Genomic DNA, 214,519 nt, shown 5'->3' with positions numbered 1-214,519 from the left:
TATAAGACCACGAGGTTCATGATTTACTCTACATTGGGAGGGGGCCATAAGGTTTAGGATGGGTCTGTAACAAACGTAAGACCATACCCATGCCACCATGATGATTGATTGCACTGTTAGCAAGCAGTGTTCTAGTTACTGATTACAACACGCCGCCGTTGTCATATTACGTGTGTATCGATATCAATATTGTCGCAATACGAATAACCATCTGGCGTTTTCCTAAGGTTGCTTTGGTGATCTGGAGTCCTGGGAAAAATGTGAGGGCCAGTTGTCGAATTCACCTAGCACTCTTGGTAAGAAGGTTTGTGAGCTTATGAAACACCTATAATAATATGCACCCCGTAGAGGTTTTTTTTCAGCAATATGAAAAACCTTGAGGCTTTTTTCTTCAGAATCCGAAAAACCTTAGTCGCCGAAAACCTCTAAAGGTGTGTGTATTAGTGTTAGCCTTAAGTTACTTTGAACCAGCGAGACAAAGGGTTGAACACAATCAATTACAGTATGAGGTTGCCATGCCTCATTAAAGCTGGCCAACTCTGATGAAATGACGGGTTAGTAACGCATGCTCGATCAACGCACATCTGAAAGCCAGTTCAGTTGACCAGCCCTGTTGAAATAACGATTATTGGTCACGCGAAGCCCAAAGGGTTCTCAAAGTCATGTTAATGTACAAGGTGGCCCGCTCTGTTGAAAATGACGCTGGGTTATACATGATTAATGGCTCAATGGTTTATCAAAAGCCGTTCTATCCAGCCTGTCCTGCTGAAATTACGGTACAGTATTGTGTAAACGCGCGGCTAAAAGGAATCTCGTGGACATTTAAGCTGGTCTGTCCTTTCTAAAATGATGATACTCGGTTGGGAGTAGTTTGGCTGAAATGAATCGAAGGCCTGATATAAATCTGAAACTCTATCAACAAAGATAGACCAAGTGGCTGTTTCTATGGCAGCCACTTTGGGATTAACATAGCTTCCCGTCAGGTAATTGGCAGGTCATAGGCGGTATTCTCAACGCTCGTTATGGGGCAGTAACCCTTCAAGTACCCTTAAGAGTAACCTTATAGTAATAGTGTAGTCTAGGAGATGTGGCCATAGGCTAATCGCCCGAGATTGTCGAGGGAAGCTACAGCAATTGGGGTAATTGTCAATTCTTTTTGCACGTGACATACTAAACATGTCTCTTAAAACACTGTATAGTGTTGCCTTTTTCAGGAACCAACGCGTCACGTGACAGCAAAGACGTCGCCACTGAGCCCATCAGTCATTTCACTTCCAAGAAAATGATGCATCAGATCTCGGCAACCAATTACACACCACGAGATTTATGATTGGTAAACAACTGTTTTGTGTTTCCTAGACTCCCATGAGCGTGATGGCAAGCGGAAAATTGTACGCTGGTTTGACTTCCGAGTTTGATAAAAGACTCGGGTCTTTTGATCCAGGTTAAAATAGCCCTGCAATTGGCGGGCTTAACTAACCCGGATCAAATTTTCAGAGGTATAAACGCAAATAAGCCGGGCCGGCATTTTCGAATGATGTAAACGCCCCTACTATTCACTGACTCACTACTACTCAAGTACTTACTTCCCCCCCCCCCGGTATACGGCATATGAAATGTATGATATGGGTTGAAGTGACGTAAATGAAGTCTGCGGACGCCTCTCTGGGATGTGATTTATGACGCGTATATGACCTCCTCTCAACCATCGCAATATACAACAAGACAGTTTATCCAGTAACAACAGTAACAAGGGACACTCATTATTATCTGACAGATGTCATCCGCCATCAACTATTAATAAGTGCCACTTTGACGAATATTGGAGTGGGTTCATCCAGGTCGACCAAAAACTCCTTTAAGGCTTTAACCATTCTCGCATGGCAATCTCGTTCCCTTCGTCGGTAGAGTGTACGTTTGCTAGGGCCTGCGGTAATTGACTAACAATATGGAGAGGGGGGGGGGGGTATTTCCTTCCGTTTCGTTACGTTTGGATAATTGCTCTACTAGACTCTGCAACCCAGACGGACGGTTTGCATCCATAACGTCTCTGCCGTTTTCATAAGCTTGGTCCTGGTCAACACGGAAACCGTTGTCAAAAGAAGATAATAAATCAAAGTCATGGGCGGAGGGGGTAGATTTATGAGCGGAAGTGCGTGTCAGAGACTGACGTGTTCTGCTCATGCGTCTGGTTGGGTCAAGCACCCGACGGAGGGAAAACCTTATTCGCCGGTTTCACACTCGACAGACACACCGACCATTTTGCTTTCGAAACTGGCAACACAACGCAAAGAAAACTATTATTCTCGGTTAACCCAAGAACCTTTCGAATCTGCCCACTTAAGTTTGGGCATGCAGTTTCGAACAAATAACATCTTCCTGTGCTCGATCCGTCATTGTTTTGTATAAGTACATTCCTTCAATACAAATACCGCTGCTGCAAAGTTGCATGATTTAGTACAGAAGATTCTACGTAAATCGTTCTCCTTTCTCTTGATCATTCGCTCGGCTAAAGGGCTCAAGCTACCAATTAGGAAATTACCCGATCTTACTCAATCAGTGTTGGAAGCATATTATTACCGCTACCGATCTCATTTAGAACAAGCTTGGCATACAGAGCTACTGCACCAATGTACACAACGTTTTGATATTGTACACGGCGCTTCTTTATTTCTTAGAAACGCGATTGAAATTAATTTAAACAAATTCAGAGTTGTGTGATAATTATTTTTGCGGATTTCGAAATTTCTTTCAGTTCTACCAATCGGAAAAATATATTTGCGATCCAAAGAAAATACCCTCGATCATAAGGCAACGTGTGTGTAGTATATGCAACGTATGCGGCCTCATGATGAAGAGGGTTCGACTCCCGACCGAGTCACTGCTTGGTTACCCAACTGGTCGCGTTCAAGTGAGCGCCTTCTGGTTGCACCTCGAAACCCCCGATTGATTTCTGTGGAGACCGGGGTAATAATATGGTCTCCAAAGAAGCGCTTATTAGCAGGGAAACCTGGAAAAGCGCTATATAAGAATTCAATATCATATGTAAAGTATAGGCTTATTAAGTTATCTTAACGTATCATCTCCTTCTTGTGCACAATATACATGTAATTGCAATTTAAAACCAGCAACAACAACCCACTTGTCGTCCCCAAACAGTCTCCCTGTATACAAGTCGCACTCTCTAACATCTGAGTGCTGCTCAATATGGATATTTTGTTAGACATATAGACTATTTTGGGCAACAAATTGACGGGCGTCGAGCGGTCGTTCCCATCTGACATTTAAACCCCTGTCTCTCTAGCGGGCCAAATGTAATCAAGGAATGAACTGTCGATCGCTTGAAATGGAGAATGTGTTTATTCAACTAATAGGACTGATCCACCGTAGTGGTATTTCTGGTCGGGGTATTCAGCACAAAGGATGATGGAGGTTCAGAGTCGAGGACGGGCAGCTAAGCGTTCGTCCAACTAACAGGCCTTATACCCAGGTAGAAAACTTAATTTAAAGGGTAACTCGTGTCAAATTTCACCATATAATGTTTTAGCTGTTTTTGACAAATGACTACGTCACTGTCTCATAAATCGGTATGGTTTTCGAATCGAAATGCACATTTTCTAGAAATTGATGGTTTAATCCCGCCCGGACGGCTCGCTTCGATGCCGTTTTCGTTGATGACGTCACAACATGAACATTTTCGTGGTCGCGGTGGTTTACATTCAGCGATTTTATTAGAAATCTAATCAGGAAATGGCCAGGGCCATTGTGCTCACCTCCTGTGAAGGGAAGATGGATGAAGCATTGTACCAAGTTAGGGATCTGTAGCCAAAGCAGTGACAAAACGTGCCGTCATTGTAAAATGGCGGTGCAATAGGAAAACTTTGACCTCTGTGACCTTGAGAAGTAGGTCAAATCAAAAACCCACATTTATGAAATGTATCCTTGCTAGGAGTACCTACCATAAAAATGTTATGAAAATCAGACCACTATTAAACGAGCAATCAAACATTTTAACTTTGGACATTAAATTTGGCCCCCGGGTGGCCAAACTAAGAATTTTTCAAGATGCCCGCCTGGCACCCATATTGGCTATCACATTTGATAAAAAATCAAGGATTTAGTAGAGAGTACATAGATATACATCCAGATCAAATTTGGTTGCAATCCGATCATTAGTTTCGGAGTAATAGTACTGTGTTTATTTTTCAAGATGGCTGCCTGGCGGCCATACGGCCGAAATTTTAGGGGTGGAATAGAGAATCCCCAGATACATGTCCACACTGGTTTAAAACCTTCTAGCTAAAATAGATAGGAAACATGCTACTGTTCAGTGAATCAGCAAACTTTGACCTCTGTGACCTTGAAAAGGAGGTCAAATCAAAAACCCGGAGGATATATGATGCACCTTTGCTAGAAGTACTTACCATATTTTTTTCAAAATTTCCCGACTACTATTAAGGGAGATATTGCATATTTTCACTTTTAACGTTTGGCCCCCTGGTGGCCAAACCATGAAACGAATCGGACCGAAACTTGGTCTCCAAGGTGTCATTACATAAGGGTACATGTGTACCAAGTTTCAACTCAATAGCTCTAACAGTTACGAAACGTGCCCTGCTAACGGACGACGGACGACGACGACGACGACGACGACGACGACGACGACGGACGACGGACGCCACGGTATGGGATAAGCTCACCTCTGCTAAGAGGTGAGCTAAAAAATGGAAAATTTGAGCTTTACATTGTGATCAACAATTAAAAATGGACGTATTTCCGCAAAGTTGTAAATCACATCATTGTATCACTTTAAGATCATCATAACATTCTTACAAGAGTCCTACACATATGCATGTATATATCTATCTCCACACATGCCGTTTATTTGCCCTTTTTGGTCAAGGCCATCGACCCCCATTGAAGGTGTTTGTTTCATGGGGACCATGTTATCGAGATTTTTCCCTGATAACCACTTAAAAGACGGCCTTTGTTTAAAGACAATAGACAGTGTATTGGGTAGACCTCAAATCATTTAACTGCGAGGTAAGAGGCAAAGAATTGCAACGCACGATTTTTGTTAAGATTGTACATCCTACATGTACATGTATTTATCTTGCTTCTTCACCTCTGTAATAACTAAATGGTATTAATACAGTTTAAAATGAAATTGAAATTGAAATTGTATGCGAAACAGACTATAGGATCTTGTGACTACAAGTCTTATAAGCATCTTATTAAGATATGACCAGGTCGTTTTCCTGCTCGTTCCAGAAAGCAATACACGACCCAATAGTGCGATGAACAAATTTCAAAATGTTCCGTTTCGGCAACACGATCCTGAATGCCCAAAAAGTGAGGGCTGAACGTCATCACACATACCAATTTGATGATGTAGTCTGGGCTGAAAGCGTTAAGGGCAGCCTACGTATTGTGCATTCGGATGAACACCCTCATCAATATCGCCTTCCTTTCAATTACCAACACCTAAAATCTCATCACAGAATCCAGACACCCCACAATCGCGGACCCAAATTTAGAAACAATTCGTGTTGTTTATGACCGACCCAATGGCGCGATAGTCTAATATTAGACAGGTCTGTTAAAGGACGACCTCGCTAAGTGTGCGACAGTGGCAATGCTCTGCGCAGTACAACCATATTTTCAGAATGTACCAACAACTTTCATCAGTGATTAACCAATAAAGTGGGAAAGATCCATTATTTTTAACAGAGACGACGTCAATATAACACTGTCATTAATATTATTTTCAACTGTGACGACGTTATTATAACAGGGTTATTAGTGTTACTTTCAATTGTGTCGACGTCATTATAACACGGTCAGTGGCATCATTTTCAACGGTGACGACGTCACAATAACACGGTCAGTAGCATTATTTTGCAACTGTGACGACTTCAATTTAACACAGTCATTAGAGAGTGAGAGAGTTATGACCCGCCAGCATTCTTCAAGCTGCTGCGACACTGCTGTCTGTCATGGTTAGCAAGGAATCAAACTTCGACGATAGGTATAGCCTTTTTTACATTTGAATTTGAGAAAAATTGTGTTTGTTTTCTGAAGTTAGTCGGGAAGAAAAACATTTAAAGTGCAAATGTGAACAGTTAGGAAATATTGTTCACCGCGGCGCCCGATAAAATAGTGGTTTAGACACTAGAGCTAAAATCCATTCTCCTCCTTTAAGGCAATGATTGGGAAGCCCTTATGGAGAGCTCGCATGTGATAGGAATGACTTGTGTGCGTGTGTACGCCGGAGTAACGAGGCAGCTATTGATTTTACCGATAATCGCCACGATTCTGCTATAGGCAGGATGCAGCGTCTGGTCGCCTGTCGTATAATGTAAGCAGTCAAGTAACTGTGTGTATTTCGGTGACGTTACCCATTGTTACCTGTTTACTTGAACTAGGATCCAATTTAGGAGGTTGCATATTGAGACGGTCAGGTTGACACAAGAAACTAATTTGTATGGGGGTCCCGGAAGTGTTGCTCTTCTAAGAAAGTCCCTAAAGCCAGGATGAAACTAATGTAGTGCGTTGCGTTGGTGCGGTCGTGAAAAGTTCAGGGGGAAAAAGGAGGTTGATGCACTCATGGTGAACTCTGATTCATGAACACGACCTCCCATGTGGGAGTTGGAAGCAACCGAACTTGTGAAATAATAACGACGGTTTGGGAATGAAAGGGGGGAGAGGGGTCAAATTCATCTTAACCTCTCTATTATAGATCTTCATAAAAATTGATGGTTTTGAGGGGGCGTTATCCATGTATATGATGATTATATGGAGGAGTGTTGCTTTGCTATGAAAACCCCTTGGTACTCGGCAACACTTAACTAATGCATTTCGTTAACCTGGTCGTGTAAGGTTCAAAAAAGGTCAAGTTGACTTTATTCACACCTTCTGTGTGGAAATTAGGGGTCATCTTAAGGACATAAGAACTTCTAAAAGACATTTTGACGGGTTTGAGGGTAAGGATGACGATGGGACATATCTCACAGCAGAAGAGGAACAAACAAGGATTAAGCAGACACGACGTGTGCAGCATGATTGTCATCCTCTTGCAAACGGGGCCGACAACACGACTTCTCCGTACGCATACATCCTCTTGCAAACAGGGCCGACAACACAACTTCTCCGTACGCATGTTTCCGAGGGAGTAAGTATGTATCAAGTAAAATGCCCTGATATTGTCAGGATGCATGATTGTAGCTTGAACAACAAAAAACAACTGAATGAAAAAGATGTTTTAATTCTGTTTATTCCGGTTTTTGTGCTCCCTGTGCATTTTCCTGTGCATCAGTGTAACAGTTACATGACGTGCGAGGCGCTTTTTTCCCCGGTTCTTGGAACTAACACAATTCTGAATGCATCTTTCGTAGGGTTTCCTTGAAGCCTGAGACCAAAACAGTACAATGTCGTTCCATGAGATCAACTTGAAAATCAAAATGTTCTTTTTGTTTCTTCAAGTTCGACTAAAATCGAAAATACGGCAGTGTATGCCAAACTCCACGGCATCAAAAGACCCTCGTGTCCTCTATTATCATTATTATGTCGTAATTTTTGAAAGTATGTTTTTATCTCCACCAGGTATTGCATGTGTGGTTAATCCTACTTCCTTCGTAATATTTACACATCATCAGTCACTTTCATCTTTAAGAATCAAACTTATTTTCCAGCTTACCATATTCAAGTATCTTCTTGTAATTCATCTCATTATGACTATCGACCTACTGTTTTTTTCTCATATCGACATCATATCCGGTCTAACATGTTTTTAATGTTCGGATTATTCTTATACTTTTAGATGGGTGCGAGATTTCGAACGTCACGATGATCAAGCGGTCGGTATCGCAAAACTCGGCGTCCCTGTTCATCGGGGAGTACTCTTCTAGTCCGTCCCAGAGGCCCGAGGATACAACGAGTCCGAGGGAGTGCACACCACTCTTGAGTCCAACGAAAGTGGACTTCCTACTCGTACCGGAAGTGACATCATTTCCAACTTCACAGTCCAGCCTCTCTGTACCAGGATACGGGTACAATCTTCCGCTAAATTACAACTCTGTAGGTTTCTATCGCAGGACTTCTAGCATCGCGTCTTCCCTTTTTGATTTGACAAACGAAGGTGATCAACTCGAACGAGGAGTCCGGGAGAATGATGTCATTGTTGTCAAGAAATTCCTTGAGGTACACCACGGGAAATTTTCAGTAAATCTGCATAGTACTGTTCTCGATAAACGCAGTAGTTGTGATTCTCGTAGCTGCCGCGCGAGTCATGCAAGCCAGGATGTCGAGATTCTGTTACGAAAGAGTCAGACTTTAATCGATAGGTTTGATCGACGAGAGAGCTTCCTCACAGAGCCTGATGTACCCATTATCTTCCGTAACGCGCTCCACGTCGCTGTGCAACATGTAGCCATCGATGTCATAAAGCTTCTCCTACGCTATGGAATAGACCCAAACGAGCCTGGGATATTCAGCGGCGATCCCAAACACGCTCTTCTGCATCGGACTCCGAGCAAGGAGCGCCGGGATGTAAAATTTAACATCGATGAACCGACGCCGACGAGTCCGTTTGGAGTGCGTTTCCCCTCTACATACAGTTTCAGCCCGAGGAAATCTTTCGAGGATAACTCTAGTTGTCGTAGTGTGTCCGATTTCGACCTCTCGCGAGGATTACAGAACCACGTGTTCAGTTTCACCCACAACTACTCTCTGGATGAGCTGATATTGTTACCGCCATTGTTTTTAGCAGTAGCCAATGGGAATCTCGTGATACTGCGCCTGCTGCTCAAGTATGGCGCAGACCCGAATCTTCAGGATCAACACGGTTGCACACCTCTGCACCTAGCTGCCTGTAAGGCATTTGAGAGTTGGGAATGTGCCCGTATTCTGATCGAATATGGCGGTAAGGTTAAGATCCGCAACAGATATGGTGTAGCCCCGTGTGATCTTTTTCCAGGATTATTACATGAGCAAAGACGTGTTTTAAGGAGTACTCAGAATCGTCTGTGCCGCCAAGGTAAAGATCAATGTTTCCGAGGTAGTTCCAATCGTTCAAGATTCCTTAAGAGATTTTATTCGGAAGGACGTAGCAGGTTAGGGGAGCATAACCGCGGTAGGATGCGTGAAAGGAAGCGGGCCGATACGGTGGAAGGACCTAGTCCCCAACTTCACGGTGCGGAGTTCAGGGAGAGGTCTCCCTCTATTACGTCAGGCAGGAGCCATTCTCGGATGAATTCGACGAAACAACATGCAGAGTTGGAGCACACAGAAAGCAACAACAGCCAAAAGGTAGGGAGATATTTTGACTGATTTATCAAATCCTTTAAAGGCCAACTCAATTCGTTCAAAAATATGAAAAGAGAATTTGAATTCGAAAATATCCAATGTTGTAAATATAACTATGCCGTTGTATAGTCCGATATATTCAAATACTATAAATTAACTGTAGTTCGGGTAATTTGCGTGTAGGGAGTTTTCGAAAAACCCTCGACACGCCAACGTGAACCCCTATCTCATTGTTGGACCTCCTGATAACGATGTCGAGCACTGTACATGTGATAGACGGCGTTCAGGTTTACTTTTCGGGGCCATTGCGAAAACTCCCTAATAACTTCACCACGGCAATGTTCATGTCTATTAACCTGTGGCACATGATAATTAACGGCGTAGTAGACCTTTTTTCAAATGCTTGGAGTGATCCGAACACTAGATCAAAAAAGGTAGACGGCAGCGTTTGACGCCAACAAAAACATGCAAAACCTATTGATCCACATATATACATGTACCGTCACTGACAGGACAAAGGTAGTATGCCGGGTTACTACCAGCCACATCCGGCTTTCTTCTGGCCATTTACCGCAGCCATTAGTATTGTTTTCCGAATCGTACTACTTTCATGAGGTCGTCATGCAATCAATTGTTCTGCTGACACTTGTCTTAGGATTTGAGTAGCACTGAAGTCACGTCTGTACACACGTTTACATTAGATCTGATGTACACGGCAATATACATTTAGAGCACTGGAATCTGCGTTTCCACGCGTTTCAGATTTCACATGTGTTACCTAACAAATGGCAGATAAAGTTCCTTTCTAGTTAATCACAAATGGCCCATATCATGTGAACTGTTACTGAAAATATCTAGGACAATGTCCATTCAGTAAGCTGTGTGTGCACTGTCAACATTGTCGATAACAATCTCGGTAACGTGTTCGCCAGGTGCCATGTTACTTAAAGTGTTAACAGTTTACCGAGATATTTGCGAAATAAATGCCAAGTCAATTTCTCTAAGATGTTGCAGAGTTTTCAGGTATTAGATTAATCATTGCAAAATCTTACTGCATGTATAATATCCCCCAACCGAACAATCAACCATACAAAATTGATACAATTCAGATTTAGGCGTGTTCGCTCTCGAGCCAGGTGTTCGCAATTGAAAAACAAGTAGGCCTACAATCGTATATTGCAAAGTGATGAGATGATTCAGCTGCCATGTTAAGTGACTTGAATCCATGAAGTATGTGTGTTGCATGGGTCTAGGACATTTACCCCAAATAATTACTCCCCGGACATTTACCCCTTGGAAATTACCCCCAGCCTCTTACCCCCTGGACATTTACCCCCGGACTTCTACCCCCCTGGACATTTACCCCCAGGGCATAGAGCAAAATATCAAATATGTATCCAGAGGAAACTGTGTCGACATTGAAAATATTGTATTCTGTTAAATTCGTTGTTTCTAACTGTTGCGTCCAAATATTTTGAATTGAATCGGACATTATGGAATGGAGGTAAATTTAAAGGAATAAAACGGCTTAAAATGGGTTTCGGCTGTTTGATGCTTTGATGCAAGATGTTCACAAGGGGTTTGAGAAAGATATACACACATCAAGCCTAGAAGCGTAGATAAGGTAATCCTATATGGTACAATACGTAATATGTACAACATGTAGGAGTAGATGGTGTTGTGCTTTCCGCTGCATCATGTACCACCTTTGAAATTGCACCGACATCCATCATGTTGCCCTAATAACTAAAAAAAAATCCTAATTGTGATGAAATATAGTCATTAAAGCCACAGAATGCGATAAAACCCTCATTAAATTATTTAAAGAATGATTGAAGAATTCTATTGATGATCCATTCATTAGTTCCCCTGTATACCTCTCATCGCCACATTTTATTAAATTTCTAGTAACTTTTTCCACGAACGCCAGACAGAAAGCTATGCAAGTATTGATTAAACATTTCGTTCTATAATACAGCCAGTACGCGGATTGTGAACAAAGTAAAGACACATTGTATGAGCAGATGGTTTCCCTGATATCCTTAGGCATGCCAGCAGATGATGCCATCCGATGGATTTCATCAGGTTGTCATACACAGTATATTACACCAGCTATTTTCATATAAATTAAAATTCGTTCATCCTAGTGTCACCACTAATAAAAGGACCAGCCATGCCAGCTTTGGATACTTCCAAACTCTTATATCTAACATGTCCAACGTTTGGGAAGATTGCACCCTTTGATTATCATGTATCTGACGGCTGACTAACCACACAGTATATTACACCAGGAACGGTTTTTACATATAAAAGTAAACATTGAATGATTAAGGTATTCGTATCTTTAAATGTACGTAGTATGATGTTGTACAATCTCATGAAATGAACAACCATTTCTAATATCATATCTTAACAAAAACAAAACTTCTCTGTGCTATGTTTAGTATCGGTAGCCGTTATTTTCTTTTGAGTAAGCTGCCACCAAAGCGACAATAGGAAGGTTTAGCAACCCCCACGAACGACGAAAGACGAACATCTGTCATGGTGAGTCATGCGCTACTACACGACACTCGTAAATCATCTTCTATACGAAAGTGGTGTAGAAGAAATCTGAAGTCGTCGAGAAAGGACACTAACATACATCGTATTTCGTCGTTCGTAGCTCTTCTTAGGTGTTGCGAGAAACCTGTGACCTGCGATTTTAAATCGCATGCGACGACAATCGTCCGTGTGCCTGGTCATTCGCATATCAAACCCAGCGATTACCGGTTTTACCGCAGACGAGGGATCCTCATGCTGCAACAGCGATTATAATCGCCTGTACCTTCGAATTCGATTTAAATCGCGGCGCTTTAAAGGTCACATTCGGATAAACAAAAAAAAATGCTTTTACCAATAACCAAGATTGATCAATTGAATAAAAATTTACAGTGCTCATTCGATACCGTACGTATCATCCTTGTTTTGTGAGACATATTATTGGCTTTGTTGACCATGAACTATAAGCTGCAATGTATGATTATATTTAATGATTTGTCCCCGAGCACCTTTAGTTTTGAATGCCAGATCAATTCCGAATCACGTATAGGAAAATCTAAAATGTTACAAAAATATATGTCGGGTAATTGCTGTATTTATTTACTACGATTTATTTGTCATTGGTGGCATATATCTATGCGTTGTTGTGTCGACTTTGAAATGTCATGAATTTCGCCTGAGTTTACCCTTGGGATTCCAGCTCTTTTGAGAAAAAAAACGAATGTGTTTCTACATGTACACGTAAATACATAGATAATAACATATACAAAAGGTTTGTACTCTCAGAAAGTGCATCGGGAAGAACTTTCCAAAGAATAGCCAATTTTGAAAACAGTTGGCAATTCTGTCTACAATCAAGTTTTTTTTTGTTAGAGCCTTTGTAGTAACGCAGCGTCCGTCGGCATTAGACATGGGTGGCACGTTTGTTACCGCTGAAACTACTGATCTCAAACTTAGTACGCATGCATCCCGTGGGTGACCGCTACTCAGAGACCGAATAGCGACATAACATTTTGACACAAAATTTCGGGCATAACATTTATGTTTTCTCGGTTTCCTAATGGTAGCCCCAAAGTCCACGGAAATAAAACACCCTAGAAAATGTAGCAGTTTACAGTACGATCATTCATTTGGAGGATATGCGTGGCACGATTCCTTCAAGATGCTAAGAACCTTTAGGGATATTTCTAGCTGTATGAATTAGCTGGTGAAAATCCGGCGCGTTCTGTTGGCGGATTACGAGCTTTCTGATAAATTCCCATGTTGTCCTAAATGAGTGATCTGTTTAACAAATCAATAAAGTGGCTTAAGGAATGTCTAAATCATTTCTCGTCAGAAGCGATATAATCCTATGTGACATGAGGTCAAGGAAAGCAACATTTGGTGGTCTGAAATGAAGACAAGTAAAACTTTACTGTTTTTTCTTTCTTCACAGAAGGCTCTTCTGTCCAAAACTGAAGTGGAAACATTTAATTCTAGTCTTGATAATATTCAAGAAGGACAAAAGTATCGGTATACCTTTTAAAATACGTGTTTACCATTTGGAGGAAATGACGACATGCATATAGTTAGGCCACGCATAGTATTAGTAATTCCTACATCATTATAGCCTCTAGAACTAGAACACTAGAAAATAGAAAAGGAGAGCAAGGTTTCTATTGTTTTGTATCAAGGTGAGCCAATACATTTATCCACCGAGACATCCATTTTCATCTGATGTTTTCATCCTCTTTGCGCAGGACCGGAACGCTATTTACTGATGACGTCGTTCAGTACCTGCTTGAATTGGCCGCCATAGCCTCTGATCACAAATGGCCTCGAATCGACCACTTTAATACAAATAAGACATTTAGGGCTTCTGGTCACCCGGTCAAATTGATACACTGAAACATTTTGGTTGACACTGTTGTATTTCAAACGACATAGGATTTTGTGATATTATCCTCATTTGTGAATATGAATATGTGGTCGCGGTCATTTTTAGTGCGAGTACGCGATCGAAATAAGTGTACATGGAAACTGATACCGACTGAGAGAATATGCTCGAATATACCGTCTACTTTGGAGAACGCTATTGGAGGGTTTATTTCGTCATGTTCGAATTCTCACCGCGTCTCCGCGTACAATTTTCACGACTTACATGAGTAGATGCTGACTTGGCCTTTGTGTTGTTAAGTGATTGAGCCCAATCATTAGTAACACATTTTGCCAAAAAGTGGAGCGAAAAAAAGTTGGGGGTTATTTAAATCCTATCAACATGTCTCCAACTATCTCACGACCAAATCAATTATAGCTTTTTGAGGAGTGGGTAGTAACTGCCCGGACGTCATTTGCCTGGGGTTGAATAATTGAGGCGCTCTCAGACTATTTATTGTACGCCAAGTGCACCTTCGCATAAGAAGATGCGTCAGATACGTCAGGACTTTTTCGAGTTCGCTATAATTAAAACGACATGCTGAAGCAGTGTTTATTCTTGTGTGGGCGTACTATCTCACTCCATCAACTTGTTTTTCCACATTCGTATGGCATCACGCAATTCGATTTTTGTATTTTCGAAGACTGCAGCGAACGAAAACAACTGGTTCTCAATAGTATCTTTTTCTCCTCAATCAGCGCGCCGTCGACACTTATATATTAACCAGTGATGTCTCGAAACATGTTTTGATTGGGCCTCAGGGAAATTAAACTGAAAAGAAGAAATGTAATAAACAAAGTATTTTCGTCTGTCTGGCTAGAATTGCTAAAAGATAGTGACAAAATCTACTTTAATATCTTAATGGAAACGTGGGAGGAAAAATAACAAGGGTCGATGAAGGTTCTACAGCAAATGTAATGTAACCAGGAAAAGGGAACTGTATCATTTAATGAAACAAAGACACAGATAAATTATACATCCTTGATAAGGTCGAGGGTCAGGGAACGAGCCCTCCAATCTCATATCTGCACTACCCTCGTAAGTTCCCCCGAGATTATATCCTAGACGTGAATGGAGACACCTCCTGATGAGGCGACAGATCACTAACTTCGCCTCAGTGGCTTGTGATACAAGACTCGCTATCTCATCTCCCCTCCCAAATCGGGGCTCCACATCGTATCCGTACCTCGCCCAACCAAGCATGACTAGCACGATAGCGTCCCCACTGAGTCTCAGAAGAAGCTTTGCCTCAATAGTCTTTTCAAGTACTCAAGGAGCTTTTGTAGAATACTCGAATCCTTCCATCCCATTTCATCTTACTAGCTTACCCATCTTGCCCATGCATATGCTCAGGGGGTTTGACGCTGCTTCCTGCGCCGTTTCACTCTCGTTTTAAGCCTCTGAGCCTGAACAAAGACGGCGGTTGATGCATTCAAGTTTGTCACGAATGTTTAGTTCGCAGACGTGAATATGAGAATAGGATTTGATGAAGGTGTGATTATACTTTCTTCAGGGCAACTCTCAGTAAATTTCTGAAAATAGGATAGACGAGATGGAAATGAAATTAGCTTACCAATGCAATCGATCTGTCAAGGCGGTCATTATAGGCAGGTTTTGGAACTCGAATGTCCACGATCGGTGAACTTTGTAAATGTACTATACATCACTGACTCTCCTATAACATGTATAATGTGTAGAAGGCGTCTCCCGACTTTTTTAAGAGCATTTCAGTTTCTTCTTTAAGACTCGATGAATGGACCTGCATGCTTAATTGAAATTCAGATTTAACAGGGTTCATGGGGACTTTCTCACCATTATTAATTAGTTTTCTCGATAACCATAACGTTTTTTTCTCAGAGCGTGAAATGCCTTTTTTCGGCAAGGAAAAAACAATCCGAATTGTCATTGAGAAAACTTTAAAGGCTTTTTTTCAGACACATGAAAAGCCCTTTAAAGTGTTCTGGAAAACTGTGACGAGTGATATAAATGTGCCTATGAAGAACCCCGGAAAAACTAGGGCATTTATATTCCAATATTGTATGTGGCTATTGGGAACCCGATTGGGGTCGAGAAGACCAATATTTCTAAGAGCGAATGCGACTCTATCCTTGAAACAAGAAAGAATCCACGTCCATTGTCCCCGAAGATTGATAGATCGAGTTGTTTCTTATCTAACACAAACCCTGCCGTCTTATTTTCCTTCAATATCGATCAATAATATCACGTGACATTAGTGTTAAAACTCATATGCGCTCTATTCAAAGAACGGAAATGAACGGCATCTGTTGAGGAACTGATGGCTCCCTTGGTGGCAATGACGACCTATCGCACGAAGGAAAATAAGATTCTTTGCTCTTTGAGGTAAGCTCGGATAGTTCCCAGCTTCTTCGTTATTTAAGGCAAGTACTGATGGTTCAAAGTCCCCTCGCTATTTAAAGCAGGCACTGGTGGTTCCCAGTTTCTTTGCTATTTAAGACAGGGACTGGTGGTTCCAAGTCCCATCGCTACTTTAGGCAGGCACAGATGGTTCTTAACCTCCTTGGTGGTTCCCAGTCTCCTTGACCTTGCTATTAAGGGCAGACGCTGGTGGCTCACAGTTTCCTTGCTTGCTATTTACAGCAGGTGCTGGTGGCTCACATTTTCCTAGCCTTTTAAAACAGCTACTGGTGGCTTTAATGCTGGCACTTGCTATATACGGCAGCGACTGGCGGTTCCAAGTCTCTTTGCTATTTGAGGTAGCCACCGATATTTCTTAACCTCCTTGCTCTTAATTTAAGGTAGACACTGGTGGTCCCCGGCCCCCTTGCTATTTAAGGCAGGCACTTGTGGTTGCCACTCTCTTTGCTATTCATCGAGGCAGTCACTGATGTTACTTTAAATCCTTGCTATTTAATGCAGGCGCTGGTGGCTCACAGTCTCCTTGATATTTAAGGCAGTCATTGATGTATCTTAATTCTTATTGCTCTCAAGCTTTCCAGTCCCCTTGCTTAAAGGCAGGCACTGATGGTTCTCAACCTGATCTTTGCTCTTTAAAGCAGACACTAATGGCGGTAGCTTGTGTCGTTAAGACTGCCTGGGACGCCATGTGCAGCCGAACATCGGCAGGTCAACCTCTAATTACGGCACAAGCGTCAAAAGAATAACAACACTGCATTAGGGTATAATTTATCTGTAGACGGCATCTGTAAAATCACTAATGATACCCATGGTGGCTCTGGGTGATCTGCCGCTAGCCGTACGAAAGCGAAGACTCCTTGCCGATATGAGGGGTCGATAATGATGGTAGTGTGTCGTACATGCAGGCGTATTACTTTCATGGTCATTATAAGGCCATTATTTCGCTTTTAGTGTAGTTCCAATGAGACGCAGTGAATGAAACAAACGACCTTGGTTTCTATGTGAACTTACTGTCGACGGACAACAGTTGTTTGGTGCATCAACCTGTACTTCGACTTCAGATCAATAGCAGGTGATGCGGTGATTCATCAGCAATAACATACTGTGATAACCACCAGATATTCGCACCAGAATACCAAAATACCAATAAAATACAATGAACTTGAACATCAAATGCCTTTAAATTTAACGCAGTGAGACTTCCATTGCTGTCAGACGCCCAATTCTGTCACATCAGTTGGATAGCCATCATTAATTATCACAGTACCACAAGATAGCATTATCGAGTTCGAATGGGCGCATTAATACTAGCTATGCGCCTGATGAATGCATGTTGTTCAGCATACAGCTCGGTCCAATCTCTCAATAAATCAGTGGAATTATTGACCCGTCATTTTCAGTGAATGTACTTTTTGTATGACGAGTTGTTACGGAAATTAGAGCCATTTGCTAATAAACGCTGAAGCTGTGTCAAAGTGAAGGGCGTTGCGTGCATCAGTGCACAATCGTCAGGCCATGTGGCTCTTAAGGAATCTAGAAAACTAGGAATCCGCAAGGAATGCCGTCCGCGCCAACGATCGAAGACGGCCGCGGTGCCGCGGTTCAAGTGGAAATTCGTTCAAAGCAACAACGACGTCATCGCGAAGCCAATTAGCGTTTATAACTGTCATGGGACGGAAAACCCCGGGAACATATCACTTTATATCGTATTTGTTCAAATAAGAAGCTGTCAAGAGTATTCGGAATTAAGCCATGTTTTAGATCTGTGAGTCCCAGATGATACATACGCGGAAAGTCCACAATACAAGGTTTTGGTCTACAGTCCACAGGGCATTCTGCACGATAATTGTACTCTTTCGTTTCAAACCCTCTTGATTTTTATGCGGAACCACCCCTGTACCGCTGTAGCATGTGCCCATTGATGCTGCAAGGTCATGGTTTTGTAATGGAAATGCATTGCTTGGAAATGCATTGCTTTCAATGCATTTCCATTCACTACAAAATCATGATCATCGTAGCATGAAATTGATATGTGTATATCGCGATGTAAGTCTATATCTCGATTATAGTTTTCCGTGCAGTGAGTGGATATCATGTTTTGCTATCTGATAAATACTACCGCTCGATGCTCAAGAGAAATCAAATGAATCATCCATAGAGTTATTGAGTTTATTTAAACTACTCCATGATACATCAAACTCACCGAGAAAAAAAATCACTAAAACTCGATACACCTCGTTAAATGTCAACTGCGAATGATTTACACCCGATCATATCATTTTTGCTGTTTCCCTGTTATCAAAATGTGCAGTATGAAAAAAATTGCAATTTCTGTTTTGCAGCAGGGCTTTCTTTGTCATATGAAACCTTACGATTACGGAACGATAATTACAGGGTGGGGTGGATTGGTGATTGTCGAGAAGAAACGTGTGCATATCGGGAATCGAACAAGACTCAGTTACACCACGAGTTGGTCCGATGAAAAAATTCGACGATCTGGTGAGCAGCGTATTACAAGTTGTTTTCTTACTGGCATGAAATACGCCTGTTGGACAAATAATTAAGTGACGTAAGCGGCATTATGTACTTCCTCATGATCTGACGTTGAATAGCGCTACTTAATTAGGAAGTCATTTAAAGGAATGGTCGGCTGTTATAACTTCTTCTGGTTCATCAGTAAACTATTTTCTGAAGTGTTTGATGCTTTTCCAGTTTTGCTTCAGCTCTTTGACAGTAGAAAAACGCGTAATCCCTTATTTTCAGTACGCGCACGTCCTTGTGCGAAATACCTTTTCCCCACGTGAGTGCACGCCAAGATCCGAGTTCACGTCACCCCGCTATAATGACGCATCGTCATTTCCATTATCGTCGCAGTCATGGGGGGGGGGGGGGGGAGTTATCAAGCGCCATCAAAAAATCGATATCAGCACCAAGACGTCACAGGGTAGATCCATGGCTCGAGGAAGCGCCTTACTAGTGCATCGTTCCACAAGGAAAGGATCGACGCTTGGAGAGCTAACTCGATCGGGTCAAATCGGATTCAACATCGGAAAAGCGTGATCCTTCAGTCAGATTTTGAATTTTTCCTTTTTTTCTGCAGTTTGTTGATGGAAACTACTTAGAATAGGAGGTGACTGGGCAGCCGACAGCTGGGTAATATTACCCTTGATAATGCCAATGGTCCTTTAAGGGCTGGTTTTATAGCAATGATATACAACATCTTCACTTCACTGGATGATGAGGCACGATCTGACGTTGATATGTGAACAGCATAGCATGTTCATGTCGCAGTTGACAGTAAAGTGCACCTGTCCTCTATCCTGATAGACGGAAGTCATCACAATTTCCGTCTGTTTATGATGATTACCTGTTCCAAGGTCGCCAAGAAAGATAGAAGATGCTTCGAAGATGTGAGCAGTGGGCACACTTGACTTGGCCGGCACTTTTTCCGAGCCACTGTGGTTTTCCACGCAAGGGTGAGGTGTGCACGATTTGTTCAAGTTCTGTGTGATATCAAAGGTAGATCTTGAAAAAATAAACAGCAGAAAATGTTTTATGTTGCAATGTAAGCAACGTTTTAAGTAAACCTTGATATTCGTGACAACGTTCCGGGGGCAAAGTACATGTACAAAATGTTCCTATTATGATAAAAAGGGTGCTACATGTTGGCATCACATACATGTAATTATAAAAGTACACAATCGGGTCTCGATCCCTTTATTACCTTCCGCATTACATGTATCTTGGTTGGTCTTGACCGATTGATACTATTCCACATAACGTGCTTGATGGTTCATATATAGAGATTTATAACCTGACATGTAGGCCTATATTCCGGACCCAACAAGGCAGGAATGCGAATATACTCTCTCACGGGCATTCGAGACAATGTGTTTATCACAAACCAGAGTCCCCGTAATAAAGAGCCCATTTTGGATTTCGGTGGCCATGCTGGATCTGAGGCAAAGTTTTAATATCATCAGAGTTTATTTTGCAGAATGCGTAGATTTATTCGGATGAAAACTGTGAAAACTTTGGACATGTTGAATGGAAAAGATGAAAATTTTTACTCGGACTTGACGCCAAATATAATGTGAAATGCTAAATGTGGTTTCCTTAAAACGGCAGACACTTGATGGTAACGGTACTTGGGTGTGATGCTGAGTACGGTCTATTATTATAGCTGATACCACGACTTGCTGAGAAGAGTGCAATTGTATGTGATTTAATTATGTTAATTTAACAAGCAAGGTTCATTTTTTGCAACTATTTGATTTTTGGGGAAATGGGAATATGCTGTTTTCCAATATACAGGTTTTTGTCATTACGAAATTTATCTGTTTCAGTCGTAGTTACTGTTCAGGTAGATTCCTACTTTTTCAGTCTCTTTTTTGAAATCGCACAAACTGTGTCAAGGGAATTTATACAGAACTGGACGTGTTGGTAGTCTCACCGAAACCGCGAGGGTAGGGCTAAAATGTAGACCAAAACGAAGCGTAGCCGACACTACGGTTTCTCTAACTTTTTCCTGGTTTATCCGACATTTCTCCGACATTGTCCGACTTTTTCCAAGAGGTCGGATTCCATAAGACCTGTAAAATGAAGAGCATGGTATTGTGTCATGTAGTGTTAGGTTTGATGTAGGTCCAAGCAATTAGAATTTCCCAAAATGGCCAATTTACAGTACATTTGACCTCTGTGACCTTGAAAAGTAGGTCAAATCAAAAAAGACCCAAGTGACACATTGAATGGTTGTTAGAATTAGATGTACCTATGATATAAAATTGGTGCCAATCGGGCAAGTAATTAAGGAATAATAGCATTTTGAAGAATTTTTGATTTGGCCCCCTCCCTGGAGGCCAAACGGCAAATCAGATCGCACCAAACTTCGGTACCTAAGATCACCTGACCAAGGGGTACATGTGTACTTAATTTGTGATCAATAGTCATTGCGGTTAAGAAACGTGCCATAGTTACGACCTGACGGCCAATTTACGCCATTTGACCTCTGTGACCTTGAAAAGTAGGCCAAATTAAAAACCTGTGTGCCATATACTGTATGGTGGTTAGATGTACCCATGATATCAAATTGGTGGCAATCGGGCAAGAAATTAAGGTATAATCACATTTTTAAAGTTTGGATTTTTTGGATTTTGCCCCTGGTGGTCAAGTGGTGAATCATATTGGACCGAACTTCGGTCCCTGAGATCACCTGACTAAGGGGTACATGTGTACCAAATTTGGGATCAATAGTAATTGCAGTTTCGAAACGTGCCATAGTTACATCCTAACGGTCAATTTACGCCATTTGACCTTTGTGACCTTGAAAAGTAGGTCAAATCAAAAACCCGTATGATATGTGTTGTATCCTAAATTTGGTCACCCAGGTGGCATAACATGGGGAAACATGTGTACCAAGTTTTAAGTCAATAGCTCCAGTAGTAATACGAAACGTGTCCTGCTAATTGACGACGACGGACGACGACGATGGACGACGGACGCCACGCCAAAGCAAAAGCTCACCTCTCAGAGAGGTGAGCTAAAAACTAGGACTTCCCAAAGTTGCTTGCAAAGAAAGAATTCGCACACAAACCTGCCGTGCACAGAATGCAAAATCACAATGGGCCTCCTCATCGAACACGATGTCGAACCATTATTATTGGCTGAAAAGCTGCCAGCAGTTGAACCGGGCACAATCGGGGAATTACATCTATAAGTGCCTCATTTGATTTCGCAAAGTAACTTTGCCACTTACTCTTAATTGAATAGTCAAGATGTACAGTGAGCACTTACCATTTGTGTTTCGTCATCACGCAATGCAACCATTTCCTGTTTTGAAATCTCACTACCATGTTAACACGCTAATTCCAGGCCAATTTACAAGTTTAACCGTCTCCAAGGAGCACAACAAATCTGAATCTAAAAACGACTAGTCTTTATCAATTCTCGCTAAAAAAGAAACGTCTCATATTGTTCATTGTTTCATTGTTCGTTGATACCAATTTCGCCTTTAGGGACATGAACGCCGTTGGGGTGATGCGTTACGTTTTCCAGCAGAACTTCCACTTGTGTACATGCAAGTCTATCCTTAAGATAAACGATGCTAAACCGAAAGCTGGAACAAAATGTTGGTCTTCATTATATAACTCTCTCATATGCAGCCCCCCCCCCCCCCCCCCCCCACCCGACCACCATCAAAATCTTCCTACAGCTGCGAACATGGCAGAACCAAATTCACATGGGACTGCAGGTAGTACCTTCTTAATTGATGAAGGGATTATCTTGCGCGCCGCATAATCCATGCCCTGGTTGTCGACAATATATTGGTTTCGCAGGCGCACGGATAGAGTAACGTGAACAATTAGCAGCGGTGACGTCATCACTACTTGCGATGTCGTGACGTCGTACGCAACGTCCCTACGCGTAAACGGAGGGAAAAGACGGATAGCGGGCTCGATACACGTAAACGCAAACGGACAGCAAATTTGACGAGTTTTCACTGACACAGAAGTCGTACATCCCGAGCAGCACCTGTAATAGTTATTAAGAATATTGTGCTGTAAATACATGTAACTGGCTTTTGTAGTCGATATCGCCTATCCATGCAGGCAAACCAAGACACGTTGTTATTACGTCTGTGAAATTTTAACGTCTGTCTTCAAATGTGCCAATGTTAACGTGTTCTTGTCCATGTTACCTAGCAACGAATTCACCCATATGATATCAATATATGAATATTATATCACCATTTTCGGTAAATAGATATTCTAGAAGTTGACCTCTTGTATCTGCAAGTGCACATGAATACAAAATGGTGGCATAAATTTCACATTTTCTCTGAGGAGCCCAGACCTTCACTAATTTGCGCTGCCAGTTAGAAATATCAAATTACCTTCGAATTTTTTATCAAGTCTGTCATTATCTGGGACCGGGGTAATCAATTATCCGAGTGGCCTGACGAAGTTCGTTTCCACGCCCGAGTTGGCGCAACGATTCTGAGTCAACCACACTGCGGAGTACGGTGTAGTCCCGTGGCTCGTGGCATTGCGGTTCGCTAAGCATTGGTCTGTGGGAACTGGCGGTCCGTTGAGCCAATATCCTTCAGAAGAATCGGAGAATGGCGTCCCTTGACAGCCTTGCTGAGCCATCGATATAGTGTTGAGGACTGACTGCAATCTCTCTGTCTGAGCTTTTTTATTGCTCTTCGGAGAGTCGAATGAACGACGGTGGTATTTTGTATTTTCGCCAGTAATTCATCATTCATTTTTTATCTACGCTTTGCCACCTAGTTTAAAAGGCCATTATAGCAGCGAAAAGAACAGTGATCTATACGTAATCGTCAATTTCTCAATAAAAAAAACAGTTCAGGATTCGTAATTCGTGAAATTTGCAAAACCTCCCGACATCTCTCTCCTTAAACCTCACCATGACAACGCTAATTGGCCCCAATTCTGACCAGCATCTAAATTTTGCAGGAGATAACACGTTCGGTTCGTTAGGTCTATGCAATTCTTTACTGATGAACGCGCCACGCCTCTGATTGGACGCAATAATGGTCATGTTTTATGGTTCAGCCGTCAACCACGGACCATACTGCTATGGGTTCTTTGAGATGGCTGTCCGTGCCCAGTGACAAGATCTGCTAATAAATGATTTCCGAGTCTAAGTGAATCTCTTGGTCATTTTTTTCCAGGGGGACAGTGGGGCAGCTACACCGGTTTACAGGTATCGATATGGTCATTAGCCATTGATGGCGAATTTGTACGAAAAGTGTTTAAAAAACTACATAGAGAGGAAACTTCATACCTGTGGTACAAAAAGGATCGTCACTTGGAACGTATGAATTTTTTTTGCTTTTATCTGTTTGCATGATTTAAGAAGGCGTATGGAAAAGCAAACGCGAAAGAGTAGAACCTCCCTGTCGAGGACACCCTTGGGACTGATAATTGCTGTCCTTCAGAGAGCAAGCGATTATTTTTTTGGAGGGTATCAAGCGACCTCACCTTGGTCGATCTTGCGCAGGGCGTTTCGTTGTAAGATCAATTGCATTGATTTCCATTTGGCATATGGATTACTGATGATCGTATCAGTAATCACTGCCTTGTGACCTTGTCGTCTATTTAGCTGACGATGTGAGTCTGTGACAAGGCTAACTCTACAATTCGAGACGAGAGAATAGGAGAGAGAGGGGAGGGGGGGGGGGGGGTTAGCTGAGGACTCTTCGTGTATTCGTACAATGTAAAAACGAGAATATCATATGAGTCTTATTTGCCTATATTGACATTGAAACGCTAATCTGATGTCATAAGGTCGCGTCCTCAGTTGATTGCCGTCTGCCTTTGGTTTCGTTATCAAAGAGTCGGGTATCAATGGCCAGGACACCTGCCGGTCAACTTTATCACAATTGTAGAGGAGTTCGAGAACCTTGAAAGGTATTCTGAGAAATGTGCTTTCACAATGCACTGCAAAGCACCAGCGTCAACTTCTTATGTACGTACGGACGTAATTAGCGCATCATTTAATCACTAATGAGCCGCAGGTTCGAAACCTATTGATAACCGATAATTGTTCATTAATTTCGTTTCACATTAGCTTAGTGAACGTTGTAATAAGTCATGCACCCATTTTCATTTGTGGTTTCACTCGACGGCGGGAGATTGAACAGAAGCTCGCGAGGTGTAAGGAAAACCCCATTATTACGTTCGTTGAGTTGATTTGTGGTTAATTAAACTGCGTTCATGCAAATGACTGGTCGATATCCTTTTCAAAAGAGATCTCGTAAATAAATTTGCGTCGATATCATTCTACGGCGAGTTGCTCCGTCATGTATGGTCGTTAAAAATAAACCTGGAATTGGAAAACGCATGACTGTACTTAAAGAAGCATGATTAATAGAGTACAGACTGTAGCTGTTTTAGTATGATATTATAAAATTGGACTTACTTGCAGTCAATTCTAGGTAATAATGGACCATCGGGACTTGAGTTTCATTTCGCCGTTCAACCCATGGTCGAAGAATGTCGTGCCCCGAAATACAGGTTATCCTTGCCTATAACGTCGTCTACACCTTCTTGTACAACTGAAGATGTAGCATACATAATAATAAGGCACACAAAGGGGTATCACCAGGAGTGAGTGTGAATACTCAAGAAATCTTTGTAGTAAACTCCGGCCTCTAGGCCTAGTCTTGCCCGGTTTCATATGATTATTCAAGAACCACCATTATATTACCCATCGGGCCTCATTGCAATGTCATCCGAAGACGTTATAGGCATGGACAACCTGTATATAATGCGTCCCTATATAAATAGACGGGCAGAGAGTCTGAGCAATGCGGCCACTGACCCCAACCATAGCTTTCACTTTTTTCATCAAGTGTTTCGTCAAAAGGTTGAGAGGCACTTCTTTCTACTATTTATACCCTGCCACTTGACCTTCGGTGCACTTCGTAGAAGAGACGCCGGTATCTCTACCAGGGTTTCCATTTCCTCATCTCCAACCCTCCGGCCGCGTCTTCCGCCGACTTTGCACGCAATTCCTGAACCATTTGTAACAGACAATGACCCTTCTATTATCAGCAAGTCTGCACAAGACGCAATAATCATTTTGCTCCGCTAGAGTGAACGTGTCTTGAGAATATTTGCCTGCGGACTGTTGACCATTTCACAGTCGAATCAACCATATACAGCTGTGCGCTGATATGCCTTGCGAATAATTGATAGTGAGTGCACTCAGTGTCCTTGGATTAACGAATGCACAGTACTGTTACTGTATGTCATTTAAGACATAACAGTACTGTTCATTCATCACTCCCAGGACACAGGTTTCATCTATCATGGAAGCCGATTTACCCCAGATCTCGATACTTTGACTTGAAAATCCTAAGAGTTACCTAGTAGAGTGTGAGAAGGGTAATTTTTAATTCTAAAAACAGCTTAAATCTGATGTTCAAATCCGTGTAAAGTTATTAGTACAGTTTTAATTAATTGAAAGTTGAAGAAATCACAATTTGCTGAGTTCTTCACCTCTTTTTCTTCTACACTTCCTGCTGCCAGCATTGCAATTTTCGTATTGATTGTCGGCGAAGAAAAAATACTCGTGAAAAATATTTCAAGCGAAATATCATTCTTGGTTTTTTTTCAATCCATGATCTACAGGTAATAAAGGTATTAAAATCTGAAAAATTTGAAAAATTCGTGCATTACTTTAAAATCGTAGTTGTAACAGCGATTACCTTTAGCACGGATGTATTGCGCTATAATTCTCATCATAAAGAACTAAAACTTAGTAACGTGCTTTCAGCCGTGACATCCAGCAGATGCTTTTCGAGTGCAAAAAGAAAAATTAACTGTAGTTCGCTTGTAACCGAGAGTGTACACGCTCGCTACCGAGAGTGCACACGCTCGCTATTTGTATTCCAAAAGTCAGACGTCCCGAAAATTTACTTGCATTATATATTAAGGAGAAACGATTCATTCCTGTTAGCGTTATATCAGAATTGTTACTTTCACTAGTTCCGTGATAGGCAATATGTCACGCGAGAGAAAAGCTTGAGTTTTCGTTATTTCTGAGACATGGTATGCATATTTCATTCAAATTGTTGCAGAGTTTGACGCTCTTTCTGCCTTTCACTTCGATGTCTTAAAGTGCGGTGATCTTGTACACAGCTCGTATGACTTTTATTTTAATCATGATTTTGGCGTTGCAGATGAAAAGGTTATAGTCTCAACGTGACAGATGAATGTTCACGGTTGCAAACGTAAAAGAGAGCTAATCAACCGTTCAAGTTGCTGAGTGCTACGTCAATGATGTTAAGTTAAATTTGCATACAACACCCTCTGAACATTCTGAACAATCAATTCAATTCATTTCATTTATTCTCCATTTATTCAAAAGTACAGAGAAAAATATCATCAAAACTTACAATAGTGGCAGACGTTTCAACATAGTCCATCAAGGTTTGACAGGTAAAGGGGTTGAGATATAGAAGTTAAACTAAGTTAAACAGTCTGCGGCACGTCAAAAAGGAATTTGGCCCGTTTTGCAAAAACTTTACTTTGGAAAAAAGAGGTGGGCTACTCCGTCCGTAACGTCAAAAGGCTCAAACTAATCAGCAAACAACTTGATATTTGAAAATTTCCAAATGCGTAAATTTGGACCGAGTGTACTAATTTCAACATTGTGTAGACAGATTTACGAATACTATGTCTACCAAGTGTCAGCAGAGTTGCATGCATGATGACTGCACTACGACATTGTGTATAACTGCATTTCTATTTTCTTACCCATGATTGAGTAAGAGCGGCGAACCATCGATGAACTCTAGGTCGCATCATATGCAATAAAAAACGTTAACAAGTAGCCTACTCAAGTTGCCGAGCGTGTACGGCTGAGATCACTATTCACTGTTCAGTGGTACCATGGGACAAGTGTGATGTAATTTTAAAAAAGCCCTGTCATGCCTAAATACTGTCTGGCATGTTAGTAATTTGGTTTGCAAACATTATTCTAGGCTTTTTTTATTTTGATTGATATATACTAACACGATTCAGCTCGCTTTTGAAATAGGAACTCCTTTTCTAGATTTTACAGGGTCGGAAAGATATTCTCTCACAGGCGGTAAACACGGCCCCCGCATCGTGTGATATTCTGGCATGTCTCACGAAAACGCTAATAAAACAATTGAGAATCGTTGGAACTTTCTAAAGTTCACTTATAACATTGACAAGATATAGGACTACACTTCTGCAAAGTTAGATGAAAATCGCAGCATTGATTTTGTTATAAATCACGAAAATGTATGCACACAAAATGTACACGGACCCTATATAGCAGATTTGATTGTGTACTGAGACCTATACCCAAACAGCTAACACCGCGGAAAATGTCAACCATGTGCCCTTACCGTCCATGCGAATCCTTCAGGGGATGATGAGGTTGATCTGGATGAATAGACCGGCTGTTACAGCAGATGACAGTTGGCATGGTAACGCCGTAATAACTTTGGGTAGTGTTTGTTTTGCGAGCCTATTGTCTGGCACGGGACGGCTTTTGTTTGTCAACTGTCATTGTTGGCTTTATGATACTTCTGTCATTAAATAGTGGCTTGAGACCAAAGTGATCAAGCTTCATACATGTATTCGAGTATCAATCCGGTCTGACTGTGACAGTTGTCGTGGTTTTCAAGATGGCGGCACTTTTCTTGAACAGGTCATTGCAAAACTATTGCTTCAAAAATACGCTCTCTGAATATCAATATTTCAACAACAGTGCCGTTGTGTAGATGGATACCATAATAATATCAAGTTTTGTTGGGCTTGCGAAATCTGCCTATCGAAGCGTGCAGTATAATAGGTGGCTCGAAAAAATGCGTCCTTGGTCCAGTAAATTTTTTAATTTCAACCTTAGTTTTGATACAATGGTAGCCAGGAGGCATACCTGAAACCATATAGTACAATATGTGTATCTAATACACTCTGTCTGTTTTATAATGTCCTATGATCTTATCCATACCAGGGTAGATCTGATCCATACCGGGGTAGCAACTTCTTTCAAGGCCGCCGTACCTCCTATCCGAATTAATATGTAATGATGAACTTCAAATGAACTCGTACCACTGAGATTAATCTCGCTCAGATGGTTTATTTATTTTTAGTAGCATGGGTGAGGGATGGCGAGTTCTGATGAGAATCGTCCCATTGGTAGTAGCGACGTTAGCTGGATCAGTTGGTTGGCGACGCTTCCGACAAGGGTCGGGAAAGTAGAGACCCCCCCCCCTCTCCCGTTTCCAGCCCCTGCAGAGCGCTGACGATGCAGCATAGAACGTCCAGGATGTTTTCTCGCATGCTTCAATTTTTGTCAACCTGGAAAGCGCTATAACTAGAATGTTATACACATTATAAAAAGCGCTATATAAGAATTTACATTTATTTATTCTTAAACGTGGCGGCCGATGACAACTTTGGCTCATTGCTGATTATTGAACTTCTGCCTCGCTTTCTGTCCCTGAGGAGGAAAGCGAAAGAGCGGTTTATTCGGAGTCACGAATACTCTAAACCCCTCGCCTCTTGTGTATGTCAGACAAAATGGTGTCAATTTTCGCATGCTCCAGCGGGGACGAAGTTGCAAGAGAAATTCTCAAGAACTGTGCATGAAGCTATAATTGGACAGTTAGCGGTCAATATCAAACACTCCCATCTCCCACCAAGGAAGTTTTTTATTCACTAAACCGGGTGATGGATGGCGTCTGACGCCACACTACTGCGTTATGGTCTCTTGAAAAGCCTAGACAGGCATTTCTCGGGGATGCCCACGGAAAGGGTGGATAAAAAATATATCTTTCATTCATTCACTTTAAGGCATTAGACTCTCTTTTTTTAACCAACCACTGACACGTCTCTACCCAAAGCCTACATCATAATCGCCATCATCCCCGTCATTAACACAGTATGTCGGAGTAAGCCATCGGTACATACATTATTTCTATCTCTTGAAATAACACACCCAGCAAATAAGCTCGTTAACGCCATAAACCGAACCTGGGGCAGTACAAGACGTCTATGATCTCCCCGAGGATGGAGCAAAGCAGTTTCTTTGGATGGATCGCATCTTTGAATTCAAATTGCGATGAAATGGTTACCATGGAAACAACGTCCCGCCGACGGCTGCAGCATATTTATTTAATGTTTGATACAGGTCGGTGATATCAAGCTCAAGTGTTTGTGGTCTAGGCAGGGACAGGGGTGTTAAATTCGCCTTCTTCGGGTGACTAATATGCCAGTAAAAGGGCACTTGATCCTGTATGTTTCACGACTAAATATATATTTTGCGTACAGGCGTGAATAGTTTTGACGTATACTTTGAGATGGGAGTGACCCCCTATTGGCGACGTTGTGTAACTTTATCTTGCTTACCTAGCTGCTGCCAACAGAGTCCCTTTAAGAAGGCCGTGGCCCGGTAAGCCCTTTGTCTTGAACGGTGTGCATATTGGAAGCAGAGACTTTCTAATAATTCATTTGAAAGACTCTGTTGGAAGGGACGACAGTGATGGTGACAGAATGACAGATACTGTTTGCGTCGAAGTATAAGTCCTTACACAATGGGCACCGTGATCCCGACGCTTTGCGTCAGTCGTTGGTTTCGTCGCCCGTATGCGCATTTCAAATATCAAAGGCGTGTTGGCGTTGTGAGGGGCACCATGGGTACAGGGGCTTCTTATTTCAAAGCTGCTTAATTGCCTATACGAACTATCAGTCTCTTTCTTTCCGATGACAATGCTGATTCAAGCACTCACAACCGACCCAGCCCCCACCCCACCACACCCCATCCCCTACAAACACAAAAAACAAACCAAACCTAGACTGCTTTCCTGGTAATAGATGTTACTTTTATTAGCGACTCATCGCGTGTAACGAACACTTCCAGTAAGATGAAGAGAAAAGTAAGAAATGACTTGCATTAGATGATCTCAACAAGGTGTTTTGTCACGTAAAACTGTCTTTAGAATTCAAATTGGTAATGAATAGCTTGTTGCATGGCGTCGCAGAGGAACTGAAATTTGAATAAGATACCGATTATTCATTGTAATTGTTGAAAATCTTGGAAGGCATCATCTGTAAGAATGATCACCAAGGCGGATAATGTCTGATTAAACAGGGAAGGCGCTCGAATTAGGGTTTGAGTGAAGAAGAAGCAATGAGCAAGTTTGTATTTTTAGCACCTTTGTTCAAATTTTGATTTCAGTTGAGAGAATGAGGAGAGACCCGGTGTGATTGTCAATCGAGTCCTCCGGAGAATTCATCAAATCCTATTATTAAGAGGCATACCCACAGAAACCAATGCCCTTAAATAAAGATCTCACAACAACCGCTTTCAACTGCTGGTATTGGTAGCCCAATCCATAACTCTTTCGGGAGCCGCCTGAGGTAATGTGCAGGGCTGGGTTGTTCAAAAACACGTTGCACGTAGCTTTAACGGAGACGTTAAGTCTTAACGTGAAAATTTCAAAGGGATTAACTGGAAGAGATTATGTCCCTAAGGATATTTAACATAACCGTTAGGGATAACGTGACTTTTGTGGTTTTGAACAACCTGGCCCAGGAGTGGGGCAGCTGAGGTTTTGAGCGAAACTACAGCTCCGCCCGAGTGGTATTTGGTGAGGCAACCAATATCGACAGTGAGGTTTCAATTTCTGTTCCAAAACACGGTGTTTTTGACTGCTTTTCACTTCTTCCATATTTCGCATCAACCCAAGTGGTTATGGTTGTCTAACTAACACGAGGCACAGTTGGGGCATGCAGGTAGTACATGACTGTGAGGGGTAGTTCATTGTTATCGAGAATCTGATGTTTCAAAATGCTCGGTTGGACGCACCTACTTCATAAAGACATTTCGCTCTCAACGCCAGTTCCAGGCTCATTACCTAGCAGCCAGAGTAGTTTATTTTGCCCCGGGGAAACATCTATGTCTGTTGCCTGTTGATGGCCTTGCATACACAATGAGGGTAATTCCTTTATTTGAATCGCTAAACTTTGTCTATGAAATCTATGGACGAGCGATGTGAGGGAGGCTCGAGGCGTGGTGGTATTACAGCATATATTGGATCAAATAGACCGACTTGTTACCTTGCAAGGTATAGGGTCTTAAACTTAAGTAGCTGATAACAGCTGTACAGAAGGGAAGCTGATTATGATGTCTGCAACACTGTAATCCTATCACAATAAGAAGCAACACTGTTGTCTGAAACTAGTTCCGATTCCAACATGAGCCCCATCATGATACTAGAATTGCTGGTGGAGCGAACAACGTAAAAGGCGTAGTGATGTCAAAGCCTTGGGTTCGGTGTCAAGATGGCGAAAACGGGGAACGATGCCCAGTAATGACGTCTGCATCCATCAGACCACCGACTTAAACCTGAGGAGACGTCCAATGTTGACGTCGAATCCATATTCGTCAGTCCATCACTTTCATACTTCCCTAATGCCCTCTACAGCAAATGGATAATTTTTATAAGTTTTTTTATACCTCTAACTTTTCGACGATGGATAATTGCCTTACATCATTTTCATTCCTTTTTGGTCACCCCGTATGTGGATAACTTTTCACCGCGCGACCTTCTTACCGCCCTAAGTACATCGTCCATCGTGTTATGGGGTTTCTAAAAACAGCGGTTTGTTATTAGTTTCTTGTGCACTTTTTCTAACTCCGATTGCGAAAAGGCCACTAATAGGCAGTAATATCCCAAGAGGGCAAGAGAAAATGTTCAAAGTGTAACCCAAGGAGTCCTAATGGAATATGACCCGAAGCGACAAATTCAATTAGGAGGACGGTTTCCTTACGGTCAGTCGCTATTATCAACCGAAGTATACGACGTATCCTTAAGATCACGCTGGAGGGGAGTATCTCGAAAATGGTTCCTGTGCCAAAGTCGTCATTTTGTTTTTCCTTACTTCCCCGTCCTGAATCCTAAAATCTGTTGTCAATGTCTACCAAATCTAAAATGAAAACATGCAAAGGCCGATCTGCGACTGCAAACTTTAATAATTACTAAGAAATATACGGAAAGGCCACGCAGGAACATGACGTCAACGGAAAACCGACAACCTACATATTGTATTTTGTATCCAAATTTAACCTTTTAAAGGGATCAAACGACCATTATATGTGCATTACAGGTATTTCAATCGGTTCTTTAATTTTCAAGACAGTTCTTTGATCGTTGAAACTGGAGAATCTCAAAAGAAAATATTTTTGTATTTTTATATATTTGATGACGTCGTTCCGTCCCTGCCTGATTTGGCCGCTATTGGCCGCTATTGGCCCCGAATGGCCAAGGCTACGTGTAGGCCATTTCATTTTTATGCAACTTTTAGGCCCTCCAGTCACCCGAAAGTTATGTAGGCTATAGGCCATTGCTCTTTCGATATAAATTCCTCACAAATCGGGATATAAATTCATCACAAATCGGCATCATAGCATGGTACTAATACACACCTTAGCATCGACGATAATCACCCCGTTGGCCATTTGCCCTTTCGATCTTTATCTGTCTTAGCAGCCCCAATTGTCGATCGGAAAGCTATTTGAGCCATTCAGTAACGAATCCAAAGTGATTGTATTAGCTAGTAGCTGAGCTAGTCTCCTCTCTTTGTAATTAACCGTTCTATTTTTGAAAGGTCACTCGTATTGTGCTTACTGACGTGACATACTAGAAATATCTTAATACACGTGTTTTCTTAAAGACACTTTGTTACCTGCTTATATCATCTTCACTGTTATGATAATAGTAAGACGTCATGACCCCAATTATAGTATTGTCATGTTCTTTTGGGATTAGTTGGAGTTATTTCTCTTATGCCTCAGATCTACATATCATGATATAGACAATACATATTATCACACTGGAGTATCAAAATCCTTAACTCATTATTTTACGGCAAAAACATACGCGGTTCCGAGGATCTCCTGTTCCTTACTACCAAGTCCCTCCATCGTTCCTCCGAAAAAAACGGCTCTCTCCCGGCATACTGCATGGCATGGATGCTTACGTACCGAGCTGATGTTTGCATTCGAATCTAGAAATACTGGGCCTGCTCAACAGCGTTCGAGCACCATATTCCTGAATAGCAAATATAAGCGCGAGACCATACAACAAGCAACCCATTTGTACATTTGTACATAATTCAGCCTACCGGACGGAGATTTTAATGTGAGACTTTGACCATGTGGTCCTAAAGAGCCCCATATCCGAATGCATAAGTATGAAATAAGAACTGAATTCGGATATCTGAATATAACAAGGGAGTCTACCGGACGGAGATTTTAATGTGAGACTTCGACCATGTGGTTCCAAAGAGCCCCATATCCGAATGCATAAGTATGAAATAAGAACTGAATTCGAATATCTGAATATAAAAACAAGGGAGTCTGAGCAGGTTGTCACCAAATCACGGTACTATATACGAGGACGGAGAACTCAGGAACGGCGTAGTTTCCTGTCTGGTGGAGTTTAGGATTCTCCGGGTTGGTTGCAGTTTCTTGAAGCATTGTCTGTCTGCTCGTCAGCTCTTATTTTGGTGCGACGGTACTTGTACATGTATTTTGCTATTGGTGTGTGATTTTCTCAATTCTCAAATGGATGAATTTCGCCCCTAATACATGCACATGCATTGAAATATAATTCTTTCTCTTTTGTTCATTACCACGATGGGCTTTCCCTGTCTCACGGAGAGACGAGGGTGCTCAGTTGTCGCTTTAAGGCAAGGAGCTACCTTCACGTGGGAATGGTGCGTGCTTCTCTCGTGATAGCGACTAAGGTGTCATTGTACTCGATATTAAGACTAGAAGGCTCACTCTTTCATTATCTCCCTCGGAAGTCAGGAGATATTTTCCGGGATAACTCCCGTCAATTGAGTGTTTTCCTAGAAGAGCGACGCCGGTGTTCGTTAGGAGAAAGAGTAAATCCTGAGTCGACTGTGGCCGCTTTCGCGCCACCCGTGGTGCCTAATGGTAATAGGCTACGAAAATGTTTCAGTCGGTAACGGAAGGGCCGTTTACACGGGATCAAACTGATATAGATCGATCCGGATCAGTCCACATTGGTCTGCCGTGTAAACGTGCTCGAGTGTGACCTGGTCTGGTCTTTTTGCGATGTACATGTATATACTTTCGGCATTACAAGACTCACGTATTTCATGACGTCGCCAGCGATGTGATATGATCTGGTCTGGCCCGGTTTGGTTTGGTAACGGCCCTATTGTTTGATCTGTTTACACCGCTCTTCGCTAATCTCGGGGCGCATCCTCCCACAACGTTGCGTTGGCGACAAGCACCAGCGAAATCACCATTACCAGAAATAACTGTCCCCAATGGTAAGGTTGGCATTCGATTTCATTGTACGTTATATACACCTTGAAGAGGAAAGATGCTTTGTATCGACTTGAGTTGGCCATTTGGGCTGCTACAACCAATTAAGCAGTCGCTTTACTGCGTGGTCCGTAAGTAATGTCCCCGGAGAATTTACTAAATGTACCTATTATCATCCCATGCACGATTTTGGCGCTTATCGGATGGGGCTCATGGGACCTGGCCGACACATACTTGTGTGTCGATATCGAAAATCATTCTTTCTTGTCCTACTTAAGAATATTTCCTTTACATAAGAGTGAATAAACTATTAGAGTTTTAGAAGTGTTTCGGCACTAGCAATAAAACAGGAGCCACCGCTCATTTTAGCTAACGCTTGTGTTATATGTACATGCATTGCGAATTTCTTACGAGCCCTTCCCGGGCATCAGTCGCTATCAAAGCAAGTGTTGCATCAACAAGTCATACGTGAATTTCTGGATGGAACCCGATTGCGGCCCCTAGAGCTATTCCACATGTTCATCAGGCTGCATCTAGCCAACTGATCTCTTAAAAAGGAAAGGTGAAGGTTCATTTTCAGCGCCAAAGAATATGTAAAAAGTAAGCTGAATCGCTGATCATGCGAAATCCTTGATATCGCCGCAAATGTTTCTCAATTAATATTCGGTAAGCCCACAAAATGACATACCCATGTTTGCCTTATTTCGCCATCCTGTCAGTAAAACTAGGCTTCGAACTGCTTAAGCCCAGCAATATGGCTGGGTTGACAAAACTTTACATGAGGGGATTTCGCTCTTAGCCTACTTTTCATACTTTCACTGCCCAAGAAACTCTACCTTCTCATTTCCTGTTTAAAGGATCAGCGCGGGTCGCAGTTTGGACGGCCTGATGAATATTTATGAACGAATAGGTTCCATTTAGAAACTGGTGTGTGACTTGATGATGCATCAGTTGCTTTTATACCGACTGGGGCATTGTTCGTTCGAAGGAAATCTGCTTTAAGATTGTTTGAACCGAACTTCTCAGTCATGTGTGGGATGCAAATATCACCATGTCTATGTTGACGGTACCCTACTATCAGTGTGTTATAACTCTACATGATACGTTACTTTCTAAATTCGGCAATACATCCATCAAAATGACTTATCGATCAATGGGTGGATTTGGCGACTTTGGCGAGCACCCAATTTCAAGTTGGATCAAATGGAAAATGAGGTTTCGCCTCGGGCAGCTGGTCCAAAAGTAATGCAATCATACTTTTTTATTTCCTTTAGAACACAAGTACACAGTCTAGTATCCCGGGAACCCAGGACCGTAAACGATTAAAAGATTACTACAAACGTCTGAAGATAAAGATGAAGAGATCCGAGTTAATTTTGAAGCACTGTGTATACACAAACGATTCCCCAAGACGAATCTCTCCGCTTCTATTTCAATTTGTCGAGGGTTTTCATTATCAAAGTATTGGTAATCCGGTCCGAGTCAGCTCATTCCTGTAAAATCCTATTCTGTGATGGTGCTATCGCGTAATTGGCCACCTGAGCGAAGAGGGTTTTCAAGTTGTTGGCGAACCAATCATATTTTCAGAAGAGATGTTGAAAAGTGTTATCACACGTGCGATAGTTAAAAGTACACATTAACCTTATCAACCTTAGTGAGCTAGTGTCTACACCTAGCCCTAGTGTAAAACCTTTTGCGAGATTTGACGACAAAAATGACGCAGTCGGACAGGTGTACTAAGTGATGTCATGCGTTCGACTCCTAGCCGAGTTAATACGCAAATCAGGGCTCGCAAATGTTATCGACGAAACATGGTAGCGTCTAAACTAATGAAGATCAATCGGGTACAACATCCGAGTGTCCCTGCCTTCTCTCTCATCATGGAGTCGAACATGCATCTGACAGCAAGGACACTGGAACGCTGCATCCTTAAGTGATGGATGGTGTTCTGTCTGCGTGAGGGATGCAGTTGTATCCTTCACGTCTTGCTACATATAAGAGTTAATCAATAATTAGCTGATCTAAATCTGGGATATGCACATTTAAGGCAATATATTTTAAGCTTGCTGTCGACCTGCGTTCATATAGGTTCTTGACTGAAGAGATAACGGTGAGGGGAAAAAATCAAATATCAGTCAATTCCATGATGCCTGCCTAGAGATTCGTCCAACATCAGACAGATTTATAAATTTGTCCCAAGACTTGCGCCATCAGACAACTTTGTAAAATTTGTCTTTAGATATTCTCAAGATCAAAGGTACAGACGAATGAGATTTGCGTTGGATCATCTCTGTCTCTTCTGCGTTCTTTATTATCAAGGAGGCTATAAGGTTGCGTCTGACAGCAAGGTCATTTGTCTATCCTAAAGATAGGTGGTGTTAAATATGCAGGGGGAACGCGGTATTCTTTGCCATGAGAGAGACTAAGGGGGACTATGCGATAATATCATAGTCTCTTCTGATGAATTGTCTGCTATCGTGGAATTGAAGATTACGTCCGACAGTAAGATCATCGGTGCGCAGAATCCTTAAATGATGGATCGATAGTCTTACATCTACATAAGGGACACGACATATGTGCCGTGCGGGGGGCTTATATGTGAAGCTCTTGGAATTGCTACCATATGTGAATGTCGAGCAAAATAGTCTATGAAACGTATAGACCTATACTTTATATTCTCTATAAGTCTGCTGCAGGCGATGGTTCAGTTAAGATATCGCTTAGAAAAAACCCCACATCGAAAACCCTTCAATCTGCAAGAACGACAGGTACATTCAACTCATAGCTGACCAATGCTGTCGTGAAAGTAAGTTCAATGCCCCTGGCTCTACTTGAACATCAAACTTACATTTTAACAATTTAAAGATTTTTTCTTGGCCCAGTCATACCATCATGTACATGTATTTGAGAAACTTTCTCTGTATCCATGCAGTAAATTCTGACGTTTTGAATAATTCTATCCGCTATTGCCTTACACAGCTACTTCATGGTCCTTTACTTCCTCTCGACATCGCACAACAAAAAGTTCTACTCATAGCGAGAAACTGATAAGTAGTGCGCCTATTGAAGTGCTGCATCCCATTTGGCCATTTTACCATGGTATAGTGTGTGTATAGATGCAAAGAAATGAACCAATTTCACTCAGTTTGCGGGGGCGTGTGTTTACATCAAACGCGCTGGAGCACCGCTCGAGTCAAACGTATTGCGCGGCGATGTGACGGAAGGAATTCATTTCCGCATCCCCATTTATCATGGTTCTTATTCCGCATGTTCTTGGTCTATTCTGATATTCATCCCACCAGGGAGTGTTGCCTGCGGTATGTCGGTGTTGTTTCGGATTTTCACCTAAAGGGACAGCCTGGCAATATTTGATATCGAATTTGATATTTGTTTGATATAAATTCACATTGAGTATAAATTTCAACACTGCTGTTGTGTCAACCGACTAAAATATCGCAAAAAATATGTTATTGAAAACTTCAGCGGACTTCAGCATCATATTTTGGTTTTCCGCCAAAATAAAAATTGATAAATATTCTATGATTCAGGAATTTTCGTGATGAATCGCGAAATATGAATCGGCACAAAAAATTGGCGATTCACAGTTTCGAGACTTCTCCTTGTTGTCCGACGTGAAAACCCTATCATGCCGAACATTGGCCGAGGTTTGATATATTCTCTGTTCTCAACAGCAATGTTTAACCGATCAAGGTGTAGATCCTTTCTACTGTTTCATTGTTGATCTTTTTATTCTTCCATTAGTCTATCCTTTACACTGATGTATTCTGGATTCGGTGGCATAACCCTCCCATCGAAGAAAAGTTATGGCTAATGGGACAATGGGCTACTGATTAATCTATAAGCTGCTTGTACTAACCATGGTCTTCCTTTATTTTTCAGGTAAGATGTTCCTCCAGTGGTCATGTTCTTCTTCGTAGGCAGGTAAAATAAAATCTTATTACACCGGAGAGGTCAGTGGTGGTATGCCCAACATACCTCGAAGAATGCTTTTCAAATGTTGATTGACACATTTTAGGCATCTGAAAAGAATATTTCAGTCCAGTGTGACCTACTTTTCAAGGTGACTATGGTCAAACATTTGTAATGACAGTCCATCTTAACCAGATAAAAATGAGTTAGATACACTGCCTACGACAGTTAGGAACGTTCGTCCATTCACTCAGTCCTGTTTTGTTGTCCGATGCGAGCACAATGTCCGTGGGACATTTAATTGAATATGCCGTGCGTCATGTTTTGTTCAAGTTGTTATACATAACTGAATACAAACACATTTCCACACGTTTTGAAATTACGTATACAAATCCCTCCATTGTTCGCTCCAAATCCGCAGGTAATAAACCTCTATTACGCTCGGATCATACACGTGAATATTGCCATTAGATCCAATTAATCTTCATTTTGTGCGGATATCCGTGACAATTCGGATGTCGAGGAAGCTGGATGAAATATGAAAGAGAAGCCATACGTGTCCCCTAAGGCTGTGGCCATGGAGCTATAGCTGTTAAAGATGTAGTCCCCGAGTGTAATACTCAACCCGCGGTTTGTTGTTATGTGTCATGTAAATAGATATTGGGATCCGCGGTTTATTGTCTTGTGTCATGTTGAGGGATAAGCGGATTAAGCATAAGAAGGTTGCTTTAAGTGTGCCGAGTTGAATGTCGAGTCCGCACGTTGTTCACTTGATGAAAGAGAAGCTCTGCGTGAGCCCAAAGGATGCGTTGCCTTTAACTCGGCTGCATACAGTCTCAGGGGCGCATGTTGAGCGACTCCGAGATCCAATTATCTCTTTTAATACAAGACACAAAACAACAAACTGGGGGTTGACTTCAATTGGAGACGACACCTAAGCCGAGTTAAAGGTTAAGTCTCTTATTGAAGTCAACCGGTTTGTTGTTTTGTGTCTTGTCAATCAGGTATATGTAATTGGATCTCGGAGTCGCCCTACAGGTGCCCCCGAGTCTGTCTGTAGCCGAGTTAAAGGTCGTGTCAACTCGTTGTTGACTTGATGAAAGAGAAGCTCTCCAAGACCACAGAGGACGAATTTAGCCAATTTAAAGGTGTGGACACCAACTGTAGTCAACCTGCAGTTTGTCACCTTCTATCCTGTAATAAGAGGAATTGGATGTTGTCCCCCCGTGTAGAAGTCAACCAGCAGTTTTTCTGTTTTGTAAAGAGGTACATTTGTTATTGGATCTCGGAGCTGGTTGATCTATGAAAGAGAAGCCATACGTGTCCCCTAAGGCTGTGGCCATGGAGCTATAGCTGTTAAAGATGTAGTCCCCGAGTGTAGTACTCAACCCGCGGTTTGTTGTTATGTGTCATGTAAATATTGGACCTCGGAGTGGCTACTGCGCCCCTCAGGCTGTATATGTAGCCGAGTTGAAGGTCGGGTAAACACATTGTTGACTTGATGAAAAAGAAGCTCCACGTGACCACAGAGGACGAATTTAGCCAAAATTAAAGGTGTAGTCTCCAACTGTAGTCAACCTGCTGTTTGTTATCTTCTGTCCGGTGGTAATAGAAAATTGATTGCAGTCGGAAATTTTCAATTCAATTGCAAATTTAATGAAACGGCCAGGGGCTATTGTGCTCACTGTATACATCTTTTAGTAGGCAGGATCATGCTTAGTTTTCAGGTGAATATGGCGAACACAATCAGGCACGAAGAATTTTTTTTAGATGTGTATTGATGCCTAGTAATAAGACAGGGCAGTGTATATAAGTTTATGATCTGACCAATAATTGTCTATGACATCGACAAGATCAATATTGTGTGATAGGGGAGCGTTGGTGAAGACGAGGTCTAGCTTTGAGTCATAATCTGTGGTGTTTTTAGTCATGTGCTGGGTGAAATCAAATCCTTGCAGCATGTAGGTTTCTAACCTTGAATTATAGTTTTCGGTACTGGCTATTGACTTCATGTTGAAATCACCCATGATGAGGTATCGTTCAGTTGGTTCATATGTTGAAAGACATTCCTGTAGTCTGTAGACCAGGTGCGACATTAACTTCATTTTTTGTCAACATGTAGTGCTGCCTTATCGGGGTCTACATACTAAATTTAAAGACAAAACATGCCACGATCGGTGAAATTTTAGGGCTTGTCCTCTGTGACCTTGAACAGTAGGTCAAATCAAAAACCCGTATGAAATGTGATGTATCCTTGCTAGGGGTTACCACCATAAAAGTTTTATCCAAAATGAAATGGCCAGGGCCATTGTGCTCACCTCATGTGGAGGAAAGATGGATAAAGAGCATGGTATTGTGTCATGTAGTGTTAGGTTTGATGTAGGTCCAAGCAATTACAATTTCCCCAAAATGGCCAATTTACAGTACATTCGACCTCTGTGACCTTGAAAAGTAGGTCAAATCAAAGAAGACCCGGGTGACACATTGAATGGTTGTTAGAATTAGATGTACCTATGATATAAAATTGGTGCCAATCGGGGAAGTCATTATTAGGAATAATGGCATTTTGAAGAATTTAGGATTTGGCCCCCTCCCTGGAGGCCAAACGGCAAATCAGATTGCACCAAACTTCGGTACCTAAGATCACCTGACCAAGGGGTACATGTGTACTTAATTTGTGATCAATAGTCATTGCAGTTAAGAAACGTGCAATAGTTACGGCCTGACGGCGAATTTACGCCATTTGACCTCTGTGACCTTGACAAGAAGGTCAAATTAAAAACCTGTGTGACATATACTGTATGGTGGTTAGATGTACCCATGATATCAAATTGGTGGCAATCGGGCAAGAAGTTAAGGAATAATCACATTTTTAAGGTTTTTGGATTTTGCCCCCTGGTGGTCAAGTGGTGAATCATATTGGACCAAACTTTGGTCCCTGAGATCACCTGACTAAGGGGTAAATGTGTACCAAATTTGGTATCAATAGTCATTGCAGTTTAGAAACGTGCCATCGTTACATCCTAACGGCCAATTTACACCATTTGACCTCTGTGACCTTGAAAAGGAGGTCAAATCAAAAACCCGGAGGATATATGATGCACCTTTGCTAGAAGTACCTACCATATTTTTTTCAAAATTTCCCGACTACTATTAAGGGAGATATTGCATATTTTCACTTTTAACGTTTGGCCCCCTGGTGGCCAAACCATGAAACGAATTGGACCGAAACTTGGTCTCCAAGGTGTCATTACATAAGGGTACATATGTACCAAGTTTCAACTCAATAGCTCTAACAGTTACGAAACGTGCCCTGCTAACGGACGACGGACGACGACGACGACGACGGACGACGGACGCCACGGTATGGGATAAGCTCACCTCTGCTAAGAGGTGAGCTAACAAATCAGTAATAAGCGAGATATCACACTTTTTAAGTTTTGTGTTTTAGCCCCCTGGTGGCCAAGTCAAGAATCAGAACCGAGCGAAATTCAGTGTCAGGGCACATATGACCTTGGGCATGATGTAATCAAAGTTTCAGGTTCATAGCACAAGCGGTTAAGAAACGTGCCACTTCCGGTGAAATTTTAGAGTTTGACCTCTGCGCCCTTGACAAGTTAGTCAAATCAAAAACCCGTAAGATATGTGATGTACCCTTGCTAGGGGTAACCACCATAAAAGTCTTATCAAAAACAAATCAGTAATAAGCGAGATATCACACTTTTTAAGTTTTTGGTTTTAGCCCCCTGGTGGCCAAGTCGAGAATCAGACCGGACCGAAATTCAGTGTCAGGGTACATATGACCTTGGCCATGATGTGTAAGAAGTTTCAGGTTCGAAGCACAAGCGGTTAAGAAACGGATACGACGGACGACGGACGACGACGACGGACACAGAGCTATCGTATAGACTTCCCTTACGGTGAGCAAACAACGAACAGCGTAGGCCTTTAAAGATGTCGTGCTTCGCTGTGAAATCGTACCATCTGATGGCAACATGCAACTTGAGATGGCTGCGCGTGTGTGACCCAGGCATTCGATACTGGGTTGCAGTCATCCAACTGTAGGCTACTCATACAGCACTTTCAATTTCTATTGAGTGCTAATGCGACTGTTTGATAGGTATTAAAAGTATTAATAGTAACTATTGTCAATTTCCCTATGGATATGATATTTATTGTAATACTGTGGCGTTTGTAATATGGCATAGTATCACCTTTCCGCGAAATACCATAATAATGCGGTAAATTATCATGCTTTGTGTTCAATACAATAGTTATATATAAAGTGAGACTACCCTTAATCAATGCGGCAGTATCACTTTTAATTTGTTTACGTGATACAAAATTACTAAATGTATAAATTTGTCGTTATAAAACGCCGGGAAATCTTTCTGAGACGTCCGACATTGGCCGCCAACGCCAAAGTTACACCTGCCAAGAAAGCGTCTTTTCCGCCACTTTAGGCTGCCCTTTTGAAATCAGGTGACATCAAGACGCAAGCTGATTGGCCATAGCCTCGCCGCCGACGCCAAGTCAGGCGGCCATCCGTAGCACACCTGGCCTCTTCTTGCGTTCAAGCGCGGTGACACGCGTCAAAAATCAAACATGTTAGATATTTGGCGTTTAGTTGCGGCAAGTGGCGTCAAGTCGCGTTCGCCGACGCCGTTCGTCGCAGACTAGGGATTTTTCAGGCGTTCAGGACTCTTGCGGCAAAAAACGCCTTTGAACGCCGAAGTTGGCGGCTAGTGTGCTGCAGGCTTAAACTAGAATGAGGAATGTTGGTGGCCCATATTTCGCTCAAATGTTTATTTGGTTACAGGGCATTTGACGAAACTTCCAGCTTTTGTATCATCCGAATTGACAACAGCCTGGTATATTTATTCATGCATACATCCTAGTGCAACAATTTACAACAAAAAATCCATTTTGAGTTGCCACCAGCTTCTTTCTAATAACAGGATCACTGCAAAGGAGGTTACTTAGCTCTCCAAAGAAACCACTATTGTTGAGGCCAGCTAGGTTACCTTATCAGTACACCTAGCAATCTAGATTTTATGTCAAGTAATTTTCTATGATGGGTCCCTGGGAATTAATAAAGTGGGAAGAGTGTTGTTATATAGGGGGCCATCTCCAAGAAGACACAACCCTAGCTCCAAATAAGTCGCCAGTGCCACGCCCATCGGAACATAAATGTACACCAAAACTGGATGGTGCCCGTATCTGTAGTTTGCCTTTTTGTATTATCAAGATGTTTAAAACAATTAACACCTTATCAATACCAATTCACGGCACTTTAAAAGACCAACCCGAGCAGTTATGGTTGCCGAACCATAAAACCCCTGCAGCCAAAACGAGGCGCATTGGGCGCAAAATACACTTTGAACTGTGGTTCATTGTGCGGATCAATGTGTTTTATAGTATGATACCACCCCTGGCGTAGAATATAATACCACCCCTGGCGTAGACATCTCGAGTGGTGATAAAAACATCACATCGGTTAACGATATTAACCTGGGAAAGAACTTAATGTTGAAGCAAAAGAACGCCCACCAGCACAATCAGAAAAGAAAACACTTTGCGGTTGGAAGTTAAACCCGATATGTTGGTTTTGTACGCTAAAGACACAATATTTACCAGGACACAGATAATTGGATTATACATTTGCTCTGTAGAAGAAGAAAATGTGCCCTGGGAAAAAGTGTCCAGCCCTGAACTAAAGGTTTTAAGCTTTTAGTAAGTCATTAAATTGCTTTTGGCGAACACAAAATATGCACCCCGTAGAGGTTTTGGGGTAAAATGACCCCCCCCCCCCCTTTTGATTCTGTTCTGAGCTTCAGAGAAACCTCGAAGGGTTTTTCTCTTAGCTAGAAAACCTCTCTGGGGTGGGTATTAACCGTCATGTATGGTTCTTCCGAGGCCATTACCACCGTCGATTGCTTATAGATTGAAGCGAACCATAAATCTTTTTATTCCCTTCCCCTGATATTCTATCCTGGGACATGTCAGACTTTGACACGCGTTTGAAGGATAGGCCGACTGATGATTTTTAAGAATGTAGTATTGCAAAGTGGTAACTGGAAAAGATTTTGAAAGAAAATCATCGTTTTCCGCAGCTGTTGATAATGACATTCCCATTCGCGCATTCTGGCGTTGACCAGTGTGGTGGTGACGATTTAGGAATTTGTCACTTTCTGTATCAAGAACTAATAATGTCTTTATTAATTCTTGTTAACATCGACTGATTTTTTCTCATGTCATCAGCACTAAACCACCTGGTTACAGGATCCTGGACGCTGGAGTATTCACGAGTAGCGGTAGTTCTAACGCTTTATTTCTATACACCCACGCTAAAATATCAGACTGCGCCCTGACAAGGGGGTTGCATGAATAATTCGACCCTTTTCGGGTTTTTTAGCCCACACAAAGGTTTTTCAGCGAACTGAAAAACTCATTAAGGTCTTCTAAAGAAGAATCCAGTGTGCAAAATCCAGTGTCCAGGATCCGATATTTTCGAGCACCCTGTGGCTTATGACCGACGGAAGGTGCGAAGGCAGTTTGTTTTGGTAAGCCTAAAGCTACTGCTGCATGGTGACAATTCTGATAGGCAGACCCTCACACCCTACAGACAATATGCCGAATTAACTATTCATTTGACGGCAGTAATAACATAGGTAATGCGAATAATCTCCTTGGTCGTACCGTTCCATCCGGAATTTTATATCAAACGGTCAATCTGTCACAGGCTCGGAAGGCCAGAATTCACTATGGTAACGGACTTTGTGACCGTTACCTTGGCAACGTTATTTCAATACGAGGCAGGTAATCAATGATAATCAAGGTAGTCTTAGATGTAATTACCCCATTTATTCACTTATTACCACTACTATCCTATTATGATATGAATTGGACAAAATCAACAGATTCTGAAGAAAGAGCGCTGGGAACCCGCCTTTCATCCGTGATCAAATTAGTAACATTATATTACTTCACAACGTTGAAAGACTTGTCAAAGCTGGCGAATATGATGAAGAAATTTCTAGCAGGCGAAGTCAAGTTTGCACACGTTTTGTTTGTCTTGTTTGTGTATTTCTGAAGAAGACGAGCGGGACGACACCACGTCTTAAGCGGCCCGCAAACGAGCGATTTTAAATCTCATGCAATATAAATTCCGCGTTTGCAGTGGTAATCCCAGGTGCCTGGGGTAGAATCGGCAATAGCAACGACTTACCTGCGATCAATAGACACAGCGATTACCAGTTTCATCCGCATACGAGAAATATTTTTGTAGCACATAGCAGTGATCGTATTCACAGGTCGGAGCGACAAAAATCACTCGTTCGTAGGGCGCTTATCTCTAAAGAGATAATTTTGTACCAATCAGAGTTGGTTTGGAGAGGATGTATTTATCAGACCAAACAAACATTTTTGTTTTTATTCTTACTTTTCGCATTTGCTCTTAGTCACAAAACTGACATCATTTTCTCAAATGAATGCCTTTTTTGTCTCTTCCACACCCACGGATAAGACACAGATCAGAGTATTTATATCTTGAATCCGCAACGCACCCATCGATTTCCGCTTCTTGCGGCAACCCGTGATTACTTTATTCAGTACAGCGTAGAATCTTTCTAAATATCCGGTGTGGAAACTGTGACACTATATCTTTGCAAGTTTTGGTCACTGGAAAGTCATATAGACAAATTTGACTACGAAGTCGAAAGTGGGTTTTTTTCGGCATTTTAGAAGCAAAAGAAACATACTCTGTAATACTAGTACCGGTATACGTTTGTAAATCCCTACGTAGAAGCTCCCGATAGGTGGCAAAATATCTACTTCAATCGATTGTCGCATGATTACATGAAACCCTACTACATGAAACCCTACGAGTAATAACAATTAGCAAATCCCTGATGAATTCTGTTTCTTTGATAAACATAGCATTGGTGAACTAGCTACAGCAGCTGGTGGGAACAGCAATTGCTTTAGACTCACATCACCAGGATCACAGCATTAGCACATGTACCATCTCATTACTTATGCCTATCGAACCCCATGAAAGTTGTTTCGTGGGGGTCGAGTTATCAAAGTTAGACCTGATAATTCTTTGATGGGAAAGTAAAAAATGGGTTTTAGGCAAAGGTGCGAGCGTGCTTTGTTTGAAGACAATAGGCCCTGTAATGGGCAAGGCCTGCATTCTTTTAATCGTTAGGTACGGGTAAGGGCAGAATAATGTAACGTCGAATCATTCTGTTTCCGCCATTATTGCTCCAGCATCACAGCCGTAATTGGTACGAAATACCCAAGTGTTTAGCGCGGTTTACATGCCTGCAAGTCTTCGTCTCCAGAGACAACTTTCTGAGTTGTGCTGAAAAAGAAGCAAAAGTGCCACAAAGCGCACATTTTAAAATGTACGGTAGATTCTGAGATGCCCCCATGGCCAACATTTCTAGTGCTTCTCACGAGCAAAATCGTCAATTTGCTCCTCGCACGTATTCAGCAATAAAAGCGGCATTTACCATGTTTACGACGGCGCATCTACGCAGGGTATTATTAGGAGAACATTAATTACTCGAGTTTACTTCAGAAAAAGATAAATCGCACTCTGAAACAGCCAAAAAATCGTTCGAGACGCACTTTTTTTTCTTGTCAGTTGTAATTTTCTTAATCTACTGAAGTGCTCTCATGGTTTAGAACGAGGAATTTGAGGGGCCGTACTGGGGAGGGATAACGAAGTGCACTGTCATGGTTTAGACCGAGGAACGGGACGTGCCGTACTGGTAGAGGTAACGAAGTGTACTCATGGTGTAGTCCGAGGAATGAGAGGTGCCGTACTGGGAGGGGTAACGAAGTGCACTCATGGTGTAGTCCGAGGAACGGGACGTGCCGTACTGGTAGAGGTAACGAAGTGTACTCATGGTTTTGACCTAGGAATGAGAGGTGCCGTACTGGGAGGGGTAACGAAGTGCACTCATGGTGTAGTCCGAGGAATGGGGGCCCGGGGGGAGGGCATACTGGTAGGGGTGGCGAAGTGCACTCAGACTGAGGAATGAGAGGTGCCGTACTGGGAGGGGTAACGAAGTGCACTCATGGTCTAGACCGAGGAATGGGGGGGGGGGGGAGGGCATACTGGTAGGGGTGACGAAGTGCACTCAGACTGAGGAATGGGATGTGCCTTACTGGTTGGGGGTGACGAAGTGCACTCATGGTGTAGTTCGAGGAATGAGAGGTGCCGTACTGGGAGGGGTAACGAAGTGCACTCATGGTCTAGACCGAGGAATGGGGGGGGGGGGAGGGCATACTGGTAGGGGTGGCGAAGTGCACTCAGACTGAGGAATGAGAGGTGCCGTACTGGGAGGGGTAACGAAGTGCACTCATGGTCTAGACCGAGGAATGGGGGGGGGAGGAGGGCATACTGGTAGGGGTGGCGAAGTGCACTCAGACTGAGGAATGGGATGTGCCGTACTGGTAGGGGTGACGAAGTGCACTCAGACTGAGGAATGAGAGGTGCTGTACTGGTAGGGGTGGCGAAGTGCACTCAGACTGAGGAATGGGATGTGCTGTACTGGTAGGGGTGACGAAGTGCACTTATGGTGTAGACCGAGGAATGGGAGGTGCCGTATTATAGTGGAATTCAGCCATTTCCTTTGTTTGTTCCTGCTGTATCCACGTAGCCGAATTTGAGGACGTAGTCGAAAGAGGTCAATTTCGAATAAATGATGGTTTATGTAATAGGCCTGATTGCTTCCAAAATTCGGAGGACAACTATTAGTTGTAAAGAAATGCATGTTGAAATGTAGATGGTGCCTTTTATTCTGATTGACAATTCTTCTGATTGACAATTTTTATGCCGATTGACAATTCTATTTCACACCAGTATGTAGTCGAATTCATCTACGTCAGCATTGCTGAATTCATCTACGGAGCAGAATAAGGCTGTATTATTGTCAGCCTGAACATACACAAGAAATCGCTAAATACAACTACTCTTAAGAAAAAAAGCTTTTGAAAAACCTTTAATGTGATTTTTTTCGGCCAATAAAATGCGCTCCCCGGAGAACGTTTCGGTAAAATAAAAAATTCGGAAGACCCTCTTAGGCAGGGCTTTTCATTTTGTAAAAAAACCTCTACGGGTTGCATATTTCTGTTGGACCCATTAACGGTTTTTCAAAAGTTCAGAAACCTTTATTCCTAAGAGTGTACTTTAGTCGAATTCTGATGTTTTCCGAACTGTCTGTCTCAGATATGTGCATTTTTCAATCCGTACTTTGTCCAATCCGCCCCAATTTGACGACTGCCAATCAAGAGTCGACACGCTTATAATCTACTCAGACAGGGCTCTGCCGTGATGAATGTCAAACGGCGGTAACCCTCACTGTTACATGTTGAAATAACAAGCAATGCTTACGGCAGTCATTTCATCAATCAGGAGTTGTGATCAACGTGCGGTACGTTCAATGTAGACTACGGCCTGATTCCACTGGAGCGGGAAACCGCAGCGGTTTCTGATTTCACGGGCATTACTCGGTTTAAACGCCACTGATTCGTGCCCACTTTGGGTATGAAATTGCAACAAAAACTACATATAAAACAGTTTCAAAAGGTATTGAATTGACAATTTTAACCATGTCTCAAAGTTGCGCATCATGGTATGCATCGAACGCCTTGTGATAATGAAAGGAGCGTATCCTGCACATTTGGCAATAATAGCGGCAGCCAATTCAAGCAGGGAAGGAACGACTTCAAACATAAATTAGTTCTGGTCATGCGCAAGGAGGATAGAGTAGTTTCGGTACGAGATGGTGCCCTTGTTTATCGGCAGGCGATATCCTAAATGTCACATCTCGAAAGCATTGTGACCTCGGCCAAGACCTGCTTCGGTCAACGATGTTTCCTCGGTGTGACATTTCGGTTTATCTCCATCGCATAACCCTAACATGACCAATCCAACCTTTAGAGAAGGCCTGTTCGAGCTCGAAAACCGCAAGTTTTCTATGGTGCCTGCGTCAGTGTCATTTTAATGGAAACGACCACCAAAAGAAACAATATGGTGTTACTATTTAAAGCGACTATGCGAACTCGCCTTGTGTTCATTGCGGGCACCTCTTTAATGACATCTTTGAATGCAATCCCACAATACAATAGTGATGTACCACCACTTATTTCAACAATTCCACAGAGGTAATAAATCAGGCATCTTCTTGGCATCATGTGATGTCATCAGGTGGTTTACTACAGGTTGCCAAGGCAACGTGGTCATCAAGATAATCCGAGCTTAGTCTGATGCAAATGGGGAGGCATTTTGACCTATTGGCGGCTAACAATGTCACATTCTGTGGTCAGTGACAACAGCTCGTGCATCATGATGATTGGAAGGAAAGAAATCGACGGGAAGCCTATACAGGTTTCTATGATAAATGACAGACGTCGCTACCAGTCTTTGCCAACTGTGGCTGAGGCCAAATGTGCCAGATTAAGTCTAACGAAGTCGTCGATAGGTGTCATTTTTATCTCAGAAGTAACAGGCGCTGACCCGACAGCCTTAAGTCTTCATGTATTCTTGGAGCCATTGATTCAACGGCGACACTGATGAATGTTCTCGGAAACCCTCAACATTGATCGTCAGTCGAAAGGGGGGGGCATTGAGCTCTTATCTTCATGTCCCTGTGGTCCTAAATGTCCTGATAATCAACCACACTTACGGTATAGTAGAACCTCTCCAATAAGGACACCCTAGGACTAACAAATGACGTCCTTGATTGAAATGTGTCGTGGTGACAGAGGTCAAATTGAATGGAAATTACCTCTTAGGGCTGAAATTAGTCTCCTTAATGGAGATGGTGTCCTGATACCAGAGGTATCCGCTAAAGGAGGATCCACTACTTGTGGAGTCATGGAAATAGTGTCTGGACCTCAGATTAAAAACTTACTAAGGACAACACTAAAGATATTATCCAACTCGATTCTGACTACAAAAAAAGATATTCTTGGCAACAAACCTACGTCTTGTCTAACATGATCATAATGCCCCAAAGCTCCTCTTCCATGAAGTGGTTTATGTCCAGGTTCCAAACTGTTAGACCAACATCATGCCCACATAAAAAGCTACCAGAACTAGCCGTGGGGAAGAACCGTCCTTTCAATCAGTCATTGATTGGGTGACAAAAAACTGTAATATCACAACTGGTATTGGCAGGTTTTGCGTGTTAGCTTGGGTAAATGAGGATGCTATCACTTTATTGGTTGTGATATCATCTTTTGGTTGAGTTGCATCGGAATATTTTTTTAGGAGGAACATTGGATGCTTCTGGCTGACGACTTCTCGCGGTAAGAGATTCCAATCCCTCGTTGTTCGCGGGGAGAAGCTGTTTTCCTGAGGTGAGAAATGCTTTGATTCGTTCTATCTTGATGACCTTCTCTTTCGCTTGGTTAAATCCCATGCCCAATCTATTTGGGAATGGGATTAAGGTTACCAGGAGGATGAGCTACATTTTTGTCACCATGCATCCCCCTCATGTAGTAGCAGACTAAATGCTGATCTCAAAAATAAAGATTTTCGCCAAATGTTGTGTATAACCATGAATAAATAAATATGGTTTATTTATTCATGGTATAACCGCATTTCAATTTTCCTTGACCGCCAGTAATTTCGAACCAACGTTGCACCGGAGGACTGTAGGCAGGAGCAGGGGAGTTAAATTGGCCATCTTTGGGTGACAAATTCTGCACAGTAACGGCACTGGATCATTTCCGAATCATCACTATAAATATATTCATTGTACAAGTGTGAATAGTTTGGATATACATGTACATTTGTACATGTGAGAGGCTCCTATTGGCGACTTTGTGTAACTTTATCTTGCCAATCTGGCTGATGCCTATACAGTCCCTTTAAGATGAAAATGCTTGACATGCTATTCGTCTGGGTGCGTACAGATAACAGGACAGCATACACATTGTGATGCGAGTAGCATGCTAACTGATCGATTGTACCCCGCGTGCCGATATTAGCGATCAACGCTTAGCACTCTTGGCAAGACAGTTCAATTTGGGATCTATTTCACGTTGATGACGTTCATTCTAGCCTTCGCCGCTACCAATGTTTTGACATTAGCAATCGGAATGAGCTATAGCAGAGAGCTAGTCAAGCTCATCAACAAGGGATTATTCTATCTGCACCGACGGTATCTTCAGTTGGCAAGGTATTTTTGTTTCCCTTTCTTCCGCTTTCTTATTCATATATGTGGAGTACATGCCTTTCAATAAAGGGTGCTACAATGATTTTGGAAGTTTCTGGAACTTTTGTCTAAATTTGGATTATAACACCTGCCTTTAGTGTTGTATTCTGTTAAAGGTACATGGTACAGTACAAGTTTTTTGGACTATAGGCAGGAGCAATGGGGTTAACTTGGCCACTTTCGGGTGACTAATATGCACAGTAAGGACACTGGGTCATGTAATATTTTACGTGTTACACTGTACAACCGTGAGTAGTTTTGACGTACTGTGAGATGAGAGAGACCCCGGCCCTCTTGGCAACTTTGGATAACTATCTTGCCTACCTATTTGCTGCCTATAGTGTCTCTTTAAGATATTTCCTAGTTCCCATCCATCAATACGCTTTCCTTATGTACCTATACTTGATATAAAGGCCTACTTTGTTGATGTCTATTGTATTTCATTGTGGCGCAGGTAAAACGAAATATACATTGCCATAAAGTGCAAGCACACAAATCCACTGAAACTTGGCATAGTATTTGCTTATCAGCCTATGCAAGGGCATAGCCATAGAAGCGAGAGAGTGACAACCAAAAAGATGGAGAAACTCATTCCCCAGATTGATATATATATACCAATTGTTCAAAATGAAATCATATTTGATCAGAAAGTCTCATGTCATTTTTCTTAATTACTACCAGAATTGTATTTCTTCTCCTCTGAACAGTAATCAGATAGGATGGAGTGGATGGTGCAGTCAGATGTATCGAATTACCTCTATAGTCTTTGGTTACACCTTAGTTGATTATCACCGAGAGTGATAACCAGCTGGAGTGCTTGATCTCTTATGGTATGGGTTGGGTCCAGACTTGGTATGGGTTGGGTCCAGACTTGGCGAACAACTTTGCTAACTGTTGAATTGGAAATTTTCTAATGACTATTTGATTTTGTTACCCACTTCAAATGAAAGCAAAAGCATAACACTAGTTATTGCAATGGGAATCATTAAAGGGCAATTAGGTGGCAAAAATTAAAAATGACAAACGGCGAGTCCTAAGAAATACTGAATGAAATATTGAATTCTCGGCATCGCCTCTAAATTTTCATATATTACCTGGGCCATGGATCCATTGCACCATGAATATGACCCCAGAGTGTAATGTCAGCAGTCTTCATAAAATCAGCCCTGTTTCCAAGGGTTAGGACAGGTCCGATATATTCATATTAGCCATGTTAGTGAAAATTTCATGAATATTTGCCTCCAAGTGGATTTACCAATCAGCGCATGCAGTCGACAAAGCATAAGAAATCGAAGCCATCTTCATTTGCGTGCGGACATTGCAGTGACTCGATAAGTCGGTATGACCTTCCCTGGTCTGGAAATTAATCTAATGACCAGCGATTAATTGTTGTTTGCCGAGATATCCAAAAGCATTTTCTCTGATGTTTGTAACTTGCTCATTTTCGTTGCTGTTGTAGTGCTCGCATCATTCTATTACCGTGATTTCTGATTATTCGCCACGACCTTTTTGACCATGATGTAGCAATGGTCACGATAAAAACTACTGGTCGAGTTCAAGTTAGCGCCTTCTGGATGTTCCTTGAAACTCCTGATTGATTTCTCTGGAGACCGGGGTATCCCAAAATCGCTTTGAGCAGGGAAACCTGGAAAAGCGCTCTGTCAAAGAACTAAATATGATTATTATTATTATCAAAACAAGTTTGATTCTGTCATTATTGGGCTAGTTCGGCAATTGTGCACAGCTAAAGCCTCTGAGAAAAAAACACCATATACATATGTACCTTTCCAGGTTTTGCTTCCATTTATTTCCCTTTGCATTGCAGTAAGGACCGCTCTATTAAGGACAGGCTTGGGACTGACGAATGCTGTTCTTCTGTTCTTAACTAAGAGGTGTCCAGGCTGCGGAGGTTAAATTTCAACGGAAATAACAAATTTGGAACCAAATGTGGTGTTCTTGATAAGAGAGGGTGTCAGTAACAGAGAGGTGTCTGAGAAAAGTGGTCCCACTGTATTTCCATTTCCATTTTCCAGTGATGAAACCATTGAGTTACAATAAGTCAATATGAACAATTGCACGCCACAGAAATTTGCAATTCTACCCCTTCTGACAAAATAAGGAAAATATTAGGCTTGCGAGAATTAAGGGGATTACAGTACATGTACTTGCATTACAGAAACCATAATCTTTTTCTAGGCCTAATGATTTCTTAGCCAAATAAGCTGCAATGTCATGATGTTGATGATAGAAAGGCATTAGAATTGTTTCCAAGGTATCCTGGCATCTTGACAAGACGATGATGATGACAGAACATCAAAGCCATTGTGTTTTCGAAGATTGTCTGTTCTTCTGGTATCTTTGGCCATTTTCCCCCGGATAAAGGCTTGTTTGCTGTTTACCAATAAAGGACTTGTCGCTGAGTGTCAGCATCTTTGAGAGAAAACCTTGAGGTGAATTGGGAGAGTGTCTTGTATCTGGCCTACGGGAAGTCTTTGTCAGGTTCTTGCACCTTTGATAGTCTTTTTCTACAAGCTTCTTGATATTGTCTTTGTTCAAAGTAATTTAAAACTTTTGGTAACAGAATAAATAGTGTAGATAGTCCCGAATTTTTGAATTAGTCTACATTTATTGTCAGCAAGAATTTAATGTCGCTGATCAGAAGTGATGTCAGCACACATATGCGCTCTGACAAGCTTAGTGTTAATCTAAGGCAGTTTGTATCTCCTACTCTCCCCTGCAACAGGGTCAACTTTAAGTTACGGATATAAATGGTCTCCTTTTGAAGCACTTGGTCGCTTTCAAGAAACATGCAGCAATTTTGGCATGCCTTGTGGATATGATGTACCACTTTCGAGTTACCGATTAAACTGAGGTGCCTATTCGCACCGAAACTGGTCTTGAGAGCATGCAGTCTTCCACGCTATCATAGTAAAACATGCTAACTTTGCCCAAAGCGTGTTGACCCTCTAAAAGATACGGTGGAACTCACTTTAAGGGATACCTGTACCTCTGTAAACAGGATACACTATTTATCAAGGCCATAAATTTCGGTCCCAAATGCGCCATTCCTGTACAATTCCCTAAATCCCAAAAGTAATTAGGTACAAAAATTTGATGGGGTTACACTCAGTAATAGGTAGCTCTAGATCAAAATTTCCTGTCTGATAGTCATTTGGTGTTATTTGTCACCTGGGAAATACAGTAGTAATTTTCTATTCAGCACATTACAAATGGTGTTTTTAATAGGGGGGTGTCTTGATTACGCACAGTAATCAAGACATCTCCCGAATGACATTAAAGAATGTCAGTGTTTGGGGAGACACATTTATAGTGCTACATTTCTGCATTATTGACAGCCATAGATGGATTGCCTTGAAATAGTCCTGTTGCATGATTAATTAAAAGACCTGCCAACGTGGTAGCGCAAACTCGCATAGTGCCGAAATTAAAAAAATTCAGACAGGAATTTATCAATTGCCACCATCTTGGAAATCGGCATCCTGAGATTCAGTTGTTTGAAAATCCTACAGCATGTACTGCATCATCAGCTCAGACTGTAAGTCTTATTCACGAATAAGTGCCAATTTCTCTCGTAAAACGTTTTATTTTATCAAGAAATAACAAAATACTTCCTGGTGAGTTTTGGGATGATTTTATGGAGAACTATAAATGCAGCGTAGGGCAGCAGTCATTTTCGCGGGTTTAGTGGTGATGCGATAGCCTCTTCGCAAATCGAAAAATTCTTCTTTCCTTTTCTTTATTTCCAGATGGTGGCAACTGGCTTGTACTCGAGGCGTTGTAAGGAACGAAATCAGCGCCTCTAGTGTCACGATTGCGTGGAAGCTATTGCAATCCAATTTGCTGTCAATGTCAAAGGCCTGAAATGATCTGTAATGATTCATTTGGATGTTGATGATGATGTCTTCGCGGTGGCTGCTTCTAAGATTCCCCTGTGGGCTGAATCGACAGCATGTTCTGCAAAAGCTTGTTACTTTTGACATGTTTGATAGAAATTGAAAGCATATCTTATTTGACATGTTTGATAGATGTTTGTGAAAAAAAAGTGTGAATAATTTCATACATTTCAATGCTTTCGATTCTCCCTTCAGATCTGCAATCTCAAAGACTTGTTTCCTCTACAATTGTAATTGATTGAACCGACTGACGCGTAGTGATAACCTCATTTGCATGCATGAACAGGAATTGCATTTCTCTTGTCGCTTTTTTCATAGATGGTTTGGATCCATATACAACTTCAGGCAGTATACAATCTATTTGACATAAGACTTGCATTCTTAAAGATCTCCTAATATAAAGCTTTCAACAACTGTATCACTGCACATTGTATCAATTTTTGAACAGCTTTTTTCACGCATAGATAGTTTAGATCCATAAAAAACTTCAGGCAGTATATATCCATCTTACATAAACTTTACAATCTCAAAGATCTTCTTATAAAAAGCTTTCACAAACTGTGTCACTGCATCAGCTTTTGAACAGGTGTTGAACCAAAAGTTACTACATGGGCTAAATTTCATGTAGGAAGTAACTATTTGGCAAGCCCGGCTTACCAAACAGCGACTTTTTCTTGTCCTGAATGGAGAGCCGAACTCATTACTAATGTGTTGTAAAGTCTCCAGCTCGCCATACAGGGTAGATTTTTTACCTGTTTGGCAAGCCCGGCTGGCCGAACAGGGTGGCTTTTTAGTGCTGTTTGGTAAGCGGCTCTCCAAACAGGACAAAAAAAGATGCCTGTTCGGCGAGCGGCTTGCCAAATAGACCCGGCCTTTCATGTGAAGCATAAACGGAATGGAAAAATTTCAAAATTCAGAGAAGCTTTTTGAATGTGAACTGTTGATGCATTAGGTGTTTTTAGCTCCCAGCAGCTGCAAATAGATACTGTGGACATGGTTAACTCGAAAACATTTGCGTGCCTTTTATTTTTGCGCTTTTCACCTTAACAGATAATGGTGAAAATCAATGGCCATAAGGAAATTTGATTGAAATTACGATTATGAGTTTGTCAAAGCACTTCATTAGAAATACACAAAATTTCACAAAACCTCGAAATAAAATGGATGCAAATATATCCGAGTTCACAGTAAACAATATCTTGGCTCAGGTTGTTGTCATATGTGATAGTTTTCCAAGTAAAGGTAGTGGAATTCATAGACGAGATTGTTTTGCACTTAGGTTGTATTTTGGAGAGGTTGATTAATCTTTTGCATAAAAGTCTGCTGATGACTTCATTGGGCAGATATGTTTTATTTCACACGTTACTCGACAGCACTTAAAGGGACCTTACAGGCAGCAGTTAGGTAGGAAGATAAAGTTATCCAAAGTCGCCAAGAGAGGTCTCACCCATCTCTCTGCACGTCAAAACTAATCACGCTTGTATGAGGGTTATTTTTAGTTGTGAATGAAAATTATATTGGGTCCTTACTATGCATATAAGTCACCAAAAGATGGCCAAAGATGGTGCCTCTAGTCCCTCTTTAAGCTAGCACCGAGGTCCATCGAATATATCATTCAGCTTTTAGAAGAAAAAAAATTCTGGTACATGGCATGCCATTCAAGTTTGTTTACCAAAGCTCAAGTTGAATTTCTATCAGTCTATGAAAAACTACTTTTAAAGGCCTGCGTCGTTGGTTTACAATTTGAAAATTGTAATTGAATTAAAAAAATTCCAATTGTGTCAATCACTACTGAACATGAATAACAGATGAGTACCGTTGAATAGACAGGATTTACAAATACCATTCATTGCAAGTTTTCAAGATGTTACATGTACCTAATGCAGTTATCATGCATGCAACGGCATTGTTTATCACAGTTACTGCTATTTTCCCGGCCCCATCAAATGTGAAGGGCATACCCCTTTAATAGCCTCTCTCCCCTTTGAAGGCGACAGAAATGTGCTAGAAGTGTGTCTGCCAGTTGCTTTATGTCTTTATCGAAATAATTCATTAACATCGTAACTATGATGGATGATCTATGAGATAATGAAGCAAGAAACATGAGATTGAATCTGACCTCAAGGGACATTATACACGAAGTAATGGGGAAATGATAACAAGTTAGCTGGATGCAGTCTATACACGAAATACTGTAAAACCAGATTTTCATTGGCGTTTCATTTTTCCATAATTTGTGAATAACAGTGATTCGCATAAAGAAAAATAGCCAAAAAATATTTCTTGACTGCAAAAACCAAATAAATTGCAATCTGTCAAGCTTGCTAGTAAAATTTTATTTTTCTGAAATATTTCTGAAATACAAAAATTCAAATGTGCACAAATTTAACAGTTTACCAAGTTTATGGTACCTATTAGTATTCAACTCTATTCTGGTTAAAATCAACAAGCCATGCTGCATGCTCTTCTTCATTGTCAGAAGAAATCGACAAAAGGTGCGAGATATTCAGCGCCTTCTATAATTGCTATTCATTATTTGCCAAGTCTGAAGGCGGCTGAAGTGCAATTTATATATTTTTTTGGCCCAGCAAAACATCTCTCGACTCTGGCAGATCATTACCTCTTTCTTACTATCCTCAAGATCATTTGGCGTTTTTCCAATTGTTTTGTCGGTCATTTCGCCATAAAGCTGGCAAAATATCCCTGTTCCCAGGTGAATTATGTGGAGAACCCAATTATCGCAAGATAAGGTTGTTTCGACGAAAATAGCCTCTGGCTTATGTCAGATGGTTTCATGTAAAGGGTATGTTGTGGAAGAGACCTATTAAGGATGTGTGTCTGCTCCAAGTTCATCCACAGGTTCATCACTGTGACCTACTTATCAGGTAAAAGTAGGCCAAGTACATAAAATCCTCTGTGGGTAATGTCCTGCTAAATCGTCACAAAATGTTATCTTGTCAAAGAAATGTGTTGACCTTGACCTAAACTTTGACCTTGACCTGATGACCACTACTTTTCCATGTCAAAGGTGACCACATCCTGAACCTCATGGCCTTAAACTCCCTTTAAACATAGCTGGGGTTTTTAATCTTGATAAGATGCAAAAACCTTGGTGGTCAAGATGACCACCATATGTTTTAAGGAAGCCTCTATATAGGAATATGTCTTCATATAGAGTTCGCATTCACCTACTATGCCATACCTCGCGTATCACCGGGTACCATATCCATGCGTCTCCTCACATGTAAAGAATATCAGGCTCACCAATATTCAGTCAATAATTCAGTCCATCCACTCTGCTGATGTTTGCACATGCGATACAAGCCCAGGGAGCAAATGATATTGCCATAAAAACTATCTTGATAGCAAATGTCACATATGTGTACACACGTTTCAGTCAATACACATCTATATACTAGTATTCGCCAGTAACTTTTCTTTTTGACAATGTTTGAGTTCACAGGAGCTGACTGTACAGGTTTTGGAGTTCGTGAAAAACTTCAACAAGTTTTCATTTCCCTGGAAAATCTCTTTTGGGTGCTTATTTGTGTTGGCGGAAAAACCGGTAAAGGTTTTTTAAATGCTCAAACACCCTTTTTTTCAACAAGAGTGTAGACAGATAGGAGACCGATACTGTAACCCCTCGAGTCGTTTGTGTTCTATTTACATTAATTTTTTTACAGTAAAACAGCAGAATTAGAGTGAAAAAACATAATTAAAATAACATTCATGTACGATACAGAGTAACCTCAGATGGTGGTTTCATTCACTTCAAAATTTAGGGCACAAAAGGATGTCTTATTGTCCAAGTTTGCAGATGGATACTGGCTATTTGAGTTATTTTCCCAATGAGAGCACATTCTGGTTGTTATTTTGTGATGCACACATTTCCCCAGGCCTTGTCCAGGGCAGATTGCTCAGAAGGTTTGAATGCCCGACTTGAATACACAGTAATAAATTAATGTTCTCAGTCAGCTGGGAACTGATTCCCCAGGGTGTATTTAAGGTCCTGGGAACTTCATTGACCCAACTCCAGCTTGCTCTAGTCGAGTTTTTCCCCAGATCTTACCAGAATTCAGTAACTTGGGATACTTAACTTGTTGTTTACACTACACCAGAGATGAAACCTTACAAATAGGCAGACTGAATGTATATGGCTTTCTATCAGTCAGTTGTGATACCAGGGGCTATCATACTGAACTTTTAGCGCTATCACCTTGTCTGTAAGCAGAGCAATATCAAAACATGGACATCCGGCTAGTCTTGCTCAGTAATAATTGTTTGAACTATGTTGGTTTCTTCAGGTGGTTTCAGCTTTCTTCAGGTTGTTTGCAAATCATATAAAATCGATGTAGGTAAAAGTTATTAGTCTGATGGAGGTAATATGCATCAGTGTCTGTTGCCTACAATCCAGATTACAATATTGGCATACATGTACTTAAATTTGTGTATTTTATGCGTGCAGATGTCTACACGTAACGCGTGCACCATCTGTGCACGGTAAGTATCCTATGGGCCATACGATGAAATGTTTCTTTTGGTGCAGAATGCTATCAGCGCCTTTTTGACTCGGAAGACACTGCCAGAATGGAATGCTGATAGCCTGTCATTTCCATGTGGAGGCAAGGCTCGTGGGCGAGACAGGGGGTCCACTAGGAACTGACAGTTCATGCATAATTAATCGTTCCAATAATACTGGAAAGGATGGTGGAATTCTATGGTCGGTGTCTTGGTTGGGGGATTGGGAAGAAACAAATTGGCCAAATAGAAATTTTATGCCATTTAACCTCGATCGTGCCACTAGCACCCTTGTCGACATTATCTGATATCAGTATCATACCTAACATTTAATCCACCTACTTACTAAGTTCAATTTACCAGCAGAGTTCAATTATTTCTATGGGCGAATGAACCCTGAATGTTTAGCCTTTGACACATAATTAATCGGCTGTTCAGTACCAGCGTATGATGATACATTACAACCCCTCATTTTCTCTCATTCTATGTAACAGCTCTTGGCCTCTCTTCAATTCTTCACCCATACTTGCAGCCCTTTCTCTGGCATCGTGGACAGTGAGGGTATCTGTAAGACTTGCCGGTAAGCCCTCCTCGATTAACTTCAACTTTCGATGAAGTGACTCACACGTTTTCTCTAGGGCAACCCATCTGTTTAAAAAAAAGAAATTCTATACTAATATATACATTTAGTTCGACATCAAGGGTGGTTTTGATGATATATTGACGGTATGCAGTGTTGCAATTAAATTGGAAATGTAGAAAAAAAGCAAGTATTTATATTCGTGCTAATACTGACTTATAAGTAAGTCACAAAGCTCGTTACATTAATTCCCCATTCTAAACCGGAAACCTTTTATTCTGTAGGAACCAAGGAGCGCATAGACCTATACTGCGCTACACTGGGCCATTCCAGGGCAATTGTTTGGGGAAAGTACCAGGTAGCACTGGTGATACGGGAACTCACGACCATGATATTACAAGTCAGTTCTTATGCTTTTCCACTCTGTTCACAGGTTGGCGTGCTTGCAGGCATTAGCCCCCCCCCCCCCCCTTAAAAACCGATCACCAAAAAACATGCTTTTTCGTGCCGATTTTGGTCAAATTTGTACACGAATCTGTTTCAGTATTTATCAAGAGTAAATGGATTTGAGTTGCTAACTTACTTGGCATAAAAGCGCACAACCTGGACTTTGTAAGGCTTTGAGCACACCACCTTCATCCTTTTTTCTGCTTGGAACTTCATGGGCATCGTCCAACGTTCGGAGTTTTCTGCAGCAGATTCAATGGCATCTGGTAGATTTTTCCAAAAGCGGAAAAAACCGAATTGATACTGTTGCAAACGTTGTAGACCGATCACTGCATGTTCCAGAACTGCATCAGGTCGTTTGCCCTTTACTTCAAGTAAAAGACGATGGATGTCTCCAACCTCATTCAAACCTTCTTCCAGAAGGTCGTTTTGTTCACAACATACAGTTTTTATCTGCTGTATTTCTTCATGGAAGCGTTTGAAGGTGTGTACAGCAACATCGTCGGCTCCATCAAGAAGAAAGTTCATCCCGCGCACAAGCAGGTTGACAACACGGTCAAGTTTACTGCAGACTTTCTTCACAGCATCATTAGAGTCCAGAATCACATTTACCAGGCGGGGCAGCTGTTTTGCAACTGGCGTCTCTAACTCCCTGTCTCCAGCAACGGCAAAACGGACAAACTGAATAAGAAAATTGAGATCAGTCCCTTCAAAGGTGGGATTTTCGATATCCATATCCGCTATGTATTCAGCTTGCTCCTTCTCAACGAAACTGCTTTCGGCTGCAGGGGCTTCCTTGATCGAGAAGGTTTCTCCATCTATCTCGACTAAGAATTGGTAGTCACAACTCGATCTCTCACTACCCAAAGGCTGAAATCAAAAAAGGATAATAAGAAATGTGATATGGTGACCCTCCCTTATGAAATCATCATTGCATTAAAAATCTCTGATGTTGAAGTCGTTAGTCCTGCTAGTTTTAATTGTAACCGCCAAAATATACCATCTGTAGTACGTTGATGTATTAAGTGAACCCAGCATATACTCAGTTTTCGCCGATCTAAGACCATTTTGAATATTCAAGTGGGGCCTCAAAATTAACACAATGGTAGTTCGACACAATTCAACATGTGTAAGGACATTGCGATCGTCGGGACTGATCATTTGTGCGATGCCAAAGTCATGGGCCCAGTCCTAAATTCTCTTTCCACCGTTTGCCATCGACCACAGATGTTAATACGGTTTTACATGCGAGTGTGCCATTTCTGTAGTTCAACTCCAGACTTCACTTGCATACATATTTTTACTTCGCAAGAACATGCTGTCAGTCAATATCACTGGTAAAGCGCAAGAAAACAGTTCTACGAAGACCAAAAAAAGCAACTGCAGCGAGACGACAAGCTGATGTGCAATAGCAACTACTTGTCAGAGGGGCTGTTGGCCAAAATCATTGAGTATGTTATAGGCCTATATCGTCGCTTAATCTTTTGTATCAACACGCATTGTTCTGCTGGGTGATTTAGAGCCCACAAAATATCCGAAACGGAGAATTGGCAGTGGCGGGAAGGAAACAAATAATGATAACACAGCTGTAACTTTCTGGTGGTCGGTGTGGGATAGTTTCTCTTTAATGGATGGATGTTTGAAAGATTCTTCCAACTGCCCATTCCGTGTGCTATAAACAATCATCGTTTTCTTATATTTGGGCGGAATTGTGAAATTTAAAAAAAGTGTAAATCGATGAGAACTTTTTTGGCATTTATTTATTCATACTTAAGGAATAGACATGAACTGTACCTACATGTACGTGGATGCAAAATATGAATTCCATTGAAAACATATTTTATGGTTTTTCTGGGGACAATTTAACCCTTTTTAACCCCTATTTTTCAAGTTTTTTCGTCCAAAATCAAAAGTTTTTGAAAGCAAAATATTGGCTTTGCAAGACTCTCTATGAAGTTGGTATGAATAGAAAAGGTATTCCCCAGGATGTCGGGAATCCTCCCGATCAGTTAAAAAATGCGGATTGGCACTAGAAATGACTGGAAACCGATGTAGTGAAAAGATCGTCGATCTCGCATTTCTGCAAGACTCGTCCAGAACGGAGGTATTGCGGTGCTCGCAATTTTGCAAGACTCGTCCTGAAAGGGTTAAGTCTTCTGAGGGTAGGTGTTGGGCGCAAAAATTACTCGACTACTTACCGTACTTGCATTGGCCATTTTGGAGTATCCAGGCAGATCCTAACCCTGAAAAGATTAGTCTAATGTCATCTTAAACGAGTGGCATTTGGCAAACATATGCTAACTCTGCTCTGGTTGGTTATTTGGGATTTCTGCCGTGGAAGGGGAACACACCCCTTTTATCACAATTGTGCTCAAATTCAGTCCATGAAGAGTGTACCTTAAAGGAGTTGTGTGAATTAGGGGTCCAAAACAGGAATTTTGTCTTCATGAGGCCGGATATATACAAAACGAGGTTAAGTTACGGAAAAAATATGTATAATGATTTTTTTTTCGAAAATTACCGCAAGTTTCGAATTTTTCGCCAAATGTCCTTATTACGTCATAGTGTACCGGCTTGCGAGCCAGCGGCAGCGCAAACAATCAACGAAGATTTGCCGTTTTGCCACAGGAAGTACCGTTTAGTAATAAACATGGCTGCTTTCGCATTAGATTCGCAAAGTTCACAAAATTCAAGGCAGAACATTGCTGAGGCATTCTAGTCTTTGTTTTGTTATGGTTAGCCTACGTCAGACATGTCAGAAGCGATCGATCGATGTGCGAATGATCACATATCGACTGAGTCATCGCCGAATGCATTCTGCTCCACAATGATACCGAGCATGCGCGAACTTCAAATTTGCGCGGGAAGTTGTGGACCTTGCTATGCGTATAACTCGGAAACTACTGGGCCGATTTTTAAAAAATGACATTGGCATCTTCAGCTCAGTGTCTAGAAGCAGAATTTCCACTTCATAATGGCGTACCTTTTACTTCACACAACCCCTTTAAGTACAGTTGTTGCCCAGACTAGCATTGGTGAATACCATGGATTGGACTCTGTGAAGAGCAATGGAATGTTATTGTGTCCACTCCCATTATTCAACATCCTACTGCCAGTGGTTTTTGAAAACCCATAATTGGATAACAATGGCCATTGAATTGATTTACGGAGAAAAAATTTGCATAACTTGATATCAAATTATAAAACTGTGTCGTGAGCACCCGTGATCGTACTCAAAACCTACAACTGATTTGGTGGTATACAGAACCAATATTTCATGTGGTAACACATACTTTGTGATACTCATAGCTCTGACACTCTGATCTACGCAGTATGCAAATTTACATTTACGCTTTGGCTAAATGAATAGAAAACGAAACTAAAAATGTGAAAATGAATTTTTACAAAAGCTTGATAGATTTTAACACTTATTACATGCAATACTAGACAGAACTAATTGTAAAGTCTATTATTTGATACTGGAATTAACCCCCAAACTGCCCAAAGCTCACAAAAGTTTGCATCATGTATACATGTACATACATGTACATGCCAACAAATGGGGAAAAGCCAGGTAACATTTAATGGGACATTTGTATGTATATGTACCTAACATTGTACTATCAAAGTACTCGATCACATTGTGTTAGAGTTCTGGTACCAACAATTTGGGGTATTGCGATCTTGTATACTGAAATATCCAAATAGATAGAAAACATTCTTACCAGGCAACTTGTTTTGAAGATCGGCAATGTGGAACTGGTGTCACTGGCAAACAATGGTCCTCAACCACCACTCATGGGGAATTCCGATAGTATAATTCCTTGGCTATAGTCATAACTGATGATAGATTAATTCCATTAGTCACCACCGGGAGGACTAATGAGAAACTTCTTCCAGTAGGCGGCAGTAGTTAGCAGTCCAATACACAATGGACTTTAACCTTTGTCTAGGCATATCCATTTCATCCACCATCATTTTTTTTTTTATTCTACCACGAAACTTTTACTGTCACCTTCTGCCAATAAAATCCCTATGTTTATTTTATTATTGTTATCCACGACATGAATTTGACGATCGAGGTTAAATGGCATAACATTTTCATTTGGCTCACTGGATTGGCTATGGTAGGCCATGGCAATTTAGAGGAAACTGGGCGATCTGCGGAAACCGCCAAAAACCGTATACAGTTTTTCCTCGTTTATTTCATGAAAGTTACATGTATGGTACATGGTACATGTCAATTACAGTTACTTTGGGAAAGCAATCGACATGATTAAAGAGGCAGTCATCATGCAAGAAGAGTATTTCTCATCTTGGCTTTTAAAGGCCAACTCCTTTCGTGAAATTTGTGCTGTATAAAATGACTGTACAAATACTCTTGAGTACCGAGTTTCAGCAAATCTGTATGTGTGTGTATGTATGCAACAGCATTGTGTATAACTGCGTTTCTATTTTCCTGACCCACCAGTTAATACAAACCGTGTACCCCTTTAAAGATTAAACCCAGTGTGATTTCAAATTTCAAATTACTTCCAGTCATCTTAAAAATAATTAGGGTGTTTCCTATTTCACACAAAAGTAATTGAAGACGACAATAACTTTAATTTCCGGTTGTTTTCGTGATGGATGTATCTTATAATCTTAACTGATCGTGACATATCTATCTGTTACCTCTTGTGCCTCTAATATGTTTCAGCTGTAACGAATTTGGCATTTAGCAGGGCCATCCCTTGGGTGTACATTTTGAAATTTTATGCCGCTTTGCACCAAATAAGTGTGGCATGTTTTGTGGTAATAAGCTGACACAAATTCTAAAAGTTATGGTAATCATTTGAAATTCTTGAAACTTTCTGATGACAGGACTGATTAACAAATTAATTGCAACATAATGTGACACATTGATGTTTCTTCTTAAGGGGGTATAATGTTCGTATTGGTATTTAATCATGGATAAGGAAAATAGAAATTTAGTGATACGCATTGAAAACGTGCAATTGTCATGCATGAAACTTGGTATACACAGTATTATTCTCCACAACAACAATGCTGAAATTTTATTACATATTGACGTAATCGAAAATTTTCGAATGAAATTATAAATTTTGAATTTTCAAGGAACGTTGTCAGCCTTAAAGGTTTGATAACACTGAAAACAACAAACAAGCCATTCTGTGTCAGTCTATATGTCGGTTGATTTGCATTCATGAACAGAAATGAATGATTTTCCAGTTCAATTACAACATCATTCTTGAATTGAGGATGACATTGAAGACACTTCCTTCCAGTTTTTGTGCTCAACTTTGATCGCATTCATTGTCATTCCAGTGCTATCATTGTTATCATAATGCTACTATCTTCTCAGGTGATGAGAATCAGACTTTTAGCCTCATTCATTGAAATACCTGATAATTGGAATTCTCAATGTGTTTTGAGCATAATTTTTATGGGCTTACATCCGTCGCAACGAAATTTAACTTTGGCGTGTTCTGACAATGACAATTTAGCAAGATTTGATTTGCGCATTCCTTTCTGCCTTGCTCAATCGAAGCTGTAAAACCACTAAATTTTTTTAATGACCTGCTGAACTTACACTCCAGACGCAGTGGACCAGCCTTGTTCCTCACCATAAGGAGACCCAATTAGGATGGATTAAATGGACTACCCAGGGAGTCTCGCTGAACCGTGCCGTCCCTTTTATAAAGACCATGCCTATGAAATATCAAAGAATTCACCGAAAAGTCTAATTTCCAAAACCTAAATGTAAACAACAAAATGGATGTCCTTATTAAGAGCTAAATCTGCAGACATATCAGAAACCATGTAGGCTACGCAATTTATTGAGAAATCTTGGTATCAGAAATCATAACATATTGAGAATAAAAAACGAAACTTAAACTGCATGAATCATAATATTTATCAAAAAATACTTCTAATGAACAGCAATATCTTAAAGTGCATATACTTATTTAGAAAAATCTTTTAAGTGAGTCTTCTGATGCGATGATTTGATTTCACATCTCTCTGTAGCATGAAACTAAATAATTCCACAATTTGTTTAAGTATGATTTCTCTGCAATCAAAGTCATAGTTTCAAATCAGAAGTCGATATTTATTGGATTTTGTCAATTGAGAATCGATGCGCCGATTTCGAGTCATTACTAGCAATTTAATTTAGGGAATGTGATTACCGTGCCCTACTCTTCAGATAGTCAGCGGTCATCAAATGGGATAACACTCTCTTAGGATCTGCCATTAACGTCATCTTTTCCATCAAATCGGAACCGTTCCAGAATCTGTGTTTTGCACGCATCAGTTTGTGTCTATAACAAGCATAACCACTTGGAATTGGTACAAAATATAGAAGCACTCAAAAAGCAATCAAAATCGCATGTGTTTAGTTTGAGTGTTTGGATAGAAATTGATCCATCACTGTTAGTGTTAGAATGGGTGAATGGGTCAGAATCGCTCTGGTGGAGCTGTTATTTTGCCCAAAACCTCGGTGTGGCGTCATAGCAATGGCCTAAATTTTGTTTCCACCCCTCAGTGTTCATTGAGACGACCAGTACCTCAAGTACGGTCAGAGATCCTAACTCTCTCAGTTCCAATTCATCAGAAGCAACAGTCCTCCTGATTAATCAGAAGCGACAGTCCTTCTGAGTCATCAGAAGGAAGTCCTTCTGATTCATCAGAAGCAACAGTTTGTCTAATTCATCAGAAGCAACAGTCCTTCTGATTCATCAGAAGCAACAGTTCGTCTAATTCATCAGAAGCAACAGTCCTTCTGATTCATCAGAAGTGACAGTTATTCTGAATCATTAAACTGATTCAACAGAAGTAACGGTCCTTTCGATTCATCAGAAGCAAAAGTTCTTCCAATTCATCAGAAGCGCCAGTCCTTCTGATTCATCCGAAGCAACAGTTCCTCTGATTAATCAGAAGCAACAGACCTTCTGAGTCATCAGAAGCAACAGTCCTTCTGATTCATCAGATGCAACAGACCTTCTGTGTCATTAGAAGCAACAGTCCTTCTGAGTCATCGGATGTAACCGTCCTTCTGATTCATTGGAAGCAAATGTCTTTGCCCCTGGGCCCAAAATCTTTTGTCTCCTGCATGCACAGAAGAAATTTAGCCTAAAATGCCTCCATAAAATAGGAAAGGGGAAAATACATAAGCACATAAATAAAAAGAGTTGGACAACATTTACAGGATGAGTCTTGAACAGCACACATAAGAGGTATGACAGTATGGCTTAACCCTTTCGCTGCAGATGACGTGGTGTGCACGTCATGCCACATGTTTCGCCCATGCGGGTGACGGGTATACCACGTCATGCCCTTCTATAATATTTATTCACCAGCTTTTGATCGCAACCTCTCTAAATGCGCCAAATGCACTCGAGAATAATTTAATAGTTTCATCCTAATAGTATAGATGGTGACACTTTCAAATGGGTTTCGACTTTTCAGTTAGAAATCAGCTCCACTATTAGTTATTGGTATCGACTGTTGGCACCGGGTGGCACACTGGCCGAAAATGGCTGCCACAGCAAAAGGGTCAAACCATGTCAAGTGAATAAGGGGAGGAGAGGGGCTGCAAGACGAAAGTTCTGGATGAGTTCGGGAAAAATGTTGGTGAAAATACGATCACCAGTTGGCTAGTTCGGTAGCAAGAGGGTTAATTTCTTTGCACTAGATATATCAACAGAACAAGATACATACACGTGAGTATTCACACCTAATGTCATTTGAAAAGAAAGTTCAAAACATCATCTTATTTGTCAGATGTCTCTTGAGCGCAATTATCAGTGTTTTTTCGATGTCAATATCTTTGTGAGAGTCCTATTCTCCGCGACCCAGGTGGCTCTTCCAACGAGGGCTTATTGTTCTGAACACATCTATTAGGCAAAAATTGGCACCTTGCGGTTGCCGTGGCAACAGCGAATGTAGTTATATACATTTTGTCCTTTGCTATGATATGGTCGGAAAAGGAAATTAATCTCTATATTACATCCAATAGCGTTTGGAAGAAAAAAATTATTCTTAGTCACTTTTGTAAGATTGTTGGGGTCGAATTGGTTCCAAACGTTCAGGGGATGACTTTGGCATTGACCCCCATACTATTAAGCCCATTTATGTCATACAGTCAGTTTAATTGGAGTCCCCCTGCAGCGCCATGCTATTTTCAGACGGAATCCTTCCCAAGCCGAAAGTTTGTTTGAGATTGGAAACTCCTCAACCACGTGGGTGATGTCAATTCAAAATGTTCAAAATAGATCACTTAATTTCCACATGGATTTCTATTAGGCAAGAGGAAGGAGGCTTATTATAAACCGCAAGATGCGGAATGCGAAATTGCGAGATGCCAACCTCGGTGAGAGTACCATCCGCAACAGATCTAGAATTTATTGCCAATATGGAACCTGAAAAGGCAAACATTCATGAGACCAAGGCTATAGTAGGGAGCTACCTTTATTTTCATTTCCACTCCAGTGCGGGATTTTTTTCATTCATGGAAAACTGTCACAAACCAATTCCCTTCTCGCTGATTTTTTTCTGCTGACTTTTGAGATTCCATACTTGCCATGAAGCTACTCTCTTAATTGAGTGTTCAAGATGTGTCATGATTTGCTAGCATATTATTAGTTGTACGAAAGCCCAGAAGGCTCATTTCGAGCTTCGAGCTTCGAAATTCAAAACTCGACTTTAAGATTCGAGTTTTGAAATGAAACTCTTCATTATTTTATAGGAAAAATCTAAAGGAATTTTTGAATCTGCAAAAATAAATCTTCGTTCGTTTTGTTGATATGTTTTGTTTTTTGTTTTCACAAATTGCAAATTGCAAAAATAGAGAGGTACGAAAACTAAGCAGTTTACAGTATATTCTTGCCACTATTCTCATGAAGATGAAACGAGATCATGAGTATGCTTGTTATCTTCAGACCTTCTTGAACATGACCATAATGCAATTTGTTTGGCATTAAATGCCCTGCCATGTCCATTAGCCCTGATGTCCTTGGCATTTGTAATGCTTAATGTACTTCTTCAGATCTGAAGACAACATAAAAAAGTGGATGATAAAGGTGAGAAGACTTGGAAGTGTTCCTCACATGAAAATAGCCATTGCACAATATTATACCTATTGCACAACCAAAAGAAATCAGGGGATTACTCTGTTGGCACACTTCAAGTGAAAGCTTCTACATGTAAAGATGCAGTCTGGAATTTACGTTCAGATGGTAACGTTGACTTGATTAATAGCCTCTTGACTGTATCACCAAGAAGGCTGAGTTTGGGTTTGACCTGATCGCATTGGAATCAAACCTAACTTTTGCTTTGTCCGACTCATATTTGACCTAATTAGCATCACTGGCCAAGGGTTGGACTCAAGGAACCTGAGATGGACCACGTGACTACACATGATGAGCACATGACATGTCAACAAAACACACAGATTCACACTTAAATCCTAGAAATGAAACGGCCAGGGGCCATTATGCTCACCGTATAGATATTTGGTGGTTAGGAATTCATCCTGGTTAAGAAAGTTCTGCAAGTATAGAATATAGGTCAAACCAAAGTCGATACAATTGCTCTGAGTACCTACCATAAAAATATCATCGAAAACAAATCACTAATCGAGATATTTTACTTTTTACCTTTTATAGTTTTGGCCTCCTGGTGGCCAAGTCGAGAATATGATCTGATCGAAATTCGGCGTCTGAAGTTACATGATGTAGGGAGTCAAGTGTACCAAATTTCAAGTTCATAGCTTTAGTGGTAAAAAAACGTGCCATAGTTACACTCAATGGACAATTTACGCCATTTGACCTCTGTGACCTTGAAAATCAGGTCAAATCAAAAACTCGTACAATATGTAATGTATCCTTACTAGGAGAACCTACCATAAAAATTTTATCAAAAATGAGTCACTCATAAGAGAGATATCACACTTTTTAGGTTTCCACTTCTGGCCCCCTTGTGGACAAGTCAAGAATTAGATCGGATCAAAATTTATTGTCAGAGGTTACCTGACCTGGGGGGGGGGGGGGGGGGGGGGGGGGTCCTGTGTACAAAGTTTCAAGGTCATAACTCTAGCAGTTAAGAAACATGCCACGTGCCAAACAGGATACAGACAATGAAAACGGCGACAATGGAGCGGACAGCGGTGTTGTATAAACTCCCCTACGATGAGCCAATAAAAGGATGAAGTGCTAATTTCTAAGTGGTATGGTTGGCAATAAACATGTTAAAACAATGTTGACATTTAAACATTATTTTTATATAAAACGATGCGTCATATTTGTCGCTTTGTATTTTCCAGGAGTCCACGTCCAAACGACCGAGCCTTCGATACCGTCTCAGCTTCAAGGATCGAAAAAAGGAGCAAGTCCCAGATCATCAAAGTGGTAGGTCTAAATCAAAAATCCAAAATCTCTGGCAAATCCTTCTCCCAACCCTTTGCACTATATGCAAATGATATGCATTTCCATATGTCAACTTTATTTGCCATCTCCTTCCAACTTGTTGATAATATTATGTCAATTAGGATTCTGATTCAATTCCTCGTCTAGACAGAGGTTAAGGGTTGACCAGTCCATAGGCACCATCATTTTGGCTCGAAATTGAAATCCTAAAGCAATTAAATCTCCTTCAAAATGATGTTAATGCCAATTTCAAGGGTTGGGGTCTGTCCTCTGGAATAGAGAGAACTGGCTCTCATTCTTGAAATTGACATTCACTTCATTTTGAAACAGTTCTAATTGCTTTAGGATTTCAAGTTCGAGCAAAAAATGGTGGTGCCGATAATTAACTCTTAAAGTTATGGGTAGCTAAAATCCGCTGGACTATTGCATGAGCTACCGGACAGCTAATCAGAGCATAATGTGACGAAGAATCACTCACCCTGGATGAATATGAAAGAAAATGACCTGTTGACAAACAGTAGGAACCATTTTGGATAACCCAGTACACAATAATTAATCATCAACGAACAAATTAAGTCATTTGTAGTGATTGGATGATTGCAGTAGGCCCTCATTTCTTTTTGCTGGTCCATCGCCGGTTAACCTCCAAGGTGGGTCTGGTACCTTTATCTACACCGTGGAGAGAAGCAAGTAGGGTTTAGTGTATTTCTCAAGTACACAAGACAAAATAGCAGTGATCCTTGAACCCACAACCTCCTGACTATGAATTCTAACCACTATGCCAAAGATCTCCCCAGAAAGAGATAGTCATGTGATGCTATATTCCATCCTATAAAATTTAGATTCTGGTGTGAAAGTGTTCAATTTCATATTTTTCATGTTATTGAACGTCTTGAAGGGGGATCATATTCAGGCATCCAGGATGGGATGTTTTGGGTATTGATCATTTAAAAAAATTTAAAGTCAGCTGGGCTATTGCCCGAGCCGCGAACGGCTCCTCCAGCTGAAGCTCATCGCAGTTTCCATAGCATTAAGCGACTAGGAAGATTACTCCCCCCAGATAGGATGCTAGTCTATCACAGGTTAACTTCCCAGGCAAGCCTGGTACTCATTTACTCCTGGGTGGAGAGAAGCAAGTAGGGTTAAGATTCTTGCCCACAGATACAAAAATAAAATGGTATTGATGATAGAGGGGGAAATGGTCTTCTTCGTTCAGGACACCCAGATTGCCCAAAAATGGAATCGGGAAAATCAGGGTCCAGGATAAAGAACAATTTTGTTGGGAAAATTGGGATGGAGGTGCTGTGGGGAAAGATATTTTCGGGATATAACCAACAGGAATCAAGATTTATCGGCAGTGAATATCAGTCCTAAAGTCATCTCCTTTCACCGCCGACACCAAGGGCCAGGAAATCGGTCAGACGCACCATCATAAACGGGTGGCCAATCCAATTGCTCGACACAAAGTAATTGAATGATGGTCTGAATTGACAGTGCCAACCTCGGGATCAGGTTACTCTTCTTCTATACAACATGCACTTGTAGAACATGATGGCTTTCGGTGCATGTCTCATGCGACAACCATGAATGAGTGTAATGTTAGTGTTGTCGTGACATGGACGCGTGTGAAAGAAAGGGAATGCAAAGAGACTACCGATAAAGTAACAGCCCTTCTGACGACTGATCAGGGGGGAGGTATCGGCGATGAAGGATGGATATACACACAACGACAGTGGATCGGCATGATCTGAGATTATTTGCAAAATCTGTGAAAACAAAAACATTAGGGAACATTTTGCTGTTAACAGTTGCTTTACATGATGAGCAAGTATTATCATTAGTTCACACTTCTTATGTCTTGCTTGGAAGTAATTACGGCTCCATGTTAGCGCCATTAGTCGTAAATGGTTGTCTCATTCTCAGGTAATGGACGTCAAACTTATCGTAATATCATTTAGATGAGGCTAGTCAACGATAAGATGAAGCGCAGGATAGAACAAAGAGGATTCATATAATATGGATCTTTGTTGTTCAACTTTACACTCTTGATTGGAGCTTTCACCTGATATATACTTGATGTGATTGCACCTGAACTTAAGGAATTGATACCGACCGGAGGCATTGGTTGTCTCACCAACATTTCATCTCTAGCGGAGCGGTCTTAGCAGATTACACCTACCTTATTGTGTTCTCATATGACAAACACAGTGGAGAAATAGCCTAAATTAACACGCAGCGATTGGAAAACATGACACATGCACAAATAGAATACAAAAAACATGCGACCATGCATGCATGTATCATGCATAAGACTACTTGCGTCGCCTGGCACTACATTTAGTTGGACCAACAGTAAATATATGTGGACGAACGGTATACCCCTTTAAAGGGAAAGCATGGAAGGGGGCCATGCTCATCTTGCACGATTTCCTCAGAGTAGCTCATACAAGACTTATCCGCCTAAATCTGGAAGTATTCTGAAAATACAGTTTAATTGCTTCAGCTGGGTGAGAAGATTCAATTCATAAAAATATGCCGTACTTTGATAAGAAGAGTTTAACATCTCAACCCAATTTTGCCCAAGTTCTGTATTACCAATATCTTAGTCTTACAAAAAGGTCGTTCTTGGAAAATTTCCAACAAAAACCCCAATAATACGTTTTCTCATTTTCGCTCACACTTGTATCATTTCTTTGTATTTTCGGTGCTTATCCACTTCCAAAGGTCGCAACATTCATCTTGCTTCAATGCAGCCACATAATCACCGAGAATAATTCCGCACAAATTACCTCGCAAGCTCTGCCGAGGTGCAACACGTAACTGTTTATCTCATTGCTGTTGCCATGGTAACAGTTGAAGGGTATAGGGCATCTCCGTCCCTGATGACAAAAATCTCAAGAGGAAGGACCATTTGGACGTATTCAACAGTGGACAACTTCTTATCTAGAACGCTGCGTTATACTATAATATGGGATATTGAATTTGCATTATTGAGGCGAGTATTTGGTCAATCAACTCACTTCGGAATAAGTTGTGCGGAAATAACTTGTGCGGAAATAATTTGTCCATTACTTGTTTACAAATACGATGAAATTGGATTGGAGAGGATTCACCGATTAGAGAGTTTCTCTGGAAGTGCAAGGATCATTTTGCAGGAGAAAATGCCACAGGAGATAAGCTTACTCTTTTCACAGCTTGGTAATTGCAAGGTTGACTGTTGATGTAAACGATGCCTAAGTAAAATCATGTAAATGAATATTTCTCACTTTAAAGAGTACACCATTTCATTACTGTTGGTCCAGAAAATCGAAATGCTGTAATACACTATGCCTTTATTATGCATACGGATTTGATGAAACTTAATACAGAGTTTTTTATGTGAGCCTACACAACGGCAACGCTGAAATTCATATTGAGCATTTATTTATGCCATTGGAAAATTTCAAATTCAACTACGAATTCAAATTTTTAACGAATGGTGTAGGCCTTTCAAGTTACTGCTGAAGCATCAGTAACTGTCTATCAGATATTTTAATATCGACCTACTTTCTGGGCTCAAGGTGGCCATCTTCAAAAACCCGTTTTCAATATCTCATGAACGCTGACAGCTAGAACCATCAAATTTTTACTGTCAATACTTCTAATGATACTTCATCACATTATACACGGGTTTTCGATTTGACCTACTTTTGTTCACAGAGGTTCACAAACTCTAAAATTTCAGCGAAGGTGGCACATTTCGTCATTATTTGTCCTAGACTCTTCAAATTTTATATGTAGACACCTATTTGGCATCTTTACATATTGACAAAAACTTGGGTCAATGTGACCGCTTTTTCAGGTGTAAGTATCTCTGGTCATGAAACCCAATGTCGGTCATACATCAAGACGCATTCACTGTGTGATCTTCAATGTGCATCGTTGATTGATATGATCAAGCTTAACATAGAACATGTACTTATAACATTTTGACCTTAACCTAGTTTCCAATGTCAGAAAGGACAAACTATAAAATTTCAATTAAGGTGTTACGTTTAACTTTTATTTGTCATAGATTCTTCAAATTTTATATGTAGACACCTATTGGGCAGCCCTTCATTTTATACAGTAGTGATAGGTTGAAATGGGTCCAATTTCTGAATATGCATTATTTTCTCTTTCCAGAAAAGAACCGCTTTGAAGAAACTGAGCAGTGTCTAAATGTCTTGATTAAGCTGGCCATGAATTCTGAGTGCGTGCCACCTCTACTAGATGGCTTAGCAACATGCATGTTATCTGTGATGTCAATATCGGACCAGTCCAGCGACCCTGTAATCGAAAAGGCGGTAAATGAATTATTTAATAAGATTATTCAGGTAAGAGCTTTGATTAATACTTGATTTATTATTTATAATTCGTGTAATGATTTACTTAATTCAGTAATTAGCTTGCATGTGTCATGTGTCTTTTTTGGATGCAAGGTGTGGGGCAGGTTTTCGATTGACATTACTACATCGGAGAGATCATCGTCATCAGCATTATCCTCACCATCAATTCTGCCATTTCTTGAGACATATCATCATCATGACTCATCACGCCCTGGCCTGAACTTCCAGCCTGGGCATATCTCCCGGTCTCTGCAGTTTGTTAAAGCCAGCTCAGGTTCAAGTGCCTCCTTGCCCTGGCCTGTTCCCCCACTGAAGCCAGATATGCCTGTCACTATTGTTAGTAAAAGCCAGCTGAAGTCCCTCCTTGCCCTGGCCTCGCTGTTCACCCACTGAAGCCAGATATGCCTGTCACTACTGTTAGTAAAAGCCAGCTGAAGTGCCTCCTTGTCCTGGCTTGTTCCCCCTGCCAGCTGAGCTGAAGGGCCCACTGCCAGTCTGTTATTATCCAGAGCCAACACAAGTGCCTCCTTGCCCTATAGCCTGCCGTACAGGCTTCCTGCCTAGCAATGCCACCAGTCTCACTTGTGATCACCATAAAGTCATAATTGGGGAGGGCCTCTTTGCCCCAACCTGTATGTCCTGTCTGCTCTCTCTTCACTTCTGGATCCAAGCCTCGACTCTCTAGTTATTGAAAGCTAACAGAAGTGCCTCCTTGCCCTGCTGAGCTGTTCTGCCTGTCTCTATCGTGATCAAGAGTCATCTAGGATTCTTTCATCAGTGATCGTTAGTGGCATATCGTGCTTGCTTCTGATGGAAAATCGATGCCGACTATCCGCATGGAAGTGTATATTGATCAGGATGCTTGAAATGGGCACATTGAGTCTGACTGGGCTGTCTATTCTCATTTGGTATCAAGTGGTCTGCATAGCATCAATAAAGGATATGGCAAGTCTGGGTAACCTGGCAGGAATGGTCTGCAGCAGAGGAAAGAGGTTACATCAAAAGCTCATCTCAAGGAAAAAAGGTCCTGTAAATAAATAATTTCGATGTTGGGACCATGTAGATCTTGATGCACATGTCTTAGGGCTGTTTTAGTCTAGGTCGAAAGAGAAAACATTCTTTTCACCATTATGAAATTTCTCAGATGAATGGGTTCAAGAATGTGTATGGGTGTATCCAATTTGACGTACCGATATGTTAGTGGGTGGCAGTGACCCAGTTCTTCTTCTTCTTCTGCCACCACACTTCACACTTCACTTGAAGGTGTTATTCTCTAGTTTTTCAAGTGTGACTCGGAGGTGCCAACTTAATTATTGGCCTAGTAACTAGAGCCCTCACAAGCTAGTCACCTTTCTCACTCGTAGTGGTATTTTGATTGACCTGGCATGGACACAAGATACAAGGAGCCTCTATCAGTTTAATGTCTTATCAGGAGAACTGTGAGGAGCGAGGAATTTTAGGTCCGAAAAAGCTATACTGGTTTGGAAATACAATCCTTGGTTCCACGTTGTATCAAAAACTAACCCAGGTCCTACTGGCATGGTAGCCAGCAGTATGGCAAGCCGTTTGCTTCAAAAAGTCGAAATGATTTTTTTTCTAGTCGAAATGATTTTTTTCTAGTCAAGATATTTTTTTTCAAGTCAAGAAAAAAATTTGAAATTAATTTTTTTTTTCAAGTCGAGATATTTATTTTTCTTCTCATTTAACTTATTGAAGTTGAATCAATTAATAAAAATTTCACTGCGAGAAAAAAATGATTATAAAAATAAAAATAGTGTTTGTAAAATATAATAATGATACATAATAAATACCAAAATAGTGTCGAAAGTAAAAATTTCATACTCGAGTAAAAATTTCATACTCGAGAAAATAATCAGTCGAGCGCTACAAAAATAAAGTCGAACATTATGACGTCATCAGTTTTTGTGAACATTGCGCGGGCCGCCTAGCAGGACCGCCGGTATTTAAAAAAATGGCGGAGAACATGGATAAGTCGGACCTGGAAAATTTTGTAAACAGCGGGACACTGACGCAGACACTCGGCAATGTCAACAACATCGCCTCCCGCCATCTTGCATACTGTATAGACTGGTCCCCTGCTATGTATATATGTGGGCATTAGAATGCGAAGTCAGCAAGAGAACGGCTGGGGACGAGTCTACATACTGTACACGAAAAGTGATGACGTCATAATGTTCGACTTATTTTTTCTGTCTCGAATGTGTTTTTTTTTGTTGAATAGGAAATTTGTCATTTACAATATATTTTTATCGACTTGAAAAATTTTTTTAAAGAATTAGAAAAAAAATCAACTGATAAGTTGTATATAAAAAAATTAATGAAAAAAATTTTTTTTACTTAAAAAAAAAATGTATATATATTTAAAAAGTCGATTTAAAAAAAAAACTTGTAGAATTGAAAAAAAATGTGCAAACTTGGAAATACTAATCTCAACTTTTTGAAGAAATTTCTTGACTTGAAATATTTTTTCTTGACTTGAAAAAAAAAATCTTGACTTGAAAAAAATCATCTCGACTTTTTTAAGCAAACGGCTTGCCATACAGCAGTGTTAACCACTATGTCTGAAGTCTCCCCATGATCAGTGGCCCTGTCAATAGTGAGGTTAAGATGAAATAATTTACAATGCTGTCTCCCCTTTAACCATGAAAGGTCCAACTGCGACGATCGTCGAATCTTGGCCAAGACACCAACTTCGACGATCATCGAATTTTCACCATGCCCAGTTTAGTTCAATATTCTAACACCATACGGCAACACAATCACAAACGGACGATCTATGTTGTTTGTGTGTGGGACCGCTATTACACAGTGTATTGGCTATACAATGGTGCAGAACTTTTTGGTGTGTTTTGAGATCGAAATTTCTGATTGTCTTAGAGAAAATTACCATTATTAATTTGGCAGTGGGGGAGACGGCCATATTATTATCTTGGTCTTTTAAGGGTTAAGACTTGATAATGGTCATCTCGTGACATCTTCAAAATGTACACTTTTGCTTTCGTATTCATGAACCACATTCTAAAAGTATGAATACTAAGATTTAAGTTTGAAGTGTGCATAAGGGGAATTAAGAAATTATATTCCAAGTTTGCAGCAGCATAGCATCCAACTTTTAAAACAATTTCATTATTTCCCATACTAGTTTTGGTCCCAGATTGGTTTCTTCCATTCAATTTGACCTCTCTAATCAGTACACTTCTCCATAAAGGACAGTACTTGTCAGTCCCTAAGGTGTCCTTAATAGAGAGGTTCTACTGTACATACAAATAGTTTTTCATTGCCATGATTACTGAAATTGAAAACGTCTGTTTAGTCACAAACCCCTGATCAACAAAAAACCGAATAATCTTGACCATAGTTTGTGCTCTTCAGCTGGAAATGATGCAGACAAAAAATTTACAGAAATAGACTATGATCTATTTTGAAAGTTAACTTTTTTCCTTTAAGATTCAGTGCGAGCTGAGAGGCACAGATTACATTATCAGACACTGTTCAGTATTGAAATTCCACTCTCATTTAAATCTTAATATTCTAATACTTCCATAGGTCAGAAGTCAGAGCTATCAACTATTTAAAATAGAAATTGCAACTTCTTCTTGAACATTCTGTTTTATTCTTTGCAGACCTGCTGTGATGAGCTACAAGAGCTAACGTCCCTTGAAGAAAAACACAACATCTTCATACAACTTTCAAAACTACTCAACACAGCATTCGAACTCTTGAAAGGGAAACAGTCACTTCACTTCACGGCATTGACAGCCATAAACAAAATTATCGACATGTGTATTGTAAATGGAGTTTACAATGTCTGTGGCCTTGGAAATGCTCATATCAGTGAAACGACTCGGTTACACAAAGCTCGTACGCCAAATAATTCATTCCGAGGCGAAGTGCAAAAAACGGCGTTGAAGAAACGGACTAGTTTGGACGGCGTAGCAAACACACATCGTGATAAACAAAAAGAGGATTTACCGGAGACAGTCGACCAAAGCGCTGAAATTCACACCCCAGTTGAAAAATTAATGAGCACAGACCCGAGTCAGATTTTAAATGTGTTACATAATTCTATAACCATGCATAACCGTATTACAGGGACTCGCGCTAAGTGTACGCCGAGCACCAGGGTGCGGCACTGTACACATCATTGTCTTCAGATTCTTAGTGCTAGGATTCTTACTGTCATGTGCCATGGTATTAATGTCCAGCATCGCGTGATAAATGACGGACATATCAAAACGTTAATAGAAGCCTTGGACCCAAATCATGACCCTGTGAGTATCGAGTTACCTATAACCTGCAAATTTTGGTTTTGTGGCGGGATGATTGGTGGCTGCATCTTCTTTGTCGATTTCAGAGGCAACGGTTTTGTGCGGCCATATGTGAGGTCATTTTTATTTCAACGAGCCCCATGTCTAAGTCATTAGTACTAAACAGAGCCACAAAAAGGGTTTAGTATGATGTTGCACATGGAAGCCAAGGATGATGTCAAGAACTAGGCCTATGCGTGGGCTAGCAACAGGCATCCAAACCCAGTCATTCACAGCAATCAGTAAAGTGGAAACTGGCCAGTTAAGAGTAGAGGCTACTTGAGGAGCCGCTTTGGTGTAGTGGCTTGGACTCTCGATCAGCGGTCAAGAGGTCCCGGGTTCGATCCCCACTGTCGGCGTGAGACTGTAGGCTGGTCTCTCTGTCTTACTTGCCTCTCTGCACCCAGGTGTATAAATGGGTACCGGTCAGAAATGCTCAGATTGTAGCGCTGGTTGAGCAGCTCATCTGAGGTCTACTGAAAGGTTTCAGGACAGACTGGGGTTAAAGTGTAAAGTCGGATGATAACCTATATCGTAGTTGATATCAGACTATAAACCCTAAACTTTACCTTTTTTTTTTTTTTTTTGAGGGGAACACTCAGCTGCACTTTTCAATAACATGTTCTTCTTCCTTTCAGCACCTTCTGTGCCTCATCCTCCAAGCCCTTGCCTGCATTGCCATGAATCCCAGCTTCCATCAGGCGTTATCTGATGCCCTCATCGCCGACGCACTTATGCAACTCCTTCTGCCGTCGGACGAATGGTACTACACAAACCACAGCACGAAATACGCAAGATACGTCAAATATCATGCAGCTAGGATTCTTGTGTATATGGGCCTCTTCCATTGTCTTGGAGGGAGAGTTGATCTCTTTGATACCAAAAGTAAGTACAGTAGAACCTCTCTATTAAGGACACCCTCGGGACTGACAAGTGCTGTCCTTAATAGAGAGGTGTCCTGATAAGAGAGGTCAAATTAAATGGAAATAACCAATTTGGGACCAAAACTAGTGTCCTTAATACAGAGGTTGTCCTTATTAGAGAGGTGTCCGCTAAGAGAGGTTCTACTGTATAGTGGAACCTCTCTAAGCAGACACCTCTCTATTATGGACACTAGTTTTGGTTCCAAATTGATTGTTTCCATTCAATTTGCCCCCACTAATCAGGACACCTCCCTTATAAGGACAGTATGAGTCAGTCCCAAAGGTGTCCTTACTAGAGAGGTTCTCCTGTGTACAATGTAGTAGTTTTGTAATAACAATATGGTCTCAATGGGGTGACTATCCACGCGCCCTCAAAATCAATCGACATCGATATATAGACCAAGAATAATACAGTCGGCCCTTATCAGAGGTTTGTTAGATTAACTGTAGGCAATCATCGACAACCACCTGACAGCACCTGTTGTCCCAGCTCATTACCTCTGCATTGGTGTCAGTTAAAGGTCACCTGCAACACTCTTTACCCTAGGGAAAAAATGATAGGGCATAAGATAACAAGCACAGTGGTGAAAACCGCATAAAAAGCAAACTACCCATCTTCAGGTTATGGCAGGTAGAAAATTCAAACATTCCAGCTGGTGCAGGATGGACAAACTGATGATGTAGATTGTGCTGTACTGAAATAAAGTTTTTTAGAGTTTCATGCCTATATTTTAAAATTGCACATTTACCTGTTCCCTAAAAGCTCATACCTGTGACAAGGTAATTAAAATATAAGCATGAAACTATCAAAACTTTATTTCAGTACAGCACAATGTACATCATTAATTTGTTCTTCCTGCACCACCTGGAATGTTTGAATTACAAACTGCTATAACATTAAGATGAGTAGTTTGATTTTTTATGCGGTTTTCACACTTGTGTTTCTTATGTTATGCCCTATAGTTTTATACCCCAAGTTAGAATTTCAATAAAAGCATTTCAGGTCACCTTTAAAGTTCAACCAATACCAAGACGTGAAAAGGGAACATTTGTTGAGGGCACTCCTTGAAAATTAACAGACCAGTTTTTGTTACATAAAGTAGGCCTAATCAATCAAGGGAACCACCCCCTCTGAGTCCAGGAGTGGCGATGTGTGCTGTCAATTCAAGATTTCATTTGCAGGTGGTGCCACCTCGTACGATGTGCCACATGTCCCTTTGTTACATGTCATGTCACACGTCCCCTTAGTTGGCATTGCGGTTGGCGTGCTGCTAATGAAATATCAATTCATGCAGCTCTCTGGACTGTTGTCTCGGGTATGCCGTTTGGATTTACTGGTGGTCCAGGAAAAATAGAAATGCTGTGATACACAATGCTGTGTCATTATGCATACAAATTTGAATCAGATCAAATTTTGGTGAGGTGCACTGTAAAGTGAGGTGCGCGATATACAGAAAAATGACACATATTTCTTGAGTGGTGGGCGGAGGCTACAGAGGCAATACTGCTGGAAGTTCAGTATGCCATTGCCCAGAACTGGGCGGCATCTAGGCCAAAGTGTCTGCATCACAAAATATTTTTTGGCCAATATTTTACAGCACGTGTTCTAGTCCAGTATAGATCCTTAACAGACAGGTTGTTACCAGATGAAGCTGTTATGCCCCCAGGGACCACCCATCAGACTCTGCTAGTCATCTCCTCCACAGCATGGTCGATGGGCAATCCTCGCATGACCTACAGTGGCAATGTTACTTGTGGGCAGTACTGTATATAGCAGATAACTTGTACATGTAGGCTACTTGTCTTTTCAGTCTTCACGGATGACACCCCTAACCCTGTTTTGCAAGTGCATTATCCTGAAGATAACTTCATCGAACTCATGGCACTGGGCAAAGTGTCTATGTGGGATGCTACGGGTCGATTAGAGGCATGCTCACTAGAGGGCCTCGTTGCTCATGTGATAGAGGTAAAATTGTCTTATTGTGTTGTGTTTAGAACCCTAGTTTGTGATATAAAGGGCTGCCGGTGCCATTAAAGGTTGACCATACGTACCGCCATTTGACTAGAACTTCAAATCCAAAAGCAATTAGAACTTCTTCAAAATGACGTGAATGCCCATCGAAAACATGGGAGGCTGTTTTCTGGAAAACAAAGAACTGACTCCTACCCTTGAAAGTGGCAATCACATTGATTTGGAAGAATTCTAATGGACTTTAGATTTTAAGTTTTAGCCAAAATGGTGGGTGCCTAGTAAACCCTTAATATACAGGGAACCTCTGGACTTGTGCCAGGGAAAAATCAACTATACTGATACCTTTTACATAAAAAATGTTATGAATCAAGGAACTAAATAGACTTGTGTAGAACTAGACTTCATTTTATTTTCCTCAACTAAAGTGTCAAAAATCATCGGGTGTGATTTCTGATTTTCACAATCGAACTTCAGTAAACTATCACCAGACAACCACATCAATTCAGGAATTGAAACCCAATATCATCGTATTCTTGTTCTAGGATGCAATGAATGAACAGTCGCAAGAGATGAAAGTCTGGGACTCCCCTCCTCCTCCCCAAAGCCCGCGGGCAGGGCGGGAACCACTACACGAAACACCAATGTCACCAATACATCACGAACATGAGAACGTCTTGGGCTTCATTTCAAGTAAACCGCTCTTGGAATTTTTATTCACGGCAATGCCAGTTCTGGTTCATCCGGTTATCATCCTACGGTTATTGTGTCATAAAATCTTTGGGAATATGATTCGACGGAAAACGCCGACTAGCGGCTGTGTGGTCGGTGGATTACAATTGCCAGAAATTGTGGATACGAAGTGTTATCCGGTGCGAGCGGATTCTGTGGAGAGTACGGGTAAAGGGGAACCAGCTGTGGGTGGGATACAGAATGCAGGGAGTAGCATGAGTGTCAAAAAGAAAAAGCCAAACCTCCGTGTGCATATCGCTGAGATGGAGACAATATATCGTCAGGCATCGGAGGATGACGAAGGTTATGACAACGATTGGTACACCAACCCGTTAATAAGTAAGGATGTAGTGACGCAACATCGCATGAGTATTAAATCCATGAGCGATGAGAACACGTTAGCAAACACACGCTTCTCACCGACGCACGTGACATTCCTCGACAATGACAACTGTCTTGATTCTGAGATTAAAACCAAGCGGATTTTCAAATGGCCGAGCGTGAAGAAGCGACTTTCCAAATCGCACGGGAATTTAGCGTTAGCCAATTTGGATATAACGCGACGACGAAATTCTGCTCATAGTCGATTGGATCATATTGATCCAATCAAAATCATTAGAAAACCTGCACCGGATATTGATATAATCGCATTTCAGCGAGAGCTGATTAACCTCCCGACTTTCGTGATGGACCCTCATCTTGACTCTGCTTCGATATCACCAATGCTGTCACGTTCAAACTCTGTGCCAAATGTTCTCGAGGGGCGTATTGTTCCTGTGGGCATCCCACGCCCCTCTGAACGTTCGTACTCGATAAGTAGTAGCTCGCAGCGTGTTCCCGTCCTTCCCTGTGATAAGTTGCAACGAGATTCAATTGGGTCAGCAAACTTGGTGGATATCCAGGTCACCACGGCCAATCTCGAAACTTCCAATATCGTGGTTCATTTTGCTGCAGCGTCACCATGTGGCAGTCAGTGCGAAACGCCGTCATCTTCAGAAAACAAAAGTATTCTAAGTCCAGCTGAAAAATCGGAAGATGAAAAAACAGACGTGAAAAGTGAAAACGATCCGTCAATGTCTTTACATGTTGTGCCACCACCCCAAAACCTTCTGACAATGCAGGATAAAGTTAGTGAAATGAATGTGTCAACCTCGTCCTTAGGAAGTCAAAATCTCCATCCTCCGACGTCGATATCACAGACGTGTAGTCCGAGCAAACTCAACCTCAGCAAATGTCGGAGTCCGAGCTTTACGACGTCGCCAACTTCGCCAATATTTGAGATTCCTCCACTTCACCGGTCGGCCATGAAAATCATTGAAAGTTGGATGGAGATTTGTAGTATGGATTTAGAAGCGGTAAAACCGGAAATGAAGGAATTTTTAAGCAGGATGGCTAGTCTTGGACCAGAATACCGGATGTGGAGTCAGACGGTGTGGGGATTTCTGAAAATGGAGGTAGGTTGTCCCCTTCATATTTGATACCCGCGTACTCCCCTTTATACTTTGGAAAGTCTTGTAGCTTCAGGGTCTGTGTTGACAGGGTCTATACTGCAACACCACCCTGGAGAATCAGTTGATGAGATTGCCAACTATATTACATTTATATTCCGGGTATCAAACTTACAGAGAAGCCTGCCCTAGATAGTGCTGTTTTAGCTTGAATAACTTTTTTCCTTTCGGAGGACAAGGCTGGCCAGCTCGGCAAGCTGAAAAGCCTGCGTGATTCTAGGCATCCTGGGGAATCGGTTGTCCAGCCATCCACCCCCCCCACCCCCACAGACGTCACTAAAAAACTTGTTTTCCTTGCAAAATTTGGGGTTGATTCTAAACACTGCCATTTCTCAAGCTAAGGTCGGTCCTAAAATTTCGATAAAAAATTAAAATTGTGGGCTGGATGGTCTTTAAAAAACTCAACCTAGAATTTGGTCAAGTTGTGCAGATACCGATAATCATTGTATTTAGGCATAACAGGGCATGTCCTATTCATGAACAATAAAAAGATAGAAAAAAGACAAATTAAGCTTAGTGCGCAGGGGATTTCTCTAATGTGCGATTACCGATAGTTGTGGGATTAGTATCTGTTATGATACTGAGAGATGAAGACAAAAACCTGAGAACAAAAAGAAATAAGCTGTTTCTGGCTCGTAGATTTTGTAATCTGCCACAAGGTGTTCAAAAGAGGGATATTAGGTTGCTTCCATCATGTCCATGGGGTGGGGGGGGGCAAAACATGGGTGATTAGTAAAATATTTAAAAGCAAGGGCAAATAATTGGCTAAGAAAAGGTACTGAGGAGTCCCTCTTTTGTGAGCAGTCAATCATCCATATGAAAATCTAACAAAAATGTCAGGCTCGCAAAAATTACTCGGGGATTTTGCCTTTTTTATGCTGACTAATGGGTGTGTTTGATTTTTTTCAGGAACTTGATGCGCAAAAGAATCAAGACAGTGACAGTGATAGTTTCGATAGTATCCACTCACAGTACAAAAAGGTCAGTCTTTGTCTGGTGTTCTTGGAAGAGACAATTTCACTGCGAGCTAAAAGCAGTCATTGGGGACAACATCTTGGGGTGCAGAGTAAAATGGTCCGATCTAAAATCATGATCCAGAATTAGGTGATAACATGACATAATTATAAATTTCCCACATCGGATATATTGCCTTTAATCACACAAATACCCAATGCCACAGTCCAAATCACAATTGTCATCCCTAAATTTGCATCATTGGCGGGTTAGTGATGTGCTACCCAGCGCGGAGGTCGTGTGTAAAATATGCAAAACATAGAGAGATATATTATAAGGGCGTCACTGGTGTCATTGATGTGCAACACAGGGCGCAACTCGAAGCAGGATGGATGTCATTTGCAATTTGGACTGTAATAGACTTAAGTTCCTCGTTTTACTCATAGATGGCCAAACCTGCTTCATTCAGTCCTGTCACCTGGGAGGCAACTCAAGAACTGAAAAATGTCAATATTATTTGATAAAAGAGCAACTTTTCATGTGTTTGCAGGGAATTTAGTTTTTTGTGAATTGGCCTGATAAGAGCATTTTTTCTCTGCCCCCCCCCCCCAAAAAAAAGTGGGGTCACAAATTCGAAAACCGAACCCCTTTCGGTGTTTTAAGCCTACAGCCTTCAATATAACAGAACCTTTCGTGGATGAAATTGTCTCGGGCTTGACATGGGTTGTGAATCTATTGGGTTTTTTTAATGCTTACTGCTGCTCATATGTGACACGAATCGTATGTTCAGATATCCTTGGCCTTAAATGCAGCTTGATTATCCTTGTGTAACAGATAAATAGGGCAAACCACTTTTATCGTTATTAACTGATGCTTGGTCATCTTCTATTGTGGGTGCTGTCAAAGGCAGATGATGATGTTTTAGCTCGGTCATTTCCTGGTTCCATTCAAGTGTACTGTGCGATTTAAATCAGAGGTCGACTCCAGAATCATATGACAGTGCTGTGTCATTTGTAATGCCAGGTCATAGAAACAGCTTGTATAGTTACACATCTTGCTGGGACCTGGTTTATACTGCGAATTGTTTGTACCTATTTATTTTTGAGCCCGCAAAAAATTCTGTAAAAAGGTGTTAAAAGGGTTAAATTTTAGACATTTTTATTTTGGCAGATCACAAATTTCTTTCTGTTTACCAATTTTAAAAAAAATCGCAAATACAGCTTATTCACAAAATCCGCAAAAAAAACTCGGGCAAAATGTTTGTAGTTTACAGTAAATTTTTGCTGATTGTTTATAAGCCCTCGAGCAAGTCATTTAGCTATTTACACCAACTAGTTACACAAAAATGTGTGGTGAGGAATTGTTTCCTTCCGCTGCAGACTGTATCTATGTGGAATGTGATTCTTGATTTCGGGGAATTATGGCAGCGTATGTCAAAACACAAAATGGTGTGTTTGTATCTTCAAGAATCCAGGACATCCTTTTCAGAAGAATCAAATTTGTTTTGTTTTTTTCCACATACAGTAGAACCTCTCTGACACCCTCGGGACTGACAAATGCGGGCCTTGATAAAGAGGTGTTCTGATTGCAGAGTCATATTGAATAGAAATGGACAGTTGGACCAAGATCGATGTCCTTAATAGAGGGTGTCTGCTAAGGGAGGTTGACAGTATTTTCCTCTTGCTGTCATGCTTTTGTGTGATTTATGTCATTTTGATGACACAAATTCTGTTCAATTCACCTGTTTTCGAAAAAATCTAGGCCAATCTTGATATTTCTTTTACGTCTGTGCAGGAAGTGTTTTTAAAACAGTGTCCTCGAGTATCTGTTTAATAGAAACGGACAACCTGGTATGAACCCTTTTCTTTGTCACCTGGGGTTCACGCCACAGTTGATACGACTATGTGATAAGTTCAAGTTCACAGAAAGTTTGAGGTTGTTTTGGGGGCAATTAATATGATAACTGTATCAGTATGACGATTTGAATTGATTTACGTTGGAGCTGTGGGAAATTACAATAGACTTGCCAGAATTATTTGTGGGCTGGCGAAGTTGAGCTGAAAGGTGGATGTCATCCTGGGTGCCGACAAATTGTACCCAGGTTCGAGATCAACTGGACAATAAGCACCCTGGGTGCCATTACACTAGACAAACAGCACCCAGCTTCTTTTTGCCTGGTTTACGGATCTTAGGGACGAGGACGTTTCTTGCAATCTCGTTTTATCTCACGCTGTGGTACTTGCAGCATTAGCCGTGCGCGAAATAAAAAAGAACAAATAAACAGAAACAAACGCGTTTAGGCCTATAGTCAGAGAATGAAAAATTGTGTGATGACAAAATGAATTGATTTGCTGCGTATTTTTCTGACAATCAGTCGATATTGCTCCATCTTGCAAAATGATGGTTATCATGACACGTGACCTCCGTGAGCGTGGGGCCAACCTCAGTTGTAGGTGTAGAAAAAGTGTAGAAGAAGAAGCTGGGTGCCGTTTGTCTAGTGTAATGGCACCCAAGGTGCTTATTGTCCAGTCGATCTCGAACCTGGGTACCATTTGTCGGCACCCAGGACGACATCCACCCTTTCAGCCGAAGTTGAGGGGCGACAGGAATTGTACAGTAGTGACTTTCATGCCTTTTGCCCCTCAATTCCGTCTGCCCACAAAGGAGTTCGGCGAGTCTAATTGTAAATTTTTGGAGGCTTTTTCAAAATCCTGCTCCATTGACACTGTTGAGGAGGTCGATCACCTCCTACATAGTATGACCCATTTCTTGAAATGGTCTCCCCAACGAACTGGCCTTCATTCCTCTGCATTGCACAGTCCCCAGTAAACTGATAAGGGTTACCTAATGGCCATTCATCTCATTCACCATCACCCTCTATACTGCCATTCTCCAAATGCCATTGTCCAATAAACCAATTGAGTATTTAGTGTGGCCTGATAAGACTTGTCTGAGATAAGCAGTTGTTATTCAACATCTGAAGGCGCTGGGTTGCTGATGACATTTGTGATTCTGATTGGAACACGCCCTTTAAAAGGAAGATTTTTGAGCATTTTGGATACTCTTTCAACGTATGATTCTGATGGTCGGATCATATTTGGTAGAAATAATTGTTTCTTTGTGAATTTTATGATTTCTGACTCATATTTGTTAGAACAGATTGGAGTCATTTTACGATTTCTCGTGGATCATATTTGTTAAAACTGATTGGAGTCATTTTATGATTTCTTGTGGATCCTGTCAGTTAAAAATAATCTGAGTCGTTTTATGATTATTAGTGGATGGTATGAGAGAGAACCGATTCGAGTCACTTGGTGATTTTTTAGTGGAATATGTGGAAATATTATTTTAAATAAGTATTTCAAATGGATCAAAACATAATTAGGGGTGTATGAACGATTTACGAAGTTTGTTTGGCACTAACCAGTCATGCATTTTACTGGAACGAAGGGTCACAGTGGCTTATGGTATCATCCGAATTGAATTCATCATAGCTCAGGCCTTCTGACGTTTTCTGAGTGTGCACATTTGATTTGTTTGGGCTCTGACTTGACTTTGTAAAACTGTCGATTCAGCGGATTCTGGTGTATCAATGAAAACTCTGTAGAGCTGGCGCTAGAGTTTAACTACTGATATTGTGTAAGATGAGACACTTTGTCTGACGAAGGGTGTAGCAAGGATCAGATAGACTATGGTAATTATATAGTTCTTTCATTTAACCCTCCAATCAGATGCGTACACATGTACATTGCGCGTCAATGACGCGAAGCAGGATGGATGTCATTTGTGAAATGGACTATACATGTTACAGGGATGAGACATTTCCAATTTTTGGAGGATTTCTGTTTTTCCCTATGACAAAGGGCTTAATTTGACAGCAAAAATGAAAAGATTTTTGATTCCGCTCCCTGTAGAACATTGAATTTCCAAATCAGACAAAAAATAACCATTTTTTGAGACATATTTTCCAAGTTCGTTTTTTTCTCATAAATTTTCTTTTTAGCTATTTGCTGTGAACCCGAACACATCCATGATAAATGGGTGTCAAGACTTCCTGAAAAAACTGGATTTAGAAAAAAGATGGCTTAAAGGTGTGATTGACCATCCTCTGATGGATATTGCTGTGTGAATATTATCAAAACATTATTTATTTTCTGTCAGTTGTCATGAAAACATGTCCATGGTAATGACATGTTAATTGTGTAAGATGGGACGATCGTCATTTATTCTGTCCAGTTCCATTCCTTGTCATTCGGAGTGTCTCAGTGCCTTTATGAAGATGTCGCAGAGTGAAGATGCTGTTTTTTGTCATTTTCATGTATGTTTACCCTCTTCCTGTCGTTTTCATTGAATCGCCAGTCCAAGTCACCAATGACATCTGTCCAGCCTTCCGTAACGGATGCGCTATTTGTGTGCCAATGTCACACCAGTGCCACAATTATCTCTATGTTTCGCGTATATACGTGCGGCCTATGCAACTTGCGCAAGACCTACCCTGCGAGTAGCGCATCAATAACGCGATTTACAGATGTCAATTGTGATTTGGACTGTAGTTCTTGTGACATGGGGATCAAAATCATCTTTTCTGCCGCGACTCCATAATGCTGCGTTCACACAGAAGCCGATTTGAAACTGTTATCCGTAGAGCGCTTCCCTGAAACAGATTGATTACATCGGTTTCAAAACAGCTCAAAAAAATTAGCACGCCCTTTTAATTTAAGCGATTTTAAAAAATTTCTGAGAAAAATGAAATGGCAGATTATGAAATTTTTGTGAATTTTCAGACAAAAAATTATTTTTTTGGGGGATTTTCGTTTTGTAATTCGATGCTATTGCAAAATCCTCCCCCCAACATGCCCCCGAAATTTGTCAGCTTACAGTACGGTTCTTTCCATTTCCTTTACAGTTGCAGCAGCTCATCGTAAGTGGCGACCTCCCATGCACAAAGGAGGAAGCAGCAACTCTGGCAGCGATACATCTCCACGTGGACGACACGTGGCCAGAGGGTGAGCACCATGACGAGAATTGCAACAATGAAGAAAACCTCAGCGCCACCCCCGAGAAGGATCACCTTCTACAGGCGAACTCCAGATTAGAGAACTTGAACAAGAAGAAGGAATTGGTGCGGACGCAGAAGGCGAAGAAGGTGATCCCGAGCCGTCGACGAGGTCGTTTGGTAAGAGATATTTGTTACATTAGTCCTGTTTCCGTTGAATGTTCCCTGGTCTGATTTGGACACCCTGTACGCACAGTCCAAATCACAATTGACATCCCTTAAATCGCTTCAGTGATCTACCCAATGCCGCGCACAACCTTTGCAAAACATAGGACGATAAGCCTGACACTGGTGCACTAGTGACGCGCACCTCGCATGTACATTGGGTGTAACTTATGCAAAGCAGAAAGGATGTCAATTATGACTTGGACTATATATGTACACTGCAGATGCAATGGACACTGATGTACAACAACAGGTAGATCGGCATTTCCTCTTACTGTGACTTGTAATTGGGCTCTCTGGAAGACTAATGGACTGCCTTAGGAGTTTAGCACAGTGGCTTTACATTAATTTGTTGGGGACAAGATTCGTAGATGCTTTGAAAAAATAGCAGCTTGATCCTCAGGAAGTATCATTTATTTCAAGTGAGATTTTTTAAAAGTACAATTGTAGAAAGTACAGGGCTATTGGAGTGAAGTAATTTTCAATTCATTTATTTTTTTACAAGGTGAGAGTGTTAATGTGCCTGAAGGACAAAGACGAGGAGGAGGAGAGAAAAGATGCTGCGCAGCAGATGGCGTTGCCGAAATATCTCCCAGCGGAGTTCAATCAGTCGAGCAAGATCTGGGAGATGATCAAGGTAAGTTTACAATTGCTCATTCCATGCTAGCAACAGTAGTCATCTGGCCTATCAACCCGTACGTCCTGATGAGCAGCCAGCTTGAAAAGTCTGTCAATTACAGCTGCTCTGCTCTTCATTACTGTAACCACAGTTAGCATCAAATAACCTAGCAACTTCTGAGCAGATATCAGGTTGCATGTGACTACTAATGGGCCCATTTTTGTTTGGCTCGCCATTCTCTAAAAAAAACCCAAGGACTGGTCAGTGGAGGCCTCCATTTACATCGTATGACGTCAAAAGATTACACATGTATACTACATCATAATGATCAGTTGCCACGAGGTACATCATGAACTATATTCTGAACGATTTTAAATGCTCTAAGGATAGTCTCATCTTACTACAGGACAAACAAAAGAAATTGTGGCACACCCCGTACTTTGAATCCGAGGTGAAGTTAAAGCAGCTCTACATCAAGATTTGTAAGAATCTTCCCGCGTACGGCTGCAAACTGTACCAAGTGAAAGAGATTCTGCGCGGCAATGCCCATAGGAAGGTAAGTTGTTTATTTCATTTTATTTGCTTCACTGCCTTTAATATGTCCCTGCAATTTCATGTGGGGTTTGGGTGATGAGGGTTGATACATTTTTTTAGGATGCTGGTGGGACAGACTTCTCTTGATACTTTTTTCTTATATAAAATTTTGTATTCTTATAATCATTTTAAAACATTAAAGATTAACAGGGAAGGACAATAGGTGAGATGCCTGCTCTAAACCCTTACTTCTGCAAGCCCCATATTTTAAAGAAAATTCTAAAGATTCTAGTCCAAATTTGCATGTTAGACCGATGTGATATTAGATTCACGTTGTCACTTGTCATGTGTCACTTGTCACGAGTTAACTGCCTTAGGCTTAAAAACACAACATTAGGGTGAAAAGTGACAACGTATATCGTATGTTGTCCGCTCTTGGGGGGGGGCAACAACTTGAGAGCAAACTGACAATTCCAAGGTTGTCTTATTTGATATCAATTAATAACATTTAAAAACACCAAAGAAATGCTTCATTTGGCTTAGTACTAAGTACCGAGGTTGTCCTTAATAGAGAGGTGTCCACTAAGGGAGGTTCCACTGTATCTGTATACACAACTGCATTGTTGAAATTCATATGCAGTACATATTTACCCTATTCGAAAGTTTCAAATTAGTTATAAATTTCAAATTGGTAAGAAACGGCTCAGGCATTAAAATGCATTGAGTGAAAAAACAGAGTTTGCGCAAGGCAGGGGTTTATAGCATGCAAGTCCTTCCAAATTGTCTCTCCAACATCCTTCATGGGCTTGGACAAACAGATACATGAGAATCCTTTCCAGGGGATGGGAGAAGTAAAAAAAAACCTTTCGTCTCATTCCTGTGTTTATGTCGTAAAAATGTTATTTTAGGTGAGTTGCTTTCTCGGCACAGTGAAAGGACTTCTGCGCCAGGACACGGATTGGAAGGTGAGAGAAATTATGGTTTGGCGCACAGTTGCGTGGATTCCACACCTCTCACCACTGCAAGATTGCTTGTTAGGCCACGGGCCAAATCCGAAAAGGGGCTTGGTTTTTTGGAATTGGTGACAACACTTTGGGGGCAGAGTAAAACTGAAGCTCTTATTGAGATAAGTAAGGTACTAATTTCCCATACAACAAGACTTCTTGCAAAAATATTTGCTCCTGAACTAAATATTTTGACATCAGCAGCCAGAAAATCATTTCAACTTTTTTAACTGAAGAAATATTTCTAGTTCATGATTGCCTCCTTGCTGGCAGGACTGAAGGAAGCAGGTTCGCCACCTGGGAGTGAAATGATGAACTAAATTAACTGCTCTTCGCATGGGATATTCTCTAAATTAGTTTGTATATCCAGTTAACATCCAACTATTTTTGTGGAAACTTTAATTATTATGTCATGTTATCACCTAATTCATCATGATGAGAGCTATTTTACTTTGCCCCCGAAATGTTGTCAGGAATGATAGCGTCTTGGTTTGGCCCAGGGCCTATGTGGCAGGGATTCATGTTCAGAGTGGTTAATGCCAGTCCAAACAATCTACTCTGTTTTGGGTGGTTTCGAATGTGCACTCATTTGCTGTAACAGTCCATTTCATGAGAAAATGAACCAGAAGAAGAACAAACATACTGCAGTAAAAAGCTGCCCATTCCTTTAAGTCACGTCTGCCCTGTTTGCAATGTGAATTGTCAATGACAGGCATCGCCATCTCCTTACATGAAACTTGGCCTATCCTCTCACTCTGTGTCCCCCCCCCAAACTTGGCCTCACTTCATTGAATAATTTGTCTTTCAGTCACCAATTTTGTTCAGTTAATCCCTGCTTGAGGTCTTGGACAATCCACTTACGTTCGCACTACTCTCCTTCTTGATTCACCAATTATTGCTACCGTTATCTGGAGTGTGGGCAAAATTTTCAGACCTGTTGAATGTACCATGTACTGGTCATGTTTCCACATCAGTCAAGAAGGCTCTGAACATTGCCCAGAGAAGATTGGATTCAATTGCAGACACCTTGACAAATTCCAAAAATATTTCATATCGGCTAAAATGATCTCGGACTAACCCTAACTAGAACTCCTTGACGCATTCGTCAGGGATTCTGCAATCAAGCCAAAGACTGCATAATCCAAAAACTTAAATTGCTTATGTCTGCTGCGCCAGCCAGTTGTGCTGTTGAGTAATTTGATTTACCAAATATTCGCTGGCCCCCAAGTATAGCAAACCAAGCTCTAGTGGAATCGGGCCTTGACCCTTGGAACACCAATAGTGTAGCTGAGAGAAAATCGGTGAGGCCAGTCTGAATGACACTTGTTCTGTTTGCATGATTATCTGAGTGACTATGAAATGCCTGCCATGACGAAAATTTCATTTCTTCCTGAAATGAGCTTTCCCCAAGCTAACGTTGTGGGATACAGTATCACCACGTCATGCGAAGATTGTGCATGACATCACCAATTTTCAATGGGAATCAAGACGTAAACGGCAATACAATGCTTCATGTGGCGATACAATATCGCACAATGTTACATGTAAGCTGGAGAAATACTTGTGCCCTAAACTGTAGCACCTGCATTGGGTTTTCAGACAGCCCCAATCAAGCCAGGGGAATACTTTGGTCTGTGCAAGCCAATCACACGCTCTTAATTACACATTCCAATCATATCTCGGCAGACCTCTGGCCACCGCAGTCTGTTTGTTATCAACGATGATTGTATTTGTGATGCTGATAATCACCACCATCGGTGATACCAGAGGGGGTAAATAGTCACTAAGTCAGCATACAAGTCAGAAAGACAGACTTTTACAATACCCGTATTCTGAACTTATTGGCTCTTCAGTCATTTACGTAACAGCCCATACATGCCTAAATACGCTATGATGCGTAGTCAAAGTGCAATGTAGACAATTTGACCAAAAGACGTTAATTGTTGGGGTAAATAAAACTTGTTTATCAATATATCAATTTTTCTTTCCTTAGGTTCAAAAATTTTGGGCCCTCACTGTACTTGAAACTCCAGATGGACAAGGAAAATTTTCGAAAATCCTTTTTTTCTCGATAAGCAATACCCTGACGACTAACCTCTGCTATGGGCAAGTAGTCTACCGTGCACTTTGCCTACACATTACCATTGTATTGACAGTGCATTACGTGGGTCATTGAGCATACAGGGGGCAGTATGTTACACAAGTGACGGAAGAGCCAAAACATTTGGAATAGCTGGTAATGAAACAATTTAGAAGCAGAAGTCAGAGCGTTTTTCCCCGCAATCATTATTAGCATGCATTTTCTTTCCCTTAACAGGTACCCCGCCTTCTCGGTGTCGGCAAAGAGAAAGTGGTCCTTCTCGACATTAAGACAAAAGCACTTCTGAAAAGCCAGCCAATCAGTGAGCTCCAACTCCCGAATACCTACTGCGGCAAGGTCAGCGAAGCGGTGCAGTTAGAATTCCGAGGGACGAAAAATTGGGTGCTGGCGACGCAGTCGTTGGACAGTCTCAAGTCTGTTATGGCATCATTGTGGGAGGTTATGGATTTGGACGGGTGCTTCCTAGAGAGCAGTGCTCTGCGGCAGAGTTTTGATTTTGGTAAGTAGAATACGATAATTACTTTATGTTTCAAATCCTGTTGTAAGCATTCCCTTTTCTAGTTGTGGACCAGGTCAGGGTGATTATTCTCCTCTTTGGTTAACTCAATCTTGTTGTCTTATAAGCATGTTTTAAGTGAATACATAATTGGAAAAATGTCAACACTCCAAAAAAATTACACTGTATGCATAATTCCGTTTAGTTTCGAAGGCTTAAGAAAGTGTTCTGCAAGTTTAAAGCTTGTTAATTTCAGTGAACGATGTGAGTAAGAGACAGATGTCACTCCGGCCCGATCTTGACCACCACAGCATGCGACACACCTCTGAGCTGGAAAGCATCCAGCGCTTACTCCACTTCCCAGAGGAGGCGGCACTGTTGTTGACCAAGACCGAGAGTGAAATGTTCACTAGAGTTGCGCCCGCGTATTATATCCGCCACATTTCCTTTGATCTCACATCGTCGAAGATTGCGGCGCCGTCGCACCGACATCCAACCATTACTGATCTCATTCATCGATTTAAGGAGGTATGTTAAAGTTCTGCCAATATTTGTGTGATTTACTAAAAATACAATGCAGACAAGCAAATTTTGTTGTTGCATCCAAGTTATAGCCATGGCAACATGACAATTGCAGTTGGAATGCAGGTGACGTCACTGATTGGTCAAATTGTAATCACTGAGACAGAAATTGCTCGATTTTGTAGCACTTTTTAGTGACCCCTGTGTGATTGTTATGCATAATGTTAGGGTTGACGATAGTTGAGGGGGCAGGGGGTAAAAGGTTATCTGGAGGAAAAGTGACACTTTGGAAAATTAATGCCTTAAATCTAGGTGAAAAATACATTTTTGGTAACCTCTTGGGACATTTTCCCCTCTTGCCCCAGCGCTGGCTACGCCCCTGAATATAAAGTGACATGAAAAACCCTTTCTGTCCTGCTGTTTAGGTGAGTTGTTGGGTGACCCACATGCTAATTACACAGCCGACCGCCGAGGACCGTAAGGCCACGCTCTCCTGTATCGTACGCCTCGCCAATGCCTGCTGGAACATGGGAAACTTCAATGCTGCTTTGGAAATCGTCTCAGGATTACAGTAAGTTGTTCTGAAATGACATTGACTCTTTCAGCCCGCAAGCCGTACATACACGGTCCCCCATGTTTGATTTCACAGCCGCAGACTGTATACTCACGGTTTTTCAAATTCAAATTCCCCGCACTGTCACATGATGCCTTGTGTTGACTCAAGCAACATATGACAATGTGTTTACGATCTTTTCAATCGATTGTAGTTTGATTAGTAGTTATCAGATGGCGCTGCAATCTGTGCTATAACGTCTGCCAATTTTGAAAGTCTGATTTTCTGAAATTCGCCTCGGTTTTCAAATTTAACTGTGCGAAACGAGTTACGGGCTAAAAGAGTTAAATGTACACACATAAACAAATAAGAGAAAATAACTAACTCATAGTAATTTTTTACTATTGTGGTAGTAACTATTGCATCGACTGTGAAATTAGTTGTTTTAACTATCGAAAATAGTCATTCTTAACCATTCTTTTTTTCCTATTTTTCTACCTTGATTAACTAATTTAAATGGTTTAATAATTTCACTACTATTTCTACCATCAATTATTTTTTAAAGAGTTCCTGACTTTCTAAAGGCAGGAGGATAGATGAACACAGTTAAGTTTACTTCATGAAATGACCTCTTCTAGAAGTATTTCTAGTTGCTTGAAAAAACCCAAAAGTACCCCCAGGAGCTCTTGATGAGCTCTTAATGGTTCTCTCCCCTCCACCAAGGAGCTCAGGGTTCGAAAGATCAGCCTATTTCTCATTAATTTGTTTTTCTTCACACTTTCTCACCCATCCCGCCGATTTACTTCAGTAAATAGGTCGTGCGTACACATCTGAAACAACCTTTGCTAGAAGTGTTTTTAATTGCTTGAAAATATCCAAAAGTACCCCAAGGAGCTCTGGGTAAGAGGCTCCTCTCCTCTGCCAAGGAGTTCAGGGTTCAAAGATCAAAGCCTTTTTCTCAAAAATTTGTTTTTCTTCGCACTTTCTCAACGACCCCGCTGAAAAAAACATTTCAACTTTGAAGTTGACATTTGGTCAATAGGTCGTGTGTAGATATGACAGAGGCTGACTAATACTCACACCCTGCTTTATGCGTTTCAGATCGGAGAAGTTGAAGAAGCTGCTAGAAAAGGAGAACCTATCTTCCCTGAACTGGTTGAAAAATGCTTGCGAACAGACAACCCAGGAGTATCGAGACGCAGTTGCCAGAGCCCTCGATATCCAAGAGTGCAAAGTCGTGCCTTACTTTGGGAGCTTTCTGCGTGACCTGCTGCTGATACTGAAGGGGATGCCTAGCATGATAGTGTTGCCCACGGAGGAGAATCAACCTTTGGAGGTGAGAAGAGGTTTTCAAAATCACGTCAGAAGGTTCACTTCGTTAATCAAATGATATACATCTTTTCACTTTCAGTGCCCTTGATTATCATTATTTCAATGAGAAAATTGCACGAATGGCAATTCCAATGTACCAGAAAAGGACAGCAATAGAAATGACATGAAAGGGGAAAGGTTATTCAGCAGTTAGAGTCTGGATTGCACAAGAAAGGATCACGTGCATTCTCCTGCATTACAGATCATGTTATTGAACTTTTGTATCAATCTCCTGATGGGATATTTTTAATGGATCTTTTACAGATTTTTTTTAACATAAACTCGATGAAATAAGAGCAATGGGGACTGTGTTGTCTTATGAAGACCAACCTGTGAGGCACTGGTGCACTGTCTGTAATTATAGATGAATTTGAATTTTTGGGGGAATTTTGGGGTTTTCTGTGGTCTTGAATTCACTTACGAGTGTGGTAAATGAAAATACTGACTTATCTCTCTACACATCAGTTACAGTTTGTGTCCGACTATAACGGCGAGGACCGTTTCCTGACAAGAATTGGTGTCGGCGGGCTAATCAACCTCGACAAAATGAGACAGGCGCATGTCATCCTAAGTGACATCCAGCTGTTTCAGCATCGGGGGACAAAGGAGGGCTTTCTCGATAAAGATGAAGACGATCTCATTAGGTAGGTCTGGTTTTAGTAGTTCTACTTCTTTATCTTCTTCTTTGTCTTCTCCATTAAATTAGCTCTAAGATCAAAGCCGTTTCAATTTTGGCACCAAGTGACTCCCAACTTAACCTTTTCACAACTAGCGTCTGCATAGCATTTCCTGCTGTCATTTCAATTTATCTGCTATTTTTTAAAAATAGCTTATTTGGCACTTTAGAATAGTATTTACTTGTTCTGATTAAAGTAAGCACTGTTTAGTATGCTATCCACTGGTGTGGGCCTATAATTTTCCTAAAAATATAATGCATTGTGCTTATGTTTCAGCTTAAACGATCTCACAGAGGATATATACAGCCATGACAGCGATGAAGAGAGTGATTATGATCTCAGTATTGACAGTTATCATCCCATCCAGCCTATTAACAAGTAAGTCATCCTTAAAAGGGTATAGATGATTCCCAGGCTGGCCCCCATGTTTTGTCACCTCGGCGATTTGACCTGAGGGAGGCTCATAATGACGCGGGAGTTCTCATCTGTTTGGCATCATGCGTAATAGCCCCCCTACGTGGTACCTCCACCTGTGTTTTACGCAATGCAGTCGAGGTCATGAGGTTATTACGCCATGGGAATCGTCTATGGAGTAAAATATAACTCTAAAGTACTCCAATATGATGAATTATTGTACGGGGATCGTCCAGAGTGCCAGTTAGTCTGAGACTGCATTTGATACCCAAAGCATTTGTTTGTGGGCAGCACAGCATACATCAACAGAGGGCTTTTGTGAAAAATGTAATCTGAAGCACGGTGAAAACGAGCACTTTTTATCGCACGAGCACTTTTTATTGGCAGTAAATTCGATTGATGATTGGAATGTGACTGCCATGGTCAGTTTGCCATCACCCGTCATGATGTCATGGCTTCGTTGCCGGTTACAGTGACCTAAATCACTAAAATTTCGAATGTGAGTGTGGGCCTCAACTGATCAGCACAGCATTTTTTTGTTGGAGAGTTGAAAGTCTGCTGAAAGTTGTATTTGATGATTTGAAGCAAAACACAGACAAAGCGGTTTGATGATAAACTTCTCTCTTCTACTTTCCAGGGACCCAAACGTTGCCCTCATTTCACCCAAACTCTCTCACATCAGCTCGCACACGCTCCAGATCCTACATCACGGTACGACAGTCGTACACTACGTGGAGGACAACTCACGTTCCGCGGTCTGTTTTCTCCGATTAGAGAGCTCTAATGCCGTCTTATCATGGAGTCGACCGCAGTGGACGAACTCACGCTCCTCTAACACTCCGGGGTATACCCTGAAAGGTGATATGGATCAGTCCATCCTCGGCTCGATTGCGAATAAATACTCGCTATCTGAAGCTATTTCGGAAGGGCTGGAGGAGGGACATTTGGAATTATCTGTGATAAAGGATATTTTCCCGGGAAACACATCAATAGACTGCGCCTCGATACAGCGTAGGCATTCAATGGACGGATTAACGCACCACAATAACTGCATCACGATTCTCTACGGTAACCATGTCTCGGATAATCGTCAGCTGCACCTTGTGATCCCAACGAATTCGGCGAAACTTTGGTACTCGGGTCTTCGATGCTTGATCCGTGGGATGCAGCTTCAGAAGAACCATACGGATAAACGTATCTATTGGCTGATGGACCAGTATTTGCAGCTGTTCTATGAGCAAGAGAAGTGTCAGGGCCCTACTCCAGCAGAGGCCATCAAGGTAGACCACTTCATTAGAACCTATCTATCATGTTAGCACACACAGACCGCTTAATAGAAAGTTATACAGTAGAAACTCTCTATTAACGACAACCTCGTGACAGACAATTCCTGTCCTTGATAGAGAGGTGTTCTGATTAGGGGTCAAATTGAATGGAAACAACCAATTTTGGTTCAAAACTAGTGCCCTTAGTAGAGAGCCCAGGGTGTTCAGAGCTTGTAAGTCTCCCCTTTCAGGCGCTTTCACATTCCAAGATTTGGCCACCTCTATGGTTAGAGACAGAGTCACTAGTTCAATAAACTGATTGAGGCCTAACTGTAGTGCATACCACCTTGGAGGAGAAATACTCTCTGGAGAAGACACCTCTAAGTGCAGAGCAAATACCACCTTTCATTGATGGTGTACGACTTGCTTTCAGGTGCTTTCAGATTCCAATATTTGGCCACTTTAACAAATGTATTTCCTTCAGGTGTTCGGAGGAAGGCGGTGGACAGCAGGATCGATGAGTAACCCCGGAGAGGAGAAGGTCCCGACATTTCGTCGTACACCGAGCTTTGTTGGACCAGCGAAGATTCTGAAGAAGCGATACAGTACAAGAGGGGTAAGTGGAAATGAGAGATAATTCAAAAAAACAAAGCTTCCTCTAAACTTGAGATTGGAGCTGAATCCTGTGTTCCATCAACTGCTCAAGGGCTTTTCATGCTGTAGCCAATGCAATGAAGGGGAACAAAGGATAGCCTTCGCCTTCTTATACAGATCTAAAGGAGAACGAATGAGACTTTTGTAAAGTTTTCAGGCCTTACTACCACACATAGGTCTACTGCACGTAAGATAAGCCTATTTTGACAGGCGCCTTTCAACCGGCTAAAGAGCGTCAATTAAACAATGTCATTTAACACTTTAGAAAATCTACCAGGACCATAGCAGCAGTCTTCATCCGATGACCAATCACAACCACACCGAGGACTTCCTAAAACCAAAACTTCCAGACCTCGATGACGGGCCCAAGGACCTAAAGGAGGAAAACCATGTGAAACCCCGATCGAAATCTCGATCGGGTAGTCTGACGTACAGCTACGCTATGCAACACTGCACTCGGGCAAGGCGCTTATCTTTAGGGATACGGAAGTCACCAGGCAACATGAAACCAATCACGCATTCGACGCAGTTGGAGTTCTTGGACTTTGTGGATCTGTTCAAGTCGTTCTATATGCGCCTGAGGAAGGATTTGCGAGAGATATTTGAGCAGTTTGCGGTGACCAAGGCGATACAGAGTGAGAACAGGGAGAGCCCGAATAAGGCTAATAAACTCGTGTATAAACCAAGGAATAAAGACATGGGTAAGAGCAAATTTGTTACAACGTTTTTGATCAATGTAACATCCCTTATTGCTGAGTGCAGAATTTACATGCAGATACAGTCCAAATCACAATTGTCATCCCTAAATTTGCGTCATTGCTGCAATATTACTATATTACTCCGCTACCCAGCGTGTAGGTCACGTGTAGGTGGCCTGTAAGTCGTCCAGGGTAGACTGCTTGGTAAGTTGGAAGGTCTGCCTTGAATACTCAAGATTTAGATAAGATTCTCTGTCACTTGGGGAACTGATTCTCCAAGGTGGACCTGTGGAAAAGAGAAACATTCCTTCATGATTTTATCACTGCAGGTTTGGTGACAAGGAACACAAGTCTCGATCAAGGCATCGAGCCAAAGCGCAAGAAGATCTGTGATGCCATTGCAGTAGCCAGCATCGTGACCAACTGCGCGGGGGTCGAGACTTCCAAGTGTCAGTATATCGGTTTGCCGGAGTTCCGTCAGTTTCTTCATGAATACCAGGAGGAGGTCTACAATGACCATGAGATATGCAAACTGATCCAGGTAGGCAATGTGAATCCTGGGCAAGGCTTTTAACCCCTACTATTCCCTCTCGTATGTAATTTTTTTTATGAATGGTTTGTGACAAATGCGCGAGAAACCCAGATTGATGGCTGTTGGTCATGAGTATGTCTCAAAACAAAGAGTGTAAACAGGTAATTGCCAAAATTCTGATTCCCGTCGCCCTCCACCTTTCAGCGTCATGAGCCTGATCCCCAACTGAGGATGAGTTACTGCCTGTCGTTTGAAGGATTTGCCAACTACCTGATGGATAAAGACAACTATGCATTTATACCAGAGAAGATTAAGCAGGATGAAGAGGTACGAGATGAAATGTTGTCTAGAATGATTTTCAAAAAATGTATTTTCGGTGACCCTTATGTTGGCATAACTGATACAGTCTCGAGGCATCGAAAATTCATCAAGGCTATTAAATTAAGTAGGACATGCATGTAGTGTCAAATTATTCTTTAATGAAATATTCTTCTGTCTGCCTCCTTCACAGAATATGGATTACCCTTTGTCGTACTACTACATTGCGTCGTCTCATAACACATATCTGACAGCTCATCAGCTCAGGGGCGAGTCATCAACGGAGATGTACAGCCAGGTATGTTTATCAATCAATTTTCTCTTGTAAGCACTTGCTGCCTTGTGAGCATTTGTTGTCTTGTGAGCATTTGTTGCCTTGTAAGCATTTGTGGCCTTGTAAGCATCCCTTACCTTGTAAGCATTTGTGGCCTTGTAAGCATCCATTGCCTTGTAAGCATTTGTGGCCTTGTAATGTAAGCATCCATTGTCTTGTAAGCATTCGTTGCCTTGTAGCCTTCATTGCCTTGTAAGCATTCATTGCCTTGTGGGCATGTTCCTTACCTTTAAGAACTCATTGCCTTGTTAGCATTCATTGGGCAACAGTTTGGATTATTGACTCATGAGGTAGTCTAGGTTAATGTATGTTTGAAGCCAGTCATATAATGATGTTTTGAACAATGTGTTTCAGGTGCTTCTGACCGGATGTCGGTGCGTAGAGTTGGACTGCTGGGACGGAGATGATGGGTCACCTGTCATCTACCACGGACACACACTCACGACTAAAATTCCATTCAAGGTGTGTAGAGTTATTGTAGAAATTTTGTTTGGATTTCTCATCTTTGATTAAAAGGTTCAGCTACATTTTCAAAATGTTCTACAATTGGCCCTGATTTAAGAAAATACTTCTACATGAAGAAAGTGTAGCAAAGCAGCTTTCCTGTGCAAACCTTTCTCTAAAACCTCCCCTGCTACATGTAGCTACGGTCTTGTTACTTTCTCAACTTCATGTCGGTACCTTTCCATCTTGTCAATTTCAGGCTACGGTCGAAGCAATAAACAAGAGTGCCTTCCTCAGCTCACCCTACCCAATTATCCTGTCCATTGAGAACCACTGCTCACTCGCCCAACAACAGAAAATGGCGCATATACTCTCGGTAAGTGATGGATTTATGAAAAATTGTTGATCAGCATGACACTGTCTCAAAGTGCTTTGTAAGAAATCGTTGTCACTATTGTAGATTACCACAAAGGGGCGCAACGAAATGCTCATGCAGCACGTTACCACTCTCCATAGCAGAGGTTACAATATTGTCAGATTTCATTTTCACTCTCCTCTATTCATGGAGGATCCGCTATACTTGAAATCCTGATTGCTACGCTACTGGTACTATGTTCTGAAAAGTTCCAACTATGTTTTCAGTTAGCTGCATTCAGCATTGGATATGCATGTGATTAAACTCAGTATAGCTCTGGTTAACGTACAACAATTTTTCTGGGAACTTTGTAAATGTGATGTTATCGCCTCATTCATCATGAGAGAATAATTACTCTGGCCCGGCAATGTTGTCAAGAAATATGGCTTTTTGGATTGTGCCCAAGGCCTAATATGCCAACTCTGCTTAGGGTTATGCAAACCTCTGTTAGCTTTACTGACCTTATTTTTGTTGGCTGTCCCCTGTATTGCTTTATTGCTTCCCTAAAATATCTGAATACTAGCATTGAAACTATTGGAACATTTTGATTAAAATTCTTTCAGAGTGTCTTTGGCGACAAGTTAGTGACAGAGTTTATGTTCGACTGCGACTACAACGCAGAACCAGTGCTGCCCTCTCCCAACCAACTCAAGTACAAGATTCTCATCAAGAACAAGAAGCTACATTCGTTACAGTTCAAGAACCTGTTGAAGCAAAGGGTAAGGAATTACATTACATTTTACAATAAGATCATTCAGTAAACTGCCAAATTTAAACTTGCAAATGATATTTTGCCATCTATAGTATTTGGATTGAACAAATGTTTTCTAAATGTGTTTGGCGTGTTTAGAGCAGCGGTTGGCTATTTCGATAAATATTTGTTATCTGCACGTTATGGGGAGATGTGACATGACATGCTATGTACGTCACCCGCAGTGAACGGTTCCTCCACGTGCCATCATGTCGCCCCAAGTTGAGTCTCATAAGATTGTTTCTTTCAGAACCACCTGCGTACTAACAGCCTGATTGACGATGAGGACGACGAAGATGATGAGGATGAGGATGATGAACGTGATGATGACGTAGAGGCTTCCTCACCTCCTGGTGAGCACATGACTACTTAAACAGATTCATTCAAATTAGAAAATTGAAATGCAAAATTGGCATGCGAGAGTGTCGCCAATAATGAACGTCACAAACTTTGCTCGTTATTGGCTCTTTAGAAAATATTCGGGTGAGGTTTACTGCAGGAGGGAACCGGGCAACCAGGAGGAAACCTTCGCTGTTGAAAAGTTTTACCCTCTCTGTCACATGAGTATATATGCCGGGACAGAAAACTGAACCAGGAACTGCAGAGGTGTGTGCCACCATGTTTCAAATGTGCCTCTCCGGCGTCCCATTATCATTAGATTAGAATTTAACACTCCTTTGAGTGATGAATTGGTGCTGTGGTTGGAGGAAGTTGAAGTAGTTGATTTTTTTGTATCTGCATGGTTACGGTAAGCGTGTGCAACCAGAATCCACTACGTACGGTACTCTGCGCATGGACGCATAACCTACATGTAATACAAAATCTGGAAATGTTGTTCCAACTTAGTCATGGCACAGATTGAAGGTAACTTACCTCGAAAGATAGGTAAGTCTTCTGGATGCCCTCCCTATCTTGCTGCTTGCTTAAAAACGTGTACATCAAATCAAGAATTTAGAACTTTACAAAGTATGTTTTTCATCTACAGGACATGAGGAGAAACACAAGAGCCACTCTCTAACGACTGTAGAATACTCGACTCGTTCCCGGCAGAACTCGGTCCATATAACTGGAGACCGGAGACCCAAGTCGTCCGACTTTGACTGGCAGTTCGATGAGATTCTTCGTGACAAACAAGCCCCGAAGAGTAGGCAAAAGAAAGCGAGTCAGATCGCTAAGGAGTTGTCTGACTTGGTGGTTTATACAGAGGCTGTGAAGTTCAGGGGTAAGTAAGAAAACTTGTGCTCCCGATAAGTTGTAGAGTTCTTTTGGGATTTTATGTTTCTATGGAATGATTCCCTGCAGGCTCAAGGCAGCTTCTTCTCTATATCATCATCAACGATCTTGAAGTGCCCTTCAAAGACAATGAGCTCCAGAGAACCAAAGGCCTTTAGAGTTTAAAGAATCAGACTCATAATCCGAACATCATGGGTTCATTTTAGCTGCTTGTAAGTGATCTCGGGTAAGCCACTTTACCCTGATTTCCAGATCCTTTCTGTGAAACATAAAACTTAGAGTCCTTGTACCTAGAAGTATGGTACCTACGACTCCATCCAAGTAGACAATAGTTTGTGATGAACTCGCCACAAACTGTCTTTGATATGTTGCTTTTTCTCTTATTGATCCTACTTATCATTTTAGGTCTCTCCATCAGCCCTTTCTCAACTGCTAAGATAAAGAAGGGAACCATAAGGAAGAGTATCCTCACGACGAATCTGAACTTGGCGGGGTCCCCAACATCAAACCAACACACAGGTAAGCATAAACGCCATTAAAGGCCTATATCGTTTGTTGAACATTTGAAACTTGTAATTGAATTTGAATATTTCCAATTGTATAAAAATATGTACAGAATATAAATTTCAACATCGGCATTGTGTAGGCAGATACGCAAATACTATAAAGGCAGAGTTTCTGCAAATTTGTATACACAAAAACTGCACAACAGTTTGTATATACCTAGTAATTACAATTCTATTTTCCTGCCCCTCCAGACAATACGCATGGCGTACCCCTTTAACACAAGACTCCCCCGTACCTTATCAAGTTACTTTTAATTAAACATTTGCCACAATCCGAAACAAGATCTTGTACTAGTGGAAAACCACTGTCACTGTGAAGGGCACTCGTATCCTTGGCTTAGAGCTGTGTGGATGTCCTAAACTCGAAATAAATGAATGATTTCAAGCTCTGCCCGTGCTTCATACTGTGCCCGTATAATTTTTCAGCACTAGACAAGCTAGATGTGATAGCGAATCATCCACAGTTCATGCAGAAGGCAAGCAGACCAGATGAGACGCCCATCAGCCACCAGGTGTCCTCGCTGAATGAGAACAAAGCCAAGAACCTCTGCAGAAGACAGCCCATTGGAACGATTATGTATCCTTTTGTGAATTTGACCAATGAAAAAAAATTCAATTCTTGGCATAATGGCGCTTTTCCATGACAGGTTTTTGGCTCAAAGCGCTTCATCACCCCAGAGTCCTCTGGGGCTGTTAAGAAGCAGGTACAAGTGCACAATCAATCTTCAAAATCTAATGGGAAGGAACTAATTCGAAAAATTGAAATTGTGTATATATATATATTATTGTTTACTGTCACCTAAATTTACATAGCCAGGATCTCCTTGAACACACTCACCGCTCCCAGGTATGCCATAATTTTGATTACCTCCTTTTTGCACAATCAATTTCCAATGGATTAAGCTATTTCCTTGACCATGTCTCAGTCACACAGAGAAGCAGCTGATGAGGACTTACCCTGCTGGTATGAGGATAGATTCGTCCAACTTCAACCCAGTCATCTTCTGGGCATTTGGAATACAAATGGTTGCTCTCAACTACCAAACTGAGGGCAAGTATTTTATGTGTTCATGTTGTTAGCAATTACAATGTGAATCTAGCAAACTGATCTGCACCAATCTCATAAACAGGAAATGAGAAAGTACCCACTCACAGGTTACTTGCTGTCTCTTTTATTTTCACTGATATTTCTGCTTAATCAAACTAGACCACTTTCTATAGTGCAATAGTATAGGCAGGAGCCGGAGGGGGTCTATATAATTGGTAACTTACCATTGACCAGTATAATTGTCAGGGGCCAGGTTCAGCGCTGGATTAAACCAGCGTGAATAGTTTTTAGGTACTTGTACATTTGTTGTATTAACTGTGAGATCTAAGGAGACTCCTGTTGGCGACTTTGTGTAACTTAATCAGTCCTACCTGGCTCCAGCCTATAGCCTCCCTTTAAGACTGGTCTAACCTGTTTTTTGCGTTGTCGTGAGGGTTTCCACATATGGTTTAAGTTGAGAGCCTAGATTTATATTTGGCGTTGTCATTGGCATTATATCCTTCAAGAACAGACTTGACCTTCACCCTATATTTGTTGCAGGAAGTGCTATGCAGATCAACTCGGCCATGTTTGAGTCGAACGGTCGCAGTGGTTACACCCTGAAGCCGCGGGTTATGTGGGACAAGAACCACTTGATGTACAACCGCTTCAATCCATGGGATAAGGAGTTTGATGGAGTTCATCACACAACACTTACTGTTCAGGTAAGAAAGCATAACCTGTCCAGCAAATGTTTCCTTTAGAACCCTTTTGACCAAATACATTCGTTTAAAACTCATAGCACCAAATACATTCATTTAGAACCCTTGGCCTTGTTTTGCATTAGCATGAAACAGTCTCAGTATTGATCCCAGTTACTTCTGAGGTTTAAGACAAGTTTACTTAAGAAGGAAATTATAACAGTAATCCATTTAAAAGTTTACTTAAGACGGAAGTTTACTTAAGACGGAAATTATAACAGTAATCCATTTAATATTGAGCATCAAAAACTATATTTAGTCTACCGGGAATTAAAAATGGGGAAATTTGTCAACTTTTAGCATTGCAAAGATTTTGCTGTTTACGGTCAGTGTATCAAAGACGTCATTCTGTATTCTTTTAGGTCATATCGGGCCAGTATGTCTGTCAGAACACCCATAATGGGAGTCCGTACGTAGAAGTTGAAATCACTGGGATTCCAGTTGATTGCGCCAAGCATAAGACTAAGACGGTATCAAGGAATGCCATCAACCCCATTTGGAATGATACATTCACTTTCCAGGTGAGAATACTTTGCTCAATTACCCAGATACACTTGTTTTATTTTTGCGTCAGTCGTGATTACACAAGATGTAGGTCTGCGTTTGACTGATCAGTGTCCAAGAAGCATGTTTCACTGCAGGTTTGGGGACATGCTGCACCAGACCTTGTCACTTTTTCGCAGGTTCCACTTTGTACCCATTCATCATGGGGGTTGATGGATCTCCTATCTAGAGGTTCTCTAATCGAGAGGCTCAGGTTTTACGCGCTGGTTGTGGGTTACTATGTCATGGTGCTGGTCCAATGTTGTGTACCTCGGTGACCCTGAAAGCTGTACTGGAAGTTACTCACATGACCGAGAGGTCTGAGGAGGGGAGAAGATCACTGACCAAAGTGGACCACTGGGCAAAGACCGAGGACATCAGTCATACTATGAGGCACTCAATCAGACATGTCTTATGTCTACGCAATCTTACGATTTACAGTTGATTGCACGAGTTATTTCCGCCTCACAAAAGACTTGCCAAAACATTATCATGATATCATAGAGATGTCCAGAGATAAAAAGTCTGCTTGTTCTTTATTTTGAAAATATATTTTGTTCATTATTGCAGGTGATGTTCCAAGATCTAGCCTTCATACGCTTCACTGTGGTGGACATTGGCAGTAACCATATCATGTCTCAGAGGACGATTCCATTGTCGAGTTTGCGGCAAGGTAAAAAGTGACACTTCTATTTTTTATATTCTGTTCAAACCTAAAGAAAATTTTGTACAAGTAATACAATGTCACTCCATTTTTTCTGTGCCTCAGGCAGTACCAAATCAATTGTCATTACTAAGCTTGTGTTTTGGAATGGAAGTCTGTTGTCTACATGTAAAAGCAGGCTAAAATGCAGGTCATGCAAAATCCCCTAGGAAAAATTTGGCAATAATTTGACCTCAACGTATTCAATTCTCAAATCACAAAAAACAAAGCTCTTGTAAATGATAATCTCCTTGTGTTAGTAAACATTTTTGAACTTGAGATGAAGTACACTTGTTAGTACAGTCAGTGGAAACTCTCTGCGTGGCCACCTCTCTATTAAATAGGGCACCCTCTCTGTTCTATAAAGGACACTAGTTCCGTCCAGCAGCATAATCGTCTCAGAATTATATCATCATTTTCCCTATCTCGTCTCCAGGATACCGGCACGTCAGACTCCGGTCAACCGGCAACCAATCTCAGGAACTATCCACGCTATTTATATACTCCCGGCGAGACGAGGAAGCCTTGGAACCAAATCATGGCGAAACAACACCAGACATCATGGTCGATCCTAAACGGAAGTCAATCCTTGCGAAAATCAAACACGACTTGAGCAAATCGGATCCTGGTCCATACACGAGTGGCGTTAAACCAAAGAGACGAATGTTCTTCATAACGGTATTTGGCGTGACGCAACATGAGGAGTATACCATTTTGAAGGTCACCCAGGACACAACCACTGTCGAGGCAATCACGCAGGTATGTTGATGTTTTAAAGTTAAACTGACAACAAAAATGTCCACTACTCATCTGCTGTCAGAAAATAATTCATACTGTAAGTTAAGTTAACTTAGGTTTGTCCATATGTGACATTGCGTTTCCATGTATGAATAAAAAATTGAAGCCTTGATTCCCTGCCATGCTACCAATTTTGTTTCTACAGTATAGCCGCAATAATTTGCTGGGTAGGAGTGCATGAAAATTGCAGGGGTCTTTCCAGTGGATTGGAAGGGGTGTATGCACGGTTGCAAGGGGGTTTGCAGTCCCGTTCTCTATGGCGAGGTCAGGGTCTATTTTCCAGGCAATTAGCAAAGTCGGTTCGAACACTATGCAACACTATTCTCCTATTTTCCAGGAACTTAGCAAATCCGATTCAACACTATTCTCCTATTTTCCAGACACTTAGCAAAGCTGGTTCAACACTATTCAACAATATTCTCCTATTTTCCAGGCACTTATATGTAGCAAATCGGATTCAACACTAATTCTCCTATTTTCGAGGCACTTGCAAAGCTGGTTCAACACTATTCAACAATATTCTCCTATTTTCCAGGCACTTATATGTAGCAAAGCCGATTCAACACTATTCTCCTATTTTCGAGACACTTAGCAAAGCCGGTTCAACACTATTCAACAATATTCTCCTATTTTCCAAGCACTTACATGTAGCAAAGCTGGCTCAACACTATTCAACAATATTCTCCTATTTTCCAAGAACTTACATGTAGCAAAGCCGGCTCAACACTATTCTCCTATTTTCCAGGCACTTTGCAAAGCTGGTAAAGGAGACGAAAAGGTGGAGGACTACGTCTTAGTCGAGGAGGTCCACAAGGGTTGGGAGAAGAAAGACGAAAAGACCGCCATGCAACGTCTTTTGGCAAACACAGAAAAGGTGCTACAAGCTCAGGACAAGTGGAAGGGCAGTGGTCGGTTCCTACTCAAGAAGAAAACTGATGTAAGTATTCAAACAGTGCGTTATATAGGCATGAAATTTTCATTCCTCTCTTTTCTCTTCTCTTATTCGAACTAGGTTTTGCCGTCTAATTCAAACTCTCGTTGTTGTCACAGAAAGATCAATTTGTGAAAGGTCTACCAAACTTTCCTCCACAAAGTTTGTTCTTAAAATCAATTTCTGTTCAAGGACAGGTTGTTGGAACTTAAAAAATCACCAGATGTTGAGTTGTGAGAAATTGTTCTTTTCTGTCATGCGCAGAATTATGATGCAAAATTGTCCAATTCTCTCTCTCAGTAGGAAAAGCATTTTAGTCATGTCATTTGTAAATATGGCCGTTAGCAGTATTATTATATGTTGGCTGAGTTTTGGAAAAAAAATTTTTTTGGGGGGGTGGGTTTGACTACTTACATTCATCAAAATGCATTTGCCATGTTCAATGTCAACAATTGCTTGCAAAATGAATCTCAATATGCATACTGGTATCTCCACGACCAAGTTAGACTGCGGTCTTGACGTTAGAACCGAACTGTTGTATAAACTCGTCTATGCTTCCTATCCAGTTTACTACATTACATGTAGCTCCTCAGACGCCCTCTACAGGCAGGGTAAGGAAGGACTCTAAAACGCAGGGTCCCAAATCGCCAAAAGGCCATGTAAGTCTCTTCTTGGCTGAGAAAGATATTGTTGTTACTATGGTAACCAAGTTTAGTGCACCCCCAGAGTGGTATGAATGTTATATTGGGCCTGATTGGCTGTTTTAAATGTTTCTTAAGTTCTGCCGCTTTGAGGATTAGTAGTGGTTCTCTGGTGGATATTTTAGTGCCAGTTGTTTTGTGTTTCATTTTTTCGCTTGCCACATTAAATTACACAAACCTGTTTTCGCAGTTATTCCTTTCTTTGTCTCCTGTTGTCCCAAAGAACTTTGTTTTATTTTTGACCCTCCCCTCCCCATCCCCCCAAATATATGCATTATAGTCCCTTGTAATAAGGTCCTTAATTCACCCCTTTAATTTGCAGTTTTATCCTTCTCTCTAGTATTTTACATTACCCAGGTTATGAAGATTTTTTTGTTAAAATGAAAAACTGTACAGTCATGTAATCCCACACCGTATTCTTTTGATTTGCCAATTAGCCAGTGAAGAGGTGTTGCAGATTCAGCTTTATGAGGGCACAGTGTACAGTCCAAATCACAACTGACATCCCTTAAATTGCATCAGTGGTGCCTCATCAGTAGCACATCACTGAGGCTACCCAGCACGCAGGTTGCGTGTACTAGTAGCAAAACGTTAGCAAAACAGAGAGCAAAATGTGCATCACAGTGACGCACAACCCACGCGTAACTGTCCTGAAGCAGAAGAAATGTCAATTGTGCCTTGGATTGAACCCCTGTGTGAGATTTAGTCACGCCACTATAATCCATTTCACGAAAAATTGGCACTGTAAAAATATGCCAAAACGCGTAAAATGGCCAATGAAGGTTGAATGTATTTTGTTTTATTAGCCTGTTCTTATTAATCATGTTAATGCTTTATCTGATCCTGGCAAAGTTGTTTTAGATACTTTGAACTTAGAAGTTTCTGATTAAATACAAAATGTTGTTTAAATGTTGCTCTTTATGTGCGAAATCACGAAATTAGAGTGCCATTTTCTCGTGAAATAGACTGTAGACCATTCATTGTTCGTTTCATCCAGCTGATGTAGCTACGAAGGAAATGAAAATGTTATAAAAATTCTTTTGTCTGAGCAACTGTTCTGAGGTATCTGAATGCTGAAGGCTGTCATCTTATCTTTTGGCCATTTTATGAAGTTCCTTGGACTCCGATACATCTTGGTTGACCAAACATGTACGTTGGCTTGATTTGTTCAATTTAGCAGATACAGTGGAACCTCCCTTAGCGGACACCTCTCTATTAAGGACACTAGTTCTGGTCCCAAATGTAGAGCATATCTTGTTTTCCCTCGAAAATCTTCTCATGTAAAACCTGCAGTCAAGACTTTACTTTACAAACTATTAGGGCTGTTGACAGTGCCGGCTCAATTGCAGAATCCCTGGCAATTTCTATATAAGGGCATCACTGCCAAAAGGTTCTATCGCTAATTGTAATTAAATTGCAAATAATCAAGGATTCTGCAATCAAGCCACAATGCCTTTGGAGAGTGCACAATGCTACCTAGTATCAGCTTCTAAGCCAGTTTCAGTGGAACAGGGGCATGGCATGTTCTGTTCGATGTGATGGAAAGTTTTGACTGACCACAGTCTTAAATTTGGTCCAAATGAGTTTTCCTCGACAATGAATTTTATATGGCCCAGTGATTCTATTACTTGATATCATCATGTCAGCCGTTTGTTATTGTTAAAGCTGGTTCCCTCTCCTACAAGTAACCCATGATGAATGTAACGCTGGCCCTGCCAAAAGTATTTCAGAATGAAATGACCTCCCCTTCATCATTCTTGAATTGTTCTAGTTTATCTTCTGCTCATCTGATGGATGCACTTATTTTTCAATCATTCTTAACTTCATAATGGCACCTCTTTAATGGTTTCTCATAATTTTATGTTTGTTTAGGACCCCACCAGTCGTGCTTGGATGACCTCAATTATTTCTAAGGAAAAAGAAGTGAGTAAAAGCAGGCTTGATGATATCTGAAAAGCTAAAGCTCTGCGCAAAGGAGCAATGAACTGCTATCATTATATGAGCCTTTGGAATTAGGCATATCTGGTCCTGCACACCTCAGAAATGAGGCCTTTGTAAACAATTTCAATGATCCACTCTTCATTCTGAGATTGCCCGAGATGGTAAGATTAATATGCCTGGCTGAGCACAGAAAGGCTAGTCCTAACTGAATCATTGCTCCTTGGGTAATCAGTGGCTATACCGATGAGTGTGCAAATACCCCTTCAAAATTTGATGCATTAAGTTTCATTTCTTCATTCCAATAATGATAACTGATATCATTTCAGCCTCTGGGGAAGTCAGACTCAGTGGATACAACGGCATGGGATGCGGCCGATGACCAGATGTTCCTTGTTTGTGTCTACAACGTATCCAAGGACCAACCCTATACGATATTCAAGGCTCCGGTCACCAGCACTGCTCAAGACATCATCACACAGGTAGAGTTTTGCCTTTATCCACTCCTTTCACTTTGCCAGACTTTGGAAGCATGTTATTTTCTTGAAACAAACCTCCATATCTCATAAGAAATATTTTTAACCGCCCTAGAAATCCCCTTCCATCACCACCACTACAACCACAAGCCCCTTTCTTCACCCCCAAGCATCAACTCCCGGCCGAAATGATGTGGGTTCCCCTACTTGTCAAGATCAAGTGTGTGCCTTCTGGTGGCCACTTTTTTTGCGACTTGGACAGTCAAATGGTATTCCAAAAGTGCTTGAAGCAGGGAAACCTGGAAAAGTCCACTCAAGTGAGAGTTTTATGTCTTTAAATCACCAAGAATTAAAAAAGACTAGTCTTTAATAATTCTTGGTACAACCATATCAAATGTTCTATTTTCTCGGTTGTTTCAGGCAATGCTGAAAGCCCGGAGACCAGAAGACCCTCGAAACTACACACTGGTGGAAGAAGTCACTGCACTACTCTTCGCAGATAGTCCTGGTGGTACGTCGAAAAGAAGGGATTCGGTGGAGAATATCGAGAAACGGCAACTCGGCGATGATGAGAATGTCTACCAGGCACAGTGCGAGTGGAAATCGACAGGGAAGTTTGTTCTGATGGAAAAGGGATCAGTAATAATCGAGGTAAGAACGTGAAGTAGGTTTACACTTCTGGAATTGACACCAAACTCAGGGGCGGATCCCGGAGCCAGAAAATGAAGAAGCATGCACTGTATTTCTCATCAAAATTCCTGTTGTGTTCCACAATTTCATGGTCAGTTTGAAATATTTTAAAGAATTGGGCAAACGTCTGGGCCCCCCCTTGGATCCCTGGCTGAAAGTATTATTGAGGAAATGGTTGCCTCACTACAATACGTCAAAAAGAAGTACAAATTGCACATCAATATTGGGAGCAGCTAGCCTTAAGCTTCCTTTATAATTGACGCATAGCCTAGCCGTTTCATTTTGCACTTTTGTGGAGGAGGCCTACATTTCTTAATGAGCTAATGAATTATACACGGACTGGTCTGACATTGATTCTGAAATCTCACAATGTCTAGTGTTGATGCGAAGGAAAAGGATTATTGAGGTATTGGCTGCCTCACTACAATGCGTCATGAAGAAGTACAAATTGCATATCGATATTGGGAGCAGCTAGCCTTAAGCTTCCTATATAATTGACGCATAGCCTAGCCGTTTCATTTTGCACTTTTGTGGAGGAGGCCTACATGTCTTAATGAGCTAATGAATTATACACGGACTGGTATGACATTGATTCTGAAATCTCACAATGTCTAGTGTTGATGCAAAGTAAAAGTATTATTGAGGTATTGGCTGCCTCACTACAATGCGTCATGAAGAAGTACAAATTGCATATCGATATTGGGAGCAGCTAGCCTTAAGCTTCCTATATAATTGACGCATAGCCTAGCCGTTTCATTTTGCACTTTTGTGGAGGAGGCCTACATGTCTTAATGAGCTAATGAATTATACACGGACTGGTATGACATTGATTCTGAAATCTCACAATGTCTAGTGTTGATGCAAAGTAAAAGTATTATTGAGGTATTGGCTGCCTCACTACAATGCGTCATGAAGAAGTACAAATTGCATATCGATATTGGGAGCAGCTAGCCTTAAGCTTCCTTTATAATTGACGCATAGCCTAGCCGTTTCATTTTGCACTTTTGTGGAGGAGGCCTACATGTCTTAATGAGCTAATGAATTATACACAGACTTGTCTCACCGTCTGACATTGATCCTAAAATCTCACAATGTCTAGTGTTGATGCGAATAACTCAGTTTGAGAGAGAATGAAGTAATTCTATTGGAAATCTCAGAGGCTTTTGACATTTTCCTTTTTATTACAGTGTACATTGTGACCGTGTATGAGCCTTGGTAGTCTACAGTAAACTTAAGGGCAGAAATCTAGAGCATGATTTTTTTTCGTACGGTGATAAGTACTAGCACGCTGTGCATTGCATTGTTGGGGATTCCCCTTCCCTAGTTCCAACCTCGTAATGCGATTTTTCGCCTTTGGTTAGTTTTAGGCCGTGTTTTACCCCTTTTGTCTCTCCTCAGCCATCATCAGCCTCACTAGCCGCGACCCTAGAAGCCAACGGGCTTGTTTAATTTGAGGTTGGCCTATAAGTATTTTTTAGAATAGAAATTGCTACCTCATTGCTAGTAGTTATAGTCTTACCAAACTGCTCGAATCGAGCTTCCTTTTACCCAAAACCTTGGCAAGGTACCTTGGTTTTGCGCCTAGATTTTAGCTCCACCCTTGCAGTATTTGACGAGACAACTGAAGATGATTAGCAAACTGACTTGAATGCGAGGGGTGCAGGGGCGGATCCAGCAACCCCACTCCTTGCACCAAAGGCACATTTTCAAGGGGGGTCTGGTAGCCCTCGCCCAGAAAAATGTTTGAGATTTATCAAAAGTGCCTTAGATGCGTTTTCCTCACACATATATCTGACAACAACTTATGGGTTGCGTTTGCCTGAAACAAATGACTGTTTTCAAACACAGGTTTTTGTTATTTTTGTACCGACAGAAACAAAGTGTGCTATTTCTTGAATCTAAGTTTATATAAGTGTAAACAAAAACTTACCGGTAAGACGTTCTGCAACAAAATCCTTTCATCTGAAAATGAAATGGCCAAGGGCCATTGTGCTCACCGTATAGATATTTGGTGGTTAGGAATTCATCCTGGTTAAGAAAACCAAAGTCGGTACGACATGTGATGTATCGTTGCTTGGAGTAACTACCATACAAATATCATCGAAAACAAGTCACTAATAAGCGAGATATTGCACTTTCCCTTTTTTAGGTTTGGCCTCCTGGTGGCCAAGTCGAGAATCAGATCGGATCGAAATTCGGTGTCTGAGGTAACATGACATAGGGAGACACCAAATTTCAAGTTTATAGCTTTTGCAGTTAGAAAACGAGCCATAGTTATACTGAAATGGCCAATTTACACCATTTGACCTATGTGACCTTGAAAATTTGGAGAAATCAAAAACCTGTATGATATGTGATGTATCTTTGCTAGGAGAACCTACCATCAAAATTTTATCGAAAACGAGTCATTCATAAGAGAGATATCACAGTTTAGGTCAAATCAAAAACCCGTATGATATGTGATGTATCCTTGCTAGGAGTACCTGCAATAAAACGAGTCACTCATAAGAGAGATATCACACTTCTGAGGTTTCAACTTCTGGCCCCCTGGTGGCCAAGTTAAGTATCAGATCGGACTGATATTCATTGTCAGAGGTCACCTGACCTGAGGGGTTCATAGTTCATAGCCCTAGCGGTTAAGAAACGTGCCACTGTTTCTGAAATAGGATACAACGACGGACAACAACGACGACAGACACTGCGGTATTGTATAGACTCACCTAGATGGTGAGCCAAAAATTTTATCGAAAAGGAGTCACTGAAAAGAGAGATAACATACTTTTTAGGTTTCCACTTCTGGCCCCCTGGTGGCCAAGTTAAGAATCAGATCCGACTGAAATTCATTGTCGGAGGTCGCCTGACCTGAGGGGTTCATAGTTCATAGCCCTAGCGGTTGAGAAACGTGCCACTGTTTCTGAACTGGGATACAACGACGGACAACGACGACGACAGACACTGCGGTATTGTATAGACTCACCTAGATGGTGAGCCAAAAATTTTATCGAAAAAGAGTCACGAAAAAGAGAGCTATCACACTTTTGAGGTTCCCACTTCTGGCCCCCTGGTGGCCAATTAAGTATCAGATCGGACTGATATTCATTGTCAGAGGTCGCCTGACCTAAGGGGTTCATAGTTCATAGCCTTAGCTGTTAAGAAATATGCCACTGTTTCTGAAATAGGATACAACGACGGACAACGACGGACAACGATGACGACGGTCAACAGACACTGCGGTATTGTATAGACTCACCTAGACGGTGAGCCAAAAATTTTATCGAAAAGGAGTCACTGAAAAGAGACATATCACACTTTTTAGGTTTCCACTTCTGGCCCCCTGGTGGCCAAGTTAAGAATCAGATCGGACTGATATTCATTGTCAGAGGTCACCTGACCTGAGACGTTCATAGTTCATAGCCCTAGCAGTTAAGAAACGTGCTACTGTTTAAATAGGATACAACGACGGACGACGGACGACGACGGTCGACGGACACTGTGGTATTGTAGAGACTTACCTAGACGGTGAGCCAAAAAGTCGCAATTGAATGTTCTGATGCACATGCAGAGGACACTAAAGATGAACTCTCGAAATGTTTCATAGGAGCACGTAGACGCAAACCTATAACTAGTCGCACAGTGGTGAAGGCCGGGTGTGGTACAAGTAACTAGTCTTTAGACATCGAAGGTATACACGGGGTTACCCTATTGACTATAAATAATTGCGCATTTGAACGATGCGGCGAACATATTTGGAGACAAAAAAAATGTTTGATGACCAAAAATTAGAGGGGGCGTGCGGTCAGTGCTCCCCCCTGGGGTGGAATTAATGCTCGGCAAACCAAATGACTAAAATCCCTACTTTATTCATGTTCTAGGAAAAGAAGGCCCGTTCAATGTCAGTAAAGGCACACGCTGGACGTACCCTGAGCGGGCGCATCAGCAAGATGAAACATGCCCTATCTGTCAAGTCCCGATCCGTGGAGGAGGAAGAGGATGTGTCTGTCAAGTACAAGACGTTGCCAAAGACAGTTGAGATCCAGAAGAAGCCTGACCTGGTGGCTAGCGCGGGTGATAGTGCTGATGAACAGGATCCTATATGTCCGCCGGCGTCACCTGAATATGACAGCAGACGATCTCAAAAGTTACGAAAGAAGCTCAAACTAAAATTAGGGGGCCTATAAGTTGTTTTTTTTAAATTTGAGGACGGGTTTTTAATCATGTTGATGTGTTGAGGTTGTTTTATGTGCTCCAAATGATTGGCGAGTGTGAGTGGCATTATTTCATTTCCTGGAACCAACACTTGATCGAGGTATTTACCTGCGATTTGAATGATGCAGAGATACAGTGATGATGTACACTTTTACCATTAGATTGAGATTGGGGGTCTTGATAACAGGGGCAATTTTTATTTAACTAAATATTAAAGCTACGTAGCATAGAGTGATATTTCCACTTTGATGTCTTGCTGGCCAAGACTAAACTTTTCTTATTGGCTTCTGATCCTCAACTACTTCAAACCTTCCCATAACTTTTCTGATTCATCCTGTACATAATTATACAAGTTTGAAATGTCCTTTAATAGAATGTCCGCAGTACAAACGTTGTATTTTGCACTTTTAATCACTGAGGTATTGACAGTCATGGTCTCTATAGAACCAAATACCAAAATCCGTCAAAATACAATAGGACCAGATAACTTTTCTAGGGGGACAATTTCAACTGCTACACTGGTCCCAGAATGGCTGACATGAAGCACAGAATGTAGTTATGCACACGTTTTGTTGCATTTGCTTAAGTCTTTCTCCCATGTATACTTTGTTACAGTCCAAGTCACAAAATGACATCCGTCTTGCTTCGCGTCAGTTACGTGCGAGTTGCGCGCCAATGACGCACCACTGATGTGCTCATCTTTAGTTTCATGTACATAACATGCGACCTACGCCTGATTTACGGGCTGGGTAGCGACGCGATTTTCAGGATGTCAATTGTAATTTGGACAGTAGCCTGGGTTATTAGTATAGATTACAGTACTGTTCATCTGAAAGTAACATGCACCACAGCAAAGAATGTTTCAACAAACTGATTATGATAGCATGGCAATTTTTCTTCAATGTGTATAATGAAACTATAAAGGTGCTCTTACCTGTACTGTTGCGACACAGATGTAAATATCAAATCTGTCTTGGAAAGAATTTCATGTAAAGTTGGCTGCAACGGATGAAAATGCACTTTTATTCTGGTTGATTTGAAAACTGAATGATATTGCAAAATGTGAGTTACCAATTGCGAGTATATCTTGCCGAGGATGGGCTACATTTATCATGTTGATAGGGTCAAACATGTCAAAGGCTCATGAAATATATTGGCTAGGGTTATCAGTGTTTGCAAAAGCTTAAAATACTTATGACGGCTGCTATCAACTGTTAGCCTTGACCTCAACTCTTGTGTCCTGGTAGCTTTAATGCAGGTACTAACTGTAAAATGTTGAGAACTTGAGTTCTCCCATTACATGCAAAAAAAGAGAAAAACTTTACTTTTAACGTACATTAGAACCTCTCTATTATAAAGGACACCCTCAGGACTGACAAGTACTGTCCTTAATAGAGAGGTATCCTGATAACAGAGGTCAAATCAAATGCAAATAACCACTTTGGAACCAAAATGAGTGTTCTTAGTAGAGAGAATGTCCTAAATAAAGAGAATGTCCTTATTATAGAAAGGTGTCTGGTAAGGGCGGGTCTGCTGTAGTTATTTTGGGTACGGTACTTTGCTGGGGGGGGCCTGTCTTTTTTAACATTTTTGGGACCGGGAAACAATAAATCCCTTTTTTTCCACAAGCCGAATATTTTCGTGAGAGTAGGTACAATCGTTAACATAGGAATGTGAAAATGTTTAACTTAATGGCTTCATTATTGGAAAATGCACCAACTGAATGAATGGAGGTAAAATCTGAAAAGGATGTTTTGGTGAACATATCAGGTTGTGAAAAGGAGGGGTTTACAGTTTGTCTTCTTATTCTGGCTCTTGGCCTTGAATATGCGTGGGGGTATTATCAAGACTTGATAAAGACTAGCCTTTATCAATTCTTGGCATTTTTGATAAAGATCAAGCATGGGCCTCGACTTCTTCTTATATCTGCTGTAAAACTTATAATGCCATGGTAGCAATACATGTAGTTTTCCATATTAATTATCTTGCATTCCAAATTCATGTTATCGTGTTATCCAACTTGACCTAATTATAAGTATTCCATAATTAACATAATTGATTAGTTATTATAATTAATCAGAAGAACTGTATATGTATAAAATTATGATACCAAATATATGAATTTAGACAATGGCACAGACCTGTATAACTATTTGCACGTAGAATCTGTGATTTTTCCTAATATATTATTATTGATACTATAATTGTTTATTCGTCTGATGGAAATTTCTATACAAAACGATATTTGCACTTTTTATTTATTTACTGAAATATTCCATTCATGATATGAATTAATGTTGTTTTGTAACTGTGTGTAAAAATATCTTCATGCTTTACAACATGTATGTTGGATTAGGAAAGTACAACTTCGCACGTAATTCGTGCGTACTTTGCGTGTCACCGACGCAAAACAGGACAGAGGTCAATTGTGATTAGGACTGTATATTGAATGACTGTGAGGAAATGTCTCTTGCCAAGAAAAAATGCTTGGAACTCAATGTGTCTATATATTTTATCATTATCAAAAATGGAACCCTTTCCACCATCTTATCTCACCACATCCCCTGAAAGGGCACCACCCAAAGGTTGGCTCAGGATAACTGATGAAAAATATGGTTTGCCCCCAAAGTTGTTCATTGGAGACTCATGAGTGATGGTATAGGCCATCGTTGTTTGACTGCTATTTGAAATATGGGTCGATAATCACGTGAAAGACGGTACAGTATTGAAAGAGATGTGATCTGTGTATGAGTTAAAGCTTGTAAAACTCAGGGCCGACCGAATCGAAACACCGATAGCGCTAACAGGGCCTAACAGAGAATAGTGTAAAGCATTTAACCATTACACTGTACTCTGTTAGGACCTGTCAGCACTATCTGAGTTTCAATTCGGTCGGCCCTGCTGTTCAAGTTTGTGATAGACAATTGAGTGTTGTCATGTGTGATACAAAAAGGTTGTTAAAGGGGGACTATAGGCAGGTGTAATGGGTCAAATTAGTACTCTTCGGGATGTGAATGCACAGTTTGAGGACAGGGTTGTGTCTGATTCAGCAATAATTATGTTCCTGATACAAATGAAAATAGTTTCATTGTACTGTGAGAAAGTAGTGTCCCCTATTGGCGACTTGTGTAACTTAATCTGACTTATACTTGGCTCCTGCCTGTAGTCTCCCTTTAAGAAGAGTGTTCTTATGATGAATTGTTATAACGGGTAGGTCCAGTTAAAAAGATTGATATTATGATATAAACGGGTAGGTCCAGTCGTGTTGTGGAGGGTTTAGGCAGACCCAAAATCAACATGAAACAATCGCGTGGCCCAAATTGGGACACTTAGGCCAGGTGCAAGTGCTAGGCATCTCCATAAAATGCAGTTGTACAATATTATGCACTTTTTCTCGCATCTATGGGCGTTCTTAAATGTCGAATTATCCTGGCATTTATATTTGCTTTTCCTTGCATTCCAAATATATTACCATTTTACCATATTACCATATATTTTCCATACGCGATGCATTCATGATTCTGGGCAGTGCAGACCCTTGGAATTCTTGCAGTTGCCCCATGGCTTTTGCATGTTGCAAGGAGAGCAGATGATCTTGCATTTCCTGCAATTGCCCTTAGACTCTTACATATACTGCCAGTGTGTCTGCTAACTCTATAAATTGTGTTAGGTTTTAGGAGTGCAAACTTAACTCCTTGATTATGTTCATCCTAAAACTGATGGGCAAACTAGGCCTGTACGTCATCCTTGCTATCCACAAACACAATACCCTGCAACCCTGCTAATTCTTGTGCAGGGCACATAAATACTGTACTGTTCAGAGGTAACCTCCCTTACCATGTAGATAGTTCACAAGACATTATGATCTGCTAATACATAGTGGCTGGTATAGAGGCTAGCACATAAGAAGCATACATTCCCCTTTCGTCAATGAGCAACAATTTGTTTAGGATGCCTCTCCCCAAGAAATGTTGAAAAAGAGAATGACGTCATCATGTTGTCACAAATGTTGCGTGTGTAGTTAGGAAGGTTACTTCTGACCATAGCTTTAGTAAACTAAACTGCAAACAATGGCTGACTAACTGCATTTCTCTTTAAAGAAGTCTCCTTAAACTGTATAGCATTGTCCTTATTCTGAAAGGCTTGTACTGTTGATATCGTGTAATACGGGGACTTTTGGGAGAGCGGACTATAGCTACTGCTACATCAGCATATAAATATTCCAGAATATGCATTTGTTGTGATCTAATATTGATGTTGTTATTGCCATGGTTACTGTACAGTGTGAGTATATTTTTGTCAATATGTAAATTTGAATATTTTCCACTGGCCTTGATTATTCAATCAAAAAGACGAAATAAACATTCTATTGCATTTAAACCGCAGGTATTTGTTTGTTGTTAATTTTTGTCAATCACTTCTTACCTTTCAATGAGAAATCTCGTTGATGGCATCAAGTTAAATAACCTGAGCTTCGAAAAATGCCCTGTCAGGGATCGAACCCTTTCAGTGTGGAATTTACCTGCTGGAAGGAACATACATCATGGCCGACTAGTCCCTTTAAAGGGGGATTATAAGCAGAACCAGGGGGAGGGGTTAAATTGGCCATCTTCAGGTGACTAATATGCACAGTAAGGGCAATGGGTCATGTTTAATACACTATAAACATATTCCTCTTATGAGCATGAATAGTTTTGACATCATTAAAGACTGGAGAGATGCCTATTGGCAACTTTGTCTAACTTTGTCTAACTTTATCTTGCCTACTTAGCTGCTGCATATATTGTCCCTTTAACATTTTGGAGTGGGTACCTGGAGCAATATCATTCCAAACCAAAGGAGGTTTTGTGCAACAGTAACTGTTTTTACCAGCAATTGAACTAAGTAGCAATGGAAGTAGAGAATGATAAGAAACCACGATTTCTCTGGCAAAACTTGGCGGTAGTGGCAAATATAAGATGATGATGTATGCAAAACCTCTCTGTTGTTCTGAGTGCGAACTCGAAACACATTACACAGGCTAACAAATTGGCCGTTTTTTTATTACGTATAGCTCATGGATTGAGACTATTCTTATGTGTTTGAAGAAGATGCTAAATCATCTCACTTACTGGGAGATAATCGAAATTACTACATGTATTACATTGTACATATTGAAAAAAATCGAGACACGGGGTTATTGGCAATTTGGGCAGTCCAGTAGGCCCTATACCTAACTTCCAGCGGTATTGCCTCCGACTATAGTGGAGGCGCGTTGTCTTTAAGCTTAGCACACAAAAAGATGGCACTCGAGCGGAAAGCTACTAACGATTACTCACCGGCAATTTCCCACTTTAATAATAGCCATATTTTCCTAATGATCCTGTACCCCATACGGGATATAAATCTCTACCGCATGACAACTCTCCCGCATTAAGTTCGGGGTGGCTTATTGCGCTTTCTGGCTGAAGCAGAGATGTAGAGAGAGCTTCCACCGGTGAATATAGCGAACTCCTCAGTATAGCCTCATCTGCTAAATAGACCGTTTCAAACGATGCTGGGGGTGCGATGGCGGGAAATTTGAAATTCGAAGCGCTTGAAACCCGGGCTCAAAGTTGTACCATTGGTCTCTACAGCACTATCATCCTAAGATTAGGTTTTTGCTATAATATAATTTGAACTATCGAGAGGAGGTCACTGGCTACTTCAGGATGTAGCACTATATGAATATAGCGTAAATGCGTCGCAATATTATGGGTTAAGAAAAAGTGACCAGTGTTGAACTCAAAGGGAAAATGATGTGACATTCACCACCTCTTTGTGCGGCTTTATCTTGCACGAGTTGGCGAATATCGACCGGGCGAACATGCCGAAACAAAAAGGTTCGAAATGGCATCAAAAACATTTACTTACTAAATATAAGCGTCCGTTCTGAACCAATCAGATGTTGAATACGTTTGCCTCGGACGATTATCGTAAATGAAGCAAGGATTCGTTTGGTAAATCGAGATTTTCGGAAGGAAGAAATGTCGACACGAGGTGACTGCCTGAGGCTCTCACACCGAAAAGGTCGCGCGCATAATAATTATGTAACACCTTAGGCCCGACTTCCTGTGATGTCACCTCTGAGTCAGCATGGACTTCTGTTGTGGGAAATTCAAATCTTTTTGAAATTCACTTTTTATCTCCGGTCGAATTCTAATGGAGTTTCTACCTTTGCCTGCTGCTTTGATACACGTTATAGACGTATTCAGGAATGCTGCAAGTTGCTCGTTAAAGATAAGGGCCTGTGGAGATCATATAGAATTACCAGGACGTGGTAACATTTTTGAGTGTTCTGACATCCCCACATCAACGGCACTGTTGAATTTTATATTTAGTTGCTATTCTAGTTGAATTTTAAATGTTTTTGAACAAGCGGAGTTAGACCTAAGCTGTTCCATAAAAAAATTAATTTGTTATAGAATTTGAAAATCTCCAATTGCGTAAGTACGTACTAAAATGCCGTTGTGTAGACAGATATAACTACAGGACAACATTGTGTAGAGTGCATTTCTATTTTTCTGCACGACCAGTAATAGCATGCCGCGAAGTTACTATTTATAGCTCACAAGATCATTTGCATAAGATATTGATGACGTTTTAGTCACGTGACAGGCGGACATCGACACTTATTTCTACGCATTTGAGCTTATTCCAAAGTAAATTATCTTTGACCCTGCATTGTTTTTAGCATGAATGATACCATAGAGTCAGAGAGAGAAATATTCAGAACAATTATGTAGTACATGTATTTCCAACACTCGGACATGTGCCAGATTGAATCTAACTGCCCAAGTTAGAAAGCCTGAATCCATTACGAAACCGCATTTTTTCCGACATTGCCTGTAATTCAGCGATGGGGAAATAGAGGGCAGCAGCTGCAGTGACGTCATCTTCGCGGAATGCTATTACGAGCGGCATTTCCCTTTGGGTATGGGGCCTGCACAAAAACGAAACACTGTCAGATTGCGAAAATCAATGTTAGAGATCAGCATTGGTGTAATACTGCAAGTGGCGGCGCATGGTGTCAAGCAGGGGAATTATCCTCCTGGCCAGGTAAATCCCACGCCCAAGTTGTCCCTTTAAAATAGCTCGCTACGTATTGCTTCATTCGTCTGGCCGTTGCTATAGCGTAATGCTTTAAAACTATCCTACATGTGTATTCATTTGGCATCCAAAATTGTCATAAAGGACTATAAAAATGATACTGTAGTTTCATGAAAATAACACCACTTCATTAACAGCCGGTGTCGCCGCCCCTGACGCATAGGGTGGCGAACAGAGCTGTTGAGAAGGCTGATCATTGGCTGGTATTCCAGAGAGGGTTGTCCAGGCCTCATATCCAATATACTTCAGTTTCGAGTCCAATCCTTATTGTTTGGGTTGTTGAAACCGATTCGTAGGTCTCCTATGAATGGGATAATGGGATCGGGCCTTCGGCCATTGTACTGAGTGTCCCAGAACATTTTGTGTCATTCAAACTTACCTATGGAACACTTTTGCATGTTACTCCATTTGGGCTCAAACACAAGAGTATCCCTTTAATTTTCTAAAGGGAGAACTGAGTTAACAGCTCGGCCGCCAGGCGGCGCCCTGACCGATCCCGCGAGATCGCGCCGATCTCATGCCGCCATATTCAGTCTTTACTCTTGTGCTTCTACGAAGCACATCGTTTTTTCAAAGCTGCCGTGAATTCGATTTAAAACCAAATTCAACCAGCCAAGTCTAGACGATTTTTGGGTTCATTCACCTACGGAGTAGACCGCCAAACTAATCTTGGCATTAGTATTGTCCAGTCTATTTAATTATAGACATTTTCTTAGCTAGCTTAGTCGACCCGGCTCCATTATTTTGATCTTGGTAGGGTAGAGTTAAGTAGGCTATTCTCCGCTCTATTGTAATAAACAAGACTCAGATCGATTGCAATAGTGTTTAATTCAAGTAGGCATGTTTTCCTTTCCATTAATTATTGCGTCCTTTCTGGCCTACTTGGGGTTCCCAGTGTTTTTATTGTCATTGGTACCATTTTTTATATGGCGTACCCCTCCGACGGCATCCTTTGTCTCACCACAAAGGAATGCGTCTGGTGGCGGGAAACGGGCCGCGAAGACGCCTAAACCCTCTTCCGGTTCCGTTTCCGGGCATATAACCCGGAGGTCTAGCAAACCTCCCGCCACCACCCCTTCCGTCAGCCGAGTTCCGGTTCCGGCCGCGGCTGCGAAGGATGCGGGATCTGACATTATTAATGTATGTGGTCCCAAGGGAGACTTACATCCAATAAGTCTCCAAGGGTTTAATATACCCCGGACCTCAGGGAACCTTCCGGTTCCCCTGTCGTCCGCTCCCCCGAGTACAAGCCCTTTGTACCCGCGGGAGCACCCTGCTTCCGGTCCGCCGATTGCAGTTCCGGTTACTGACGCGGGTTCCCGTTTTTCAGTAACCGAAGACTCTACTGGGGGTTTTTCTCAGTCTTTACTGCGAAATAACCCCAGTCCTCACGGACACAGTAGAGTAGGGCCGGACCTTATAACGCCACCTCCGAAACGCCATGCGTCTTCGGTAACAGCGTTTCCGCCCTCCGTACCTCCTTCTAAAAGGGCTTCCGGTAGCTCCATACCGGCGAAGGAGTTACGGGCATTTCCGGTTTCGGACTTCGTCCTACCGGAAATGCAGGCACCTTCCTACGTTGGCCAACCTCTTGGGTGGAACCAACCGGAAGTGCCACCCCCTCCTCGTAGCAGAGGCGTCGTTCCCATGGAACGAGCTACGCAGAGAGGACATCTGAACTCTGGTTCAGAATATGGGCAACTTCCGCTTCCGGAAGACCCATTCGCCCGCACATACGGCTTCCAGGGTTCGCTTATGCGCTCACCCTCGCCTCAACCGCCCGTCGTTGAGAGAAGCCGCACGTCGGGTCCGGAACCCGAGTCGGGACAGCAACTGTCCCAGCTCATCCAGATGGTAGCAGGTCTTTCTGATAGACTCAGCCATCTGGAGCAGGGTTCCGGTTCCTCTGGTGCGCCTGGTCCCATCGGATACCCACCATCCGACTCCTCTATTTTAGAGGAATTTTCTGAGAACGAGAGTTCTCAGCCAGGCTACCGCTCCCCCAATCAGGAGGAGCTGTCACCAGAGGAGGCCAGTATCCTGTCGGATATGAGGACACTCAGATCCTTGATCAGAGCGTACCTCCCGCAGGATCTGTGCCCTACCCCGCCGGAACTGCCAGCCTTGTCAACACCAACCTTTTCACTCTGGGGACAGGAAGTGGATCCCAATCCACAGGTTTCTCAAGGCTCCACTCGGGCACTTGAATTCCTTCCTCCCTCCCCGTCGGTGTTAGCAGTCTCTGAACTTTTGGAGCGTACAATCAGAGACTCACAAGGCGCCCACCAACGTACTTCCATCCCTGTCCTTCCGGCAGTCGGACCGGAAGCTTGGTGTAAACCGGGGAAGTTGTTCACGGCACAACTTCCTCCCGTTAGGCAGTACCGCGCTGACTATTATCGAGTCAGCTCGGCCGGCTGTCCAGCTGCAGCATCGACTTCCATATTAAAGGACGATGTACAGCTGGACCAACTCGTGCCTAGGGTGACCTCCTCCTCGGCTTACCGAGACCTTAGAGCACAAGAGGGTCTGGCCAAAAACACGTTAGCGGTGCTCTCCTACGCAGAGCACACTAACCTGGCCCTAGCCAGATCCCTAAAAGATAATGAGTCACTATCTGATGACACAAAATCGCTTGTGACATCCTTGTCACATTCGATTAGGCACGCTATTGCGCTGTCCGCCAAGACCGCAGCAAATAGCGTCCTACTCCGTAGAGACGCCGCACTGGGCTCTCTCAATGTCATCAGATCCCTCCAGCTGGAAGGGGCCTTAAGAACCGCTCCTATGGACGGTTCTTTCCTGTTCGCAGATTCTGTACAAGAGGCGGCTCAAGCACAGAAAGATTGGGACAAATTATATGCCCCCACTGCGACACAGAGGGCCAAGACCTCTCTACCTAACGCTAGAAAGATAGAGAGGCCCCAGCAGGCATCGGGTTCAATCCCGTACGCCAGGCAGGTCCTGCCTAGGCCTACCCCGCCTAGTCAGCCTGCTCCTGCTGGATCCTTCCGACGGGAAGCGGAGGGTCGCCGGACTGGAAAGAGGAAAAATACTTCCTCTAACCAGGGTGGATCCGGTCCGACTAAGCACTCCTTTCGCCCAAGGGGTGCTGGCCGGAAGAGGTGACTCCCCCCTCCTTTCTCCTCCCGGACGCAAAAAGGAGCCGACTCCGGTAGTCGGGGGCCGTCTGCAAAAATTTGCAGACATTTGGGACGATTGGTGCCCAAAGGGGTCCCCAGTCCCAAACATGTTGAGGTACGGAGTGAAGCTAGATTTCAACCGTACCCCCCCGACTACCATATATCCAACCCCAGTTCAGCCACCGAAGGACCCAGTCAAGGCCTCTGCCCTCCAAGCAGAGGTCGCGACATTACTGGAGAAGCAAGCTATCCAGGTCCTTCAAGATCCATGCTCCCCCGGCTTTTACAGCCACGTTTTCTTGGTTCCCAAGAAAGCAGGGACATGGAGGCTGATCATAGACCTTTCCAGGTTAAACACCTTCTTGAATGTTCCTCATTTCAAGATGGAAACCACCAGGTCTATAGCAACGGCGATACAGCCCAACGATTGGGCGGTATCGATGGATTTAATGGATGCGTACTTACATGTACCGATCCATCCAGACTATCAACACTTCCTTCGATTCCATTACGAAGGAAAGACGTATCAATTCAGGGCCCTGCCGTTCGGTCTGGCATCGGCACCCCTAATTTTTACGATGATAGTCACAGCCTTCGTCGCTCCCTTTCACGTGATGGGGTTCAAGCTCCATCACTACCTAGACGATTGGCTACTCCGTTGCAAATCGCGGGAACTACTACTGCAACAACTTCAGGTTCTAAAGCAAAAAGTAGTTTCCGCAGGTTGGATTATCAACGAAACAAAGTCAGAATTCATACCATCCCAAGACTTCGTTTACGTTGGAGTTCGGTTCCTTACGGCCATAGGGAAAATGCTGCCCCCCCTAGACAGGATAAAGAAAATTCTTCATCTCGTCGCAGAATTCAGAGGAAGGACTCAAGCTCCCGCAAGGCGATGCTTGAGCCTTTTGGGACTTCTGAATTCGGCAGCAGACCAAATCCCCCTTGGCCGTCTATATATGCGTCCCATCCAGATGTTTCTAATGTCTCTATGGAAACCCCACAGGGACCCATTAGACAAGTTGGTATTGATACCTCAATACCTACTCAAGAACGTCTGGAACTTCTGGGAGTCGGAGACTCGTCTCCAAAGCGGTGTAGATCTTGCTCCACCGCCCCCAGAAGTGTCCCTGTTCACAGATGCTTCCCTACTAGGGTGGGGAGCACATCTGAACAACGGGGACATGTCCATAAGAGGTCTATGGACAAGGGAGGAGACCATTCTTCCAATAAATATATTGGAAATGAAGGCTGTCCTTCTTGCCGTGAGGGCTCTTTCCCTTCGCCTGAAGAATCGGAGAGTAACCCTGTTCTCCGACAATTCTACAGTAGTAGCATATGTCAGGAGACAGGGAGGCACAAAGTCCGGCATTCTTTGCCAGCTAACTTGGGAGCTTTACCATCTTTGTGCCGACCTTGGAGTATCGATATGTGCCAGACACATACCGGGCAATCGCAACATCCTTGCCGACGCCCTGTCCCGTCAGAACAAGCTAGTTCAGACAGAGTGGACACTCCATCAGGAGATTGTAGACGACCTTTGTCGCCTTTGGCAATCTCCGAAGGTAGATCTGTTCGCCACCAGGCTGAACAATCGCCTTCCCATCTATTACTCTCCACTTCCGGACGAAGAGGCCCTGGAAGTCGACAGCCTTACAGCCTCTTGGGTCGGGCTGAACGCATATGCGTTTCCACCCCTCCCTCTCATCCAACCAGTCCTGAACAAGATCTTGACCAGCCATCCGGTGAGAATAACTCTCATCGCACCTTGCTGGCCAAATCAGGCCTGGTTCCCAGCCTTGCTGGAGCTCCTGATAGATCACCCCAGGAGTCTTCCTACTTGGAAGCACCTCCTGTGGCACCCCCTGGGGAGATGCTACCACCAGAACCCTGGATTTTTCAAGTTTCACGCCTGGAACTTATCCAGTTGCATCTCCACCAGAGAGGCTTTTCGGACATCGCTGTCAAGCGCATGTCCGCACCTCAAAGGGGGTCTACCCTTGATGTGTATCAAGGAAAGTGGTCTACCTTCACTTCCTGGTGCAGGGAGAACGGAGTTAATCCGATCTCTCCCTCTATATACAGATTAGTTGATTTCCTTATTGAATTATTCACGGAAAGACAACTATCTGTCACGGCTATAAAAGGGTACAAGTCCGCCATCGCTTCTACCCTCCGTGTTTTAAGCACCTGGGATCTTCGTTGGGAGGACCAAATAACCCCTCTTTTCAGAGGAATGTTATTAGAGCGTCCTAGACCGGTTCACAACACCCCTAAATGGGACCTCTCTGTTGTCCTTAAGGTGCTCATGAGGCATCCTTTTGAACCCATGTCTATTTCATCCATGAAATATCTGACACTCAAAACGGTCTTTCTAGTAGCCTTGGCTACCGCCCAACGGAGATCAGAGCTCCATGCACTTTCTTTTAAGAAGCTGGCTTTTAGAGAGGGAGGGGAGGTTATCCTGGCTTTTATACCAGGATTTCTGGCGAAGAACCAGGGACCGGCCGCCTCTCGGCCCCCGGTTACTATTCCCTCTCTGTCAGGAACGATCTCTTATGATCTTCCTGACAGAACTTTATGTCCCGTCAGGGCCCTAAAGTTCTACATAAATAGGACAAAACCTCCCGGTATCCGCCAGGGGAGAGAGCGTTTGTTTTTGTCCTATAAGGAGGGAAATAAACGAGAGATAGCGGCCGCCACTATTTCAAGGTGGATTGTGGAGACTATTCGTCTTTCCTACAACACCTTGAAGACTTCCTCTGATCTTCGTGCGCTAGCTAACATCTCAGCGCACGAAGTTAGAGCACTAGCCACCTCCTGGGCTAACTACCGAGGAGTTGCTCTTCAAGAAGTCGTTTCCGCTGCATGTTGGAGTAATCACTCCACATTCTCTCGTTTCTACCTACGAGACGTTTCTTCCCTCGTAGATGGCATGCACACAATCGGCCCGATTGTGTCTGCGGGGCATGTTGTTTGATCCTGGCTAGATCAAAAAAGGGGGGGGAAGCCCGATTGAAGAGTCAAACGCGCATCTTGCGCCATTTTTGATATGCCCTATCTTCAACATCCAGGCAACCCCTAGTAGACTAGAAAGGACGCAATTTCTTATTGTTGTTTAGCAATAACTCATTCTACAGCCTTCAACATGCCTTACTTGCTCTAAGCTCTGTTGCCGGAAAGAAGATGGTTTTATTACGCAATTCTAGCGCTTTCCGGAGAATGGGTCTATTACTCTCTATTATATGATTGTAATACCGAGATCAAAATACCGGTCCTCCGGTTCTCCCCATTTCTTTCCCCTGGCGGTCCTCCTTAGCTAATATGCCGGTGGTGCCTCCTGGATGGAACAACAGCTCAGCCTTAGGTAAGTCCTCGTTTCCCACCTCCAATAGGTTGCTGGGATTCGATGCAAAAGTGTTCCATAGGTAAGTTTGAATGACACAAAATGCCCATTTCCTTACAAGAAATGGCCATTTTGTTAGTTCATACTTACCTATGGAACACGGCCCTCCCGCCGTCCCCACAAACGGGACATACTCTTTATTAACGCTCAAGAGTAAAGACTAAATATGGCGGCATGAGATCGGCGCGATCTCGCGGGATCGGTCAGGGCGCCGCCTGGCGGCCGAGCTGTTAACTCAGTTCTCCCTTTAGAAAATTAAAGGGATACTCTTGTGTTTGAGCCCAAATGGAGTAACATGCAAAAGTGTTCCATAGGTAAGTATGAACTAACAAAATGGCCATTTCTTGTAAGGAAATGGGCATTTTCAACTAATCGTCATTGGTAGTGTAAAGGGTGTCCCAGTGCTAATGGCTGATAGTGTACAGGGTGTCCATGAAAAAAGTCCAACTGACATATTGGCTTCTGCTGGTTTTAGGGACTGACCTGCCCTTTCAAAGTGAGGCACTGCTCAGGGAGGTAATGAAGCATGTCTTCGGGTCTCATCATTCCTTACCAGCTTCGGGCTTTCAAATATACTTTGCAGTGCGAAATTGGTAAGAATGAGAAGTTGTCCGTCACATATCTGGAGAACAAAACGAACATCCCTCTGAATGTACAGTCTTGTCCGAAGTGATCAGTGAAGGAATAAAAAAGAACGATGCAAATCCCGATTCAATTTATTTTCAAAGCTAAAGATACACATTATTAGATTGTCCAGCTTTCAGAATCGTACCCACAATCATTCACAACACCCACAGTCAATTCAAGTCCATCACAATGTCCTCCTCGACTACATTCACGAACTCTGGTCCATTCACAGCAGTCTCCTCTTCTTCCTCCAAGATAGCATGTGGTCCAGCTTCGATTGGCATTGGTCGAAACGATGCTTCAAATCAGTTGACGATAACGTCCTCATCAACACCATCCCAGGCATCTCTGATGATGTTGGTCACGTCTCTCAGGCCGATGTGAGGGCAGTCTCCTCTTTCGTCCGTGTGGTCCTTCTTCCACGATTTCCATTGTCGCCGTACGTGACATTTGAAGGACTTCATGACTGCAACGTCTAACGGTTGTACGAGGGATGTGCAACCAGCAGGTACATAATCCAGGCTGCCTCTCATGTCGCGGACTCTCTTCCGGAAGTTCTCTGTCCGGTGGACCTGATAATGATCGACGATTAACAGGAACTGGTCGGTCTCGTTGTCGGTGACGTAGGGTGATAGGACTTCATCTAACCAGTTGTACGCCGTTTCCTCACTCATCCAACCAGTTTCCGATAGGGTAATCTTTACATCTGCTGGTGGGTTGTCTTGGAGGGCTGCAAACACCCGGACGAAACCTCTTCTGGGGAAGGTGATGTGCACCGGCAACTTTGCTCCAGAGGCTGCGATGCAGAGGGTGACGGTGCATCCCAGCTTAGTATTGGACCTGGATGATCAGACGTCTAATGCCTTCTCCCCCGTGATGTTGGCCGTGTACATGGTTCTCATATCAAACAGGACAAAGGTTTGGTCCATGTTAAAGAAGAACCCCACTGTATATCAAGACGATCGATTCTCCCAGTAACCGCATCTCGGAAGGTCTGGATCCTTGCAGCAGCATCAGCGGGGATGGTCGTTGTATCCTTGGTCACCTTCCGTAGGGACACGTGGCGTCTCTTCATCAAGCACTCCACCCAGCCTATGGATGCGTTGAAATCCCATAGCTGAGGGCGACAATGCTGAATCCCTTCTCTGACATCTTGGGCTAACTCATTCCACCAGCTTTGCTTTCCACCAGCTTTTCCACACTACCAACGCCTTATCTTGAATGTCGAGAACGGAGACTGCGAGGCGACGCTCTCTCATCTGCTGAAGCCATTGGTAAAGCTGGCCCTCAACCTGTGGCCATAACGGATCACGGGGCTCCATCATCGTCTTCTTCCGGCCATGCCCTTCTTCTTGCTTCTGCTCGAGGTCCTCGAGATTCCACCTTCTAAACGTCTCCCAGGGGATGTTATAGTGGGCGGAGAACTCTCTCATACTGCGCACCGTACCGTTCACCAGTGCCTCCTTCTGGTCTCTCAGGTAGGCAAGATTTTCTGTAACGGTGTAGCGCCGGCGTCGTTTTCTCAGCAGCTCTACAGCATCCATTGTCGCACAGGTTGTCTGCAATGTGGGTACCCTCAGTGGGGCTTCATTTATAGGCCTAGGAGGCCCTAGAATTCCTCAAGAAAACCACACATCCTAGAAACTTCGATTCTGTTTTCTCCCACGTAGGCCTAGGGAGTCTAAATCAAAAAAGAGGGTTGTAGAAAAACAGAGGATGAGCTCCTCGTTTTTCTTCGGAATTTCGTGACTACTATCATTGCCTGAATATCACTTTGCTTTACTAATGCAAGCATTTGTAGATTTTTCTTCAGAGTTTCAATAAGGACTTTTTTTGTTTTGGGGGGTTTGGATCAATCTAAAAGGTGCTTCAGTTTTATGAGACAACCTGTATAAACGGTCGGCGAGTGGCCTTACCATTTACGTCATTCCACATGCGCACTCATCGACCAGTAGGCCCACAACACTTCGAAGCAATAGGGCTGCGGTAATAAGTGGTTTAGCGCAACCGTGACAGCTCGGCTGAGCCATCACAAGGGCCAGCGAAGTCACTCATTGGTTACCTCTGGTGAATAGACTCGAGAGAAGAGGCCGGGCCTTGAATATCCCGAAGTGGTGTTATTTTCATGAAACTACAGTATGTGAGATGATATATCCTTGACAACCAATCGCTTAAATACAGTGGAACCTCCCTTAACGGACACTTCTCTTTCAGGGACAACCTCTTAAATACTTTTCGTCCGAAATGCGTTGTTACTATTCAACTGGACCTCTCTAATCAGGACACCTCTCTATTAAGGACTTGTCAGTCCCGAGGGTGTCCTTAATGGAGGTTCTGCTGGTACAGCCATAACGTTAAAACATCTGACAAGTGACAGAAAAGTTCTTATCTGTGACTGGATCTGGCCATGATTAAGGGACTTAAAGCCACAGTAAAATCTTGTACTGCACTCTTAGAAATAAGTATAGCTTTTGAAATGCCGTTTAGGGTTTTTCCGCCAACACACTCCTTACAGGTTTCTCAGGGACATTTAAAAACGTTTAAGGTGTTTCACAAGCCAAAAAGCCGTTACAGATTTTCGTTTCTCTGAAAAACCCTCTCAAGCGATACATCTTCATGTACAGTCCAAATCACGAATGACATCCGTCCTGCTTCGCGTCAGTGACGCAAAACGTACGCGTGAGTTGCGCGTCGATGACGCACCAGTCGCGTACGCGCGACCTACACGCTGGGTAGTGCGTCAACGACGCGCCAATGACGCGAATTTAGTGATTTGAGCTGTACATGGATTGTGTTGGCTGAAAAACCCAAAAAGGTTTTCGATAAGCCCAAAACCCCTTATTTCTACGAGTGCGAGGTTGTCCCTTTCCTATAAAGGTAAATGGAGCAAATGCTCAATTTGTTGCGGATTTGACACCAGTCCTGTGTTCATTTGGACTGCTTACACTCTAAGAAATATTTTACTATTAATAGTAAAATAGTTACTATTTAATGGATTAATATTGCACCTACATAGAAGTACATGTAGTAATTTTCACTACTTCAAAGTAGTTAAGAAATTTAACCAAATAAGTGGTAACTTTTTTACAATTAAATAGTAATTGTTTTACTTTTTTGATAGTTATTTTTTCATAGTTAACTATTCCTGGTGTTTATGGTTGAACACTCCTCTTCTGCTGTAGAACCACACAAATGGTAATTTATTTACTATTTCTTAGTATAGTTGTCGCGGTTACTATTCCTTGGTGGTAATAATTCGATATGGGCCGTATTTTGGGGCGCGAAAGCAGTCTGATTATGCTGCATTTTCGTATCCTACAGTGACAAGATCATATACTTTGGACCCCAGTCCAGTGGCTTGAGTCACTTTCATCTTGTCTTAGCCCAGATGGACACGCCACAAGACATCAAGCTGAATCTGCATGTGTAGTCTATCCAGACCAGGAAGGAAACAATATTTCTATCATAACAACAATTAAATATTTATTAAATAACGAACATCAGACTCCAACTCACTACATTGTATTTTCACATATTTTTTAATCATACGGTATACAACAGGAGGTACCAATGCCCCCCCCCCCCCCCCCCCATATCACCATAATATCAAAAGTAATATTGATTATACGTAAGTATAAACAAATTACACTCCCTCTCTGCATATAAATTAATTAGCTACTGTTGCAAATATTTGTTTGGCATAACAATTCAAATAAGAAAAAGGATTTATATCACAAAAAGCCACCTTGCGCTAAACACCAAACATCAGACTCCAACATACTACATTGTATTTTCACACTTTTTTATTCATGCAACAGGAGGTACCAGTGCCCCTTCATTGACCGATAACACAGGGCATGCACTTCATCCCTAAAAATAGCGCGGGAAAGTCTAACCGTCGAAACTAGGCTTTCCACCTTTCCAGAAATGGGGCGCTGAGTGTCCGAAATAGTGATGTCATAAGGGGAAACTAGGCCTTATGGTGGAGGGACAAAGGAGATAGTCATGGTTGACCAACCCACTTGAATGCCTTTAATGACGGACGAGGGGGAAAAAGTTAGTGCCAATGCAAGCCACCAATTTCGGGAAGCATGTACAGCGGAGTCTATTTCAATTGCCGATCAAAACAAGGATAGGTCCCTACTACAGCCTCGGTCTAATGAATGCTCGCCTTTTCAGGTTCCATAATTGCAATGAATCTAGGTAATAAAGGTACAGGAAAAAAAGGTACAGGAAAAAAAGGTACGGAAATAAAGGTACAGGAAATAAAGGTACAGGAAATAAAAGTATTGGATATAAAGGTACCGGGAAAAAAAGGTACTGGAAAAATAGGTACACAAAATGCCATAAATAGGTAATAAAGGTACACAATATTTTTTTTAAATATCATTTGAATTCTCTCTTTTTCTATTCATAACTTTAACTTTATTTGTTGCGTAGGCATTACATAGGCCTTAGAAATAGGTATATCAAATTTCCAGTATACCGTTATGGTTTTCAATAGTGAAAACACGGCTATCAAGATCATGATGATTGTAAAGATTCTAGGACAATTCCCTCTGCAAAAGGGTTAACTGATAAATGACTTGAAACTGTTCAAATCGGACCTAAAATCAACCGCCGAAAGTGTTTCGAAACTGTTAGAAAGAGACGACACTGAGCTTCCAGCTGACAAGAAAGAAGCAGCTGCACTTCGGTCAAGGCTCAGCGCAGTTGAACGCGACATTTCAAAGATGACATTTTCGAGTGAGTCATATGCTGTTGCTGCGACCTCGAAAGCACCCAAACCGCAGGAATCAGTTCATCGCGATAACAAGGTGACTGTGGACACAAGCAGCTCATCCGAATTCGCAAGGGAGTCATCGGAAAAAACGAACCGACAAACCAACCCGCCAACAAGGAAGATCGAGACAATCATCTCTACGAATCAATGCACAACCGAGAGAGATACGAGCTCTTCAAAACCAACAGAAATGCGAGAGGGTCATCATAATGACCCTCACTTAACCGAAAACTGCGGATTTGTCGGTGTAGTACGGCGGCCACGTCGAAGGAGAGCACCTCTTTTCGTTGGATTCATCTCGCCTCGCTCAACCCCCGAATTGATTGTTACGGTCGTCTCAAATCGCAATATTCAATCACCTACGGTTCGTCTGATTAAAAGCAAAATCAGGGGAACCCAATCAGCAAAGATTGTTGTGGCATTGAGGATAAGCATGCGCTACTCGAGGAGTATTTCTGGCCTGATGGTGTGCTGTGTCGTGAGTGGTTCGATTAGTTTCTTTGTACAATAATCATGGCCACTATACGCATTCTAGAAAACGGATTACGTATCGCCTGCTGGAACGCACGCGGCGTGATGGCCGGTGCATCCTACATGGATTACCTCCTGCGTTCACGCGACCTCGACCTCATCGGTATCTGTGAACACTGGTTATACCCAGACTCTCTAAACTTCCTACAGTCGATCAATGGTAATAACGAATCATTTGGCGTAGCCGCCAACGACCTTTTTTATAAGTGACCGACGCAGGCGCGGGAAAGGTGGCACATCTTTCCTGTGGAAAAATGCCTTTCGCCCTTCGACCGAGTGCTTAATTTAGACAGCGACCTTGTGGTGGGGATCAGCCTAGCCCTCGCCTCACAGAGGCCTGTGTTTTTCTTTATGGCATACTTACCGAGTTCAAACTATCCCACAAACTTCTATGCAGAATAAGTAGATTATCTATTCGAACTATGCGAATTCTACAGTCCCACCGGGGAAATAGTGATAATGGGGGACCTAAACGCTCAGACTAGTGGTGAAAGAACCCCCAGTGTGGCATCCTGCCAAAGAACCAGAGCTCTTCAATACCTGTTGGACAGATTGAACCTCCTTTCTATTCCTGTTAGCAATTTGTGTTTAGGACCTGCCTACACGTTTGATCCATTCGAGGCTTCTAACAAAACCCTGATCGACCACATTTGTGTTTCGCCAGTGATGCTCGAAAATGCACTGTGTAGAAAAGTAATTGACGAGGAACTATTGAATACGTCGGATCATTTGCCCGTGTTTACAATCTTAAAACTCTTCAGCAACGCGTCAGACACACTGAGAAAACTCGATGCTTATCTTGATAATGAATTTTACAACAGTTTAAGCTCTGCTGCGGAAATTGACCAAGGCTTATTCTGGAAATTGCTGAAAAGACATCGACGCCAGCCTCCATCAGCTCCTCCACCAATGCGCTTTGGTGGCATAACTTACTACAGTTCTGCTGACATCAGCAGAAAGTGGGCCGAGTATTTCGAAAACGTATTCACGCCAGATACGACCGGTATTATAAAATACGATGAAACATTCAAAGAACATATCGAGCATACTTTAGAAACAATTGAAAAGGACTCTGCCGACAGCGCCGTGCATATCCCCGCTCTTGACCAACCTTTTACGGTTGATGAGATCAAGGCTGAGATAAAAACGCTAGAACATGACAAAGCGTGTGGAATTGACGGCATATCAAATGAACACATAAAATACGGAGGCCATGCATTGCATACACTTCTTGCGTCCTTGTTTAATTCAATTCTTAAAACGTCTCACGTTCCAAAACCCGCCAAATAAGGAGTCATTCATACCCTACATAAAGGCAAAGGAAAAGACAAAAATGCCCCGCAAAGTTACCGCCCAATCACCTTGCTGCCGTCAGTATACAAGCTCTCGAACGCGTGATACTTTCGCGAATAAATGCGTGGGTAGCTTAAACTGACATGAACTGTCCAAATAAACAGCAAAGTGCCTAGCAGGTAGGAAGAAGCTGTGTTTCCACAGCCTTCGTTTTGCAAGAGACTGTTGCCCACATGCTAGAGAGACACTCGAAAGTTTATGCCTGTTTCTTAGATACCGCCAAAGCATTTGACACTGTTTGGCATGGTGGCCTGCTATATAAACTGCATACGTTCGGTATACAAGGTCTTCTATGGAGCCTGATCAAAGCGTGCTACACGGATATACAAAGCTGTGTAGTCGAAAACAATGTGCGATCTGATTGGTTTAACGTTCGACAGGGTGTAAGGCAAGGTGGCGTACTTTCAACATGGCTTTTCCTACTGTACATCAACGAACTGCTAGACAATCCATACAACCTTGGTGTAGGTGCTCGCCTCGGTGAAATCAACTGTGGGTCTCCGTGCCACGCGGATGACCTAGCCGTACTTTCGCTAACAAAATATGGATTGGAACGCATGCTCCTGTGCAGTTTCCGATATTCGCTCAAATTGAGGTGACTTCAACTACGACAAATGTGCAATAATTGTATTTGGCGAATCTGCGCAACATTGGAAAAGATTGAAGGAACTTCGAACATGGTGGCTAGGGCCTATGCCCATTGCTGAAACCACATCTACTGTACACCTCGGGATAACACTGAACAAATATCCAAAATCAACCAACATTGCAATATCGGCTGCTCAAAAGCGGAAAGGCTCACTAATGTCAATCTTAGTACCGGGAATCCAACCCAATTCGTTCAATCCGATCTGCAGCGTAAAGCTCTATGGCCTCATTTGTTTACCCAGAGCCCTATATGGATGTGAACTCTGGTCCCAAATGTCTGAATCGGACTTCCTCATTCTCGAATGCGCCAATCGATTCTGTTTAAAACAAATGCAGGGCTTCAGCAGGAACACGCGAACAGTGATTTCACAAGCGATGATAGGACAATGTAGTTTGAGAGGTTTATTAGATGAAAAGTGCATCCTGTATTTCAAACAACTTTCCATAATGCCCGAGCATTCACTGCCACTACAAGTGTTCGAGTTCCGCCATAAAGCATTCTGTCAAAGGAGAAACAACGAACATAGAGGTTTTATTCCCCAACTCTGCGTTGCATTAGACAAATATGGTCTCCGCCATATTCTTGAAAGCTTTATGAGCAGTGAAACATTTTCTTTACCTCTACTGCCGCAGGGGCATACGCTCAAATCACTCACGAAAATAACCATTATCAATCACGAGAACTTTTTATTTGCCGAAAAATGTAGAGCGAATAACGGTCATAACAGAACTCTCGAAATCGAAAAATCATTGGACTATCCCTCGCTCATCTGGCTAGCCGCTTTAGAATATCCTTTGATTAAGAAAAACTTTGCCTTCATCGCAAGACTCAACACGCTTACAATTCTGTCCGAGCCGACACAGTGTCCCAGATGCCATAAAACGTATACAGATCCACATGTACATTCTTCTGCGTTTGTCCCGATTTCAGCGGAAATCGAGAGGCAACGACTGGAAAATGAATGTTCCGCTTCTGTCAACGCCGCACTCTGGAACATGGACGATTCCGAACTTTCAGGAACCCTTCTTGGGAAACAAGTTGATCATCTTGACTACAGCGATAACATTCATATGCTGAAAATTGATGCAGAATGCTGGATGGTATACTAACTAGCTACATAGTATACGACCCTTACTAGTAAATGTAACACTTTGTACATAATGTCATTTCATTTAACTTTCATTTCTAAGCGTTTATGCTATTCATTGTAAATTTTGTCTTCATATCTAAGGAGGAATAAACAAATATGGCCAGGTCTATTTGGCAAGCCGCTCGCCGAACAGGCATCTTTTTTTGTCCTGTTTGGAGAGCCGCTTGCCAAACAGCACTAAAAAGCCACCCTGTTCCGCAAGCCGGGCTTGCCAAACAGGGCAAAAATACTACCCTCATTGGCGAGCCGAAGAGGTTACAACATGTTGGCCAATCAGAGAGCAGTGACGTCATATTCGAATTTATATGCGCATATTTAACAATGGCCGACTTCCCGCTCTCGATTCAATTTCTGTTACTAAACTCGGATTTTGGTCAATAATCCATGAAGAAGCATGTACATGCACATGACTGTATGGATTTACAAAATAAGTCATAAACGTGATTTAACTGATAAGCATGTTAAATGCATTAGTGTGCATTTCTAAAGGCGTTTCACTGTAACTCCAGTGTTGCTGACCGTGTTGCCACGAATGATAATGAGCTCCTGGATGCATTAATATGCATGAGTTCGGCTCTCCATCTAGGGCAGAAAAAAGGCGCTGTTTGGCGAGCCGGGCTTGCCAAATAGTCACTTCCAACAAATATATATATTTGTATACAATGTATGTAAATTAGGTTAAATTCCACACATCGCACAGCGGAGTCTTATTCAATGGCCAATCAAAACAAGGATGACTTCCTACTACAGCCTCGGTCTCATGAATGCTCGCCTTTTCAGGTTCCATATTTGCGATACATCATGTGGCGCATGGTACTCTCACCGAGGTTGGCATCTCGCGATTTCGCATTCCGCATCTCGCGGTTTATGATCAGCCTATTTGGACGGTAGAAGTGAGCAGTGTCAATGATTAAAGAGCCATGATGATGTTTTAACGATGGCTATGATGATGATGACGACGATAATGACGACGATAATCATGATGACCATAGTGCGGGTTACTTGCTACTTGATAAAAAATATCCTACTGATTCCATAATGTGTATGTGTCTCTTCGGAGAAGCACTGTCATAATTATTGCACTTATCATCAAGTAATAGTTCATGATAGTATTTCTCGCTATATTGACACATGGTCCTCCCCCAGTGGATCCATTGACGAATTGTATCCTTTCCTCTAATCCTATTGCTATTGGCGACATCTTCCTGACGTGTTCCTCTAGCACATCCGTGTCAAGGTCACCTGGAAAGTATTGGAAGCAAATACATATTAAACTAAAGAAGATAGAGTAAAATCATATAAGGTAGTGGGAACCAGAAGCTATTGAGTGACAATTCGGGCGAAAATGAGTTGAGTGCATGTAACACCTCTGACACTAATACTATTTTCTGACAGGGGCTCGTCGATGTTGCTTCATCCGTTCACTTAGAGTCGGCCGCACTCCACTTTCCATGAAGAATCAGAAGTTGAGGACCCACAACCGAGCCATTTCTTCTCAAAACTGGAATGTCACATTACAGACTCTAGTTTTAGTCCCGGACTATCTCTCCCAGGATCTTAGATCCCTTTGACATCGGCGTCATTTTCCTGTATGGAGTCAACATCTATATCCAGAAATTTCCTAATCGATAGCAAGACAAAAATTGTGAATTTTTCCCGCAAAATAAAAATGCCAGGCAATTTAGGGACTAACCGATTTTTCGTTCAGTTTGTCTCAAAAGAAAGTAATTGTATACTAAGAATTTTAGTTTTATTTTTGAATGAACGGAGTAGCTCTTCATAAAGGGGTACGCCGTTCGTGATTACTGGCTGGTCTAGGAAAACAGAAATGCAGTCACACATCATGCCATAGTGCAGTAACTATGCAGGCGAAAACTTGATATTCATAGTATTTGCATATTTGTCTTCACATCGGCAATGCTGAAATTTATATTGAGTACGTATTAAAGCATTTTCAAATTGAATTTTATACACGAGCGGAGTTGTCCTTGCTTGTCTGGTCAAGTATTGTTTAGTCATATTTGTGTCTCATCATGATTACAATATTCTAATGCGGTTCTTACCGTTGATATGTCTTGAAATCAAGTTGGGTTTAATCATGCCGTAGCCATCGCCTCCCTCTATGATAAATGTCGGGGCAACCAGCTGGTAAACCTTCTCGTCCTCCAGGGGGCTGAACGAAGGCATCTCACAATCTCCGCATCGGGCCTTCACACTCACCACCCGGGCGCCAATGGGTCTGGCGAGATCGTAAGTCACAATCAACCCTGAAATATGGAACTCTGCCGATAAGCATACGAACTGCCAAGAATATCGACAGTTTCAAGACCTTACTCAATACATTCCTCTTTAAACGACACTTCAATGTTTGACTATTTTTTACTGGGGGTGTGACTTTTTGAGCAAGCGCTTTGAACATTCGTCAATTTTCGGGCGTTCGGCAAGCAGCTCTCCAAACAGGACAAAAATGATGCTAGTTCGGCGAGCGGCTTACCAAATATCTTCAGCCTTTCTTCTTCTTATCATTATTATCATTATTATCATCATCAAGAAAGGTAGTTCGTGATCATTGCATGAGTAAAAGTTACATAGAATTGTACACATATTCCAAGTTGGCTGCCAGGGATATGTCCGATGTATGGTTTTAATCGCTGCCGAATCACACAGACGAGTATTAAAATCTGTTCCAGGAGTGGCGTTCCGAAGTTCGGCTGGGGCGGATCCAAGCGCATCCTCGAATCGGAAAACGAGGGGGCGTGCACTGCACTTCTCATTAAAATTCCAGGTGTGTTCCAAAATTTCATGTTAAATTTGAAAGATATTCATGAAAAAGGGGGCTAGCGTATGTTGCCCCCCCCCCCCGGATCTACACCTGTTCAGTTATGATAACGACGTTTATTGTGTCATGAAACGAATTATGGAAGAACTTGGGTGACGGTGTGACAGCGGATATAGTCCCCCTGGAGTCATAGTCCTGTAGCATTGTATTTGACCAATTAAGCAGCATGATCTATTGTACCGCTAACCCTAACCAAAACATTTAGCAATGCGGGCTATTGTTACACGGACTATCAGCCCTAGGACTACTATCCCTTGCACAACGGTCTGTAGGTGTGCTACCAACACTCTTTTGTTCACTAAGTAGGCCTAATCCTATAAAGAAATTCTGAAAAAGGGATAGAGGAACCCCTTGGAGAGCCTGTTAAATTTGCTTTGTCAGCACAAAATTTCAGCACTGATGCATTGGGTTTCGGAATTGGGTGGCCAGGAAGATACTAGTCCTTGCCACTATGCGTCACCACATGTAGCATCGCACATAGAAATGATCTCTAAAATGGTTTCATTAGACAGTGTTACAAGGTGGTTTAGGGCATGGCTTGCGAATTCAGGGAGCCTATGGTTACACTGCGTACTGCATGGTGCTCTGTTCATTGTATCAAAAGCATAATGCTTTGAAGTACATGGCCTATACAAATGTTTTTGACTGTATCTGCATGTACGTGATTTGTCCATGATCCTGATCAGAGAAGTCACGGTCGAGCTGGTGGCAATTTTCGTATGAACAACAAACATGTATGCCCAAGTAACCAGATCATTAGTTACCTGAAACCTGTAAAAATCGTCCAGCCTGCTTCACCGCATCCCATTTACTAACAGAATGTTCCAGGACCTCTCTTATGTGTTTTCCCTTCAGCTCGAATACATCGATGGTGTTTCGGAATGGGGAAACCGTCAGCACATCCTCGAGGGTCACACTGCCTTAAATTGGAAATGAGCATATGCATTGATCAGTACGAAGTTATGATAAAATCCTAAAGAATTTGCGGGAGAAGTTGTGTGTATGGTGATTCAGTCAAGAGCAAGCTGAGTGGACACGATCGGCGAATCGTAAACCAACACCAGGCGGAAGTTGTTTCACTGAACACGCATCCTCGAAAACCAGAGTCAGTCGTAACTTTCTCCCCTCGCACACGTTCCTGGCCCTGGAATAAACCGTTGGATCTTTGCGGGACGGGGCGGACAAATTTTTACTCCGCCAACTCAAAACAGCTCTTACATCTTCAGCAACTCAGTCACTATTGAAAACGATCACCGCATCTTAAAAGCGCTGTCATTGGCTGAAATTTCAAATGCAGGAGACGCACCTGCTTGATCCGAATGTATACATCAGTTACATATCCCACCGCATGCGTTGGAAGAGCTATTTTTGCAACGAAAACATCGAAGGACTCGAAATTAAGGAACACAGTATGACTCGGAAGCTGAATATTGGACATAATGCCCAGAGTTCAGGATTTTGATTCACAAGGTTTGTTATTTCAAAATTCCATTTCAACAAAACTGTCACTTGTTCCTACCTTTACTAATAGCTGTCCTAATTCCACCCGAATTCATCAGTCCGATGGATGCTCTCGTCCAATAAACACCATCAGGGTGGTCAAGGTTCTGATGGACCATGCCATCAGCGATGAAATTACCTGGAAGAGAGCAAGAACGCTTTGGAAATCAGAGCAACGACGATTACCAAATACATGTAGATTCCCGAGAGGTTTTTTATAAGCATTCTCTTTCTTGCAGGGCGTACATTAGCTAGCGTGTTGGTCTAGAGGGGGGGGGGGGGGTAAAAACACACTTCTTGAAATATTTCGGCCCAAATCTCGGTCAATGGACCTCCGCTCCTCGTCTTGTTGGCTCAATAGAAGCAGCCCGATTTCTTAATCATTGAGATACAAGGAAAACACCATTACCTCCGGAGTGTAGACTATGGGGATATATCGTTAGATTGCAACTTCTCTAACGACAACACTTTTACATGCGGCACCCCTCAAACTCTGTCACGTTCTTCACGAATACCGAGTCGAACCCAAGTACATTTGGACCGAACTCCCGGCAGGAAGATCCTTTTGTGTATGGATGGTTGGACACAACCCCAAATGGTAACAACAAACCATGGCGAGGTGAGATGGAGGGTGAATAATACGTCATAACTTCGAGAGGATCTTTTTCTGGCACTGGTAGTCGCACTGCATAGCACGAAGGGCTCTTCTTTTCTTCTTCTGCGTTCGGAATGTTTTAGACGCACGCCAGATAGTCACAGTTCTCGGTAACGATGTCGGCTGTCATTGAGGGTTCCGCTGCTGTGCCGCAGAGCTTTGTTGCCAGGGCTAGCCTTGTTCTCTATTTTTCATAAGGGAGCAGTTCTACAGTATATGAGCAGGAATCTATTCTATTGCGCAACATTCACATCGATCAGATTCGTGTATGAAGTCATTTCCGTATTCCAAGTCGGTATATCGTCACCTGATGCTTTCTGTCTGGCTGGGTGTTGTTGTCAGTCTTGAGGTTACACGAAGGGCGAAACAGTCAAGTTTGCAATATTTAGTATGTCCCGGTTTCACACATAATACATGTATTATACATGTTCATGGACATGCACATATACCTACCGAGATTGCACTCTCTTAGACGACAGTGCTCCCGGATTCCATCCAAGAATACGTGAGTTCGTCCAATCACCTTTGTGCGTGCTGCGGTCAGGGCTGGTGTCCAGTTTTTCAATTCTTCCAATATTGTTGCATCTGAAGTAGAAAAAGATCTTCGTCATTAGAAATATAGGCCTTCTTTACCCTTGTTCACGTCATTACATGTATTTGTACGGGCCAATATACATGTAGATGATACTGCAATGTGTTTATGTAGATAAATGTTTAATCGGCAGGCAAACCAATCACGTCGAGTCATGTATAAACCAATCATGGCGAAGCATAGGCACCACAGCTTCAAATATGGCCGCCAAGCCATTCGTTCGCCCTGACCAAGAAAGAGACGCCGACGGCCCAGTGGGTCCGTTGGTCGCGACATATTGCTTTAGATTTCCCATTGCACCATTTAACGGAGTAGAGTTTTGGGATCGATCAGATCCAGTATTCGAACTGCTGATCAGGCCTAATGATAACAACTCCTTACCTTGTGCAGTATCATTATCGAGAAGAATCGGGTTGCCACTCCAGCTTTCCACTATGCCGCTATCATCGAAGACAACTTGTAAGAATCCGAGGTATTTGCCGAAAGCGTAGTCTTGGACTACCAATACCTTGGCACCGTCCTCCTGGTTGACCACAGTGGGGTAGTCTCCTACTGGCTTGTCGTTTGAGGGTGAGGTTCCTTGAAAGAAGACGGGATGGAGTGTTGAGCTTTTATGGGGATGTTTGTTCTGTGCGCCAGGTACTGGGCATATTTTGCAGTTTTGCATAAAGCAATGGACATGTTTCGCAAAAACGATGGATTCATTTACGCGACACTCTCAAACCATTTAAAAAAATACTTAGCTGAAGGAGAAATCGGGAAATATTTTTTTAAATGATAAAATGCCTTCACGACTTCGTATTTTATCATAAACACTTGCGAAGCGTACTTTGGTATCAGTGAAAGAACTATCAAATGTTGCAGCTCAAACCAATGATGTATGAAGTATTTCAAAGACGACGCAGAGTGAGGACCATTTATTTGTTTAGTATCTGTCCGTTGTCGTAGCCATGCCGTGTCTTCAACGTTTGTGCTGACGGTATCAGAATTATATTCTCATATCGTCAGCACATTGACGAGCTGACCAAAGCAGATGTAAAAAAGTTCAAGTCGATGTGAAACGGTTCTGGAGGAGGGCTACATTGCAAGATCGCATGCAGTAATCTAATCTATTTGATAGCCATGGATCCTGATTGGGTGAATGTGTGCGGGGGGGACATCAACTTTCGATGCAAATACCCATACCAATGATTAAAATTTCACACCAACAATTAAAAAGTTCGGACCGGGGCGCATTTCTTCTCATACCTACCGGTGTACAAGAAGGTATTCGAGTGTCCACCCACGATGACGTCAAGACCTTTGACCGTCTTCGCAATCTTCAGATCAACATCATAACCAGCGTGGCCCAACGCTATGATCTTATCGACACCTTCACTCTTCAATTTGTCCACTTCCTTCTGAATCGAGGCAGCCTCGTCTTCAAAAATTAAGTTGCCTGAAAGAGGGAATCTCATGTACTCCAAAAAGTAATCGTAGAGTGACAGAAACTAACAGACCAGAGTCTTTCAATAATTTAATGATTTTATTGATAGACTCTGAACAGACTATTGAGGAAGCAGTTTGCTGATGCAGGCTTTTAAAAGGAGAGGAGGGTCAATTACAAACCATTCCGTAGGCCGGCGAGAATGCAGTTAGTGTTTCGAAAACTACGCCAGATGTCACCACTGGCAGAGAATCCAATACAAATGTTGGCAAACCCAGCACGCAGGACCTGTTACGAAATGACTGCATGCTCCCTGTACATTGCAAAGCCTGGTGAACGACGCAAACTTACGAAAAAAGACACAAAACAAATGAACATACGGTTACGTCGGAACTGAGACAGCGAGAGGATCAGTAGAACAAGAGAACCGTCCTTAAGTTAAATGATATTCTGAGCGGGAAGGGCTGTAATGATGTGTCACGAACAGCTCGAGAGATATTATACCCGCTCTCAGCGTCATCCTGATAATTAGCATGAACAAGACACAGCCGGAGGGTCACAGGATGGGATGGCCCTATTTCAAAGAGGACATATTGGGCGTTCCCTGACAAGGCAATACAGACGGCTTATTAGCAAATCTGATCTTCGGATTCGAATAGTCACATATAGTTTGCCATGTACGAAGCTGGCGTATTGTGTAGTCGTGATGAATGAGGCTGGCGGGCCGTACGCGTGTGTCGGGCGATGCGAATCGGTTGTAGACAACCGGAGTCAATTTGATACTTCAAGTTTTGTCTTAGGCAGAATATCATGTTAATTTTCGGCAGAGCGGCATGGCTGAATGTTCAATAAGTAAAACCATTTGTAAAAGGAAGAAAAAAAGACTACTAAAACCACGGCAGAATTGGACCATCACCTAAAGGAAATTTCACCCGACAAGCGATTCTGCCTACTTATTACATTTTCTCGGGCGGTAAAAAAAATGAACCTTCTCAATTCCTGTTTAAAATCTGGCGCAGATCTGGCTAGATTCGACCTGATGAACATAGGTGACAATAGGGCCCGCTGTAGGCTTCCATTAAGAAACTCGTGCACGTCTTTTTGATGAAATACAATGCCCTTCCTGCAACACACTCAGTATCAAAGCAATTATTTCTTGCAGTTCACGGACGAACACGGTCGGGGCACGATTGTGCTCTATAAACTCTACCTACCAGATTTAGATATCTCTACAGTGTCCGTTGTCGTGTAGCCAATGATCCCGATCTTCTGACCCGCTACAACTTTTGTCGTGGACTTCTGGAACTTTCCAGTAATTGATGGTTCCCTACTCGTGTTGATGTTGCTGCTCAGGACGGAGAATGAGACGTTCTGTAAGAATGGCACAAGGGCGTCAACGCCCAAGTCAAACTCGTGGTTGCCCAGTGCCTAGAATGGAGAAATTAAGATAGTCTATGATATTCACCATACCAAGCATAGATGAGTTTATACTCGCCCATACCAAAAACATCCTCCCAACGATGTTTTGGTAGCTTTTTTGGAATTTCCCGCCTCAGTGTTGTCAGAAAGGGCGCGATCTCAAGAGAGAGCGGTTCAAAAGGACGGAAGAACCTTTGCTAACGTTATTTTCCCGCTCGTGATGTTAGCGACGGTTCTTCGGACTGATTATCATCAATTCTAAAACATCTAGATTTATAATGAACCGCACAGTTGACAGTGTAAATGCACTATGCGCCAACCAAACCTCGTTTTGAATTCAGCGGTTATGGTTAGGCAACCACAACCGCTTGGGTGGGTGAAAAGTATGGAAGCAGTCAAAAAGCATTACAACCACTTTATTTGGCATTTCATTTGAGATGTTTTAGAACAGAAATTTATACCTCACTGTCGGTATTGATTGTCTCACCAAACCGCTTGGGTGGAGCTAAAATGTTGGCCAAACTTTGGCCGAGGTTTGGCCAACAATTTTCCTCCACCCACGCGGCTTTGGTGAGACAACCAATACCGACAATTCGGCATCAGTTCTCTAAATCCGGAAATATTCTTATTCGCTGTCTACACACGTGTAAAAGGCCTCAAATAACTAACTCGTTCCATGGCGAGCTCAATCAACGAGGCAGTCTACGAAAAATGACCGTTTTTCTAGGCGCAGGGACCGATGTTTTTGGACCCTCAAAACCAACATTTTAGGCGCTCCATCATTTTCGGTGCGCGACATACGTGTAGCTTGATCTACCTTATGACAGAAAGATATTGATTTCACTCAGAGATATCAAATAAAATGGCCGATGGCCACTGTGCTTCCTTCCCGGTTGAACTTTGGCAGAGAGATGTGCGATGACATGATCTTATAAGGAGATAAACGGAACATTAGATTATGGCTATTTTTAGCAGACCTGTTGACATATTCAATTACTCGACTTTGGGGCTAGAATAACTTATCTGGTGCTTTGAAAATGTAATAATGTCGCGGTCACAATAGTGTTTGTGTGCTATATGCGATATCTCACAGTGATATTGTGATTCAGATGGTCAATCTTGTCAAGTGTCGGTGACATTCAGCTGCGCCCATACAGCATGATTTGAAAAGTCATAGTAAAGGCTCCCATACTTTTCGAGTTCTTGGTGATGTTAGTAACGCTATGTTCAGAAGTTGTACGTAAGTTAGGAGATTATGCACTCTTATAAAAGTAAAGGTTATTTCACTCAGAAAAATGATTTAAAATTCTAGTAAAAATGGTGGTACCTGTGGTTAACCCTTTAAGAAATCATAAATCTCAATCAATAGTTCAACTATGGCAATTCCTCTTTAATTCTTATAACTTGCACTGTACTTTATAAAAGATGATCTCTTGCATTAATTTTCTTGGCTTATTCTCGCTTATAACTATACAGTACAAAAAGAATCACAGACTATTTATATGAAAGAGGGTCAAGCCTACAACATTTGTAAGAAACACATCCTTCTAATTATCTTTCTAATCTAAAAATAATTTCGTGACGTCACATGAGGGTTAGTTCTAGACATCCCAATTTTTAATTGAGCTTCCAAATAGTGTTCGTGGCCAGAGTACCCTGGGTCGTTTTAAAACTGCACTAAAAACTCATATTTTTAAGAAATTCTTTTGAATCCTTTGCACGTTTTTTTTTTTTTTTTTAGTAATGACTTTTATTCTATCATGTATTAATGTTATGTTTTATTATAAATTGTAAAGCGCTTAGAAGTTTTAACAACGTTAAGCGCTATAAAAATGTTTTTAATAATAATAATAATAATAATTTTTAATCGTGTCTTCCTCAGTCTGTACTTTAAACTTTTACACGAATTCAGACAACTGCTGAGGGATAATTACGTGGACGATTCCAATGTTTCCTATAGTTTTGTACACGAACGTCAGCATTAGCGCTCATAGTTAATAGCCGTTGCGATGAAAAGTGTGCCATAGTGTGTACATTAACCGCCGATATACGCCATTTGACATCTGTCCTTCAAAAATGTAAAAAAAATTAAAACGTCGGCATTAAAGTCATGTATTCGATTCAGAAATACCTGTGATACATGAACGAATTTGGAGAGGATATGGTCATTCGTTCAGGATTTATGGCACATTCCGTGTTTTCAGTTTTGGCCCTCTAGTGGCCAAGTCAAGAATCACATTGCACCGAAATTCGTTGACGGGCTGAGGGGTCACGCATTCAAAAATTTTAACCTATAGCCAAAGTGGTTAAAAACATGCCATGGTAATGACACTCTGACGGCCAATTTGACCTCTACATTGTTTAACCTTGAAAACAACTCAAAAACCCACATACATAAATACCAAATCACCAATACGCGAGATATCCCACTTTTTAGGTTTTCAGTTTTGGCCCAATGGTCGCCAAGTCAAGAATCACACCAAATTCAGTGTCGGAGGTCATTTGATCTTGGGGGTCGACCAGGTAAACCATGTTTCAAGTTCAAAACCTTAGCGTTAATTCAACGGACCACTGTAGTGAATTGCTCTCGGATGGCGCAAAGCGACGTACTGACACTGCGCCATGTTATAAATTCACCGTACCGGTGAGTCAATAAGTAAAGAAAGTTGTACTTTTGCTGGTAAGATTCCTGGGATGTATTCACAAGCCCCCAACGTATCTCTAGGTAACCCGCCAAAGAAGAATTCCTTGATACCAACCAAGTGGCGAAACTTAATTACAAAAGCAATCTATCGTTGCTAGAAATGTTTTTATTCATGAACATGAAGTTTAACGAACTTTCTCGCCAATGAAGCGGAATCGAAGCGTTTAGCAAATTAACATTCCTTGGTAACAGGGTCGATGATGCGATAAAAATGATGGCATGCATCTGCTTTAAGGGTGTCTCTAAGCTGCTCAGTAAAAGATTTCAGTATTACCACATATGTTTTCTTCTTGAAATTATAACCTCTTTTTAGCCACGAAACCTCTCTACAAACGATGTGAGGCCAGACATGTATTAAAACGAGTCCGATCCATTGCTTGGGCAGAGTAAGAGATGGCATTGAAGTAAACGCACTCCTTTAAACATGGACAAATGATGGTAATTATTTGGAGGGAATAAGTCTTATTCTGCGATTTCTGCAACAACAAGATGCGCGCGAGCGTAACATAGACATGTTGATCGAAATGATCATGGCAATTACATGACTGTACAAGTACCATCCGCCCTCACTAATAATGATCGATAGCTTCCCCAAATGCCTAAATGTTTTCCCCTTCGTTATCATGATCTCTTCAAACGCTGGTGTATTAGTTTGAAATGTCCTACGATAGAATTTCTGAGCATCAACCACGTTCAGAAAAATAGTTTACTGATACACCAGAAGAAGAACAAACATACGGCAGTAAAACGCCGACCACTCCTTCAAACAATATTTTTTGCGATATTTATTTTCGCTAATCGAGGTTATTCAAAATGAGGCATCGTTTACGCATAGTGCATTTACACTACCCGGTGCGATTCGTTCTAAATCCAGGTATTTTCGAATAATACTAATTTACTAGCATATATCTATATCAGACCACTTTCGGTAGTAAAGGCCAATGGCTGTGCTAAGGTATAACGCATTGCGTGTCTCCAGAACGAGAAAACTACTGGCCGAATTTGTACCAAATTCACAAAAATGTAGATAAAGGTTTTAGAAAGATACATGTATGTGGAACAAATTGGGAAAAAAGTCTAGTTTTTGAGAAATTTCATAATTTTTACGCTTGAACACACCACAATGTCCCCTCCCAGATAAGCCCTTCTGTTGAGGTGTGAAAAAGTTTAAATAACAATACAATTAGAAAAATAAGTAAAAAACAATATAAAAATTAGGTTACACATTTCTCTAAAACCAGTACCTTCTCTACATATTAATTATTGAACATCGGTTTCAATGGCTTCAATTAATTTCATGTACGTCTGCATTATTTTCGTCCAAGTTTTTTTCAACTGCGTAATGTGAATACATGTACATGTACTTGTATATGTACAATTGCGTACAGTGTGCGATATATGCGCATACTGATACGGTATGTTTAAAATAATGTATAAAGTTCCTTTCTCTGTAATTGTATCTGTGTTTTTGCTCAGAGTAACCAGGTTGGTTAAACACAATACTTTTCCCATTGGAAATACATCTTTACATGTAGCCAACCATTGCAAAAGACCATGCCACTACAATAGGTCTATTGTACGTGTATGGCATCAATACTACATGTAGGATGACATTGTCGGGCTTTGTAAGAGATTAGATAATTGACAATGCCCACTCAAAACGACAAAAATAGTCCGTAACCTAACACCGTCATTCATTGTGACATGTGTCGAGAAAAATACTGAGGACAAACGAGGAATACAGCAAGGAGTACACATGACGCCAAATTCCATGCCATAGTCAATACCGAAACGATCACCAATCGCCCCAAAACATTTTGCTGCTTCACACCAAGATTTTATTCCTGACAGATATTTGGCTCGTTACTCTAAGGATTCATGTATAGCACTCTTATCAGTAAATATCGGAGCATGATATCAGCTTATACTACTCCCAAAAATTTACTGGATGTCATATTAAGGGAGGATGAAAACAGCGACATATGTTAGAGTATTTAGGCTGGTTACTCTAAAGACTTATCAAGGATCCTTAAGCCTCTTAAAATTCTGTAGAAAGAGTACAAATTTTGTGTACATTTCTATGCGTATAACGTGCAAATGATCCGTGATGAGTCTCTGATTTCAACCCCTCTATTTCAATCGAGGGTTGTCGCGTCCTTATACCTTCGGTTATCCTTTATTGTGAAAAAAATCATATTTTTGCAAATACGTGTACCATTAACAAACCCAATAATCAACGAAATAAGCCTATGTATACTCACCATCGCGTCATATCCAATTGCGTTCGTAAAGTACGACACGGCCTTTCCTCTAAATATGGTAAACCACAGCGTCCCCTGAAACTGGTCTCCGCCATCCAGCAGCAACGAATTTGGATACTTGACTCGGAGTTCGTTCACCTTGGTTTTCCTGCGCGCAACACCCCCGAAACATTCGCCTGCTGCGTCTTTGGAGGCTGAGCAGGATCCGCCGTATTTATCCGTCTGTTCGAACCTAGCGTGGACATCGTTCGTGTGCATGATGGTCAGTGTAAATTTCGACAAGGCAGGTTGTGCGAGAAGCACGATGCCGACGGCGAAAAATCCTATGTCTCTCATTTTCATTCGGGTTCCGTATGATATCAACCGTTTTCCGTACAATTTCGAACGTTTCCTGGAGTTTCCTAGGTCGTTTCAGCAGCTTGGTCAATAAGACCGACTGATCTCAACCGATTACGAATAGAACTGACAAAGTAGGTATTTTGATTCTCTTATCGATCAGTAGGATTTCTCACGCCACGGTGATCAGGTGAATTAGGTATTAGGATTAGAAATTATCAATATCTACTCGGGGGATCAGTACTAACACCCTGTGCAAGCATCCATCCAAAGAGCTTCATAAGACTACAGAACAAAGCAATTGATCCTTTAAAGATTTCGAACGGCTTTTACCGTCCGAGAAAGTGTACGTATACCTTCACATTTCTGTCTTAAATGTCTGGCACAGATAAGTAAGCTCGATACAGCCTGATGAACATGGTGGCTATAGGGCATGAGATAGTTTTCCATTCAAAAACCCGCGTATGACTTGATAATGTATCAATTGCTTTGATACCGGACTGAGGCTCGGGAACGGCATTATATTGCTCGTTCGAAATTCGGTCAGGGTTCACTACAGACTTAAGTCAGATCTGTATGAGGCAATCCCGTGACGTTGTGCAAATAACAAGAAAGCTTACTTTCACACTTGTACACTTTAATTTAATAGAGACCTTCACATTTTTGGAGTGGCGCGACGCCAAGTGGTTGTAATTGCCGACATGGGAATCGTTGACAAGACTGAGAATAAGCGACCATGCACTGACTTGCAGTGGAGACTGGACGCCATAGGTTCTGTACACGAATAAAATTTGTGTACTTTGTGTGTACATTGTGTGTACATAGTTTATTGCATAGTTTCCCGCTTTGGTGGCCTTGTTCTTTTATCAAAACAATACTGGAGTTTAATGAATTCCAATGATTTTAAAGAATTTTATGTTCAATCTTGTGAGCAGGTTCAAAAAGGATGCAAAATGGCAGACGGTTTTCTCAATCAGAGCATCGAAACTTACCGTACACGCCTACTACGCATAGGAAATATGTGATAAATCAAATCCTAATCTGACACATGTTAGATACATCAATTCTGATTCAAAAACATCAGATTCCATAGCTCTATGTAAATAATAGTTGAACAGGCCTTCGCATAACTGTGGCAGTTCATTCAAGTATGCACTGCCAGCTTCGCCCATGGTGCATGTACCAACAAACAGTTAATCCAGAACAGAGCCCATAAGAAGGTACCTAGGGAAAAGCGATTATTTTCCTGCAGACTTCCATATCAATTGAGGTGCACGTTTTATTGAACTGTACAAAAAAATTATTGATCCATTGAAGACTTACGCCATTGAAATTTGTGATTGAATTTGAAAATTACCAATTTGGAAAAGACGTGCATGTACTAAATATAAACTTTAGCATTGTGTAAACAGATATAGAAATACTAAAGATACCAAAGTCCAGCAACTTCGTACGCCTATTAATTGCACAGCGGCATTGTGTTTATATAACTGCATTTTCGTTTTGCTAGAACTTGAAATCTAAAGCAATCCCCCAGTTGTTTACAAACAAAGCCTCGTCTTCAGGTAAAAGTGTAACAACATGTTCATTGCATATGGTTTAATTTCACTTCCTGCCTGGACACAAGGCCTGGTTGGAATTGACCAAGGCCTATAATAGTATCAAGGGCATGTGAGACATTGAGTCCATATCCAGAAGTATTAAGGTAGCAGGAAGGGTTGGGCGTTTGTGGTTTCTGAGTCTGAGGGGGTTGGTGTCTGTTGACTGTGCTTTAAGAGAGACTATGCATGGCGCCAGTCTCTCTTAAAGCACAGTCAACAGGCATTTGGTCTCAGTATTTGAGTAAGTACAGAATCAAGGCAGCTCAGAGAGCAATGATTGAACGATGATGTGGACAAGTCCAAGGATACTGTATGGGCGGTTATTACCGCAAATAAAGACAAACCAAAGCAAAGACACTTGTGTAGCATATCAAGGACACGTAGATTGATACTCCTATGTGTGCCACATCAAAGACATCTGGAATGCATGTTTTGTTTTTGTTTGATACAGCATAGATAAAACTAGACCGCAACCTCTCTGGAATAGACAGTTGTTTTCATGAGCCATACGCAGCACAGATAAGACATGACCGCAATACCTCTCTGGACCATACACCACGTCAAAGATAACGATGCGAAGTCAACAGACGGCGCCACCGTCTTGGGAAAAGTAAAAACGACATCGACAACTTCAGGTTTTTGTTGATATAAACGACTAGCGGGAAAATGCACATGTGTTGTTATGTCACTATTGCATCTATTCGTAGTAGACTGTCGTATTTTGAGATCCCCTTTCTTTTCAACATCATCAATCATACTAGTATATCATAACCATGGATAGAGATAAACTTTATTGATCTAACAGCATCCGGCCGCCAGCAATCTACAGTGGCGCCGCCTGTTGACTTCGCATCGTTATCTTTGACGTGGTGTATGGTCCAGAGAGGTATTGCGGTCATGTCTTATCTGTGCTGTGTATGGCTCATGAAAACAACTGTCTATCCCAGAGAGGTTGCGGTCTAGTTTTATCTATGCTGTATCAAACAAAAACAAAACATGCATTCCAGATGTCTTTGATGTGGCACATAAAGGAGTATCAATCTACGTGCCCTTGATATGCTACACAAGTGTCTTTGCATTGGTTTGTCTTCATTTGCGGTAATAACTGCCCATAATACTGCATCAGTCACGACCAACTTCTCATCAGAAAGCGTCACCACTGACCAGCATATTCAATGTTCAGTTCCAACCTGTACCAGTCCAATGCACGCCTGTCATGGTCAGCAGTGGTCAGCTTAGCGCGATATGGAACATTCTTCCGAAACTCAAGCGAGGGAAGTCTGCTCATTAGCATATCTCGCGCACTGCTCCTTCAAGGGGTATCCTTGCTGCTCCTTCTTGTCAAACATCGTAGTGAAATCGTAATGGAAAACGTCTGGCTTTGCGCCAGACATTGAGACTAATAGTGAAGAACTAATAGGTAAAGAACTTCTACTTGCGCGAGACTGCTGTGATAAAATTATCATTGCAGTGACGTACACATATATTTTTTACAATCAAAAATGCCCTCAAAAGACGACATGGAATGATTATTTTATTGATATTTCCTACTATATACCTTCCAATTATCACTTTATACAAATAGATCGGCGTTAGGTCGCATGCCTTTCTTTTCTAGTGACACTATAAAGCAAAATAGTTGCAACCCCGTATTAAAATGCGCTATAAGTCCAATAATAAGTGACGGTGACCCGTTATAAATGTTTCGCCAGCTTCGCTTTTTTGCCGCTAAGCGGCGCTTTGGGCCCTTGCGTCAAGCACTGTACATTAAATTCGATGTTTACCTGGGGACAAGAATTTGTTTATCAACAAGGGTAAGGCCTAATCTGGGGGATTAGAACTCCTTTAAAACATAGTGAATGCTAATTTCAAGGGTTGGAGTCTATTCTTTGTTTTCCAACAAAAAGCCTCCCATGTTTTAAATGAGCATTCAATTCATTTGGAAATAGTTTTAATTGCTTCAGATTTGGAGGTCTGCCTGTGAAAAGGGCTTTTTCAAAATGGACAAAATTCATTTCGCAAACCCGTCTACTTAGCTCGAGGTTGGATAGGTCTGCAAATCGGTACTCTGTTGTGAAGTACTACCGCTAAAAATATTTCAAAAAATAAAAATGTTTTGGTTTCAAGTGAACTTGTGAAGTTGATGGAAATTAAATTATTTTCGTAAAAAACATTCATTCGTTGTAACCACAACCGAAAACCGCCATCTAGTAGGTCACGCACATGTATTAAACCAATCCGCTCGCGGTTGAACGAAAATAGTTCAGTTTGAGATCAATGCGTGGTCTCACCATACCAGTTGAATGGTATTTTCCATTTAAATATAATTTTTCTTAAATTGAAAATTAGGTGTGTTTAAAATGAAGAAAATTATGGAGTTTCAGTCCAATTGTCTTACTTTTGTGGTCAAAAAGCTGATTCGCGGGATTACTTGCTACTTGATAAAAAATATCCTACTGATTCCATAACATGTACATGTATGTGTCTCTTCGGAAAAGCACTGTCATAATTATTGCACATATCATCAAGTAATAGTTCATATTATTATTTCCCGCTCTATTGCCTAATAGTCGTCCCCCCGTGGATCCATTGACGAATCGTATCCTTTCCTCTAATCCTATTGCTATTGGCGACATCTTCCTGACGTGTTCCTCTAGCACATCCGTGTCAAGGTCACCTGGAAAGTATTGGAAGCAAATACATATTAAACTATAGAAGATAGAGTCAAATCATATAAGGTGGTGGGAACCAGAAGCTATTGAGTGACAATTCGGGCGAAAATGAGTTGAGTGCATGTAACACCTCTGACACTAATGCTATTTTCTGACAGGGACTCGTCGATGTATTCAATTCCGTAAATCAGCCGCACTCCACTTTCCATTGGAAATTAGATGTTGAGGACCCATAACCGACAAATTTTCTCAAAACAGGAGTGTCACTTTATAGACTCTGGTTCTCACCGCTTCACTTGTTCCGGGGCGGGCTATCTCTCCCGGGATCTTAGATCCCTTTGACATCGGCACTATTTTCCTGTATGCAGGTAACATCCACATCCAGAAAATTCCTAATCGGTGCGAAAACAACATTGCGAATTTTTCCGACAAAATGTTTTGTTCAGTGTCTCAGAAGAAAGTAAGAACTTTCTTGTGGCATAAACATTACCGTAGTGTGCAGTTGTTTCGCTCGCAAATTCGCTTATAAAAGTGGCATTCACCGTGCTTGTATATCAGTCTCCACAATGGCACTGTTGAAATTCATATACTGCACAGCACATGTACATAATTGTGTATTATCAAACATATATAAGCGTCGCTCGCCTTGTATATTTTTGGCATTATTGAATTCCAGTTTACTAGTAATTTTTGAACGAACGGAGTTGGTCTTCAAAGGTATCATTTAATAGTCATATTTGAGTCTTATCATGATTACAATATTCCAATGCGCTTCTTACCGTTAACATGTCTTGAAATTAAGTTGGGTTTAATCATGCCGTAGCTGTCGCCTCCATCTATGATAAAGGTCGGGGCAACCAGCTGGTAAACCTTCTCGTCCTGCAGGGGGCTGAACGAAGGCATCTCACAATCTCCGCATCGGGCCTTCACACTCACCACCCGGGCGCCAATGGGTCTGGCGAGATCGTACGTCACAATCAACCCTGAAATGTGGAACACTCTGCCGATAAGCATACGAACTGCCAAGCATTCCACTTCAATGTTTTACTCTTTTTTAGTGGGGATGTGACTTTTTGAGCAAGCGCTTTTGAACATTGATCAATCTTGGAAAGAGCACTTTATCAAGTGTTTATTTTCATGATCATGATCATCATGATCATCATGATCATGACCATCAAGAAAACTTGTTTGTGGTCATTGCATAAGTAAACGTTTTATTGTAGATTTTACACAGATTCCAGGATGGCTGCCACGGAACCGGCCGTTATATGGTTACAATCGCTGCTGAATCACACAGCCGAGTATAAAGATCTGTTCCTGGAGTGGCGTTCCGAAGATCCAGGAGCATCCAGGAGCTGGAAAAAGAGTGGGCGTGCACTGCATTTTTCATCTAAATTCCTGGTGTGTTCGAAAATTTCAGCCTGAGGGTAAATTTCAAATATTTTCATGAAAAAGGGGGGAAGCATATGTTTCGCCGCCCCCCCCCCCCCTCACCCCTTGGACTTGCATCTGTTCGGTTATGATAACGACGTTTATTGCGTCATGAAATGAATTATGGAAGAATCTGGGTGACGGTCAGTAAGCAACCAAACCCTTTGTGTACACTAAGTAATCCTATACTCATTGTGATTTCGATGGGTTGGTTTTAGGTTTTAGCGATCAATTCCCAAAGGAATAATAAGGCATTTCATATTCCCAAAGAAGTTCTGAAAATAGGGTAACCAGATCTTTAGTTACCTGAAACCTATAAGAATCGTCCAGCCTGCTTCACCGCATCCCATTTACTAACAGAATGTTCCAGGACCTCTCTCATGTGTTTTCCCTTTAGCTCGAATATATCGACGGTGTTTCGGAATGGGCAAACTCTCAAGATATCCGCGAGGGTCACATTGCCTTAAATAAGAAATGAGCACATGCATTGATCAGTATGAAGTTACATGTATGATAAAATCCTAAAGAATTTGCAAGAGAGGTTGTGTGTGCGGTGATACAGCCAAGAGCAAACTGAGAGGACACGATCGGCCAATCGTCAACCAACACCAGGCGGGAGTTGTTTCACTGAACACGAATCCTTGAAAAACCAGAGTCAGTCATAGCCTCCTCCCCTCGCACATGTTACTGGCCCAGGAATAAACCGTTGGTTTTTCGCGGGACGAGGCCGTCAAATCTCTTCTCCGCCATCTCAAAACGGCTCTTACATCTTTCCTAGCAACCCAGTCACCATTGAAAACACGGCATCTTAAAAAACGCGCTTTCATTGGCTGAAGTTTTAAATGCATGAGACGCACCTGCTTGATCCGAACGTATGCATCAGTTACATACCACCGTATGCGATGGAAAAACTATTTCTGCAAGGAAAATATCGAAGGACTCGAAATCAAGGAACACAGTATGACTCGGAAGCTAGATTTTTGACATAATGCCCGGAGTTCAGGATTTGGTTCACATGGTTTGTTATCGGTGTGCGAGAAAGAAAACATGGAGTCATTTAAAAATTCCATTTTACCAAACTTGTCACTTGTTCCTACCTTTACTTATAAATGAACTAATTCCACCCGAATTCATCAGTCCGATGGAGGGTTTCGTCCAGTTAACACCATCAGGGTGGTCAAGGTTCTGATGGACCATGCCATCAGCGATGAAATTACCTGGAAGAGAGCTGGATCGCTTAGAAGGACAAGGACGACTAACAAATGGGTTTCGAGATATTTTTTGTAAGCATTCTCTTTCTTGCTAGCTAGCTTTGGGGGGGGGGGGGACAAAAACACACTTCTTAAAAAAACTCTGTGAACTTTGGCATCTGCCCCCTGCACCTCAACGAGCTTGTTGTGTAGTAGCACCTTCAGGTTATGACTGTGGATTGCTCTATAGAAGCAGCCCGATTTCTAAATCATAGTGAAGAACAAGGCCAACACCATTGTCTCCGGAGTGTAGACTATGGTGACATATCGTTTGATTCCAACTCCAAAGACAACACTACATGCGGCTCCCTTCAAACTCTGTCAGTATCTTCGCGAATACCGAATCAAACCCAAGTATGTGGGGCGAACAACCGGCTGGAAGATCCATTGTGTGTAGATGTCACACACAACCCCAAGTGGTATTAAAACAACAAACCATGGGGATGTATTACGGAGGGTAAAAAATGCGTCATAACTTCGAGAGGGTCCTTTTCTGGTATTGGTACTCGCACAGCACGAGGACTCTTCTTTTTCTTCTTCTGCGCTCGGAGTTAGTTTGAGACGCACGCCAGACAGTTAGCCCGTTTTCTAGGTCGGCTGTCATGGAGGGTTCCGCTAACAGTGCTCCAGAGCTTTTTAGCGAGGGCCAGTCTTCTTCTCTATCTTCCATTAGTATAGGGAGCAGTTCTGCAGTGCAGGAGCAGGAATCTATTCTCCTGCGCAAAATTCACATCGATCAGATTCGTATGGAGTCATTTCCTTAGGCGCAGTGTTTCAAGTCGTTTGATAGTCACCTGATGCTTTCTGACTGTGAGTGATGTTGACAGTCTTGGGGGTACACGAAGGACGAAACAGCATGCAATAGTTCATCGCCCGGTTTCATACATCATATGTTCATGTACATGTACATGCACATATACCTACCGAGATTGCACTCTTGTAGACGACAGTGCCCCCGGATTCCGTCCAAAATACGTGACTGCGCCCAGCCACCTTTACTGGCATCCAGTTTTTCATTTCTTCCAAGATTGTTGCATCTAGTGTAGAAAAGGATCAAAGTCATTAAAAACTTCACCTTTTTTACGTCACTACTTGCACAGCCCAAAATATGATACTGCAATATGTTTATGTAGATGAATGTGGAATCGACAGGCAAACCAATCACGTCGAGTCATGTATAAACCAATCATGGTGAAGCATAGGCTACAGGTGGCACCACGGCTTCAAAAGTGACCGCCAAGCCATTCTTTTGCCCTGACCAAGAAAGAGACGCCGACGAACTGGTGGGTCCGTTGGTTGCCACATTACTTTCGAATTCCCATTGCACCATTTTACGGGGTAGAGTTTTGGGGTCAATCAGATCCAGTATTCGAACTGCTGATCAGGCCTAATGATAACAACTCCTTACCTTGTGCAGTATCATTATCGAGAAGAATCGGGTTGCCACTCCAGCTTTCCACGATCCCGTTATCATCGAAGTCAACTTGTAAGAACCCGAGGTATTTGCCGAAAGTGTAGTCTTGGACCACCAATACCTTGCCACCGTCCTTCTTGTTGACCACAGTGGGGTACTCTCCTACTGGCTTGTCGTTTGAGGGTGGGGTTCTTTGAAAGAAGAAGTGATAGAGTGTTGAGCTTTTATGGGGATGTTTGTTCTGTGCGCCAGGTTCTGGACATATTTTGCAATTTTGCCCAAGGCAATGGACATGTTTCGCGAAAACGATGAATTCATTTACGCGACACTCTAAAACCATTTTTAAAACAAATTAGCTGAAGGAGATATCGGGGAAATATTTTTTTAAATGATAAAATGCCTTCACGACTTCGTATTCGATCGTAAACACTTGCGAAGATCGCAGTAATCTAATATCTGTGGCCTTGATAGGCATTCACCCTAATTACTTATGTGTTTGCGGGGGGGGGGGGGGATTACAATGCAACTTTCGATGCAAATACCCATATCTGATTCAATAATTTTCCTCTTACACCAACAATTAAAATGTTCGGACCGGGGGCATTTCTTCTCATACCTACCCATGTACAAGAAGATATCCGTGTGTCCACCCACGATGACGTCTTCGCAATTTTCAGATCATCATTATAACCAGCGTGGCCCACCGCTATGATCTTATCGACGCCTTCACTCTTCCTTTTGTCCACTTCCTTCTGAATCGAGGCAGCCTCGTCTTCTAAAATTAAGTTGCCTGAAAGACGGAATCTCATGTACTCCAATGAAGAAAATGAACCTTCTCATTTTGTGTTTAAAATCTGGCACAGATCAGTAGGCCAGCTTCGTCCTAATGAACAGAGGTGACAATAGGGCCCGCTGTAGGCTTCCATTAAGAAACTTGATGAAATACAATGCCCTCTCTGCGCCACACTCAGAATCAAAGCAATTATTTCTTGCAGTTCACGGACGAACATGGTCGGGCCACGATTGTGCCATATTAACTCTACCGATCAGGGTTAGATCTCTGTACAGTTACCGTTGTCGTGTGGCCAATGATCCCGATCTTCCGACCGCCTACAACTTTTGTCGTGGACTTCTGGAACTTTTCATTAATTAAGATAGTCTATGTTATTCACCATACCAAGCAGAGATTAATCTATACTTGCCCATACCAAAAATATCTTCCCAGCGATGTTTTGGAAGCTTTTTTGGAAATTTCACGCCTCTAGTTTTGTCAGAAAGGGACAAGGGAGCCCCTTAATATGCCAATCTTTTCCGACGATTGATGGAAACGTCGTTGCGTCTTAATAGCGGGGTGACGTGAACTCGGATCACGGCGTGCACACGTCGCGGGAAAGGTCTTTCGCGCCAGGACTTGCGCGTACTAGAAATAACGAATAACGCGTTTTTCTGGAGATGCTTTACCAAAGAGCCAAGAGCCAAGAGCCACGATCACCTTTTTTTAGCAGGACAGATAGGCGTACGTACTTGTCTATCACTGCGCAATCTACACGGTCCTACTGGTCAATGTTATATCCAATACGCGATAGCAGGTTGTTTTCAACGTAAAATCGCCGGTAGGCCCCAAGCGATTTTTCTGGGGAGCTGGCATCCCCATCCGGATCCACTCTTGGCTCTTAAATAGAGTATTGGCTCTTGGCTCCTGGCTCTTGGCTCTTAGTTTAGGGTGTCCCGTTTTTAGCTCACCTCTTGGGAGCTTATACGACACCGTGACGTCCGTCGTCCGTCGTCGTCGTCCGTTAGCGGAGCACGTTTCGTCAACGCTAGGGCTAGATGGCTAAAACTTTTTGTGATGGTAGCTTTGGGGTAATATGCCCAGACATATTTTTCTTTTTCGCGATATGACCTACTTTCTTGTCTCCAGGCGGCCATCTAGGAAATTGGTTTTTTGCCTTTTTGAAGCTAATGGTTGTACGTAGAGTGACAAATTTTTTTATGGTGGGTGTATCTAATAAGGTTAAATGACATATCACCCGGGTTTTTGATTTGACCTACTTTTCAAGGTCACAGAGGTCAAAGTTCACTAAATACCTGATTGGTGGCACGTTTCGTTTCTATTTGAGCTAGAAGGTTCTAAACTTGTGAGGACATATATCTAGGGACCCTCTATTCTACCCCCAAAATTTGTCCCGCTCGGATCTCAAATATGGCCGCCAGACGGCCATCTTGAAAATTAAACAAAGTCGGATTGAAACCAAATTTCATGTGATTGTATATTTATGTACTCTCTACAACGTCCCTGATTTTCAGTCAAATCCAATGACCAATATGACCATCTTGAAAATAAACAAAGTCCTATTACTTCGAAACTAATGATTGGATTGCAACCAAACTTCATGTGATTATGTATCTATGTACTCAATATGGCCGCCAGGCCGCCATCTTGAAAATCCAACGAGGTCCTATTACTCCTAAACTGTTGAACAGATGTCAACCAATTTCCATGTGACATGTACACTCTTCAGTAACCCTGAAATTCAGTCAACTTTGTAACCAAAATGAAAAACTTAGATGGTACCGGTAATTTTCTTTTGTGCCATTGAGCCAAGAAGAAGAATATTATTCAATGGAATCAAAACTGGTGAAACTAGCCAGAAACTGCTCTCCCCATATCCACTGCAAATGACATGCATTACATTACCCGAGGTGAGCACATGGTCCCTGGACCATTTCATTCTACTATCTAAGAGCTGAAAAAACGGAAGAACAAACATACTACAATAATAATGCCAATGTTCCATTAATGAATTGATACCACACTGGAAGTATTGATTGTTGTCACCAGAACCGCTCGGGTGGAGCTGAAATGTCTGCCAAAACAGTAGCCAACCACTGCAAAAGACTTTGCTACCGAAATAGGTCTATTGTAAGTGTATGGCATCAATACTACATGTAGGATGACATACAGCGACATATGTTAGAGTATTAAGACGGCAGGACAATAGGGATCCTTGCGTATACCAATACGGATTAAATTGTGTAGAAAGAGTTCGGAGTTTGTGTTCATCTCTGTGCGTGTATTATGTGAAAAGGATCCGTGATATGTGCCCGATTTCAACCTCCCGATTTTGATGGTTGTCGCGTCCTTATGCGTTCGGTCATTCTTTATTGTGAATAATAAATTCATATTTTTGCAATACCACTGATCAACGAAATAAGCATACACACCATCGCGTCATATCCAATTGTGTTCATAAAATACGAAGCGGCCTTTCCTTTATATATGCGAAACCACAGCGTCCCTTTAAACTGGTCTCCGCCATCCAGCAGCAACGAATTTGGATACTTGGCTCGGAGTTCGTTCACCTTGGTTTTCCTGCGCCCAACACCCCCGAAACATTCGCCCGCTGCGTCTTTGAGGCTGAGCAGGATTCGCCGTATTTATCCGTCTGTTCGAACCTGGTGTGGACATCATACGTGTGCATGATTGTCAGTGTAAATTTCGACAAGGCAGGTTGTGCGAGAAGCACGATGCCGACAGCGAAAAATCCTACGTCTCTCATCTTCATTCGGGTTCCGTATGATTTCGACCGTTTTCCGTACAATTTCGAACGATAGTTTCAGCAGCTTGGTCAATAAGACCGACTGATCTCAACCGATTTCGGATAGAACTGACAAAGGGAGTGTTTTAATTCTCTTATCGATCAGTAGGCTTTTTCGCGGTTATTAGGTGATGAGAAATTACCAATTATACCTACTGCATGGAATCATCACTACAACAAACTGATAACACCCCTGTCTCCACAGAGCAACCGTTATATTATTCTTTAAATCATTTGTGGATCCATCAAAAGAGCGCCATAAGACTACAGAACAAAGCAATGAATCGTTTAAAGATTTAGCACGGCCAGCGATTCAGCCTGCCTTTTACATTTTCACCGTCCGAGAAAGTGTACGTATACCTTCTCATTTCTTGTTTAAATGTCCTGCACGGGTCAGTAAGCTTCGCCCATGGTACATGTACCACCGAACAGTTAATCCTAAACAGAACCCATAAGAAGGTACCCAGGGAAAAGCGATTATTTTCCAGTAGACATCCATGTCAGTTGAAGACGATGAGGTGCACGTTTTATTGAACTGTACAAAAAAATCATTAATCCATTGAAGACCTACGCCATTAGAATTTGTTATTGAATTTGAAAATTACCAATTTGGAAAATACGTGCATGTACTTAATATAAACTTCAGCTTTGAGTAGACAGATACAGAAATACATTGTACTATGAATGTAGATACCAACAAGTCCAACAACTTCGTACGCATATTAATTGCACAATGGCATTGTGTACATAATAACTGCATTTTCAATTTTCCTTGACCACCAGTACGCATATCCCTTTAAATTAAAGCTGCAATGTCGACGGCTCCTAATCATTTAACAATTTAAAAATACGTGCCAGGCAGATTGGCCGACCAATAATAATAATATTAATAATAATATTTAAATGATTTATAGTGCCAGAATCCACTCAGAGTGATCGGTGACACCATACAAAAGAGAGACATATTAGGAGTGGTAGCGACCAAAGAGATAGGATTTAAGCGATTTGAAGACCGAGATGCTGGCACATTCTCTCGCACTGCGTGGAAGTTGATTCGAGAGCATTGGGGCTGCAGTGGAGAAGGCTCGGTCGCCAAACGTTATCAACCTACTCCTTGGTCGCACCAACAGTGGGCCAACAGATGAGGAACAGAGACTGCGTCTAGGTTGGTAGACTTTGCCATCTAGTGAGCAGTCTTTATTTACCTTTATTTCCGAGAATTATTTTTACATACAATATATATCTGCGAAGTCAAGAGTAACACGGACAGGATCATGCGACATAACAATACATTATACATGCAACCATTAGCACGAAAGCTAATGGTAAATCATTGAACAACAACAGCCGCGCAGGACCGGATTAGCTTGTGCTATAGAAACCTGCCAGCTAAACTGTTCACAGTGTTTAGGCCTAATAAGGAACAGGTCTGAGCTCACCACGAGGGTCGGATTACCAGAACGTCAAAAAGAAACTAACTGTTCTATACTAGACACTCGCTGTTTTAAAGGTAAGTCCATTTCTGTTGTTTTTCCCCGGAATTTTACATGTACATGTATATCATTGCAGTACGATATTTTGCGAATCATTCCTTAACTTGAAGTGAATTAACTCCAAGAACGGCACAGTTCCTAGCTGTTTTTCTTTTTTGTATTTCGAGTAGATGACACGTAAATATTACACCAGCCTATAGTACACACAGACGACTATATACACTGGCAGAGACATTCGTGATTTACAGTATAGTTATAGGCATGTCTCTTCGCCTTGGCATGGATGTAGAATGACTAAATGGTCTTGGCAGCAAGGAGATTTTATACAATCTTCATGCAAAACAAAAGTGGTAAATTTCGGGCCCCAAAAACGTAGAAAACAGCTGGCATACTTACAATTTATTAGTAAAATCAACTAATTAGGTACTTCCTATGGCACCAACTGTGTATTAGTAAAAATAGTAGTAATGTAGCTAAAAAGGTAAAACTAATCATGGAATTGGTTAAGAATCACTATTTCGATACCTATTTCACAGTCATTGCAATAGAAGTACCAGAATAGTAAAAAGATTACCAAAAACTATTTTTACCAGTTAATTTTAAGAGTTCAATATTACACATGCATCAGAGGATGCAATTGTACTGGGGCTACACAATATAATCATACTAGCTCGTCTTGATTAATGAAATCTCCCTGGTATCATTGGAATTGGGTATTGTGTTCGCTTTACCTCAACGAAAGAAGAGGCAGGTTTCGCAAGCCTACGAAGAGCTACATGTACCAACGACGATGGAGAGTCAGAGTATATACATGTAAATGCACTTTTTTATCGACGCTTAGATCTTTTCCACGATTCCTCCTGCAACTAAGGATAACTTGTAAAAAGGAGGATTTAGGGGTGTCTCGTAAATGAATTAGCGTGGGACTTGATGCCTTGCAGGCAGACCACTGCACTGCGCACTACGTGGCCGGTGTAACGTTTTTGGTTATCTCCCACATTCCAGTGCTTCGTACAATAGACAGTGTGCTAGAAAGGCCACAACTTTTTTTATTGGAAACAGAAAAAAACGTGTCGATCTGTCTTTCAGTGTTCCCAACCAATGTTCCCAACCAATGAGGAGAACGCTTAGAAACGGAACCACTGAATAACGCTACACCTGGTTAATTGCTCTAATGTTAAATCTGCATCGCACTTTTTCTATACCGAAAATAGGAACAAATATAACATATAATGTCAACATCATGAGGTAACCTAGATGAAAGTATCTCCTCCACTGCAGCACCGATCTAAAAATGACTGAACCAACCGTCGAAGAACCATCGCTTAGTGTCATGGATATGAAGTACGACTACGACCGAAACTACCAGCCTGTCCATCCCGCGCCCGTACCCGTCCCGAGTTTACCAAAGCCAGTCCACCTTCCCTTTACTCTTGTTTCAAATGGGGCGAACGACGTGACAGCACCTCAGCCGGATATGGACGACCCACCACCAGCATACCGTGAGTTCACAGTGACAACCTGCATGTAGTGCATAATACATAAGCACGAACTCCTTCGTGTATACATCCGCGATATAAGATTCCTTCAGCCTGCTGGAATTCCTCAAAAATAATACCCTGCATCAGCTAACTACAAAATCTTATGTCTTGATGATGAAAGATGATGCATTCAATAACTTTGTAACAAGGGTGATCTCTCATAAGAATCTATTTGATGTATCCTACGCACGTGACAATAATGTGCGCATGTGTAAATTAAAATGTTGATTCACCGAACGTCTGTCGTGAAAGTGTGACAACATTAACCTGGTGCCCATCTTATATTTCAGAGGAAGTAGAATCAAAAGATGCAGCTTTCCAATTTCCACCAATCACCTTCTGCGACATCTACCCGAAATGCATTACGCCTGGACATGAGGCACGGCATCCTGTATTCGAAAGATTTGAGTGAGTATTGGTTTTGAAGGGTTGTAGGCTGGTCTCTGTATTTGGGAAGGGGGGTCGCTGCACATCTTGGGAAGGGGAAACTTAATTCAACACTTCACAAAACGACCACTATTCTTTTTGCAAAGTTCCATTCGCCAATGTATTCAATTGCTAAAATAGCAAATTAAACGGCAAACCGCAGCGACTTATTTTAACAAACACTGCAGTGGCATCAGGCCTTTCCACAATAAACGTGCATTGTAAAACGATTGAAATCTGCTTTTTTCAGCGCCATCATTCAAGCTGCCAACAGCTGGTTAAAGGAGAACCCATTGCTCAAACTTGTCTCCTGTGAAACACTCGACAGACGTTGCTCCTTGAGTGGTGACGTAGATACCCAGACGCCATACCGACACGAGCCGAGCAATGGCGAACAGTCTTTCGTGAGGATATTAAGGTTTGTGGTCAAATTTTGAGGGGATTGCTTTGGATATCTATATCATAATACTATAAGGCGGCTCGCTAAAGTGCCATTTGGGGGTCGTGTTTCGTCTCGAAATTTTGCACGTTTGCAGGTGATATGTTATCCTGATGCAACGTCATGTTTATTTTCGGAAATTTACTTCAGCGAAGCAGTAATGAGGGATTTTTAATCGGACACGGTCAATTCTCCTCACCACTCACGGAAGCCAAGCCATTGCTGTTTAGTTATGCAGGGGATTAATGAATCACCTGCACTCCCTGTGGGGTGACCAACACTACCTGTTGAACGGCTGGCTGTAGGGGGGTGATTGGAAAAGCCTGTACACGTGTTGACCTGCTGAACTAAGGTTAATGTTATTTTCAATCCACGATTGTAGGTCACCTGATCTTCGAGATTTCGCGGGGAAAGAAATTGTAAACAAACGTATGTGTGCAGTTCAAATGTAAACAAAAATGTATTTTTGGTACTTTCGGTTGCTGGACTTGGGTTTTCCCGCAGTAAGGAGCTGGGGTCAAATTGGTGGTCTATTGTTTATGGGTGCTGTGTTAGCCAGAGCTATAAACCCGTGATAATGAAGGTTACCATGGTATGTTAATGTGCTCACCACAGCTCTCAATACTTGATCTGAAGAGGCGCGCTGAACCTGAAATGGCCTTATCAAGGAGCTGCTCACGGTGCTGAACTTCTAGCTTGCCTGTCGAGTAAGTGCCTTGCCCGAGACCTGGCTACATGTAGGAGGAGCACGCATTTTAAAGTTATAGTAGTGATAGTGCAATTGGTTCGAGCCATTTGGAGGCCGACATGTGAAGGCCTATCTGGGTACTCCTTCTTCTCCGTATAAAAAGGCGCATATTGCTGACTAAGGAACGAGGCATTGCCTCATCATCTCTATCGGACCAACTGATATACTTTTATATGCACGCATACAGCACGCCACAGCTAGGTCCGATCTGTGGACAAATGGTTGGTTCACTTTGTCTCTTCGATATGGCTCCTTTGATATTGCATTAGATGTTTATTGAAATTCAATCTATTCAGCCCATTTGAACCTGCCTGCGCCACGGGTACAATGCTAGTGTTATATAAAGAGGCTAAAGAGGTGACCCTGTGTATGTTTTCACAAAGAGAAGAAGTTAAGCATTCTGTAAGAGTTGGCACTGTCGCTCGTCTTGAACTAGAACGAAGTATTGATGTCGACTTACGAGTGTCGTGAAGGAGGTTATGACACCGTGCACACACCTTTGTACTTCGTCATTCGTATTAGGGTTGCGAAACCTGCCTAACATTGTTATGTAGGAATCGCGCTGACGAATCTGCACTCGATCACGAATTTAGATCTAACTATCATAGTCGAGTTATGATATATAAAAATCTGCTATTGCTGAGAATGATACGGACTTGGCGCTGTAAAATATTCTTTGCCTAACATTATGACTTCAATTTTTGTTCTCGGTTACACACTTCGTTCAAACATTTTATTTGCCGTCGTTTTCTCACAGGTTATGGCTAACAAAAGAAACGGCTGAAAATGCGAATCTGCAACAACTAGGCTACTGCAACCTCGTCCCGACAACTAGGACAGCCGAGGAAAAAGCAGAAGTTGACAACACACTTCCGGATACCGTGGTTTTCCATCCGGGTATGCTGAAGGTTGGTCACGTGGTGCTAGGCGGCATCCATGGCATGACTGTGGGCATGAAAGGGCCCGTTATGAAGTTCCAGCGATACCAGACGATCCAGCAAGTACTTAAGGCGTTTAATAGGCAGATAGTGAAGGATCCACTCCCAGGTGAGGTTTATCGGAGTTAGAACGGTTTCAGAACCGGAGAGTCAAACGGAACCCTTGAAGAGAACTTGTACCCTGGAAAAGTTGCCCGGCTCTATTGTTACGGATTATGCTATGGTTCTATCGAAATCATCACCGTCAATTGCTCAGAGATTAAAGCGCAATAGAATCCTCCCTTTCTCGACCTTCTGTCCTAGGACATTTCAAACTTCACCGTCGCAGTCGAGAATGTATCAGACAATTATTTCTCCCATAGAAATGCAAGACTTGCCGTCCCATTAAGAATTTGCATTGCCTACCATACGCAATATTATTTGTCTGACCAGCAAAATGCCCCTTATAGTTAAGGCATCGACATGAAGTTTAGATGTCCGTGATCGCAGATGCATTTTTGAGACGCCAATACATTAGTTGCCGAGAATGCGTTTCAACTGCTTTTGGAAAGCAAGAACTGCAGTACTCGAGGGCGCGGCGATCTCTTTAAATTTCTACAATTGCTGCGGTTTTCTAACGAGTACTATTCAACCTTCCAGGGAGAGTCCTTTCCGTTGAAAGCGTCGAGTTTAAGAAGAGCGAGTCCTGGGAGCGGGAGGCGGTCGACCTTGATTGTTGCTATTGGCACATGCGGAACATGACCGCAAAACACTTCCTGTCCTGCCTGAGAGTTTATTACATTCTGGGGGAAAGCGCGTCAGAACAAATATGTAGGTCCTCTTGAACGAAGTCACACAATAATAATTCTTTGTGTTTCGCCCATTACCAAATCGGGCGAGGAAAAAACAGACCGAGATCAGAACAATACAATCTGCAGCCGCAAAGGAATTCGTTAAATCATGCCGGTCCATCCGCGTTGTGCGTCGGCATCGTGCGACGGTTAAGACGGAGATAGCAGAACCTGTCTACTCTTAGAATTGACGCACAACATTGTTAATCATAAAACCTTTAAAAAATTGTTTTTATGGCCCAATATAGAGGTTTTTTGGAAAAAGAAAAAAAACCCAAGTGGGTTTTGAGGCTGTAAAAACACCTCTAAAGATTTTTCACTTTGTTAAAAACCTCTACGGGGTGCTTATTGATAAAGGTTCTTTAATACATTTAGCTGAAAAACCGTTATTTCTAAGAGTGTTGTCATAACCTTTTTTATTTCTATATTTATTTTAGCGGTGACGTCCTTTTCGCCAGCCAAGCAGAGTCGGCAAGGTGGACATCCGTCTGGAGGGCGATTTGAGGGTTTCGACAGCATGTTGACGAGAACCAGCCAATGGATTCAAAGCCATAGTGTATGTAGCCTCGATCTTCATGCGTCGATTCGAACCAGCCGGCGAAGTGGCCAGCCACGAACTTCTGTGGAATCAGTGTGCATTTATTGTTTGTTTTGGTTCAGGAGCCTAGCATTAGGTCTCGCGTGGTGGCGCTAAATTGGTCAATGCCGGGGGGGGGGGGCTTATTCTAAATTCCTGTTTCATTTTCGTTATATCCACGACAAAATTTTGTCATGGCATGATCTTTCTTCGGAATCAACTGATGATCTATCTGTGGTATATCCAAAGAAACCAAATTTCATTGAAGAGGAGCCGCAAAACGCCGACCGATGAGCATGTTGGCAAACGTAAACAAAAAATATTTTGAAAAAATGTTTTGTTCTTTCAGGGCCAGAAATTATTGAACCTTCAGTCTACACTAATTCGCTTTTCCGGCAGCGCCAGTAAGTCAATCCCACTCAAGTGTTTTCATTTTTGTGGTGCCATTTATCCACTGCCACTGTCACATCCCGTCGAATGTCACAACCACCGTCAGAACCTTTTTTATCTGACGGAGGTTTTGACATTCGGCGGGATGTGAAATCAGGAGACAGAGGTTCCAGTGGATCAAATTGTCGTGGGATTTAAAAAAAAAGGTTATTTCGCATTTTCCATTTTAAAATGATCCACGTCTATATACATCCTCATCACGGTGAACACTATCAATTAATGTGTCTTAACTATAAAGCACACACCGTTTTCTGGGACCACCATTGGATCCGCGGTAATAAGGTAGTGGTACAATTACAGCCACAACCAGTATAGAATACACCAGGCAGTACATATTATTACACATGAGAGGCTACTATTGTACCAGGGCTATATTTATGTTTTACGGCCTTACCCGCTCCTTACTTTACACACTACATGGACCGAAATGGGTCGAAGAAAAAACTAAGGCGGTACGTTGCAATGGTCTCATACATATATGACAACATTGGTGTTATTTTACAGCGATTGGAGCACTGAAAGATGACATAGACACCGAGGCTACATATACAATGGAACTATCCACAGGCGAGACAAATTTCATCCGCATACTCCGAGCATTTAGCGTCAAGACTGAAAAACATGGCGACGTGGACAAGGTCACGTGCAAGCTGTTCCATCCAATCAAAATCGACAGGAAAAAGTACGAAACCGTTCAAGAAGTGTTACAGAGAACAAACAGGTGGATACTAGCCGCAGGTGGGTTCGAATCTCTGTTATCTAAAGTCATCGTCAACTAGCTTAACCAACCTAATACCTGTTTTGAGTCTTTAATTATATTTGCAACCTTTGACACTTTTAAAATGCATTCAGGTTTGATGAAGATGTACATGGGCGTGGGTCATTGTAAGGGAAAATGCGAAATAACCTTTTTAAAAATCCCACTGCCATTAATCCACGGGAACCTCTGTCTCCTGATTCCAGGCTTACAAGATAGATTCGTTGGCTTCGAGACAACAGAGCTGCCCTTGAGCTCGCTTGAGGCCACGGCTGCCACATTAAAGACAAATGCCACTGCGATGAAGATGTACAGGACCCGGGGGAATTTTTGGATCACGTGCTTCAGGTAGGAGTGTGATTGGTCGGCTGAAACAGTCCTGCTTTTATTTCTACTAAAGAGTTCAGAATCAAAAGAGGACCATAGATAATTGTGAAATCAACGAGAGGAGAGTGCTTTGAAATTTCTCTCCGGAACAATATAAGTATACGCCGTTCGTTAGATATTTGAGAGTAGAACGAGTTCCAATTGTGTACTCACGGCTGTATAGAACTATACATCCTTGGGAACTATACACCGGTGGAATACTGAATATTTCAACATTGCCGTTGTGTAGGCAGACATACAGATAAACACTAGATACATCAACAAAGTTGGATGCATGATCACTGCACTACGGCATTAGGTATAACTGAATTATAACATATTCCTGAGTCAGTTGATCATAACTGTAATCTTACACGAATCTTTGTTACGAATGTACAGGAATGTGTAGTAGAGCGCAAAAGAGGCATGCCTTATTTTCAAAGGCATATATAAAACAGAAGAGCTTGCAGACGTTTTTCAAATTCTTAATATTGGTTTACGAGAGATATTCATGATAATTTACAATGTTAGTAATGAATGACACTTTTTACATTTTTTTCAGACTTTATATAAGAGGCGAATACACCGAACCAGCAGATGACGAAACTTCTGTCCAAGTCAAGAACAGTTCATGCACCATTTCTTAGTCAGTTGGAGACATTAAAGGCATTTGGCGAAACGGCAAGACCTCATGGCTCTGCGATCGCTTAATCTGACGAAAAATTGCTGCCAAGCACACATTTATGACCGACGTATCACATGTACATACTCATCATCTTGCAATAGCAATGTTTTGAGATCGCTATTAAAGTCACTCAGCTCGATAGTGGTGACGCAATAGCATGAGAGTCAGTATGGTACATACTGAGAATACATAAAGACTCGACTAAGAACATCGAAGTAATTCTACAGCATCTTATCTAGCATGACTGGGTACCAAATTCCAGTGACAGTAGGGATTTTCACAAGATGAATTGATACCAATCCAATGGCTATTGCTCTAATGGCTGGGTGTTGCATTATAGTCACAAAATACATGCCTCAAATTTCTCGTCTTATTCAGTAGTGTTTGATATATAAGCTAATAAAGAAATGGTACGTTTGTACTTTAATGAGGTTTATAAACTACTCTATACCTGCTCTCGCGCCCGTACAATTTCTCACTTTGAGAACATGTCACATGTCTCCTTTGTTATTGTAAGTTCAGAGCTATCATTCTGTTCCTCTTGATTTTATCTTTCTATTAATATAGTAGTAAAAACAACAGTATGTGTTTAGGAACATCCCTTTAAAGGTGACCTGAAACGCTTTTATTATAATTTTAACTTGGGTTATAAATTATAGGGCATAACATAAGAAACACAAGTGTGAAAACCACATAAATATCGAACTACTCATCTTAAAGTTATATCAATGTGTAATTCAAACATTCCAGGTGGTACAGGAAGAACAAATTGATGATGTACATTGTGCTGTACTGAAATAAAGTTTTGATAGTTTCATGCTTATATCTTAAATACCTTGTCACAGGTATGAGCTTTTAGTGAACATGTTAAGGTCCAATTTTAGAATATTATAGGCATGAAACTATAAAAAACTTTATTTCAGTACAGCAGGATGTACATCATCAGTTTGTTCTTCCTGCACCACCTGGAATGTTTGAATGTTCTACCTGCCATAACTTGAAGATGGGTAGTTCGATATTTATGCGGTTTTCACCATTGTGTTTGTTATCTTATGCCCTATTATTTTTTCTCTAAGTTAAAAAGTTTTGCATGTGACCTTTAAAAAAAGGGACAAGCTTTTGACCTTTCTGAGGTTCCGAATTTCTCAGTCTTAATTCTTGATGCCAGGTACTGCCAATCTAACCTGCGGCATTTACTGTTAATTCTGTTGAAAAGTAGGTCAGTCCTACTGTAACGAATTCTTAATATCTCACACGCATGACCTTCACCTTTCACCCGAGCTGTGCATTAGTTATACCTAAAAACCCAATATCTCGTGCCGAAAGTCCCCCTTTCACACATATTTTTGAACACATATTTACATGTAGGCCCTCAGGTGATAACAATGGCTGCATTCGACTACCTGTTCTGGTTTCCAACTTTAAGTATAGCAATAACTGAGCACCAGGGAAATGCGTGCGAAACTCCGGAGTGCGTTACATGGTCTCCGTTCCGTCCTCAACTGTGGGGAAAAGGGAGTCGAATACAGTTCAGACCTGACGAAACTTAAATAGATATGTCAACTGCGGGTGATGAAAATCTCCAAGCATAACAACTGCACGCGCACACAACTTTGACAGTTTTCCAACGTGGATTGCTCAAAAGTCATTTTATAAGCTGGGACTGTACAACTGGGGCTTTGATCGCTGTCACATCCTTTATGGAACACCCAGTCAACACTCTACCGTACGTCAATATAATGCATTTCAAGAACAATCAAACAACCGTCACGAGATCAATAACTTGTTCAGTCTCCGTCAGGCGGCGCGGCTGGTATCACAACATCGCTGACGCAGCATCCGTGATCGACACTTCCTCCTCCTCCTCGTTGCAACAACCCAAGATTGCACGGAATCCGATTCTGATTTGTGACACTGACGTAATCAGGCAAGCGAGGTCGCCAACGAAGGAAAAAATGTACAGAACAATTCGAGCTCGCATGTGAGTGTGTTCTCGTATTAAGCCCTCGTCAAGGGCACGAAACTCAACAGGAATGGAAGTGCATACCGCGACAACTAAAATAACAGCCATCGCTACGCTCACGCAACACAGCGCAACATTCACAATAATCTTCCACCTTCTTGTGAATTTTGACGTCTCTGCACCCCAAATTCCATTGATAATGAATGCAGTTCCACTAGCCATTGCAACCATCACGAAATATTCCGTCTTCCAGCCCTTTATTCCAAACGTATACAGCCCCAGTCCGAATAAGCACACAAACGCCCCGCACATAACCTGCGTTATTGCGCCGAATCTGACCTTCTGTGAGGGGTAAATCACTGCGAACACATCATCAATAGATGCATAGTGCTCTTTGCCTTTGCCTGCCGCCCCAATGCCCCCGCCAGCGTTGGGCATGAGGTCCTTACGGAAGCGCCACTTTCTCATGATGAAGAAGATTATGAATTGGCAATGTGTCACGTCATGAAGAAGTTGGAGAAATCTTAGAGAAATCTGTAAAGATAAAGAAAATAGATTTGACATGTTTGACATGATCCCGTCTAAACGAATCGCTCTTCACCACATAGTCAAAGCGAAGTTCCTTTACCCAAAGGTAATCATGTAACTCCATCACATTATACCAATGTACCAGTTTTTACGTAGCTTTGTGACTAGCGTTATCGACGACCCTGGTACGCGACGGATGGGGTTACTAAGAAATCTCAAGAGGAAATAGTACGAATTTGGAAAGTGTGATGATAGCAAAACTTGATCGAGACCGTGATATGAATAAGGACAAATAATATGACCCAACTCAGGCCTTGCCTACAGATTCCCTTTGACTTCCGACAGTTGTTATATCTTCCTACGAAATAATCCCGTAAAAAAATCCCAGGATCAGCTGAGGTAATGAGGTCATATATTATCTCTTTCTCGTCAAAGCGAGGCGAATAAGTTCCGACCGACGATTTTCCCAAAGAGACTATCTTCGACTTGTCACTGATTATTTTTAACTTGTTGTAATTGCACCACCACGGACAGAAAATTCCTTAATAGGATGGGAAATCGGGGCCGAGGGAGCAAGTTATCTCAATTCCCGACAAGTTGGATACGAGATATTGATAAGGACGTTTTTGCTCATTACAACTGGTGCTAATCGCGGCAGAGTGTGTAAGATGCATCAGATTACGGTAGATAAGATATTTCGCTTTGGATGAAGATTCAGAGTTATATTGGGGCATCCTCTTTGCGCATGACCTGAACTTGATAACATCGTTCTGCCCCTGCTTGAATTGGCCGCCACTACCTCCGATTCCGAATGGGCTGAACTAGACCATTTCATAAGAATTTTAGGGCCTCTGGTCAGGCAAAAAATTGTGATATGGTTAAAGTGATACATTGCACAAACATTTTGGGTCAAAATGTTTTATTTCAAACAACCTGCGAGTTTTTCATTGTAACTGAATACGAATCTTTGGCCGCGGCAATTTTCAGTCTAATTACGCTTTGCGATTGAAATGTATAATGTACAGTGATAATACGACATGGAAGCCAATACTGGCAGAGGCGATATCCTTAAATATGATATCTGATTTGGAGGATGGTATTGGCGGGTAATCTCAAACACTAGTACAGTGGAACTATGGAATCTCCCTTAGTGGACACCTCTTCATTAAGGACAACCTCTCTATTAAGGACATAAGCTATACAAATTTGTGGTTTAGTACGAGACCACCAAGATTTTTGCATCTTATCAAGATTTAAAATCACATACGCTACATTTAACATGATTAAAGGGAGTATACGACCTTGAGGTTCAGGATGATGTAACCCTGACTCTCCGAGACGTTACTCCCAACCCCTTCCACCGCAACCTCACACCATTATCCAAATCTTGCCAATATTACACCCCATTATTCGACGTTAAGTTCATCATCGCAAGCCGTTGAAAGAGTCCGTTAGGATCGGTACTGTCTTGTACCAAAAATATGAACATGTCACACTTTCCTGTATAAAATCCTCCAGTTGAAATCTTTGGCTGGTCTGAATTCAATCAAAAGTCAAATTTTCATTACTGCCAATTTGAAATTACTGCATGTATTGAAAAATGTATGCATTACATCCACTTTACAAGTATAATCCATACTTAATTTTATGAACAGTAATATACATACACATGGCTATCGCTCAGTTATCCACCAGTTATCGCTCATACGGCACAGTTATGATAGATATAGAATTTTGTCCTTTACTGTTTCTCATTCGTTGCATTGTGCGTTTGTACACTATTTCTTAACGGCTGGTTGAACAAATATTGCATGTACCTGCCATAAAACGTTGTATTGTGAACGCACTAACACTAGCATTTATTCGAAATGCTACTGTATAAAGTAGGTCATCTTAACTCAATCTAATATTAGTATTATTGGTTGACATGAATTCACTTATTTCAAAACGACACGTTTTATCCGAATTGTATTAGCATTTATCATAATCTTATGTCGGCCCTCGCTTTAGCTGTATAAAAATTTGAATGTGTGCCTTAATGTGTTTTGTGTTCCTAACCTTAAGCGATATTTGGATATTACGCAGTAACAAACATGCATACTATTAAAGGGGAACTTTAGGCAGGGCCGGGCTGGGAATTCAACAGGCCATCTCCAACAGGCTACTGATATGCACGCTTAGAGGAATGAGTATTGGTTCGACTTCGTGATAAAGCTATACTCTTCGTAATCATGAAAAGTGCTGATTAACCGTAGTAGAGACACCCATTGACAACTTTGTGTAACTTAATCTGGCCAAACTATTTCCTACTTGTACATGTACCTATAGTCTCCCTTTAAATTCGCGCAAAAATGCTGGTGATGGTCAGGGTTATGGGAGCAGATGGTAGAATCATAAAGTCATAACTTTACCACGGTGGTAACGTTACCACGGCTGTAACGTTCTTAATTTATGATAGCATGTTCACATCTATGATACATGATAGCATGTTCACATTGCTATGGCCTTGCCTCTATGACCCTACTCGAACGCTACTGTCTTGTAGATAATGGATGACCTTTTGCCTTCATCCGCTACTCGACATTCAGACCGACTTGGGGTATTGCGTCTTTCGTCTTTAATACGGACGGAGTAGACGTAAATTCGATAATAAGCTACATTATGTACAGGCACTTGAAAATAAGAGCTATTGAGCTCCTATTTTCACGTGCTTGTGCATTTTATAGTGGTTGCAGGTGGGTGCTGGATCTTGCTCACGGGGCCCAAAATTTACTTGAATGATGTCTGGTGATGTGGGGAATAAAATAATGGGCCAAAACCATTTAAAAACGTCGCACGTTACATTTGGCTTCTCAGTCGCCATCTAAGATATTCAGCTGTAGGGCACTAAAAACAAAAGGAACAGTGTATATACAGCTACGTATACTTACCTCGCATGCTACATGTACGGATGAAGTACTCCAATCCTTTTGAACTTCCTCAAAGAAAATCGTTTTCTATCCGCTGAAAAAATACGAAAACGCTTTAACACATTCTACATGAGATTGTTGACAATGTTTATATGAAATCAATGAATGTGATGCAATTTGTGATGAATCTGTGATTTATTCGATTTCATATTGTATGTTAAACAAGGCATGACATCCAGACGACAGGTTGATGTTTATTTATTCCTTACATGTTAAATGGGTCTTGATCTCTCATATATATCTCATGAACGTGGCTACTTCAGTTTAGCGAAAGCTATCCAGAGTGCGACATGCCCAAGCACTTTCTCTTCATCTACGCTAGAAGGTACATAGCGGTAAGCCTGTAATTTCATCGTTGCTCTCTTCTTATTGCATCCCTTCTCTCAGCTGAATACCGGGTATATGAAAAACTCACTAACTTTTGTTTGCTGGTTGAACATGATATCCTAGTTAAAATGTTAGCAAAACATTCATCAACCTAGGACTTGACGCCTTATCGTTATTATGACCTATTGTATTATAATTATGTTCCAATGAAAAATTGATCATATTTAACGACCAATCTTGTTGGTCAATTACTGGCCTACGCGAGACAGACAGGTTTCCTGTTTCCAGTAAGAGCCGATGTAGGTGGATCTCATACACTGGCGATCGAGGTCCACATGACGGCAATTACCGAAAATCAGCGCTGATTCAAGTCAGTAGTGAGTTTTCTCTCTCCTGTTCCGAGAACTTATCCACCAAGAATGACCCTCTTATGTGTAGCGCGTCATCAATTGTTGGGCATGTGTTGGCGATCGATAAACCGGTTCCGTGAATCAGGCCTTGATACGTACGGGCAATTGCGCTAAATGCACAATTTTACAAAATAAACTGAGAAGAAACAATAATAAGTTGTTTGGCAAGACGAGAGAATATAGTGATGTCGACTGTGAAAATAATATTCCCGCCGGCCATGACAAATATAAAGCGCTGCACAAACAAGCGATTTTAGTCGCTGCGACATGTGACAGAGCCATGACAACATGAGAGTGATTGCAAATTTACCAATCGCCGGTCGCATCCAAACCACAATCGTCATGTTGTTATGGCTCCGTTGCAGGGGCTAAATCTTTCGTTAATTTGCGCGGCGCTTGAAGCAACTGGTGTGGGCGAGGTGAAGAATCCTCATGTGAGGAAACCAAAGGACAAAGGACACACTCTCTCCATCGCTCAGACTGAGATTTCTAGTAGGTTTACCCTACAACCCATTTTTATGAAGTCTCTGTTTTAGCGATCACAACATCGGCATAGGCGTGAACGTGATTAACTTGTACATAAAACGGCACTTTGAAACATATACTATCCATACTAGTAAATAAACGAACTAGAGTGAGAAAATACTTACCAAATTTACTGAATCCAATTCTTCTTAGCGTCTGATGTTCTGCCATCAAAAACGCATTCTAACCACGGAACGCATCCATTTATACCGCGGTTAAGACGCCAGCAATAAGCAAAGACACGCTTATGAAGACATATACTCCTCTTGAGATGTCGGCAAAATACACCAAAGATGAATTTATTTGTTTTTGAGGACCTGAGTTCTAGCGACCGACTGTGGTCGAAAAGCTGATACATGTAGTTCCGATCCCGGTAGTGGTTGCGCAAAGCTTATATTGTGACTTGACGCCAATCAATGACAACACCCCCAACGAGATGGCCCAGCAACAGTTTTATTAGTTTTTGGCTCAGCTTCGTCGCACACCAGACAACTGATAATGGATAATATGCCAATAACCTGATTTCGAGCCGGCGCACCGCAAACGAACGCTTTTTTCCATGCGATCATATTCGCACGCAACAAAATCGCTCTTCGCGTCGCGGAGTCATCGCAGGCGACAGGAATCGGTGATCGGTGATGTACTATCGAGTCTCACTAGTGTAGCATTGTCTTTCTTTGGACATGATACTTTAAACGGTGTAGCCCTAACCTGGCCGAGCCCTAGTTCAGTTGTTATCAGGAAATCGCCTCGTGTCAGTCATGTGTTCGATTTGTAAAGTGGTTTTACTGAGGCCTTACTCGAATCACCTAGGGTACGATTAGTGCATAAATGAGGCAATCTAAACGTTAGGAGGTCTACCTGGAGACGAGACAGACTGACATGGCCCCTGAATCCGAACAGTAAAAAGTGACTCAAAGTATACACAAAATGGACGTTTTTCATCGGGGAGAAGGGGAGGGGAAGAAAGTAGTTGATAACTGATTATGGAGATTGGGATTGGAACTTTTTTAGTTAGCAAAAACACAAAAAAATCAAAAACTGTACTAAAAAGAGAAAAACGATAGTCTGTCGTGCAGCATCGTTGATATTTTTAAAATAATCCTCAGTGCTCATAATGTAGTGTGTCGCCGGTGTAACCTCTGTGGTTTTTCTCCACATTCCAGTGTTCCCATACAATAGGCAGTTTTAGAGACCAAAATGGTTTCAATAGGAGGAAACACAGAAACCCGTGTCATCCATCTTTTGGCGTTTCCAAACAACAACGGGAAGTACCCAAAAACGTTACACCGAAACTCCGGCTTACCACAAATTGCCAAAACAAAACAACGATGTTTGATCCCTGCATTCCTCTGGATTCTCTCCATCAAACGAATCCCTTTCGCATTGAATACAGACCGGGCTGACCGAGTTGACTTAGAAAAGCCTACTCACCATAATGAAAAAAAGAAGGGATGGCTCTCAAGTCTATATTCCCCAGGGCACTTTCACCTGATCTCTCCCTACTGCGCATGTGGAGCTTCCAAAGCAGTATGAAAACTTTCATTTGATTGGTTGGCTTGAGTTGTTTATCACGGTCAACCAATCAAAACCGTTCTATGTATAGGTTTGAGTGTCCTGATGAAAACTAATGGACAATGGACAGATATTCATCCCTTTTCTTTTCATATAGAGAAAGGCAGATAGGCCTTAGTGAGTAGGCTTTTGAAACTCAATCAACGGACCAATCTCTCAATCAATCACACGACCCTCATCCTGAACTTCAGTGCCACACTCGGCACTAATGACCGAGCTCAGTAACGAGTGAGAGGGTAGCCTAATACCAATAGGCCCCGCGTGGTGGCGCTGAGGCGGCCACCGCCGGGGGGCCTAATTCTAAACGATTTCATTTTTGTTATCCTTTACTAAAATTTGGTCATGTTAGGATTTTCGGCGAGGAATAAGTTTTGGTGTTTTAACGGCGCAAATAAATTAGATTACACAAATTGGATTGTCAGTATGGACTAGCAGATTTAATTCAATGAAATATTCCATGTTTGAAAATCGACGACCAACCTCTGTAATATACGTTGTCGCTACGTATAAGCTACCTCTAGGAGGCCAGTGTGTAACCACTATTGGCCAGTTCCGGGCCACTCTCTGTGATGTAATCAAGAGAGTGGTTGAGTCACTCTAGTGAGAGGGAAGGTGGACGAGCTCAAGCCCTCGTCAATTTTCCTTAAGTTCATCAGCAGCGATGTTTGGCTGTGGGCCAAATTGAAAAAAAAGGAGCTTTGTTTTTGAATTCGTGTCAAAATATAAGAGGTTGGAGTAAAAATGTTATTATTGTTATTAGTAAAGGTGTTTCCTTCACATTACATAAAACAATTGCCCCTAAACCAGATACATGTATACTGAGTTTCCGCAAATCTCACGACTAGGAATTAGGAATTAAGAACTTATCATTACGAAGTAACTCGCGTTCCATTTTGCAGTCAGCTGTATCCGGTGTTATGTATTAGGAGTTTTAAAATGCTTTCGTCCAGTTCCGGTCTTGTTGAAAAATCAGACGCTGCAACAATGTAGACTAATTCGTAACGACTCAGCCAGTTCGTCACCACGAATTCAAAACTCGCTGCGACTAAGAGGTGAAAGAACGCTGGAACCCGAGTGACCCTTCTAATGTTAACGGACGTTGATAAGCCTAGAAACCAATGATCTTGTGGTCTCTTTCTCGGATAAATAGCAATTCGTTATTCGTAATTTGATATTCGTAAAATTTTCGGAAACTCGCTATTGACTTTAGTATCCAGAAAATCATAGCTCATGAATTCGATAGCAGGTGACAGCACTAAATGGAGCAGGTTTATGCCACCTAGTAGCCAGTAGTTGAATCAAAATTGCTAGCGTTAGTGTGGGATATCCCTGTGAATAAAGGCAGTATAGCCGACGTGCAACTCTTTTTGTGGAAATGTTTTTATTTTGCCATGCGATCACCTCATTTTACTATGATAAAGAATTTTTACTCTACCCCCGAAGACAACTTTTTGGAATGGCCCACGGTTTATGTCTAGAACGGTGATGATGATCGCAATGCAGGGATTTCGAGATCAGTGATAGAGTTAAAGTGGCAGGATACATTTTATACAGCAGTGCACAAAGTGAAATTACAAACAATATGAAAATAAAAATCTAGCAAAACAGTGGACGTGTTATAAAGCCTACATCGTTCCATAAACGCCGCGTAAACCTAGCACAGGCAAAAACAACTTGACTATGTAGAAGTGATGCGTAGTTTGACCATAACCATGCCTATAGAATCATCACACAGCCTCGGCCTTCCCGAAATCCAATATGGCAGTCAGTAGTGTACAGAGTATCCACCAGGTTATCCTTTAGCCTCCGCCGCGTGAACCTAGCACAGGCAAAAACAACTTGACTATGCAGAAGTGATGCGTAGTTTGACCATAACCATGCCTATAGAATCATCACACAGCCTCGGCCTTCCCGGAATCCAATATGGCAGTCAGTAGTGTACAGAGTATCCACCAGGTGTATCCTTTAGCCTCCGTGTGCAACGTGATGAAAGTGCATTCTAAAACACATTGGCTGCAATGTTTCATTTAATGGATCGTTTTGACTACAGAGGTTTCAGTGAGACTACCATAACCTCTTAGATTGGTATAAAATGTGTCAAAAGCAGATTCCCGGAGGATGGGTCTAAAATACATCAAGTTTGAGATTTCTAAATTAAAAATTGGTACCTCCACGTTTATAGATGCTCTACGTCCGTGCTACCTCACTGTCGGTACATGGTTGCCGCACCAAACTCCGCTCGGGTAGAGCTGGCATTTCAGCCAAAATTACGGCGGGTGTGGCTGTCATTTCGCGCAGAACTCTTGGCCAACATATTTTCTTCCTCAGTACACCCTTACGCTTTTGCGAAACCTGCCTAATGTTACCGAATTTCACGAAAGAGCGTCATGCACATTCTTATACATGTAGTTTATGCAAAATATCACAACTTCTTGTTACCCACTCGTGGCCGCTTCCAGCGTTGGGCAACAGTCATACATGATGATAATATTTGAGTAACAGTGATATGATGACACCAAAAAGGCCTACAATATCCTATTATAAGTATTAGTACAAATTGCGTATTCTTCCGTTTGATTTTCGAACTTATGGCACATTCCAAACGGAGGGAGCTTACATTTTATGCTATTAAAATCAGTATCCATTTCCTTCGGCTGGAGCATACGGTACGTGTTGTTGTCCGCCATTTGCAATCACGCCATTTTGTCCGGCATGGCTATGTTGCTGTTGTGCAACTCCTTGTGGAGGAACCATAAGCTGTGGCATCACTGACGTTCCCCCAAACTGCTGATTTGAATTCATCACAGGTTGCGGCAAGTAGACCACCATTATTTCCGGTCGCATATTACCTGCCATGCAGCATGTTGCCCGGCAACAAATGGTTGCTTGTAAACATGAGGCCATCATTTCCAGGACGCAACAGACGATGAGGACAATATGCGTTATGATACCGGTGTCGACCTCTTTCGGCGTGATTGATCTGTACATACGTTTAAAATGCAAGTCGATTCCTTCTGCAGAAGCGATGATGGAGACGCCAGCCGCTACCGCAGATACGATGGACAGAACCATACACGTGACGATGGCCCATGTTGCCTTCTGACGCGACGAGACCACACCGAATATCCCTGCCGCTACAAAGAGGGCGCCAGCGCCGATTCCCATTCCGGTAAAATAGAGGAACACTCTCATCGCAAGAATCACAATTCCGCACACCACCGCCATCGTTCCGAGAAAGATTTGGAGAATTCCTAGTTTTAGTGCCAATTTAGTCCGATAGGCGGGCCGGTATTGGTTGGAAATTTGTCCAACAGGTTGCGACCCATTGCTGTAACCTGGATAGCCAACCTGGGGTAGAGGGATGCTGGTTGGTTCATGTTGACCGTGGTCGTCTGTTGTCGATTCCTCTAAAGTTTGATACGTCGTCGTCATGGTAATGGAATGTTGTGTCACACTGGAAAGACAAAAGGATCGTTGCTGCGAGACCAAAGGTGTAGTTCGTTCGTGCACAACTGTTTACACTTGTTTACACCATCGGCGAATTCGTGTAACTTAACTGCCTCCTGCATACGACTTCATAGGCTACACATTGAAGCAAATTTGGCAACATGACGATGACGATGGTAACCACAGTGGAGTTTGGGATCGAGTATTTGCCATTAAAATGGGAAAACAACCCGGAAATAAATATCTTTCATCATTTCCACACTCTTACCCCTAGTTTGTAACTGAGAGCGAGGGTGTGGTGCCCTGACCGCACCCTCTTTGAATACCCTCGCGCCAATCTCCGTCACAGAGTTCTCCAGTCATTTAGTTGTTGTCGGAGGGTGAGATTGGTTGAGATCCTGCGCCACAGAAGTACAAATTAGAAAAATGGCCGTGGAGGTTGTTTTATGCTGCGTAGTAGTTTTGGTTGACGTGATCAGGGTAAACGATTATTTCCGAAATTTGCCGATATATGCCGAGTCGAGGTTGATGGTATCGATCGCTGCAGGACAAGAGAAGAATTCCACACCCACCCGTAGATGTGCCAGCCAGACGATCGATACGGCATCAGCGCCCTATTCGGCGGTTACCATGGCAACTAATAAAATTCAATTCATTTGTATGTATGAGCTGTCATCTGGCGAATGTGGCACTCTGCATCAATAACGCCAGGTAACACATGCTTCATGTATTTAATACATACCGGTACCTTGTGTTACACTTCAACATGTTGACAAATAAATGCATGCCCTGCGGTGCCATAATTGACATCAACACTAAGTCCTATATTTAAGATATCTTTATTGTGTCAAAACTGCGTCATGTTTCATTTAGCGGAAGACCATTTCTCAACACCATCTCTAAATTTCAAAAATGCCGTCTGTTGTACAAATACATGCCAAATTTCTTCAACTACGGCACGGTTGGGCTACAAGAATGCATTGAATGCGAACGGTCTAGGCCTTCATACACCATCAAAAATATAAAATCTTCCAATATTGTCGCATTGACCATTGGCCATTACATCCGAAGATGAAGACAACGGCATGACGAGATATATTAACAATAGACGATGATATGTGATACGTACCGTTACTTGATTTCCAGCCTGTCGAAACCTCAAAACTTGGGCCGAAAATAGGCTCCTGTTAGGCAACTGACACCATTGTGCTTCTCCTGTTTTCAGCGGCCATTTCGTTGCATCCGTAAATGTCAGATTATGCCAACCTCGCAACCAATGCTGCAGAGATCGCGTTGCCATGGCAAGCTGGCGAATCGTTAACCTTGCAATCAATGAATTAGAAATGACAATGGCGAAGTAGGCCTACTGACAGTCTGCAGGAGACTCGAAAGAGCATTTTTTAATTAATGATCGACAAAACTGTGCGGCGTATTTTCAAGTAACGCAAAATTGAAGAAAAAAGACATTACTAATGTGTTGATTTCTCCACGGGCTGACTTATACGTATACTTCTATAAGTCCGGAGTCAGGATACGATTTGATTTTGGCGGGAAGCGCAATTTCTGGCTGGAATGCAAGTACAAAGCTAAATATCAAGTAACGAACCTTGAACCCAACGGCACTTCCTTTTTCCCGTATAAATGTCATCAAACAAACACCAGTCCTTTGCTCAGACCACTGACGACCTCATTTTCACGCAATCAGTAAATACCGAAAGGAAACTAGAATCAATTGTGCATTCGTGGTCGAGATAGTGTAAGGTCTGACAATATTAGGGCATTTCACTCGATACGTACTTACTCTGCGTAAGGAGAAGTCGTGTTGTAGGCCCCGATACTAATAAGACCAGGATGTTAACTTTTGGGAATCCCAAAATCGAAATTTGAAAAAGCATACACTTGCCTAACACAAAATGAAAAGATTTTACAGTACATGCAGATCGAGTAGCATGAAAGGAGGACTTTAAGCCAATACTGAATAAAATTCCCAACTTCTGTTTTAGCCTTCGTGTAAGTACATTGTACACACATGTACATATTCCTATTTAATCACTTTTCGATCTGGTGGTTTCGACAGAGCCAGAGTCTTTCTCTTTGAAAGACTCTGACAGAGCCAAGTTCACCGTACGATTTTCTCGATGGCGTCACTCTTTAGAGGAAAATGTTACACTATAAAGTGTTGTGAAGTTTACACTTGTCACTGAGAGACGTGGAGTGAAGCAACCACTCTGTTGTGGAGGTCGATTTTTACATATGAATTTTCGCTGAACTAAATCTGCAAAAAGGTTTCATAATAGTTGCATGTTTTATTCATGGAACTATGCGATCATTATCGTACATTACTGCAGTCAACAAATAGTAACAGTTTACAGCCTTTTTTCCTGTGGGATCTATCATACACTGAGAAATGTTCAGTTTATTACCGTGCCTCGACAAAATCTTGTGGTGGATAACCGAAAAATGATCTAGTTATGAATTAGCCCCCGCAATGGCATATTTAGCGCCACCACGTGGGGCCTAATGGTAGTAGGCTATGAGATGCGACGTCACTCGCAATTGGCCAGCGGTATAACGGACGACCAAAGTGATTGAAATTGGCCAAAAGCAGCGTGATTATTCGTTCCTTTCATTTTGATATAGGCCAAAGTCATTACCTATCAGTCTAACTGATGGGTAATCATAATGATGACCTGCATATATAAGTATACAAAATAGAGCATATATGTGGCAAAACATGACAATTATTATGCAGAGAGGAGCTTGATGATCAAAGTAGCTGTAATTGTGAAACAAGACTAACTAAGGTAAGAGTTATAAATGTATATCCATTCGGCCCTTACTTACTTACTGATATACAGTGAGGTTCTCCTCGTGCCTGGAGGGCACATAAGGCCTCAATCAGCAGTTTCCACCCTGTTCGGTCAGCAGCCTGTCTGTGGATATTTCCCCATGTCCGACCAAGCCGCTTCAAATCCTTCTCTACCATACCCTGCTAAATATAAAGTATAGATTGATGAGAGAACCCTTGGTGGTCCAGATGTTTGTCGTAATGAGCTTTGTAATAGATTCATCAAACTCTTAATTGAAAATGATCTCTCTTCTCACTCAAAGTTTCTCTTTACGTTTTTCAGTAAGAATGGCTACCAAAGCAGCAAGCAGATGCATAAAATGCAACGCATGCGCAGACCAGGCAACCGATGACAATGTAGCTGACACTGTCAACAAACTTCACAGATACGGCATATGCGGTCACGTGATGTGCTTAGATTGTATCAAGTCAGTGGGGATTGATGTTTCTTCATCCCAGTATGAAATCGCTACATCGAACGAGCAGGAGTCTAATCCCAATGACGCATGTCCTGATTCAAGGGCCACCGATGAGCCCAGTGTCAACCTGAGGCGAATTCCCACCAATGCAGACTGCCCTGTCTGTCAAAAGCATGCCCTCCTGTTCCCAAGCCCGGGAAACGAAAACCACTTCCCATCATACCTAAAGAAATTCTCGATCGTGAAAAAGGCTATGGAGCAACAAGTACCGAAGCTTTGCGATAACTGCAAGGAACTAGCCGCGACCCCGACCAGCCAATGTATTGACTGCGAAACGTATCTTTGCGACAAGTGCTGCAATTCCCATGGGACCGGTAAGGAGTTTCAACATCGTCTCTTTAAATTGAAGGAACTTGAAATGGGATCGCTATTTAAACCCTTAGGTATGAAACTCGTTTCAGTGAAAGATCCTACTCTCTGTCAAAGGCATTACGGGACATTGCTCAGTGCGTGGTGTTATACGTGCGGAAAAGCGCTGTGTTTACAGTGCAAACGTCACCACATTGACCACCAGATGGGACCAATCGAGAACCATCTGAAAAATGCTGATGATGCGATCAAAGAAAGTCGCGCTGCAGCGGAAAATCTATTCGGTAAGCTCTTACACGCCGAATCAACTCATGCAGTCAAGAAGGTGTCCGTAGAGAGCCTTTCTGCAAATGTCAAATCGGCCATCTTGAAAATTGCGGAGGAGAGGAAAAGGGCAATTGATGAGGACGCGGGGAAACTTGTTCAGGCAGTTGAACAATTTGTTGATGAGTTCAACGCAACCAGCGGAATGTTGACAGAAATGACTGAATGTGAGAAAACTTCTTTTCATATGTGGAATAAGATCTACGACGCCATGAGTACAGAGACTGGCGATATAAAAGACGAGTACCTGTTGGACTTTCACGAATTTCTCGCGGCAAATGATGACGTCATTAAGGGCCAGAAGGAAGTTGTCAATCAAATCGCTGAGGGGTTTGAGACGCTGCTTGAGAGATTTATCGAGTTCGAAGAAAATGATGTGGTACCTGGAAACCAGGTTGGAAGCATCAGTCAGCCGGTGACGTCTTCCGCTAGTCAGCCAGCGTCGGCATCGGGTAAGTACTATCAGGTTGCATAATGTAGAATCATTACCAGTAAGCGGTAGTCTTCTTCCTCTTCTCCTCCAGCGTTCACTCTGCATATGAAGGTGTTCTTTCTCTTGGGATTGTTCCTCCCCCAAATGCAGGGTGAGCGTTTTTACGTGACATTACGGTCAGGTGCCAATAGGGATTATTGGCTTGGTGACTTTATATTCGGCCAGAGGTAGAGTTGCAAGGTACACAATGTTTCAAACTCGGTGGGGTATTTTTCTTGCCTTGGCTAAAACACCAGGACCCCCGGTTTCAAGACGCATTCGAAGGACGAAGCAATTTATAGGTTAAGAGTTTTTACACAAAGACGACTCTAGCGTGGGACAAGCCATGAACATACACATTACCGGGTTTACGGCAAAGATCCCGAGGAATCATGCTGTGACGAAGACGACGACGACGATGATCAAGGCAGGTAAATGTAATTACCATGGTTATGATAAAGATGTGGAGAATGTTTCAACGGCTACATAAATTAAATGCCAGTTGTACGGTAGAACAAGATTTTGACTATCCCTGGTAAGCATCAAGTATTGATGAGAAGCTCTGAATCAAAGGAACGAAAACCTGAGGACATCAGGGTGGCCTGCTCTCCCATTACTAGCTCCACCATGTTACAAACTATGATGAAGGAGTTTTGGGACGAAAACAAATACACCCTATGCACCCATGATAGGAAAGACCTGACCCATCAAAGTTCCAAGCAGCGTATTTTATTCCACTCCTCTTTTCCAGACGAAACATGCTCCTCTCCTCCGGTTAGCAGCACATTTGATGATCTTGATCAAGGCCTGTTCAACATTGAAGAAACAGAACTTTGGCATAGTCAGAAAATAGGTATAAATACATCAATAAAGTGTGGCATTGAGGACATAAAGACCCCTCATGGAATACCAGTCGCAGCACTTGGAGCCTGATACCACTCATTGGCCAAAATAGTACAGGAAATACATGCATAACCCAAAAACAGGAAATAGTGAAAAAATGTTGGATTTTTGGCATATTTTGATCAATAACATCCTATCATCGGATCATAAAAATCCTTATGATTTGAATGTAAATCAACGGCTACCGTTCATGTCAGCTCACATCTCGGGAAACACCAATAGGAAAGCTATGAATGTAAGCTTATGATGCATGTGAGTAGGACCTGCTCGAGTTTATGATAACGAAACGGCTCCCTCCGGACCCCCACACCAGGGACACTACAAATGTCATCTGCACTTTCCGACAATTTATTTCCCAGTGTCGACAGTGTTTATTGAGTCAATGTTTTTAGTAATGTAACCACATCTTTGCAGACAAGGGTCCCTCCTTTACAATCTACAAAGGGGTGTACAAGACCCAGGGCATCAATCTGCCGGTCGCAATCAAGGAATTGGATGAAGAGGCCAGCAAGTCTGAGGTGAGGCGTCGTGTGGCCTACGGGGGGGGGGGGGGGGGGGGGGCGGGCGGACTCGCCTTGGTGCAATCAGTGTGGTGGTTTCACGCCTTCAGCGGTAGTGCAATCATTGGAGCATTTTTTAAGTCAGTGAGCCTTTTCCGACTTTAACAGGGAGGTCAAAAAAGATATTTCTTCCTTCAAATGTATAATCTGCCTTTTCTTTGCACCTCTGGCTTTTTGCGTATCCCTCGGCATGTAAGCAGATACTTTGTAGCACTCGGTAGAGAATTTTAACACAGCTCTGTAATCCTGGAGAGGACCCCCATCCATTGCCCGATTGTAAAACTTCGAAGCCCCCCCCGGGCGGGGGAAATGCCCGGCCATTTAGATACCGGCAGAGAATGGTTGATGTATGAGACTAGCTAGGCAGGATTTATCTCGAAACTAAATTTTTGTAAATCTCCATATTTTGTTTTTAGTTGGACTCTTTCATCAATGAAGCTAAGACGTTGCGTGACCTTGACCACAAGAACATAGTCAAGCTAGTGGGCGTCTGTCGGTCAAACACGCTGTTTTTGGTGACGGAATTGGCGTCCTTGGGTTCAATGGGAAAATATCTCAAGTCTCACCCGTAAGTGAAAGCACTCTGAAGTTGCCCTTTTGATTCCACAGCGGGACACTAACTACTTTTAAAGCAGTTTTGGCCTTCTCCAATCCTTTGGTAAGTTCGAAGGAGGGGGCATGCTCAGAAAGCCAGACAACAATTTTATAGACGGATCATTTGAAGGGCTAACAAAAATACTTATATCTTCAGTTATAAGGGCAGTAATTGAAATGATTTGAAACTAGACTCACGATCCCTGTGTAATTCCTTCACCAGTTTGACCCCGCTGATCGACCTCTACGAGCTCCTCCACCAAGTGACCGAGGGCATGAAGTACCTCGAGAGCCTCCACATCATCCATCGCTGCCTCACCGCCCGGACCATCTATCTGGATACACCCCGGCACGCGAGAATTGGCTCGTTCGGGTTGGCCAAACGTCTTGACAACCAGGAGAATTTCTTTACGGTTAGTGTTTCAAGAGGATGGGAGGACGACTTCTCCAAGCATGCATGGGTCTTTCGTCCAGATCACTGATCCTTACTATGCCGCAAACTCGAAGAAGTGCCGTCGTAATTTCAATGTGGCAACTTGTAAAGAAAGAAAGTGCCTACACCTCTGAAATTACGAAGGACCAATTTTACACCAGCCAACTTGTTTGATTGTTGGTTTTTTTTAATTCTAGGAGAAAGCGACTCGTCGGTACCCGCTGAAGTGGTACCCTCCAGAATCTGTTTACAAGTTTGAGTTTGATGCAAAGTGCGACGTATGGAGTTATGGGGTCGTCATGTGGGAAGTTTTCAGCTATGGTATTAAGCCTTATAAGGTAAGCAGGGAATAGGTTTAGGGACGAGCTCGATTGGAGACACCTTTTCCAAGGGGAGGGGGGCAAGCACTCCTATAACTTCGGCTCTGCTGTATGTCGTCCAATTTCATCATGTACATGTATAGCTGTTACGTGATAAGAACGCGGAAATGTATGTAGTTTAGGTTATGACCAAGATTACCCCGAACTTGCGACAAACATCACTGGTTCTGGCTCTTAAAAAATATAGAAGATTTCCCAATTTTTCATCTCAACTTCTGCTAACCTGAGGTTCGTGTCGGTTCCTGTCCGAGTTGACAATGAACTCAAACGAGATTTTTTTTCATTTGAGAATATGAAAGGGCCCGAGATCCTTACCATGTTAGATATCGGGGAGAGACTCTATCGGCCCGACCGGTGTCCTAAACCAGCCTACGACGTCATGCGACTGTGTTGGGCCGCCAGGTAAGTGGCTATGAAAGGACCCGTCGAGATTCGTACTATGTGCGTGGGATATCAGGACTGACGGGCTATGCCTATGACATCATGAGTCTACTAGTCCGCAAGGTATATAGGTGAAACCACACTGTAGAGCTGTCTTTGCCAGATCCTTGCCACTTCATGATCAGAAACCCTCTGTGGAAACTACACTGTGAAGCGCTTTCAGAGAAAATCTCTTGTGAGCAGAAAAAGCGCAGAAGAAAAGCAACAAACATATACTTTTGGTAAGCGCACACACATTATAATCGGGTATCAGAGAAACTAAAGGTCGCACCATTTATTTTTGGTGTGTGCACTTATCATTATTTTCTAGTAAAGAAAAGAAGTCCAGTCGCACTTGAATCATACCATGCATGTCTCTAATGACGAAATGGTAAAGTTCCGCAGACGCCTCCAGACTAAAGTAGTTGCGCAAATCACGCATGAAGACAGGAAAGTTTCGTCTTTGCCTCAGTGGTGCTGCCACCAGACGGACGTTAAGGTTGTAATGCTGTCCCAGCAATCGAACATATTAATTCAAATTGTGCCTTTCTTTGTTTGCAGTAGGGGTGAAAGGCCAACATTTGAACGTCTTGAGATAGAAATCAAGGAGATTCTCAAGAACGAAATAAGTGACAAAACATCAGAGGTCTATGTGCTCTATGATCCTCAGCAAGATGAAACTGAAGCTGGACAGAGGGAAACGAGGACCATGTGACGAGATAGAGACTGATACACTCCTAAGTCAGTGGCTAAGGTCAAACGAAAGACTTTCCTCACGTCACTTGTTACATCTCGAACATCTCTTTCAACCACTGCGTATGAGTGTGTAAAAATCGGACATCAGTGATACAAAAAATAAATATCACGTTTGGGAACTAAGAGGAGACACCTGTTACGGGGTTAGGATCCAGACAGTTGTGGGGAATAACAGTATGAAAAGGACAGCTTCATTCATGTTTCACGTTCCACTCCACCAGAGTATTCAAAATTATCATCAAAATCGTTTTGAATACTGAAACCAGATTTGTTGAACTGTGCTTTAGATCCATGGTCTGAACAATTCAACTAGCTATACCAGATTCACCAGATAATTCTTCAAGTAACGCAATGAGTTTGATGAGAAATGCAGTGCACGCTCCCTCTTCTCCCAGTTCCTAGATCCACCGGCCCTCTTATCCCATCATCTTATACCATTATCAATATTATCAATGAAGAAAACCTCCTCAACTGAACAAAACAATGAGGAGCTCAATTCATGGCGGCGGCAGCAGTCAGCGATGCAACACGAAAACAATTTAAACTCGAATCAATTTCATCAACAAGAAAAACTGTGTTGTATTTGACCAGTAAATATCGCTGCGACATTTTGGTAACGAAAAATGTCATCGAAAGTGGTAAGATAACTAATCTCGGCGACATGTCACGAACTCGAAGGTAATGTCATTATTGACACGGAACAAAAACGAAACATCTTTATTTTTTAAATATTACGCAGTTGGCATATGGCGGCTTATTTCTTTCTAACACACCGTTCTAGCTATCATTGGATCGGGTCGGATCTTTAATAGAATTGGCTGATCCTTGCCCGGTCGTTGGGTGTCACTGATTTATAAAGGCCCAGGGCTTGCAACGTTTCTTTGTTAAAGGCCTACACCGTTCGTAAAAATTTTTGAATTTGAAATTGAATTTAAAAATGTCCAATTTCAACATTACCGTTGTTTAGACTGATATACAAATGTTTAAACAAATTCGTATTCATGATAACTGCACGACAGCATTGTGTATTAGTGGATTTCTATTTAACTGGACCACAAGTAATTACGAACGGTGTACCCCTTCAATAAAGATATTCTGCCATACGGAAATTCTCTTCCGTTTTTCTTTCAATGAGATCTAGCCATCAGGTCATGATCATGCCGATCTACCGTGGTTGTGCGCATTTCCAATCCTTCACCGCCGATAAACTCCCCCCCCCCCGATCGGCCGTCAGAACGGCTGTTACTTCATTATTGGTAGGCTCAATGCATTACCTTCCTTTCCCACACGTCCATGTCGCGACAACACTAGCATTAAACTCTAGGTTGTTGCACAAGACACGCACTGAAAGCCGTCGTAGTGGAAGACCAGGACGTGTTAACGGTTCCAGGGATGCTGGCCTGACACAAATGCACTATGCGTGTTATAATAGAAGAAAGGTAACCAGATGATAATGCGAGGTTGGCAATATCAATTCAGGCCGTCGTTCAATCACTTTGTGTGTCGAACAAATTCATTGGCCACCCGTTTATGAGTGTGTCTGACAGATTTCACACCCTATTGGGTTGGCGGTAAAAGTAGGAGACTTTAGGATTGACATTCACTGCCGGTAATTCGGCATGGGGCAAGATCAACGTTCGAATAATGCCTTGGCGTTAGTCCTCTTTCAACAGGTAGTAAAAACACTCATTCCTATCAAAGAATGATCAATACCTATTGAGGATATCAAGCCGCACGAACTGCATCAATAATAGTTCCGCATTTTGTATCCGGTTGCGCATGCGCATGAGTAAGAGATTCATCTACATGCGTATCAGGATAAGAAAAATGGCAGTTGGCAATTTGAAGTGTTCTTTCAGAAAGGATATGAAGAGCATGGACTCGGAACAAAAATTGTTGAACATTATCTTAACTAGCTGCCCCATTTCACCGCCAGGCAGAAGTTCATCACCTCCATTGCTTCTGAATATAAATATGACATAGAAAAACACTCCATGGTGATTCGAAACTCTACACCGCCGACGCAAGTTTGAACCGCGGGTATGCTTGCATGCATAATAAGATGGTTGCCATGGTTACGGCGCCCTACTCCAACCACAGCAAATGCCAAGAGAGGAAACCAGCCAATTATGTATTTTTGACAATGCTTGAAAACGGCCTAGCTGTTAGTGGGATGCGATCCAGTAACCTAGGCAAACCGCTCTACCCACGTAGCCACCGGGGCAGCTGCCAGCACCAAATATACACGGATCCTTATTACATCTATATAATGATCTATTATGCTAACCCTAACCTTTCTCTAGAACTGGAAAATGCAGAACCGATAAGCTTGAAAAACACTTGAACGAAATGAAATCTGATTTCTCGTCCCGTCTAAACTCATTAGAAAAAAAGTGTAACATGTTAGGTAAACTGCCCGGGGAATTCAATGAAATAAAGCTTGCTTGGGAGAGAATCAAAGACTCACGCGACTCAGGTGTGAGTAACTGCGAAAAGACTTGAAACTGTTCAAATCGGACCTAAAATCAACCGCCGAAAGTGTTTCGAAACTTTTAGAAAGAGACGACACTGAGTTCCAGCTGTCAAGAAAGAAGCAGCTGCACTTCGGTCAAGGCTCAGCGCAGTTGAACGCGACATTACAAGGATGACATTTTCGAGTGAGTCATATGCTGTTGCTGCGACCTCGAAAGCACCCAAACCGCAGGAATCAGTTCATCGCGATAACAAGGTGACTGTGGACACAAGCAGCTCATCCGAATTCGCATCCGAATTCGCAAGGGAGTCAACGGAAAAAACGAACCGACAAACCAACCCGCCACCAAGGAAGATCGAGACAATCATCTCTACGAATCAATGCACAACCGAGAGAGATACGAGCTCTTTAAAACCGACAGAAATGCGAGAGGGTCATCATAATGACCCTCACTTAACCGAAAACTGCGGATTTGTCGGTGTAGTACGGCGGCACCGTCGAAGGAGAGCACCTCTTTTCGTTTGATTCATCTCGCCTCGCTCAACCTCCGAATCGATTGTTACGTTCCTCTCAAATCGCAATATTCAATCACCTACGGTTCGTCTGATTAAAAGCAAAATCAGGGGAACCCAATCAGCAAAGATTATTGTGGACATGGATGATAAGCATGCGCTACTCGAGGAGTATTTCTGGCCTGATGGTGTGCTGTGTCGTGAGTGGTTCGATTAGTTTCTTTGTACAATAATCATGGCCACTATACGCATTCTAGAAAACGGATTACGTATCGCCTGCTGGAACGCACGCGGCGTGGTGGCCGGTGCATCCTACGTGGATTACCTCCTGCGTACACGCGACCTCGACCTCATCGGTATCTGTGAACACTGGTTATACCCAGACTCTCCAAACTTCCTACAGTCGATCAATGGTAATAACGAATCATTTGGCGTAGCCGCTAAGGACCTTTTTATAAGTGACCGATGCAGGCGCGGGAAAGGTGGCACATCTTTCCTGTGGAAAAAATGCCTTTCGCCCTTCGTCCGAGTGCTTAATTTAGACAGCGACCGTGTGGTGGGGGTCAGCCTAGCCCTCCCCTCACAGAGGCCTGTGTTTTTCTTTATGGCATACCTACCGAGTTCAAACTATCCCACAAACTTCTATGCGGAATACGTAGATTATCTATTCGAACTATGCGAATTCTACAGTCCCACCGGGGAAATAGTGATAATGGGGGACCTCAACGCTCAGATTAGTGGTGAAAGAACCCCCAGTGTGGCATCCTGCCAAAGAACCAGAGCTCTTCAATCTCTGTTGGACAGATTGAACCTCCTTTCTATTCCTGTTAGCAACTTGTGTTCAGGACCTGCCTACACGTTTGATCCATTCGAGGGTTCTAACAAAACCCTGATCGACCACATTTGTGTTTCGCCAGTGATGCTCGAAAATGCACAGTGTAGCAAAGTAATTGACGAGGAACTTTTGAATACGTCGGATCATTTGCCCGTGTTTACAATCTTAAAAATCTTCAGCAACGCGTCAGACAAACCTCGAATCCTGTCCTAGATTCGCGAAAAACTCTTCAATGGAGACGTTGTCTTCAGGGCGAGTTCGATAAAATAGTAAGCTATCGCCAAGTACTCAGACAGGAACTTTCAGTCATCCAAGTAAATGGAGATCCCATCTCAAAAGAGGTTGACTCCCTCTATTGCAATATAACTCGCGCTATGAGCAATGCCGCCGAAATGACCATTCCACAAAGGAAATCCCGCAAGCGATGCCGTCCTCGTTGGGATAACTGTCTTAAATCTCTCCACAAAAACATGCGCCTTGCTAGATACGAGTGGCTAAAAGCCGGTAAGTCGGGTGACCCGAACTCTACATATTCGCATATTCGCATATTTCGAGCAGAACTTAGAAAACTCGATGCTTATCTTGAGAATGAATTTTACAACAGTTTAAGCTCTGCTGCGGAAATTGACCAAGGCTTATTCTGGAAATTGCTGAAAAGACATCGACGCCAGCCTCCATCAGCTCCTCCACCAATGCGCTTTGGTGGCACAACTTACTACAGTTCTGCTGACATCAGCAGAAAGTGGGCCAAGTATTTCGCAAACGTATTCACGCCAGATACGACCAGTAAATACGAGGAAACATTCAAAGAACATATCGAGCATACTTTAGAAACAATTGAAAAGGACTCTGCCGACCACGCCGTGCATATCCCCGCTCTTGACCAACCTTTTACGGTGAATTGATGAGATCAAGGCTGAGATAAAAACGCTAAAACATGACAAAGCGTGTGGAATTGACGGCATCTCAAATGAACACATAAAATACGGAGGCCATGCATTGCATACACTTCTTGCGTCCTTGTTTAATTCAATTCTTAAAACGTCTCACGTTCCAAAACCTGCCAAACAAGGAGTCATTCATACCCTATATAAAGGCAAAGGAAAAGACAAAAATGCCCCGCAAAGTTACCGCCCAATTACCTTGCTGCCGTCAGTATACAATCTCTCGAACGCGTGATACTTTCACCAATAAATGCGTGGGTAGCTGAAAATGACATGAACTTTCCAAATAAACAGCAAAGTGCCTACCAGGTCGGAAGAAGCTGCGTTTCCACATCCTTCGTTTTGCAAGAGACTGTTGCCCACATGCTAGAGAGACACTCGAAAGTTTATGCCTGTTTCTCAGATACCGCCAAAGCATTTGACACTGTTTGGCATGGTGACCTGCTATATAAACTGCATACGTTCGGTATACAAGGTCCTCTATGGAGCCTGATCAAAGCGTGCTACACGGATATACAAAGCTGTGTAGTCGAAAACAATGTGCGATCTGATTGGTTTAACGTTCGACAGGGCGTAAGGCAAGGTGGCGTACTTTCAACATGGCTTTACCTACTGTACATCAACGAACTGCTAGACAATCTAAAATACCTTGGTGTAGGTGCTCGCCTCGGAGAAATCAACTGCGGGTCTCCGTGCCACGCGGATGACCTAGCCGTACTTTCGCTAACAAAATATGGATTGGACCGCATGCTCCTGTGCAGTTTCCGATATTCGCTCAATTGGAGATATGACTTCAACTACGACAAATTAATGTGCAGTAGTTGTATTTGGTGAATCTGCGCAACATTGGAAAAGATTGAAGGAATTTCGAACATGGTGGCTAGGGCCTATGTCCATTGCTGAAACCACATCTACTGTACACCTCGGGATAACACTGAACAAATATCCAAAATCAACCAACATTGCAATATCGGCTGCTCAAAAGCTGAAAGGCTCACTAATGTCAATCTTAGGACCGGGAATCCAACCCAATTCGTTCAATCCGTTCTGCAGCGTAAAGCTCTATCGTCTCATTTGTTTACCCAGAGCCCTATATGGATGTGAACTCTGGTCCCAAATGTCTGAATCTGACCTCCTCATTCTCGAACGCGCCCATCGATTCTGTTTAAAACGAATGCAGGGCTTCAGTAGGAACACGCGAACAGTGATTTCACAAGCGATGATAGGACAATGTAGTTTGAGAGGTTTATTAGATGAAAAGTGCATCCTGTTTTTCAAACAACTTTCCATAATGCCCGAGCATTCACTGCCGCCACAAGTGTTCGAGTTCCGCTGTAAAGCATTCTGTCAAAGGAGAAACAACGAACATAGAGGTTTTATTCCCCAACTATGCGTTGCATTAGACAAATATGGTCTCCGCTATATTCTTGAAAGCTTTATTAGCAGTGAAACATTTTCTTTACCTGTACTGCCGCAGGGGCATACGCTCAAATCACTCACGAAAATAACCATTATCAATCACGAAAACTTTTTATTTGCCGAAAAATGTAGAGCAAATAACGGTCTTAACAGAACTCTCGAAATCGAAAAATCATTGGACTATCCCTCGCTCATCTGGCTAGCCGCTTTAGAATATCCTTTGATTAAGAAAAACTTTGCCTTCATCGCAAGAATCAACACGCTTACAATTCTATCCGAGCCGACACAGTGCCCCAGATGCCATAAAACGTATACAGATCCGGCCAGAGTCCTCTATTAAAACATGTGTACATTACGTGTACATTGTTGTGCATAGGTTTTGGTAAAAAAAGTACTCATTGGACCAATCAATCTGCACAAAATTTTATATGTGTCAAGAAGAACCCTTTGCCAATAGCATAATAAAGTTTTTAAAAATTCCAATACCGATTGCCTGAGAAAAAAAGATTTCCGTACACCATATCCATCAAAACGTCACTGGCGCATTGATATGGCCCTGTCAAAGTACAAGTTCTAAACTGACCAGTGAGACCACATTTTCTTAAATATATTATCAAAAAGCATATTTCTGTGATGGCCTGACTCTGTAGATTAAGAATCAACCACAGATTGAGAATTAATTCCACTTTGGTCCATCCCAGCCATGTATTTACCACAACTTCACATTTTGATAAGCTCTATGTGACTCTTCCGGTCGCGGATGAATACAGGTCTCTGCCCATCCACATGTACATTTCTTCTGCGTTTGTCCCGATTTCAGCGAAAATCGATATTTATTCTGGCAACGACTGGAAAATGAATGTTCCACTTTTGTCAACGCCGCACTCATAGCGTAACCAAATTTAGATAAAGTATGGTTTTTCCGGTGTCTTTTTTTCCGTTGCTTTTTTTACCGTATACCTATCAGCCTATAGTGTGGACTTGGGAATTCGAAGAATCAGTTTGATACTGATGGTTATACTAGATTTCAATTAAACATTGTTTGTTGTGGCAAAGGAGATTTCCGCATTGAAGACAGCTTGACGTTCTTGATCTGCTATTCTCGTGACTCTAAAGTTGAAGTCCTAGACCATTGAACACGTTCATCTACATGCAATGACATGTATAGGTATGTTAAGCGCAAGAAGGGTCAAAGTCACCAACACATTTACATTACTTGGATCCTCTTTGATAGTAGTCATTTTTTTTACCTGTTGTCTTTTTTACCTAGATGGTTGTCTTTTTTTCCGTTGCTTTTTTTACCCGTTGTCTTTTTTACCGTTGCTTTTTTTACCCGTTGTCTTTTTTTGTTACCTTTTTTACCGTTGCCTTTTTTACCTGTTGTCTTTTTATACCGGGCTTTTTTTCCGTTGCCTTTTTCCGTTGCTTTTTTTACCGTATACCTTTGGGAAGACATTTTTTTTTCACAGGTTTTATGGAAATCCGACCTTTTTGACAAAGCCGGACAATGTCGGAGAAATGTCGGAGAAATCAGGAAAAAGTTAGAGAAACCGTTTATAAGTCAGAAAAAGCCTCCTACTAGTGAATGCAAGAGACCAATTAAAGTGTAGGTGTTAAAACTCATAATAATTAATGATCCCGGGTGTCTCATGCCGATCCACCGTCGACTTAAGGACTGATATTCACCGCCGATAAGTCGGCATGGGTGTCTGGGTTTACTGACAACCTGAGGGAAACTCAAAATAATGATACTAAATTCGATATGCAATTCAAATATTGTCGCACTATTCTCCTTAAAACAACCCTGCATATATCAAGTGATAGAACTTCAGATGCAACCGGCCAGATGAAAGATAAGCTACAAAAGATCCGTTCCGGCCACCGGCAATCATATTAACATCTGAAATTATCGTCGATTGGTAACTCTTTCTATAATACCAATAGTGTGGAAAGTTTTTCTGAATAGGAACATAGGTCACAATCAAATCTCTCCTCACTTTGTTCACTTGATTTGCTAGCATCATTATTTGGTTGGCGCTGTCCCACCTTATGCGATAAAATCCCCGTTTAAAACTCCAATCGCGCATTTTTGTGTTGGCTATTATTGGGACTTTCTGCTGGTAGAAGCTCCTTTTGGTAAAGAGATGTACGCAGTTCCACATGGTAACAAGTACATCCTCACTTGCGGTTACGAAGACGGAAAATAACAGTTTCCACGGTAAACGGTGAAGAAGTCTTGGCATAATATGCACGTCCAGCTCCTTCCCCGCTGTCAGAGTGTAGTTAAATTCATCTCCCAAACCGTTTTTTACAGCGATCTGGAAAACACCAAATGCGAAGTAACTCTTTTGTTTATTTTCAACTGTTCGGTAAACGTATATAACGAATGCTTGCCCAGTCAACTCATTGTGTTCTATATGCGAAACCCAAACAAGCTCAATGTTCCGACTCTGAGTGGGCAGTTCCATAGTGTAGAAACCCAAATGAATGCCATTACGGTCAAATATTCTCGGACATTCTATTGGTCTGGTGTTACTAAAAAATACGAAATAAGCCTTCATAATATATAATTTGCTGATGCACAGAAGCTTGTTGATTGAACTTCCAGCAGATTTGAATAACTGTTTTGTGACATAACGCCCCCGATTTAGATAAAGGAGGTGGAAATGCGACCGTCGCCTAGTCCTTATTTCCATTACGATATATCGGTTAGTGTACTTGTCAAAAAAGACTCCAATCCATGGGAAATCCTTTTTACGACGATTGAAGCCGGGCCGCATCTTATGCACTTTGTAACTCATTCTCGGCAATTCATTCCCTATGTCGAATACGAGATAATCAGAATTAAAATACAAAAGTCATTTTCAAATTCAAATTCTATTGCACATTATTTTGTCTCCTATTGACAATCGATATAGATTATAAAATGCTCCGGCAATTTAATACTTGTAATACAGAAAGGAATGCACGAACTTTTGTATCTCCCTGAACACAGTTAACACCTTTGAAATAACTTCGAGTTAAATGGAAAACCCGTGCTTCCTGAGTTGTTTCTGATGTCTTTAGAACTCACCACGATTTCTTTGATATACCTTGTTGAACAAAGATAATTAAACATCAACTGTCTAACTCACAATTCAATTGTCTCGCCTCCGTATATATATCGGGTATCCCAAAAAAGTTAATCGGTTTTGACAAGTATTTTCTCAGCGATCGAATAACCGAATTCATTGAAAACTTTCACAGAGTAACCTGAGGGTATCATCATGATCACCAGGTCTGCAAAATAGGTGTTGGTATATGTCAATCAGTGTCTGCCTGGATGTCAAGTCTATTGATTTTTTCATTGTCGTCTGTATCCAAAATCAGTTATGTCCAAAGTTTCAGTTTCAAAGGATCCACCATACATTTGAGTGAAAGTGATACGGTTACCCTTGAAAACTGTTTCAATGATAAAGGATGGGATAGATGAAGGATCGTAAAGGATGTTAGGCAAGGAGTTGAGTCATGTCACTGTAAATAGACTTATTGTTAAAATACGCACTACAGGGTCAGTAGCACGTAAAATTGGCAATGGGAGACCCAAGACTGCATTGTTCGGAGAAAATAAAGACCATGTTGAGGAACTGATAGATTCAATCCCAGGAAGAGAACCCACGGTCCCAGAAATCTGTTAGAGAATTTGCAAGCGATCTACAAGTGAGCAAGTCTGTTGTGCAAAGGGTGCAAAAAGAACTGGAGCTGAAGCCCTTCAATAGACCTGACACCCAGACTGATTAACAAATGCCAATACCTGGCAGCTGGCATGAACATGATGAAGGTCATATTGCGTAGCACTGATACTGCATGCTGTATTGAATTTTACAATACATGTACATGTACATGTACTCGCATAATTTGTGACCGATCTATTAGATATTTGCGGACTAGTTGATGATACACTAAGGTTGCTCTGTGAAAGTCTTCAATGAATTCGGTTAATCTATCGCTGATCAAATACTTGTCAAAAAGCGGTTCAATTTTTTTGACAACCGATATATATACACAGCAATCAAAACAAAAAAAGCATTCTTTGATTCGGCTTTTTCCCGCGACGTTTTCGGTGTTGGCGTCGGCACTCACAGTATGACTAAGACAATTCTCCCCAAGCGTCCAAAAGAATTTAAAACACTGTTTTCACGTTTTTCACGTTCATTTTATTTCACGTGCATATCAAGGACAAAGAGCCCTTCATCACGAGCCTAACGATATGTACGTTAGGCTCCTTTTCCGACAGGCTAGACGTCTGTCGCTTGCCTGTCCTTGCTTGTAGCTTTCTAATTTCTCTAGATATCGATATATTCTCGTTCGGTACGATTTGTCAGGGCTACACAAAATTCTGAGACAGGCTAGACGTCTGTCGCTTGCCTGTCCTTGCTTGTAGCTTTCTCATTTCTCTAGATATCGATATATTCTCGTTCGGTACGATTATTCAGGGCTACACAAAATTCTGTAGCTTTGACTTTCACTTTTTTTATCATATTTCTAATATGTGTAAGCTCAAGCTCTAGTGAACTCACACAACTGTTTGACATGGGGAGGCCCCCCCCCCCCCATCCCCGTCCTTCTGACGTGTTTTAGCCAGTGCATTGGGGTAGTCCCCCAAAGCCTCATCCTTCTTACATGTTTTAGCAAGAGAAATGGGGGGAAGCGATTGATTTTGATGCTATCGCTAACTCCAACAATTACTCAGGCTTTTCATGCTATAGCTAACCCCAACCATGACCCTTCCTTCTCATATGCTATAGCTAACACAACCATGACTTTAGATTTTGATGCTGATGCTAACTTTAACCATTAACCATCCTTTTCATCGCAAATGAATGAGGTGGTTATACTTTCTTTGGGAGACACCCTGTAGTACACAATGAAACCGAACATTCACCCACACCAAACAATCAATTTCAGAACAAATATAATGATTTTAGTCCACTGAGGGTAGTTTACAGATGAATTGACAAATGCAGAAAGTTATCCACTCGCTGGTCAATGTTGTTTTCATCTTTGTGCGGAGAGAAATTGCATGTTTGTTAATAAAAACAATTAACTGCTTCAAAAGACAAGCTGCCCGGGAAGAGTGGAAATGAACAAGTTATTATTTTTGGTTTTTCGAACCAGATGGAATTTGTAAAAAACATGAAATATTGTCACTAAAAGAGATTATCATTTCAATAATTTGACTTTTGATTAGTTTATTTTCTATTAGCATCAATCCAACATTAAAACAAATGTAAAGTTCGGGGCAAAAAGACCAACATTGACCTTTTCCGTCACGTCTTGTCGAAGTGTTTTTTTCCCCTTTCATTTTGAATTTTCCTTTCCCTTGCCGCCGCCACTTGCTCCAGACGCTGCCGGTACTTCGGTGCATTCCTAAGTTGAGTCTTTGGAGGGGCGTTAGGGGACGGTAGCAGTGCACGAAAAACCGGAACAAGAATTGTCATGGGTCTGCACAATTTTTTTCAGATTCGATGGACATGATGGATATATGCATTTTGTTTACACTTTACATGCAGTGTATACGTAACCATTAGACTCACTACGTTGTGTGAGTTATCAAATAAAATGAATGTACTAGGTTTATTTGTTTTTTTTAAATGTTGAATAGACGTAATGTCGACTGCATGTTAGCAAGGACGAGCCTTTGTTCGTGAGGTGCACATCTAGGTTGGTCACAAGTTTTTGTTGAAAATGTCATCGAAAAACCGGTTTTGTGAACGTGATGAACAATAGTATTTGGAGGACCCTATATGTGACAATTATACCAATGACGCCAAACCATGAAGCAAAATGTGACCAAGACAATGCTTAAATTGGTGATAGGCAATGAAAACTAAGTTGGTCCTTTAAAGAAATCAAATGGTCGGCTTTTTATTGTAGTATGTTTGTTCTTATTCTGGTTCATCAGTAAACCCTTTTTCTGAACGTGTTTGCTGCTTTCCAATTCTGTTTCAGCTCGAAGGTAGTAGAAAAACGCGTTATGTGTTACAAGTCCTGGCGCGAAAGACCTTTCTCGCCACGTGAGTGCACGCCGAGATCCGAGTTACGTCATCCCACTTCGTCATTTCCATTTATCGTCGCAGCTGGTTGCGGGGTAATCAAGCGCCATCAGCACTGTGGACTACCTGGCGATGGAAATTGCATTTACCCTCTTCAAAAGTGAGAACCTGACCTCGCCGCATTCGGTAAGTTTCCCCCGATTTTCTCCCAATTAGAGTCCTTCGAATGACCTCAAAAGTGGTCGTTATTTGCAAAAAAAAAGTATGCTGAACATAATGAATCCGCTGCCTTTGCGTAATTTTTCGCAGACGCCAAGAAAATAGCCTGGAGAGCTAACTCCAGTCAAATCGGAATCAACATGGGAAAAGCGCGATAATTCAGTCAGATTTTGAATTTCTCCTTTTTTTGTGAAATTTGTTGATGGAAACTAACTATATAAAACAGGAGGTGACTGGGCAGCCGACAGCTGGGTAATATTTCCCTTAATAATGCCAATGGTCCTTTAAACCAGAGTCTTTCAAAAAAAGAGTCAGGTCACGGCAAGTTCCCTTTGATCCCACAGCTCTCTCGGGCAATTAACTGGAAGCCATGATGAAGCCCTTTTTAATTCAGCTACAAACTGATCTGAGGTGCAAAACAATGCTGGAACGCCCAAAATTCAACGAAAAATATTTACTCTCCACATGAGGTACACATATGATTTATCTGGTTACAAATACATGCAACAATATATCATGTTGATGAGAACGATCTAAGAATTTAGGCAGATGTGTTGATTAGCTGCTATTTGCCAAACATAACAATAATCAAACCACAATTAAGCTGCATGCACTCTCATCTGTTTGCAATTTGTTAAAAAAATCCATAATCAGGTTGTAATCAATGGCAACATATACTGTAAATTGTTTCTGATGAGGTGACTCCAAAATTGATGTACACAATGTTTGTAAGGTTTAAGCCAAATTGCATGTTCAACAATATTGGAACGGTATACCTCACACAACTTTGTGCTTATAGGTGTGCCAAAACAAGCTCATCGATGGGAAAATGAACCGTTTTCTAATCTAAATATACTAGAAACTTGGCTTCAAAATAATAAAACTATCAAATATCCCATTGAATAACAGTTATATACATTGAATAAGAAAATTTTTAATAGATGTGAAATGGGTTTTCTAAACATGTGAATATCTAACCACAAAAAACGAGACGTTTTGCAGTTTTTTTCAGTTTTTTTTTCGTTTTTTACCGCGAACGCAAAATTAAACTTGCTATAAAACTAGTTGCAGTCAGTCAAAATTAATAAGATATGAATATCCCATGAGATGACAGCAAATGGAATCATATGATATTCTTAGATGGTCCATTAAGCACCGGCAACATACTAAACTGCTAACCACAAAAACATGTGATGATTTGGAATAGAAAAACGCCTTTCGATAATTATTCTCTAACTAGTGCCATCACTTCTCCTCAAAACTGTCGAAAAGCAAAATTATGAATACGCTTTTCGTATAAGTTTTATCTTTGACATTATATATAAATAGTTTTATAGAGATTCAGTGATTTTGAAGCAGGCGTTTGCTTTAAAACGGGCTGTTTGTAACGGCCATGTTCAGCTGATCGAAGAATTATTGTTTAAAGTCCAGTTGTGCGGAATTGGCTTGGGTGTACCACGTGACCCGAGAGAGCTCTGTCCCCACGCCCGTCATTCGGAATGGTCGTTGGCTTTGATGTTAAAGCCATATGTTCCCCAGCTGCCCGACTCTTTACTTGAAAGACTCTGTTTAAACGAAGGAAAGTGTGTTAGTAAAGTTGGAAAATGTGTCCGCTGTGCGAGATCAGAAAAGATATTCTGACTTCTCATGAGCAGCGCGGCAAGCAATTCCATTTTTCCACCCTCATTTCTACAATTTATATATTAGAAAAATTTCAAGAATAACAGAGGGTGCCATGCATTTAATAATGATCCAACCTCTTTGACCATTGTTTCTCTGCTGTTGAGGGCTTCATTGAGATTCCATCTCTTGCATGGTGACCATGACAGGAACATACATGCAGGCTTCCCTCTCCGATGGTTGAAGCCTGCCATGGCATCATGTTTGGAACTTAAAACTGAACATTCTGTTGTCGATCGCGACGTTATTGCTGGCCAGTGTTTGAAAGACGTATCTTCAAGCCGCTTTCCAATATCCTCAAGACGTATAAAGGTTATGCTCAAGCAAAGAATCATTGTGCTTTCGAATATACATATATGGAGGGCTGATGCTATCAAGATATTTTGATAACATCCTCTCTTCCCGAATGACGAACCACGACAATCATTTGGACTGATCATTTCCGATGAAATATTCTTCACAGTCAATTCCATTTGCTTTCCTTCAGTGTTTTTTTTTAGTTCGTAGGTCCTGGTCCGGAGTGTATTTTGAAGCTCGAGTTGACATCCGCATTCACCGTCGTTGGAGACCTTGTCGGATATATGCCTTGAGAATATTATACCCTGGTTTCACTTAATCTACGATCGTATTCTCAACATGTAATTCAAGCAAATTGAATCCACGAAAACAATGCTTTGGCGACACCAAGTTATCCCACAGTCATGACGACAACCATGTTCCAGCTTAGCTTTTGCTTTAATTCAGTAGTAGTTCAATAAACTGGTCTTAGGTCGGTAGAACTAGAGTATACACTCAAGTAGGCCTGCTATACATGTATATGTAAATTGAGAACTTAAAAACACAGCAAAAAATGGCACAGCAATTGAATATGGATAACAGTCTAACACAATGGAAATATTGGAAATAAAGCCAACTGTGTTCGAATAGATGGAGTAGAAATGTCCTATTGTCAAATTTCAGAAGATCAATATAAATGTATTGATTTATTTACAAATTATCCTTAGCGGTATAACATCATGTGTACACTCTGTCGATATTAGAGTTGGGATAAATAACTGGTCTCCAACGACCACGTTCCTGCCGTACCCTGGCGCCAATAATCGCCAGATTGCACTTGTTTCTGTATTAGACTTCCCAACTCTAAAATTACCCAACTCTAAAACAGAAACACACTCCAGCAAAAAGGGCAAAATTGTGTCCCCATCACAACAAGAAAGAAAATAAGCTGAAGACTGCCAAACCCCATCCTCCCTGAAGGGAAAATGATCCGAAAATACCTAAACGAATACACAGGTTACCACGAAATACCCAACCTGATTATTCATACCTTGTCGCCCATCCAAAATGCCAATGCGCATGCCTCAAGACTATCAAATAACTCTTTCTCAAAGCTGTCTTTTTCACATCCATAGAAAAATACTGCTACAGAGACCCGATAAGTCTTTGATCAATTGTACCTTAAGTCAAAGGGGCCTGCCTTAACAACTCCCTATTTCGCCGGCCTCAATGAATCATGATCCTACCTTCAGACTATTTTCAAGGGCTTTCGGAACCTTCATAATGCAACGCTCCAAAGCCGTCACCTGACAGAAATCACAGTTTCCTCCCTTCCAAATATTGACTAACATTGAAGGTTATCCATGCAAACTATGAGTCCTATCTGTCCAGATATCCCTTGCCAGAACCTTCTCGAGCCTAACGGGATACCAACTTCTCCACTCCCCAACCCCTGACAGTTTTTATGATCATCGACTTAATTAGGACACAGATTTTAGCTGCGATATTCGACGCGGCCACAGTCAATTACATGATGGTCTGCACTGAGAAGTACAAACGGCTTTTTTACACCCTATTGTGTTTCCACCCTTCGTGCCGCTACGACAGTAGCCAGTCTTCCCAAGGCGGGTTATATACTGAAAACTTGACAATTTTTCCCTCGTACAACTATGACAGTAGCCTGTCTTCCCTAAGTTGGTTACTGAAAACTTTGCTCTTTCCTCCCCTCCTGCAACTATGACAGAAACCAGTCTCCCCAAAGTGGGTTACTGACTGAAGACTTGGCTCTTTCCTCCCTTCATGCAGCTACGACAGAAGCCAGTCTTCCCTAGGATATGTA

General features: G+C 41.9%; 6 protein-coding genes, 1 long non-coding RNA gene and 1 pseudogene across 15 annotated transcripts; 3 read left to right on the top strand and 5 right to left on the bottom strand.

Annotated features, from left to right (window-relative positions):
* Positions 1-7,286: 7,286 nt before the first annotated feature.
* On the top strand, positions 7,287-124,724 carry LOC135489776 (1-phosphatidylinositol 4,5-bisphosphate phosphodiesterase epsilon-1-like). 6 transcript variants are annotated; one of them, XR_010447223.1, is made up of 43 exons: positions 7,287-9,306; positions 71,966-72,050; positions 76,233-76,423; positions 80,080-80,727; positions 81,402-81,648; positions 83,498-83,652; positions 84,201-85,841; positions 86,805-86,876; positions 91,756-92,025; positions 92,576-92,707; positions 93,096-93,245; positions 94,132-94,188; positions 96,545-96,827; positions 97,081-97,352; positions 97,772-97,917; positions 99,001-99,235; positions 99,736-99,914; positions 100,224-100,325; positions 100,999-101,641; positions 102,111-102,242; positions 102,546-102,981; positions 103,308-103,519; positions 103,715-103,837; positions 104,022-104,126; positions 104,517-104,624; positions 104,866-104,982; positions 105,585-105,740; positions 106,023-106,125; positions 106,758-106,994; positions 107,411-107,524; positions 107,998-108,148; positions 108,498-108,622; positions 109,160-109,323; positions 109,722-109,880; positions 110,473-110,575; positions 111,042-111,364; positions 112,149-112,340; positions 112,901-112,993; positions 114,908-114,958; positions 115,303-115,455; positions 115,870-116,100; positions 117,327-117,404; positions 120,012-120,042. XR_010447223.1 is itself a non-coding variant. In XM_064775305.1 (42 exons), exons 1-42 carry the CDS (start codon positions 7,846-7,848, stop codon positions 120,315-120,317), a joined length of 10,863 nt encoding a protein of 3,620 aa, XP_064631375.1. In that variant the 5' UTR covers positions 7,287-7,845; the 3' UTR covers positions 120,318-124,724. The 6 variants fall into 6 exon arrangements, 5 of the variants coding, with proteins under 5 accessions (XP_064631375.1, XP_064631376.1, XP_064631377.1 ...); XM_064775305.1 differs by lacking the exon at positions 117,327-117,404 and having other exon boundaries at positions 120,012-124,724; XM_064775308.1 differs by lacking the exons at positions 7,287-9,306; positions 117,327-117,404 and adding an exon at positions 52,063-52,146 and having other exon boundaries at positions 120,012-124,724.
* Positions 58,412-65,482, bottom strand: LOC135489777 (uncharacterized). Its single transcript, XM_064775310.1, has 4 exons — positions 65,367-65,482; positions 63,840-63,884; positions 61,778-62,511; positions 58,412-61,262 (listed from the first exon to the last, which is right to left on the bottom strand). The coding sequence occupies exons 2-4, from the start codon at positions 63,855-63,857 to the stop codon at positions 61,073-61,075; spliced, it is 942 nt and encodes a 313-aa protein (XP_064631380.1). The 5' UTR covers positions 63,858-63,884; positions 65,367-65,482; the 3' UTR covers positions 58,412-61,072.
* A 17,890-nt stretch (positions 124,725-142,614) lies between the features above and the next one.
* On the bottom strand, positions 142,615-157,233 carry LOC135489481 (snake venom 5'-nucleotidase-like). Its single transcript, XM_064774861.1, has 9 exons — positions 156,512-157,233; positions 151,342-151,555; positions 149,954-150,139; positions 149,083-149,280; positions 148,563-148,694; positions 147,474-147,593; positions 146,719-146,874; positions 145,179-145,382; positions 142,615-144,357 (listed from the first exon to the last, which is right to left on the bottom strand). Exons 1-9 carry the CDS (start codon positions 156,851-156,853, stop codon positions 144,140-144,142), a joined length of 1,770 nt encoding a protein of 589 aa, XP_064630931.1. The 5' UTR covers positions 156,854-157,233; the 3' UTR covers positions 142,615-144,139.
* Positions 157,234-160,828: 3,595 nt separating this feature from the next.
* LOC135489993 (snake venom 5'-nucleotidase-like) lies at positions 160,829-168,786 on the bottom strand (annotated as a pseudogene).
* A 62-nt stretch (positions 168,787-168,848) lies between these two features.
* LOC135488938 (uncharacterized) lies at positions 168,849-178,134 on the top strand. 3 transcript variants are annotated; one of them, XM_064773915.1, is made up of 12 exons: positions 168,849-169,164; positions 169,729-169,979; positions 171,589-171,809; positions 172,139-172,256; positions 172,525-172,692; positions 174,219-174,508; positions 175,039-175,209; positions 175,667-175,785; positions 176,156-176,210; positions 176,761-176,994; positions 177,220-177,361; positions 177,942-178,134. In XM_064773915.1, exons 3-12 carry the CDS (start codon positions 171,602-171,604, stop codon positions 178,024-178,026), a joined length of 1,590 nt encoding a protein of 529 aa, XP_064629985.1. In that variant the 5' UTR covers positions 168,849-169,164; positions 169,729-169,979; positions 171,589-171,601; the 3' UTR covers positions 178,027-178,134. The 3 variants fall into 3 exon arrangements, with proteins under 3 accessions (XP_064629985.1, XP_064629986.1, XP_064629987.1); XM_064773916.1 differs by lacking the exons at positions 168,849-169,164; positions 169,729-169,979 and adding an exon at positions 170,268-170,324; XM_064773917.1 differs by lacking the exons at positions 168,849-169,164; positions 169,729-169,979 and having other exon boundaries at positions 170,992-171,809.
* Positions 178,135-186,776: 8,642 nt separating this feature from the next.
* Positions 186,777-191,506, bottom strand: LOC135488939 (uncharacterized). Its single transcript, XR_010447081.1, has 3 exons — positions 191,415-191,506; positions 190,938-191,130; positions 186,777-189,815 (listed from the first exon to the last, which is right to left on the bottom strand). It is a non-coding gene; the product is annotated as an uncharacterized LOC135488939 (long non-coding RNA).
* Positions 191,507-191,727: 221 nt separating this feature from the next.
* LOC135489666 (LIM domain kinase 2-like) lies at positions 191,728-199,324 on the top strand. 2 transcript variants are annotated; one of them, XM_064775118.1, is made up of 9 exons: positions 191,728-191,818; positions 192,940-194,220; positions 194,992-195,093; positions 195,558-195,661; positions 196,120-196,271; positions 196,521-196,710; positions 196,928-197,068; positions 197,400-197,512; positions 198,092-199,324. In XM_064775118.1, exons 2-9 carry the CDS (start codon positions 192,945-192,947, stop codon positions 198,243-198,245), a joined length of 2,232 nt encoding a protein of 743 aa, XP_064631188.1. In that variant the 5' UTR covers positions 191,728-191,818; positions 192,940-192,944; the 3' UTR covers positions 198,246-199,324. The 2 variants fall into 2 exon arrangements, with proteins under 2 accessions (XP_064631188.1, XP_064631187.1); XM_064775117.1 differs by lacking the exon at positions 191,728-191,818 and adding an exon at positions 192,510-192,612.
* A 5,775-nt stretch (positions 199,325-205,099) lies between these two features.
* Positions 205,100-213,160, bottom strand: LOC135489732 (uncharacterized). Its single transcript, XM_064775227.1, has 3 exons — positions 212,481-213,160; positions 207,543-207,561; positions 205,100-207,287 (listed from the first exon to the last, which is right to left on the bottom strand). Exons 1-3 carry the CDS (start codon positions 212,874-212,876, stop codon positions 206,263-206,265), a joined length of 1,440 nt encoding a protein of 479 aa, XP_064631297.1. The 5' UTR covers positions 212,877-213,160; the 3' UTR covers positions 205,100-206,262.
* Between the last annotated feature and the right edge of the window lie 1,359 nt (positions 213,161-214,519).

This window comes from Lineus longissimus, chromosome 6 (genome assembly GCF_910592395.1).
Source record: "Lineus longissimus chromosome 6, tnLinLong1.2, whole genome shotgun sequence".
In the NCBI taxonomy this organism is placed as follows: domain Eukaryota; kingdom Metazoa; phylum Nemertea; class Pilidiophora; order Heteronemertea; family Lineidae; genus Lineus; species Lineus longissimus.
This window is presented reverse-complemented; position numbering and strand designations above follow the sequence as displayed.

Excerpts from the sequence above, each read along its gene's own strand:
- LOC135489732 (XM_064775227.1), bottom strand. The coding sequence starts at position 212,876 with ATGGAATTGACTGTGAAGAATATTTCATCGGAAATGATCAGTCCAAAT.
- LOC135489776 (XM_064775305.1), top strand. The coding sequence starts at position 7,846 with ATGATCAAGCGGTCGGTATCGCAAAACTCGGCGTCCCTGTTCATCGGG. Across the intron at positions 111,365-112,148 it reads CTGTCGAGGCAATCACGCAG|GCACTTTGCAAAGCTGGTAA; the intron begins GTATGTTGATGT and ends CCTATTTTCCAG. Across the intron at positions 115,456-115,869 it reads CTCAAGACATCATCACACAG|GCAATGCTGAAAGCCCGGAG; the intron begins GTAGAGTTTTGC and ends CGGTTGTTTCAG.
- LOC135489666 (XM_064775118.1), top strand. The coding sequence starts at position 192,945 with ATGGCTACCAAAGCAGCAAGCAGATGCATAAAATGCAACGCATGCGCA. Across the intron at positions 194,221-194,991 it reads TCAGCCAGCGTCGGCATCGG|ACGAAACATGCTCCTCTCCT; the intron begins GTAAGTACTATC and ends CCTCTTTTCCAG. Across the intron at positions 195,094-195,557 it reads TTGGCATAGTCAGAAAATAG|ACAAGGGTCCCTCCTTTACA; the intron begins GTATAAATACAT and ends ACATCTTTGCAG.
- LOC135489481 (XM_064774861.1), bottom strand. The coding sequence starts at position 156,853 with ATGAAAATGAGAGACATAGGATTTTTCGCCGTCGGCATCGTGCTTCTC. Across the intron at positions 149,281-149,953 it reads GAATACCTTCTTGTACACCG|GAACCTCACCCTCAAACGAC; the intron begins GTAGGTATGAGA and ends TCTTCTTTCAAG. Across the intron at positions 148,695-149,082 it reads CGATAATGATACTGCACAAG|ATGCAACAATATTGGAAGAA; the intron begins GTAAGGAGTTGT and ends TTTCTACTTCAG.
- LOC135488938 (XM_064773915.1), top strand. The coding sequence starts at position 171,602 with ATGACTGAACCAACCGTCGAAGAACCATCGCTTAGTGTCATGGATATG. Across the intron at positions 172,257-172,524 it reads CCTGTATTCGAAAGATTTGA|CGCCATCATTCAAGCTGCCA; the intron begins GTGAGTATTGGT and ends TGCTTTTTTCAG. Across the intron at positions 175,210-175,666 it reads AAGCGCGTCAGAACAAATAT|CGGTGACGTCCTTTTCGCCA; the intron begins GTAGGTCCTCTT and ends TATTTATTTTAG.
- LOC135489777 (XM_064775310.1), bottom strand. Across the intron at positions 61,263-61,777 it reads GTTGTGCGCTTTTATGCCAA|ATGGGTTGCCCTAGAGAAAA; the intron begins GTAAGTTAGCAA and ends TTTTTTAAACAG.